The 287,750-nt window shown below is 27.7% G+C and overlaps 19 protein-coding genes and 1 long non-coding RNA gene across 35 annotated transcripts; 13 read left to right on the top strand and 7 right to left on the bottom strand.

Annotated features, from left to right (window-relative positions):
- Positions 1 to 3,619: 3,619 nt before the first annotated feature.
- On the top strand, positions 3,620 to 37,318 carry LOC114120585 (uncharacterized). Of its 2 annotated transcripts, none has more exons than XM_027982547.2 (7): positions 3,620 to 3,991; positions 16,875 to 17,078; positions 25,992 to 26,099; positions 26,947 to 27,087; positions 34,976 to 35,126; positions 36,387 to 36,602; positions 37,099 to 37,318. In XM_027982547.2, exons 2-7 carry the CDS (start codon positions 16,947 to 16,949, stop codon positions 37,188 to 37,190), a joined length of 840 nt encoding a protein of 279 aa, XP_027838348.1. In that variant the 5' UTR covers positions 3,620 to 3,991; positions 16,875 to 16,946; the 3' UTR covers positions 37,191 to 37,318. The 2 variants fall into 2 exon arrangements, with proteins under 2 accessions (XP_027838348.1, XP_027838341.1); XM_027982540.2 differs by having other exon boundaries at positions 25,989 to 26,099.
- Positions 3,998 to 34,394, bottom strand: LOC126549674 (uncharacterized). 3 transcript variants are annotated; one of them, XR_007603800.1, is made up of 4 exons: positions 34,313 to 34,394; positions 10,329 to 10,604; positions 4,411 to 4,507; positions 3,998 to 4,129 (listed from the first exon to the last, which is right to left on the bottom strand). It is a non-coding gene; the product is annotated as an uncharacterized LOC126549674 (long non-coding RNA). The 3 variants fall into 3 exon arrangements; XR_007603799.1 differs by lacking the exons at positions 10,329 to 10,604; positions 34,313 to 34,394 and adding an exon at positions 7,087 to 7,181; XR_007603798.1 differs by lacking the exons at positions 10,329 to 10,604; positions 34,313 to 34,394 and adding an exon at positions 5,032 to 5,183.
- A 301-nt stretch (positions 37,319 to 37,619) lies between the features above and the next one.
- On the bottom strand, positions 37,620 to 74,275 carry LOC114120600 (A-kinase anchor protein 17A). 5 transcript variants are annotated; one of them, XM_050199646.1, is made up of 8 exons: positions 42,821 to 42,982; positions 42,700 to 42,760; positions 41,405 to 41,628; positions 40,696 to 41,331; positions 40,375 to 40,582; positions 40,245 to 40,307; positions 40,104 to 40,188; positions 37,620 to 38,524 (listed from the first exon to the last, which is right to left on the bottom strand). In XM_050199646.1, exons 2-8 carry the CDS (start codon positions 42,712 to 42,714, stop codon positions 37,971 to 37,973), a joined length of 1,785 nt encoding a protein of 594 aa, XP_050055603.1. In that variant the 5' UTR covers positions 42,715 to 42,760; positions 42,821 to 42,982; the 3' UTR covers positions 37,620 to 37,970. The 5 variants fall into 5 exon arrangements, with proteins under 5 accessions (XP_050055603.1, XP_050055605.1, XP_050055604.1 ...); XM_050199648.1 differs by having other exon boundaries at positions 37,620 to 37,761; positions 38,135 to 38,524; positions 42,700 to 42,981; XM_050199647.1 differs by lacking the exons at positions 42,700 to 42,760; positions 42,821 to 42,982 and adding an exon at positions 74,255 to 74,275.
- On the top strand, positions 56,402 to 74,854 carry LOC114120709 (uncharacterized). 3 transcript variants are annotated; one of them, XM_027982723.2, is made up of 4 exons: positions 56,402 to 56,812; positions 57,937 to 58,093; positions 60,452 to 60,704; positions 74,740 to 74,854. In XM_027982723.2, exons 2-4 carry the CDS (start codon positions 58,032 to 58,034, stop codon positions 74,779 to 74,781), a joined length of 357 nt encoding a protein of 118 aa, XP_027838524.1. In that variant the 5' UTR covers positions 56,402 to 56,812; positions 57,937 to 58,031; the 3' UTR covers positions 74,782 to 74,854. The 3 variants fall into 3 exon arrangements, with proteins under 3 accessions (XP_027838524.1, XP_027838536.1, XP_027838517.2); XM_027982735.2 differs by lacking the exon at positions 56,402 to 56,812 and adding an exon at positions 57,381 to 57,605; XM_027982716.2 differs by lacking the exon at positions 56,402 to 56,812 and adding an exon at positions 57,824 to 57,844.
- A 2,046-nt stretch (positions 74,855 to 76,900) lies between these two features.
- On the bottom strand, positions 76,901 to 82,898 carry LOC114120614 (protein ROP-like). Of its 2 annotated transcripts, none has more exons than XM_027982578.2 (10): positions 82,707 to 82,898; positions 82,459 to 82,608; positions 82,224 to 82,379; positions 81,945 to 82,048; positions 80,964 to 81,328; positions 80,801 to 80,902; positions 80,267 to 80,729; positions 80,003 to 80,190; positions 78,909 to 79,063; positions 76,901 to 78,833 (listed from the first exon to the last, which is right to left on the bottom strand). In XM_027982578.2, exons 1-10 carry the CDS (start codon positions 82,732 to 82,734, stop codon positions 78,772 to 78,774), a joined length of 1,773 nt encoding a protein of 590 aa, XP_027838379.1. In that variant the 5' UTR covers positions 82,735 to 82,898; the 3' UTR covers positions 76,901 to 78,771. The 2 variants fall into 2 exon arrangements, with proteins under 2 accessions (XP_027838379.1, XP_027838387.1); XM_027982586.2 differs by lacking the exon at positions 81,945 to 82,048 and adding an exon at positions 81,451 to 81,554.
- A 1,164-nt stretch (positions 82,899 to 84,062) lies between these two features.
- LOC114120808 (N-glycosylase/DNA lyase) lies at positions 84,063 to 86,180 on the bottom strand. The gene is made up of 5 exons (XM_027982852.2): positions 85,865 to 86,180; positions 85,397 to 85,696; positions 85,066 to 85,339; positions 84,547 to 84,741; positions 84,063 to 84,297 (listed from the first exon to the last, which is right to left on the bottom strand). Exons 1-5 carry the CDS (start codon positions 85,933 to 85,935, stop codon positions 84,199 to 84,201), a joined length of 939 nt encoding a protein of 312 aa, XP_027838653.2. The 5' UTR covers positions 85,936 to 86,180; the 3' UTR covers positions 84,063 to 84,198.
- A 147-nt stretch (positions 86,181 to 86,327) lies between these two features.
- LOC114120815 (uncharacterized) lies at positions 86,328 to 89,692 on the top strand. Of its 2 annotated transcripts, none has more exons than XM_050202202.1 (5): positions 86,328 to 86,559; positions 87,467 to 88,425; positions 88,506 to 88,706; positions 88,778 to 88,864; positions 88,927 to 89,692. In XM_050202202.1, the coding sequence occupies exons 2-5, from the start codon at positions 88,360 to 88,362 to the stop codon at positions 89,041 to 89,043; spliced, it is 471 nt and encodes a 156-aa protein (XP_050058159.1). In that variant the 5' UTR covers positions 86,328 to 86,559; positions 87,467 to 88,359; the 3' UTR covers positions 89,044 to 89,692. The 2 variants fall into 2 exon arrangements, with proteins under 2 accessions (XP_050058159.1, XP_027838665.1); XM_027982864.2 differs by having other exon boundaries at positions 86,334 to 86,559; positions 87,467 to 88,431.
- A 1,681-nt stretch (positions 89,693 to 91,373) lies between these two features.
- On the top strand, positions 91,374 to 93,851 carry LOC114120396 (transcription termination factor 3, mitochondrial). Its single transcript, XM_027982280.2, has 3 exons — positions 91,374 to 91,530; positions 91,837 to 91,942; positions 92,708 to 93,851. The coding sequence occupies exon 3, from the start codon at positions 92,779 to 92,781 to the stop codon at positions 93,799 to 93,801; it is 1,023 nt and encodes a 340-aa protein (XP_027838081.1). The 5' UTR covers positions 91,374 to 91,530; positions 91,837 to 91,942; positions 92,708 to 92,778; the 3' UTR covers positions 93,802 to 93,851.
- An 8,067-nt stretch (positions 93,852 to 101,918) lies between these two features.
- LOC114120384 (putative extracellular sulfatase Sulf-1 homolog) lies at positions 101,919 to 124,381 on the top strand. 3 transcript variants are annotated; one of them, XM_027982270.2, is made up of 15 exons: positions 101,919 to 102,210; positions 112,378 to 112,780; positions 119,205 to 119,447; positions 119,602 to 119,753; positions 119,824 to 119,993; positions 120,672 to 120,822; positions 120,897 to 121,072; positions 121,153 to 121,391; positions 121,450 to 121,585; positions 121,672 to 121,806; positions 121,873 to 122,295; positions 122,384 to 122,521; positions 122,590 to 122,774; positions 123,724 to 124,023; positions 124,094 to 124,381. In XM_027982270.2, exons 2-15 carry the CDS (start codon positions 112,498 to 112,500, stop codon positions 124,165 to 124,167), a joined length of 2,805 nt encoding a protein of 934 aa, XP_027838071.2. In that variant the 5' UTR covers positions 101,919 to 102,210; positions 112,378 to 112,497; the 3' UTR covers positions 124,168 to 124,381. The 3 variants fall into 3 exon arrangements, with proteins under 3 accessions (XP_027838071.2, XP_027838074.2, XP_050058158.1); XM_027982273.2 differs by lacking the exon at positions 101,919 to 102,210 and adding an exon at positions 111,737 to 112,310; XM_050202201.1 differs by lacking the exon at positions 101,919 to 102,210 and adding an exon at positions 117,243 to 117,401 and having other exon boundaries at positions 112,634 to 112,780.
- Positions 124,382 to 124,451: 70 nt separating this feature from the next.
- LOC114121009 (trypsin-1-like) lies at positions 124,452 to 127,684 on the top strand. The gene is made up of 7 exons (XM_027983148.2): positions 124,452 to 124,661; positions 124,737 to 124,935; positions 125,083 to 125,183; positions 125,911 to 126,087; positions 126,158 to 126,322; positions 126,799 to 126,995; positions 127,357 to 127,684. The coding sequence occupies exons 1-7, from the start codon at positions 124,598 to 124,600 to the stop codon at positions 127,549 to 127,551; spliced, it is 1,098 nt and encodes a 365-aa protein (XP_027838949.1). The 5' UTR covers positions 124,452 to 124,597; the 3' UTR covers positions 127,552 to 127,684.
- Positions 127,685 to 131,156: 3,472 nt separating this feature from the next.
- Positions 131,157 to 132,601, top strand: LOC114121018 (mitochondrial transcription rescue factor 1). The gene is made up of 3 exons (XM_027983160.2): positions 131,157 to 131,540; positions 131,616 to 131,740; positions 131,809 to 132,601. Exons 1-3 carry the CDS (start codon positions 131,361 to 131,363, stop codon positions 132,065 to 132,067), a joined length of 564 nt encoding a protein of 187 aa, XP_027838961.1. The 5' UTR covers positions 131,157 to 131,360; the 3' UTR covers positions 132,068 to 132,601.
- A 180-nt stretch (positions 132,602 to 132,781) lies between these two features.
- Positions 132,782 to 136,679, bottom strand: LOC114121002 (WD repeat-containing protein 44). Its single transcript, XM_027983134.2, has 8 exons — positions 136,454 to 136,679; positions 136,296 to 136,389; positions 135,980 to 136,232; positions 135,634 to 135,899; positions 135,424 to 135,564; positions 134,945 to 135,199; positions 134,358 to 134,888; positions 132,782 to 134,282 (listed from the first exon to the last, which is right to left on the bottom strand). Exons 1-8 carry the CDS (start codon positions 136,519 to 136,521, stop codon positions 133,107 to 133,109), a joined length of 2,784 nt encoding a protein of 927 aa, XP_027838935.2. The 5' UTR covers positions 136,522 to 136,679; the 3' UTR covers positions 132,782 to 133,106.
- A 4,069-nt stretch (positions 136,680 to 140,748) lies between these two features.
- LOC114121025 (UPF0047 protein YjbQ) lies at positions 140,749 to 145,082 on the top strand. 2 transcript variants are annotated; one of them, XM_027983169.2, is made up of 6 exons: positions 140,749 to 140,931; positions 141,068 to 141,262; positions 141,471 to 141,525; positions 141,656 to 141,695; positions 143,955 to 143,996; positions 144,104 to 145,082. In XM_027983169.2, exons 2-6 carry the CDS (start codon positions 141,103 to 141,105, stop codon positions 144,329 to 144,331), a joined length of 525 nt encoding a protein of 174 aa, XP_027838970.1. In that variant the 5' UTR covers positions 140,749 to 140,931; positions 141,068 to 141,102; the 3' UTR covers positions 144,332 to 145,082. The 2 variants fall into 2 exon arrangements, with proteins under 2 accessions (XP_027838970.1, XP_050057984.1); XM_050202027.1 differs by having other exon boundaries at positions 140,749 to 140,986.
- A 152-nt stretch (positions 145,083 to 145,234) lies between these two features.
- LOC114120953 (transmembrane and coiled-coil domain-containing protein 4-like) lies at positions 145,235 to 151,814 on the bottom strand. The gene is given in 12 exon segments (XM_050202026.1): positions 145,235 to 146,788; positions 147,618 to 147,751; positions 147,862 to 147,937; positions 147,940 to 147,988; positions 148,083 to 148,219; positions 148,277 to 148,612; positions 149,077 to 149,243; positions 149,314 to 149,555; positions 149,642 to 149,774; positions 150,145 to 150,456; positions 151,435 to 151,568; positions 151,671 to 151,814. Coding segments are annotated over 11 exon segments (1,698 nt in total). The 5' UTR covers positions 151,472 to 151,568; positions 151,671 to 151,814; the 3' UTR covers positions 145,235 to 146,713.
- A 442-nt stretch (positions 151,815 to 152,256) lies between these two features.
- LOC114120975 (midnolin homolog) lies at positions 152,257 to 173,330 on the top strand. Its single transcript, XM_050202025.1, has 7 exons — positions 152,257 to 153,323; positions 155,337 to 155,424; positions 161,287 to 161,343; positions 162,325 to 162,990; positions 170,819 to 170,906; positions 171,157 to 171,402; positions 171,481 to 173,330. Exons 1-7 carry the CDS (start codon positions 152,734 to 152,736, stop codon positions 171,696 to 171,698), a joined length of 1,953 nt encoding a protein of 650 aa, XP_050057982.1. The 5' UTR covers positions 152,257 to 152,733; the 3' UTR covers positions 171,699 to 173,330.
- Positions 173,331 to 182,572: 9,242 nt separating this feature from the next.
- Positions 182,573 to 200,335, top strand: LOC114121037 (uncharacterized). 2 transcript variants are annotated; one of them, XM_027983188.2, is made up of 4 exons: positions 182,573 to 183,362; positions 197,480 to 197,606; positions 198,958 to 199,262; positions 199,968 to 200,335. In XM_027983188.2, the coding sequence occupies exons 1-4, from the start codon at positions 183,251 to 183,253 to the stop codon at positions 200,102 to 200,104; spliced, it is 681 nt and encodes a 226-aa protein (XP_027838989.1). In that variant the 5' UTR covers positions 182,573 to 183,250; the 3' UTR covers positions 200,105 to 200,335. The 2 variants fall into 2 exon arrangements, with proteins under 2 accessions (XP_027838989.1, XP_027838980.1); XM_027983179.2 differs by lacking the exon at positions 182,573 to 183,362 and adding an exon at positions 193,641 to 193,981.
- Positions 200,336 to 200,807: 472 nt separating this feature from the next.
- LOC114121050 (uncharacterized) lies at positions 200,808 to 254,838 on the bottom strand. The gene is given in 30 exon segments (XM_050201480.1): positions 200,808 to 201,000; positions 201,114 to 201,273; positions 201,390 to 201,504; positions 203,663 to 204,422; positions 204,918 to 205,043; positions 206,161 to 206,277; positions 206,359 to 206,511; positions 207,708 to 207,862; positions 207,928 to 208,108; positions 209,434 to 209,439; positions 209,776 to 209,919; positions 209,986 to 210,207; positions 210,706 to 210,865; positions 211,672 to 211,859; positions 212,241 to 212,567; positions 213,697 to 213,872; positions 213,953 to 214,061; positions 214,136 to 214,252; positions 214,319 to 214,610; positions 215,031 to 215,172; positions 216,429 to 216,809; positions 218,419 to 218,716; positions 219,681 to 219,896; positions 249,189 to 249,269; positions 251,981 to 252,184; positions 252,246 to 252,328; positions 252,401 to 252,558; positions 252,878 to 253,001; positions 254,333 to 254,486; positions 254,655 to 254,838. Coding segments are annotated over 29 exon segments (5,358 nt in total). The 5' UTR covers positions 254,394 to 254,486; positions 254,655 to 254,838; the 3' UTR covers positions 200,808 to 200,898.
- On the top strand, positions 220,613 to 229,625 carry LOC114121072 (uncharacterized). Its single transcript, XM_027983233.2, has 3 exons — positions 220,613 to 220,851; positions 222,517 to 222,711; positions 226,207 to 229,625. The coding sequence occupies exons 1-3, from the start codon at positions 220,779 to 220,781 to the stop codon at positions 226,539 to 226,541; spliced, it is 603 nt and encodes a 200-aa protein (XP_027839034.1). The 5' UTR covers positions 220,613 to 220,778; the 3' UTR covers positions 226,542 to 229,625.
- LOC114121064 (uncharacterized) lies at positions 234,168 to 248,441 on the top strand. The gene is made up of 4 exons (XM_027983220.2): positions 234,168 to 234,235; positions 241,604 to 241,794; positions 245,378 to 246,396; positions 247,026 to 248,441. Exons 2-4 carry the CDS (start codon positions 241,680 to 241,682, stop codon positions 247,380 to 247,382), a joined length of 1,491 nt encoding a protein of 496 aa, XP_027839021.2. The 5' UTR covers positions 234,168 to 234,235; positions 241,604 to 241,679; the 3' UTR covers positions 247,383 to 248,441.
- An 11,153-nt stretch (positions 254,839 to 265,991) lies between the features above and the next one.
- LOC114120628 (transmembrane and coiled-coil domains protein 2) lies at positions 265,992 to 273,526 on the top strand. Its single transcript, XM_027982596.2, has 10 exons — positions 265,992 to 266,272; positions 266,614 to 266,647; positions 266,709 to 266,842; positions 268,022 to 268,205; positions 268,280 to 268,427; positions 268,610 to 268,844; positions 268,917 to 268,961; positions 270,486 to 270,568; positions 270,640 to 270,793; positions 270,965 to 273,526. The coding sequence occupies exons 3-10, from the start codon at positions 266,736 to 266,738 to the stop codon at positions 271,629 to 271,631; spliced, it is 1,623 nt and encodes a 540-aa protein (XP_027838397.1). The 5' UTR covers positions 265,992 to 266,272; positions 266,614 to 266,647; positions 266,709 to 266,735; the 3' UTR covers positions 271,632 to 273,526.
- Positions 273,527 to 287,750: the final 14,224 nt, after the last annotated feature.

Genomic DNA, 287,750 nt, shown 5'->3' with positions numbered 1-287,750 from the left:
CGAGTTTCAATCACCGTTCACTCGGTTATAGGCCAGATGACAAGTAGCACGCACATATTGAAAATTGCAATAATGGACTTGCAACTCGAGTTCACACGTTTTACTCCCAATACATCATTTTTTAAATATTCAAATACGAAAACCCCATATGTTAAATATTAAAATAGAGTTAGTAATATATATTTTAATATTTATATGCATGGAGATATGGACATTACGAACTATACATAGATAGAATGCAACAACTAATATTCATCGTCTATGGGACTATGGACTATAAAATGAATAACAAAGATAGGTATTTAGAGTAAAATTACAAACAATGGAACAATTTAAATGAACAGAATGAGAAAATTGAAGCACCTTATATTTTAAGTTAATTCAAAAATGGCATAAACTTTGAGGGTTGTAATTTCAAACGCTGTAAAAAAATTGCGACCCCTAAAATATGTAGCGATAATATTTGTTCACGCGCAGAACACAATTCTTTACCTGTAAAAGACAACTTGTTTGCAAATAACAAAGAACGTGAAAACCCATTTATACAAATTTTTACATTGAAAATGATGATTCGTTTGCATACAACTATTAAATCTCATTCTCAACTTAAATTATTATTATAACATGCAGTACCTAATACAAGATAATGATAAAATTTATCTTAAAAATCTCGAAAAGATACATGTATTAAATCGAGTATAATCAAATTGAAATAGAACAACATTACAAATATATACGTATATATAATTTATATTTTATCATTATATTTGTTTTAAGATTTTTACTTTTTAATAACAATGTGCAGTTTTAATTTCATATTCTAAAGTAGATTATTTTTCGGAGTATCTATTGGTTATTACTTATTATAATACATAAAAATCGAAATTCGAACTGAGTGGAGTAGTACGGTGTTACTTCGCAGATGTTGTTATACTACTAATACTCTTAACTCATAAATTACTCGTCCGATGAATATGATCGTGTTATAGCCAAATTCAAAACTAGTGATGCTAATTTATTGCTAATCACCTCCCCTCAAATTGTGCCTACGCTTATAAGAGTAAAATAAATTATATTATATAAATAGCATTTTTTAGTACAGCGATAACAGCATTAATTGCTATATATATTATATAGGACTGGTTAAATAATATAATTGTAAATATATTTTGTTTAAGACATTTTTAAGATATTCCTGAAATATTCTACTACCACTAATCCCTCCATCGATGACTTATTATAATCGGTGAAAAATACTAGTTAAGAAGTCCTAGGTTTGAATTAAAATTAAATATGATCAAAAATGCTTTAGATTAAATGTTTTAATTTTAAATACTAACAGTCTAAAAGTAATTTATACTAATTAAAAACCTCTTTTATCAAAAAAAAAAAACAAAACAAAACAAAACAAAAATTGTGCCGTTTTAACTTAAATAAAATAGTTAAAATATAATTGGGTACTTATATTATATTTCCCTATTTTATCTAAACACTAAGACTATTTCAAAAATAAATTTCCAATAAAATGTTTATTATATAACATTATACTATGGTAGTAGTCCAGTTAAATGAGAATCTTTACAATAATTTAATTTTATCACAAACTACACTGACAATATTCATTTGATCGTAGGTGCACATAGATTATTTAAAAAACTATTCACTGCAAATGTTTAAAATAAATATTTAGTAATGATAAAATGTACCCAAGTATTTTCATATTGTCAATGTTTTATAATTTATAACGACATGAGCATATTACATTTACAAACAATACGAACTACATTAAAATATTTTAGGTAGATTTATATTTAGTTAGTATTTTTTTTTTTTGCATATGGCTGATTAGTAAATTATAGATACATATTACACATATATTATATTATACTCACGCCTATTATAAGTTATATAAAACAGAAATTGAGTGAAAACATAGTTTTATTGCTTAACATTAAATAATTAAGAAAAACCATTAATTCGTGGGAAAATAGGTATGTGAACAATTACTGATTTATTAGGTTTGATTTTTTGGTCTATTGAAAACTGACATGATAAGTAGGTATGGAGATGAAAATTGTGTAAACGATCATGAAAAAAAGGGTAGGTAAGTGAATACCTACCGCTTTGCTGCACGTTAGGTGTGAGTTGGTCACTTATCACTATTATAGTGCGTTAAATTTTAATTGAATGATATATCATTGTAAACGAAAAATAATTTTGAGCGGAAACGATCTGTCATCCTATATACTATTTAGTTTATTATATTTCATATGTTTTCCCGATGTATTTATTAAAATCATTAATCATTAATCAAAATAACTAATATTTTTCTTTGAATAATACAAATAAAATGTATATTGTTGATAATATAAAAAGCCAATTTTTAGAAATTTTGCACTCTTAAACTTTTTAAATATTAAAATAAATGATTTTCATGTAAGTATTACAAGTGTATGTATAAATATGACTTCTATAATTGTTTTTATTGTTCTTACGTTTGGACAATTTTATCTATAACGAACCACATTTAACTATAGGTAAAGATTAAATTTGAAAAGTTTTAAGGTATATAACCATAGTTACAGAACAATTATTTTAATAATAATATTGGATTTGCTTATAAATTCCCGTTTTCCCTTAATTTTTTGTTTTTATTTTTCGATAGCAAAAAAAGTAATGGGAATTTTTAATTTTGACCTATCTAAAGTACAAATTGATTCAATTTTCTATCCAAAACCATTCTCAAAGTGAAAATTGTAGAATTTTATTGACTACTTATAATGTATAGACAATACAAAAACAGATTATTGTAAAAGGTTAGGTTAGATAAGAATTTGGAAAAAATATAAAAATATTTACTCTTAAGATCTTTTTTATTTCTAAGAATAGAAAAGTATAGTCGGTTATACTTTTATTTCTAGATTTTGTGTCAGAAAAATTGATTGAAAATTACTCGTTTTTAAGAAAATATTAAATAAATTAGTATAATATTTCGACAAATAACTTTTTTTCATAAAATTTCTAAAGAAAAATATTTGTCAAGCTCAAAAGAGGATTTAATGTAGAGAAATTAAAAAACAAATATGATAGAATACACTGACTGGTATATGACTTTACCACGTTTAAGTATATAATATACATATTAACAATGATGATAATAATATAAGGAATTCCGATTTCCAATAACCATCCGACCATCGTATCGATTTGAAATCGTGCGACACGATTTTTACCGCACACTCGAAACAGTCAATTAATTCCCCCAATAAATATACACGCACACGTAAAAATTATATTATTTGACCCAAATAACATATTATATTATATTATATTCAAATTTAAAAGTATACCTATATATTATCCACAAAGCACATAGTAATATTATATTGTCATCGTCGGCGGTGTAAATGTGAAAAAAAAATCTCTCCGTCCGTCCGTGGCCACGACGGCGGTACACACCGTTAAATTAATATTTATAAAAAGTATTGTAAAAAAAAAAAAGGTTCGCGGCGCTCACCGCCGATATCATTAAACACTAGGAAAACTACAGTGTGTCGACGCTTATTGCGCGGGTGGGGAGGGTCCGGGCGACGGCGTTGTTGTAGTGCTTGCCTGGACGTTTGTACATCGGCACAGTCGTCCGGTAACGATATCACGTGGAACAATTGCGCGGGAGTTCCGATACTTGGCCGTCGTCGTTATTACTATTAGTACTTACCTATTTATATTGTAGTCGCCGTCCGTCATCCATCGTTCATACAGTGTACACTCGGTTTTTATTTTTTGTCTTTTGCTCTGCATAGTCCGTTGATACGAGCAAATAAAACAAATCATAATATAGAATTTAATTTTGTTTATAAATATTTTCTGTAACACGATATTACACGAAAAAATATTAGGGTCGGCCAAAGATAGGATCGTTTATTGATTCAATTTTACATTACTGATTACATCGAGCTCTTGGATCGCTCTGACACACCGCGCACGAACAGTAAGTACATACGAATTATTGATATTATTGCATTGTAGTATGTATTATTATACATGTTTAACTTCATCACCCACCGTTTAAGTCTATTTCACGTTTATTTCCATACTGCCCACTATAATAGGTTGTGCCAAAATTACACTACACCATAATAATATTTAAAATAATTAATAACATACAATATAAAAGTTCATAATAATATATATATATACATCAATAAATAATTTTTTTTTGTTCAATATGTAATTTAGTACGTATGAAAAAAAAATTAAAAATCTTATATTTAAGTACGATTAAACAATTAATAAATCATAAACATACAGAATTTTTTTTCAATACTTTAAGCATTAGTTTCCGTATTCAATAAACTTAATATATAATATATAGTAGGTAGTATTTTTATTCTAATATCACCTATTTACCTAATTAAAAAAGATCATCTTATTTAGTTTTATCAGTTGTTATTATTCCATATTTAACAATGTCATCCTTAGAAATTATCTTCAGTAGTCAATTAATCTGTAATCAGAACAAAATAAAAATAATATTATTTGAATATCAAAATAGAATAGAGTGGTTGTATTAAAAAAAATAATACATCTTAATACAATACAAAATAAAAACTTCAATATACGCATTTCAGTCTAAAATAAAAATGCATGCATGTACGACAGACATGATGTACATCAGATAATTAGAGAAACCCTTTCTTGAGATTCCAGTTAGTCATTACCATTCATTAACAATTAAGAAACTTATTTATAATTGGTTAAAAAAAATATACAAAGTTACACTTTGTATGACTTTTAACAGTTTGAATATCATTAACATCTAAATTATTTTAAATAGTTGCACGTATATTTTTTTTTAATCCTTAGAATGACGAGGTACATTGTTTTAACTAGTTTTAAGTAATAATTAAAAAATGTATTGTAAATCTACAATAATAATAATTAATAATACGTTCCACGTGGTAATATGTATTAATATAAATCTTTATACTGAGTAATGCTCATTTTAGTTTACGACTTAAATATACTTACAAGTAGGCCGTTTTTTATGATTATATTATTATTCGAAAACTTTCTGTTGTTAAATTGCACATAAAATTCGTGAAAGCAGATACTTGATTATTTTTCTCCCACATGGAACATAAGTCTTAAGAGAATCTTTTTCAATCTTTGTATAACAAATGTATCATTCCGAATTAGAAATTCAATTACACATTTATACAATATAACGCTGTAGTTGAGTATTGAGTTAACTATCTTAAGGGCACTACATTATATACAAATGAGCATTATATTTAACTGCAAGTAGTAAATCGCATTTAGCTTTTATTGTCAAGCATAAGTCGTAAAATTGCCCCTAAGAACATTAGCAGTTTCCAACTATACATTTGAAATATATATTTTCATAATGATACTTAATAATCAAATGTGAACAATACTTTAGTATACAATATTATTGAGTAGAAATGTAATTTAATTTACCGTTAAAAATTACAAAATCTATTTATAAATACTTTGTACGACTACTGTGTACTTATTTAATAATATGCACTAATTGAGAGTATAAATATATTCTTTTTAATTTAAATTTTAAATATCCGAAACACCCATGTAATGATTATATACTATAATAGTACTATAAACAATATTATTTATACTTATAATATACATCATACAAATGTACAACAGCTGTACACGCTGCAGGAAATTAGTAAAACGGCAAAAAAGCAAAAGCATATTAGCGTGAAAATATATATATATAAAAAATTGTAATCTAATTATTATGCTCGTCGTCCACACGTAAAAAGAACGAAATTATACAGTTTATCATTTTAAAAACTAGCGTATTTTAAATACAAGGTACCGACATTGAATTCCTGAAAATACAACGAGCCTATGTTATAACTATACATATACACAGACACATAGTACACACACTAAGTAGGTTAAATGGAAAACACAATGTTTTTACTCGCTGAATTGGAATCGTTACGAAGTAGGTTGTCCGAGGCACTGTAGTAGTAGTAAAATACACACAATAATAGTAATTTAATTAAATAGTTTGATGATCGTTGTCATTTCACACTGTAGTTTTTTTGGTAGAAACGTCGATTGTTTTGTCTAGAGAAATGGTCCCTTATTTCAACATGGTCCATGGTGGCACAGCCGTACAGTATAACGCCTATACATAGTATAACATTGTGATGGTACTAATATATTATGTACTTAGTGCATGTTATAATAAGTTAATTATGATATAATTAAACCGATAAACGATTTTTGAATGAAAAAAAACCAAATTATTATATGTATATAATATTGCAAGCCAAAATTAGGAGCTGCAGAACAGCTTAAATGACTCACTGACGCGCGATCTGTGCAGGCAATGGTTTCGGTCGTCGAACACACAATCAATTCAAGTGCTTAACATTAATCAATTTACATTAAATTTTGATACTAGACTTATATAGGTTTTTAATTTTATAATCTGAGCGAACGTTGTACGGTTACATTATATTCTGCTTGTGCGCGAACGTTTCATATAGATAGTTCTGGAGTCTTTAACTACGTAGCCGGAAGTATTCATAACTTGGTTTAGAACTTGTGACAACGACGCGCCGTTTCGCGGTAAATGAGTTAGATTATTCTTAAAACCGAAATGTTAGTATCTTTACACAATAAATAATAATCAAACGACGACAGCGACGTAAGAAACGGTCACGGAAAATCACGTGTAAACGTATCGTCGTCTGTCACCAAAGTAATTGTTACGCTGCAGTTAAATATCTACCTAACATAAATGTTTTCACTTCTAGTTTCGAAATTTACCGAGTAGAAATATGAATATTTTGCATTGCAAGTACCTAACTACGAAAAGGTTCCAAATTTGTAGATATAATATAAATACGCGCATATAAAAAACATGTTATTGTTATTACCTAGTGGTCGTCCATCGAATAAAAAAGCGTTCCATCCATGTTTGTGTGTCGCTTCGACCGACATTCAAATTCGAGAAAACCCAGAGCACGTACGACCGATTTTATAATTAATTCCTACCGGTGTATAATGTATATATATTATATATACCTTGGTTTGTATTTTGTTTTGGCGACCGCGATGACGGAGGTGGTGATGATTGTAGTCGGAAATAACAGCGAAATTTCTCGAAAAAAAAATCTGATCCTCGCACTGGGTCAATGTCGTCAATGTAGTTAGTTTGTATTGTGTTTATATATATTATATTAATACGATGTATTTTATTGGTATACCTACCTAATTATTTGTTACTTTTCGATTTTTTTTTTTTATTATTAATCAAATAATTCATGAGTTATATTATAGACACCGTAAAAAAAAGAATGTTTTTTACCTATATTATTTAGATTCGTGTAAGACAATAAATAATAAAATTATGGCCAGCTTTATATATTATAATATACATTTTTTTGTATGTTTAGACATATTACTGTTAGCTGAATATGGAATAGATATTTATCAAGACTCGCATTTGTAATACTAAGTATAATTGATGTACGTCGTGTGTATTATAGTGTTTTGTACACTCGTTCCGCTTTAAATCCTCTTACAATAATGACCGATGGGCGACATATAATATAAAAGAAAAGTACCGTTCAACGAGTTTTACACGAAAGATTTAATTCTTCGTGTTTTTCTTAATATAAAATATTTCGAACGCAGTATTAAAATTTTATTCTTGGAAACAATCGTGTATACACACAAATATCATATTATAGATAGGTAGGTCTTAGATACATAATGTGTTTTTACACGGCGTAGGTGAGTTCAATTACTGGATATTCAAATGTTAAACATATTGTTCAAGATATAACGAGATGAACGAATTTATTAAACTCAATTGTAAAAAACGATTAAAAGTTTTTTTTTAGAAATTAAAACGTACACTCAGTGTCAAGTTTACATTTGCGTTTCTAACATGTCACCGTTACAGAATACGAGTGTGAAATAAATTTGCATAGAAAAACAAACCGCACAAAATACGCGTACAATGATATTGTATATTGTAGCTACCTAAAATAATATATATTTTATATGTTAACTGCATATTTTATATGTTAACTGCATATTTTAGAGTATATTTGCCTGAAAATAAATGTTGACTAATAACGTAGGTATGCTTCTTTTTAATCTTGAGCGAAATGAAGGTTTACCCTACATATTTATAAGTGTTTATTTTCTCTGCGAAAAAACCCATGCCCGATAATTCGTTTGACAAACAAAGTAAAAAAAAAAAAACCGCATACAAAAAAGATTGACCGACAATGATATTATTATTTATTATTAACATATGTAATAGTGAATAGTATAATATCACCGTATCCTATGACACTATTACATGCGAATCGTATAATAAAAAATAATAGTGTTCAAGAACTTGTAAAATGTTTAGAAACAGATGTCCGTTCCTAAATCATCATATTGACATTATACATTGACGTAAGATAAAACGTATAATATTAATTAGTTATTTGATAACTGTAAAAAATAAGTTTACATTTACCCATGTGGCCATATTTTAATTTTAGTTATTTGGATTTTCAATTTCTTTTTCTAAAAAATCATATTTATAAATAGCTTATGAAAATACATCAGTAAATATTATAAACTTATAAATTATATTTAAAAAAAAAACATTTAAAACGTTTATATCAAAACAAAAGGCAACAATTGTTTTTAAACTCTTCAATGATACTTATGTTAATTATTATGTGTGATAGATCGATGAAAGTTTAGATAGCTAGAACTTAGAATAGGTATTAAATATTTAAATATCATAATTGAAGTTTATAATAAATGTCGACAATTTCAGAAAGAGAATTTGATAACTCAATGTACAGTATTTATTAATTTAAATAAATACCTATTTAACTTTATTTTTAGTGTTTCCTTTTAACAAGAAAAAAATTGTTTATCGATATCAGGCTGCGGTAGTTTCGCCTATATTCGCCCTCAGTTCCTCAAGCCTCAGTGATCTGCATGTGATCGTAATATCCATAAAACGTAAAAACAAAAAAATACATACCTATTATTATTTGCTAGTAATTGATGTTTGAAAAACAAAAAAAAAAATGTATAAAAAAAAGAACTTATCGGGTTTACAGTTACGCGATTCCCCGAAACGGCGTAAATACGCGCACGTGCAATCAATTAACGTCACGGGTGCGATGAGGGGGGAAATTTTATCGGACGGATCGCGCGCGCGCGGTCTAATAATTACTATATTATAGACAGCAGTGTTGGATCTAACCCGACATAACAAGGGTGTGGTGGTAATCTTAAGGTGCAAATAAAGGGGTTAGAACCATGGTACTTGCTTAGGGTTACGCACGTATACAACTTTTTACAACTTTTCGGTGGTTCCCTCTAGATCCGCCACTGAATTAAACAGTGTAATGTCATCACCATAATGACGGTATCGAGCGTGACGCACATGTCTATATAATATTATCGTGTTGTGCGAATCAACAAAAAACGATACGCACACCGAGAACGATCCTTATCATCGCCCCGGTCGCTCGTCATCGCACCGCAATACATAATAATATTATAATAATATACGTCGTTAAAATATTATCGTCGACATCGCCCCCCCCCCCCCCCCCCCGTCACCCCACAGACGTTTAAAACTAATGCGCGCAACACGACGTTATATCGTCACAGCCCGTTAGGCGACCACCGGTTGTTTTTTGCACACGTGATTTATTTATATAAATGTGCATAGATATGTATGTTTTAACACCGAGGTTTGTTTGTTTTTATACGAAGCAAACACAGTTACGGACGGACTAGAACGGAAATATCTAACCGTTACGGGCATGCGTTTTCTAGAGCCACCTTCCTCTGTTACAATAATATATGCACTGTGCAATGAATCGATCTTTCCGATCTGATCTCAAAATAAAGACAATATTTTATAGTTCATCTCCGAGTATCGATATATGGACCATGTATTAGTCAATCGACTAGCTCTTTCACTAAAGTCTAAATTGAAAAATAAAAGCAAAAAGCCAATTCAATTATTCAAAAATAGTAGAACATGTAAACCCCCAAATAGTCGATATTGGGCTGTAATAATACAAGTCATACTAAAAATCATATGAGACGTAATAAAAGCTCTTTTCAAATCGTGCAAAAGTCCTCGATTGCCTACCAGCTCTATGTTTTTTTATTTTATATTTTTATTTTATGAGATATCAATTTGAAATCCAAAAAAAAAGTTTTATACCGTTTACCTGTACATTTATACGATCATCGTTTATGCAGTTATGCTTAATATTACAATTATCTACCTATGTAATACACTATTGCAGACTGTAGTCGGAATTGTTGCACTGTAACTGATAAAAACGACGACCATCACTTCCACCGGTAAGACGTGATGTTCTTGTAGCAGTTTACGTGCGTAAAACGTTGTGCCGTTTGGAACGGATCGCACGATACACACGCGATGCTAAGTGAATATTTGCGGCGTATGAACTCTGAGTCTGATTCGATTTTCACACACTCGTTAACGTAATAATAATATTATATTATAAAGTGTATATTCCTTTAACTGTTATAGGTACCTGCAACAAAATATTAAAATTGGTTATCTAAGTACACCACATAATATTTTTAAATTAAGAACTTTGTGTTTAAATAAATATACTCAACAATTATTTAGATTCCACCTGACTAGATAAATATATTTCTCAATTATTTCTAAAAAATATTATAAACGATTTTTTTTTCAATACCGTCAGACACCGCAATCGAAAATAAGATTTAAGGCTTACATCCTTGTTATAGATAAAATAAACCTACATTTAAATTTACATATTATAATTTATAATAACTAAAAATAAATAACTGTATAGCCATTACATAATTTATTTTAAGTTACGGAACTGAGCAATAAATAAATCACTTTTATGATAATAATATTTCACCATACATATTATAGCTATATATTAATTATTATTAAATTTAATATTTTTAAATTTTACCCTTCACCTAAATGTTCGTCTTTTGATTATGAGATGGTATTCAATCATAACTCTTTTCAAGCTTTCATTAAATTCAAGTAAAACTATGTATATGGATCGTTTAAAAATAATAAAAAAATATTTCTCACAAAATTGTGTTTACGTATCTGCCTATAATATGATTTTAGAAAATATAATGATGCATTAATAACATACCTGTATTTATATTTTAAATTAATCTATTAATTATTTCAATTAACTAAAAGCTCTACAATATTGATAATATTAATAGCAAACCAGAATCTTGTGTTTAGGATAGATACTTAAAAAAAATATATCGTACAAAATAAATCATATATACGAGTATTATAGATAACAGTTTACAGTCCTATATAGTAAATAGTAAATACATATTATATTCATATTGAACGTGATCCAAACAATACTCGATAATCATATACTTATGTATGTATATTGTTTACTAAATAGTATATTATACAATAATTATAGAATACCGTAAACGCCATACTTACTGAATATACTAATAAAGTTATAAATAATAGTATTAATTAGACGCCTAGTATACCAAGAATCTTGTTTTAAAAAAATATAATTTTTAACAAAATAAAAAGTAGAATCTAAATAATTATAACAAATTTCCAGAAATAAATATTATAATATCGAAGACCTTGGAATATATTAGATTAAACCCTTGCTCAAGGTTTTTAAATTGACCAGTGATAGTTATTAGAAAACGAAAGTTAAAAAAATAAAAATATAAGAAAATGTATTTAGTATACACAAAATGCAAATTATAATCAACGAGTCGATATTACTAACTAGTAAAATCCCGTATTTTAATTTTAAAAGGAGGTATTCAAGAGGTCAAATGTATAATTTAAAATAAAAAAAAAATGTATGAAAAAACCTAGTATTAAAACTTAAAAAAAAAAACATTAATATTAAGTATATTAAATTTCTTAGTGTTTGATTGATTTTTTGTGTGCGTTAATACTTTATATTCTGCTATTCATTAAAAATGTAGTATATAGATTATAGACATTATTCTAATTATAACACAACTAATATGAATGGGTTTGACATGACTGCTAGATATTATAAAATAGTTATTACGCAATGATTTTTTTTTTTTTTTGTTTTGTTTTAATTTAATCTATTTTTTTTTAGTTCAGTGTTTGTATATTTACTATTAAATTTAATCTTAAATAATTTTACTTAAAAAGTAAAACTCAATATGTTAAGTCAATTACCCAACATTATACGTTTCATTGTATTCCTTTAATTCATTTCTTATAATATATACTTTTTTTAATTTCAAAATGATTATAATAAGTGTCAAGTCACGATTTAATTAAAATATAGGTAAATTATTTGAAAATAAATAAAAGTAACTATTGTATTTATCCTTGGTTTCGTGAACTATATTTTAATTAATAATTACCCTATCATTTAAGTATAAGATATCTATGAGTGTATATTTTTGTTTGTACCTCATTAGTCATTAATAATCTAAAATAAAATTATATTTGAGAAGTTATAAGCCAGGTTAGGTACTTACACAACATCAGAGTAAATACCTACATCATAATAGCTATATAATATAAAAATGATTTAAATGAATATATTACCGTTCGCAGAACTAACAAAAGCAATATACATGGTGTTTTACACCTTTTTTATTTGAAGGGAGCGGAGCTTTCGTTTTATCATTAATCATTTTTATAACAATAAAACACACGCTTGATAAGTAATATAAATTTATTTTTGAATATTTCCAATTATAGACGTTTGTGTAATACAATTTCACTTAAATTATTTATATCCAAACCAACAAATTTATGCAACAAGCAAGACAGTAAAGTTAAATTGTCTAAATTTAACTAAACTTTTTTGTTTTGATTAAAAGAAGAAGGTAAATCATCTAATTATGGATAGTGTTCAGTGTTTTTATCCCAATGTGTGTTTGCCGTTCAATATTCAAAACTATAATTGGCATTTAAAAACTATAAATAAATTCATACTTATTATCATATACCTAGTAAACATGTATATAATGATTCGTCATCGTTATATTTTATATTTTACATATTATAAAGTAGACTACAGGTATTTATCATTAATTTCATATTTGCATGCACTTATGTTAACTATAATATTATACCTACATTTTCTATGTCAATGGTTAAATTCATAAAAATAAGTTAATAGTTTTACATGTTTATATGTATGTTATCATTGCGATTAACAACATCAGATGCAACGTCCATAAAATATATAAAACATGTTTATTGGTAGGTAGTATAATAAATACGAATCTCGACTATTTAGAGAATGTCGAACATAAATAGATTTTACATTTTATTCACGATTTATATATGCAAGTTATAGTTGTTACTTGTTAGTATGCGTGTATTGAACGACAAGTAAATTACAAATCACATAATATGTTGGTAGGTATATTCATATTAATGAATTAATAGAGATAAGATGGAAAAAGTAGTGGACACATTATTAAATAAAGTACAATTAGTAAATAGGTTAGTGATAAATGATGAGTATTGAGTAGGTAACAGTTAACATAATGTATGATAAAACTAAATGTACCTAAGTGCATGATATAATATGAAATTCTATTAAATTGAAAATAGTTATTTATAATTCATAGATTTACTCGTATTTAAACTTTAGATAGATTTTATATAAATTAAATATTTAATCTCACAATCATTGAATTGTGTATAATATATACAGTAGTCAGTACTCACACAAACGATTTCAATAACTATAATCAGTATAATCTGACGATTATTTAGATCTCGCTACGGTCCACGACTTTTACGATTTGACCAATATAAAGCAGTGACAAAGAAATCAGCCTAAAAAATAAATGGATTTAAGCCATCAAAAACTAGTAATAAACAGATGTAAATAAGTACTAATATTTCATTATTAAGGAATGAATTGCTTGTTTCGTATTAATATCCGATTTTTAAAAAAAAAAATTCTACAGAAAATACGAGTGGGAAGTAGGACGACAAAACGAAAAATAGTTCTTAAAAATACTTTACCAACAATAAACAATATTTAATGTAACTATGCTCAAGCAAGAAACTTTTTTAATTTAAATGCCTTGCCTATTTCTTCTTGATTGTGAATGATTAGTCGTATTTTTATATTATTCCTGTGCTGTGTTATTGTGAATCGTAAATAAACAGCTGAGCTTGGTGATTAACCTATGGCAATAAAATCATAGATATAACTAGGGCTCGGATCTGTATATAAATACATATTTTCAGTGTGACTTGACTAATATGTTTAAGCAAGTGATAAATTCATTTACACGTGATTTTCAATTAAATACATACTTTTACATATTCATCATAAATTTGTGCTTTTATATGTTTCACAATAATTCTGTTTTTCTCACATATTTAAACTATTTTGGCAATATATATAGAATATAGATAGACTAATAGATATAATTGTATGGAATATAATAATAAGTATCTTATGAAAGTAATAGTCAATTTGTATCATGATTATCCGGAAAGTCGATATTTGACTAACCGTAGTGCGTGTTATTTTATTTAAGTTACATTTGTTCGTTATTTGTGCGTATTTAATTCTCATTTAATTATATAGGTAAATTAATGTGTTTTTTAAAAATTTTATCACATATATTTTGATAGTAAATATTCATACATAAACATCTGAGTTTTAGATACGAGAATGGACAGTGATAATTGTTATGTGTAATATACTATTGGTATGTCCAAAATATTTTCACTGCACTATTTCACCGCATCCCATCTTTGTCTCCAAATATTATATACTTTATTGTTGAACTAAAAGAGTACCGAAGACACGTTGACAAGGCACGACTGATTTATTGATCATAATAAATTACTAAAAAAGTATTAAATTACTAATGCACGACGGTAGAACACATAATATATATATATAGATAATAGCTATACTGATAAATATTTCAGACAAACTGAAAGCATATTATACATACAAAACAATAATCTCAAAGCAAAAGTTCAAAGGAGTAAAAGCACTAAGATGCGAGAATCACGATAAAATTACTAGCTAAATATATGTAACACGAACTCTAATACTAAACGACTATTGTAGACGTTACGGTAAGCAACTCTGATCAAGACGATCAAGTTATGTATTATTCTCTTTAACCACAGTTGTCAGATCCACGATTAAGATGAGCAATGAACCTTAAACCAAAATAAACAAAGACTCTTGACATAAATATGCACTAAGTACTGTTTATCTCAAGAAATCTAAATATATATATATATATATATATATATTGAAATATAAATCTAATATGTGTATAGGTTGTTAAATATACAAAAATTCTAAAGTATTTTTTAATTGCAACTCCTATTAAATATTTCAAGTATATACTGAAGTATATTTTAATAATAAATGCAAGCCTATTATTCGCGAATAAACTCAAAATAATATTTTAAAATATACATTTTATACTATAGATTACAACATTTAATACAGATATTTACCAAGACAATAAACTTACCAATACAATGAAATATGAACTATATACAACATGTTCGGTCATACAATATTTAATGAATTTATTTATAAATAACTGAACATAATTAAAACGCTAAAGGAAAAAATGAATAAGAACCATAATGACAAGTATACTTTATTAAAACAGTAGATTGTATTATGTTGAATGTTGATGTATTGTTTAACTGGACCTCAAAAGATGTAAAGTGGGACAAGTATAAATATACATTATATAATTATTATTAGTGACTCGTTTTTTAAATGTGGGCTTAATTATTGTTTTTAAAACTTTAAGAAGAAAGGATCCACAAATTATATGCGTAATTAAGTTTAATTATTATTTTATATTAGAGAATTCATGATAATCCTATATTTTATGAAAAGGAGACAATTAGGCATAATTATAACTTATAAGTAATTTAATCACATATTGAATTCAATAATTTTCTTTCACAATCAATGTGTTTTATATTGTAGTATATAATGGAATATCAAGTACACACATGTAATTTAAATGTGAAGACTAATTTTATTGAAATAACACATAGATCTGAAGCTATGTCATATATCTATAGACAGCAGAATCAATATATGTGGAAATATTTTTACATAGGTATCTAATTACATTGAGCTACACTTATTTATCAAAATTATGAACTATGTATACTATTATTTTATTTAAAGCATACAATCAATATTTATTTAATACTTAATTTTATTAATTATTTATTAAGTTTTTATTTTTTTTTCTACGGAATATTAATATAATTGTGAAATTTTAATGACTAGACATTTTTTTTTCTTAAATATATTTAATATTTAAGCCATAAACCATCATTAAATTTTACAAACAACGCATTGTTTTAAAAATATAAGCATTCGCTTTTTGTTATTTGATATTTTTTATGTTAAAAACAACTGAAAATGTGAAAGTTTATAAGAACACTCACCCACAACGTATCACTGAAAAAAAAATTAGTTTATAGTGACTATAAACATTTAACTGGTAAATAATATTCATGTCAAGTACGACATTAGTCATAAATTCGCTAAGTATTTGCCATGTTTACTCTGTCGATAAGCATCACAGAGAAACATTTCACTATATAGTAAACGGTAAATAATCAGTTGATTCCGAATACTGATCAAAATCAGAGAAAATATATTACGGATCCCATCACGAATAAACACTATATTTACAGAATTAATTTATACTTCATAGTACGTTTTTATTAGCTAATGTAATTAGTAATTACTTACTAAACTACATAATATTATGTTGTTGCATTTATTTTTCAGAAACAAGATAAAGGAAAAGACCGTCGGATGTCTGTGGAACGGTCGTAAAGCAACGTCGGTGGTTTTGTCGCGATGAGCGTGCGAGCGCTATTGCGCGCCATACTTTTGGCCGTCTTGGTCGCCGCGACATGTCAAGCTGACGAAACAACGAGCGATTATTCCACCATTGACTCTACAGACCGACCGGAATCAACTGAGGAAGAGGTAAGATCCAACGAAAATATATAATAATAATAAAATAGTTATTATAAATTAGATACTATTTAAACATTTAGAATTAAATTCGGAAGTAACCAAATTGGTTAACGTTTGAGTTCAGGTCAAATAGTTAAAATGTTTATTTTTAATAATTGGTACAACACATAAATTAGATAGTATTAAGTATAAATTTATAAGTATAAGTATAAATGGAACTATATTCTATAGTAAAGTTATGAATTATGCATGATTATTATATTGTAAAAGACTGTTGGAGAGTTGGCCAAATATCGCTGATACCCCGATCGATTAAGATAACGATTGAGACATACGTACTTATATAATTGTATGGATAGGTTTATCGTAGGTACGTATGACGTAAATTGCGAAAGAAAATATACGTTAATAAATGGCACCAATTCGGCTCAACTTAATAAAATACCTTTTTCAAACAGGAATCAATTCGGCATGTATAGGTTTTGGGCTCGGGAACCAATTCGGTACCAGCCTTAAATTCAATGGTATAAGTTAAAAAAATAAAATACACCTTTTAAAATCCATACTAATAAGTATAATAACTATAATTATTACTCACTATTTATAATCATCAATCATATACTTAGTCAAGTTAATAATACAGATCATTACCACAAAATAAAATGAATATAAGCCAATATAATAGTTTATACGTATTAAAATATAATATATATAAAAACCTTATATAATACCCAAAAATGTAGTATAGCTGTTTTATTACCATATTAACTAATATAAATTAATATTACCAATCACTTAGCGATTTTTCATTTAAGTTTTCATCACTTTAAAAGTTTAAAGGATACGAAAATCACCAACACAAGTATAGTGTCATAATAAGATCTACAATAGATTTACATTTAAAAAATGGACTAGTGTGTACCACATCGCTGTACAGTAAGTGTCGAATACATACAGTTTTATACAGTAGATACGTACATATTTATACAGTAGTTAACCATTTTTAAATTGCGACAAAATAAAGAAATCCGTTTTGTAAAAAACCGATTTAGTGGAAATGTCTGACTCCCAAAGAACTAACTAGATTCACTTTGCTACTACAATACCAAATTGGAAAATCGAAGAATTTTTACTCCCCAAAAAGGTGATGAGTGATGACAGATACATAAAAAAAAACACACACCATTGTGAAATTAATACCATCATCTAAAATGGATTCATACTTCATAACATATGATTTATACAATGTGCCTAATATAATGCATTATTATAATATAAATATACTATAATAAGTATAATCACACAATTAAATATGATCGAATTAGTAGTTTCTATTTAGTATAACTATTGATTAATAATCATCATTTACTATTAGTTAAGTACAATTTAGAAATTCACATATAACGTTATTATTTTAATCATAATTACAACCAACATAATTGTCTATTATTTAAGTTATATGGAATTTATTTATTTTATTTACCTAACTGTTTTTTAGCATGTAATATAATTGTATACACTGCAAACACAATATTGTGATAATAAAATTTATAAATTGAATTTCAACATAATTGTGTGATGGCAACGACTCAGCGGGTGACTGACGTGCAATTATAATGGAAAATTATTTTATTTTTCACTTAAGATATTTTTCATTTTTTTTTTTTATTTATTAGTGAGATTTATATTTGTTACAGATAAAAAAAATAAATATCAATCTAAACGGTAACATCGTAATTGAAATAAAATATTATATTGACAAATACTAGTAAAAAGGTACATTCAGGTTAAAATTTATCAGAGAGCTTTAGGCATGCTTAGAACGCTCATTTTATTTTTACCAGACAATATCACGTATTTTTATACATAAAAAAATAACAAACTAGTTGAAATCTATCCTTAAGAACGTGTCACGACTCACCAGTGTCATTGAGGGAAATTGAATGGCAAATGGGTCAAAAATATAAAAATGAACAATGCAAAAAAACCTCGATAACCTAACAACTATCATAAATAGTAACAAACAACAACCGATCGAAATCTTTTAATTTTTTAGTTACTAATGAATTATTTTTTCGTATCTGTATCTTATTCATTAAACAAGGAATTTGAACTGACTTTATATAGTTAAATAAATATACTACAGTGTGGTGAAAACATTTGTATCATGTAGACTTAAATAATTAGATATTAGATAATATTATTGTTTTAACTAAAAACGTGTTTCAACAATTTAAATAACTGTAAATAAGTGTAACAAATATAAAACATTTTTAATAATGTAAAAAAAATAATAATAATGTAATGTAACTCAACGGGATTCACGGTATTCATCTTATATATAAATTATATAATGTTCGATACGTCCAAATACTATCGTACCTACTGTAAACCCTTTTCTAATTAAAACAAATGCATATTTCTAATGATTGACTTAATGAATTATAAAGGACTTATAAACTTATTCATAGGTATATACATTCTACGTAGCACCTATAGTTTTTTCTATAGCTTTATTGCTTGATATAATTGACTTTATGAGTGACAAATAACTAATAAGTTAATCGTTTACGCAAAACACTATTGTTAGTTTTTCTAAATCAAATATTTAATGGATAATATACTGTTATAACTTATAAGACAATTTACTCTTCTTGCACGGATCACAACGCCCACTCTATAAATATGTTCACAGACAATGAATCGATAAAAATTGTCAATTTAAAGAGTACAACAAAAATGTTAATACCTACGCCCAATCTATTTAACCGATCAATACACGCACATACACGTCCGCCTGCTCGCCTTTCGTTTAATTTTCTTTTAACGCGGACGCAACTGGGTCACTTGCGGTTTGAATACATTGAACAAAACAGCGATTGTGATTTTACAATCCTTTTGCTCGCACATATGTATATTCTCTATGCCCATAAACTTAAATTATTTATCGTGCCCGGCAAAGAACTATGCGTGTACGCATTATTATAAACACAATAATATCGATCGTGGGCGTGAGTCCCTATTATTATATATTGCGAATCGTAATTTCGCTTTTTTTTCATCGACCAAGACCAGCACGTGTGTTCATGTGCAACGTTTATGATAATAATATTAAAATATAAAACTTCTCCACACCGTCCACTATAAAAAACTAACATTTCCGGCCCCTGACCTCTCTTCCGTTTCTGTTTGATCGCTGTGTATTGACTTTATTTCTATAATTCGATTTGACCGATCGCCCGAGTTAATGGTCCAGCGTGAATATATTGGTGCAGTTAATCCACTACGTATTTTCGTGTAAACACTTCATAATAAAACATTAATATCAAACAATATACAGTATACACGCTTGTTTATTACATAATGTGCACGATAATAATCCCGGAACAAATGCAATTGATCTGCTTCGAATAGCTGATAGATAATCCGCAAACAGTCGTGTGCAATGTCCCATGACACACATGGTCACCACTGCCATACCTTATATTATATACAGTGGCGGGTGCGACATTCCCCTGGAGCAACGGGTTTTGCACTGCCACCGTGACGATGCTCCTGATAAGGCTACGGTACTATTTTGTTTGTGTATGTGTGTTCGTGGATGTGTGCATGTAGTGATGACAAAATGTCATTAGGGTTGTAGAATACCATTTCCGAAACGATTTAGAATTTTTTCAAGATAAGGACTTGGTATGCTGGTGAACAATTTCAAGGTCCCAAATAGTCATTTTTTTTAGTAACACCAAAAGTAGGTAACTTCATTATCTTATTAAATGATGACTAAATCAAACTTACATCAAAATAAGTAGTTATTACTCAGTGTGACTCTGTATTCATATCATAGACTGGAAATACTTTTGTATTTGATTTTGTTAAACTATTTTTAAGTTTGATTTCGTTCTACATATTAAAGAATATATTTATATTTTGTATTATAATTTATAATACATGCATACCATGATCATTATTACAAACAAAAATATGATGAATCGTTTGTATTTTAGTTTAAAGTGAAAAGTGATTCATTAATGCAAACATACTTACATAATAAGCTGTTGGAAGTATTCCAATATCAAGTATCTATACTATTTTATATTGCTAATTTCAACCGATTTCTAGTATTGTATTTCAATCCGATAACTTAGAAATAGTTTGACATTACGAATGTCTGATATGAACATTTTAACAAAATCATGTTCTATATAATTATAATCGTGTAGAAATGAAAACAGATCAATTGGTATGTGAACTGCTAAAGAGAAATCCTATTTCTATACTATATTATATATAATATATATACATAAATTATTAAATTATTAATATTATTATATGATTCAAAATATACGACAAAAAACATTTTGAACATTATAACCCCACCTATTGGCTTTTTTTACAATGCATTTTTTAATGAATTCAACTAAAAAGAATTCTATTGATATTAAAAGTTGTATAAACTAATTTTAACTCAAAATTAAGTGTTAGAGACTAAAATATTTTATATTTTAACTAATAAATATTATAAATAGTATAAATGCAATAACATTTTATTTTAAATTTATTATAGGATTATAGCATTGTCAAAATGAACAATTGTACTATGACTTATTAGTTATTATTTTATAAAGTTATAATTCTAATTTATTTAACCAACCCTATCGAGGTCTTACTATTCACAATATAATATTTCGTTTATATATCTACTTTTACTTTGTAACATATAACGCCAACTATAACTAAGTTTTATAATAGGTAATGATGTGCACTATTGTTCACTGACGTATTCGATTTTGTAAACCATGTACATACAGTTTATCTATACCTTCATGAAAATGACTACCTATTATATTGACGCGTTTAGTCATGTTCTAGATAATTTTAGTTTAGAGAACTTTAATTTACTAAATTAAACGGTATGTGAATTTTTAAACAAACCATAAGTCCTTTTACTACTATTATCTATTTTTTATAGTTTATGTTGGTACTTATTTTATTATATTGATTCTTAAAATAAATAAACAAATTCTCACTAAAATAATTCTTATTTTAGATCATAAACAAGTGACAAAATATTTATCAAACTGTAGTTTAACACGTAAATTGATATTTTAGTTAAACGAATCAGTAGTAATGCAATATCAATTATTAATAAATAATTAGGTACCTATATATTCGAATGTATATTTTTAGAATAAAAACGATAGATAATGATAAAATATATTAAAATGGTTATCACTGATCATATAATATCCTGCATTTTAATATTCATCTCGATATCCACATTTATCATCAGCTTTAAACACCAAGTACAGCTAATTATTAAAATTAATAAGTAAATAACTACATTCAATGTATATAGTATCTATAATTAAAATTCAATGTTTTAAAAGTTTTTAAAGGAATCTAAAGAAAGTATATGGTAAATTATACATAGTATAACTACTATAGTTAAGTAGTATATGTTTTATATGCTTTCATGAAATATAATAAATTTTGAAGTTTGTAATTATGTTGAGTACGGTATTTATATAACAGTTGACAATAGTACAAGTACAATATGTAATAATAAGATACATTGATGGTTGTCTTATCGTTTCGAGAAAAATGACGTTAATTTATAGAATACCTATGAGAAATTACATAAACGTTCCGTTTCAATTCATAATAATAACCGTAAAATATAAAAACATCTTGCTCGATACTATTTACAGTTTTATTTTCATTTCATTTAATTTGGAGTTTTTTTTTTAAATTATATATTTATACTTAAAACAGTTTATATAGTAGCCGCTACATCGCCAATACTAAATTCATACACGTGCGTATATTTGTATAAATACTTAATATAAGAGAATAAGCTATAACAAACGAGACGACATGCAAGAGATCTCTGATTCCATGAAATCCATTAACCCTTGTGTAACGGTCGCGTACGCCTTCAAATAATCAACGCAATTTCTATTTGGTCGAAAACAATGCGAGGAACAGACAAATGAAGTAGTAATTTTAAAAAAACAACAAACTAAATTAGCAATCGGTTTCTTCGATTAGGTTTTCTGCGCCAAACTATGTCTATCTATATAGTTGCTGCATCGTGCGAAAGCGAAAACCATCTGATTTAATTACTTAACCGACCTAATTATACGGTCCAGCAGTTATGAGGATTCTGGAAAGTTTTCGTACGTGTGGGCTTCTATGAGTCTATTGAGTCTGTTACTGGTCAATGAGATTCCAACACAGAGAAATCAGTTTTTGAGTTTTACAGCGATGTAAAACCTATCATCCTATATCTGGGACAATATTTTGAATTCCCTAAAATTATAAGACCTCAATTATTTGAGATAATAAAATGTCAGAAAACTATAATATAACTGATATTTATATTATTCTGTCACACTGGCACAGGCCTGACACAGGCACATTTAGTATTTACCATTATGTTCCGAGGTTAATTTTTTTATTTCGAATATTTACCAATCTACTATGATAAAAGTAAAATAAATTAATTTAATAGTTATATCAAAAAAACTTATCACAAGATAAACTTAGTACCTATTGTAGGCTAATAGACCATTTCCTCTTAGAATCGTTGTTCGTAAAAAATGATATATTATTGAATACAAATTGAACGTACCCATTAAAGTGACTCCCTGAATATACCCAATGTACAACAGAACGGTACTCATTTGCCTATATTTTTTATTTCAATACCTTAACATAAAAAAATGAAATACCTATCTCTTATATTTGTATTTAAATAATTGTTTATAAATGCAAATAATACAATACTTAATTATTTGTATAGAAAAGAACAATAATTAATAAAGTCACTAAACTCTAAATCACTTCATTAATTAAAATGATTAAACTTTGTAGAAAAAAACATACTGTGAATGGATTAAAATAAAAATCTGTCGATTAGTTCGGTCAATGGAATGTGAATTGCAAAATATAGGCGCTGAGATACAGTATCAAATTACCGTTTAATAGTATTAGTTTTTATGCTGTACCTAGTCGTTTTATAACAATTCACAAATCTTACACGCCCACTGGATTTAAACATGAAATTTCACACGATGGTATGGTAATTTCACGTGAATTAGATGTGCAATAGGATCTAACGTCGCTGTAAAGGAATTGCTATATAAATTCACTTAATGTGATAAATTCCACAAGTTAGCGGAATTTAACAAATAAAAAAGTAACATTATTCAAATGCAGATACAATATTCAATGTGCCTACGAGATTCTATATACATCAGATAAAAAAAAAATATGTCTTTATTTACATCAATGAAGTATAAATTAAGAAATCAAAAAATAAAATATATTATCGAATGCTAAAATAGTAAAACATACATATAATATTATATTATATATTTTAATAGTATAGTATTAACTATTAGCATTAATGTATTTATCGTAATTGTATTGGCAATTTTGATAGTAATAGAGGAGATTAAGTGGAATTCAATAAAATAAATTCAGAACAAAAATGTCAATTTTTCACACATACTCGTATGACATATCTATTAAACTCTGATCATTAATAACATGATGCCACAATATACTACTGAATCTTAAATAAAAAATAATAATAATATATTCATAATAACAACAACCATTTAATGAACATGTGTATGATGAGAAAATTACTTTGGTTATTGAGGCATTAAATATAATGCCAAAAATCGAAATACCTGTCAATCAATCCATCATTAGAAAATTACCATTGACCGAAACTAATTTTGTGCCTAATGAAGAAGTTCAAGTGTGTCACAGTGATGTTTTAATACTAATATAATAATATTGTATACTATAATACTATTATTTGTGTAAGAAAATAAAGATAAAACATCATTAAAAAAATAGTATTAAAACACGATGTATGCCCGTTCGGGCCACATGAGTATTTGTTTATAACTCTATATATAATAATATTATTATATACAAATAAACATAAATTTGTCACATCATTACTGAATAGAAATTTATTACTGTATCATATTTCCGACATGTCTGACAAGTTTCTATGTACACTGACAATGATACTATACGTTTAGGCTTCAGGTGCCGCCCACATAACTGGGCCATAGCGGTATACTCCAGGGGCAATATTGTTCGTTAGTGTTAAAAAGTCGAATGAATAGCCGAATCGGAAAACGGATCTAATAAGGACATGTGTAATTGAGTATTGGCATTATAATTGGTAGGATTTTCAAGATATTGTCCTAGATTATCAGGAGGTGTGAGTCGAGTGTCCATTCGGTTGTCAGTATTAGATTCCAAAACCTATTAGGTAATAGCGAAAGTGGTTATATTATAAATACAAAGAACGCATGATAAATACAGAGTATAAAATATTATCACAGTTGCCTGCTCTAATTATCTACATTATAGGATAAGACTCGCAGAAAACTAAACTGATCATATACTTAAAATAATATAATAAATTATAAATATTAAATGACAATAATTTGCTGCTTCTAAAATAATAAAAATGTACCTTTAACGTAGTATAAAATTTGATAAAAAAATAAAATAGCTTAAAACTTTTAAAAACTATAAAAAAGTAATACTGATTAGAACTCAAATAAGCACCTATCATGATTGTCAGATTGTAAGATGTAAGCATACTCGTGATGTGAAATTAAAATGATTAACATTATAAATAAATATGATTTTTATTAAGTATTTTTGTTATCTAATTTAATTAATCATATTAATTTATGATTATCATATAAAAAATAAAATATCGCTTCAAACAATAATAAAAATATGTAGGTATATATATTATATATATATATATACAATATACATATTAATACAAACATTACAATCTGTTAAATTTTTTTGTACAAAACTTTTTTACCTTAATTATAATTTTAAACTATAATATATTATAATGTTATTTTGTTTTAGCAGGAAACGAATAAATCAGCAACACCTAACCAAGGATTAAAACCAACAAAATACCACTATTATCCACACAATCAACACATATATCTATTACCCGAGTGTGCAGTTCAACAGGTATATTTTTAGATATTTTTGTATTTGAAATGTATATTAAGTTTTTGATAAAATAACTACAGTTTTGAAGTTAAATTTTCAATTAAAAATCGCAATTTTATTATATTATAATATTTTTTATTTTACTTAAAAAAATTGAGTTTAATTAATTACAATTTGTTTTTATATTAATTATTTAGGTACTAGCAGTATTATACGCTATCTACTAGAATCAGGGTTCTCTCTACTGTCTTAATTATTTTGGTGTTATATGCGATCTACTGTATCAAATAATTATTTGATGTCTAACGTCTAATTTAATGTCAATTGTCAATATATTCGATAAATTTCTTAAAAGACACTAAGACAATTTTTTTATAAGATTGTTTAAATATATTAAATATATGTATATAATTAATAATAATTTTAAAATTGACGATAAATGGTGTTTAACTATTGAATAATAACATATTTTAAAACAAATATTAAAAATCGCTTAATGGTGGTAGATCGTATGCAAAATCACTAGCTAGTTATATATTTATTCTACTTCAGAACGAATTGAATTGACATAATAATCTACATCTCTATTCACATAATTATTTAAAAACTAATAATATAAATTCAAACATGTAATAACAACAACCTACCTATATTTCCAATGCTATTATTTTAACTAAAGAGTAAAAAGGCTAATAATTTAAATACTGATTTTAATAAATAATATAATATATGATGTATATTACTAATTATTATATTAGTACTGTAAAAAATCCAGATTTTTAATTATTGCTTGTTAGAAATAATTAACCATAAAATATTTTTATATGGTCAACATTTAGTGTTCAATGAATACGTTTTATTACAGGTGTGTAATGCCGTATATGTAAGACTCAACTACACGCAACCACTATGCGCCTGTCCGTCTAGGTACAAAGAACCATGTTCTGCATCTTTGAACGCTGACGACCTACACACTACAGAACTGTCTACGGACACAACCGGCAAAGTGAGTAAAAATAAATTGCATTTTATCAGGATTATACATACCAAAATATTTAGCAGTATCTATATTAGACACGGCAATTTCAATTATTTAACTTTACCTATATCTATCAATGATGAAGTATTATTTTGATTAGGTATACTGTTAAGAAATATCTTCAACAGTTCTCTTAGTTAAAAATTTAGAAAAATTATTATCGTCATTTATAAGCATTTTGCAATTAATAAAAATGTCCTTACACAATTTCATCCCAGTTTTTAACTATATAATAATATTATGCAAGACGAAGTACAATAATACAATAATAATATAATATAAATGCAGCTTGAGTAGGTATATTTAAAATAATTAATAATGAAAATAATTGTATGCATACATAGCCAGAGACACATCCACACACTGATTCTTCATATTAAATATTTAATTTTAAACCAAATTAATAAATTTTAATGGATGATATCTAATGAATTTAATTGATTATTTTCTAAATATCTTAATATACGTATTATAAAACAATTGTGTAAACGTATAGTAGTAAATAGTAATATTATAATTTATTATAATATGTTATGTATATATATATAGGTATACAAAAGAGACAAAAGCTGAGCTAAGCCCTAAATATACCTTAAATGTTGTAAACATGCGTTAAATTCTCTTACACTCGTTATTTTATTATTCAGATTTATTTTTAAATACACATTAGCCCCGTCTTGAACTTATTTTTTTAATCTACTACCTATTGGATTAATGGACTACTATTTAAATTTAAATAATTTATTATTGCAATAAGCTTATAATTATATAGGTATTTTAAATAGTAATGAATAAATTAAAACATAATATGCTCTCATAATTCTATAGCTATTTGCCTATATGTGCTTGAATATTTTTATAACTTATGTTTTTTGTGTACATCAATTTTTAAATTCTAAAATATTTATTTATAACATAAATTCTATTTATCTAAATTTATGATTTGCATTTAAAAGTAGAAAAATATTATAAACGACTTATAAAATATGCACATCAGCAAAAACGCACAAGGCACAAAAATGAATTAGGTATATGATGAGATATGATGAGAACAAAAGTAAATAAAATAAAAGAATACTTCGCATTTCTATTATGAGCCTTAAGTGTACCGTACTACCATATCGTGTATCATGTTAATAATGATGTTATATAGATTTAGGTAGTAAAAAAAAATGGTTATGACTATATTCTTTCAATTACTGATTATGATACGTTGGCAGGCATGTCATTAAATTTGCTGAGTCTTGACCAACTTATCATTTATAAATTTTGAATGTAATATAAAAAAAAAAAAAACAAATAAGCAAATATTATTAAATAATTTGTTCAATTTTCAAATAAAAAGATGTTTAGCAACAAAAAAAATCTGAATATTTAGTTTGTTTTAATATACATATATTATGCGCAATGAATAACAATAATAAGTGATGTGTCTAATGTCTAGTGCCTACTGTATACTCCAACTGTCAAGACAAAAAAAGTTAAATATGGAGATTTTTAAGTATTCGCACTATGGAATTACTGTACTCCTTGGAAGTATCATTGTTTGTTTCTACATACATGTGAAAAAATTAATAATTCAATATTTACATTTCACATAATATGTGGCACATGATATATAGTAAAAAAAATATTTTAAACTCGTACGGTGTTCATTTAAAACAATCTTAATAACTTAAAGATTGATACTTTTATATATAATATGTAACAAGCAATTTTTAATTTAAAGTTAGTTTCATTCACATTATAAGTAATTAAAATTTTACACCAAATTTATTTACAAAATACAAAATAAAAATTGAATATTTTGATTAATTTTTTTTTTCTGAAGGTCTATTAAAATAAAAATAATAAAATTCAATATTTTAGCAATGAACTTAACGCGTCATAACTATACTAGCTATTATTATGGTTATATATATTTAACTTGTTAATTTTTCATTCATGTTTTTGATATTTAACTCATTATTTAAAAATATATTTATTTACTGTACACTATTATATAATTTATATTAGATTAGGTAAGAGAATAAAAAATTTCAGAAAATACATGATTAATATTAGTATAGGTAAATTTATAATTTTGTCACAAATTTGTAATATTAAATAATATAGAGCATGTTCTTTTATTTCATTTTTGTAAGTAGGTACCTATACTTTATATCTATATCTACACATATATCCGCCGCTGCTTTACCATATACGTACACACATAGGTATGGTGCAGAAAATGTCGTGAAATCGTGCAATTTCGGTCTCGTGCATAAAGTAAAGTAAAAAAAAAAAATACGCAAAAAAAAAGCCGCGAGAGTACCGTTTTTTTCTATCGCGCCAGGCTACGACCCACTTATTCCACACACTTCCTCCACCCCCGCGACCATTTGAATTGCTAATACACGGGCGCGACCACATGTGATACAAACATTTCCCTGAATACGTATATAGACCATTTTTATCATCGTCGGCCGAACCTAAACGAGCACCGACTACAGAGTAGTGCCTCCTAACCTTAACCCGGTATAATATTATTGTATTTATACTATTATTTAGTCCACTGTATTATACATATTATAGTCTTTCAGTGGCGATCGAAGGAGTAAGACCACTCTAGATATGCACTTTATTTATATTTATACATATAAACACGTACAATAATACACGCAAACGCTCGCTGCCGCCACGCGGATCGTCACGAATAGTCGTGTACGCATTATTATTATTATTTATTTATTATTATTACCATATGTATATATATAAACAGGTACATTAAACGTTATATACTCACACGCCAGCGGTATTCAAGACCATAAATCTTGTTATATTGCCGCCAAAATGGTGAAAATGGTATAACATCCGCAACGGTGGCGTCGCCACTACCTCGACTCAGACACGTCGGTCGTTATTAACACGACCATTCGACTAGAACTTTTACTCACCCGCAACAAACGGTTACACGCTTAAGTACACGAAATTCCTTTTATTCTTAGTTTTACGGAATATATACATCTATACACACGCATAATACACTATACTATAATTTTGTATCTGATTCTAATCTAGCCATAAAAAACGATTAAATGAACGTAATAGGTATAACCTATTAAACCTACTAATACCTACTCCGTTGTTAACATTTCATTATACCTATACTACTAAAAACAAACACAATTACTTATTTAATATTTGTCTTTTTTAAGACATCTGTCTGTTTTTATAAGTAATTATTATTAATTGTATATTTTACCGCTTTAGTGCTAGTATATTATTAATCTATAAATTTAACTGTCTATAATGTCTACAACGTAAGTCATGGTAAATTATGGCGACCAATAAAATCAAATCAAAAAAAAAGCAAATACGACAAATGATTTTGGCTTTAAAAAAAATAATAATAGTATTTGTATAATGATTTTTATATTGACACTTAGGAGATAATATTTTCCTGTTTTATACGATTAAGACGCTGTAGAGATTAATAATATTTCTCTTTACAATACGCCTATAAAGGACGCTAGTACACTACCTACTCATGTTTATTGCTGGCAAATATTCATCGTTACACTACATTTATTATACAAAAACTGTTTATAAGTTTATAACTTTTCACTTTGGCATCCATAATACTCAATATAAACTGAAAAATATTTTTTTCATGTTGGTACAGATTTTTCTTTTACACACATACCCTATAAGTACAATTATATATATTACGAGACATTCTACTAAAAATGGAACTAAATGCGTCCGGTTCAAAGTTTGACAGGACAAAGGGACATAATAATCAAAAAAAGATCAATCCCATTTTAAACAGGATGTATGTATAACAGGTAAACCTATAATAAATCATAAGTCAACAATCATAAGTACTCATAACAGTCATAACCTATGACATATATAAATAAATAAAAATACACTAGATCGTACAAAAATAATTGTAATAACACTAATAAGTAATAACTATAGGTTACACTAGCTAGTCACTATGAAGTTTGGAATAAATAAAAATAAAAAGTAAACAGTAATATCATTAGTATTAATAGCATTATTAATCTACAATAAGAGCCTACAATATGAGAAGAATAGAAATAACAACTAAAATATTTTTTACATAATATATTATATAAAAATACAGTTTTATTAATTAATTTTTAATGAAATTATGTGTCTACTATCTTAAATCTCAATATTTTATAATACTTTAATGTCAATTATTATATTCTTATACAAATAACTGTCAACTAGAAGGTAATTTATCCTCCTATAATTCAAGCATAATTTGTTTTTTAATATTATATTATTGTTTTCCAATTACTTTTCAAATTAATCGTATGCTATTATTAAACCAACAATACAATGATTGAATAATATTCTATCAGAAATTACTGTATTACATTTACATGTTACCTTTTAATTTTATTAAAATAAATATAAAACGAAGAAAATAAATCCACTATAACATCATCATTCATCACAATATATTATATATACTATATTATACTATATAATTTTTAACAGCTACGTCTTATTTTTATTACTCATTTAATGTGTGATATAATTATAATTCAAAAGTATTCTCATAAACAAGTTCATCTACCTACTTAAATATAGATAATTTAAATTCCAACAATTTGATAACAATCATGGTTTAGTTGTGTCGTTGCATGTGATAGTAGGTAAATAACTTATTATTATACACAGTTAATTTAATGACGTCATCTTAAATACATTATATACATACTTAGGTACACTCGAATAAAAATTTTAAAGCAGCTTGATACAATAACAACTTAGTACAACCGTTTTAGGATTAAAATAAAATTAATAACATAAAGTTAGCAAGATATTAAAATGAATTTATAAAAAAAAACATTATGTTAATATTTTTACACTACTATACTACAAATATTTGTAGATATTGTGAATGAGCTTGAAAGATTTAAAATTTCTGAATTCCAATATTTTAATATTTTATAATCATAGATATTACAAATAGTCCTATATATTAAAACACTTTCATATGAAACAGTTTATGGGTGTATATAATTTTCCGCTATTATAATAATAATTTTTGAATTCAATATTTGAGATTTAAATTTTAAAGATATACGTTTGCTTGTATATTTATCTATTTGATCGATAATAATAATAATTAATAAAAGTATTTAAACTTCTTAAACAAATAAGAATTAACATATTATGAAGTTTAATCAGACTTTAAATTATATTTTAGTTCTGAGATTTTATAGATGACAAATTCCTTAAAACTAAATAAATAGATAGGTATAGAAACTATAAATCTATAAAAACTTGGTGTAAAATGTACCTTTAACTAAAAATAGTTTATTTAGCAATGAGAGAACCGAGACAAATTTAATTTAAAAATCGAACATGAAATAATCGTTTACCATGATTGTGGCAATTTAAATAATAATATTTCATAACTGGGCTCAATAATATAATTCACAATATTCGTAATTCAGCATTGAAAAAATATATCATTATTGTATTATACCTATAATAAACAGACTATACAAAACTTTGTTTTTCCACATTTATCGTACACTTAAAATAAAAAAAAAATCAATTCACGTTAATAATATCATATATTGGGAATTATGTATGCTGTTTAACAGAAATAATTTGGATAATCTCTATAATAACATCAAAAAAAAACATTTTTATATTAAATCTTATTTTCTGGTAGTTAAGTTCATTCATACATGTCGAATTACATTGGAGTTTTTGTTTTTTTTCTTTAAATTATCTTAGCGGATTATTTTGTACGTTAAAAACAAAAACATACAACAGTATTTTTAAAGTTTACAGTTTAAATTAGATTACTATCTCAAAAACAAACTGAGTCAGAATCAAGACCGTAGGCAGAAAAATATTTATTTTTTTTTTGGGGGGGGGGGTTAATGTATAAATATGTAATATTATATAATAAAATATGAAATTCTAACTATTCAGTCTTATTTCAAAAAAAAATTCTGGGGGGAGGGGTTGAACCCTAAACCCCCCCTAGCTACGGCCTTAGTCAGAATAAAGGAAGTTGAATAACAAGCCACAAAACCTTTAACGTTTTTAAACCAAATACGAAAATTCAGAAAAAAATACTTCCAATATTATGTGCATATATCTATGACGTATGGATACTCCAGATTGTCGGCATGTTTCTCAATCAAGTATTCATTTTTGAAAACCAAAAACATATGTCTCAAATTATGTTGACCATTTCACATAGGTACTAGCAACCGAATATTATTTAACATTAAAGCCTTTATGCATATGTGATTATTTATATCATCACGTCATGAGTTAACACGGTTTTTAATCATAATATAATAATATTATAGGTATAGTATAAATAATGCATCAGTAAGCCTAACATTATTATTAAGTTATGTTGTAAATTCTGAGCGGACTGATGTACCTATTGATTTTACAATGACGTGTGTGTGTGTGTTTGTGTGTTTTTTGTGTCTTCCATCACTCATCACTTTTTGAAACAGAAAAATACTTTAACTTTTTAGTTGATAATTTTGGGGTCAAAAATAAACAAATTTTCGTTATTTAATTGGAAAAAATTAGAAATAAACTATGATTTTAATGCAAAACTTGTTTTTGACCAAATCGTATTTCTTATTTTATACGTAAAAAATTATTTAACGACTGCGTTCTTGCATTTATTTTATTGCTAGATTTACTAGATCATAGTATATACCTGTACCTACAGACGTAGGTGCAGCAGTACAGTATCCCTATCTATAATCTATATATAATTATAATATGAATATTGAAAAGTCTATACGCGGAATATACCTAATAATACTGTGAAGTATAATCGTATAATAACGCAAAATATAATGGATTCACATAAGCCACAAGGGACAGTTGGGTACCAACATTAATCGGATACAGCATTGCAGTTTATCAATGTTATAGATTATAATATAACTGTTTGATTTAAAATGACATTTAAATGTTTTTATTACGAATGCGAATCACTCTATTTTCATATACATCAATTATCTATGTATTATGTATACACATAAATACAGATATATTATAATTATTATTATGTAATGTCCGTTAAAAGAACCGCAGTTGTACTGCTGTTGTTTAAAAAATATATAATATATAGACCATATGGTGAAATATATGTGACTAGTAGTAAATCTTATTCACTTACCTTGACGTTGACACGTTGACACATCATCCGGAAACGGTTTTGTTCAAACCGGAATTTTGAAATGATAAGACTCGTAGTTTCGCCGAAATGTTATTTCACTGTATACTTCACAGTATAGTACAGGCACTCTCACAAATTGAAAATCGTTTTGAATCGAACGGGACAACAAACGTTTTCTTAAGATTGAGTAGGTAATGACTGAGGAAAATATAACGAATACCGGCTCTCAAATGACATATTATACAGGTAACACGTCAACCGGGAGCGAGGTTACCACGGTCGCGCTTCTCTGCTGAATTTCCCACGGGTACCCTAAAAGATGGCGCAAAACTAAAATCAAAATTTATTAGGCAATAGTTGGTAACTCGTTTTGTATTTAAATATATATATTATAAATAAAAGTGTATTGAATTCATTCTTCCTTTCTAACTCCTTATTCTATATAAATCGTTTAAAGGACGCCACTAGATTATGTGTTTATGCCTGCAGGAGTGCAGGATGGTATACATACTACATTACTACACTACTATACACATTATTATTATCATTAAATATTATAACGACACATTAACAGTGTAAAATATCTATTGAATTATAATATATCATAATAAAATATAATATTAACCAAATATTGTGTGTTTTATTTACTCGTACACCGTATAGATCCTTACGCTGGTCAAAACGTGCGAACCAGTGGCCGAAATGAGGACGTGCCGTTCGCCGAGGGACTGGTCGTTATTGGCTCTACAAAACGTCCGCACCGGCAAGTCGCATTACCTGGTCATCTGCAGATGTCCGCACACCAGTCTGCTGGGTATGATAAATGATTTAAAAAGATTAATAGATATTAACGTGATTTAATCAAATTATTCACAGCCGTATTGTAAGAACAGGGTATTCTGTTCTCAAATAATAAATGTACCTATTAAAACTCCGATTTTTAGAAATGTTACCATAATTATGGATCATATTTTAAATATTATACTTAGATTTTTTATCCTATTTTTATGGGCCTTATGACGATTTGAAAATTGTCAGGTGATACTAAATTAATACTGATTTATCAACATTTTAGAATTTGTAAAAATTGTCAAATAGGTATAGTAAATACTAGATTCAATAAGAATTTTTTAAGAATCATCTAATTAACCTTAATACCTATGTAGGTATAAATTTTAAAACTATCAGAAACTATAAATTCGAATTTTAATTTAAATTAGATGTATAAGATTTTCAAAAAAATCATTTGATTTTCAATTTACAGTAAAAGATTAAAATCATTAAAAAAAAAATGTTTGTCAGCCACTACAGGGCCCTTCTTAAATTGTATAAAAATTCAAAATCATTAAAAATATTATCTTCATATATATTAAGAAATTCCAATAATTAGAATTTGAGTAAGTTAAATATTAAAGGAAAAATGGATGTAAGCATGCTTATGTAGTTTTCTTGCACAATGTACATGGCAAGCGCGTAGTTACGATGTCCATCATGAAATTCAAAAAAACTTTTTTTACCCAGTTTTATTTTCTGTACGTTATCTAATTGTTATTTTCCGAACTAGAAATATTTCCCGATCGAAAGTTTTAAATGCACATGTATATTTGGAACCCACTATTCAATATATGTATAATGAATAGTTCCAAATGTTCCAATAATAGCAGGATGTGATAATTTACTTGTTTGTGTAATACCATACTGAACAGTGGCGTATTTTTAATAATTTCTTATTGGGTGGAGTTTTCAAATTTTAAAATCCTTATCTAGGTAACACAAATTGCAATATTAAGATAACGCAGCGATACTCCACACCAAAATAACTCAACTATTCTTAGATAGTTATATAAACAGTCTATGTCTATATCGTTAAATTAGTAGAAAATCCGTTATAAAATATTTATTTAACATTAAGTAACTTTTTTTTTCTGGGGGGCGGGTTGAATCCGACCCCCCCCCCCCGTAAATACGCCATTGGTACTGAGTGTACTGTGGTATATTTTTTTCGTTTACCTACTTACTAATGTTTACAATTTTTATATTAAACTTATTTAAGTCTTATCGTATTTTTGTACAGAAGGTCCAATGAGTCATGACCAGCCGACGTACGCCAGTGTCCCCGGTATCAGAGTGTACGGCATGATGTGTGTGACAAAGAATGGTGGCGGAAGTAGTCACCAGACTACGTTGGCGCCACCGCTCCATTCTAGCCCAGCGCCGATAACCAAGCGAAGGGCTAGACCCCTGAGGACTCCCCGATCGTTAGACTCCTACTACAGAAGTTCTTCGAAAAGTAAGTTAACTATTAAATCGAAGTTCGATAGTGTTAGTGTGATATAACTGATATGTAGCAACTTACTACCTCACTACAGCTTTTATCCATAAAATATACTTGTAATTAGGGTAAAAATTATCCATCGTTTATTAATATCAAAATTTCAAGTCACACTCATTGATATGAGTATTTCCTTATTATATTTTTAATTTTCAGTTATTTATTCAAGCCCCTTATTTATATCAGGATAGGCAATATATAAACAGCTTTTGTGATCTACTTACCCGTTCGCACAATGCATCTCCATTATATTTTTTCTAACATAGGAACACAATTTTTTTAACGTACCAAAACCTAAGTGCCCTATCATGTTTTTATAGCAAGAGAATAAAAATTGAAATTTATAATGTGTAATATTAATAATTAAATTACGAAGACTATTTATTTTATTTTTTTTAAATTTAATTTTATTACAATATTATAGTGTTTTCATAAGCTTTTAATGTTTTTATAGGCCAATTGTCGCCACCATTCCCTTGGCGCAGAGCCATGCAGTTTATCAAATCAGTGCAATTAGAAGAATCGCTAAAAAGTAAACAGTCTTAGACTATTTGTCATCTATAAATACTGAAAACAGTTGAATAAAATTAAAATTTGATTAGCAAATACATTATATTATTTGTTATTGTTCAATATTGAAAATTGAAATAATAAAATGTAATGAAGCCGCTCAACTCTTTTCTTTAACCTAAAAATAATGTATTAATTACTTTTTTTTAAATACATACAAATAATATACAAGTATACAATATAGATAGAATTAATTTTTTTTTTACAATAAGGTGCTTTGTGCGTTTAAAATGTTCTATTGTACATAGCACACCGGCTAAAATTAGTTTTATTTATTTATTTATTTATTTATTTACTTTTATTTATTAGATTATTATTTATGTAAATTCATGAATACATAATATTATTAATTTAAGTATATTTATTTATTTTTTTTATATAAGTATATATAAATACAATACAAAATAAACTTTTTAATGTGATTTTGAATATATTAGTAATATTTTTACAAAAATTAAAAATAATTTACAGCAACATCTTCAAGTAATTTTGTTACTATTTTATGTTGTCACGTCATAATTCACAGGGCAAACAATTTTACATATACCTAAAAAAATAGGACATGTAATATCTGATTATACCTCTTCAAATAACTACCAAATGTCAGCACTGGTTTCAAAACACATATAATAAATAAAAAATAATAATACATTTTTGTTTACTTTAAAACCAAAAGTATGATCGAATGGTTTTAAATAAAACATCAAAAGTCATAAAAACAAGTTTTTCTATTCTGATATTATTATACCCAAAATATTACTTCTTAGATTTCTTTAACTTTTTAGTCTTCTTGTTTTTACTTTTTTTCTTATGTTTATGTTTAGAACTGTTTTCTATTGTTTTTTCTGAATTTTTATTTATACTTTTGCTTTGACACTCACTTTCTGAATGACTTTTGTGGGTTTTTTTAGGACTCTTACTTTTTGAATGACTTCTACTTCTAGAATAACTTATTTTTGTACGACTTCTACTTCTTGACCTAGTATAACTTTTACTTCGACTTCGGCTACGGCTATAACTCCTAGAGCTTCTACTGGATAAAGAACGCTTTCTTTTTCGGCTTCGACTACGACTGCGACTCCTGTCATTATCTGCTTTTTTATTAAGTTTTTGAATATACTTATGATACTTGTGTCCATAATTAATCAACTGCATTGGATCAAACATGGGTGGCATTAAGTATGCCCCACGACCTAAATACTGATGTGTGCCTTTACCACGAATACCTCGCCAATTTCCTCGGCCTCGACCACGATTATTTTGGTCATTGTTATGACTACGATTCTCAAAATCATTACTATTAACAGAATCTGAAAAAAAAAATCAAGTCAACATGTAAAACATAGTTAATAAAAGTAAAATAACAACTAAAACAGATATCACATAAATTATATCCTGATAATTTAGTGTAGGCATTGCATGATGTACAAAAATGGCATATTGTAAATTCAATAACAACACAATGTGTAAAAAATTAATATACAGGGTGATTCTTTTATCAAACAACACTCATTATTTCCAAAAGTATTCATGTTTTTGAAAATATTTTTTTACATAGTTTCTAATTGTTAAAAAAACAACATTTTTATAAAAAAAATTATATTTTTAAATATTTTTTATCCTTATTATTTTTTAAGTTTTTTACTTTTTTGAATGACAACATAAATTTTTAATTTCTTATTCCAAAGCAGAATAATTTTTTGAGTATTTCGATACATAAAAATCGAATTTAGGGTGAGTAGTTTATGAGTTATACTTATTCAAAGTTTAGACAAGCGGAATAGTGGACAAACATTTTGCAGGGTAACCCCGTACCACTCCACTCCTCGCAGCTAAACTTTAAATACGTATAACTCATAAACTACTCACCTTAAATTTGATTTTTATGTATCGAATTACTCAGAAAATTATTCTGCTTTGGAATATGAAATTAAAAATCTATGTTGTCATTCAAAAAAGTAAAAAGATTATAAGGATAAAAAATATTTAAAAATATAATTTTTTTATAAAAACGTTGTTTTTTTAACAATTAGAAACTATATAAAAAAGTATTTTCAAAAAAATGAATACTTTTGGAAATAATGAGTGTTGTTTGATAAAAAAATCACCCTGTAAATACAAAAGTATGTATTATCAGTAAAATAAATTGTTTATAGATTTTCTTTCAACTTAGTATAATTTTAATCACACTAAGAATGGATTTATTGAAAATGTGTCAAAAAAATTAAATGGTTTAACATTTTAAACATAATTAAATAATTTTTAAATACAGCAAGTATAATAAAATGAATTTGGATATGTTTTCTCGTCATCCAAATAAAAATGTAATGAATTTACTTTACTTTTCAATAAAGAAAGCTTCTATATTATTTTTACAATGAAAACAAGTACATGGATTTTTCACTTATTTCTTATTAAATATCAAACAACGAAAGTAGAGTTAAAAAATTATATTTCAAGAAGAATTAATTAAATTAAGCAAAGTACCTATAAGTAAAAATGTTATCCTAGACATTGAAAACTGAATAGTGGTGAATCAAAATTTTAAATAATATAATATACTCATTAGACATTATTAATATTTATAGTATTATTTTTCTCAATTTTTTGATACTCAAAACAGTAACAAATAATGATTTTAGGAAGTATATATTAAAAATATTTCCAATTAAATTTTTGTGTCTTTGGAAAAGTTATAACAAATTGTTGTTAAATGTTACAAACAATTAATTAATATTGTTAGTTGTTACAGTAACAATTACTACCCAACACAGTGCATTTATGGATTGTAAAGAATTATTCAGATTATTTAGTTTAAATATAAAATAAAATTATTAACTTCTTAGTAGATAAACTAATTAGTTATTAGTTATTACTAATGAAATTTACTTTTTGATATTTTATTCTGAAACGGTTTCCATTTTTCAATCATTCTTTGTCTGAAAGAAGACTCAATATCTCTGCATTGAATGTTCTAAAAATTAATAAATTCAAATTAAAAATGTACCAATGTTATATTTCATAACTTACATTTGAATTGTCATTATTTTTTTCAGATTTTTCTTCCTCATTACTTTTAGAATTAATTTTCAACTAAAATACAAAAATAAATTAAAAATCTAGATACTAATCAAAATTATTTTTAAGGTTTTAAATTTACTTTGATTCTTGTAAATAATTCTCCCAGTAAATGAATAGCTTCTAGTTTTCTTTGTGTTTTTAACAGAAGTCTTTCTTCAGATGCAATTTTTTGATTCATTACATCTGCTTCTCGATCAATCAAACGCTTTATACGTATAGCTTTACGTTTTTCTTCTCGTAATTTACGTCTTTCATTTTTTTTTTCCAGTTCAAAAAGTTTTTTTTTACTAAAAAATGAATTTGAAAATGAACACTTATAAATTATATATACATATATATGTCATTAATTTATAAACTTAAATGAATTTCAATTTAATAACATAAGGTATTACTATCTTACTTTTCTTCTTCTCGTTTTTTTAACTCCTTTACTTTTTCTAGTCTTTCTGTTTCTTCCATAACTTTTTTTCTCATCAGGAAACGATCACGGCGCTCATTTCTCTTTGTTATTGCACTTAAAGTCATATGTTTTGTTTTATCAAAGTCCACTTTGATGTTAGCTGTTAGAGCTTTTGTACCCGTGATAAGAGCCAATTTATTACCTCTTAACGAATCCATCGCTTTAGCAAAAGCTGAATAGTCTCTAAATTGTATGTATGCATCACAGATTCCAACTCCATGAATAGCTCTTGATGGGTCAGCAGCAGGCAAATCAACCCGAGCTACTTCACCAAATCCATTGAATATTTTTTTTAGAATATTTTCACTAGGGTATTTTTCTCCGGATTCAGTTAACCACTCCAAAGGTAAATTTTCAATGTGTAAAGTATCAGGACGCTCACCCGGTTTTAGTTCATTCATATCTTTACTATCACGAAAATATGAATCCCAATTATGACGAGTAGGAAAATCTGGTTTACATTCAATAGCTCGCACAGTCAATAAATGAGAAAATCCGGGAAATTTTATTCGCCTATCACATAAACGGGATAATACAATTGACAACCTTGAACGGTCAGCTAGTTCTGCATCGAATCTAAAATAAAATCAATAAGATTTATTTATAAATATAGTTTTTGAAAATATCTACTATAAAAATACCTACTAACCTTATCAATTCCGAAGATGTTTTTGCTACACAAAGATGAGAAAACTTGTCTGGATCTATCCATTCTTTTAAACGCTCCATGATTTGCCAATTGGAAATTGTTGTTTTGCTTTTGCCATCCAGTTGAACAGTGATCAAAATCCGTGCAAAAGGTTTTAAAAATAAATTTAAACGAGGACATAATGGAATTGCGTCTGATTGATCAGTTATTGTTTCAAATATAGCCTGTAATAAAATATATCCTTGGGCTATATGAAATAATTGATAAATAAATAATTAAGCCAATTAAGGCGGCTGCTAAATTAAAATACAAATTTTTACCAGAAGGTAAATTATAAACTGTCTAACTATAAAATGTTAATTTAAGAGCACTGTTCACCAATATTTATTGTAACAGAATAACATTAAAGTAATAACAAGTTAAAATTCTAGTTAATAATTAGTAATTTAGTATGGTACTTAAATTGATTTTTTTTTAACATTTTTATGGTAAAACTAAACAGAAAATTAATAAGTGATAAGTGATAACTATAATAAATTTCCATAACTTAATTTAAAATTAATGTATTAAGAAAAAAGGTAAGTATTCAACTACAAATATCAGTCACAAATATAAACCCTAACTCGAAAAGAAGAAAAAAGAATAAGATTCTGATGTATTATTTATTCGGTGAACTTATCTTAGAAAAGAATTTCATGGTAAAATTCTTTTATATTTAAGGTCAACCACCAAAAAAAAATGATACCAATTTATAACATTACTTTAGAAAACGTACAACATACAAAATTATGTAGATATAATGATTTATTAATACAGTTTACAGTTTATAAATGTATTTTAGAAATCAATATTATTATTAGTAGAATCTTTATAAATATGAATAATGGTAAATTTATAACCAACAGACAGTAACTAGTATTTATTATAATTGTTCAAAAAATAATAATATTTTAATAATTTTAAGAGAATTGCACTGAATATTAATATGTGATTGCATATAAACTATAAATTTTATTTTATTTTATTTCTTAAACGTGTCGTAACTGGTTTAAATTTATAAATTTAACTTTGTCTAATTAAACAATATCTGAACAAGATATGATATTCTTTGAATTTTCATAAATATCTTGCTAACAAATAATCACAGCAAAATCTTTATTTACAGATATTTATCAACATCAAAAATTTCTTAATATAATCGACTATGTTAACAAATCAAAGATTGACCTATATATTTTTTATTAATTTTTATAAATATATTGTATTAATATTGTTGTTTAAAAAATGTAATTAACCTGTTTTGAGTTCATTTTAACGACTATTACATAGTCAAATTAGGTAGTCGAAATTCTGGTCCTAGTTAATGTAAGACTTATAAATTATATTACACACATTTCATTATAATATAATTCTTACTCTTTAATGACCCTTGATTATAAAAATACACAGATGCACTGATACGTAAAAAAACGTAAATAATTATGAATATACAGGAAATTAAGCAAACAGTTAAAATAAAAGTTTAAAGTAGTTCTGTAAATGAGAAGTGCGATGTGTAAAATGTAAACAGTTAAACAAACTTACGATTTCATGTAAAGAACCAAAAAAGGTATATTTAAAAAATAAAAATGTTATAGGTATTAATATTTAATAATATATTATTAGTATTTAATCAAAATATGCCGAAGTATTTTTGTGATAAGTTATCATTTATCAATGTTACCAACATACGATTTGCGGTACTCCATAATATTATCTTGGGCTAGAACCAGGTTTTGTATGCGGTATGCCGTGTTTTCCAAACAGGAGGTGAATCCACCGGTTTATTTCGCCTCGTAAATTAAATAGATACAATTATTATTACTTAAAATTATGGTATATACTCTGCGTTTTCCGTCACCAGTCGGATATTCCATCCGAATTTGAAGACACGTAATCATGACTTAATAACCTATTTTATTATTTCAGAGTTCGCTAATCACCCGAATACCCGATCACAATGATTACGTAAATTGTATTGGAACAATTGCAGTTTAGCTACAAAACGATTTTTTTTATTTTTTTTTTTTATTGACATATATGTATTTCAACGAGTTATGAACGATGGTGCTAAAAAAAAATATACACAGATAATTATTTTGGAAGTTATATCCTTTCAACGTTTGCGATTTTACGTTTTTACATATGAGCACAACGATGTACTTTTCTACTGCGCACCGCGTCTGTAACGAGTTTTTCAATGTAGTGAGTAATAAACTAATAACATAAAGATTATTGTATTGAATAGGTTATACATTTTTTTGGCACCATCTTCTTAACTCGTTGAAATAGGTACACATGTACAATGTTTCAAAAAAAAAAAAATCGCGTGGTAGCTAAACTGCAATTACACCATTGTATTTGATGGAAAACTCTACGAAATACGATGTAAATAATAAAAGACAACTTTGTCGATATTTTGATAAATTATGGAAATAAAAACTAATAATTTTAATTGATTCAAAATTCACATCAAACACAATAAGATAAGCTATAAATTATAATAAAGTATAAATAATCGTAGTTGTCATTGACCATTTTGACCAAATAAACACTACTTTGCTATGAATAAACCAAAATAAAATGATAATGGTATTCAGTTTTGACGAAATTGTTAAAATTCAATAGCTCGATTGATCATAATTCATAATATAACAAAATATTGTATTATAGTGTATATTAAATATTCTAATCAAAAACAAAAAATAATAAAGCCAATAAGGGGGGATTTGACCCCCACGTCCCCCCATTGAATACGCTAATCGACGTAATGTTTAACATTATACGCATGATCACAGTAGTGCGGCAACATTCGTTATGGCAAGTAAAAGAAAAGCATTATGTGTTGATCAAAAAGTCGCTTTAATACGTGCGATAGAAAAAGGTGAAAAAAAAAGTGATGTCGGGAAACGTTTTGGATTCAACCCATCTACTGTCGCTACTATCTGGAAGAATAAGGATAAAATATTGCAGGCTGAAACAAAAGGAAGTTCTTGTAAAAAAATAAGAAAACCGAAATTTGAAGACTTAGACCAGGCCATGTTGACGTGGTTTCATAAACAACGTTGTAACAATTTACCTATATCTGGGTCTATTTTGAAAACTGAAGCTCAACATTTTGCTCAACAACTTGGTATTATAGATTTCAAGGGCTCGGAAGGATGGCTAGGAAAATTTAAACAACGTCACAATATTGTCTGTGGGAAAACAAGTGGAGAAGCACTCAATGTCGACTTGAATGTTATTAACAGCTGGCTAATTAATATGTGGCCAAAATTGAATGAAAAGTACACTCCGGATGATATTTTGAATGCTGTTGAGACAGGAATTTTTTTCAAAATGGCCTCAGATAAAACATTAAAATTCAAAGGGGAAAAATGCGTGGGAGGTAAACTTTCTAAAGAACGTATCACTATAGCAGCCAATATGAGTGGCACTGAAAAAAGAAAGATTATTATGGTAATAGGCAAATCAAAAAATCCCCGATTTTTTAAAAATATTAAACGGTTGCCAGTCACTTATAAGGCAAATAATTCAGCGTATAATATAACAGCAGAAACTATACGGCATTCTTTTCGCCATTCTGGACTCCGAAGTAGTTTTTTCAAGGCTGAAGGAGAAATAGAACAATTTGAGAAAGAAAATGATACATCATTGAGTGAGTGCATTGTTCAGTTCAATACTCCGCATACTATTACTCCTGAGAATCTACAATACTATGCAGAAATAGACGAGAACCTAGTTATAACAATATCGTTAACTGATGAAGAAATCCTAAACGCAGTGACAAAAAGTGAGGAGGAGCAAAAGGAAGATGAAGAGGAAGTACAGCCTGACGAAGTCATAATATCAAGTACTCAACAAGCACTTGATGCGACTAAATTATTAGAAAAGTGCTTATTGTTTCATGAAAATGATTCAAAGTTATCCCAAAACATGGGAAAAATTCATAGAAAAATACAAAAACAATATTGGCAAAATAAAAAAGTCCAAACTTGAAACTAAGATGACAGACTATTTTAAGTAAGTAATACTATAAAAATTACATTGTATTTAATATAATAATAATAATTTAATTTAATTCATAAATATAATATAATGTAAAAACAATGATGTTTATGATATATAATATTACATATAGTTATTATATACCTTTATACATAAATAATTAAAATTTTGTTTTTTATTTAAACCCTCTCTATAATGAAAGAAATCTCTTGGTCTCTTCAGATTCGTTATAAAGAGTTTTCACTGTATAATATATTTAACAGAGGTGAACTATGGGACTGTGCAATCGACCCCTAACGTACAAAATAACTAACACCTAACTTATAAAAATATCTTATAACACCTAATTTTTTTTTAATTTTTTAAATGTATCATTCAAGTAAAAGATTTTTGTATTTTTTTTATTGCGTGATTTAAGTTTTAATCCCCTTAAATTCCATCATCATATATTCATTATAAGATAACAATTTTTATTTTTATTTATACTTCTGAAAATAATTTATGACAAGAATTTCCAAATAATTATTTAAAAAATTATAAATAATATAAAGATAAAAATATAATTTATGAAAAAAAAAAAAGTTGGTCAAGTGAGTAATGCTCTACAGTACAGTAGATATCGCATTCGACTTCCAACATAGAGTAAGTCATTATAATTTGTGTGTTAACTTTGAATACAATGATAGGTAACATTATACAATACATACGCAGGGCCGGATTAAGGTTTTTGCCACTCATAGGCTAAAATAAATTTACCACCTAATTAACAAAGGTAAAATTTGCTATTTCGTTTCGACCATTAAAATTTGCCGCTCTATAGGCTTTAGTCTGTACAACTTAAGCGGTAATACGGCCCTGTATATACGAAAAACGATTCTGAACGGAGATAACTTGTCAGCTCAGGATATATAAATTTTTCACTGGTGAAAAGGGTGGCTTATTTTTTAATTAATGATCTAAATACCTCAAAATTAAATCATGTACAGAAAATGCCAATTTAAACAACAACTGGTGTATGTTTAAAGTTTTATGACTATAATAAAAATCTAAAATGTATAATGTATAATGAGTAATGACTAACAAGAATGACCTGAACAGACTTACATGTTACGTAATACGCGGGGAATCAAATTTGTTTAAAATTGATTCCAACTTAAAATTAGCACCAAATCTGTCAATGGAAATTTTATTTCAATAATACAATTATACAATACACGTTGAGTTATGTTATATCGGCCCGGCTGATATAATATAAAACTGGCCCACTGTTCAGAGACACATTTAGCACAGCGGCCCAATCCACCCTTCATATTTACGAGTATACATACCTAGAGGAAGAGAGAGAGGTAGCAAACGTTATTTTCATTTGATAAAAAACAATAAGCTAATTTATAAGATGTCATTAAGAGATATTATCAACATACGCTATGGTGGTCATCATCGATCAGAATTGTCAACTATATATACGTTAATAACACATTACGCGTATAATTTTCAGCCAGTATTTCAGTGTAAAAATAATTGTACGGGTAATTATTTTAATTTCGTATAGTAACTTCTGACGTCAGAACTATTATCGGCTGTACCTCGGGTGAACTGTTTGACCACGGAGTCCGGTGTGACTGTAATATATTGTAATATAGCTAGTTGACATGACATTATGAAATAAACGTAGCTATGACCGAAAGTAATTTTATAAATACGCGTCTGTATGTCGCGCGTGTAGAACAAATTGTTGAGGGAATTTAAAATACAATTAATTTTTTTCATTAAATTAGGTTTCATATTTTTTATTTTAATCATAAATCCTAATGTATAATATTGTATGCTTAACATAACAAGTACAACTTATCGCGATCATAATTCATAATAATATCATTGGACATCTATTGATCACTTGCTATCGATGTATCATATTTTACTCATGAAAAAAGTAAAAGATGTGCACAAAAAGATAGTACGTATTACGTATATACCTACTTAAATCAGTTGGACAAACAATATGATGATGAAATAATTATTTCAAAAAACAATATTTTAACAAGTAGTATTATTCATTTTATAAATTTAATATTATACAGAATTTTAATTCAACAATAATATTAGTTCTTACCTATTCAGTGTATGTTCTTACACACTAATATACATTAGCATCCAGACACCCGTTAATCGAATAAATAGTTCTATAAACTTATAAGTTGTACCAACGATTTTATTCTTATTTGTAATAGCAAACTTAAAATTTAAAAAGCTATCACCAAAACCGGCTATAGTATTTTTTTGAAAATAGGTGTCAACGTGTTACACGATTACTTTGTCTCCGAATAAATTGCTGTATCGACTCAAAAGTTGTAACAAAATTGATTGTGATTAGAAATTTTTACAAATAACATAACAATCAATAGTACATTTTATCTTATGGATTTAAATTTGTTGCGGACTAAAGGTTCGATTTTCTGTAACGTCTGGACACGGCGTCTATGCCGTCAACTACCAGACCAGATTAAGGTTAGGTTAGGTCTAAGTTAAATGGAAACGGAAGTTAATAAGACTAGTTAAAGAATATAGATAATAGATAATATAGTATTATGAATATTTATTTTGAAATCGGCTGTTACATTTTTTTGGATCAAAAGTACAATTTTTTTCTCAACATTTATTTTGAATATATATTTTAAAGCATATGTATAAGTTTCAGAGTTTTTATTCTTCAATAAACAAAAAACAAGAGGTACGTAAAAGTTGTTATTTAAGACTAGGGATTCCGAACTCCATCTCAATAATATAAGTAGAAATAGATTTGGTGAAAATGAAAATCACATTTTTGGCGGAAACGATGACCTTTCATTTTTTCGATTTTAAAATCATGATCACAAAACGTAAACTATGGTCTGACAATTATTACTAAATTATAAATATACTTATTTACATTATGTGTCCAACAAATGTTCTTTGGTAGACGCTCGGTAGGATGGTATCAATATAAGGAGTATACAGGAGGACGAAGTGCGTAGCTCACAGCTCACACGCGGAATCAGAAAATACGAAATTCCCAAATTTTTGTGTAAATGTCGTATCATAAAGAAATATATTACAGAAATACGTTACGTAATTTAAATTTAATATATTTCCCTCCCCCTCCCCAATTGAAAAATCCTGGGTATGTCAGTTGCTTAGTCGCTTCGCTTGAAAATAATTAAAATAAAAAATTGTCAGTACATTAATATTATAACTTTTAAGATAACAGAAAAGTGGCACTAATTTTACGATTGGAATGTTTTTTTTTTTTAGATGTAATATATAATAATAATTATCACAGTTGTTAAACAAAAAGGGAATATTTCATCGAAAGCGTGCACTGAGAACAACTAACTATACTGGTCGCCATGGATATGCGTAAGGTTTATTATTTTAGAACATATATAATAATAATATATAAGTACACGTTTTCGTGGCATAGTGACTGTATTGTTGTTGACTACACGACGTGCTCATAGGGCGTTTCCTTCCTCTGGAATCGGTAATTCGACGTTTATCCTAATGTCTGGTGATTTATGTATAATATACCTATAATAATATCATCCTATTCACTATTTTGTGAACACCACAATTTGAAATTCTTATCAATTGCTAATGATTTTCGTGTACCTAGTAAGACTATACATCGAGACGAGGGTGACTTTTAAAATTTCACTGGATTTTATTCGGTTAATAATAATAAAACAAAACTTCCCCATACGTAATATTATACAACAGATATAACGATTGAATACAATACTTACACATATAAAATTAATAATAATATTTATAATATTTTTTTTTATGTCTAAGTATTATAAACATAAAATGTTAGCTGCTTGTCGTACCGTTTATAAAACACTTGTACCTATATTATATAATATACACGCCACCTTTATTTCGATCGTCGAGCGAGTGCCTATTATATATTACATACTCGTATCATGATATGATAATACCGAAAGCTCGATAAATTCTGTACAAACATTTAATGCTTAAACGAATCGAGCGTGTACGAAACGAACGTGTACTTACACGAATCGTAAATATACACACGCACAACCGCATGTACATACATTTGGAAATAATTACGCCTAGATTATACACAGTTACACCGAAACACACATCGGATCTGCAGTACACGACCGACAATAAACGTATTATTTTAGTTTGACACGTGGATTTTGTGAATCGTACAGCACACACTTAACAGGTTTAGCCGTTCCCGTATTGTGTAATATGTTTATGCCATCTTAAGCAGTGAATACCTATAAAAATGTTCCTCTGTTAACATCATTACTATACACCATTTTTGTAATTTTGTTAAACTAAAAAATATATTTAAGACATTCGACGCTTTCGTGTATTTTATTGTTATTGAAATAATTGTCAGGAAAAAATTGTATTTTTCTTTTTCGTTCAAATCAGAAGCTCGTATTAAATACTAGACGGGAAGTGTATTAGATCACTGCAGGTGTTTTGTAGTACATATCCTGGGAATTTTACATATTTTAATGCGTAAATACGCGTTTAAAAAACCGCGCAATCGGCAGTTTTTAGGGCGTATAAATCCGATCCCTGTATACCACTATATTATAGTAGTGTTGTAGGCACCTAAGCCACTACGATTTTCGCTTTTTCACCCGAACTGCTAAGTCACACGCACTCGCTCGTGAAACGTCCCGGGCGACACCCTGTGAACAGCTCTCAAATATTAACCATGACCCATCGGCTTTATTAGCGGGCAAAAGCCCCCCCTGGTCGCGTGACTTTTATTTTAATAGGAATCCGCAATTTAAATAGGTACAAAAAAAAAACTCAGCGTTGTACACCACGACCAGACGACCACGACATAATAATATATAGGTATACCAGCGCCATATTGTCCGTAGTATATCATATAGGTATTACATATAGGTACCTACTTGGACACGTGGTTATTAATTTATTATTACACAAAAAAAAAAACAGCACCGCACACGACGCCACCAAAAGTAGTTTAGGTATATATTCATTGTTATCATGTATGCAATACGCGTCATCGGGTTAGTTTAAATATTTGAATCCATCGATTTATAATCAATCAAAAGTTAAATTTATGTTATTGCGATACTGTTATAAGTTTTATTTGTAATAAGAACAAAACAATGTTATATTTATCAATTTTATGCTATCACAACAATGTGTAATATTTTATCAACTATCTATTATACAATTACATTATAAATTATTATTTTATAAGAGTATATATAGGTACCTTTATTAGTTTATTTATACTCAGACACTGTAATAATATAATTGAGCATTGTGATTATTATAAGTGTCAAAAGTTTGTAAAGTTTATCGAAACATTTTTTAAAAGCATTAAAAGTTTAAATGTTTCCGTTATACAAAATCACGATAGTTAACAAATTATTTTTTAGTTAAAAAATATATTTAATATTATTAATTTATATAGTTTATAGGCGTTAAAATTTAGTTCAAGGTTCTTCATCATGAACTGTTCTAACAGAAATATAAAAATCTTAAATACAACGGCCGCACAATTTATTTGTTCAAACATTCCAAGTTCAAATTTCAACGAAATATTATTTGAAAAAAAAAAATTCCAAAAAACCTTTTTAATAGAGACTCCGGACTTTCCACCACTATAATATATGTTATTATTTATTCCAGTATTTTACACAAAAGCTGTAATCAAAATATTTAGATTAATTTTTAACTTTTAACACAACCACAAATAATCAAAACATTCATACTGGTCTACTATTGATCTACAACGCACATCAGTAATGCGGTCTCCACTCAAAACCGTTTTTTGTACAGTATAATTTAACATTGAATTTAAATTTAACACATTTATTTTAGTGGCTTAATTAATGACTAGGTTTACATCTACAAATATATACAGGAGAGAAATTTCCCGATTTTTTTATTGCACATTTTATTTATAATTATTGTAAACATACGCTCTGTTTAACTTAACTAGTAAAGAACAATAGCAAAAAACAACAAATTTTACGATATAAATTGATAAAGTTCATTTATTACCTTTATCGCGTGTCGTAAACGTCTGATTTTATACTTGCTAAAATATAACAAATATATTATATACCTACTGGAAAGTCAATAATCCAGTGACCAAAAGTATGTCATTATTTATTGACTAGAAACGATTTACTACACTATTATATATATATAATTCGTGATATACCTATATATTATACCGCACCTATATGACCCACAGACATGTTATCACGGACGAGATATATTTTCATGATGTAAAAATATACTAAAAATAAATACGTCAAATTCATTTTGTATTAGATTAATGTATAATTTTTTTTTTTTTTTGTAACATTAAACATTATTGAATAAAAAAAATAAATATTTTACATGTCCTTAGTATATGAATATGTCATCCTTTGATTGAAACATCTCCATGACTCCGTGCTCTATACTTCATTAGTGTAACTCTTTATGTGATAAAATAGCAGCACTAGTCTAAATTTTAGAATAAAATTATCAAACCAACATATAACTCCTTTCTATAAATTCATAGTTGACCTTAAATAATTATTGTTTCATTGTAAAACGGAAAACTTTTGTCCACTTAAATAGTTAGTAAATGCCAATGATAAAAAAATCTGCGTAATACAAAAAATTATGAAATCATTACTTCTTTGTCGTCTTAGCGTGAGTTCCAAAAATATATTGAATTATTATGTCAGTATATAACTTTTAAATATTCGATGAGCCATTGTACGTAGCTGGACCACCTCACTTGGCAAACTTATATTTAAGTCATTTGAATAAACTTCACAATCATTTAGCACATTAAATTTTTTTATTAGTTAAATATTATTCATCCATAATATAGCTATGAGCTGTGATGAATCAAGTCTAGCTAGGTCAAATAATTTTATCTCAGGCGATCAGAGCGAAAAAATATTAAAGACATTTTGATAGTTTTTTTCTTTTTTTAAAATAAAACTATCGAACAGTGTTTTTAGAATAAAATATTTTATGAACAGCAAGTTATAGACTATTTGTAACAAACCTATATCTCAAGTATTTTGTACATCAATATCATACAAGGTTCACGAGTCACGACAAGAAGTTATTGTAAGGTATCTATAATACTATGATATCTATTAATTAAACGTGTTCTAAATATTATACTTGTACATTTACAGTAAAATATCATTACAAATTTACAAATGTATACATTGTGTTGTTTTATAGTTTTAATATATATTTTTTTTTTATTTATTATACAAAACTAAATATTAACATTTTTACATAAATCCACTTCACTCTAAAAGGTAGGGTTCACGTTTTGTTTTTAATGAAACATCATAGAGACTTTGTATGTATTCACGTTTGTAATTTTGTTCTTATGTTTTTTTTATTATATGTAGGTATTAATATTTCATACATGTTTTAAGTAGGTAGAACATTTCTTTAAAATTTGACTGTTCGTATAAAAAGAATGCAGTGGTGATTTTATATAATGTTCTTAGCCAATTATCAATGTTATTATTCACTATTAAAAATTATTAATCTATATTTAAAGTACATAAAATACTGATGACTAAAACTATAAAATTAATTTAAAATTACTAAATTTATCACCAAAATTAGTCACAATTCACAAACACAACTATTACTATTATGATTACCTACAACTATGATCTATGGCTTGAAAAATTATGTTTCATAAAATACATATAACTCATTTAATACCTGGTATTTAACATGAGTTTAAATTAAGAATACGCGATAAATAAATAAAATTAATTTAAATTATTCCAAATAATATAAACAATATTTATTGAATGATAATTAATGATTATATTACTAAATTGTTTACAGTTTACTATATATTATCTTTACTAATGTTTAATATTGCTTGTATTAGTATTTGAGACTACCATAACCATATTATATTTTCCGATAATACTATCATGATATTTTGTTTATGTTATATAAACATTATATTATATAACATTATACACAAAATGTATTCTAGTATTAAGTTGTTGGTAGATTTATATTTCAATATTTATAAAGGAGAAGGTACTTCAAATTCCATAAATGTATTTAAAATTATTATTCATCCAACTCTAGTGCGACAAAACTGATTGAATATAAAAGTTGACAAATAATATATTATATTATATCCTATATAAGTAATACTTTATAACAGCGTAAACAGAATAATTAATTTAAAGTCTTTTATCAAGTAATATACGAATACTATAGGATATAATAATAATAATAATATACTTAAACATAATAACATGTCTGCCATAATAAAAGCTCACTCTAGTGTTAAAAATAAGAAAAAAACGATGTGATTGAAAATTATCGAATAGAAAACCAAACCCATTAAGTTTCATGTCTTCTCAGTTAATATAGAAACGCTTTGCACTGGATAAAGCAAAAATACATTATTCAAATCTATGATATACTTCTAAGTTATTATATCTCATGTATTGCAGATCTTCCTTTAATAGCAGTAAAAACATAACAAAGGCAAAAAAAGATCATAGTCAGCAGTTTACTTTGCTAATAAGTAATATTACACTTTTCAATTCAAAGCTATTGTTAAAAGCTACTAAAATTAAGTTGTTCAAGGATCTTATTATTAGACCCATAGTTTATATAAAGCAGAAATAATAACATTATCAAAATAATATTTTAAAATACTAAATACAATTGAAAGAAAAGCACCTGGAAAATTTATGCAGCAGTAAACAAATAAAGAATATGGAGAATTCAGAACAGCAACGAAATAGAACAGATCTTAGAAAATTAAAATACTGTACTAATATATAAATAAGTACTAGTTTTACAGAATCATATGGATGAGTCATGTTGAGTGAATGGAGAATAAAGATTACCCATATGTATAATGTATGCAAGAATAAAAGAAACTAGAAGATCGGGACATCCAAGAAGTCGATGGCAAAAGCGAAGTAAAAAAGATATTCAGCAGATATTTAAGTTAAGTACGTATATACGTACAACTAACTGGAAAAATTTAGCTATAGATCAAAATGATAAGAGAAGAATTATATTCGTTTTTTGGAAACCAAGGGTCAGTATGACTTGTAACACTTAGAAGTAATTGTATATTAAAATATCATGTTTCATGTATAAGTGTATGTACAAAAGTGTTATATAAGAATTTTGGTATTTAGGTAATTATGAACTGTATAAGACATTAAAGTAAAACATCATAGCATGTTATAATAATTACTTTATAAAAGATTTCCTAGTAAAAATCAACATAAATTATTTAATAAATATTTTATAATTAATAATAAATAAGATTATATCTCTAGTAGTCTCGTGTACACAAACATAATATGTACATATTATACAGCATTATACTATTAAGTAATAATATTGTTCAATTTCCATTGTGTACTTATATATATTATATAGTTATATTAATTTTAAGTTTTGACCAATTTTATTTATTTAGCCAATTGATATTTTTTACATTAATCTTATTTTAATTATAAATTCAAAATAGAAGTTTTTACTAAAACACTGTTTAGTTTACTGAATTTCTTCCCTAGACATTTTATTTAAAAACATAAAACATACACATAAAATATTAACATAAAAATATTTAAATACCGTTATTTATCTACTATTTTCGTATTTTGTTTCATCATTAATATTAATTTGTTTATAAAACTAAAAATAATTGAAAAATTAAATTTTATTATTTTATCAGTCTTTTTAACAACATGTATATAAAATATACACAGACATATACGTAAGTACATACATATATATTATATAGGTACTTAATATTTATTATACAAAACATAGAGAAACACTAGAAATTTTACAAAGTACCTATTTTAAAAAGCTAAAATTTTATGTTTCTCATAATAAACGTTTAAATACTTATGGGCTATGACACACACACATATGAGTACATTTTTCACAATATTCTGACATGTTATTATATTTTTTCAAACCATTTTACACACTTCACTAATAAATGATAACTGGTACCAACATGAATATGGTTTCTCTATATGATTAAAATCATAATATTTATATATGCGAGTATTATGGTATTATCGTATACAATATCGTATTTATTTCATCATTAAATTTGTCATCAGTTTTACAGTTAACATTTTTACAATAATTATCTCCGATCGAATTATTCATCATCGAATAATATAACGTATATGTTTATATTACGTAACTTATTCAAGTTTATTTATGATATTTCAATCTCTCTTATTGGCCTAGGTATAATTGAAACTGAGAACTTATTTTGTAGATTGATATAATAATATTTAAATTTAATTTGTAATTGTATTTTAATCAGTACCATATTATATATTTATATTTATGTATATTAGATAAATATTATATGTATCATCAAGTATGATTGGTATTATTTTTTGTTAAACAAAAAATAATTTAACATTTATGTAATACATAATATAATAGCTCAATATGGTCACAAAATAGATAGATTGTTAAAAATGTATTTCAAGGTACAAACGTTTTGATTTCGGATACATGCATTTTTATTTCAGAAGAGAGGGGATATTATATCTAATTGAAACAAACTTTTAGTCACATTCAAATACTATTTTTCGACATTTGATATTCCGTTACCTACACTATATACATGTGACGAATGTCAATGTTTTGATTTAAACTTTATAGATACCATAGTCTGATTGGTAAAATAGAATTAAATTAATTTAAAAATATATATTATTTATTATGACGGCTTGAGACGAAACGAAAGGAGGACACGTCACGTAAAGGTAAAAAGTAATCATTTTTTGTTTTCTCTCTCACTCCTCTCTGTTGCGCCAGTACTTTTTACGATTATTTATTGTTGTTAAAGGTAGCGCTCTATCGTTTTAAGGTCTCGCTGTTCGCGGTTCGCCCTTTGTTGGGTCAGTCAAAAGTTCGACACGACATCGTCGACAACGCCGTCACCCGTGCATGTATAATAATAGTTACATGCATCTGTAAGACAGTTTTCCTTTTTTTGTTAGATATTATTTTTGATTTTCATTAAATTTTATTATTTCGTCATGTACGATTTTTAACTGAAATATTCATGCATTGTTAAAACGTGAACGTTTATTATTTACCTATTTTAATTTAATTACAATTTTTGTTTTGGCCAATTCTTCCAACGTCTCAATGTCTGGCTGTCATTTTAGAAATTGCGTCCGAATCGCCAGCAATGGAAGATGATAAAGGAGCAGGCCATAGACGGTTGTTCTTCCATCGGGACCATCGATAGCGAAGTGTTTACGATTGGGAGGACATTTTAAGAGACAAGTAATTATAAACGCACTTTAAACCACGTCTAAAAATATTATTTCTTTTTCTTGGCAAAGATAATATCATTCACGCTGCCGACTCTAGATTCACGTGGCAACCATTCAAATCAAATTTCTCATAACGTAATCCAAAAACCTATTTAAAATTATCATTTGTGTAACAAAAAAAAAAATTAATTCAATATTCAAATACGTTTAAGTGAAACAATATTTTAATACCCATAATTATGTGTAATATTACTTTCTAAGTTTATATATATCTTTATAAAGCTATACTGTATAAATTTAAAAAAATTAAAATGTCATCAAATAATGAATATCGAGTTATTTGGATTGTGGAACACAACCTAAAAATAACCAATCGCCAAAAATAGTAGGTACGCCTCCCTACCCCTGAAAATCATACACCCTAGATAACGTGAGCATTATAGAATGTATTACTCAAAATATTTCTATCAATCATTCCTAAGTCACGGCAACGGAATTATTAACAATTCCATAAAAAGATAATAACTTATATTTTAAAATTATTCAAAGTTCAGACTCAATCTAGAATCAATCCCCATATGCATCGATAATCGTGATATTATAGTTTTAATTTTTCAGTTTTATAAATGCATTTATAACTTTCAAGTTCAAACGTGGTTAAATGTTTTGCAAAAAAGTTTCAAAACTTTTTCCAAAGCTTACCATGCTAAACATATATATAAGTGTATATAATGCAGTTAAATAACAACCAAGGTCACCGGATATGAAACTACAAGGCTCTTAGGAAAGTTTCTATATGCTGTGTAGGTTTTCTAATTATTACATCGAGAAATTTTAATGAATATATATTAAAATTTCATTAAAATTTCTATATTATATAATTATAATATATAAATGTATGAATAAATGTACGATAAACATTTTTAAAAGTCAGTGATAGCTTGAGACGCACTAAATGAACAATATTGCATGCAGACGCAAATATGTGTACTAGGAATTGGGTCTTTAGGTTACTGAAATCTTTCCTTCAATTATGTCATGAGTACGCATTTTGAACAAAATTTACTTTTGTTCATTTACTATAATTATTATATTAATATACTGATTATTGATGATATTATTATGATGTTGCAGTCGAGATGATGGACTATGACGGAAGCGAATATTCTATACTGTTCGGTATCCGTCAGGTACCGTGTGATGAATAACTCGAGCAAAAGTTTCTTCAGATGGATTATTTCAGAAATATTCTGCTGCTGGAAACAACAGAACGAACTTTCCGAAAACTTGGGTAAGACCTGTCGCGGCAACACATTCTAAGGAAATTAGGCAAAAACTCTTAATGACCGTGAAATAATATACGCTTTTAAACATAATTTCAAACATAGCTTTGACCCACATTCCTAAATGCCGTGCGATCATAGTGGTTATTTAATATTTCGCATGTGTTTGGCGAGTTGAACGATCGATTGGTGGTGTGTCCATTCCCAACTCTCAAGGTCACCTGCTGTCTCCCCTTATTGAAGGTCACTATATATTTCATTTTACGATTTATTCAACTTAACCCCACGAACATGTGATTGACCACCTTTTTGAATAATTGAATAAGAATCAAACATTAACTCTCAATAACCATAAAAAAAAAAAAACATAAATTTTAATCACTTTTCTAATTGTAATCGAATAATCAATTTTTTTCATCCTACTCACAATTATCGGATACATTATAATATACATACAGAAAATTATAGACATATTTTGTATATATGTTACATTGATATGTTTAGAGTAAAACCTGGCTATTGGTCTGTTACATTGAAAGGAAAGGAAAACAGGGAGAAACCATAAAACTGCCACGAACCAAATTATGAAGGCGACAAAACCGTGTGTGTGTGTGAGTGAATGTACATCGTCTTAATCAATATACGAGTATTTTTTAGGGTTATGCACACATTACCATTTTTCTTCTTGTCCAACAAGGGTATAAATGTCATTGACCTTGTTTACCTCCAGTACCGTAACGTATAAAATGGTTGTAAACTTATAAATAATGATAAACAAATAATTGAGGACATACCATACAACAACAATACGCACATCCAATAATCGTAACGATTAAACATTGAATGACCGTTATTCGTAAAAATAAAAATCAATGCACACGCATAAGTTATTCAATAAAGAATCAAGATATATACATAGATCATTTCATCTTTAACTTATATACAATCGAATTTATCAATTATTGTAAAACACAATTCATAATGGTTCATAACAACTCACCAGTCAAAATTAAAGTTATAGCTTTTTCATTTCGATATCCTACCAGTAAAATAATTAATTATTACAAAAAATATATCAAAATGACACATTTTTTTTTTTTTGTTTTGCTATGACAATAATAAATTACTTAGGATTAATTATTATTATATACCTAATATCTATTATATAACTATAAACTATTATACATTTTTTCATTGATTATAAATACTAGTATCTATAATCAATACTTTTTTTATAGTTAATTTTAAGACAATTATTGTTTATAATTATTTAAAATGATATTATTTTATAAAATAGTTTACAAACATTGATTGTCAGTAGAATATGTTGCACCTACTGCAACATATTTCAATGTAACTCCTCGTTATTTTTGAGAAGTATTCATAAAACTAAATAGTTTAAATTAAGCAAAACATAAACGAAGAAAGAATTAGTTAAACAATATTGCAGGTACCTGTTTTTTTTCGTATGACACTTTTTAAACTTTAGAACTCTATACAAAATATCAAACCCTCCGTGACAATAGTCATTTTATTATAATTAGAGATAATTTTTAATTACTCAGTAATTTTCCATAACCTTAAATAAGAACTATCGAATTCAAATCAATAAAATAAAACTTCCAATAATAAATCACTTTCCAGGTGATGCGATCGAAATGAAAAGTATGTCAATATACTAAGGTATAAAGTTTAAATATAGGTACATGTATAAATATAAAAATCACAGTCCATTTTCTTAAATTAACAAATATTTGTGATTATACGTAATAAATAACTATATTAATAACTAATAAGTTTCATCATGTTATTTGAAATAATAATTGACTATACAAACATACACATTTTCCATTTATATATAATATTTAATGATTAATATAAAAAATTAAAAACGTTATCTCACTCGTTTCAATTCATGTTAAAAATATTTTATAGTGCAGACAGAATAAAAACTAAATCATGGAATTTTTTGTTGTCTACAGATTCTAGAAAAACGATTTGTTTCATTATTTATTTCTATCAAAAGGGTTGGTCATCCCCAAGCATTCAGCCCACAATTATCTGATACTGACAGTAGATTACAACTTCCCCTCCCATTATAAACTGTTATTATATTGTTTTACCTGATAGTAACTCTATTATTCCGATGTCGACATTGTTTTCTTCCACACCGTATCTGACATGTTGTCGATCAGTGATTACCATTATATTATTATTGTTATCATAACTTTAATACCTATTATACGCAATAAATATTATAAACATGAAATTTATTGGGTATCGTGTATATACGTACTGCAGTTGATATTATATTGGACACATCAACATTTGTATTCTTCTGTCTGTTTCCGGTATCAACCATATAGCCGTGAGTTACACGGAGATAACGCACTCAAATACGGCAGAAGTATTGGAACTGCAACCACTTACGCTGCGGAACTACGTGAACTCGCTGGAGCCGTACAATCCGGAAGTGCACGGCTGGAGGGATACCACGCCACCCGTTATGCGATCTGTCAAGCACAGCGAACGAGCTACACAGCTAGTAAAAGCCATACGTATGTCAGGGCTACAGGACATAGAAATACTAGGCGTGCCCGATGGACACAGCTAACGACGGTCAGTATAATAATGTTTTATTTATATCTATAATTTTTTTTTTTTATTACTGTTACTACAAAACTTGTCTTTAACCATGTAACTTATTAATGTGAATTTGTGATTGAATTCAACATACACATAGGTCTATGAAAAATTGACATTGGAACAAACTATGGTGGAACGAATGCTACCATAGATGTTTCAGTGCCTTGTATAAACATAAAGCTGGAGAAAAAATTGTATTACCCTCCAGTAATCACTTTGCATAATTACAACATTCAGATGAATATAGAAGAGAAACGCTTTATCATTATTATTTATTAATATTATGTAATACATAAGTAGGAAAATAAAATAAAATAATAACATAAGAGTACTGTACAACAACATTATTTTGGTATTTAAATATCTGTAGACAAAATAGAAGAATGATATATGGATTGAATATAAATGCTTAAAACCCACAAAACAATTAAAAATAATACATTTGCATTGTGCATAGGTATAGGCATACCTAACCTAACATAGTGAGACCAATATTTGGAAATGGACAGTGAAAAAGTTTAAAGAAAAAGAAGACTTAAAAATAGGTAATCAAAAAGGATATGAAAATGCTAGTGAACTATTCTAAAAATAGCAACATTCGAAGGTCAAGTAAAAAAATTAAATTTGTTTTGTTAAATATCTTTTATTTTGTTAGACTTTTATTAAAAAGTGTGTAATTGAAATGATTATTATTAATCAATTCTATAATAACATTTCTTTATATGAAGTCATATAATATATGTTATAATAATTAAATGACATTACTTTCTGTCCATCCTCCACTCCTAATAATTTAAAATACTCTAGTCTCCAACAGTAAAATTTGAATTATTTATGATAACTCCAAAACATATTCTCAATAAATTCTGTCGTTTTATTGAAAACGATTTTAACACTTCTAAGATTATATCACATTAATTGAATTTTGAAAGAAAAATTAAATTGGATTTATTCTTTATACGACCACGGTCAATTAAAGTATTTCTACTGAACAAATCAAATCAATTTAACATTCGTACACAGAGCGCTAACTATGTAAATATTAAATGAAAAGTGAAAACCTTAGACTGAAATTCAATAGTATTATTTATAAATAAAATACATTATTTTGATTTGCTTATCAACAATATTCTTCATTTATAAAGTTATACCTGAAATCAAAAACATATTATTAACTACAATATAAAAAAAAAGCACAATAAAGTTTCCAGTTGTCGATCCTAAAGTGAACATATGTTTCACTTTGTTTAGATTGTTTAGAAGTTATATTATATCAAAACAAGATAGTAATACTGTTGTTATTATTTTCAACATGACAATTATTGTCGCATTTAAAAAATAATTTTGAATAGTGAAGCTAATTTATCATTTTATTAAAATTGATTCAGATTTTTTTTTAATAATAGCAAAATTTCTTTATACTTTACACTTATAATTTGTAAAAAAATTTAGTATGATTAAGCATTTTTTGTTAAAAGAAAAATAATATCAGTGAGTTAAATTTACTAACAACATTTTTGTCTTCTTTAACTTTTACACATTTGTGTACAATTATATTTATTATTTAAATCGTTTAAATAAAAATATAAAAATAATAACCTATTTCTTGAAAACAATAATGTAATGACTAATGAAGGATATCTTATTATTTTTTATAGTCATCAATATGCGTAAAAATCATTATTAAAACTATAACATTTATTTCTAATTCAAAAATTGAAAACAATTATATATTTAACAACATTTTTAAAATATAATTATTTAAGTATATTTAATATCTATAAAGTATTTATTTTAAAATCTTGTTTTCACATTAATGAATATATTAATAATTATATAGGTACCTAATATTAAATAATATAAGATAGGTAACTAAATGTTTATTATACATATTTACTAGTCATAGCCCATAGGTACCTACATGATATAAATACATTATCTACATCGATTTACTGTTATGCTAGGTACAAAAAACATAAATTCAATAAATATTACATTATACTTATGTGTATGAACCATGTCAGTTCTGATTTCTCTAAACGCAAAAATACAGTAAAATATTAGAACATAGTATAAAAGTTTGCTATTATATATAAAAAAAATATAAGTCATTCACCCTTTCCCTTTCACCTATTCATCCCTTCTATATCGCTTACCAGTTTCCCCAGAGAGTTATAATAATTTTGCGAGTAGCACGCTGAAAGGTAGGCATTTTATGCACATTTAACATGCAATAAAAACACATTGAAAAGTATTGAACACACACTATCAAGAGTGGCAAATCCGTTTTAGGTTAAATCATGTACACACGAATGTATACAAAAACTGAACTTCAATAATAAAAACAAAAATATTCAGATTAAACCCAGAAATATACAATTCTTTGTCATTATTAGTGTATTAAAATCACAAAATATTCAGAAAACATAGATTAAAATAATTGTATGTTAAGAAGTGTGGGGGAGATTTAGTATTAAACTTAAGTTGGCACTTATGTTACCTATTAGTCCGTTTGGTCGTTTCATGTTTCTATGGAAAATAAAAAAATTAATCAATAGATATTACGATTTATTCCTAACCTTACAAGATATTTTCTTTCAAACTAATTTCTTTGTGAGCCATTAAAGGGTTATAGTCGATGTATCCTATGTATCCTTGATGCTATACAAATTCAAGGTAAAATATATACATTTTAGAGCATGCATCATAGAGCCTAATTTGGTTTAAATAGAAAAAAACTTTTATTATAAATATGTAAAAACTAGTAAAGTATTGTTTATTCTTATATAGGCATGATGTAAAAAACAAAAGTGATAATATTATATTATCTGTAATTTGTATAATAACTACTCATATTAATAATACGAGTAATAGTCGTATTAATGGTTTTTAAAGGAAAAATTATATGTTTATTATAATAGTCTATTGATGCCTATAATGACAATATTATATTATAATAATTTGAAATGCATGACATTTTAGCATTTAGGTTACAACCAATTTCAAACTATCAAAATATGCTTTACAAACGTTTTTGTTAACCAAATCAGTATTATTGGACAAGCCTTATTTTTAACAATGTTTTCCTAGTCGTCCATTGTTAATTTATAATAATTTCATAGTTAGTTTAGAATTTAAAATATGAATATGTATCTAATAAAATAGTTCCTGATCATATATTTCAATTATTGATTTTGATATACTATTTTATTCTTAATTATAATACATTTAAATTATTATTAAAAATTGATGTTTATAATTTAGAGAAATGTTATGCTGTAAAGATTAAATTAATTTTATAATAAGAAATAAAAAACAAAAAATTATTATTTCAATAATAATTACCTTATAAAGTAAATGAGTTCTTAATTAGAATATTATGGGCATTGTGGTTATTGTAGATAGGTAGTTGATAAATAAAATACCTGACCTAAATTAAAATGACATAAAAATGTCAAACATCCGGTAATTTATCGTTTTGAAAATGGTAGATATAATTAAAATGACTTTTTTTTCGAGCGATCAGCACGTTATTTTTTGGCGTACATAATTAATTATAAAAATATTGACAATTAAAACTATTTTGTAGTTTTAATCATCTAATAACCTTAATTCCTATTGAAATTAGTTTAAACAATATTTAATTTCAGGAATTAACGTATTACCATCTCATTAAAAACAAATTTAATCGATATGTTTTGTACAGATCATAAACGTACAATATTTTATTTCCTATCACTTAACAGTAAAATATATTAAATACTCTATACTCTTTAATTTATGTACTCAGTTTTCTATAAACTTAAATATAAATTATTTTATGTAAATTTGTAATACCTAAATACTTTTAACTAATAACTAATAAATGAAAAATAGACAAATACTTATAAACAGTTTAATAAATGCATATTATTTATATTGATTGTAAGACATAATTAAAATAAAATAATCTAAAACACTGTTTTTTTCTTTTTAAGAAAATGTTTTAAGTAGGTATATAATGTAAAATTGATGTATAAATGAAAGCCGCTAAAATTTAATCTTTTATAGTAAATATTTGCATAAATAATCGAAAATAATTTCAAAATTCCTAGAAAAAATCTGAAAATTTAAGTTTACCTAACTAATATTTTGACGAGTATGAATAATTGTGATTCCATGTTTAACTGTTTACTCACAACTAATATTAATAGCAAATTAAATTGAACGATTTTTAATTCTACATAATCTATAATTTATATTATATCTAATATCTATAATCTATTTAGGTAATAAAATAATACACATTAAATTTCGATTTAAAAATTTGGTTATCCTTAACACAAAAATATTCTTAATACTTCAAATGCACATTTTAAATATAATCTTTCGAATCTAACGATTTTTATTTATAAATTCAATAAATATGTGGTATAAGATATGAAGTTATCATGTTGATTGGATTCTCGGGTGAACACCAGTCCAAGATCGAGCAACAATAGAAGCATAGATTAATACCAGTAACGAATAAAATATTATGCATCCATTAAGCCTCGTAATGCTCACAAATTTTCTCATTAAAAAAATATATAATTTTAAGTTAGTGATTTTTTTGGTTGTTCACAAATTAAAATATTTTTGTTTAAAATTTAAAATAAACACGAATTTTGTTTTTTTCTCCGCCAGCTTATCTTTTTATAATTTATAAATATAATTTGATAATTAGTACATAAAATTGCATAAAAAAAAATGTTATGCTTAACCTTGATAAAAAGTTAGAACATAGATAAGTACCTATTATACCTACAAAATGAATTGCCAAAAAATGGTGTGATTCTGTTTTAAAATATAAAATTTTGGCAATCAGAAATTTTAGCCACGTGTAAAATATAGGTGACATACCGCCAGAGTACCAAAGAGTGAAAGGAGATAACTAGATAAATAAAAAAAATAAGAATGAGAGGTGAAAAAAGAGGGGATAGACTAGTGTGGCGAAAACATTCATAAAAACCTCGTAAACTACTTAGTAAATCGAAACAATCCTTTAAGCGTGGGAGGACTTGTGGCAAAAAGCGGCTGTCGGTCATTGGCCGTTATGACGACGGCGGCAAGTACTGAAGTACGGCAACACTCAAAATTACTATCAATATAATCCCTAGGGATGGGCAATGCGTATTATATAGTTTAATGGTTGTCGACGTCATCATCGACATTATAGGTATCAGGGAACAGGGTGTTTGTTGGCAACGTATGGTAACGTATTATAGGTGTTACATAAGTCACAAAAGACGCTCAAATATACGCTACAGTGATGTATATTTACAAATTACAATGTAAGGACACGGGGGCAAAATATTAACCGAATATATGTATATAAATAAAACAATCAATAAGCGTAATTTCATGTAATGGACACGAAAACGACCACACCCTTTAGGTATATTGGCCGTGTTACTTACAGTTCGAAGCAATCAAAAGGCGGTAGTACGCATACAGAAAATAAAACTCACGGACTGTACTCACCCCGACGGTCGTTGTGTGATAAGCAACTGATGTTGCCTTTTTAGGTTACGTCTTCCGGATATCATATTATAATAATTTAAAAGTTGTCTTAGAATTTACATGTCAGTAAAATAAAAATGTAATAGCTGAAACGCCTGAAACACATAGTAATTTTCTTATACTACTTCCACACTCAATGGCTGTTTTACCTACTACAGCTGATGCATTCGGATATACAATAAGATTTCTACCTAATAAGTAATAACACCTATTCATAATATTCTAAAACGAACGTAATATTATAAATTCAGAGAGTTAGACATGTGTCCAAATATTTTTGGACTGAATGGTTTTCAACATGTTTTGGCTCTTCAAATTTTTATGATACGAAATCAATAGATTTATATCTAAATTGTAAGGATATATAGCTATATAAATGTATTACTCTGGAAAAATTGTGAAAAAAAACTAAATTGTAAGCTTTTGAGCTATTCCTATATAAATTGGGTCCACCTATTTTAATAGTAATTAGTAAGCACTTATTAATTCGAAAAGAATTATCCCTGGGTCTATTAAATTTTTACTCAACAACATTTTCATTAAAAATGTTAATAAAATAGATTATTTAAATTGTTAACCGACATTATTTTAAATTAAATGACAGCTAATTTATTATAGTGATTCTATTTAAACAATTATCAATATATTGCATATAAAGACAAACGCCATTATATAATATTTATCCTTTCATTATCGTCGAAAATCTAAATGTGTTTTACACGATGCAAATATTTTGGCATGGCTTTGAAAGTTTGAACCTTAATGCCTTATGGTCTATACAAAATATATAGTTAGCTTACGAACTCTGCCCCAAAAAATATCCTGGCCACTCCTTATATAATCATTCCTACGTACATCATTATTATTATCATGTCATGTATTTCATGTTTCGTAGACCATAATATAAAACGTATAGCTTTAGTAGCGTTTATCTTTGTTGTCTTTTCATGTTAAACTATTATGAATATAACATATATAAACTATAGACGTATTAAACGATTTGGCCAGATTTTGAGGTAATTGTTTACCGGACTCTCAAAAGACACAGACTTTTTATAGTCACGTTTGCCAAAAAAAAAACAAAGAACCTTGTGATTTACATAGTACTTCAGTACAGTTAAGTTAACGTGGCAGTACATTTTTTATTGTATATCTTATTATGATAGCCAAACCGTCATTAATGCGAATAAATTTCACTATTCAAGATGCTCGCCAAATACCGTAATATATACGAATATAACCGCCAAACGCCATGTAGCTACATTCGAATTATTAACTTTCTGTAAAAAGGAGACGAGTGATTCCAATAAATTTACGAAACGCAGTAATTATAAACTTATAAGTTATAAAATATGGGTTTTAATTATTTTTAATGAAAAAAAACCATAAACGTCAATGGCATCATTCAGATGTTAACGTTTTTTGTTTATTTGATGAATAAATTTACAATGTAATTTATTTAATTAATTTTAATTTTAATATAATTTTTATAATTTATATATTATAATTAATAATAACAACATTCGAGTGATGTATTGCTTTTTGACAAAATGTTCACATCATTATTAATTTTATAATTTTATTACTTAACAGTTATACTTATTAATCCTATACAAAAACTAAATTTACTATAAGCAATCTGCCACCGATGTATTTGATGAAATATAATTTTCCACAACCAGCAAAAGACTAGGATAGTGGCTGACTCCGATATATATATTATAAATAATAAAACTTTAGGCATTAATATAATTCTGTCCCGCCGCCAAATAAAGTTGTATAGTAGTTGCATCATTAAAATATAATGAATATGATATTATATTATATAGGCTCGTCTGCATTCTATGACGGCATTATTACTTCCCACCTCCACACATACAGGATTTCGTTTATAGAACAGAACAGTTAGGTTACGCGTACGATAAAATTAAGGTACACTGTATGCAATACAAATTATAAAAGTATACAACTAAATAAATTCGTTCAATTTTTTTCAAAAAAAAATAATTTTAACTTTGCCCCGCGATTCCAGATAATTTTAATTAATGCACATAGAAAATTGGCAATTTTTTTTTTTTTTTGAAACAAGATACTGTTAAACCTGACTTGAATTTATCTGCAACGCCAAAACGATCCTTCTTAAATAAAACATAATAATAACAATTGCCGGATTACAAATAGATTCTAGTCGAAACTTTTTATTGGGCCTTAGCTACGAAATTACATGATTGTATAGATACCAATAGGAGTATACCAAATTATATACAAATTGATAAAAATCATTTCGTGCGTATTAAAAAAATACATGTATTTTAAAAATATACATTTTTTCATATTCGATATTTCTGGTGAAAATCAGGTTATACACCAATTTTATACTATACGCACCTAGATCTATTTATTATGCTTATTTTTTTTCGTGTTTTTCATCTACCGCTCATGCGTCATGCAGCGTTTTAACTCCAATATTATACCATCATAATAATTATTATTATTTTTAATAGAACAACGCGGCGAGCGTGTATGCCACGACGATCATCTAATTTTAAAATACTTATGATCGCTTAATTCGGCGGCGCGACCTTCTCTCACACTTTCGCGTTGCACACGATTAAAAGTTAAAACGCTACACCACGTGATAGTTTATAACACAGCAATATATGAGAATAGGAAATATATCTCAAAGAGTTGATTACATAGTATGATTATTATCATACAATCATAATATACCTATTACCTATACAGATAATATATCTATAAATCTGTGCCCTATACGTGTTTCGTTATTTGTATGGTGTACAGCCATTAAGTACGAAAATCCCCTAGAATTTTTTTATAATTAAGATCCCTTTCCTGCACATGAAAATATACGAATATATATCTATCTAAGTATCTTACCAGAATTTGAAGTTTCAACAATTCAAATATTGACTTTACAGCGCTATAAAAATGCGTGTAATATTTTATTAATCATTTTCTGTCCGAAAACACTTCCCGCCGTATCCAGTCACATATCATACATGATCATTTATAGTGAAAATTTTAAAATAATAGATTGCATAAATACATAATAAAATAATTTTATTTAGACTATGGTATATATATAATTATACATTATATAATACCTTAATTAGAGCAAATATTGATACTTTCATAGGTCATAACCATTATACCATACAGTCTACATTCCCTACTATCTTCTGCATTTTTGTCTAATTTTATAAACTACAAATTAATTACGAGGTGAGAGCCGAAAATACTTCAACGACGGATATGGTTTTCATAAATTATATTCAATTATTTATAAAATAAAATTTTATATATTGTGCATTATATTGGAAAAGACTTGTTATTAATAATTATACAAATATACACACGGTCGTCGAATATTCAAACTTATTTATTTATTTATTATTAAGTATTGACGCTTTTTAAGCTCAATTCTATAATTTCGTGGAAATAATAAACATTTATTAGACATCCGAGACTCAAGTGTATTATATACTAGTATACAGCATTCTAACGCCCTTCGTTTATAACCATTAATTATAAAGTATTTATTTATAATTCAAGTTATATTTTCAAATATTAAAATTTCTCATTTTTTAAATGAATTTCCTCCATTATTCAGTGTTGATTATTAAACTAGTATATAAATTATATGAAAAAGCTGAAAAACTTTAACATAGTATCTTAAAAAATGAAAAAAATATAGAAAACATGGTGGCCTACTATTTACTCAGCTTACAGTTATACACCTATAACCTACAATATATATAAGCTATTATTTTAAATTTCACTGTTGTGACATAATTATGAAACTATGACAATCTGACACTAATAGCAAAATGTCTAAAAAACAGCCAATAAAAATGACAAATGTTTGTTACATCAGCAACACAATTTAATAATTATTACAATATAATTCTTAGAACAACTAAATACTTTTTACTATTAGTTCTAAGTCATAAGAAAACAATATAAACTTATTTAACCAAAAATCAAAAACTATTTTGTATACCAATTCAATAATTCCTTATAAATGTCAAATATCTACTACAAATCTATATCATAAATAATGACCAGCCATGCTTGGTGTCTTAATTCATTACGTTTAAACTTTAAATAATCCGTTTTACTTATAAAATGTTGTTATAAATTATACATAGTTATTATCAACATGCACGGTGAAACAACTACCTAACTCTGCAAACAAAGGCCCAAATGAGAGACAAACAACAAAAAGATATCTACTTTCGATTTGAATGTGAAATCATAATACGGTAAAAAACTTCATATTTTACGGCATGTATAATATATACGTGCGAGTGTAATATACAAACACGGCGATTATGACGTCATGATCTATACGACTATATTTTACATAGGAAAATAAAGGGTAGTCGTATTTATAATATTTCACTTCCCAAACGACCGTTGACCGTCTCCGAGCATAGAATTTACGACTACTTGACGATTAGAGTATTTTTATTATTATTATTATTGCACAACCTCTGATTGCATGGCTGACGAACCACCTTATAGACGAGATAGATAAAAAGTCCGACAACACAATATATATTTATGCGTTTATAATATCATACATAAGCCGTTCAAAAAGGTTTCATATAGAAATCACGAGCAAAGAAAATTTAAAAGGTGTTCTGCGAGAGGAGTGGTGCTGTGGTATAGTGGCGTAGTCGTCGCCAGTGACGTGGACAAAAAAACGTCGCAATAGCCACTCGTAAATCGTCTGCGTCCAATGTATTTTATTATAATATAATATGCATCACAACACTACTGTATATACACCTAATACTTTTATGTATATGACGTATAATATGTGTCTAGTACATGTGTCGTAATTGATCGCGTGATGTGTATACCTATATATTTTTATATATAACCGCATGTGTATTATAAATATATCTACTACCGTATTAATACCCAAACGTGGCGCAGTTGATGAGCTTTATGAATATTTTATCAGAGATGTATAATACACCTGCGCATAAGGTCATCGTATATAGCAGTATAGGTGGATCGCCCGAGCGGGAATCTCAGAACCCCTGTCCACCGCGATATACCGCCACATATATATTATACTGTTGCACTACAATATAATATGTTATATACTCGACCCACTTTTTCGGCCTCTGTGTAATAGGTTTTATGCACTCGTATATAATAGGTATACTTTTCTTTTAATTCATTAATCATTAATTTTCCTCCATTTTTCATCTTGACTGAAAATGTAGGTAGCTATCACCGACGGGCTCGTGAACACAAATCGTGACAGCGAAATTTATACGGGCCACAAATAAATAAATTATAGTATGCACATACGAATAGGACTGCCTTACTAAGGAAGTATGGATCACCGGTATTCTTAAGGGTGCTAAATTAAAATATAGACTCAAAAAATGTTTTGTTACTTATTCATGTATTTAACTATAATATCCATCTTCAATATTTCATGACAAAATAGTTAGATAAAATATCCAGTACTTAACTGTCTTCTAACTCTTTGGCCATCGTGCCATCGTCACGATAAATAGGTATCGCATTCAGTACCTAATACACCTACCTATATATTATATGCAAATTAATAAATAATGAGTGTGTAAATATATTATTGGAGTTCTTGCAGTTTTAGATTCTGAGAGGAACTATGGCTGATTTATTTTACAATGACATGTGTTTTTTGTATCTGAATACACGGTAGACGATAGGTAGTCGATAAAATACTTTAATTTTCACTTTAAATGTAGTTTTAGATGGAAAATTAGATCTAATTTGTACTTAAAAGAGATAAAAACTAAAAATTCCCAGTATGTACTTTCTTATAATCGGGAAAAATAAATAAAATAAATATAAAACAACAAATTTAATATTATTATTAGGTAAAATAATTATTTTGTAATCATGGTTTTTAAAATTTGGACAGTCTTCACTCTTCACTCAATTTTTTTTTTAATTTTACTCTTATGTAATGGTATAACATTCGTTATAGAAAACCTTCCTTGGATAACTAATATCATATAATAAGGTCCTCCGACCACGTTACAATAGATTTTCATTGAAAATTACTATTAAACATGAATTAAAATTAATAACCAATTAAATAGAACCATTTGAATTTTTATTTCGTTTACTTATTTGAACCCCTATCATACAAGACAAAACTTCTAAAAACCTTCAACTTATTATTGAATTCCTATTGGTTTTTGGTTTTTCACGTGTTGTGTCCTTATATATAATATGATATGATTATTATATTTTAATCAAAATTTAAAATTGATAAAAACAATTTAGAAAATTTTTTTACGAAGTTCAAATAACGTAAATATATTTCCTCGAAAAGAAATAGATTTAAATGTAAAAATATTTTTTTATAAAAAAATTTGGTGATGATATATTTTCTAATAAGAAAATAATTAAATTGATAAATTTATTTTTATAATGGGGTCTTAATATTAGACAAAACAAAAGTTTCATAATATACAAATTAGGATTATTTTAACACGAAAATATTAAATTGATTATCCTACATAAAAAGCTTTGAAGATAATGTATATTTATACGGTAAATTTATAGAAAAAAATCATTGAATTCAAAATTATTTTTTTTTGCAAAATAAAAAATATGAAAATTTCAATTACAATGCATTCTTAACACGACTTTCCTAAAGTTGCTTTAAAAATATTAATCTGTATACCTAATTCTTATGGAAATGGGGGTATTTTTCTGAATTAAAAAGAGCCAACACTTAACAATTAATTTTGGTCATCAATAGTTAATGAAAAATGTTCGTTTATTATTTATTCAAAATAAAGTTGCAAAGAATATAGTAAAAGATTAACCAACTTCCAGGATTTTCAAATCATACGTCTAAAAACATGTACGACATACGTGTGTAGTGTGTACAATGTATAACTTTTATAGGTTAGGTCGGTTAGGTATACATTTATCATAATAATTATAAATATTTTTATTAATCATAACTATTATTATTTATTAAAAAACAAGTCCAAGCTCCAGATTTCCAAAAATATATTAATTTTATAACATATAACAACAAGACAACATTTTCATATAGTTAGAGAGGTGTTATCGTTTTTTGTAAAAACATATCTACGAGTTAAACACGTTTCTCGTGTTTCTATAGTCAACACATTAATATTGATGCATAAAAAAAAATTATAAATTATTTGTTCAATTAAAAAATACATGACATGACGAGAGGTCTGAGGTTTCGATATAATATAAAAGTTTAAAATACATTTAAAATCTCAGCTTCTCCAGAAATGATACAAAATGTCATGTTGAACAGGTGATTCAATTATTATTATATTATGATTGTCCCGGGGTGCTAACGATATTATCAGTATACTACACATCGGATATAACGCACGCATAACAGACACAATATAAAAAGAAGAAGAAAAAAAGAACCGTTTTCCATTTCCTCTCGACGCCTAAGAATAATGTATAATAATTATGAATTATGATATTATTTGGCGTATAGTAAATCGTAATAAGTATAATAATATGTCTACACAACCTACACAGTCCTACAACGTACTTATACATACCCATCTCCGCAAGTGCGTATCGCGCGGCAACGGATTACGTCACGGCTGACGGACGACGGATCAAGTGGCCTGAATGACAATACCGCCGTTGTCTTCCTTTTTCCGTCCGCCAAATACGGAGAGAGTACCTACTTAGTATATATTATTATAATATCCCGCGAGCGAGTGTGCAACCACCGCGCCATCGGCCGCGGTCCTACGCCCCGCACCGGACGTAATATTGCGAGGAAAAAAATGCCATCTACATAACTACCTACCTATATCATTATAACGTCTCCGTCACTGTCTATTTGTCCACCATATGTTCATATGGCACCTATATATAGACATTATATATAGGTACCTACTTACTCGTATAATATGTATTTATATTGTATCGACACTTACCCGCATAGTACCTGGTACATTATTACGTTTTCCGTTTTTCTCTCGTCAACATTCGCGATTGTGATCGACCAGGGTCCCCGGAATCTATGCGCGTTTTCCCATCGAACTCGCCGCGTAACAGTAGGTAGATATAGTTCAACGACCGCGCGAAACCGATTCCGTTTGAGATAATTTAACGCGTACGCGAATAAGTGAAAAATACGTTATCGAACAACAACAATAATAACTATTTAACTATTATAGGTATTCGATATTATAAATACCTTTTAAATAATATGCAATAATTGACGGGTCGCACTATATACACTACGGCAAGTCGGCAATATAGGTACTGACGACCGACCGACATAACGCGCCAAACAACGGTGAAGACTAATAATTGTCTTATTGTCTTAATACGTTTCCAGACGCTTTACGCAAATGGGCAAAAACGCCGACCGATGATTGCGAAAAATGAATTTCATTGCTGCATTTTTTTTTTCCAGGCGTTTGCCGACACCGTCCCGTACGTCCAGACGCCGTCGTGAATCTTGTACATACGACACCGTACCACGAAATGTAATATTGTTTATTGATAATAAAAAAATCGTTTTATCTGTTTTTCTGTGTGTAATTTATTCGTAGGACAAAATAAAATATACCTAATAAATTAATACTTTCCTACAACCAAACCAAACCTACCACTACCTATTACCAATTACCAATATGTCACAATATTGAATATGATAGTATAGGTACCTAGCACCCAACCTAACCTATACCTAGACTTAACCTGTATTAATTGACGCGAATATAGGGGACAAAGGACAAGTAATAATAGACCCTTCCTAAAATCCTAACGTCTTTTTATATCTATTTATTTTGTCAGGACTCAAGACACATCAGAGGACCTCACTACCTCAGTCAAATCAAAAACTTTCGGGTTATTTTCGGCTCTTTGCACTAACGTAATATAGTAAGTAATTATTAATTTCTAAAAATACTATTGATTCTCTAGTATTTAATTACTAGTACCTGGTGAATGGTAACATATATACATACGACATATCTATTGATTAAAGACTACCATAATATTAAATGTAAAAATAATTACTTTTAGTAGGTACTCCTTAAGAGTATAATATATAGGTATGTTATAATCATAGTCGTGATACTAATAATATAAAAATATCATTAGTTAAATTTAACATAGATTTTGATTTAATTTGAATTATAATATAAAATACTAAATCGCTAACGTACAAGTTTAAAAAACTCAGTATGTGTATAAATTGCACTATTCCAGTATAAACTACAACTTTGAATTTAAAATATCATGATACATTTTCAATACCTACCTATATGTTATAATAGTTGGTGTAAAATAGATGTGAGGTATAAAATGCAGCTTAGTTCCCACGCAATTTTTTCGATTTTTTCCCCCAAAATGTGTGTTTTAAAGCACTGAATACAAAAATCTAATTCAAAAATTCTCGCAAATCATTATTTTGAAAGTAATATCTCTTATCAAAGTTTACAATTTTACACATTTACCCATGAATATACGTGAAACGCTGTATACTTTACTTTCCTTCGTTTGTTGGAAGGTAGGGTTATAAATACCTAATACATTTATTTTTTACCCTGTAACCTACATGAGGTGGTTTTGCATCAGGGGCGGCTTCAGGTAAACTCCATAAGGAGAGAGGGAGTGCGAAAACATTTTAATCTTATATATCACTTTGGTAAACCAAAACTTAAACCTATATGTTGGATGTAATTTCAACTTATATCTATTAGGTATACCTATAACAAACATAACATCACACCACTTATAGAGTGGGCAATCGCTTCCTTCACAACCCTCAGGGACACTCCTGTTTTGCATAGCAAGTTGAGGGATATTTTCGATTTGCGTAACGGAGCGACGAGTGTCCATACACTCGTTGTTACATTTTTTGTTTCAATTTTTAGACTTTTTAAACAGCAAGTACAATAATTAAAATCTTTTTGCATAGGTACTTCCATCTATCATAAAAACCATAAAATTTAAAAAAAAAAATCAAAAGTAGTTTTTTGATGTGTTTATCATGGATATCATGTATTTTTGATGTATTTATTTATACTGTTTTAGATTTTTTTTTTTGTATACATTTTTGAGTAAAAAAATGCGAGCATTTTCGTATTAGACTTTTGTACTCAGTGGATTAAAATACACATTTGGGAGGGGGGGAGGTCGAAAAAATCACATGGGAACTAGACTGCATTTGTTCCCAGGGTGATTATCTACTTTATGTAAACTTAAGAATACTATACTAAATACATGTATATGATTATAATAATATTATGGGTAGTATTTAATATTAATGATGTAATAATATACCTATAACTTAAACTTCCCCATATATTTTTTATAATTTTACATTTAATTTAACAAAACTAAATATTAAATTTTTCAAAAGAACAAAAATTAAAAGTTTAAGATGGAATAATAGTTTTTAAAACTACCTAGTTGTTTAACTTGATTTTAGCACTTTTTTTAATGAGAACTAAGTATTCAATACCTTGACAATTTTACTTTGTTTATAGGTATTCAATTATTCTACTATAAATTTATCTGAATCAGTATGACAATAAATTATGGCTGTTTTGAAATATTACACACAATTGAACACAGTTTACATTTTTTTAATTATTCTATTTTTATTTTAAAACAAAATTTAGGGATCATAAAGAGTAAACAAATTAAATAGCTAGTTAGGAATTGTTGAAACATTGTACGTCTAAATATATACCAGGAATCATCAATATGTTTTTGGAAGGCCACTTTAGGTTAAGTTTTGAATTCAACAATCATTTAGGGCCATCAAAATGTAATATGTTTAATGTTTATATTTATCCAAGTCATTTGGTGACCCCTGGTATATAAAATGGAAAATGACAGTTATTGATTCTAAAATATTAAATATATATTTTATAATTAAAATAGATAGTATGAATTTAATAACAAGACATTTATAGTCAATATATTAATAACTATCGTAATTTTAATTAGGTAATTCATATTAAATTTCAATAAAAACAAACTATTTAATATCACATAAAATATCATTAATTGCCTACATTGAACTACTTATAAATCATCTGAAACTATTTTAAATAGAAATAAATTAAAATTAAAATACAGATTTAAATTGGGCCTGATTATTAAATTATAAATTGTACATATGTTATCATAGATTTTGCTATTCAAATAGGTACTTTTAAATTTTAACAAATTTTGTTATGGCAATAAGTAGTTAGATCCAGTTAAATACATATATTTAAAGTTGAATAAAGTAATAAAGTAATTATTTTATATTTTAAAAAAATATTAAGATATTAACTACGACTTGAGAAATATACATATTGTGTACGTCATACATTCTAAATAGTATTACATTCTTACTTGGTACAAGATCTGAAATCGTTTAAAATTTAAAATTAAAGTAATTTTCCAAAGAATTTAAACATTTATAATTAAAATTTAATAATTATTTAATATATAAAAAAAAAATGTTTAACCTAAACAATAAACAAATACTATAGATTAAATATGTAGAATGTAGATTGATAAATATAATTAACGAAATAACATAATAAAATAAATATAGTTTACATTATTAAGAACAAAATATTTTGAATCCAAATGATAATATTTCTAAAACATTTATGCAAATTCCATTAATTAGTGGCATAAATAAGAGAACCCATTGTAATAATATATTAATATATTGTAATAATAAAAGGTTACATTATAAACATCTATAATTCTTTAAAATATTGAGGCTATGTATGTATATGTGGTATACACATTTAAAAGCTCGATAAGTAGGTACTAAAAAAAATAAGTTTTGATAATAATAAAAATATTTTTAGTAAAAGCTGGAAGTAAAATTAGTAAAAACAAAATTAAATCAAATTAATATGGAATAAATCTATTAATATTTTGAATAATCCAAGTTACATAAATTATTCTATTATCTATATTAATAATATAATGGTTAAGAATGTGATAAAATTCAATAATAATAAGTTAATATTTATATAAATGCGGAATGTCCGTTAAAAGAAATAATTATGTCTAGAACATACACAATGTATATTTTAAACTGTTTTAAAACTATAATAAGTAAAATATAATTATAACAATAATGATGAAAGTTATTCAAATGACTAACTTATTAACAAATAAAATTTTAAATTAATAATTTAAATAAATAACAAATAATAACTTATACTACGAAATAGATATAATACGTTATGGTGATAATAAAACTGAATTAATTGCATTAAAAAGCTAGTTTAAAAATGTTTAGGAAAAAAAGATTTTTAAACAATGAAAATACTGACAAGTTCTTACACACTCATAAGAATTAGATTTTTCTTTTATTAGTATTTAACTCTAGGCTAAATTTAAAAATCACGATTTATAAGGCTACATTAAGTAATACTTTGGAAAAACATAACAGAGTGATGTTCGGAAGAATTGGACAAATTTATTGACTTAAGGCAGACAAGTTGTTAAGGAAGTCTTCTGGAGTTAGAACATGTGATGAGCCTTCAAAAAAACAAAAATGAAGATATAAACAAATTTATGATTATAAGACCACATAATGATCACACCAAATCTTACCTATTATAACTTCCCAGTTTTTGAAGTTATTGGTGACTTCATAAGCACACCTGATTTCAGAAAAACTTACTCCTCCAATCACAAACACAATTACTCTGGGCACGTTCTTTATTAACTGTTGACCCTTATCTTTATGCCAATGTCCATATCGTGCACTAAAAATAAAAAATATTTTTTTACTGTGAGAAGTATAAACCCTACGATATAAAATAAGTTCTTCAATATACAACAAAACATTACAATGACACTTATTCCATAATATGACACTCAAGGCCGTAGCCAGAAAAATATTTTTCGGGGGTTAATGTATAAATATGTTATATTATGTAATAAAATATGAAATTCTAACTATTCAGTCTTATTTCAAAAAAAATTTCGGGAGGGTTTGACCTTAAACCCCCCCTGGCTACGGCCTTGATGACACTATTGTTTGAAAAATCTAAATTTAATTAATCAATATAAAGATTAAACCACTGAATATTAAAATGAATATCTAATTACAATTTAGTTAATGAAATAATTTATATTTTAACTTAAAAGAGGGCCAACAAAAGACATATATTGTAAAATGTATACAATAAATCAAGGATGGGCAACTCAAAGTTACTAGAGAGCCAATTTTCAGAAAATTTAAATTTTTCAGGCTAGAGCATAGAAAAAAAAAAAAAGGCCATTCAAAATATACATTTTAATTCTCCCGTGAAATGTTAAAAGTTCTATTTTCATCATCAATTTTATGCTTTTTTGAAGACATTATTAAGCATTACACAAACACGAAAATAATAAATTCAATAACATCAAGACATGATTGTACAAACAACTATGATTAAATGATTAAAAGCTAAACGCATACATATATGTGTATATACTATATTATGACATTTAGACATTTAACAATGTTCAATACCAGATAAAAATTATTATATTAATAAGATAGACTATACATATAGATTATAGACGATTAACTTTAAAATTATATGAAGTAATTTGAAAATGTAGGACAGGCCAGAAAAAAAAGCACGCAGGCTGCCAGTTCCCCCCCCCCCTGCTACAAAGTATACTCTTAATAAATATACCATATATAAAACCCATACCTAGTTGGTGCATGATATCCAGATGAAGCAGCTCTACCAGCTAGAAAAGGGAAATGTTTAGCATCTAGCTTGTCTTCAATACAGTCTTCCATCAAATCTTTAATCACGGGGGTCCAGCGAGACATTTGGTATGTCTGTTCAGTAATACGCTCCTTACGTGGTATTTGATACTGCTTCTTTCTGTTTCCCTAAAGTAATAGTTTTAATTACATATTTGAAATAATTATAACATAAAATGAATAAGTATCAAGTAATATTACTTACATCCACAATAGTATTTATACCCAGCAAGTTCAAATTTACAATAGCTTGTTTATCAGCTGGTGATAATTGAGCATGTTGTACCAGTTTGTTAAGATTCTCTTCAGATATTCCATTTTTAGACAAAACATACAGTATAATTATCCTCATCTTATCATTACTAGATGTATTTTGATCCAATAGTATAGGTACAATGCATCTCATATGGTCTTTTATCTTCTCGCCTTCAGCATCTGTACCCATAGCCAGGTCTTGTTCTACTTTACAAAGTCTGTCCACATTTCCTTGATAGCATTTCATGCAATCTTCTGCCAAATGCAAATGAGTAGAATACTTGCTCAACTCTTTTTGGTATTGAGGCATTTTCTTAATCATTGTCGACAAATCACGCATAGAAGATTTACTCTCGCCAACAGCTGACATACGCTTAGAGTCAATGAATTTCTTTAAATTCTTTGTCACATTCCTAAAACAAACAAAAATAAAACCCCGAATTAAGATCAATAGTTATCAAGTGAATTAAGTTTATAAACTTACGTAGACACAACAGCAATATGTTGATGTCTTAACTCCACCCAAAGTTCATCATTTTCATCCAACAATACTTCTTTAAGAGCAGCTCCTGCAGTGGCTTCATACCTTATAAAATGAAATGGATTAAAAATAATCAATTATGATAATAATTTAAGGATTATCTTACTTATAAACATCATTTTCTATAGGCAGGAGATCGTAAGCCATAGCTTGGAAGGTGAGCTCATGTAAGACAGGGGATACACAATCAAATCCTCTGTCAAGTATAATTAATTGTGAACGAGCTTTCTCGGGACCTTCTCCCATTGTTGGTTCATCAGCTTTGTAAGCATCTAATTTTTGCTGAACAATCTGTGCCAATTCAGCATTACGTTCAAAGTCACTTCTATATCGTACAGATGGATATTCTCCTAATGTGGCACAAACAGTAGCAATCTGTTCTGCTATACGTTCCATATTAGGGACACGACTACTCACTAGTAATGGATTATAATAACATTGAAATGTTTCACGAGAATCTAAAGAGAACACCTAAGAATTTATACAGAAAAATAACATTAATTATTATTCCAAAATCAAAACCAAAACCAAGTTTAATAACACCAGAAGAGAAGAACTAAGCAAAAGTACTTAAATGTTAAGCAAACACACACCTGACGCTCATAAGGTAGAAAAGCGATGTTTATCTCCCTGAGTGTTTTAATTTTTTTGGCAGCAATCGATTTGCACAGTTCATTAAACAGCTCTTCTTGACACACTTTTATTAATTTAAGCAATAAAACAATACCAGATTAGTATGTTAAAGCAAAACAAAAATAGTTTATTAATGGTAAATAAAGATTAGATTTTAGTGTACCCGTGTTTAGTCATTCAACATATTTTAGTTCATAGCCAACAATATATTCATATATACATATATCACCATAAATATACCTTATTTGAATTTAACAAAACACCAAAAATAAAAAAAAAAGTTTAAGATAAGCCATACCACCAAAAAATGAAAATTAAATTGATAAATGAAAATATTCATAAAGTTATGACACATACTTTTGTTAATATAATTTATAGCTTATAAGTTATAAGTAATAACCAAGAATAAAGATTAACTTCCACCATAAGAATAGTAGTCTTCATAAAATGTTACCTGTTGTTCATAGGCTATGAAGGCTATGTTAACTTCCACTAAAGTTTTAATAAATTTTGCGGCTGGGGACAAACTTAACTTGTTGAATAACTCATCGGGACACGCTATAATTACAATAGTGAAGAAAAAATGTAATATATTAGGATAAAAGTTAATTATAAAATCTTAAAACATTGTCTTTAAATGACTATTTTATACAAAAAAATGACAATTTAATTAACAAATTCATTTTATAAAAAATTCAAATGGTCAAATCAAAATGTGTTAAAAATATATTACCCTCAGTGAAGTAAACATGAGCAGCTTTATACATAGATTTTCCTGGACTGGAGAAATCTCTAATAAGAGCAGCAACTGACTTTTCACTAGGAGTAATCAAGTAAACAGCTTCCAATGTAGCCAAAGGCTCTCGTTTTTTTTGCAAATCTTCAACAACTTTGAAATCATAACAAATAGATGTATACGTGTTTGTGATTTGAGTATATATTAATAAAAATAAAAAATTAACACTTACTAGTGATTCCTTCAGCTGATATTTCATGCATCTTACAACAAGCGGATATCATTCTCATTGCCAATTGGTCTACCACCATCACACGCCACTCAATACCTTTGTCAGCTCCTTTTTTAACACCCTTCTGTTTAATGACCTCATTCATAATCTCTGTAAAATAAATGTATTATTCAATTAGTATATGTATCAGATATACAAAGCCATATAAAAAAATTTAATATAATGTATAATTAAAACAAAAATCTTACTTTGTCCAACAACAGCTTTCAATGCCATATTTGTTCGGTGCGAATATAACAAATTGTAAGTACTAAACAAACAGCCTTTAAACAAGGCAAGCTAAATAATAATCTACAAGAGTCACTGCGAATTTAATAACATTACGTCATTAAGAGGGCTGAGAGGATTCAAATAACTTAGTCGGAGATAAGAATAGAAAAATGGTGGAAAATCAATTGGAAAATTGGTCAGACATCAGTGTAGCCAACACAACAATAAGAAAATTACCTAACAAATCGTTTTTCTATATTGACAAAATAATTATAACTTGAATAGTTGAATATAAATAGGTAATTCATAAAAAAATATTATAACGCAATAATATTAATTTACGAATAATTAGATTTTCATTTAAATAAACATATTTAAGACGAATTTAATGTGAAGATGAAACTTCTAGATGGTACTTATGAATTTATTAATAAAATTATATATTTTTTAAAAAAAATTTGTTAAAAAAGATATTGATTAACAAACTTTTATTATTGGCTTAAAATGTGTGAAAAAAATATTAACAACTTTTAAATTATGTAAGTAAATTCCTTAAAATGTATTCTACAATACCCTTTTCATATTAGTGTCACTTATTACTTATTAGGTGTGATAATGGATGTTTCCATTTATCATTTACCTATTCAATAGGTACTTCATGACTAATTACTAAAATATTTATTCAGATTATAATAATTACATATTAACAAAATTAATTACTAACTTCAACTGTATTACTAATAATTATATTATAACGGTGCAGTAAAACCTCTCTATAACGGAAGCTTGGGACCAATAATTTTTTTTCCATCATAAAAAGTTTTCTGTTATAGGGATTTCAAATTATACTATATTATTTAAATGGGAACTATTTACATTTTCCATTAAAAGATGGATTCCATCTAATAGAGGGTCCGTCATAAAGAGGTTTTATTGTAAGTATTATTTAATTATAGATATTCCTTTCTCATGTAAAATACATAATACTATATGTAATTAATTTTACTATTAAAATTATTACCCATTTAAATATATTTTAAGAAATATACCAATATACATAAACATAATATAGGCTTAGATTGTTATGTGTATTATTGAACTACTACTATCATTGTGTATTATTAAATATATTATAATCTTACATATTTTGTGTTAATTTATGATTTTTTTTTACCTATTGGCTGTTTGGTAGACAAGTGTGCTATAGATAACTATTATATTATATTATGTAGAAACGAGTGATAGACCGCATAGGACAAGTACACCAATATTACTATTTTCAACGTTGTAAATTAAAACTTAAAAAGTTAAGAAGAAACACATTCAATTTAAAATTTTAAAAATAATACTAATTGTAATATGTATTTAAGAAATTAAAAAAAAATATATATATTTCAACAGAAAGTACAAATATTCAAGGTTATAAGTACTACAAATATAATAACAATAGTACAGACAATAATGAATAAATCAATACTTTTTTTTCCTTTTTGCAGTAGGTTTACCATCAGATTTATCATCATTTTTTTCAACTTCTTTAAAGTTTTTCAAATCATCCAAGAATAATACCTAAAAATTAAAGTTTTTAACTTTATATAACAAAATAGAAAATATTATATGATTTTATAATGTCACCGACATAATGTCATAAAAATATTGTTTATGATAGCTAAAATCAAATTTTAAAAATTTATAAGGGAAACACAATTATATCCTGTCTATAACTATAAATTAATGATTAGGAAATAACATGTTACAAGTGCTATTTGCCAACATGTAATGTTACTAGTAGCCTTAGACAAAACAAAAAATTCTTACTGTGTGTGCCCATCCAGCATTCTTTTTAAATATCTTCCTAAAACAATCTCCTATTTCGTTATAAACTGGTTGAGTAACTGTTTTGTATTTTTTCAAATGAGGTAAATAATTTTCACAAGCAATTTGAAACACATGTGTATCTACTGGAACAGCTTCTAAGTGATCAAGTGACATTAAACAAATACAGTCTGCTACCTATAAATTTAATAAATTGTTTAAATTAACATATAATATATAAATTATATAAAGTGAAAAACATTAAATATTTAATTATTGAAAAGGACTAAAAGTTTGATAATTTTTTTATGGCTAACAGTAAGGAAGATATTCTCATGTGTTAATCGATAGAATTCTATCGGTTAGTCTTAACCAGGTATTGTAAAAATGGCCCTTAAATACAAAATTTGTATTTATTATTTTTTTATTGTGAGCAATTTAAATCTCATTTTTTTTAGTGATGTAGGTTACATTACTTAGCCTTTTCAACATAAATCATAAAACATTTAACAACATTTTTACCTTTGGACCAACTCCAGGCAATAGCATCAATTCTTTTTTAGCACTATCATAATTCATATTTCTTAGCTTATCAATCCATTTATTACAACCTAATTCAAACATTTTTTCAGCAGTTTGTCGTATGAATTTTGCTCTATATCCAAATTTAGCAACCTTCAAATCTTCTTCAACTTGTTGCCCAACTAATGTTTCAATATTAGGAAAAGCATAATATGTTGTTCCATCTATTTTTTCACCATATAAAGTACACATTTTTTCAACCATAGATGAGATTCTGTAATGATATTTATTTAATTGATAAAGACAAAAAAATGTATAGAATTTAATTTACCTTGAGATATTATTATTTGATGAACAGATAAATGATAATATGTTTTCAATTGGTTCTTGTTTCAACATTCTTATTCCTTTGAACCGTTCTGCCGATTTTTTAAAAATTGGATCGCATAAACTCCATTCTTTATAGTATAATTCTAAAGGTTCATCCAGCCTTAGATAATTACTCAACATTTTTTCATCCAAATTTGTGGTGGGAATTCGTTTATAAGCAATATGATCATCATTTTGTTTTAATGTCCAAAAACCACCACCAAATACTCCGGAGTATTCATCCGGGTTAGTTTCTTTCCATCTTATAATTAATCAAAATAATAAAATAAAATATAAACAACTTGTATTTATTAAACATCAATCATTTTAAGATGACAATAATATTTTTAAAAATTAAATATTATAAATTAGTGGTAGGTATATTTAATACGTATACTAAAATATTTATCTAAAATACCAACATAAATACCTGAAACTCTGTCCACCAAGTAGAACACATTTTAAATTCACTTGTTCTCTTGAACATAAAATTTTTTTCATTTTCTTTTAATAATGAGCAATATGGGTAAAAATATATACAATTAATGAGATCACAATAAAATTTTCAATATTAATTTCCAAACTTATAATTTTAATAAAGTAATTAAAACTTTTTTAATTAATCTGCTTGTCAATTGGCAGGCACTAATGTACTCACCACCAAGTCCTCAAGTATTACTATTTTCTAAATAGTTAATAATAAATATAAAATCAAACATTTCTTAAATTATAATTATCTGAAATGCATGACAATATGACAAAATAAATAGTCAATAGATACCAATAATAAAATATTAAAAAAAAAAAAACATGATATAAGATTTTACGCGGGTATTAATTTATCAGTATTTAGAACAATTCCTTTGGGAGGGATGGATAGGGATGGGTACAGTTCGGCACCGTGATAAGAGATCGGCCCCGTGATAAAAATACAAAAATTCAAATTATTACCACCATTCAACATAGTAAACAGTTCCACTATAATTTTTAAGTAATATTCCTAGAACCAGATACATTAGTTATCCGTCTTCTAAAATTTTAAATAGTAAATAACTTTAACGATCATTTTACGTTTGTCGCTCCTACCTGGAGGCTGAAAGTTGGTACTTGGTTCCACATGTTAATGTAAGTAAAACTTATATTTTTTAGTTTTTAGTTTTTACCTTAATAATAAGTTCTTAAATGAATTGTTTGTAATATAAATATATCTTAATGTTTATTAGACATTAAATATTTTATTCATAGCAAGTGGACTCCTAATAATTTTTTTGACTAGGAAGTAGGTACTACATTTGAGTTTTTACTCATTGACGTAACTATAGACCCAAATACCACGTTTTTGTAAAACAATTTCAACATATTTATTTATTTTTTTTTTTTGTACATTAACAACTTATATATCATTATAGTTATAAAGTAAATAATTTCCTAATTCTTACAATATAAATAATACAATACTTTACATGTTATAAATAACACACGTCCAATATCCATTAGGTAGGTGTTAAATTTTAAAATTAATCCTCATAGCTTTTATAATCTTCATCATCTTAAAAAAAATTATCATTCTTAATATAATGTAGCTTAGCACACGTTTTTCCAACTATATTAAACATTAAATATATTATTCTATTATTTTAAATCAAAAATTATTTTTCATGCTCTGTTGCTCATTATCTTTTTACTTATATTCTTTTAAATGGATTAACCAACATCATCATATTATATATTAATTCATATTGTTGTTATTATATTGTTTAGGCTTTTCACACATGTATATTGTATAACTTATCATTGTAAATATTTTTATGAACGCACACTTCCACACAGCCAATGGCTTAAGAGTGTTTATATCTGTGATACTAATAAATTTTTTTAAATTTATTATATAGCTTGACCTATCTGCCATTTACCTGCCACTTACCTGCAATTTACCTACGAGAAAAAAAATAGTTTTTCTTAAGACCAACCATCTTTATATTTTTATATATATATATTGTTTGTTTGTTTAATATTTTTAAATTTTGTTTAGTATATTAGTTAAAATGGCATTGAGAGATCACGACTACGTCATTCTAGCCAACCATGAAGAAGTTGGTGTTCCAAATCTCAACCTCTTCCTACAAGACCATACCTATGTCCAACATCCTGCCATTCAGATTCTCCTCCAACATAAAAAACAAGAACAAAAACAACAAGCAAGAACATATAAGACAATCCCTGGCGTTCGGCTCAACTCAAAATTTTATGTGGATAATTTTGGATATAAATATTATCAAAAAAAGTTACGCGTCAATAGAATAACTTTAATTTGTGAGCGACAAAAGAATCCCAGTCGTCCTGCATGTTATGGTTCAGCATCCATCAGTAGAAATGAGATGGACAACCAAATCTTGATTGTAACTCCACACAATCATTAGCTGGATGAAATTTATTTAAATGTGCCATTCCTGAGGAATGCTCTAGATGAAAAAGCTTTTGATCGGACAATCACAACTCCATAAATTTGAGGTCTCTATAATAGTGAAATAATTAGGTAAAATAATTAACCTAATTATTGTGTTGAACTACAAATATATAAATTATGCTAATTATGTAGTAATTTTTATACTTTTGGTAAGCATCCCGAGGCTGGATACATTCCTCCAAACATAATTGAGAGCAAAAAGGATGAGAATATCAAGACCCCCACAATTACCTTAGAACATGCACGATCTTGCAGAAATGTTGAGAGATCCCCAGAATGCAAATTACGTCTCAACATTTCAAATTCCTTCTACTGTATTTTTCAATTAAGAATTGTTTGTAAATGGAGGAACTGTTGGAATTATTTTTGCGAATACTTCTGCAATTGAAAAGTATCGTGAACAGTTGGCTACAGTAGAGATTGTCGGAATAGATGGTACATATAAGATGCTACCTTAAATGCTAATAGACTTGCAATCTTTCCTGACATCTCAAATTCTGTACAAAAGCTTAGTTATTAATTTCGTATGGGTATATTATTCGTTATTACTTACTACTGTTGTCAACAATGTAATGCTTTAAATATTTTTTTTTTTACAATTTAGGCATTTCTAATGGTCTTTGTCCTTTTGGGGAGTGAGACAGAGGAAACATATTGTGCATTATTCGCTGTGATACACAATACTCTACCTTTGAACTATGATGGAATCTGTTTTGTTACTGATTATGAGCGTGCTCTTATGAATGCTGTCCAACAAATCTTCCCTAACAGTAACTTGCTATGCTATTGGTTCCATTATACTCAGGTAATATAAACACATTTTATTATGATCATACCTGTGAGATAAATTTAATGATATTTATTTTAATGTTATAGTCAGTTGTTAGATATTGTCACCGAAAAGTGAATGGTGTCTTGAACTTGGTGAAGAGGCATGACTTGGTGGCTCGTATTTTCAAAATGGTACATTTGAGTTTCTTTTAGAAGTAAATATTATTGTATTTCAATTATATTTTATATTTCAGATGCTAGCATTGCTTTATTTACCGGCTGAAAGGGGTCATCCGGGGTGCCCTAATTTTTGTATGGAAAATGGATTACATACGATTGTCATTACAAATTTACACCTTACAATTTCCTGAAATTAATGAGTTAATGCATCGTTTCCTGGTGGATTGTATTTACCATTATTGGTTTTTGCAAATTGGTCCTCGATTCTTAAGTGTTTTTGGTTAAGTTTACCGAATCAACAATTACTTAAAATACTTCCATGCAATGTTGCGCACTCAAATTGGACGTCACCCTAATATTTGGGACTTTCTTCGTGAGTTGTCTTAATTGTACTGACCATACTGTGGTCTCTATGTTGCATTATTCTATAAATATTTGTGTTAAATGTATGTGTTATGTGTCTTATGTTTATGTTATTGTTAGGTACATTTTAATATAGACAGTGTAACATCAATTTTTAAGAACAAAATTAGTTAGTTTCATCAATATTTGTATTTAATTTAATAAATATTTTTTTCTATTTCTCTATCTATTTATTATTGCTTTCACAAGCTAAACCTGGTGTAAAATGTAATTAACACCATTATAGAAATTAGGTTAGTGTGTAAATAGTAGTTGTATTGTGAATATTTGTGCTTTGTAAATGGTGTGCATGTTACCATACTTATTGTTAAATAGATGTTGCTTTTAAGAGTATCTTTAGCATGGCAAATTCTTTTAAATTATCATTATTGTCAATAATATTATATTTTTAATAATAAATATTAATATTTATGTTTATTTATATTTTAAACTACTGTGGAATGTCAGTTCTTTGTAGTGTAACATGGTCGAGGATGACCAGTTAAATATAAAATATTGAGGGGAGAAGTTAGTTTCTTATGATTTATGAATATAATTTAACCGTAACTCGATAGCACGAATGGTACTTAGGATACAAATAAATTTGGATAAATCCAAATAACTATTAATATATAAAAGTTTATTCTTACTTACTAACAACGTGTACAAAACTGTGGGGCGGTCTCGGAATTCGTATGCGCGTGATGGTAATCATGGGGAACTGCCCATCTCTTACATATTCGTATTTAGCCATAGCTTTACAATAATAAAACATGAGACATCACAGGACGGGCTTAATATCTATTCAGCATTATATTTGGTTTATGAGATATATATAATACTATATAATATGTAGTATTTATAAGTATATAACAGAGGTGGCCACAACGAGTCTCGTGAGCCGCATTCGGCTCTTAAATCAATATCATGCGGCTCTTGAACCAAACTTAGACTAACATTAAATGTAAATAAATGTTCCTTCATTTAATTAAAAATGAAAAATGTATCTTCATTTTATAAACATTGCTTTACAATGTGGCTCACCTTGAATTAATTTTATAAATTTGCGGCTCCCAAATTTAAGGTTAGTGGCCACCCCTGGTATATAATATGTACCTATTGTGCATATTATTATGTTTATAAAATATAAATAATTATGTAACAATTGGTACCCTTCCTCCCTTTCCTTCCCTTTTTTTAAAATTTAATTAATTAATAAATTATTGGTTTTTTAATTGACCCTTTCCCTCTTATATTAGTAAGCATACAACTTTTAGCCAATCATACATTTTATACTGACTATTGATTATCGATATTTTTAATGAAAAATTAACCACTTATGAGAATCTTTGTATTCAATTTTAAAGCATTTCAAGCCAGCAAATAATTTTTAATCCACATTTTGCTTAACAAATTTCTCAAAAGTAGTTGAAATATTTTGAAAATTTTTATAGTAAATACAAAACAATAATATAAAAATTTGGTGAAAATCTCAATATTCTACGATTATTTGTTTTTTAGTTCCATAAAAAAAAAGCTGAAGTTAAAGTTTTCCTTCACTTTTAGTTATTTTTGTTTATGTTTTCCGAATATATAAAGAAGAAGTTCTCGGAATACATAATTTTTAATTTACAAACTAAATTTAATTTACTATCTAAAAATACCCTTGAAATTAAAAATCGAAACGTATTATCGACTATTTATCGTGTTTACCATGGACTAAGATACTATAGTATGTATGTTAATCCGTGATGTTTACACACAAAAATAAAACATATCGCAAAATTAATACATTTATCGCTCCATTTAGAATCAAAAGAGTAATAATGACAAGAAGTGATAATTAAGTATGTAGCAAAAAGTGTTTTTCATACTATTTATAATATAGATAATAGATTATAGTAATATAACATTAACCGAAATAAATTTTTAATGTTGTGAATCTATGATTAATAAAAGTATAATAATTAAATTGGGCGGCTAAATTTGTTGTTTTTTATTCCAAGTCGTTATCCGTTAGACTGTAATATTTTTCTTCCAGGATACTGATATAAACCTTTTTTCAAGTGATAATGTGATATTTTATCGTACTCATATCTTCGATAATTTAATAATATTATCATTTCAAAAATACAGATTTTTAAGATTTTGAACATTAAAGTTAAAATACTTTTCAGTATTTTTATTTTATTTCACTAGTTTTTCATTGAATTATACTTCAAATTAAAACTTAAATATTTAGTAATTGTAATTTCTGAAATCTTCATTGGAAACAGGTATATTAATAAGTGTATTTACTATTTTTAATAAATTCTTGCCAAAATAAATATATTATTTATTAGTAAATTATATAAATAAAATTTTCCAATTTCATCTTATGATATATAATGTTTATTTATATATACATAAATTATTATTAAGAGCTTAATTGAGGATGAAATAAGTTATAAATAATGATTATATATAACTGATATTATATTAGTGACTGAATATAAATGATTTGTTCATTTGGATATCTTACTGCCATATTTAAAACATATGTTGCATAATTATACACATAATAGATAATTTCTGTTTTCCAGCTCCTAATCAAGTTATCGTTTTCATATAGTTTCATTTGGTTACCTTGAAGTATGGATAATCTTCATTTAATATTTTTATAAGTATTGGAATAAAGTGTTAATAAAAGTAAGTCAAATTTGTTTTACTTATAATTGTAATAATTATCTTTAAACTTCTTAGGATTCTAATTCATTCTTTTTCTTATATTAAAAACAACTATTGAAAAACACCATTCATTTTTTGTAATATGGTGTATTTGGCTAAATTTTTTTAACTTTCAGTTTTAATTTTTAGTATTACTTTAACCAGGTATAACTTAATTTATGTTTTTAATAAAACAATTAAACATACTTAAAATATATTCCATCCATCAAGATAATATTGCTTCAACTAGCGTTCAACATATAAATTACCCTAATTCTTGGTATACCCTTTTTGCTCTTTTTTCAATAGACACTTTAATAGATACCTACTAGGTATTGTTGTAGTAAAAAGACGACTAATTTTAATATTGCACACTTATATACTCTACATTTTTACAATTTATCAATAATATCAACATAGGTGTAGTTTGGACTCTTTTCACGTGGGGACAAAAAGAATTTTTGTAACAAATAAACATAATATTAGGTACTAGTGTGCTGTGCGCCTCAGAACAGCCTGAAATTAACTATAATATGATATTTAAGTTAGTGGGGTTAGTTGCCCTTATTCACCCCCGCCAAGTTACGCCAATGAATATCAACACTTTCATGTGCTTAAACTTAAATAAAAGATTTATTCATTAAGATTATTTCAATAATATAGGGTTACTAAAAAAAATTATTAAATATTTTGTTTATTCTTAAAATAAATCCTATTAAATGTGCAATATTTTTTTTTATTTTACAGATTGATAGTAGAAATATCAACTAATCTTACTTCGAGACTTGAACAAGCTTTTAATTGTTACTGGAATCATCATGATATTATTTAAACGAGTATTATCTTCTAAAATCATTAAACAAAAACAATTTTTCAGATGCTTTTGTTCCTCTGATAATACTTTAGAAACAATTAAATCTAATTCGATTCAATTGCCTAAGGAGTATAATGCTATTCCATTGGAACCCAACGTTACTAATTTTTCAACTATTAGTCCAGCATTACTTCCTACATTTAATTTGGCTGCATATGTTAATGAGTCCCATTCACTACAACAGTTAGTCAAACTAGGTGTTGAAATTTATAAATTTGACAATAATCCTAATTTAATGGAAATGATATTGAAATTAGATTTTGAACGTGATATGAAACCATATATAAGATTTATTCATGATTGTGGAGTACCAGTTGAAGAATTAGGAAAATTTTTCACAAAAAATCCCATGATATTTTCTGAACATATGGATGATTTAATAACCCGAATTAATTATTTAGAACATAAAAAATTCAATAAAGAAATGATAACTACTATAATTCGAAAACACCCAATTTGGTTATCTCAAAGTACAGTTGATATTGATACCAGTCTTGGATTTTTTCAAACAAACTTCTATCTTACTGGTGATAACATCCGTAATATAGTTACTAAATTACCAAAATTAATTACTTGGCCAAAAAAATCGGTAAATTTAATAATGTTTTCAATGATTGAAGAAATGGGTTTTAATAGAAGTGAAAGGAAAAGGCTATTACAAATTCATCCTAGATTATTTACAATGTCTAAAAACCATTTATTACAACGATTCAACTACATTCATCATACTATGGATATAAATCACGACCGCATTGTCCTTGAACCTCAAGTGATGAGCAGTCGTTTATTTAGAATCAAACAGAGACATGAGTATTTAAAATATTTAAATCGAGCACAATATGATCCAACAAAGCCCAATTATGTATCACTTTTAAAATTAGTTTCAGGAGATGATTCAGAGTTTTGTATAAATATTGCTAAAACTAGTGTTGAAATGTTTAATAGCTATTTAAAGACTGTCCAATAATGTTATAATTTAGTTAATAATTAATAAAAAGTGTTTATTTCATAAAAAAATATGTTTTTAATTTATATACTTATTAATACCTATATAATAATAATTATGAATTTAAATTTATGTTTATTAGCTATTGATAAATTATATAAAAAATGAGTACAAATGGTATATAATATATGTATTAAATACCTATATAATAGAATTTACTAACTATTTTAAAAATGTTATTGAATATAAACATATTTAATTTCAAGGGCAAAAAATATAAGTTAATCTTCACACAATAAAAGCTGAATAATAGAAAAGGTGCCATATTTTTTTATTGGAATGCATAAACCAAGGTTAAAAAAATTTAAATACCTTAGTTGTTATTATTTACAATTTTTTTTACCATCAGTTTTACATTTGGCTTTGCTGTATAGTTAATTATTTAGATTTTAAAATAGGTAATTGATTTTACTTTTATACTTTATGTTGATAAATAATACAAAGAAATAAAACTAAGTTTGTCAAGACTCAAAGCATAAATATTAGCCACCAGCTAATTAATATACCTATTCATTACCTATTCGTGTAAAATCAAACAAATTTTATTAGATACCTCACCTTATGCCTATAATAAAATTGTTTATATGATTGTTAATAGATATAACGATATGTAAAGTGTTCAAGTGTACCTAATATTACAATATAATTTTCAATGTGTATATTACAAATACAATTTAAATTATATTTAAGAATTATTAACAAATATAAAAATCATAACTCAACATCTGAAAACTGAATTTTTAAATTTTTTTCTAGATTTATTTTGTAATTTTAATTTTTTTTTATCTCGGTATTTTGAGCTAAGAGCTGTGCCTGGTAAGCCTGTAAGCCATGATTGTGTATGGTCTTAACTCATAATCAACGTACACGATTGTGACTTGTGAATATTTTATGTAGGTACACAATTACGTATGATTTTTACTTGCAATTTTAAAGCACTGTTGCCATTTAATTTGTTATTTCATTTTGTGTTCTCAAAAACAGTGGTGTAACTAACACTAAATTTTAGGGGGGCTACAGCCTCGCCTCAATATTATACCAAAGGAAACAAGTGGGGGGCTTTGGTGGCTTCTAGAGAAGAAATTTGTTTTGATGTATTATTCATCAAAATAAGAGGGCAGTATTATGATAGGTATCTACCTACTTGATGTATCAAATACCAATACTGCGTTTTATTTAGATTAAATATTTAGATATTATGTACTTATGTTTAATGCATTTTGATATTTTAAATCATAATATATGATGTATTGATGGGTATATCACATACCATCATATCGATTATAAATTATAATACGTTTACGTATATTTATAGTTATCGGCTACACCTACCTATACATAATATATTGGTATTTGTAGTCAAGTAGAAAGGTAGCTACCGTGTTCAGTGTTGGCTTATTAACATTTTACATTAAATGTTAAAATTCTATTTTACATAATGGCGTGCTAAACTATTAAACTTTATTGTAATCTATACTGTCATATAAGAGTAAATTTACATCCCATAGGTAGGTATCTGTTTGGAGGTATTCTGCGTATTATTGTATTGAGAAATACACATTAACAATTTAAATTGCACTGCCGTCTACCACATTTATATTATTACCTATACAGATAACCAAATACGTAATAGGTATTATAGTAAATCCCTATTTAATTGAATATTAATATTATATTTAATTGAAAACATAAGATTTCCTTGAATTAAATCTGTACATTGATTTATTTTTAAGATGAAATTCCATGAGCTCGAAATCATCACCTTTTTTTCTTTAAATTTACAGTCGTTTTTCATTAATCCTGCTACACTTTTCTCTGAGTGTATATTAATATTTTATATATTGACGGAAATCGGAATGCTACAATGAATTATCTACTATGTAGGTATACCACGGTAGATAGATTTCTTGGACTTTCTATTACTGCGGTATCCAACAATTGATATTATATTGTTATATAGGTACATATTCTATCTTTACGAACTCTTTTAACAGGTGTAAAATGTTGAATGACATCGGCACGTTACCTATACTGTATAATATTATACCCTTATTCGAATATTCGGTGATCCAAAATGATGGAGGTTTTGCAACAAAAAAAAAAATTGTACGAGTTATATAGGTATTATATATTATAACCTATAAGTGTAATATGCCAATATATGTGTACAATATGTATAAATATATGTGTTATAGATATACTTGTTTCGTATTATGGATAAAATATTATATTATATCCCTTACACTTCAGTCTACCGTTGCCGCCGCCGTGATTGTCGCGTCGTGTACGAGTCTTTCGGACGCCGATGGCGACAAAAGGGAAAAAAGGTATTTTCGTTCCGATTCTATTCAAATGGAATGCATGCACGCAGATCGGATTCATCACAATGGTCATGTGAACGCTAAGGTTATATATATATATATATATACATATTTATATTCGTATTCCCCTAAGCACAATGACGAAGAATGCCTTAACATATCCTGTCGGGATCGATATGTATATAAGTATAATATATAAAAATAAAAATATACATACACACACACACACACATATATATATACCTATATGTATTATATATTACACACACACGCGGCATAGTATATATTATTATTATTATTATGTGTAGCAAAGCCGCGTCTGCAGGCGGCCATTTCGTGCCAGCTTCAATACAATACCCCAAATTGGAATTTTGAAGACATAAAAGACATTCTCCGATGAATGAATAACGCATATTTGATGACAGTTTTCAAATACTCCGGAACAGCATTGCTTGCATGTAACTACATAATATAGTATACATATTTCTTACATATTATTATACCTACTTGCTCTCCTTGGACACACACAGTGGCAAAATTCTAATGAACTTCGACATTCAAATTGACCCAAATATGAAACTGAAAAAAGAATCACGATTTTTCATATTTTAATATAATATTCGTAAAGGATAAGTATCCAATAACTACATTGCTATTCTGTTTACATGCCCGTGTGTACAAGTTACTGTTTTGATGTTTTTATTATTATTATTTAGAATAAAAATGTATCCAGGCCACTAGTTGAAAATTATTTAACTTACGTAGGTAGGTATTATTATTTTTATTTTTTTTTTAATACCTATGACATTGGTTTTATATATATACATTATCTATACAAAAACATTACGATAAATTATGTATAAAAATTTGGTTTACAATTTGAATACTTGTACATATACTTATTAGTTTATTACATATAGTATATTTGACATTTAGTCTTTAGACATATGATTTGGTCCTGGTAGATGTTTGTCATTCGTGTATCTATAATATGCCATCATTGTATTTAATACTTGAATAATACTAAATTATGTTTTATATATACCCAGCACTGCAAGTTCTGATAAATTATAATTCATTAATAATTTACCAATATTGAATAACACTTGTTGTCCAAATCGTAATATTTAGTAGTACTTAATATTTATACTAAATAGTAATTCAAATTTACTCATATGGCATATGCACAGAATTGTAATAGCACATATAAAAATATATATTATATTGTACCAGTACGCGTTAGCCTTCAATCGCTGCATACCTAGACCAATTTTTTGTGGAGTGGTTGATGGAAGGATTAACTCTATGTATGATAATTAGTATTCAAAATCAAAAAATAACTATTAGTTTTTTATATTTTACTGAATATATACTGTACAAAACCTTTTTCACACAACCAGTGGCGTAGCCTGGACACCCCCCCCCCCTTGGCCTATAAAACTAAAAAAGGAGGACGTTATTTTCCTATCCATGTCTTTATGATCTATAATTAATATTTAATACTGACAATATATTTTAATCATGTGTAAAAAGATAAACACCTCCTGGAGTAATTTCTGGCTATACTAATTTTGATACAGCAACCAATACAAACTCTTGGGTACAGCTGTTCATGAATGAATCTTAATAATAAAGTTATACATATAAGGACAGACAAGAAAGCATAAACCCGTTCGATTCACAGTTTGCAGTGTGCTACTACCAATTACCGTGGTAATCTCTCCTAAAGCGATTGATGACCATTCATATAACTCGTGACGACTGACCGATAACTACGATTCTCAATTTCCTTTGGTCGTTGTTAGTTTGTCACAAATAATTTTTTCTCCTCATCCATCGTCGCGTCCTACAACTTATCGATTAAACTGTTTTCACATTACAAGCGCATTTAAATAACGCTATATTTTATTTGTTATTGTTATTATAGATCATTTAAGTCCTTTGTTCTCTACACTACTCATTTTTTTCACTCTTTACTAATATTAATAAATATATGGTGTAGGACGTAGGTCCTCATGCCAACTGATCTTAATTCCTCAATGTCTTTTGAATATTACGTCTATCCAACGTTGTTTTGGTCTCCTATCTACATGATCTTTTCCTATTAAGTTGTTCATCAATAGGTACCTAATGTTTTATTTATACTATTTTCGACTCTTTAGACATGACTTTATATACCTACTCCAATTTTATAACTTTTATAAATCAAACTATATACTTAATATTTTCATTATGCAATAATCGTTATTGACGATATACTCTTAAGTACTGGTACAATAATACTTGATAATACCGTCGGCGGATTAGGGGGTCATTCGAATGCAATTTTATTTAGATGATTATTTCACGATTATTTGAATAAAAAATTATTCAACTAATTTTCAAACATAATTCAAAAACATTAATATTTTTTAAAATAATGAGTGGTTCATGATAGAAAAATCGCCTAGTATACGTATAGGTACTAGTGTTAAAATGTATATAAATCATTCTATGTATAATAGATTTTTTATTTTGTATTAGAATTAGTTTGAAAACTATTCGAATACGTTTTGGTTCGAATAATAATATTTTCAAATTATTCAAAAAATCATGTTTATAAATTATTCGAATAATTTAAAAAAAAACATTCGAATAAATATTTATTGGAATAATTATCTTGATAAAATTTTGTCCTACTTTGGCCGTCGACAAACTATCGGCATTGAATTATATCATAATTGTATCAAAGCTGTAGAATTAGCATAAAATACAAAAATTTATCGTACAAATAATATTATTACAAAATAATGAATCTGAAAATGTTATGAAAATTATAAACATTAAACCTTTAGACAAATATGCATGTCCTCTTAAAACACAACTATTTAACACATTTTTAAAACCAAAAACTATAAATCTAATTATTATACAATATACTATTAATACATGTTTTTAAATTATAGGTACTTTTGCGGTATTATATATGAGTAGTATACAGTAATGATGATTAATTCGGAATTTCGTTATTGTGGTGTATATAATTCAAGTATTGATCATCACCAACAACCGCGGGTACACCGATATTTAGATATTTAATACTAAAAAGTATACTGACAAAACTTTCAATCCTAGGATTATTAAATCTAATAAAGAAAAAATATTAGCTCCTATTCAATAGATACGGTTAATGGATTTAGTATTAGGTTTGTTTATATTATAGATATTAATTTGATTATTACCTACCATAAATGATAATTTTTGTTTGGATTTTATTAGTTTTTTGTATTTTGTTTATTGTTATTTATTAAGACAATTTTTTGAAAATTATTTATATAAATATTGTTCATCGGGAAACTATTATACTCGCTCTTACCGTAAATGAGTCATATAGTGTAGTCGTGTTTAGTTATTATTGATTTTGAATTATAGAATGTAGTTTTGTCACCATGCTGCATTAGGTATTATAAAAATTACGTTTATAATACTATTATTTTAAATTTGAACTATCATAGTCAATTATCGGATTTGTATCATTTAGCCAATTAGTTTATTTTAATAAGGTATACAGTTACAGGTCAAAAACACAATCAAGATAATCTTTATAATTTGTCATTAAAATTGTCAACGCATTTGGACAATGAAAAAGGTAAAAATTAAAACGAGACTTACTCAGGATACCATCAGTATTTCCCTTGTTTTTTTATATGTATATTATAATTATATTATTATATAATATATCACTATACCAGTAATCAGTATACTTACTTAATTATGATACATACAACATACATTTTAATAATTATTATATATTTATCATTACCACTTCAAATTGTTCATGTAGATTCTATATATTGAAATTCGTATCAATCTCATTGTGTTAGTTTTACTATGTACCTATACTTTATCTGATAATTACTGGTATGGTATCCTATAAATAAATTGAAAATATTTTTTGACGTTACTATATTGGTACAAGAAACAAATCAATGTTGTGCTTGATATCAACATTTTGTTTATTTCAATATTTTATAGATTATACTATTACCTATAGTTTCGTTTTATTTTATAAGATACAATGTGTCAATATATAATTTAGACGTGTTCATTATAATTCTTTGCTTCAAAACTAAAATATACAAGAATATTACTAACGCATACCTATTTACTGCCAGTACTATACGTGGTACGTCCCATCTGTAGGTGTCCAACATCATTTATAACGTTAAGTGAATACTATATATTATATATTGTATAATACTATACACGTATATATATTATATATTTATATGCTTTATAATAGTCTATAAATGAATCTACTCAGGCGGAGGAGTTATCGTTTTTCTTTGATGCTGGATTAGCTATAAGTTGTTCTTGTTTCAATAAAATTTAGTCTTAAGTCTTTTTAAGAAACGAAACATTTTCAATCCAATTTCGATCTAATCATAATTATTAGATTTCGATCTTTAATTATTATTATTACATCACTTTAATAATTAGTAGCTATAAAGCTAACTATAAACTATACATTAAATTACTATCCCTATTGCCTATTACTATAGTAGGAGTATTATTATACAGGCATTCTAAAATCAGAAATAGTATATTTATACATTATACTAAGATACGTATACATTATATTATATGGTTATAAGTTATAAGTATAAATATTTATATAATATCCTATTCCTAAAATCGGGAATATAATATTAATATTAATACAGTGATATACTAGACACTATAGCTATTAAATGGTATAATATTATAGGTATATTTCTAAGTAAATTTATTTTTATAAAACTCAATTTAAAAACAGTTATGGTTGTTTAAATAATTGTTTTTAAAACATGTCATCCAACGCGTACATTATGTTACTTGTTAGGTAGTTACGTATATAAAGACGCCCAAATGTCTACCGTTTAGGTCTTAAAAAGGATCATTTTCTACACAACAATATAAATTGCATTCTAAAAAGGTAAGGTGTCCTAAAAAAATTCTACCATTTCTATTTTTTATTCTCATTTGTTCTCTGAATTTTGTTTTGCTGTACCTATTTTTCACGGCACGTATTACACATCGTGATCATAATATATTACATACAAATGTCCGTTATTTGCCTTCATGTATTATTATAATAATGAGTAGGTACTGGCGTACTGCACTTAATTCCGCAACTATTGTACTTGATTTTACAATGAAATCTTTCAGAACCTTCGCCTCGTGTATATACGATGGACATGTTTGTTAAACAGCTTATTATAAATAGGTACCTACGTAAAAATAATGTATGATAAATAAAACAGAATATTGTATATAGATCAGAACTTGTAACTGCAGTAGACCACTGTAGAAACCTAAAAATTACGTATACATCAAACCTATATAAATATAGTAGGTACATATTATAATATATATATATTATGTATTATCTTAACGCAAAACACACTCATAGATAATATTATTAAACCGTATATAGGTATGTAAACTCATAAGCTATATAAGGATATAATATTTTTTGTGGTTAGGCGTTATGTACTATGTAAAGAATCGTTTAGAATAATATTCACCGTGTGCGTACATTCCTACAACGGTGTTCACAATGATGATAGTAATAATAATAATAATAATAATAAATATTTTATGAAAAAAAAAAAATCATCCACCTCTCGTGTGTAACGTAATATAGCGGACAACGACGGCGTGCGGTAAGCCGGTAAAACGTATTATATATATTTTTTTTTACCAGTCTGGTGCAGCTGCTGTGATGCCGTCACTGCCGCCGCGCCGCTGCCGACGTCGTCGGCCGCCGTTTCTCTTTAATTGTTATCATCGGCTTGCCGCGCCCAGTCCGTTCAATCAACAAATGATAACGCGAAATTTAAACACAATTTGTTATTTTAAATTTTACGCGCAACGTTGAATGTTGAGACAGCGCTTTAATCGCCTTTCAGCGTTCCGAGAAATCCTATAGATCAAATCGGAATGATAAAATGACGGCAGTTTTTGCACGGTGCATCTCGCAGTGTGTGGTGTTACGATATTATAATTTTATTCGCAACGGATTTAATAGGTGAGTATCTGCACACAGGTTACATGTAACTATAACAATATTTAAATATGAAATTACCTTTTGTACATTTAAGACTCGAGTAGGTAGCTTTATGAGGAATACGTTTTTCGTTGCTATCAGATTTTTTTTTATCTAGCATATAGATACTATTAGATACACGCCATTGTTAAATCTTCTATCTATACTCATTCGTATTTAGGTACGAATGTTCGATAAATACACTAAACGGTATACTTATTAGGATAAAATGTATAATTTGTTTTATACAATAAATCAAGGTATTATTTAGTATTATAATTTTCAATACGTCCATTATCCAAATTATTAAAAAATATACTAACATATATATATAATATAATACCTATAAAAAACTCAAAACACATACCTATCTATAACTGATTGTTTTTGGATACCTATTAATATACATGTATATAAATATTTATGAATTGCATGATAATGATATAATATTTTTAATGGGTTTTATATTATAACTTACAGAATACAGACCCTTAAGTAACATCAATTTACTTTTTTTAAATTTAATAAATGCGTTTTTATATTTGTTAAATATTTATAAGTATTTTATAATTTATTTATACTAAACATTTTGATTTTGATCGATTATTTTAAATTATAATAACCTGATAATATAACCTAATTATGAAGTATTTAGAACACATTCTTAACTATAGTGTACCTACCTATATACATAAAAGTTAACTTTAGCCAGTTAACTAAAAACTAAATCAAAGGATTTAATTTAATTTAAATATATCCAGTAGTTCCTCTATTCTGTATATTAGTACAGAAATATTTTTCTGTTTATGTTAATTAACAAAACAAATAATTGTAATTATTTGAAATTCATAAGAATTTTATTTTAATTAAAGAAATCAAAACACTAAAATTATACTTACTAATTAACATATTGTATTCACTTGAATGTGTCAATATAAGACTAAACATGGCTTATCATTTAGTTTAATATATTTTGTTACTACCTATGTTTACCGGTAATCAGAAAAAATCGATGGAAATGTTTTGGTTTGCATTTTCATCTCATTATAACACTTGGTAACCTTAAACTCATTTGGTTTGGCCTATTTGTTAAATATGAGGGTTCCCAACTTTTATTATTTTCGATTTTTCATCATCGGGTGATTGTTTTTTAAATAAACATGTTATAATACAAGCTACTTATATTATAAACTTTGTTTAACATTTTTTTTTGTTTTTCGTAACGCTTGTAAAAATGTACCTACAAGAAATATTGCTGAAAGTTAAAATAAGATGAATGAATTTTTATTTTTTTAAATACCCATTGTAAAATCAATACATTCATTACTGTAAAATATTATTTTTATTATTACAGAATTATTAATATAATTGACAAAATTTAGTATCATTATAATTTTTATAAAAAATAAGTTAGCTTTTATACATATATCTATACCATTCATTTTAAAATAATCATTATGTATAATTTGATCTTTCAAGTATTTAGTAAGATTAATATTTCATTGAAAAAAACTAAAATTGTGATATTTTTTCTATTTTCTTATTAAACAATATTGTGAGTTATAAGTGTGAAAGAATGAAATATTGTACCTTTTATATTATATAAAATACATTGTACTTTTAGAGGTATCTGTGTTAGTATTCTATATTTTATGGGAATGTAAAGTAAAAAAAAAAATACACTCAATTCGTAATAAATACGTATTTTTTTTATACATCTTAAATTCATTTGTCTGCCCTTGACAAAGTGTCAACCGTAGGTCATAGATATCCCGGTCCACAGTTATTTTGATTCCCGTGTCTGTTTACTGGTCACGAAGTCTGCAAAATTGATGTTCTCTCTTTTTCTCATCCGACTCTTCCGGTGGATAGTCGGGAGCATTAAGTAACCATCTGTTCACGGTTTTGGGACCATTTTTCTTTTATTATATGTCAAACACAGCATGATACTACGAGTACCGAAAAGAAAAAAAACAAGGATTATATTAGACCCCAAAGTGTGAGAGAGAAAAAGTAGACTAGATTACATGTGGCTATTGTTATGGAACAACACAACGAGCAGGTATGAGGATTGCAGGACGTTGGGCTGCAGACATTTCGGTGCCTACTGACCGTTTTATAATATTGTACCTTATTCTGTAAATCTTATACAAATGTCTATGTGTATTGTGTACACTACGTGGTTTATTTTCTTCAATGAATGTTTCGAAAGGTTTTCGAAATCGTGATTGTTATTCACCCACACTTAACATACAATAAATATAAAACCTTCAAAAATCAATTATTACAACTATTTTTTAATCTCAAGATGTTATGTAGAGATGAACTAAGCATATCCCTTTAATAAATGACACATTTGTGCTCTAAAATTAAATGTGATTCGTTATTATTCTAAACAAGGTCAATAATATCGTTTATAATTTCTTGTTTATTTTTATAGCAATATAAAACATAAATATTGTGTCGATAATAAATGTCTTATAGTGATTAAAAATGAGATATGAATACAGACAGGTGCCTAATATTATAATATATCTATATTATATATTATTATGCTGCCAAAATCTTAACTAGATTCTGATTATTTGTTTTTTAGTTCCAAATCTTAATCTAAGATTAATATGACAATTTAAGCACTAATAAGAAATCTGTTGGATCAATTTTATTTTTATTGTTTTTTATATTTAAATATTTTACATCAGGGGGTACAATAATATAGTAAAATCATTTCACTGAAATGCATATTTTATATATCTGATAATGTGATAAGGTATTCCTATTTCCTATATACATGGCTATACTTCGCATTGATTATTTCTGTCAATGTCGGAAAAAAATATTTCATTTTAACATTCAATATTATTATACTAGTAATTTAAAATTCACCACGTAATAATAAGAAGAATATACCTACGTTGTCGGTTTTACCTACTATAGTTTAAATTTCAATTCCTGGTAATTCAGCATTGTCCTACTGACCTATAGCGAACCAAGTTCATATTTTACTTTATATCTAATTAGTAATTACATATTAATGTAATCAACCGTCTTTGTATGATATTTACAGGGCGATTCACCATGAATGCATCGTGATCAACCCCATTATTCCTTTCAAAATCTATTCAAATTCTGATTTTTGGAACTTTTAAAAATAAGTAATATTAATAGATAAGTGATAAATTACTTAAATATACTGGCCATATTTCAAATACTTAGTTCTTTTATAGCATTTAAGGAGTGTCACAAACTTCTTTTTATTCAAAAATGAGAAACACCCTTTTTTCTCATAATTGGAAGATCATTTGAAAATTTTGGTTTATTTAAATTGAAATTGGTACGAGTAGTTTTAAGTTATTATATTGTGTAGTGTGTACTGAGGATAATAATATGTTCATTATTATGGGTTTGCAATATGGTGATACTAAATTTTTGATCCATTAATAATTTATAATTTGCAAAAATTGTTTGAGTACAATATATTTAGATCCAATGTACATTGCAACAATGTTATATTTACAATCTATGTTTTGATTGTATGTTGGTATTAATTCAGATCGGGCTTGAACTTAAATTAAACTGTTGGTACCTATTTGAACTGGAAAGTTTTGAAAATAGTATATGAATTTTACAAGAACTATTTTTCAATTTTCTTAGAAATCTAATCCGGATTCGGTACCAATATTTGTCGAAATAGAATTATTCGTTTTCAATATTATTTAGCTAGTTTATTTATTTAGGTAATAAATAATAATAATTTTTTCATTGAATTTGGTTTTAAATGCATACATAGATTTATAATTTTCTACTCAAATTATCTATTAAAGTTCCAGAAAACCATAAAACATGCGCAATCATCAAAATATTGTAATATATTATAAATAATTATTTGCTCGTTCTTTAATCATTCATATCATATTTTTATTATCGTTAATACTAAATCATGATCCATCGTCATAAGTTTTCTTATAATTATAGTTTATTTGTAGTTTTAGACAATAGGTAACTAATAAAATAATAATTACAACTATAGTCGTAATACACTGTCATAAAAATGGACTACTTAATAAATATATACTCCTATTATTTATATATAATATATATGCACACATGGTGTATGATTTATGCTATAATACTGTATGTTTATAAAAATAATATAGTATTATAGCACGTATGATATAATACTAAAATGTCCAAAATATTTGATAATTTAAAATTTATTTAGAATAATAAAATATTAGATAAGTATTAAATTAAGTCTTACTTATTTACAACAATTATGATTTGTATATTGAAACTTTTATTTAAATCTCAATGCACAGGTACGGCACAATTTTTTTGTCATACATTGATATATACATTTCAATAATTTTAACTTTTAACTTTTTCGATTGAAACTTACAATTTTCTAAGAATGACTGTCTCGCAGCTATAGAGGAAGTTAATAATGAAACTATGAACTGTATAAAATCGATTCTAATTAGGATTGATTAATGTCTAGAGATTATTTATAGCAATATCCTTTTCAAGCATAGAAAATTGTGTCTTGTGTTTAATATAAACAAGCATGTGGTATTAGTACATAAATAATTACAAACTTGATTACTTGGTCACGTGGACAGGTATCTTTCGAAAATTAAGACTGTTAATTAAATAAAATTACTTTTGTTAGAGACAATTGAGTATGAAACTATAATACATTGTTATCACAAATTCTTACAACCCGTGTCGATCTAGGTTTTTAAAAAATTGTTTTGGATGATTTTATAAAAATAATTAGCTTATTTAAGTTTTTTCAACCTCAATAAAAAATCTATGATTCATTCTTATAATTTTAGGTATTAAGATTATACTTATTTAATTAGGTATTTTTTTTTTTTTTTACTATTGGAAAAACTTCTGGGAAATTCCGGGAATACTTCTGAATACTGGTATTTACCGAAAATCTTTATTCTGTAATTTTAAGAACTGGAATCGAAACCGGTAACGATTTATTTTTTTTTTAAGAACCTAATTTGACCAAAAAAATCATTAAGGTTAAATAAAGTTATTTATGGAAATATTTATTTTGTATTTTTACTGATTACTCTTTCTTGAATTAATAGTATTCCAAAAGTTATATTTGAGTTATACATTTTAAGTTCATGACTTATTTATAAAATTAAAAGTTTATTTAATGATTAGTCTTGGTTATATCTATATATTAGACATTTTAATCCTATCTCAGGACCGTTTATCTACATAAATAACGAATAAGTACATTTTAAGGAAAATAATGATGAAAAATTCTGATCTGATGATTGATATATTTAAGAACAATACCTAGATTATGTAAAATAAAAAAATATTTACATAAATAATGATTTTTATTTACAGTTTCCTGTCAAAATCGTACAAAATAGAATTAAAAAAATGTTATACTTAAATTTTAAATATTGGAAAATAAATCTAAACTAAACTTTACTGCAGTAAATTCATATCGGTTTCCAAAATGTCTATCAAATCTCTAGATTATTCGGTACTTGAAAATGTATTATAAATTAAACTGTCATATTTATGAATATGTGATAGACAGATAATCACCACTTCCAATCCTCTTATACAATGAGTTATTTGTGAAAAGGTACACTGTTTAAAATCTTAGTCTTCGCTTCGGTACACAATAAGCGATTAAGCCGTTAATGTATGATCAATCTTCTGCCTTTTGGTACAGCCGTATAGGTATTTATTCAAGTCTATATGAGATTATATACTATCTTTAGTTTTATATTATCTACAAAAAATACAAAATAATTTGTAAAAAGTTAGAATCGTAGACCCTATGTTTAACTAAATATATACATATTATACTGATTACTGATATAAAAATATTACAAATATACATAGGTATATTTAATCAGGATTATTACGAACTACGAGGATAGTTTTTTTAACCAAAACCGGTATAGTTACCTGCAATAAATACAAAAATACTCTGGACAATGTATATTACATAATTTTTTGTTTAAATTATAGTAGTTCATTTTAAAAATTTAACATGTATTTATTTTACTTCAATACAGTTTTTAAGCAGGTCAGAATATATTTTGTTTGTCATATTTTTTTTTTTATTATTCTGCATATTTTAATGTATCATAGAAATTAGTTCATTTCTGTTTTCATTATCTCTCTTTAAACTTTTAGAAATAAATAATTGCCATATATTTGGGCTACCATTTATACTTGAAATTGTTTAAATTATTATACATTCAAAAATTAATTTTCCAGTTTACATGTATACAACGAGATTGGGGTTATATTAAGATATATCTAATAATTAGATATTTAAAATATTTATTTTATCCGTCCTATTTTTAATAATTGGCAATATATTATAATAAAGTGAGTATATATATATTTTTTTTGTAGTTAGCCGATAAAATATTATACTAGTCATGGTTCTTTATTCTTAACTGGTCTGGTTTGAAATGTGTAAGGCAAAGGTGCAGTTTGGACCTGTTTTATAAATTTTGGCTCGAATGTCTTGCAACTCGATTTTGTACTACTCATTTAAAATTTTATTCACATTATATATGTACTATTTATTTAACGTAATCATTAGTTCTTTATGTTAGCAATTGTTTGTTTAATTTTTTATTTTTCAAAAACAAGTTTGCTGACTTTTATCACAATACATTTGATTGTTATGAACGATGAATCATCAGAATAATACCTACCAACCAAATAAAACTATAAATAATCGAAGAATAAATGCATGTGTGTGCATCATATTTGTAATTATATATTAGCCTTCTAATTGGCATAAAATGTTTATACCTACTCAACAAACTGTTATAATATGTGTATAACTATATATATATAGTATGTACCACATTTTTAAAATTTGGTTTCGCTCACAATCGCTATTGTGCTGTATTAATATTTACATCTTCATTTTATCCACTAAATAATAACTATAAAGTTTTACAAGTTGAAATAATTGTATTCATGTAATGTATTTCATTCTTAATTTAATGGACTATATATCATAACTATTATTTTCTAATATTATAAAATATAAAATGTAAATGGTTAAAGGGTCATAAAAATAGTTTTTCTTCTCACTATGAATATGTGTACAGTATGTACAATTTTTAAATACATTATGTCGTTTGTATATTTTGATTTTTACGTTTTTAACTTGTAGAATTAGAATACTATTGACTTCTGTATAAAATAATTTATAGCTCATAATAATTTTACTGGATTATATTAGAGTATTTATTGCAGTGCTTCATGTGTGGCTTGCTGGTGTTACATTACATGGTCAATGTATAATATATTACCTACATTATTATATAGTAGATACCTATTCAATTTTCACAGTTTTCTTAGTCTTGACAAAAACCAGTTTTTTCTTTGTTTTGTATTTGTGATTTTAATAGTTAATATTATTATTTATTATATTATATTACATTTATATTATTTCATATATTTTTATGTATTATGTATGTATAGTTTTTAAAATGATATTAAAATACATTTAAATCTAATTTTTGTTATTTAAAATTAAATAATATAAAAATATACATACTTATAATATTATTTATAATCGCGTGAATCCACATATTATTCTATATTGTAATTTTTAATGTAAATTATTAAAAATTTCATAATAGGTATACATATGATAAATAACATTGGTGAAATTATATATTTATTTTCATATTAGTACGCATTATTTATATTTTAGAAATAAATTTATCCAATTAATGTAATTTAAAAGATATAATCTCTTTCTATAATCATTGAAATAATTAAATCATTTAATAGCAAAAAATTTCATGAGTGATATTTAAACATAACTTTATACAATAATGCACTTATAATGTGTTGAGTACATATTGCATATTAATAAGTAAGGATAATAATATGTTGGCATGTTAATTCAAAATATTTTACCAACTCATAATATTTAATTCAATGATTTAAGTAAATAATCTGAGATGTGATAACGGTATACATTTTTATACCATTTTTACTATCATGGCAATCATGATAAGTTTATTATATTATGTGGAGAGTGGAGATAAATAAAAATAAAAATAAAATTAATTACGTGATTTGTGTACAGGTCCTAATTTACCCAACAGATGTTTTCGTGTACTTTTATTATAATTTATAATTAAATAATATTTTATTTTATTTTTTATTAAAAATATTTAATCAATACAACAACCACAATAAGTATTTGTGAGACTAGGAATAAAAGCATTATTGGGGTTGCATGATTACCATAAGTGACTCTGAACTTGGTATATTGTACGTTAGATTAAATTAAAAGATTAAGAGACCATTTTCTTTAAAGTTTATGACGAGGATTTATATATAATAGGATTTTATATATTAGCCAATAATTATTAATCAATGAATTTTGATGGTTTTCTAATTTAATAAAGAAAAATGAGTAAAAGATTGCTACTTCTTACTTAATTGCTTTAATGCTAATATTTTTGTGTATAGGGTCAGATTAGATATAAAGGGAGAGTATTTGTAATCTTGTAATTCGTAGTATTTTTTAATGTTTGAATTTTTTTTAAATTTGATTTATTTACAAAAATTGAATCCCATACATCCATATTAATATCAGGTCCATTAGGAGCGTTTTACATATATTAGTAGCAAAGGTAGTAATATATTTATAGTATTCGTTCTTTGAATTAATTTTTAGTGAGTGAGAACAAGCGTTGAAGATTAATCATCTTGTCTTAACATGATTTTACTAAGTTAATCTTTTATCGAGGTAAAAAGCTATATATTTAATAGTGTGATAAGAGATACCTATAGTAAATATTTTACGGTAATATTAAGACAAAGTTTATATCTTAATTCGAAGGTTATACAAACAGATTTATTGTAGTTTAATTCAATTTGCCAGTATGCATTTACTTTTCAAAAATGTATACTTAAATGGCATTGTAAATTGACTAAGACAATTAATATTTTATGAACGTAAAAATAATTTATAAAAAATAAATTTAAATTTAAAAGTCATCAGTTTAATTTTAATACTTTGAAATTAAAAACATATAGGTAATGACTCATTTTGATCTATAAAGAAAATATTATCATTTTATTTTAACCTAATTAAAACAATACAGTTTTTATTATTAAAGCATTATTAATTCAGATTTTAATTTAAATGTTATGTAATACCTATAGTGACGACTTTTAAAATAGCAAAAAAGAGGTATAGGTAGTTACTGAATCCTTATTGAATTTGAAAGCTATACTTGTTGCGTTCAAAAAATGATTTTCACTTTTTATCGTATCTCAGATTACTCAAAACTGCACTGAACTTAGTTAACTCAAATATTAATCGACAATAATTTTTCAATCTTTATAGAGATCCTGATTTATTGGTTTCAAAAGAGTTGTTTAAAAAATATACATGTATACGTAGGTTTATATATTTTATAATTATATTATAAGACGTGTTTTATTTATAGCTACCTCGCTCCGCTTAGAATCTAAATGTAACCACTGCAATAGACATGCTTTCGTATGTTTACGTACAAACTCGTGAAATTTTCATCACACCAAGGAAGTCAGTGATCAGCGTGATTTATATCAAACGTGACCGTCTTGGAATTACGAATTCTGATTTTTCACAATTAGTGCGTAATTATTAGACAACTAGGTATTCGTCTACTTCCCACACACCAGTTGAATTAATTATGTAGGTAACGATTGCAATTTCCGCTCGGTGTCCGATCGGAAGTACGTGTAGAAAAACGTATAGAAGTATATTGGGTACAGATGAGGAGAAATAAAAGAGAAGACGAGCCGTCGCGACCGGAAGGCCGTTGACCTGAATGTGTAAACAGTGGACGGTGCGTTAATTTGCGCCGCGACGAGCGGTAACACTGTGCCGCTGGCAGTACCCGCGACTTGGTTCTTCGCGCTAACACGAGACGAAGTTCATTCTCGCTTCGTGCGCCAAACGCTAATTGAGTTGACCCAGTGAGAGTGCGTCTCAGTCGGTATATTCCTATCACATCGCATCCCTCGCCGGAGGGACACGACAAACCCGTCGGGCCGCGATTGTATAATAATAAATATTTTAAGGATTATATTATAATAATTCGCGATTTATTTTATTCCTGTGCTCAGATGATGTATCCGGTCCGCAGCCAAGGCGAACTGTCCGTCACCGGCTGTTATTAAATAACCGTCTACATCCATCCAGAAGAAGGGTGGTAATTGGTAGTGTCGTGATAATACCATCGTTAAATGGATACCACCAGGAGCAGCGGCGGCATCGTCCGCGGACTGTCGCTATGGTACCGATGTCTGTGGTGGCTGACGGTTATCTCGTGGTGCACGGTGCAAGCTTTGGATCAGGACGCGTTCATGCAGCGAGATAATGCGGTGCTTCCGCGCCGGCGAGTGCACAAGTTTCGCAAGACCCAGCAGCATCAGCACCACCAGCATGCTGAGGACACCGGGAACAGTGATCGAATGAGGAGGCCCAACATCGTACTGGTCCTGACCGACGATCAAGATGCGGAACTAGGTAAGAGGGATTCTCCTATTTATTTTGTCATTCAGTGTAGTTATATAGGTAGTTATATATATTGGTTATTATAAATAAGGTATACAGTTACTTACCTACGTCAAGCACTCTAGTCCGCGCGGCAACCGATTTTCTTATAAATCATTAGAATTATCTATAATTTATGTATACCTAATACATGATTATATAAAAAATATTAGGTAATACCATTTAAAGTTTTACCACTTAAACGTACAAATTTTCACTATCAGTCTTTCGAAAATGTTCACAATTCTATTGAAATTCTAGTATACGTTTATGATTTATATTAATACATAAAATGGCATATATCTATGAGTTTATTAATTATGATTGCTGCTGTGATTACGATTAAAATTATTTAAAATTATTCAAACAATGAATTATTTTAACCTTATAATTATATAAATAGTTATAGTCATATGTATATTCATAAAATATACATAATATTATATTATTTAATTAATATTAAAACTTCATGTGAAAACGCGTAGTTAATAGCTGTCGTTTAAAAATATAAAATAGGTATGTAAATACTAGCATAGCTAGTATACTTTACTGGTTGATGTAACTAATTTTAGTCTCAGAAAATTATATAATTAATTTACATAAGCACAAAGCACAATACCTACATATATTTCGTGCATATTTTTTTTTATAGGTACCTATCTATAGATATGTGACGGAATTTTTAAAACTAACTGTCCATATAAATATTAATTAGTTATAATTGTTTTTTTTTGTCATACTTTTTAAAAATATACAACAAATTGATAATATTATCTTTGTATACGTATACTTATGTTGAATTGACATTTAAGAATAGGTAAGATACCGAATAAACCTAATTTATTATAGCTTTTTTAATTGAGAAATTATGAAGAAAACCTATTAAAAGCGAAAACAATACATTCAAACAGAATTACATATTGATAAATAAAATAAATAATTAAAAATTGAAAACACTTCACTAAATCAAAAATAAATACTGCCAAATATTATAACATAATTATTGTTCGTCACAGTAGTTAGACAAATATTTGGTTATCAATAAATTTTAAATTTCTAAGTGAAACTTGGTTAAATTCAGTGGTGGATCATAACGAGTATAAATATTAATAATTCTTTTGTGTAGATTTATGGTATGTAATCATTTTCATAATTTTCTTGATAAACGATTAAACGTCTTCGCATTTTTAAGAATGCTTGTACTATTTTTATACATTAAAGAAATTCAAGATTTTTAATTATTTTTTTTAATCAAAATATTTTGTTATCTAATTTTATAATATTAATATCAAAAATTGTAGTTTTTTTTTTTATTTTCTGGGTTAGAATTATTCAAAATACAAATACACTTTGTACTATATAAATATTGATTTAATTTTTTACTTAGGAAAAACACAATACCTTATAACTTGAAGGGGGGAGGGGTAATTATAAAATTAATCTAAATAATATACGAATAACATAATATAATTAAATTAGTGATATTTATCCAAAAGATTCGTTTTTCTTTAGTAACATCATAATTGTTATTATATTAATCTACGATTTTCGTATGAATTTTTGGGATTCTATGCTTCATATAAGTTAAAGAGAATATAAAATAGTTTAGTATCTATGATTAATTAAAATATCCATTTTTATAAAATGTTTCACTTGAAAAATTTAATGCAATTTATTACTTTAGTTTAAAGTACCGGAACCTAATTATAAACACGCAATATGAAATTGACCATAACAATAATTTTTTTACAAAGAAATAAAACATGTTTTCCCTAGCCACTAAGTATTTATGATTTAAATTATATTACTCACACAATCACTAATCTATAAGCTTAGGTATTTATTTATTTTGGTAATATACTTACATTTTTGTACTAAAACAATGTTAAAATATATATAATTAAATGTATTGAATCAATAGCAATGTTGACAAAAATGTTTGGTAATGTGCCAATCCTTAGATGCTTCATATGATTCTATCAGAAAATCATTAAGTACCTAAGTGTAATTATAGATTGTTTATTTATACAAAGTCCAAGTATTTAGTAAACACTTGAAACATTTTTATTTTTGAAAATAAGTAAATTTCTAATAAAGTATTCCAAAACGTTTGCATTTTTTACATATTTTATTATATTAGCGTATATTTTAAATTATTATCCTCTACAACACATTTTTTAAATATTTTCTGTACGTTTTAAAAAAATTAAAAATAAATACTATAGTATTTTTTTATATATGTACACGATGAAATATTATTTTAATTTAAATATATTTAGAAATTATATTTCAAAATATGACAATTGATTACAAATAACTTTGATAATTCAAACTGTATTCTAGATTTACCTATACATCATAATTATGTACAAATATGAAATATTATTATACATTTTGCAACGACGATATTATTAATAATTTATTTATCAATAATATATTATATATTTTATAATATGGAATAGCTATGTTTTCTACCCGTTTGATTGAGGTCAACCAATCAATCAACCTTTCAGTTATAAATTAAAATAATTTATAAAGGATGACTTTGTATTCCTTTTTAAATATTTAAAAAATAACTATAGGTATTAAAATTAAAGATAATTTTTACAATAATATATCTTATAACTACATATATTTTTAATGGGTATAATTATAACTGCGTTAAAGATTAATATTTTTTGCTTGTAAAATGTCAATATAAAAAGCCACCGATTATTTTATACTAATTTTGTTATTTTTTTTTAAAAACGGCCTTTGATTATATTATTTATACATGAATGACAACAATGTTATTATTAAAAAAAAAAAAAAAAAATGATTATGAAAAATAACAACAGTGGGTTAAAAAGAATTGGATACTAAAAAGATGAAAGATGAGCTAAGAAAAAAAATATACTGCATGTTTGAAAAGAAGGACATTAATTAATTAATTAAAATTAAAACACTAAAACCATGGACAGGATATAAAGATACAGGAGTAGAATAGGATTAGTTATGATATTTAATTTGAACATAATAATACTAATAATTAAAAAAATAAATAAAATAAGTCATAACTTATAACAAAATATTTTATACGAAAAAATTATTATACACTATACTCAATAAATCCACGGTATTGATAATAATTAAAACATTTTTTAGGGTAAACGGGAAATTTTATAAACTTCTTTACAATTAGAACTTATAAAATATGAGTTATGAAAAAATTCGATGTAGATATAACTAGGTCGAAAATTGAGTATATAGATGGCGGTATACCTTGAAAGCGTGATAGTTTAATATATTGATTATCAAAATAAAATGAACGTATAAGGAATAAATTACTGTTAACCATATACAAGATATTTAAATTAAGTGACATAATAGCTAAAATTGATAATATTAAAACAGCAACTATAAAATAGCTAAGCATATAAGTAAATCGACAATTATTTCACCCAAACATTTATGTACAGGGAGCTGTTTTGGGTGGAGTAGGATATTTTTTAAGTTAGGTAAGGATTAGGATTTTTTCTCATATCTTAAAAATATTATCTGAGAATAAAATTATTATTTTTTTTTTAATCTTAATAAGCAATGAATTAAAAAATAATGCGATACCAAATACTCCCATGAATATATATATTTATGCATTTTTTAATGTCGATTAATTTTTATTTGTCTTTGATCTAAAAAAAGTAAGTACTATTATAATAATAATAAGTTTAAATATATTATAATATTAAAAAAAAAAAACTAAGTAAAAATATAACACTACAGAAGTATAATTAACTAAAAGATTTTGTAAATTAAATTTTATTAATGATGAATGAAAAAAATATATTTTATAAATAAATATAGGTACTACATTTTTGTGGCCTTTAGTACTTTTATTATCCTTAAATCCATATTTTTAAATTATACTTTATACTAAGTAATTATACTTGTTTTAAACATTACTTATTATTATGATATTATTTTTTATTATACTAATTGGGGAAAAATTTTCGACTTAAAAAATATGCTGCAAAAGGAAATAACCTACTTACTGAAAATTACGTCTTTTTATATGGGAAAAAAGGAGAATTGTCCTATATACTATATTAAACATAAAATTATTATAGCTAAAACACGTCATAGTGAATGTTCAAAATGACTAAGTTCTTTATAAAATTATAATAGTTAAAAATTCCAACGATAATTTATTTATTAATTAATGAAGAATAATTATTAATAATTTATTAATAAATAATATGTAGGTATATATAGCGATCCAATTCTCTAGCAAATTATTAAATCAAATTTTTAGTTGAGTTTTTAATTTTAAAATTATCAATCAATTAAATCTTAGTTGTTAGTATAGAAAAAATACCATATGATGACGGTGTTAGGAATAGGTATATACTTCTTGTTATATCACTAATAATTTTATTTGAATTATGTCGTGTTTTAGATTCTGAACGGAGTGATGAATGTATTGATTTTTTTTTTAATGATACGGGTTTTTTTTTCTGTGTACGCCATAACTTGTCAAAATAATGCTTCGATTTAAAACTTCGGGATTGTTTCCGGAGGAAAATTGAATATCCTTGGTGCATTGCAAAGGTCAAAAGTAAGAAGTTTCAAGCAGTTTTCAAAAAAATCGATTTTTTTATATAATTGTAACTCAAAAACGAATTACTGTAAATACTTGAAATTTTCAACACACCAACACACCAATTACAGTAACCTACTCTATGTTCGAGGTCTACTCAATACCTACTCTACAGCAGAACGTTACCCACTTGACCACCTTTTTTTTGCATTTCTTCAAATAACATTTTAGCTTCAATATTTATGAAAATAGGAACATGCGAATGTGTTGACAAGGAATCTTTAAAAATTAAATCATCAAATATTTTTGGACTGAAACGTTTTTTTTTATTTCCGTACGTCTTCACCAGTGGCATTTAACTACTGATTTGACGATTGTATGACTAACACCGTCAGATTTATAAATATTTTTTTTTTATTTTTGAGATATTTAAATATTTTTTATGACAAATAAAACTAATAATTAACTATAAGTTAATGTAGGTAATCAAACAACATTTAAACATCCCATATCCTGTTATAAATAATATTTATACTTACCTATTTTCTTACATTTTGCAGCGATTGAACGAACTTACTGCAGTTAAAACTCATGCCATTATAGATTACGACTATCAAGTCTAGTATTACTCATACTTATACAATTGATATTAAAATTATGACTTTTTTACTACGTGATTTATTGCTGTTTTCATATTAAATAATATAAGTTTTTGTTATTTTTGATATTTTTGACTTTTTTTTTTATGGAGTTGGTAGGTAAATCAGGATTTAAAAAAGGATAATACACTACTGGAAAAAAGTTAATCATAATCTGTTATAAAATTATTATAGTATTGAATATTGATGCAACTAGTATTCAAATAAAAATGTTTTTAGTAATAAATACATTTTTTAAATGTTATTATGAAATTTATTTATTTATGAAAATCAGAAATTTTAACTTCCCTAAATAATTTAATGATATTTAATGTTTATCTACTTACCTTTATTATTCAAATATAACTATAACCGATTCATATAATACATAGAAAACTATTTTCAAACCTTATAAACTCCTGTAAATACCTATTTATTTAAATTTTTCTTTTACGATATCTATTCGTTTACGTGTTTTAATTTGTAAAATTAATTTAAAAGATATCAAAATTTAGACGCAGGCATGCAGTTAATTTCTTATATTTATAGCTATAATTCCTGTAGCTAAATATTTATGAACTTCTAACTTCTAAAAACCATTAATTAATTATATTCAATGAGAATAACTTCATTTTAAAGTCCAGTACTTTAAGTCAACGACATCGTTATAGAAAGCTTATATTTTTACCACTTAAGTTAGTTTACTGTTTTAGATTATACCCACTTTTTAATTGTTTTGCATAAATGTAAAAGTTAAAAATTTGATAGTAGTAAAAAGTAAAACTGTCATATAGGCGTAGATAATAAGTCATTTTTATTTTAAAATAAAACAAATAATAATTAAATTAACAGATCTAATTATCCTAACTATAATCAAAATTGAAATTGCTTGAGTAATTATTATAATAATATTAGACAATTTAACAATATATTTTACATATAAATTAGATTTATTATTCAAAAAATATTTTTTACACTTACAACTTCAATAGTTTTGCTCGTTAGCTAAGTTATTTCTATATAATATTCAATGGATCACTTAATGAATCTATAAATACATTTTCTTTTTAATGTTCAAACACAAAACACAGTATACTGTAAATCAATAATGTGCAAAAGTGCATATTTTATTATCCATTAACGTTTCAAGTGATTTATTTTTAAAAAAGATTTTTTTTTATAGGATCTTTAGACTATATGGAGAAAACAAAAAAATTGCTCAGAGATGAAGGTGCCGAATTCCAGCATGCCTACAGTACTACCCCTATGTGTTGCCCGTCTAGAAGCTCATTGCTTACCGGTTTATACACGCACAACCACGAAGTGTTCACGAACAATGACAATTGCAGTGGACCAATATGGCAGAATGTACATGAGTCAAGGACATTTGCTACTTATTTAACCAATGAAGCAGGATATCATACAGGTATATTTAAGTACTTCATGCATATATATTTAAAAAAACCAACTATAGAAAATTAGCACAAATAGAAAATTATAATTGATAATAAACTGTAATTTTTCTAAATATTTCAAGTGTTTGAGGACAAATCAATAAATTAATATTGCATTATGTTTAGGATATTTTGGAAAATATTTGAACAAATATAATGGAAGCTACATACCTCCTGGCTGGCGTCAATGGGGAGGTCTTATTATGAATTCTAAATATTACAATTATTCGATTAATTTAAATGGCAAAAAAATTAAACATGGCGACGACTACCATAAGGTAAGTACATACCTATATTGTTTAAAATTGCTCAGTATAGTTAATCGTTTAATTTTTAATTCATTTACAGGATTACTATCCAAATTTGGTCACCAACGACTCAATAAACTTTCTTCGACACACGAAACAACACCACCCCCATCGTCCATTTATGCTTGTAATGAGTTTCCCGTCACCTCACGGCCCCGAAGACTCTGCGCCTGAATACTCTGATATGTTTTTTAACGTGACTTCACATCAGTAAGTTTTACCTAATTCTGAGAGTTATCAGTTATGCATACGCAAAGTTGAGGGTGTTAACTACTAACTAGTCGTCTGCACAACTTGTAAATGAAACCGGTTCGTGTGTGCAGTGTGCTAAATACTAAATTAAACCTGTTATTTTAACTGACTTATCATATTTTTTGCTATATAGTTATATTTTAAACTATATAATATTTTGCAATAAACAAATAATAATGATAACAATATTAATGATATTAATGATATATTATAAAACCATTTGTAACTTGGTAAGTTATTATATTCCAGTCGTCAGCAGTAGTACTAAATATGTTAAAAATAAAATTGACATTATAAAAAAAATAATATAAGCAGATAGGTAATATTACAATAATATTGTTTAATATTTTTTTGTTTAAATCATAAATATTTTCAACTTGTAAATATTATTGTTTAACCCATTAAGACGGTTATAGGAATACATTTTGTATAATTATTTATTTTAGTTTCAATTTTATTTTAAACAAAATACTATTCAGTCATAAAATAAATTCTTTTTTGAAAAACTTAAAATTACTTTTAAAATATTTATTTTTTAAATATATACTTTTTTAATTTTGTTTACTCTAATTCATAAAATCCTTAATTTTTATCTTCTTTAATATTTATATATAATATATATTTTATTATTTGTAGCACTCCTACATATGACTATGCTCCTAATCCTGATAAACAATGGATTTTACAAAGGACTGGACCAATGTTACCAATTCATAAAAAATTCACAAATCTATTAATGACAAAAAGATTGCAAACATTACAAAGTGTAGACGATGCTGTATCTAGAGTAAGTGAAAATATAAAGTAATTAATACAATTTCTTTATTGTTACATTTTTTTATTATTATTATTATCTATTAGGTTTATGGAGAACTGAAGCAATTAGGAGAATTGGAGAATACTTATATTATATATACTTCTGACCATGGTTATCACTTAGGTCAATTTGGTTTAGTTAAAGGTAAATCTTTTCCATTTGAGTTTGATGTGCGTGTCCCAATGTTAGTAAGAGGACCTGGTATTGAACCTGGAATAAAGTAAGTGTATAAGTAGATAGTGTTTATCTATTCACTTATTCTATACTTATTTTATTAATAATTGAATTTAATTATTTTAGAGTAAATGAAATATTTCTTAACATAGACTTGGCACCTACATTTTTGGACATTGCCGGTGTTAATCCTCCAGCTCATATGGATGGCCGTTCTGCATTCAAACTATTCCATAAACACAAAAAGGGTAATAAGAAATTTGTCTCACACTGGCCTGATACATTTTTAATTGAAAGCAGTGGTCGAAGAGAATATAATAAACATAAAAAAATGTCTACTGTCTTATCACCATCAATCAACAATGGTAATTTCCTTTAAATTAAAAAAAAAAAAAAAAAAAATTAATGTAAAAAAAAAAAAAGATTTTAGTATTGAAGATGATTTGGGAGTTGTTGTTGGTAACAAAGCTAGTGAACTTTTTATATTGTGCCAGAGATCAGATTACCAGTCTCCTTGTAAACCTGGACAAAAATGGCATTGTATTCGTGATGGATTCAGGTAAGTTATAAATTATAATGTTTAATAATAAAGCTAATTAGAATAATTAAATATTAATTTATAATATTTATTACTGTGTTTTGAAGATGGCGAAAACATAAGTGTAATTTAAAAAACCGTAATCGACTTCTAAACGGACTTAAAAAATGTACTTGCTTTTCTGCTGATGGAAATCTATACACAAAACTTGAAATGGATAAGAACAAAAAACATAATTCTAAGTAAACATTTATTGTTTATATTGGAAAATTTTTATTTTAGTAATCATTAAATTAATAAATTTTCAGAAATCTAAAAGTAGCCAATTTTAAAGATCGTTTTCGCAGAGACATTATAGCTTCTTTCAATAATAACATGTCTTCGATTAAGAATGTATTGAACAAACAAATTGATGACTTACAGTCAATGACAGTGGTTAATGACTCTGCTCTAGCTAGTTGTACAGTTACACCCAATGGTGACGTTAAGTGTACAAATATTGTATATAACAATCCAAAAGTTTGGAAATTCAGTCAGAATCGTGTACAAAAACAAATTTCAAACTTGCAAAAAAAAATAGAGAAACTAAGAGAAATACAAAAACATCTTGAAACAAAGCGGCCAAATATTGATGACAAAGATGAAGAAGATGATGACACAGAAGATGACCTAAATGAAGATGATTCTGATAATTTGCCAACAGATTACTCTCAGACTCAATGGAATCTTAGGTTTGTTGAACATGAATTATTTTAATAATGAAAGTTTAATTAAATTTTTTAATTGATTTTTTAACTTTTCTTACAATATCTTACATAGGATGGTACCTGTAAACAATTATAGCATGAGTCCTGGTAGTTTACTTGTAGATGGAGTTGAACCTCATATTCTTAGACATCATGGACATAAATCACAAACAAAAACTTCTGCAGACACGTGTTATTGTACACCTTTCATGTAAGCACATTATATAAGATTTATATTAGTATTACCTACCTAACTTTATTTTGATTTTAATATAAAAGGTTTAGTGATAATGACCCTGCATTAAACAAGGAGGTAAAAAAGCTATTAAAAGCTGATAGACAAAAGAAAAAAGGACGAAAATTTCGGAAGAAAAATTCTAAGCTAAATAAGGAATGTATGTTAGAAAAAATGAATTGTTTCAATCATGATAATGATCATTGGCGAACCGCACCACTTTGGACAGGTAATGTTCCTAATTAGCATATGATACTTGATAGAAACAGGTTTTGTACCTACTATTTATTTAAAATACTGTTGGTATAGCATTACAATCTACAAAATCATCTAAGCTATAACTTTTCATTATTATTAATATTTTAATTAGGTAAATTACTAGTTGCTATCATAAAAACGCCATAATATATATTAAGTATAGGTGCCTAACTTAACACATAAATGTGTTTTATAACTTAATAATATTATGTTATAAATTAAGGTGTAGCTGGTAATAGATAGGTGATTCTTATTAAGACTAATATTATAATATTAAGGAGTTGTTTACAGACATTTATTTGTTATTAACGATAATATACTATGGTTAGTATAAATAAATACAAATATATTATGCAGTTATGCCAATATAATAATAGAAATAAAAAATAAAACTTATCTACTACAGCTGCTGAAAATTACAAATTTTATTTTATTTTTCGAGTTTTAGATTTAAAAAAATAGTTTCTTTAAAGCGTAGGTATAGCTTGAATGCTTTTGAAAACCAAAGTTATTATACTTAACAACAACAATAGCATACTAACTAAATATTATAATGTTACCTACCTACAACACAATACACTTATGTGTTGTGCAGTATGTATGCTGCAATGTATGCTATGTATGTACCTATGTATACAATAAATTATAGTTCACTAATTATTTTCAAAAACAAATAATATAGTTAAAGACTTTTTTTAAAAATATTTAAATACATTTTTGAAATTGCTAAGTAGGTATTTATTCGTCAGCCTACACTCTGAGCTTAAATAATAATCACCTCATCAAATTGTTTAACGCCTTTATTTGAAAAATTATTCTATTAGAGTAGATGATAACTTGCTATATTTGCCGTATACAAATCATAACATTTTAAACGATTCAACAAAATTTATCGATTTTTGTCTGTTTTCTTTTTACAGAGGGACCATTTTGTTTCTGTATGAATGCGAATAACAATACATATTCGTGTCTTCGCACGATTAACGCCACACACAATTTCCTTTACTGTGAATTCGTCACAGGACTAGTTACGTTTTACAATATGAAAATCGATCCATTTCAACAACGAAATCGAGCTCACACTTTAGAGCCCAAAGAAAAAGAATGGCTTAGAGATTCGCTTTCAGAAATGGTGCGCTGTAAGGGTTCTGCTCAATGTGCGACCAGCCCAGTAAAACGTAGAAAAAAACTGGACAGTTTTAATACGTTGTCATCTAATGGTAATTATTATTTATATTACGCCATACAGCTTAATGTATATAAAATTATATGTTATATCTATGTTGACAGACGAAGCAATTACGACCAAAAAATTGCTGACGGAACAACCAAAAGATATGGATATTACAGTGCGATATCGATAGCACATAATATTATACATATTATATTATGTTATAAATTTATACCGAAAATTAGTGTAAAAATGCAGTATTATTAATTTATATGTATCTATATTTATTTATTTTAATTATGTATTGATTTTAAAAATGACTTGATGTGATTGATGTACCTATTTATATATATATATACATGTATACCTTTGTAATTTGTTGAATGCCCAATAAATTGTTTAGAACATTTTTATTTTATTTATATTACGTCCCAGTTATTTTGCACCATTAGTGTTATGTAACTTATTACTTGTCTCACATATAGAAGACACAATGATACGTCGATATAGCCAAAATAATATTTAGAAAATGTTGTCTTTCGAGCTGGTGAAGCCTAAGGCAAAACATTTGACAGTGTTATTTAAATGAAAAAAATAATGCGTCAGTAGGCCAGTAGTCGATCATGATCGTTGTAACTCTGTTTGGTTTAGCAATACTGCACGCGACTGCAACAAAATGCATTGCCGGTATGATATATACCTACCAACATTTATTAATACATTAATTTAGAGTTAATTTAATAAATATTTGATGTTTTTTAGGAGATTGTTTTTTAGAAACAAATTCAAAAATAAAATCTGAAGAAAGTTTCTATTTTTTTGATGATTTATATGATTGGAACGATTATTTTCGTGATTATTTCACTGATTTTTTTATTAATTTCGAAGAAGTTGTCAACTCAAATGAAAACTATATTGATCAAACTATAGATGTAACGAACATCGTCGATGAATTACATGAGTACCTCAATTTATAAATATTACTAATATACTGTTATGTATATAATATTAAACTGATATACTAAAATTATAAAACATATAAGTAAATAGGTAGGTAGGTAATGTATTGACAATTTTTAATATATTATGTTGGATTTTTTATTTCTAGTTTTCTGAATTACTCTGTGCCTTGTGGTGTGCAAGGAAGGAGTGAATGGTCGAGGTCCGATGGCAATAGTAGAGTGGTCGGCGGTACGGATTCGATGCCAGGTAATAAAGATCGTACGACGATATATAATATACATTTTATTGTATCATATTATATTACGGTTTTATAATTTATTATAATTATTATATATTATGCGTACAAAATTTAAATTTAATTGCTGCTTACTCAAACCAGTGTACTTAGTACTTACTATAAATACCTATATATTTTATTTGCATTTGTCGTAATACATTGATACATTTGGTACCCTAAATATTCGTTCAAATTTCGATTTAAATATATCAACATTTTTAAAAATAAATCACCAATACGGTGTTTCCTATTGTATTCCTAATTGCGGATAAAGTGATGACAAAAACCATGTGAGTTGCAGAGGCAACCTAAAAAAAGGTAACATACAAATTGTACACATTTCCAATTATTATTTTTGATAAAGTAAAAAAAAAAAACATTAAATATTAATATTACTATTATTAACAATATTTATATTATATAAAAATCACAATAATTTTAAAAATAACGATTGCTCTTTTAGAAGATACAAATATTTATACCTACCAATTTGAATTAATAAAAGATTGTACCACCACAGGACGATCATTATATAAGTTCTATAAAAAAGTATTTAAGAATATGGTTTCCATTTGTAGTGTGTACTGTGTACCTATATAGGTTGATATCTCAGAAATTAAAATGAATGCAAACAATTTTAAAATTAAAAACAGGGTTTGCACGAATAAATAATCACGTTGTTAATATTATGTATAGGTGAGTTCCCGTGGCAGATATCTTTGCAACTTGTCACTGGTAAAACAGCCAGACACGTGTGTGGAGGATCTGTAATCAACGAAAACTGGATATTGACGGCGGCACATTGTGTATACGGACTGTCGAAAGATGTACTTTCTGTGGTGGCTGGAAAAAACGACCTTTACAAAATCGAGAGTAAGCGTTTTTTGTTTTTTTGATTATTTCCTTTGTGTACAAATATTTTAAAAGCGTATTTTCCTAAAAGATGGTGACCAGAGGGTGAAAGTCGTAGACATACATTTAAACGGATTCGACAAGAAACGGTTTTCCAGAGACATAGCGTTGCTCAGGGTGTTTCCGGCGATAGTGTTCGACGGATTTCACGTATCTCCGATTTGTATTCCAAGACCAGAGACGCAATTCGACAATGGTAATAAACTAATAAATATTCATTATGTGTGATATAGGTAGGTACTGACGTACTGATATACATTATTCCGAAATATAGTTATTTTTTTAGGAAATATAGGCACTATGACTATATTATAATAGGTATACATTAACATGTTCATCTGCAGGCAGAACCAGATCTAGCATATTTTTTAATCGTGTAAAGTATACAAAGTATAAATTTAGCGCCATCTCATAATTCAGCCTCCCTTATCATGCCACTGAATATTTGGTGATTTGGCGCATACTACCGATTAAGACTTCCGGAGCAAGTGTCCTGGTTAGCCCCAACCCCTAAATCCGGCCCTGTCCATCGCAAATTTTGAATGATCCTTTAACTGTGTAATCTGTAACCTCTATTACAATAGGGTCATATATTTGTACCTATAACCTTGCCGATATATTATTATATACACGTTCGGTAATTACTCGGTCTTGTATGTATATAAATTCTAGCTTTGGCGCTGGTCACAGGATGGGGACGTGTGTCTGAGAACGGCGAATTCGCGCACGTCTTGCAAAAAGTGCGATTGCCTCTGATCGAGGTGGACAGTTGTCTGAACTTGTACAACAATGCCGGTTACGGCGATTACGTCAGTCGGTGTGTGGTCTGCGGCGGAGGAACGCCAGAATACGAGGCGGACTCTTGTCAAGTACGCATCACGCACAATATTATTATTATATTATATATTTATATAAGATATAACATTGTAAAATATAATTTGTTATAGCGTGCTTCCATTAGCTTTTGAGCCAATCTATGTTATAAATCTCGCGGATAAATTATTAAGATTCATATTATATTGTTTATCAACGCTTTTTAACCTAACGCGCGGCCTCTTTATCTCACATCGCTCACCATAAAAAATATTCTGTAATATATTCATACCCATATAGACATTATAAAGTTTTTTTGTTGTTTTTTTAATAAATGGTTAATCGGGCTTGCACGCGACCTAGCTATTGTTTTTGATGACGAAAAATTGATGATTTTTTCTTTTCAATTATATACAGGGTGATTCTGGTGGCCCATTGGTGTGTCTGGCCGACGACAACCGTTTCTACCTATGCGGTATCGTCAGCTGGGGACTCGGCTGTGCACATCCGACTTATCCTGGGGTCTATACTGCTGTATCTTGTTACTCGGACTGGATAAGAGACACGGTCGTCTATTATGAACAACTCAGCAACCCATGGCGCACACGATGACTTAATATTTTTACATTTTTTTTTTCTTCGTAATATTTAACTATGATTATTATTATTGTTTATAAGTATTCGTGCGTTTATTGTCGCATAGTATGTCTACAAAAATAAAAACAGTTCATACGTGTATAATATATATCGAGTACCTACTCTTATTTAATTTATTTTAAGTATTTTGCCTTGATTTTAGTCTTGTAAAGTGTCAAGCTATCGATTTCTAGTCGTATACTGAACTATTCAAAAATAACAATACTGCCCAATAATAAAAAAGCTATTATAGTATTATTGTTATTTGTTACAAAATACGTCGGATTTTACATATTGTTAAAGGTGTGACTTATTATTGATTTGAATACTTTTAAATAATTTTTAAAACCAAGGCTATTATTTTATTTCGTGGAAAATTTTGATCAATAATATTTATATAAAATCTAAAATAGGATTTTGGGAAATGCAAAAACTTAAAAAAGTAATATTATTTTATAATATGTAAATACAATTTTTCGTTTATAGTGATTAGCAAAGTGTGAAAAATTGTGTATTATTGAAATATTATGTCGATGTAATGTTAATAACGGGCAAACCATAAATTATTATGTATAGACGGGTATCGTATTATATTATTTAGATCTGTTTTAATGTTTTCAGTTCTCCAAACTATTTTTTAACGACCTTATGCCTTGGGGTCTGAAACAAAACTTTTCATTTTATAGACTTGTTCTTGAAAATATGCTATTAGGTATATCTATGCATACATTATAATATGCTCTTTTAGCGTTAATCCAACGCAATAGTTAATGACCTCATATAGTTAACTATAGAATATTTTAAGGATATGATTTTAAATTCTATAACACAATAATTTGGCAGGTATGATAAGTAGGTATACTTGCATTGCTAAATTCAATATTACACCTTTTATATTCGACAAGACGTTGGTTTAATTATTTATATTTGTTATTTTTTCTGTATCCAAACATCAGTCGAAAAATATGCCAAACAAATTATTGCAAATTTAAAAATTGTTCCCATTCGTCATTAATTAAATTATATATCTTATTTAGCTACTATACTTTTCGTTGTAAATATAAGCATATACGTTTCTTGAATACCAACTACCAAGTACAGTTGTAAACGTCGAGATAAGTATATATTAAAGTAGGTATACGTAATATGATACGTTACATACTTACGTGGTTGTATGAAATGTCACAGTGTTGGAGAGAAAAAATATTATATATTTGCAGCAATTATTTTATCAGCTATAGCCTTCACTTCATATAATATTGGATTAAATATATGTATCTATCTCAGATATAATATGTATAAACAATATATATATGTATTAGTAATAATATGTTGTTTTGTCATTATAGAAATAATTAAAAAAAACTATTTGCTCGAAATTGTCGAAATTAATTTTATACAGAATAAATGATTTCGTATAAATTAAATGAATAAATTAAAATATTTCATGTGTAGTTTTAGTCATAAAAAATTGATTGTTGAAATCATTTTTAGATTAATAATAAATACTCTTAACTTAAAGTACCTATGTTTTAAATGTTTCAAATCATAATTTATGTAAGTTAATTAAATTTGTATTGGTTGATATAATAATATGCATCTATAATTTTAACCTTATTGTAGGTATATTACATTTTTATTATTTTTATTCAAATTACCGAATAACATTTAATTATAAAAGCATACAAAAAATTATTGCATAGATTTTTTTAAATTTTAAAAATGTAAAATATATTATACAATTTAATTAAGGATTTGATATAGAATTATATTTGTAATTTAATTATAAAACGTTTGAATTTTAAACATAAGCATACTATTAGTATATATGATTATTGGATCAATAATAAAATTAATCGTTAAACTAACGTATACAAAAATATTGAAAGATCGAAATTCTTTTAAATATACAAATTGCACATTAGTAGACATTATGGTTTTTATTGTGCGTTTACACAAATATTAATTTAATTTAAATTATTAAACTTTTTTAAGCAAATCAGTGTGGTGGATCATCAAATTATCAGTAAATATTTGTTCAAAAACAGTTTCATTTTGTGAAGTGAAAATATCGTAAAAAAAAGTGTTCAAGATAAATAAAAATCAAAAAAAAAAAAAAAAAACCGCGGAAAAAAATGCAAAAAATTTAGATTGCGGTCTGATTGTGTTGGCGGGGCTGCAAACGAGTGTTCTACTCGCAGACGCTATCCCGCTACTGCTCACCGCGGAGACTTTTGGCTGCTGGGTTTCCCCCCTGGCCCGGTGCGCCTCTCCTTAGCTAACCTGGGTTCGATGGGCTACCCCGCCGAACCCATATTGACGACAAGCTTAGCGCGGACGTCCGTTCAACGCGGACCGACCCGCCACAGTTGCCCCCACCTCAAACCATCCACGCAATCCGACCTCCGAGTAGCCGGATTACAGGAGCGCGCCGCCGCTCCCGGTCGAATGTTAGTGGGAAAATACTTCTATTTAAGTACCACCAAATGTCGACAATTAAGCATTTTCGTTCATAGATGGCGTACACGATTGCTCGTCGCACGAATAGCGCGAATTCTTTTTTCATATTATTTCACAGTACCTACGCCGTTTACGTGTTTCGTTGTAAAATATCAGTGTTATTGCGTATTTTTGATGCGATTATGATTTATTATTATTATTATCAGATGTGTTTTTGGGCACTATTGATAAAACTAAACGTTGTCGATACATGCCGAGAGAAACATCCTCGACTATTAATATTCAAATAATAATACTTACCGCTCACGCGTCCTATTCGTATTATTAAAATACACAAATTAATTTAACTGAATCAAAATATGTTAGGTCCTAACCTATATTATTATAATCAATTTCATTACTATTGTAGACATTCAATGGCTATAGCCTATATACCTCTATACCTACGAATTCATTTACATACCTACCTATATTACCTATAATATTATGATTTATTATTTAATATGGCGTTCAAATAAAATGTATTCCACATGACAATTTTAGTAAAAAATAAGAATTATATAATATAATATATAATGTACAACTAATTATTCGTTTTTTCAATATTTTATTTTTAAATCAGTTTAATTACCTATGGATGGTAGCACGAATAATATCTTAATTCGTGGGTGGTTGATATATTGGCGTACTTACGTGTATGTAATATTGGTGAATCTACTAAAACATTTAATATTTTAAACTAAAAAGATAAAATATCATTATTTATTATTAAACACAACGAAAATCTAGATTCAAAATTTAAAATGACTTTTATTCAATTTAATTTCAAAATTGTTTGTAAAACATAAATTAATACTAAACTAAATAAAATAAAAAAGTATATTACGGTTTCCTGATATAGACATTAACCTTAACCAATAACCATTGAAAATAGATTCAGTCTTAGATCATGTTATATCTTTATCTATATATATATAGGCATGAAGATTAGAGAGATCTTCATGTATATAGGTATATACTATATATATCTTATATATCTTAAACCGTGGTTGTTTAGGTCTTATCACTGATAGCTTTTCTTATCTCACCGGCGAGCATTGATAATGAGCACGATTTAAGATATCTTAAATCGTGATAATAAGTCAATATTTCAGAAAATTTCAATTTTCAACATAATAAAATTATAATTCACTATTCAGCCTTCGTATTAATCGTATTTCGTTTTATCATTATTCTATACCATTAGGATTTAAGGTTTTTGCGTCGGGCTAACGTCTGTACAATCGTATTACGGACTTCGTAGTCTTAGATGATATTTTAATAAAATGTTCAAAACCTTAAGATTTTTGTCCCGGCTTTCATCAACCGTTCCAACTAGATTTGAGTCTTCAATTTTGAATAAACATTCGGTTCGAAGTATCTACTATCAATGTCGACAGCCAATTCTGGCAAACAAATTTCCATGTGTTATCATGGACAGACGTTTCAAACGTACAAATAAAGAAGTAATGTCTGGCTAAACATATTAATCAATCTTTAACTAAGAATTTTTAGTTTATCGATTTCTACTCCTGTTATAGAAAGATCAAGATTCTGACGATGAATTTGAATTAGAAATGGATGAATCCAGTCAACTGGTTAAATTTAGGACCAGTACGATGAGAATGGATACTGTCCTAAAACATGCTCTAGGAAAATCTAGAAAGTAATGTCTGGAGTTATGAATATGATTGTTGTTTTATTAAAATATCAATGTATGTATTTTCTTTGTAGTAAAATTGAAGTAGCTTTTTATGAAAGTCGTATCCGCGTGAATGGAGAAAAAGTACAGAAGAAAAGCCACACTATAGAAGTAGGCGATGAGGTGGATCTGGTCAAAGGTCCAAGTCCAAATAATCCAGATTTTCTTTTAGTATCAAGAGTAGAAGTATTGTCTGCTAAATTAGATGGAGACGAATTAGAAGTGAAATTAAAAAAGTATAAGAGCCTTTTGATAAATAATTATGAAAATAAATGGAAACCACAATCATAAAAATATATTGTACGTTTAGATTAGATAATTTCATTTTAATACTTTATTTTTGAATAGTTATAATATTAAATTATATTTCAAGTGCTCAAAAATGCGTAAAGAAACTTTGTATATTGTATTGAAGGTGTAAAAAGATAAAACTAATTTTATTATAGTCCACAAGGCCACAAATGGCAAACACTAAAGTGGATACTCTAAATATGCATGAATCAGCCATTAGTAAACAGTGCAGTAATGCAATTACTGTGGTATTTTTCACTAAGTTTATGAAGAAGTTGACTATCGCTTAGATGTCTGTCATGCAAGTTATGTGGCCAATGGGGGTCATATTGAACATTTGTAAATATTACAACAAAAATTAATATAATTGTTAACCTTTAAAATTAAATCTAACTTGTAATTATTATAATAATCAGTAAATATGACTTTTTTGAAATTTCATAAATTATTTTAAGATACCATGTTTCTAGTAGTACTATATACATCGATATGCATATTTCTAAGATTTAGAAATAAAAATATTATATGGTTTTATTTTATGAACTAATTTTTTTGAACAGAATAAGTTTCATAACAATAAATACAATGCATTTCTTAATATAGTATAAAATTAAAACCATTTACCAAACCATAGGTTTCATTATTAGTAATGAATAAATGAATCTTTGTAAATTGAGGATTAAAGGAAGAATATTATGTAAATAAATAAAAAAATTGAAGAATAGATATTATTTTGTTGACAATGTATTAAAAAATATTTAACATTCATAAAAACTATAATACCAGAAGCCAAATTGTTTAAAATACATTTTGTTATAAAATAATGGTAACAAATTAAAATTAATTTTACCTCATCATCTGCTAACAATATTTCTATAATAGTATAATTATTATTTTCTAATAGTTAAAATTTTCACTAATTAATAACATATAAAATTTCTTTCAATAATCGAAGTTTTTTTTTTTTATTTACATCATGAAGTCAAGCATACAATTTTAAAATTATTAAAATAAAAAATATCAATTTTGGTGAATAAAATTATACCATAGCACTTGCTGGTAATGAACTATGTTTAGGTTTCATTCTATTAATAAATACACGTATACAACCATTAAAATCTGCACTTACTAAAACATATCCATCTTGGCTACTGTTTTCATCTGATTTCATTTGTCTAAACACCACTTCTGGGTTGGGAGCAAAAATTGCACATGTCACAACAGCATTATGAGCTTTTATTCCTTCCCAGTAATCATTTCGATCTCGTCTTACAGATGTGAATTTCGAATAGTCGTGATGTGTTTTCCATACATATATGCATTGATTTTCTGACCCGCATACAATGTATTTACCATCATGACTGAAACTAGCTTTAATTTGACTACTTACATTAACATAGCCCTTATACTTGCAAGACAGATTTAAGTCTCTGAGATCATATAATCTTATGCGACTATCATTTGAAGTTACTAATACTTTATCTTCACCAGGCATTGGTTCAATACCACTAATTTTGCGTCCTGTTGAATTTCGGCCTCTAGTAGAACGTACATGTATTTGGGTATGATAACGTAACTGATCTGTTGTGTAAAATATACACCGTCCATCATATGAACCCACGACAGCAAATTTACCATTCTGACAAAAATTAGCAGCGGTTATGAGTTTAGTCTGCCCTTCAACTTCATTCCAAACTGCTACTTTTTTGTCAGGAATATTCCAAAGACGAAGTTTTCCATCCAATGATCCACTCAAAAAATATCGATCATCACGTGGATGAAAACATATAGCTGTTACAAAATCAATATGTTGAAAACAACATAAACATTCTCTTCTGCTTATATGCCATAATCTAACAGTTTTATCCATTGATGACGACAGGACAAAGTAATTTTTTGACCAAGCTATATCCAGCAAATCAGAACGATGTCCTGTGTAAGTACAAAATGGTCGTGACATAAATGGCCCACGATCATCTGGATCAGCTGCAAATGATTGATCATCTACTGAGAGTTGAGAAACTAAAGATTCTGTAGATGGGGTTGGTGAAACTTTATCAGCATCGTATTTTTTCCTCATTTCATGAAAATCTTTATAAGCATCTCGCAAAACCCAAACTCGAAGTACTCGATCTTGTCCAGCAGTAGCTAATAGTCTACCACACATAGAAAATTTCATACACCATACAGGACCAGTGTGTTCGTGGCAAAATTCCTAAAAAAACAATATAAAAGCATTATATATAATATATTAAATAGTATTTAAAATTCTTTGTTTTAATTAACTAACTTGAACATGCTGAACAGAATCAAATTCATATGGTCCTTTATGGCTATTAGATGCCCTCAATTTGAATGTCTCATTCATTTGAGGAGCATTAGGAACATCAGTTGCAAGTTGTGGTCTTTCTACTAAATCTATAATTTCCATAACATCTTCTTTGTGCCTTACGTGTGATACTTCGTGTGCAATAGTTTTAGCTTTATTTACAGTTTTTTTGACAGTGGTTCCTAAAAACCGTTTAATTCTTGCTGTGCGACGGCGTATAGCAGATTCATCAACAGGATCATCTCGCCCTGTAGCCACTGTATCATTAGATTTACTACCAATGCTTTCTTCATCGGATTCTTTAAGTTTCTTAATAGAATTTGATCTAAACGAATGCGAATCTAAATTTGGAGTGCTTACATATTCTGACGTTAAACGCATTATATGTAGAGATAATGGATTAATGCATTGTGGTAATTTATCTTCAGCTATACTTAATGGAACTCTTTCCCCGGTATCCAAATTTAACACAGTTATTTGTTCCAATATTTCCTATTTTTAAATCAATTTATTAGAATGAGTCAAATTAATTAATTGAAAACACTTACTATATCAGTTAATTTTTTTCCGGAATCTGTATGTGTTTTTAAAAACATATTTAACTGCTGATCTCTTAACTCTTGTTCATCACCAGCTGATCTTCGACGTTCCCGTGAAGCAACACGACTACAAGACCGATTAGAAGCTATACCACTTGAACCAGCCATTGGGTATGTATTACTATGCGAAGCAATTGTTTTAGATTTTTCTTTCACTTCTTCAATCGCTTCTTTAATTACATTAAGAACTGGTTTTTCTCGATCCTAAAAATATAAAATATTTACAGTATAGTATAAATCAATATTAAAATATATATTTTTTTCTAGTTGAATGAAATCAATATATTAAAATAAACAAGTTTCATGAATGGATGAATTTTTGACTGTCCTAACTCCTAATACAGATATTCTAGAATCACTCTGAGCATAAAAAACTATTTACAGAACATTATAAATAAAATAAAAAATCATAATAAAATTTTACTTACATGATGATTAACAATATATTGCCCTTTGGTAGCAGAATGAAGATCTAATGAATGCTCTAATTCTCTTGTAAGTGATTCTATGGTACTCACTGGACTTGTTAAACAATTGACACTGACTTCATCTTTTTCAATATTTAATTTCTATTCAGAACATATTAAATAAATAAATACAGCACTTAAATTGACCCAGTAACTAAATATTGTATATACATTTGAATCGTCTTCAGTTTTAGCACCATTGTTTTCAATTGAAATATTTATTTGTTTGCGTCTTCGTCGTCTTGGGGGGGCAATAGGTCTATCAGTATCTATACTAACAGTTCCATTATTTGAAAATTTTGTGCTTGCAATTACATCAGGTTCGTGGAAAGGTGTAAAAGGTTCAGGAGGTACAATAGGTTTGTCTTCAACAGAAACGGGTGTTTCTGGTTCAGATAATTTGTTGTTCTCTGATGGCCGCAGGGCAGATTCTTTTCCTAAAAGTTACTTTATTTTAAAATCACTTTAAAAAAATTTAATTTGAAAAAAAAAATTTACAAAAATTTAATTTACTAACCAATGAAATGATCTGTAGGAACACTTCCCAATAGTCGACCAACTTTACCTAAGGATAATATACTTTGAACAGATGCTCCATCAGGCTCAATAACTCTAAAAGGATGACTAGGTCTATGTGAAGGTGCTAAGAATACTCCGTCAGCTGATGAAGCTTGACTTTCAGTTGGAGAAACAGCTTGCATTTCGTCTTCATCGATTTGCATGTGCTGCCTGATTTCATTGAATTTACGGCGACCATTGTGCTCTGAAACCTAGTAAAATTATTTATATAAATGCCTAATTGTTAAAAAAAAAACCTTAACTATTAGTTATACCGATTTGGGAGCACTTGATATTTTGAAAGCCATATTTTTCTTTTTTTCTTCCAAAAGTTCTTTTTCACTTTTGACAATTTGTTTGGATTGTTCACTAAAAAATGGATAATTATTTTATAAAAGTTTACTAAACACTGGTACTAAAGAAACAATTTTACTTTTGATCACGAACTGCAAAATCCTCAGCATCAAAAAACTCATCAGTATCACTACTAGAATTTGACATTTTTTAAAAAATAAACATTATGATTTAAAATTTATTATTTAAACATAAATAATTTTTCAATATATGAAATAAATAAGAAAATTTTTAAATTATAAATTAAAAATGAATCACTATGACATTATTGCTTAATTCTTATTTAAATTTGAGATAAGAATGTTTTTAAAATGATTACCTACTTTGCGTTTGCTAATGATTAAAATAAATACATTGCTATCGCTTTATCTAAATACCACTATACATATTATCTTATCAATTTATTAAAAAATAAATTATTTTATGAGATAATTCAGTGTGTTAGACAATACAATAAATTTTCAACATCAGTTTTGAATAAATAAACTGAAATTAAAATATAAAAAATAAGAAATAAAGTTTTAATTTTAATCCGCGAATGTAAAAAAGAGTAAGGAAATATCAAAGACGGAAGTTATAAATCAATTAACCTGTATTCCTTTGTATTATTACACATTTGTGTAAAAAAAAATTATAATACTTAAAAATATTTAGGTACCTATAAAAGATACCATCTTCCAAAATGAATTAATTTATATTTTGTTTATGTTATTGAAAATGAAGTTAATTATATACTATAACTATATAGAATTAAGTTAAATGTATTTCACCAAATTTAATAAAAAAAAAAAAAAAAAAGGAAGTCAAGTGGAAGTGGATATCGCTCTGTTTTACAATGTGTATTAATAGTGGATTGCTATATTCGATATGTTAAATTTGAATACAAATATACAATGATAAATCATTAACAAAGACTAACATCTTTATCAGTCTACCTGCTACATTTTATCTATTACTTGGTTTATACCTATAGTAATACAGTAGATTGAATTAAATTTTGTCACAAAAAATGCATTTGAAAATATTTTAGTGTATAAAATATAATAATATTTAAAAGTTTTATGTCCCCACAAATAATATTTTTTAACTATAACAATATAATGAATATCACATAAATATGTTATTTCTCAAATAAGCTTACACTTTTTTTTTTTTTTTTAATTTATTAGTTTTAGTTAAAGCTACTTAAATGAAACTTTTTATTAAATTTTGAAGACTTCATATTCGAAATCTTAGCCTACAACAATAGTCCTAGCTAGTTAGCTATAAAATTTATACATTTACAATATTGAGAAAAAATTTATAAATGTTCGTGATTTTGAAATTTTTTATCAAAACTTGAATTTTAAATGCTTACAAAAATAAATTGTACAAATGTATTTTTAATATTTTTACACATTTATGAGAACAACTTATGTGGTAATCGTCTATTAATTTGTCAAGCTTTTTGATCAAGTGAAAAATATTAAACGATATTTTTAGAATCAAAACTAAAAATAATAGAACATTTCAAATATTTATAAATAACTTTAAAAAAATTTAAATATTTTGAAAATTGTATTGCGATATACAAAAAAATATCATTTAAATATTTTGTAAAAATCTCATCCATATAAAATAGTTATTATTTTTTTAATTACAGTAAAATAATTATCTGTTTGAAGAGAAATAGTTTTAATTTTAGTGGTGAATGTATAATATCAAATTTAAACTTCAGGGGCTCATAAAATATTAAATAAAATTATAATATTATTTTATTATATTTATACTTTCTGGTAGAAAATTTATTTTAATTAAGGTTAAAAAATTTATAAAGAACTTTGTATTAAATTTTTAAATCTTAGTTGTAAAAAGAAAATGAATAATTATACGTTTTTCTAAATAAACTAATTTTAAAATTTTATAAATTACTTATATGTATTTTGTTGAAATTGTATTTTCAAACACTTATAAAAAAATATCGTGACAATAAGTTTAAGATATTTTTTTTTATTTTGTAAATAAACAGCTTATTGTATTAAATCTTCTATTATTTTTACCAAACAAATAATTTTTTATCGACAGTTTAAAAAAACTAAATGAAATCTAAAATTTCAAATACATAAAAACTTTTATTAAACAGAGAATATTATGATACAAACATTTTCAATGTTTCCGAAAGGTAAAAAATATTTAAATACCTACCCATTTACCCATATACGGCTATTCGCTTTTAGTTACAAAAAAAAAAAAAAAAATGTAAATATATATTTTGATTGAAACATTTTATTTTTATTTTTTAGAGACAATAATATTGTACATCAATAGACAATAAGCATTATAAATGGCTTAAATATAATAGCACATTAGTACATCAATAAGAATACGAAATGAGTGATCACTAATATTGTATTAAAATTTAAAACTATTAAAAAAATAAAATATGATAACATATTGGTACATAATAAGTTATATTGGGATAGATTAGCTCTTCAAAAATTATTAACACTCTCTACTCTTTACCCCGTTCGTCTTCCCACCAAAAATTTTAAATATAAAAAGTTTTTGATAATCTTAAGCCAATATTGTAAATTATTATACTATTATAGTACAAATAGGTATAATTAATGTTAAATAACATATTGTAATTTAATTAAGTTATTAGATACATACTACCTATATATTACTATATTATGTAGGACATCGGTTTATGATATTTTATGTTTTTAATTAGATGTAATTTATACATTGTTTTAATAACAAACTGCGGTAGTTAAACTACCTATCTAGTTTTTATAGGTATTTCTACTATTTGCAGAAAGTTATTGTTTTAAAAATGTATATAATATGCTTATTTCCGTTTTTTCTTTTTGTCGGAAGGCTGACCGGGCTGGGTTATAATTGTTACAAACTTACATAAGGACATTTAAGTTTTAACCACGATTTAAGATGGTATTTTAAATCGTGGTTTTAACTAGGTAATAATTATTTAGTTATCACCACGTGACATTTGATAATGTAAACTGTTTGCACTAATAATAATTAATGATCAATTTAGACTAATAACATTTTGGTAGGTAGTCTTTTTCTAAAGGCCAAAATCATTATTAAAGATATATCTTTTATCGTGGCCAAGAGACAAAATACGGCATTACTTAAAAAAAGAACTTCTAGAGATATATTATAAATAAATCTATAAATTGTATTTTTGTGTATTATAAGTTATAACATTACATAACATTATATTGTAAAACTATTAACTATAGGTACCTACATAATATCATATATAGAGTTAATGTAGCAAAAACCTCCTAATATTTTGGGTCTATAGTAAGTTGTCCCATTGCGTGACAAACTAATAAAAATAGCTATATTATAATATTAGTAATATTACACTATGTCGTTCATGCGTTGCTGACACTGCATTTAAATACAATTATCTTTATTATCATAAAATAGGTATCATATATTATATTAAAAATTAAAAGCAACAGTGCCGTACTGAATTAAATTTTTATTTTCATTATTGTTTATTAGTGATGACCCTGCACATCTAAACCATTTTACTAGTTAATTATAATATGCCTGTATACATTTGTTATTAAAATATTTTTTTAGCAATAGAAAGTTTGTGGTCCACTGGTCCAGTAGGCTATTCCCACTGTTTCACCTGGCCAAGTCATCTTCTGATAGGTATTTACTATTTTTATGCTATATATAGGTAGAGAATGGACTATGAGGCTTATCTAATTTTTACTAGTTATTTATTATTTTTTAATTTATTTTGCTAATCCAATTTTTATTTTATCAACCTGTTAATATTAACCACGAAGAATACGACAAAAAAATCTAATAAAAAAATTTAGTTTTTTATATTCGATTGTTTTGATTTATATTTTTATAATCTGTATACTTAATTTATTTACCTAGGTATTATTTATTAGGCACATAAGTACATTTATAATATAAGTCGAAGTTTACGCTATACCTGATTAAGACAACTGATCAGTTGGATTTTGGATTATTGATCTCAATTTATTATTAGAAAATTAAAATGTATATCTATTAAAATATTATAAGTGATATTATCACAGAATAGATTAAATTATTATTATAACAAAATAATGTAAAAGTTTGACTATATTATCAGTTTTTTTTTTGAGACTCGTACATTGTATTGCGTGTGTTATAAATGTTTTAATTTGTATTACAATTAAAAATTTATAAAATATAAATTAAAAATCAAGTTTCGTTAAATTCAAAAGTCTAATGGCGCTGTCCCGGTGTCTCGTCCCGTGGCCATAACAATAACGGTTGGTAAAACCACGGTTGGAAAATGGGAATTTAATGTTTCTCAAAGTAACACTGTCTGAAAATTTGTTTTGATACATTTTCTTTTTTTTTCTGTAATCTCGTTTTTTTTGGAAATTTTTTACTTTTTAGATTAGTATTATTTACGAAATCACAAATTATTCGTGTTTTTGTGTTTCAAACACATTCGTTTATGTTATCTACATCAATTGGACTTTGAATTACGATAAACGCACACTACGAAATGTGTATTAAGCGATGACCACTGTAAATCATAATTTTGTTTTTTTAAACAACTAATTTGTTATTCACTTATTATATTGTAACTGAAAAATTATTAAATTATGTAAATTTTTACGTTTCCTATATTTTGTATATTATATTGTCTATATTTTACCAACAGAATATAATTTTTATCGTGAACGTAAATATTTTGGAATGGCATCGTCGAGTCGAGGAATTCAAATAGGTTCTGCGTGGTTTCAACGTAAAATTAATCTAAGACCGCAACACAGGGGCGTACATTTAGTAACTGAAGAAATTCTAAAACAAATACCAGAAATATCTCAATTTTCTGTTGGTTTATGTCACATACAAAGTAAGCATTTAAAATGTTCTATTCACTCATCTGCCATTTTCCATGTTTGCCATATTTTCTGTAGAAACCGGGTTGATTTTTTGGAATTTAGAAATCTTTTTGTTAAAAAATATGAATTAATAGAGAGAAAATCATTGGTAGCATAGTATATATTTTTATATTAGGTATCTACTTATAAAAACTGATTAATTTTTTAAAAATTTTTTAGTTTTGCATACATCAGCTAGCCTTGCCATTAATGAAAGTTGGGATCCAAATGTTCGGTAAGAATATAATATAAATATCTAATAAAATAACAAGGAATAAATTTAAAAAAAATCTTTTTTTATTCAAATTATTTTTAAAATTATTGTTTTATATAAAAATTATATTAAATAAGCATTATTTTTTTAGAGATGATATGGAGATGATGTTGAATAAAATTGTTCCAGAAGTAAGTAATGATAAAAACTAGACGTCACTATAGTTTAGATGAGCATTAATGGAGCACACACCAAATTGTTATTAAATTTTAAATATTTTAGATTTAGCTATTAAACGAGATTTAGTTAAAATCCAATGTAAAAAAATATATTATAGAAGTATTAAGAAAATTAGAAGAGCCATGGGATGTCATTAAGCCATACTCAAAATCATGGACTATTATACAAATGTAAAAGTTGCTCAATTTATACAATAATTTACCAATTATTATCATTTAGCTTAAAAAAAAGGGTCTAAGTTATTTGGTATAAAAACTCTATTGGCTGATTAATTAGTATACTTGCTGAATAATTTGGAATCAGGAAATACGAGTAGTTGAAGTTTTAAAAAATAAAGTAGATATTTATCTTTGTTACATCGAAAATGCCACAACCAAAACTTTTGCCGATTTCAGAAAAACGTGCCTCGTGAGATTTCTCCACTAACAATAATAAACTATTTTATAAAAACAGGATTTTTATCCAGTGAATCTACAGAAACTTAAATTAAGTAAATGGTAATGAGTGACCAAACTGATGAAACTTCTTTCATTCCCTCAAAATGATGTTTTTACTCAAATAGACAATAATTGATCTACTGATGCAATTCAGACAATGTAGATATGATTTTACATAATTATCGCTCTAAAATAAATCCAATATACTTAGCAGATAGTAAATAACTAAATGATGACCAAAATGAACACTCTAGAATTTATAAACTATTAAGAAGCTCTTGGACAACTTATACGTCTAAAGGAGTTTTATTTGAAGAAAGGTGATGATAGAGGGTTTTCACGCTTGTGTAAATTTAATTATGCATTACGAGCTGGAAATGACAAAATTACAAAAACAAACATCAGTTCTGTCATTTTTTTATAACACAATCATGTGTATATGTATATTCTGGGTATTAAAAATTAAATAATGAATCTAAAAAATTGTTATTAAATATTTACATGCTTACATTTGTAAGTTGTACCAATTACAGAATTTATATACAGTGAAATTTGTCCATGACAGACACCTGTATACAACGGTAACATTTTATGGTCCTATAAGTGTCTATTATAGACAGGGTTCACTTTATATTAAAAAATACAAAGAGATATTATTATTTGCTCTAAATTATATTGTGATAAGTAATTTCTATGGTTGTAGAGGGGTGTATACAACAATTAATATTACTTTTATATAATTGTGAAGATTAATAGTAAAACGAATGATTAATACACTTATAAATTGGTTAATTATGACAATTCTGGCTCAATTATGTTGCACATCTTTTTTCAATTCCTTATAAAAACAATTCATTGAATAATGTTAGTAGTTTCTGTATAATTTTTCTCATAATTTAACACTATCAAAATCATGACTTATTTTTTACTTTTGATACACCTTAATAATATATTATTGTTAAAAATGTAAAATACATTTCTTAAAGATTCAGAATTTACTAGGCTACAGAAACTATAAATAATATATATATAAAAAAAAAAAAAATACATGAAAAACATTGTGGTTTCCAATTAAATTTAAAATATACATTTTAATTAGTATTTATTTTATTAATATTAAATAAATATAGGTAGTCATTCTACCATGAGATGTTAAAATTTCTATTTTCATCATAGATTTTCCTTTTTTGCTGACATTCTTAAGTACTTACCTCAAAAACACAAAAATAATAAATTTTTAATGACAGCACGATACGAATGTACTATATTGTGAAATTTGGACATTAACGATGTTCAATGCCAGATAATAATTATTATATATTGACAAGATAGACCATACATAATATAGTTATGTAGATTATAAAATAATAGACGATAAACTTTAAAATTGTATGATGTTATTTGGAAATGTAGGAAGGGCCTGATTAAAAATGCTCGCAGGCCACCAGTTGCCCATCCCAGTATTAATGTATAATTATTTATCATGATGGAGTTTTTTGAAATGTATAGATAATAGTCATTTATATAGAATAAGATAAATAAGATTAGAATAGATTAATTGTTATATTAAGAAATGGTTTTTTTAAGAAATTATATATAACATTTAAATAAAAACATGGGCACCTAACCAGTATTTAAATAAGAATTTGAGATGAATATAGACTTATAGGAATAGTTCTACAGTTATAATTAAGGAAATTTAAAAATTATAATATAGTTTTCATGTATTTGTTTTTGTTTACTTCTATAAATTTATGATATGTTTGTTTTTAGGGTTTACCTTATCGACATTCGTGTGAAGGACCAGATGACATGGTAAATTAATTACTTTAAAAAATTATATTTAAAATTCAAAATTTTTTTTATAATAAACAGTTATTTTATTAAAATACTTAATAAATTATTATTATTATTATTTTTAGCCAGCCCATGTAAAGGCATGTTTTCTTGGTTCATCAATAACAGTGCCCATTACTGAAGGAAAATTGAATCTTGGCACATGGCAAGGCATTTGGCTATGTGAGCATCGAAATCAAGCTGGTAGTCGAAAGCTTGTGATTACATTAAATGGATCACCAAATTCATCTGCAAGTGATTGTAACCGGTCACCAATGTCTCCGTCCTCGCCTATGGCTTCATTAAGCAGTTAGGCATATTAAATATACTCACAAAAAGATGTTATTTATAGACATCACAGCCAACATTTAATTAGATACAACTGTTTGTCGCTGCCTCTAGTCAAATGTAATATAAGCACTTTTATAACAAATGTTATTGTACCCCATTATGATTAGTTTATTTAATATTTCAATCAAGTTAAGTGCATTATAAAAAGTTACAACACATTCCAGAAAAAAAATATACATATAATATAAATTTGATAATTTATAATATATTAAAAGATACAAATGTAATAAATAGTGAAAATACATAATGACATTTTGTTACCTCTTAAAATATTTAATAATTATTAATTAAAATAAGTCACGCTTACAATAATGCAAAAATTAATATAGGACGTTTTGAAAAGTTAACAAAAAATATTAATTCAATAATTACTTAAATGTTAATTTAAATAATTTAATTTTTATTTTTTGTTACTTAGTTGTGATTTAATTTAATTTTGTATTCATTTTCTGAATTTGATTTTTCAATTGTAGACGTAATTATGTTACAAACTTGACTAATATAAAGCAGGTTTAATAGCTTACAGTGTCAGTGTGATGCATTGTATAATAATTTTTGTACAAAATTAAATTATGGTATTCTATAAATGTTGTAACATACATTTGATAACTAAATTATTTTAAACGTCCGTTTTTAGATAAATATTAATATCTTGATTACAATTTAAAAAATTGCTTATTTAAAAAATATATTTGAAAAAAAAATTAAATCAAATTGTAAATGTTGTTTTTTGTATAATATTTATCACAGAATAGTAAATGGTAACCTAGTGAAAGCCAAATAATTAATTGTTAATTATATAGTATATAATATATTATATAATAATGTAAAATAGTGAACAAACAACAAAAAATTAAAAAATAAATAAAAATATATACACAAAGAAAACAAGTAAAATAATTAATTTAAAAATACATTATGTTCCCAAAATTTTTAATTATACTTCTTGTTTAAAAAAAAATTGATAAGTACATTCAAGCTAAATAAATTATAACTTTGTTAATAATTACTTTTTTATATCACAAATATTAATACACAACATTATTATAATTAATTAATATAAACATTTAATTTATTAATGTTAAATCAAAAATTAACATTTCAAATAATATAAAATATTATAAAAACAATAATTGATAAAATAATGTGACATATTTCAAATTGGGTGAGAATGCAAAAAATTGCTTATTTCCTCTACGTATTTAAAAAAATAGGTTTTTAGCTATAATTTTGAACAAAAATACATTATAGTAAACTAATGAAATAACAAACAAATATTCTCTATTATGGTTTTCAGTGGTGTATTAACAATTTCTTTGAGGGGTGGGGGAAACATGATTTAAATTGTCAATGCCAATCATAGACTAACTCCATTATGCCAATCGTCCAAGAATTTTATTATCAACTGATAAAATGATAAATGGAAAACCACAACTATACCTATTTTAAAAAAAGAAGTATAAGGGGGAAAGATATATTTTCTTAATCTTCCGAAGTAATTTATTAAAAATTAATCAATACAGTACCTAACTAAATTAAACAGGACAGATTAATTTATCTGTGTGAATCATAAAAAATTTGAATTTAATCTAATTATTGGTAATAATTAGTGCTCGAACTAGGATGTAAGGGCCCAAAAACAATAAAGATAACAACTATTATTAAATAATATTATAAATAATCTGTTACTCCCTCCCTTATCCCAATCAAATAAGGCACTGATTTTAATTAAACATAAGTTTGTGTATGTGTGTGTTATTGTATTTAACAATATTTTATCATAATACCACAATTAAGATAATATATTTAAAGAATAAATTTAAAAAAGAGAGATGTTCAATCTTTGGAATGCGTTTTTTTAATACTAATAGGAACACTGAAAGTTAATTAATTTTAATTTTAATTTTAATCGCCTTATCTTTTCTATCTATTTCCACGTTTATGGATAAAATTGTTATAAATAATATTATGTTCTGATACTTATTTCATGGAACATATTTATAAGAAAATATTTTATAAAAAATTATTTTATCAAACAAATTTATAAAAAAAATAATGTGTTTGTGAAAAAAATTAAAATTTTAAGAATAAGCTCCTTTAAAATAATAAGTTTCAATAGTTTTTGGTTTATGCCAAAATAAATTTCAACTCATTAATTAATTTGAATAATTTTTTAAGCACTGTTACTATAAATTATTTTCATAGCTTTAAATTTCCAGTATAATAATTAAATATATATAATAATAGTATATAATATGTATATATAAATAGTTAATACAGTACTTAATATGATATATTGAATTGCAGAAATAAGCTCAATGTGTTAATAGCAGACAAAACAATCATTATGTCTCATTTTTTTTGGTGTCAATAGTTGTGAGGTCGATTACAGATTTTGATTTTTTGACAGTATAATCATCCTAAATCATAAAAATTAAATATTAATTTCATAAAATAATTAATTGTTAATATTTTAATATATAAATTTTAATTTATTATTAATTATTGATAAAATGTGATGAATTATAATATTTGTTTTTGAATTATATAACCACTATAAACTAAAAATTTTCTTCACTGCATAGTGCATAATAGATTTTATAAATTAAAACTACTTCAAAGTTCAGCACAGTATTGTAGGGTGATAATTATTAATACTCTTTCTGGGACAAATCTTAAAATATTTAAATGCCATAACTTCAATAAAAAATAAATACTATTAACTTGGATAGAGCTGGATCAATATGGTAAAAAATGTTTATCATACCTAGAGTATGGAATAAAAAAATCATAGTACATAACCGAATGAGATGAAGTGATTAAGATTTAGACAGAAAAAATTCTTAGATAAGCTGTAAAAAGCAGAAATAATAATGTGCGAAAATAGATAATTCTAAATATTAAAAATTTTCATTAGTCATTCACAATGTAATAAATATAATATATGAGTCAGAAATAAAAATCAAGAAGTTTTTAGGCTAATGAAATGAAATCATAAGTATATTATCACTTAGTCTATTGCCTATTTATGTCATAGCTTAAGATGGCAATTTATTGCTCAACTATTTTTTTTATTTATAATTTAAAATATCACATTTTGATTATTTTATTATTTTAAACAGGCTAACATTATATTTTTAAAATTGACAAGGGACAAAGAACAAAAGATTCAGCCTTTGTTTGAATGAAAATGCAATGCAGTGGAATAGGTAATAAAAATATAAACTTTTTAATCATTGGTATACTCACATTTATTTTCAAACTTTCACACATTTTTTCTGGCACAGATTGTGTAGTAATTAATTTTATTCTTGCCGATTCATCTACATTAACTCCAATGTACATTAAAATTTCTGTTAGTTTTTGTGGATATTCAAAATGTCCTACAAATTCATAAAACATTTAAAACAATGTGGAAAGAATTTGTTTCATTTTTATTTAAAAAAAATTCTATACTGTTGTTGATTTATATTATATAGTTATTAATTATTACCTGAAACAATATCAGTCAAATCAATATTTTCTATTCTATCATTAACTGATTGAATAGCTTGAAGACCAGCAACTCCATTGCATGCATAGAAAGTGTTCTATACAAGAATTTCAGAAACCAATCACTTCTACAATTTATTTCAAAATAAATTAATAAATATTCTTTTATTATTTAATATTTATAATAAAATTACATCTTAATAATTAGTTAAATGAGTTTACCTGCAATATGCATTCACAACTCTTCCAGCCACAATTTCGCTAATTTTATTCCAGTCTGAAGAATTTCTAGTACACGGAGTGCCTATTAAGATAGCATCTTGGACAATACCTTGACATTTTTCTCTTTGAGACATTTCCTAAAATATAATGAATCTATAAATTTCATATTACATAATTTTATAATTAATACATACTCGTAGACAATAATAGATAACTCGAGCTCCAAGGCTATAACCAATCAATGTAACTGGACGATTACCATGACTATGTGTAAGTAGAGTTTCAGCTAATTGTTTTCCAACTTGTGCTGAGCGTCGACAGCACACACCCCATGGATTATCAATGACAGAGGCCAATCCTAGAATTCCAGCAGGCCATGCAATAGCTGCCATCAGGCCTGAGAGTACAGTATACTTCAGGGATTCTTGAACTGCTACAGATACAGCAAAACTAAAGAAGTATTCCATAGCTTTTCCAAACTCCAACAGATAAGAAGATTCGTATCGTAGATAATACTGTTCTGGGCTGTCCTAAAAAAGTAAGTTGAATTTATGTGTAAATTTAAATGTGATGAATGACAGATAATTGTAAAAATAAAAAATATTTTGGATTATATGTAAATAGGTACTTAAAATAAAATTATTACAGAAATACTTTTTATAGAATGCTATATATGCTTATATATATAGTTAACATTTTCAAATACTGAATAGTAAAACAGCCAACATGCATTATTTATTAAGAAATTTCAATTTACTAAGTTACTATGTTTAAAAAGATTTATAACTTATTTTTTAAAGAATCAAAGTATTTCCTTTTTGTATCTGCTGTTATATAAAGCAGTTGTAAAAATAAATTTTCATGATAGAAAACAATTTATATGATTACTCTCCCTCCTTAACCTTATAGTCTACAAATTGTTTTTATAGTTTATGATATGATATTTAATAATATTATTAATATAATAAATGCTTAGAATATAATAGATTTATACTCGAAGATATTCCCAGGGTTTACTATAGCTGGTTTCTTTATCATCATTTAACCATCCAGATATAACAATAGTAATATGTAAGTGAATATCTCCAGTTTCTATGTCTGTAGACAATTTACGAAATTGAAACTCTTCTATGTCGCCAACTCTTTTATGCATTTTATATCCTAAAAAATAAATAGTTTCCGTATACTAATTTAACTTATTAGTTATTGTGTGTTATTTGTTTATAATTACCAGTTAAACTTGCTCCTGCCACACCAAAAAGTGATCCAACAATAGCTGTACCACCCACTGATCCTATAGCTCCAACAATAGATGTTCCTAAGACACTAGATAGTCCTGTGCCAATAAGAGGAGCAGCTAACCCACCAGTTAAACCAAGGAGAATTCCACCACCAACTGATGCTAATCCAATCAATGCAAAACGTTTAGTCTTTGATACACGAATACGACGAGCAGCATCAGCTTGTTCTTGTCTTGATTTGAAAATAGGCATTAAGAGAGTAAATTTTATAAGAATTAATAAAGAAAAAATCAATAAATAAACTAGGAAAATTCTTACTCAGTTTGTACTGGCAAAAGATTTGATAAACAGTTTACAACATTTAACTCAAAATTATCTACTGTATTTATATCAAGATCAAATACACGAGTAACATATAGTATAAGGACTCTCCAACGAGCATCATAGGTACCTAAAAAGAATTATGATTTTAAAATTAATTTTTAATATTTTTTAACCAATTTAATATAATGTAGAGAAAAATTGATAATTTTTATAAAAGGGAAACAATATTAATTAAATTTTTATTTTATTTATTTCATATTTTTTACACTATTTAAATTATAAAAAATTGTTTAGTAATCACTATTTTTTTGATGAGAATTAAAACATCTTATTTTCAAACAACAATTTTTAATATCAATAACAATATACTATTAATTAGATACTTACTTACTCTTAATCCTTTTGTTTGCATTTCAAAATATTTTATTTAATAGTTATAATTGTTTTATAAAATATAATAATAATTTAAAAAATGTATAAAATAAAATAAATTTTACCATTTGAAATAGCCAGCAAAAGAAGGTCTTGTACAATTATCATCATGCCTTCTTTCAGTACTTCTTCTTTTTTAAGAGCTCTAACATATACTTTGGCATCTAAGGGAAGTTCACAATTTGCCATCTCTCGCATAGTGGGTAGTTGTAACATTAGTTTCAAATGATTGCATAGTACACGTAAACAGTCCAATTTAAAATCTACATTTAGAGGATATTTATACAGGCAGCTTAATGAAGTTGCACATAAGGCACAATATGAAAAACGACCGGTTTGTGATAGACATTCGGCAAGGTTTTTAGTGTTTAAGGACTCTGTAATTCAAAAAATATTAGTAATTAATTAACATTTTATAAAAATCTTTATAATTAAAAGTTTTCACAACTAATAATATCTGTTATAGAAAATGCACTATTTTGCACAGTTGCAATAAACTTATAACATTAAGTTAAATTCGGTGTATATTTATGATCAGTTAATAACAAACATAAGGAACAAATTAAAAATTTCTTGGGTTAACTTAACTATAACTTTTTTTGTAACATTTAAACTCAAAATTATATAATTACTGAAATAAAATAAGATAACAAACATGGCACTTAAAATTCTTTAGGTTAGAAATATTTCTTTAATTAGAATAAGTGAAAATACTTATGTGCTAGGATTTTGTTTGGTCCACTTGTTACAAAAAGGACGCTAAGTACAAATTCTTAGTCAAAACATAATATGATCTACTAACCAGACTCAAATTGGAGTGCCATAGCATATAATGGTATATAACTTGTACTAATTAAACACTATCAATAATAATAATTCCAATAATTGATTATATTAGACAAAAATTATGATATAAAGATTATAAGAGTATTTCAGAATAAGTCATCTTTAGTAACAAGTAGGTAAGTTAAAAAAAACAATATTTAATACCAAAATAATATAAGGTAGTGTCAGCAAAAAATTATTATGTTACATTATTTTATTTTTTATTTTAATAAAAATATAGGTATAATATGAGAAAATTATAATTTTAAACATTTATACTTTTACACAAAAATTTGTTTTAATAAAACATACAAATATTAATTTTGTAGTACCTTATACAAAATTTAACAACCATATGGTAAAAGAACAATAAATAATTGCATTTTTTAAAATACACCTGGCATTTAAATGACTAATATTTAAATAATATTTGCATAATCTGAATGTTTAAATCATTAGAAATTCTATGAAATATAGTACCTATTAGGCAGCCTTTTCCTTAATCAGAAATACATCTCTTTTTTTTTTACCTTTAATATGCTGAGCGGCTCTGTCATACTTGTCCATTGTATTGGTATTAATTAGTTAACATAATAGTAATAATATAAAACGTAGAAGTAACCTTGTCAGATGTTTGTTAAATCAAAACCAACAATTCATAAATCTAGAAAATTGACATACGAGTACGGAAAATTAGTGTCAGTGATTACTTCGTAAAGACGTAGATTAGTAACAAAGCAGTAAGTAGTAAGTACAGGCTACTCACGGTACTCAGTAAATTTCAGAATACTGACTACCGCAGATAAACAAAAACATCAACAATAAGTCTATCGCAATAAGGTTAGCTTATGACTAATAAGTAATAGATAAGTTGAACTTATTGTAGTTTAGTATTTATTTCCGCAGTTTCAAATACCTACGCTGACAACCGCAGAAATTTAAACCTTGAATTTTCACGAAGACTCTGATAAGAGTGATAGTAATTATATGAAAACATCATAAAATGCGTGGGTGTTAAGGTGGTAATATATAAATATATTTATATATATCCACCTTGGCGGATGTGTATTTTCAGATACCATCTCAGATATGTATATATATGTAAAATATCAGCTGTGAATACAGTTTTATTATGTATACAATCATTTCTCAGGTTCATATCATTTTATGGACAACTGCCAGCACGATTACAATATCTAAATTCACGACTGAAGAGTAATCTATTGGTGAATCAGGTACGTACAGTGTAGCCAGAATCGCGCGACGGTTGACGCTCCTGACGGGAAATTCGGCGCTCGACTGTGCGACAGACGTGCCTACGTTTTGCGGCCATCGCGTCTTCCTTTCTTTTCCACTATTTCCCTTTTCGCGATCCGACGGCGTTGTACGGTCGTGTAGTCGCCTAGTCTCGTCGCCGCCGTCGTTTAGCGTACACTCGCGGACGTATATTTTATTATTATTTTGTTTTGTTGTTTTTTTTTTTATATTATTATTATTTTCTCCGTTTCTCACGTCGAGTGTTGTACGCGTTCTTTGTGTTCGCCGCCGCCGCCGCCGCCGTCGTCCATGCTGTGTCACTCCTCCGCCATGGCGTCCGATTCGCGTCTGTGATATTCGACGTCACCGGATTTCGCGTGCTCCGCATCGTGACCTACCACCGCCTTGCATTTCTCGTCCGTAAAACAAAAATCGTTTATTATAATATTTATTTATAATAAATATACTCTCACACATACACCCAAACCCCTCTACCCTATCTATATAGTTTTGCTATATAAACAAGTATTTGTATTTGATATTATTGTAATATCAAAACCTGACGAGACACGATGGAAGGTAGCAGTAGCAGTAGCAACAATGACGCGAGCGAGTCAAAATCCGGGTGCGGTTGCAGCAGCGCCGCGGTGGACAATAACAACGACGCGACGGCAGCAGCCGCGGCCGCAGCGGCCAAGACGGCCAGAAGGACTGCAGCCCTTGTCGCGGCCAAACGAGCGGCTAAAACGGCCGCCTTCTTAGCGTCGGCCGCTCAGGAACAGCGGCACCGGGAATATCTGGCGATACAGGCCGAGCGGGAACAGCAGAAGAACAGGACGGGGACGACGGCGCAAGCCGACGACAATCACCAGGCGGCTGCCAGCAGCAGCGATAACCCCGCCGACGCCGCGGTCGGCGCCCGCGACTTCGATCCGTCCGATCCGGATCCCGAAGGAAAGATCTTCGCCGCCGCCGTGCGCGCCGTCATGTCCGAACATGCGGCCGCTGAGGAGTCCGAGATCACGATCACCGTATCGCCGACCACCGGCGGCCAGTTCGATCTGTCCGTGCTCAAAACCGATTCGGTGGAAAGCCTAAAGAAAGTGATCTCCAAACGTCTGAGAGTGCCCAAAGAGCGGATATGTCTGTTGTACCGCGAGAGGTGAGACAAATGTTTTATTCTTTATGTTTTTCTTCGTTTTCGACGTCGCTTCCCCTTTGCTACCCGCTGTGTAGCTGCCCGTCAAAGCCGTGGGTGTAGGCGAGGTTGAGCTCATCCTTGGAGCTCCAAAGTACGAAGTATCCCACCTCCAGGTAGACCGGACCAGCGTTTCCGTCCGATAACGAAGCTATCGCGAGACCTATTGTCGTGTTGGTGGGGGGAAGGGGTCACGACCCTGTTTTGTTGTGTGTGTCGACCCGTTTTGACGCGTACCCTCGGAACAGCTGCTTGTTCGAGATAAAAATTGTTGTTGGTTTCCCGAATCTGTTTCGGATGTTTGGTGAAGGGGGGGAGCCGACGTTCGTGTATAATAATAATATAATAGTGTCGACGTTGCCATTCCGTCGTTTTTCTGTCACCGCTATTATAGTCGTTTATCGTGTCGTTTCTAAACAGTTTGGAAACGCGCTCAGATGACATATATGTTGTTTTCCACCGTCCCATAGCTTGACGGCTTCACGATTATGTTTCGTAAGCACTACCTTTTTTTTTTGCCGTCTCCCCCGCCCAACTTCGGGACAAAACTTTCAAAAACCGCAATACGGCGAATCCATGCCAACAGGATTTGCACTCCCGTGTCGTCTATTGTCGACGGATTTCAATAACTCGGTTGCCGATCGCGTTCACCGTAGGTGTCCGACCGGGAGAGCTCGTTCCGGTGCTCGCGCGTCCTCCTTCGCCGATGCTATCGACCGACGATAGCGCGGGTACACTCGTTTCCCGGAAGTCGCATTTGTTATGATTGTGTATATAATTTAGGGCGATTCGCAATCACAACATTCGTTATCAAACGACCGCCCCCGAATTACACTATTTTAAAGTAGCAGCTGCCCGTGTTACTCATTGAGGTAAACATTTTTCACGAGAACAAACTTTACAAATATAATATAATATTATTAATTTTTCGTAGGTATGTAAAATAATATTTGTCCTGGTTCGATTGGTCGTTCTTTGTTACGGACGAGTCCCAAAACGATTACGTCGTTTATTCTTTTCCTTTTTCAAACCCCCCGCAGGTAACCCACAGACGATAAAAGGTTATGGGTGTAATATTCTTTTTTCGAGCGATTGTTGTTACGCAATCATTGGCGGCGGCGGAGTCTATCTTCGCCTGAGCGTGGGATCGAAATCCCAACAGCTGACAACGTCGCCGCTCCCCTATCCGAGGCCACCGCCATTACGGATTCGGGGGTGAATAACCCGACGCTGCGAGACGGGTCCCTTGTAGTTGGACAAGTGTAGAACAGCTGCTTGGTCTCCCTCTTCTCTCCATTGTCCGCCCCAAAGAAACACGTCATCGCCGCTCGTTAAACGTATAAACGCTATACCCTGTGTCTCGGACATTATGATGTGTTCGTGAGGTATTTTTAAAAGAATTCTCCAGAAAGCAACTCGTCAAAAGTAGCTTTCCCCGGAAAACCAGGGGTTCGCAATACGCTTGCATCCGTTCATCGTTTCTATTGTTTTCCCCTCCACAATTTATCTTCGGGTATTTTTTCCTTACGTTTGTGATCGTGCGCACACATGAAACAAATAAAATAATAATAAAAAAAATAACACCTCATATTACAGCTACGTTGTTTATCCACATGTTACGACAATCGCACGGTGGATGCAAACTATAATTATTAATAATAATATAATACCTATACGTAATTCGACGCATTTATGTAACGCGTCTGTATTTATTGTTATTATTATTGCGTTTAAACCTTGAAAATCTCATTGTTGCTCGCTATCGGTATTTATTACCGTTGTTATTATTTTCACGGTATGAAAATTGTTAGGGATTTTTTTTCGAGTTTTCAGGAGATATAAAAATAATAATATTTATAAAATATGTTTGATAACTATGGATGATAGTAATACTTGTAAACCAAGATAATTCTATTTGTACTATACAGTTATTGACCAGACGTTTATTGATTTATGGTTTTTTTTTTTGTATTGTAGGCAACTTAGAGATGGCTCGTTGGACGACAACCAGTTGATGCAAGGAAGCCGCCTCACCCTATTGCCCAGCGTAGAAACCGGTCTTCTGGTGAGTAAATCTTCTTTTTCGTCTCTTTTATCCCGGTCCTCCCACCCTTTACCCCTCGACGATAAACCAGTTTAAAACATAAAATAATACCCATGTATTGTGTGTCCTTATTGCCACACATCTTGATAATCACGATATATTACATATTATTATTATATATTATATTATACTACTACTATTATATAGTATATAGTATATACACACAACGGCCAATGTGCACGTGCAAGGACATCTCATCGCAGCTCGAGATTTTAGAATGTCTGAGGAGAGGGAAATCAAGTAGGCCTTGTTCTCCATTGCTCCTTCCACATTACTTTGGTTTCCCTAAATTTCAATACGGCCGACGAGACTAGAGGTTAGACCTGCCTACAAATAGTGCAATGATATCAACGGTCAATCAATATAATAATATACTGATCATCTCGTAAAAAGAAATGGCCAGTGTAATTATTTCTAAAAAACTTAATATTGGATTTTTTTTTAAGTTGTAACCAATTGATTTATGACTGGAAAAATGTTTCACGTCGAGCATTCGTAAAATAACGTTATGATTGTATTATTTAAGTTTTGACTTATTTCGTTGTTATGGGCACCGTGATACGTTTGTATTATATACACTACGGTCGCCACGGTATTATTGTTACTTTAAATTTATAATTTATATACATTCATGAACTACTGTTAACGTTAAAATGCTAAATACTCAAAAGTCATATTATTAAGTGTTATATTATTGACATACTATTACTTTAAGAAATTCTGAAATCATTCTTTTTTAATCAATTTATTTACATGAGGTTCCTATAATATTGTAGTTTATGGCGTTAGGTTTGAAAATCAATTCGAATGTAACTTCCTATATTTTTGGAATAGTATACATTTTACATTATCTTTTAATGTATAAGTTATTAAGAACATTTATGGATTGAATCTTAAAACTTTTTGGAACTATCTCGGTATTTTTACTGTTTATGTTTGTAAGTTTTTTTACACACCTTTGTTATATTATCTAGACAGAATTATTAATTTTATACTGCTTTTGTTATTTGTTCGGTTTTTTTTTTATTATTGAACTGTAATTAAATTTTGCAGTATACAATATAAATATACAGTATAATAGTAAATATTTGAGTTAAAAGGAAAGTTATAAAATTAATCTTAATTCATGAAAACCCTTATCATACACTAATTTAAGCTAACTGCTCGCATGAACTGTACGAGATAGTAATATTTCAGAGACAATCTAAATTGTGTTCTTTGTAAATTTTAGTTTAATGTTGCGCAGTGTAATACGCAATTATTAAGCTGGTGAATGTTTTTTTAGTATGTCTTGTACAAACCGCAAACAACATGTATAGAATGTAAATTATTATACTGTTAATGATAATAACAAAACTAAAATAAAAATATCATCATGCTATTCATAATTAGTATGGTAACTATAAGTAATAAGTTTTTTGTTAACTTAATTTTTCCGAGTATTTACTTAAACTATAGGTATTATTTTAATTTTCATAATATGTAAGTAACTAAATATTATTACTATGACTGAGTTTAATTCATTATTTACAAGTAAAAACAATAATATTAATCAGTAATTACTTATACTTAACTTGCTCTACTATCTAAATTATGTTAAATTGTGTGGGTTCAAGAATAATAATTTTAAATCGATAATAATTGCCATATTTACTATTGTAGAATGTATGTAATATATTTATAATGTTTGTATGTTTTGACTGTCAACATTTCATGTACTATAACTGAATACAATATTCATAGTATTCGTGTTTAAATATAAATTGTTTTCTCAAAATTCCTACTTTATACCTATATAGTAATGTTAAATATATATTTTGTTTCAAAAATTGTAGATAGTTTATTTTATGATTTTGTATTGGAGGTTTTTATTTTTCTGAAGTCGTTATTATAAAAGTATATTAAACTACTTTAGTATGTCATTTAATTGCGAAATTGTCATAAAATATAATCACCTCGATAAATATTAAATTACTAATTCGACAACCGCACTACACAGTCGTTTCAAATAATTCGTTTTTAATAACTAAAATCTGAAAATAATCATTTTAATGCTATGTTGTATTTAGATTTACTTGAAAAATGTATGAACGCAACATGGTTATGGTTATAATGTTCACTGATCATAATATTACCATATGCGATTTATAGTATTATTATTTAAAACTGTGATGACGTATTGTTCGTGATTGTTTGAAAGTACATAGTTCAAAGTATTGAACAAAATTTCCCTAATGGTCAACGCATAGTTGGTGAATGTGCGTTAAACACGATTTTCGATAGCCATGGAAGGGGGTGCTGTTAATGGTAAAACTGTGAACTATTAAGTTTTTTTCAACATTGTCATTATTATTATTTTGTACAAACAATTTTTTTCGGGATACCCTGTAACGGGGCTGTAACTGTGTCCCGTTATGACTACACATTGCCGGCTGTCCCGTTGTCTGGGTAACGGGATCCGGGCAACGGTATACACCTCGTGTCGGCGGCTCGTCGCCGTAGACCGTAGTGATTCGAATAATAATATTCTCTATTTCTCTCTCCTCGCTCGGACCAAAACGCCACCGAACGCCAACGGTCAACACCCGTTATGACCCGATCGTCATCTAGGCCGGAGGTGGTTCTACCATCGTTTTATTCCGTTCTTTTAAAACATTTAATGAATTCTTGTCCGCCCAAATTAAAAACGCAATTTTGAATTAGCTATTACTACAACATGTTTGAATGTTTCTAGTAGGCACCTACATCTGAATTATTAAAAACGTACTATAATATATGATGTGATGTGTGCTAGTCGTTGGTGGTTTATTTAAAACACTAAAAATAATATTTAAAATAGTTTCAATGTGGATTAGGGACAACCCCTTCGATTAAGCCATCCTATCAATGTATCTTTTTTATAGGTACGTATTAAGATTTTTTATTTTTTTGTTTTTATTTAACTTTCAATATGATAATGATAATTAATATTCTATTTCTTAATATAAATAAAATTGGTTTATTAAAACTTTTTTGTAATACATTTTTCATAAAAACAAATACATGCCTTTGGTAATGATTTATATTTGTTTATAAGTTATATTAAATACCATTTACTAATAATGTTTGATTTTTATGTTGTTTAAATTAAATTATTAATACAATCTATTTGATGTACATTTATACATAATACGAGTATATATTCAAGTGCTTTATGTAATGATTTCATACCTATCTATTATTTTATTCGCTGTTAGTTTAATTTTACATAATATGATGTATATTGTATACATTGAATGTATATATAACTATGATACAATTTACTTTAAACGTCTTTAGGCTCCACCTTAGAATTTTTATCTACACTACTAAAATAAACACTTGGGCTGGTAACATATAGGTACTGCTCTGATCTACATTAGTACTTTGTAATGTGTATTGTTATTTGTTACATTCTATGCGATTTTTTTTATATAACTTAACGTAGGTATAGCTTAAATTTGTTGGTTTTAAATTTACATATAAGTTATGAATATATAAAATATTGCAATTCATAATTGTTCATAACGTGTTTAGAATATAAAATATCATAAATGATAGATGTACGAAACATGGACATTAAACTAAAAGTTTGATAATATTTATATTTAGGTACTCTAATAATATGAAAGTTAACAATTGGTTTTATTAAACACAAATTTATAATGTTGTTTATTTATAAGAAAAAGACAATACATGCGGGTATGAGTGTATGACGTACGGGTCTACCTACAAAAAAAAAAAAGGCTATATGTTTTTTATTCTATATTATCTACTGACTGTGATGTACTTAATGTAAATAATTTGACATTATAGCATAAATTTAATATTATTTTAAAATAAAAAATAATTTTTATGTTTAATATGAATAATAAAAATAATTTGCAAGAAACATTTTTTTTTTTAATAAAATAATAAATAACCTATTATTCATATAATACTTATATCATTATAAACCATAATGTTTATACATAATAGTACCAAAAAAAAAAAAATTGTAAATAACTTATCCTATAATTAATTTGTCATTTATACAATTTAACCAGCTAGTATAAGATTTTGTCTGTACTTTTCTTCTTGTATAGGGATCATTTTGTTATCTATAATTTAATAAGACGTATTTATTTTTCGAATAAACCCCTTCAAGGTCAAAAGTAGATACAGATATAATGTAATACTTATAGGTTCAATTATAAATGACAAATTAATTATAAGATAAGTTATTTACAATGTTTTTGATACTATGAAGTATGAATAATTATTAAAAAATTATATGAGTAATAGGTTATTTATTATTTTATTAATAATTTCGACAATACAGTACGCTAAACATAATAATTATGTGTGATGTGGTAAAATTAATATTTTGGAAATAAAATAATTTTGTAAATTTACGACTAATTTCTATTATAATAGATATTTTCTTGTAATATTTTACAAGAAAACTTGGTTTATTCAAGATAAGTCGTTGTATATTTCTGTTTTAGCTTAATTTAAAACGAAAAATATTAAAATATTCACACTGTAGGTATTATTATTTAAACAAAAATAAAAAATATCCTGTTAAATCTCGTAACCTACAAATTAGTGAAAACGTCTTAAACTCTACATTGTAGTGAATAAGATCTGTAATATATGTTTATAATTTACATTTTTTATACTTTTAAAAGTACCTATGCAAATAAAAATATTATTATTTTTTTAGGTGTGTTTTTTACACAATAATAATTTATTATTAGGTTGTTATTTATAAAAATTTCATTATTTTTCTGTTTGGCCTTTGCAACTATTCAAACGAACTTATAATAATACAATTCTTACACTCTATTTAATACTTTATTAACGTTTTAATGGTTTATTTTCTTACTATATTTTAAATTTTAAGAACAATATTAATAATTTTCTCAAGTTGTCAATTGCTTCCTTGTTTATTTTCAACGTATAAAGTTTTAAAATCATATTTATCATATTAAATATTTATTTATATAATTAATCGTAATATATTTGTTTTTTGTTCTTTTTTTATAAACTATCCTAAATGTTTTAGTTATTACTTATATTATACTTAATAAATAACGAAAAAGTTTACAATAATAATGTAATATTGATTTTTAATATTATAATTTATAAATATTTATAAATAAATATAAAAATATTAACTTAAAATATTATTTATTTAAAACTTAACTGTTTAACTGTTTTATATAATATGTATAGAACATATGTGTTTTCACAGTTACAATAATACAAAATAAAAATGAGTCTATGCTAAAAACTTGTTGTAGGTATAATATGTTTTGTGTAAAAGTGGATCAGCGTTATTGCGTTATTCTGTTCTAGATATACAGTCGGCAAAGCGAATCGCGTGGTTTACGAGTATGGGAAAAAAACCACTGATATAATATATTTTTACCATGTTAACACAGTGTGTCCCAAATAAGTGTTATCGGGCTTATGTTTAATAGACATTTTTTCAGGCAAAAAAAATCATAAATTGCATTTAGACTTTACACGAAATCCTATATTATAAGATAACATAAACAGTATAATATTTACAAAATTGGGCGGGCCGTCTTCCAAACCGGGCGTTGACCTTATCAGAGGGACCTTGTGAATCCAGGACCACACCCTGCCGATAACATTTTATTAATATTTATCACTACGTGTAATAGAATCTATATAGACAAATTCTATGTACACAAACCATACATTCTTATTAAATATTGAAAAATGTCTCTATATTTATAAAGTGTTATATTATATTGTATTTATTGTAGCCTATATTTTGTTTTTTTTTTTTTTTAGGTTCAGAGACCAGAACAAAGTGTGATGCAGGCGTTGGAAAGTTTGAACGACTCTCAGGTAATTTCTCTATTTAATAGATTTCTTTTGACGAAAGATGATTAAAGATTCATAATATTTTGCTGTTAACTGTATAACGACGGTGTTATATTCACCGTTATATTTAGAATGTATAAAAAATATTTTAAAAGAAGCACTGACTGTTAAATCATATATTTTTATTGTAAGTGATTACTTCAATGTCGTTAAACATAATAAAAATCTATTAATTGCTTGATGACTGTGACAAGTGAAATATTAACTTATAAGTAATAACTAATAAATAAATTATTATTGTTTAACGATGAAAAATAAGTATTATTTTAGATTCAGAATTTCATTACCTTTCTTTGCATTTATAAGACTTAACGTTTAAAAAGAAAACTACAAAATTGTTTTATATTTTAAAAATGTTGAAAAATTGGTATTTTTGTTCAACGTATGTATGGCAATATGATTTTCAAAAATGCCATGTAACAATTTTTATGATAGACCCAATCCACTAACATTAAACGTATAGGCTTTATTTAATGGTTAAAATACAAAATTCTGCTTCTATTACATTATTACGCAATGTGTAGAATATTAAAATATGTCAATCGTTTCACCTGCGTGAGTTGTTTATTGTATAATAAAGTAAATATATTTTATATATAACCATGATACATTATGTATTTGCATTTTATAATATTTCCTAATCTAACGTTGAAAGTTTATAGTACGAATATTGATATTGATAAAAGAGCATGTATCTATTTTTTTTAAATGTTCAACTTAATAGTTTTACTTTTTTGATTGTGTATTTGTGTACATTGGTAATTTTTAGGTAGTAAATTTATAAAAAAAAAAAAGTATAAATTCTTTATAAATCATTTTATAAAGTCCCCAAGCACAATACTGTTGTTTTATTATATATTTAAATTTAAACGAACTTATGTCACCACCGTCAACACGTCATTATTTGCCTATATTATATGGCTGCGTTTATTTTATTGTTATTAGGTCAACGATTTCCTATCGGGCAAAGCACCATTAAACCTCACGATGAGACTTGGCGATCACATGATGCTCATCCAGCTACAATTATCAACCGTTTCTTCTTCTGGTTCGTCGAAACGATTACAGACCGCCGCCTCGACTGTGGCCAGCACCGGTGCAGCGGCCACACTAAACGCGTCGACTGTGGCTCCCGAACCACCCCAGGCCACCGCGACGGCGGCCACCGCGTGTTCTGCCGGCAATATCATCGGCACCCCTAGACTGATCCCCGGCGTGGACGCTTACCCGATTACCCGCGTCCGTAACGTATCCGACGACAGCGACGACAACTCAATGGATACGACTGAGGACTCGTCGCCTCCGGCCCCGTCACCGATTGTCGCCGCGGCCGCAGCCGCCGCAGCAGCAGCAGCCGCCACAGCTGCAGCCGCCGCAGCCGCAGCCGCAGCAGCCGCTGCTGCTGTACCACCCACACCTCCACCGGTGACGGTGCCTTGTTCGTGCGACGCGAGCACGTCGACCGCGTCCACCAACACGGCCACGACCACGGCTACAGGAGACAAACCGCAACTCGACACCCGAGCGCTCGCCGAGGCTTCGCGGAACCTTACTCAGACCCTGAAACAACTGTCTTCGGAAGTCCTCACCACGAAAAGCGGTTCAAAAGAGGTGAGTGGCAAATTATTGTTTAAGGTTTTTTTTTTTTTTTTTTATATAAGAACGGCATCACGAAAAAACTAAAATATCCGAACGAGACGAATGGGATTTTTTTCGTCGGTTTGTCGAGGTAGAAAACGTATACAACGTCGTGTAACGCGTCTAAAATTAGCGCCGAGTGACTACCTATGTGTGTTATAGCGATACAGTTGATATTTTCTGGGTGATTGATTTAATTTTTTTGTACCCGGACGTGTGTCTCGTATCGTAGTCGCGTATAGTATCGATTGTTGCGTGGGCGGCAACGTCGCAATCCGGCAACGCGCGGGGCCCGGGGGTATACTAATTTCGTCTCTCGTGTCCCGAGGGTTATTATGATCAATGTGTGGCCGCGGGCCCGCAGCATCCGCACACACTGTACGGCCGAGTATAGAAGAGGTGAGTCGTGTCGCCGACTTGTCGACGTTGCCGTTTATACACGCGCGCTGTCACTCGTTCACACACTAACCCACACCGTCGCCGCGACCGTTCCATAGCCGTAGTCGTCATCTTTGTGAGTGGCGTTGGTTGTGCGTACACGGCGTATAATATTATAATGTACACATCCGATGACCTCAATTCCAGGTGAAATACGACCGAGTTTCTTTGCACGACCGAATTAATAAACATTAGACACAAAAAAGATAGAGAGAGAGAGAGAAATTAAATGAAATGGGATTTTATACATGCGTGCTGCAGCAGTGTGTGATGTGTGTCTGAATTTTTCTTGTTATGAACACGTACTGTCGTTTTCCCTGCCCATCACGTTTTCGGTCGATTTATTTGTGCGTGTATTTATTCATTTATTTTGTATTGTGTACGAGTACTGTACATCGATGCATGTACAAAAATGCTGTGGCGGCGGCCCAGCAGAATCCGGGTATCCCTGTAGGGCGTGGTTAGGCCGCCACAGTGAAATCGACGTCATATTGATCACGCGGGAGGTCGCTTATCACAAAGGCCCCGGGCCGGTGCGACCTTTTGTGTTGTGTACTCGGCGTTGCTATACACACACACACGTACCTTGTTTCCCATTGATCGACTCTCTTTCTCTTTCACTCCTTCTGTTTCCAAATGTATTAGCCCTCTAGAAATGCCGAAAACAATGAGACGCTTTATAGTGTGTTCGTGTATCAGTGTATTATTATTTATTTTGTATATTAATAATATTATACTACTGGATCTGCTAATGGCTAACTTAACGTTATCTTATATTTATAATTCATGCATGTAGTTGTTTTGATTTTGAATATAGTTTCTAAAACTTTTCAACTCTACCGAGACTCGGTGTAAAACGTTTTACTTGTCTTTTATATTCGTGAAATTTTCTCGTATCAATGTGACCTTATTTAAATTATTTATGCACTAGAATCTATAGAAAAACTGAAATAAAACTATAAGAATACTTTGGAAGTTTGTTATATATTTATAACTTCTTACAAATTAATTTTTTATTGGCCGTTGAATAAAACGGAAATACGTGAACGTATTTTAAATTCCTCTTTAAATATATCATTTTTTGTTTATATATTAATAACTAGTGTATTATATTGTTGTTTTTTTGGCTGTGTGTTCATTCGTTAGTCGTTACAATCTATGTAAAACAATTTATAAATATGGAATATATTTTTCTGCTCAAAATCTGCTTTCCCCGCTACAACGGTTAAACCCGTGTGCCTCCAGCGGACGATTCGTTAAATGTAACCGTAAACGAGATCCGTGTTTTACGGTACTCTGTGTTCCAGTTCGCCGGACAACGGTGTCTGGTAACTGTGTCGATTCCGCCTGGGCCGCCTCGGAGACTCGTAAAAAATAAACTCTACGGCAAATAGAGCGGACCGAACCGCCGGTGGCAATCAATAGGTATACTGGGCCGAGTACTACTTTCCCCTTACTCCCTCTACTATTTTATATTTACTGAATCTCCTATTTATGTACACATTACGAAAACGTCGGCATTCTGTCTTTTCTATTTATTATTATATATATTCGTGCCTTTACCATTTAAGAAGAAAATTGAAAACATTTCACTATTTTAATGTCGGAACAATAAATATCGATTTAATTTAATTGACGGTTTTCTATTTAATAATTATCTAAAAACACCTGAAATTAAGAAATAATAATTATTAAGTTAATCGTAAATACAAACAATCGTACCTATATATAATATAAAATGTATTGTTTTATTTATTTTACTTAGCTAAGTAGCTGATTTTATTCTACTTCAGAATAGTCAACTGTTTTTTTGAGTTTAGATTATTCGTAATCTACTAATATAAAAAAACAAAACATAATATATTAAGTATTCATTGTTGTAGCACAGTTTAAAATAACAAACAAAAAATAGATCTAAGCATTAAATGTTTTATTCATCGTGAGTACGTGTTGTAAAGGGGTTGTTAATGGACAATGGTCCTGTGGGCGTCGCCCACCCAATATTTCTTTTGTCATCCCCCACGTGCGACCAACTCCTACGCATACTCCACATCTAACTATTAAATGTTCTTTGCTCTATGTGAAGCATACATATACTATAATCGTATGTGAGACAAGTAAATAATATCATGTCATGAATAACTGTTTTGTATTTAATTCTATACCTAATATACACAAATCATAATGTATTTGTTTATGTTAAATCTATTTTATTATAATATTTCGGTCATCATCGAAAACGTACTTTTTGTTTAATTTAACGTATATAAAATTGTATAAGTAACTAAACGTTTTAACTGTTAGAAATGTTAGAATACTAATATTATTTAGTATAAAATGATATACCACGTTGCCAGTTAATGATAGCCATACCATCACAATCCACAGTTATTATAAAATTATAATAAATACTAATAGAATAAAAATAATTCAAATCTATTTTTCCCAGTAAATACCTAGGTAGTTATTTTATTATTTTATTAATTATAACTATGAAGGTCCAAAATACAAATATAATACGTTTTGTATTAAGAAAAATACTTATTTATATTTAAAGTATAATGAACTACTTTAGATTTTGAACTCTTATTATGATTTCTTTATGTTTTATTCGCCATAGTTTCAAGTTAAATGATTTTAGAACCACATCAATACTAAAATTGCTCTATTAAAAATACTAAAATGCAATCAATTATTAGTGTGTATGCATGTGTTTGTTTGCATATTGCATTAATGAATATATTTGTTTTCATGTAATTCATTAAGTATGATTAAAAAAAACGCAATATGTTTTCTTTGTCTCGTGAAATTAATTATGCACCAGATATTATATTTTAACACTATAAAAATGTATTAAATTTAAATTGTTGGTCATTAAAAACTTAATAACTACGTCGTTTTTGTGATTTATTTTTGTATAAAAATTAATTCATTTGTGAGTCGACCTTATCTAATCTATATATAGCAAGGCATGAATAAACAACAGACACTTTATATTTTATTTTAAATTAACCAATATTTATAAGTTCTAAGTAATATAACTAATAAAGTGTGAGTTAATGATGGATCGTTCTCTGTTGCCTTATTATAATTTGATTTTTCTAATACGTAAATAATAATATTCATAGATCATAGTATATCCCCATTCCCCGTGTATGTATAATAGGTTAGGTAAAAAATATTAATAAATAGTACATAATATTATAATTTTTTATATGTTAACAAATATTTTGTTATATTTTTATTGTTCAAATATTAACTAACGCTATTACAAACATAAATAATATTACAAGACAATATATTATTATTACAGCTGTTTTTTGTAATACATTTATGTAACACAACATTGTAATGAATTTATCTAAGCTACTTGTTGATTTTTTAAAATTTAATGTAAAAAAGTTCCAAAGATTTTTAACAATATATTCTACCTTATTATGTCCTAAGTATTTTAAACATATACTATACTTTACTATACTTATCTTATTAATTAAAATAAAGTTGTACTTTTATTGTTCCTTTTCAAAAACTAATTATGTGAATACTATATAATTATTTTCCCGATATTTTATTTTTCTTACATATGTAATTAGACGTTTCAAAGTTAGTGTTGAAACCAATGTATTCATTTACAATATATTGTTTGTAGGTACGACAATATATTATTTGAAACTATCTTTTAGATCTTTGAACGTGTATAGTTTCCTAAATTAATGTTTAAATTTAATAAATTTAATTCCTTGATTGTTGATTTTGAAACATTATTTTTAATTTAATAATTAATTAATATTTGGCATTGATTTCCTTTAAATATTTTTCTTATCTTTTGACTGTGTTATTTTTCAAAACTACAAATAAAAATTGATTAAATTCTTATATTATTTTATCAATTGAATAGTATAAATTATATGTCGATTACCCGTGTTTCGATATTCATTATTAAATTTAATATATATTAATTTACTATTAGAATTCATATAGTAAATGTTTTAAAGAAAAGGAACTTTTATTGTTGAATTTCATAATTTAAAATATTTTTATAGTTCTTACATCACGACAATACGTATAAAAGTATATACTATACATAAACAAATACACCAGTTAAATGAAATACATTTTTATAAGTGATATAATATCTACTAACCAAAAATAATTCAACTCAGCAATTATCTGTGTTTTTATGATAGGCGGAAATTATAAATCGGTTCAAAAATGGAATGCTACAAGAAGGGTTTCATTTCAAACTAATTCTATTTAATGGCTACTCCCGCTTCATCTTATGGATTATTAATCCTATTACCTATGTATTTAATAGAAATTAATAATCTGAACCTTTTTTTTATGGCCTTAATAAACAAAATGTATTTAACATTCAGACATTTCATAATATTTATTAAAATGGAGTTGGTATTTTTAAATTATAAATTAAATAGATTTTGGAATTGTATTTAAAAATCAATGTAGTTTTCAGCAATAAAATTGATAGTGTATTGTATATTATACATTTATACATATTGCATATTATACACATTGTAGGCATTCATTTACAGTTTGGTAATACTTTCACTTTGACAATAATTATTATACATATCGTAATCAGTTAATAAATCCTTGTTTTATTTTACAATTTAATACTGCTGCTGTATTTGCTAAAATGTATTTTTAAAACACCCATATTGCTGAATATATAGCTAAAACGAGTTTTGGAAATAATAGTTAAATAAGGTTAACCTCTCTGGGAAACCATCTGGTCTTAGAATGTAACCTACAACTCGTTGAACATCTTTCAGTAGGCACAGTGAATCCGTATTTTGTGTAATAATTTTTTAACAGTCCGTCACATCTCGTCAGTATTTTCAGGCCATAACTTCTCTTACTCCTTCTCCGTATACCATAATATAATAACTATTCACTCTCCAAGAGAAAAGGAATTATAATAATAATATTATAATGTAACGTGCTACGTGCATACATTTTTAACATTTATGTATTCATCTTAAGATCGTTGGTCTGCACGCGTGTTATATTTTATTTTCTTGTTACTGTAAATACACGGTGACATTTTAATTTCGTGTGTTCCGATGGTGCATTCTGGAGTGTGTGTGCTAGGAGTCCCCTCCTCCTTGCAGCGTGATTTATATTCACCAGTGACCCGTTGGCGGGGGCACGATAAAATATAAATACGATTTATTATTATTATTATTATTTTTTTTAAACTTCTTTGCCGCCACTATGCCGCATTGATATCGAATCCCGTCGTTGCACTCGAATATTATTAATTATTATTGTATATTATTGTTACATGCGTACTACTCAACTATATATACGAATAGGTACAAACTATTCTCGACCGAATCTCTTCTCTACCTACCTACCTACCTATCTGCCTACCTCCGTGAGTACTCTCTCACATTATTATTACCATTATTACGTACTCCTACGCGTCCCTCGTAATATAATACTCGTCGCACACACCATTTACACGAAATGTGGGAGCCCGCCGTTGCGTCAGTTGGAGGCCCGCTGGTCGACACCCACACGTCTACGGCGTATTAATCGTTGCGGGCGCGCATACATCTGTGCGTTGTAGTAATAATGTGTATTTCGCCGCCCTCGTGCATTTTCGGTGGGACGCGGTTGTTTACCCGGAGACGAAAAACTCGTTGCCAAGGGTGGTCGCACCGCGTGCCGTGTGGTAACCGGCAAAGGAGAGGTTTCTCTTTTCCTTTTTTTTTTTTCGGCCGTGCGCCGGGCGTCGCCGCCACCGCACCAATCGATTCGGTCGTCCTGCCCGGCGGGGCCACCGCTTTCGACGCAGCCCCCCTCGACTGTATATATTGATCACGCTCTCTCACTCTCTCGCGTTTGTCCCCCTATCTGTCCGTGGGGCGCGTACCGTCAGCACCCCCTCCCACCGTCGGTTAAGGGGCCCGGACGCCGCCGCAGCAGCCGACGACGACGTCCTCCGGGCTCCGAGCGCCGCCGCCGCCGCCGCCGCCACCCCGCGCGTTGTGCATCAACGGACGCAGCCGCCAGTGCGTCGTTGGGCGGCTGCCAATTTTGAGGCAGGTCGTTGCTTTTTACACACACACACACACATACATACAACACACCACTAATGGCCCACCGCCATCGCGCCGATTAGAATATAAAATGTTAGCATAACATCACAACTGGTATCGCGCAGCGTGTGTGTTATTATAGTATAATAATAATATCATAATTTATACGTGGGGGGGAGGGTAATCGATTGCGGCAACCTCGTGAGTTTTTCAAAGGGTCGGTGGGTTGATAGGCTGGTAGGTAGGTAGTGACCGATTTAGTATTAACTAGTATTTTAATGTTTACTTCGACGGGCAGTTAAAAATATGACAGTAAATGCCTTTATCGGGTTTTACCGGTTTTGCGGGTGAGTGGGTGGAATATTATACTAGCCTCTGAAAAATGTCAAGTTCGGCACGCCAATTATTGTAATATTACACAAAGTATGTAAATGTGTTGCTACATTCTTGATTCTTTTACGTGTCATTGGTGATCGCGTTCCGATGACGTTTCTTAGGCGATACAAAATGATGTTTCTTGGACGTTTTAATCTATTCTGTGGTTACTCTTCCCTGCAAAATGTCCTTTACTTAACTGTGTGGAGGGGTATACTATAAAACATATTTTATGACTTTATGTTCATAGGCGCCCGGAAGGGGGGGGCAAGTTGGGGAATTCCCCCCTGGCTTTTCAAAAAAAATATTTTAAATTGAATGTTTAAAAATAAATTACTATTTATTATATAACAAATCCTAACATTGCCCCTCCCAGAAAAATTTCTGCAAGCGCCTATGTTTATGTAATATTATTTATTTATTTTTTTGTTAACTTTTGTTGAACTGAAGCTGACGTATACAACGTCTATCCGGAACTTCTTATTCGTGTTTCATAATTTTATTTGTTTTTCATTTGCTTATTCATATTGATTAATATTTGTCCAAGTTAAAACTGTCCATACCTATTACCTATACTCTAAAGCCAAAAACCGAGTAAAACCTCACGGTAGATAATTAAAAAATCACAAGTCGTTTTTTTGTATTTACTCTTTATAAATTAAAGGTATCAAGGTATCATTTTTTTTGATCATATAATAATTTACATATCATATTATGTAATTCTATGAATTTATTATTTATCTTAAATTATAATTTATAATTTAGGTATAATGTATACTTCAGAATTGCCGATTCTATATTTGTATTAAAATTTTATTCAGTTTATTTTAAATTGTTTAAAAAATATTTAGTAAATTATGGATTTTTCTTAAACTGTTTTACAAAAATTGTTTGCTTATTTAATGTATTTTTTGTTATTTTTTCAGATGCACATTGGGTTCAAACGAAGACCAGGTGCGATAATCGAAAGCATGCAACATCACGGCAAAGGCGTTTACTCTGGAACGTTTTCTGGTAAATTTCATGTTCATTTTCAAATACTTACTAAGGCTTTATGCATATCTTCCATGGTTTCCTACAGTTAAGTTAGCCTAAGGCTTCTTGGCTGAAAACATAGAACTACTTATATGTCTGCCATTAACTTCATGGGTTGCACCAACAATTTTGAACTACCTTCAATATTAAAAAAAAAATTGTATTTTTTCATACAATAAATGTATGAAACAGAATATGTATTACTAACTAGCTTTATTTATTGTTATAGGCACCTTAAATCCAGCCTTGCAAGATCGCTTCGGCCGTCCAAAACGTGACATTAGTACCATCATACACATACTCAATGATTTACTGTGTGCTACACCACAGTACAGAGCTGCTGCTAGATCAGGCACACCTGCTGTCTGTACCGCCACTACACTTTCTCCTGCTGCTGCTGCTGCCCAAGCAGCTACTCCATTTTCTACCGCAAACAGTATGTCCGCTCAAACATCTACTAATTCTGATAATACCGGTAAGAAATTGATAAAATGTCCCATTTATAGCATAAAAACTTGAATATATAATTTATTAAGTAATATTTTTTTTATAGAGAGTGAGACTAAAGAAAATGCAGCTACCCGTGGAAAAATGGAACGGTTACGTTTGATTATGGAAGAGAAACGTGAAAGACGTAGGGCTGGTCGCAACGTGCCTTATGATAAAACTAAAGCAGGGACACAGTGGTCCGCAAAGTCAGAAACACAGAGTGTTGCTCCATCAGATCCTCCTGCAGATCCAACATTACCTCCTGAACAAGTTGTTGTTTGAAAAACAGCTCCTGAGGATATGAATAATTTGTGATATAAATAATAATCCCCACCATTGTTTGAATTTTTTTTTTAAATATGTATATTATATATTTATATAACGCATAATATATATATATACATATATATATTAATACATATAAATTTATAAAAATAGATTTATCAACAAATATGGTCAGTTATATTTTAGGGTGCAATATTAATATTGATTAATTATAAAGATAGAATCTTCTTTAAATAATGTAGAATCATATAATTTAATCTGTACTAAATAATTTTTTTTCTAAATGATACAACAAGTAAAAATTATGAACAATTAATAGACAAATTCAAAACCAATCGTCCATAACTTTAAAAAAATATATTTGTAAAGAAACTGTATAGAATAATGTTTATATTTATAAATACCTAATTTGTTTTAAGTGATTTTTTTTTTTTTTAGGGAGTTTAAATATCAGTTGATAAGAAAACAAATTGCGATTTATTACCTCAAATTTCATGAATGTAAAAATTTGTAGATGTTTTTAGAATTTTAAATAGATACTGAATTTTGTCTCGTCAAATTTTAATGACATATTATGTATGTGTATATATTATTATAAATCACGCGTGTCTGGTTATTAGTATTCATATGGTTAATGAAATTGATAAAAAATAAAAAAATAATAAAAAAAATAATGCTTAAAGATTGAATATTTATTAGGGTAATTATGTACGAGGAAAGTAATATTTAAGTTTTGTTTGACCGATAGGGGTTTTTTTTTATTCACTTCTACAAAATAAAATCATGAAACATAATATTATTCAAAACAAAATGTTTTTTTTTTCTGTTAATTTGTATATTTAAAAAAAAGAAAAGAAAAAAGTTAAACTGACTGTTTTTTATATGATATTTAAATATTTTACCTGCTTTTCCTAAAGTTTTAATTTTACTGTGTAATGTGTATCATATTTTGATACGATTAAATAAATGTTCATAGAGTATGTAATTGTGTTATTTATTGGGCATTTCTTTGTTATTGATTTTAGATTACTATATTACTCAATTTTTTATTTTTTTCATACTCATTAAAATTGATAGTTTATACAGCCACTTAAAAATGTTTTCATAATATTATAAACCTTATGAATATCAATTTATATATATATATATATATTTTTTTTTTTTTTACTTATTTATGAATAATCCTCAATATTTACATAAAAAGCACTTAATATAAAAACAACTTAATAGCAGTTATGTGTTTATTTAATAACATTTTTTTGAAATAAAATTTCAAATTGCGAAGGAAAATTAGTTGTACAAATAAATCCATAATAAATATATTTATTTAAATTGATTAAATAATATATAATATGTATTATATTTAGCTTAATACCATTGATTGAATAATATTAATTATTGATAATTCTACTAAGTGTAAGAGTATTGATGATGTAATATATTAGTGTATTAAAGCTTAAGTTAAAAGTAGCAAATAGCTACAACTGTACCTTAACGTTAAGAGATTATTTTTTTCTAATTTAATAATTAGGCTTGAGTTAATGTTTGCAAAAACTAAAGAAATGTTATCTAATACAAAGATATTATTTTGTCTTATCAATTAGTAAAGCATTTTATTTTATTTTTTTCTATGTGTGTATTTATAGAAATAATTCCAACAGTCAGGCGCAGATTCAGAGGGAGATTCTGGTGCTCAGACACTGCTGATAAAATAATTTTTTTCTTAAAATACTTATGTATTTGTTAAATTATTACACTATGACAAAGATATTGAAAAAAATGTTGAATTGGCTAAATTAACAAATTTAATATGTTGTAGTGATCTTATTATTATTGACTTATTGTAGAAGTTCAAGGTGAGGTACAAAGTAATCATTTTGTAGAAATAATTTTAATTTTATTTAGCTAAAACTACTCTAAATATTTGTCAATGTGTCTAAACATTTAACAATTAAAGAATTGCTTGATATTATTTATATCATATCAATGACAAATATAATATAAAATATATCACAAAAGTGTTTTTTTCTTTATGAGATAAAATCATACTTGAAATCACTAATAGGAAAATACAGATTTATTAGACTTCTGAATATCCATAAAGATATTGAAATTTCTTTTTAGAAAACTATTGATAAATTTACCATTATTTTAGTTAAAAGTACACAATTCAATTATAGTTGTAATATTTAAAGAATACAAAATTATTAGATAAAAGTTCTGTAGTTCTAACCTGCATAGTAGAATACATTTTTATTGATGATTTTTTTCTCATAGTAGACATTTAATTTTTTATTCTAATTCTGAATTTATTTGTATCTAAATAGCAGTTCGTTTTGAATTCATTATAACTTATAATATAATCGACTAATATCATTTTTATATAAATAATATTTTATTTGAACATAACTTAATAATTAAAAAATGTATTTTACATTAATAAACTAAAATAGAAGAGGTTATTACTTATAACCAATTCACCAATTTTTTTTATCTGAGCCCGCCTATGCATCCGTGCCTGCCAACAGTTATGTCGTCTTAAAATGTATTATTCATTTTTAAGTTTTAACTTAAACTTAGTAACTATAAACAATACTGTCAACAATTAAATAATAAATAGTTTTTTGGAACATTAAATTAATTAATTTGAAATTGTTTTTATTTAAGTTAAATGTTGCTATGAAAATGTTATTGATACACGGTATTCATTATTTATTATTAATATAATATAATTTGTAAGAATAATATCCTGGCCCCTGGGTCAATGGCTTTTTTAGTATAACTGTACAAATTTCCAATTTTATTAATGCATTTAATTTGAACAATCTACACATATGTATAATTATATTAATCAAATGTATTAATTGTATACATAAATGCAACATACTAAACCGAATATAAAATTTACTTAGAATAAACGATAATATAATATAAATTCACCTCTAACGTCTCACCAATTCTCAATATATACACATATGAAAACATAAAATAACATACGAATAAAATTCTTAACCACCAATGACACAAACAATGGGCAAAGCAGAATGCAAAGTTAAACCAAATAAAATACAACATTCAGTTAGCTATGATGGCATAACTCAAGACTTAAGAGGAAAGAAGAAACTATGAGTAGGTATACTAAATAGACTACGAATAGGGCCTACGTTCATCACACATAACCCTTCCCAGTCAAACATATAATCACTGAACACCAAAAATACGAAGACTTGGAAAAAACACCATATTTACAACACATTGGAGAAACACTCAGACCAGGCTTACATCAATTACCAACATTATACAATTTTTAAAAAAAACACTGCTATACAACTTAATTTAAGCCACAAAATATCAAAATGTAACCATTCTTTGTACACCAATTTTAAGTCAAGTCAAACTAATGGCCTGAGCAGCTGATGTTCATAATTTATGAAAGATCATTAAAAAATATTTATATATCAGGGGTGGCCAACCGCGGCTCACGAGCCACATGTGGCTCGCGTCATGGACTTGCGGCTCGCATCTTATCGTAACATTTTTACAAAAAAATTTTTTAATATGAATTTATTGTATTATATAATAATATGACCCTTTTTTTTACATTTTGGCTCTTTCATATTTATTAATATATTTGGTTGCTCGCGAATCTCCTTTCGTTGACCACCTCTGTGGCTCTGTTATATATATTATGATAATAATATTATAAATATTGCTTTTCAACGTAATAAATTACTAAGAATCGTAAGATAGGCAACATCAACGCAGTAGTATATGTTAAGTGGTAGACAGCTGTATATTAGCTATTAGCTGGACTAAAAACACTATAAACAATATAGGTACATTCTTCGTTTTGTGTTTATTGGGCTTTTAAAACCTTGCTATCTCTTTAAACTTTGGTTACGAGGAACTTACATTTATATAACTTCCAACGTACTGAAATTAAAACAAAATAATTAGTAGGCACTAATAACAGCGGCGCACTTGTAACAAATTCTTAACTCGTATTATTACAATGAAATACAAAATTAATCCGAAGAAATGTTCTGTGGCATACGCCTTATATGCACACATCTATGGTAGATCGTAGATATATACAGTGCACTAACTATTAAACCATGACCAATATCATTTTTAAAACTACAATGTACAAACATAATAATATAATATACAAGGCCGTAATTTGAGGGTGCAGGGGTCCAGCCCCCCTATTTTTTTTAAAGTAGAAATATTCAACGTAAATTATACATAAAAATGACAAGTGTACAGTAGGTATCAGATATTTAAAAAAATGTTGGATCCCCCACCCCCGAAAGTTTTTTCGGTTACGACCTTGATAATATATGATGAATATGTATTACACAACTTTCATTTACAGTGGCTAGAGTGAATTTAATGCCATTTTTCTGGTATCACTCCGACTATAAAAAGTTAAAAAAACACGATTTTTTGTGTTTATCTATATAGAATACACGAATTAGGAATATACCTAATTCACTCAGCGGTTATTTTTTTTAAGTGCTCATCAGTTATTTTAAAACTAAAATATCAAAAAATCCTATGTAGAACGCTAAATAATATTTTTACATACAAATTTGATAGCTAATCAATTTATTTTAACATTAAATACAAAAAATCAATAATGACTTATTCTTAAAATGTACAGTATTGTGCATTTGTGCGTTTGTTATTTTGATGTTCTAAAATATAATATACCTACATTTATTAAAATTTAATCATCTAACTTATTATTAGTAATTAATATGTACGCATGTATGCATTAATAATTTATCTATAAATGTATTATTAATCTAATTAAAAACAGTTTGGTTTAGAAAAATAAACTTTAAAAACTTAAATATTTTTTAAAAGCTTCAAACTTTCTTAATTTTTCCCCATCCTCTTCCCCCTTCTATTACTCATCACTTAAAATTTTCCAATGCAATTAGAGTTCCATATCATTTTATGAACATTTGAACGTACAACAGATTTGAATAATTACGTTTTTGAAGATAACTATTTGAACTATTTACACTAGATGGTATATCAGTAATTTTAGGTTAATTCATATAACATTTATTATTCACACTTCGTGACTTAAGTCTGTTTACGATTACATTTAAATTTATAGAGGAACACGCTTTGGCAACCAAATATTAATTTTTTAAATAACAATATAACTGATATTACTTCTAGAACAATATAGGAAATAAAACATACATTTTACAACAATTCCCGTTGTATATTGGTGAAACGTTTCTCCTGCACACGTATACTAAAATAAACTTTCTCGTGTTCGAAGAGATAAACAAATATATATATTTTTTTTCGTACAAAATCGTACAAAAAAGTACATAACACTTTTAAGGTTTGGTATTGAAATTAAAAAATGGCAGTGCTGAAAAAACGGAGCTATTTGTGAAGCATATATATATTACACCTACTGTATAATATAACAGTACCAACTTTACATGAGTAAAATCGAGCTAAATTTTTAACCCTCCTCGCATAATCAGCCACATTGCCACCGTGTGTAAGTAATGTTCCATACAAAGGGTCGTTCCCCTCGGATACAACACTGAGTCATGATGCCATTCGTTCGTCGCCCCTTTCATAGTAGTTATTATATCTTTTGAAAGACGCGCTCGTGTAGTCACTCGCGTTACATCTCACTATCTCGGGATCTTTAGTTTTCAGTATCCATGTATGTACTTTACTACTGAATTTTACGCATATAGATGCATTAAAATACGAATTATGGACTTAACATTTATGTTGCAAAAACTAAAACCTTGGATACGATTTGAGAAAAAGAAATCGTAATGGAATGCTGAAAACATTCTCTACTCATAACAAGTGTTTTCTATGTAACAACCTTGATTGTATTTTACAAATTGCTGTGGTTAAATTATTCTAGGAACACTATTTTTAACGTGTTTTTACCTTTTTGTTTCAGTTCATTGACATTTTATTATTCATATTTATATATAAGTTTATAATAAATTGGTCTAAATTTCAAAGGTATTCTGCATCAAATTTTCATTTGTGTAATGATTCAATTAAAATTATGTTCAGAATCAGTTGAAAATTACATTGTATTGTACGACTAAATTAATATATATATATATATAGATTTGTATAATACACTGTTAAACTGTTTACGTTTTTCTTAAGATGTTGAATATTTATAATGTATTGTACTCAAATTATTTTTATAATTAAAAACTTTTATACTTGTGTTGAAGTCAATATTTATTTTATAAAGGTCGGTATGGGGTTATTTTCCACTGGTTCTCTTTAACTGAGAACATTTAATTTGTATTTATTACTTTATAAGTCAATTTATTAATATGATACAAAAATGTTGTTACAATGCATATAACACAATGTGTTATTATGTCTTTCAATTTCAAGTAATCGCATTATTTTTTATTTGTGAACAAAATGTTATAAATTAACTCATTAAAATGGTTCTAGTAATGCTAAAATTATTATTATTTTCAGATTATCAGCACGTCTTCTAGAATCAAATTTAAAAAATGAAAACTCTAATTCAATCTTGTATATTATATTATTATATATATAGGTACACAAATAATGTTTGTATTTATTGTTTATGTACTTAAGTACAAAAATGTATATACATTTGTAGGATTTAAAACTGGAGGAATGGTTATGCTATTTAGTATACATTTTGAATGTAGCTATCTAGTATCTGACTATCTACAATAATAAATAATTGTAAATTGTAATTGTAATAAGTGTAAAATGTTAATTCATTGGTAAGTCATTATATTCGAAAAAAAGATTGTAATCGGAGACTTCTATGTATCAATAATCTATAAATATCTATAATGTATTAAAGGATAATATTTTTTAGTTAATTTTTATTATTATAACTATTTTATTTTATATCATTTATAAATCAATACCGCGTTAATAGCTATAACGTAGAACGATGTAAAAGGTTCGTCGTTCATGGCGTATACTTACGAATGTCAAATATAAGTTATTTTATAAAGTATAAACATACAACAATTGAAATAATTATTAAAGTATAAAAAATAATAATGTAAGTAATTGCTGAATGTTTCAAGTTTCTAAATGGTTAATGTTTTTTGAACAAAAACAAAGATCGTTTAGGGATAAATCGTTATTAAATATTAAAATATTAATATATACGACTTTTCTTTATGTATGTTGTTCTTACTGCTATTAAAAAGAGAGTTAAAGAGATATTATTACGATCGACAGAAAAAAAATGTAAGTATAAGGATATGATTGATATTCCAGGAAGAGGGTTATATGGACATGGACTTAAAATCCGTGGTACGATGGTAAGTGAACGAAGTGAAACAACGGTTTTCCATGGAAGGGTTGATTGATGAGCCAAAGAGACTTCAAGAATTATAAAACTCTAAATAGTTATTTTATTTTATAATAAAAACACAAAGTACAAGAGTAATTTTGAAAATAATGAACATTGATGAAATATTAAAGTAATATTGTATTAGAATATTTTAACTATTAAATTTATCAAATTTAAACAATTTTATTATCTAAAAGATCAAAATAAATACAGTTTTATTACCTATGTACATTTTTATAAAAATATTATAAGTACGAATTATATGTTAAATTAAACAAGTACCTATCTATATGGGTTTTGTGTGTACATACTACACTGAAGTAATTTAGTTCATAATTCGTTACTATTATATTTGTTGCTGGCAACAAGCGAGCCTCGAGCTTTGACCTAGTTATATTTAATAATAATAATAACAACAATGGTCAATGAGTATAAACATATTTGTGGTTCCGTAGCATACATATATATGCAACTCGAAATAATTAACACAGCCGGATATATAAAAAAAGATTTAAGGAATTTTTAATTTTAAAATAAGGATACATAAAATTATAAAAGATAACGATCCTGAACGGCTGAACATTTATTATTAATGAAAAAAAATATAATTGGCTTAATCATACCAAAAAAAAAAAAAAAAAAACAATTAAAAAAACCATTTTTATACTCATTATGATAATACCTATGTATTGTATTATTTTTGTATGTACCTAGTTGTATTTGGAAACTTTTTGTAAAAACCAGAATACTAGAAAAAAAGATTTAATACAGACATACAGTACCTAATTATGTGAAGTTGAAAAATAAAATTTTCATCTTTCACCTCTCAAGGTCAAATTCCTAAATATTTATTATAATGAGCTATTGGCCTATTGATATATACATTACACGCAGTTCAACTATAAAAATAGTATGGTACAAAACGTGCAATACATACATAATTATTATACATATATATATGTATTATATAACTTCATTAAAAAATGTATAACTACACTGGTTTTTTGGTCTCAGATATTTCGAATTTTCAATTACTACGGTCTATGACATAGTAAATAAATTGAGATGTGTGTATATTATACTATATTACTAGTTTTACTGTATATTATATATAGTATTATACACGCACTAAACATATTATACGATATATGGTTCCTTAATGTTATTCTAAAGGTCACATAATATAATAGCGTACCTATATATATTAATAGAATTATTCATACAATTTAATCTATGATTTGAAAAATGTCATAAACATACATGATAATTGATAATAATATTGTACAATAAATTAAAATTTTTGAAAATTATTTAATAGTTAAAAGTAATATAATATTATAGGGTCTGTCAATGAAAATTTAAAATATTCGCGTCTATATTTTATTGCAAAAGCTTGTACACCAAAATAAATTTATTGATATACCATAATGAGTAATTACTAATTATACCTAATTTAAAAAGTAAGCAGTAAGCTATCACATTGATTCGCGTTATTATTCATGTTCAATGGAATTCGTTAAATCATACTATGATGAGTACAATGCAACAACAATATGCAGTAGGTCCTATATAATATATTTTTTTGGCTATATTATTTGGCAGTTGATCACAAATTTGTTGGATAGGTATTTGTCATCATAATAGTATGATCGTATATTAAGTTTTTTGTTATTTAAATAACTGAAACATCGTATTTATTACAAATGTAATTCAATAAATATAAATTTACTTTTGAGTTTTGTATTATTTATCACGCTAAGGTTAAAATGGTTAAATGCTTTAAGTTGTTGTTTTTTTAATTATTTTTGTTGGGACAATCAAGAATATAATGATACATAAATTAATATAATATAAATTATACCTATATACGTTATGTATGCGTGTGTAAAGAGTTAAATTAGGTTGGCTTCTTTTAAATTGCTTTGTTGTTCTTAAATTAACCGTATGAATAATATGCAATCTATAGAGCATCTCGTTTCTTCTGAAATTGCACACGAGAAAAATTGTTGAACATCAGAAGTGACGATGATTTACGTATTATAATCAGGATTTATTATTAATATAATATTTTTATGTGTATATTATATGTATATATTCTATACATTAAAATATATAATATAATATATATATTGTTTATAAGGTTTTAACGACTGCAATATTTAAAAAAAAATGTTTCACTAATGTAACAGAACGTCTGCAATATAGTCGCATTTGTATAACAAGCGGATATACGGTCTTATAAAAATTCATCATTGTGAAATGTTAAAAATTTCGCGCTCGCAAACACGAGCGCGCCAACAAATCGTCGTGCGTACTGGCGGCGTTCTCTCTAAAATCCGGGTGGCATACGCATACGTATGCGCTATACATATTACATACCTACATAAAATATATATATACACATGAGTTTGTGAAGAATTTCTAGAACGCGCGACCCGATGTCGTCGTCGTCATCATCGTCATCTTCGCACAAATTTCATTGACCCATTCCGTTTTATAACTTCGTACATCGTATGCGATCAGCTGTTCATTCGATATATTGGAAATATAGTCTATGTCATTATAGCCATGAAATCGCATAAATAATATTGCTCATTACCATTATTCTACCATTATATAAATGGTGTGTACAGAAGGTGGAGAATAATTCTATAATATGTACCTATATTAATCCCACGAATGCACGCCTGCAACAAGAATATATTTCGACTATATTATAATACTGTATATATGTATTATACTTGCACTTTAAGCGCGGAAATCATTTTTCACAGAAAGAAGTACCTCCGGGATCACATATATATACATAACAATATTAAATTTTATTAGGTCGTATAATACACCGGACTGTATAGTGTCGAAGTCGCTGGCACTCGACGGTGTGCACATATTATGTTATTATAAGTTATTGTAACACGTGCGCCTGTATAGAGAAAGCACTACACAGGGACTTTGCTTATATATTGGTACTTGACTGCTTATAGTTATCGAACGTCGTGATAGCTCGCGGGATCTCATCGTACACTGTACGCGCAGCCATATATTTCTCTGCAGGAACTTCTGGAAGTTTATACTACTGCGGACTGCAGCGAGTGGCACTCGATCGAAAATAAATCGATCGACTCGCGAAAGCCGCGACTGCGGCGCGAGCTGATTTCGAGTCCGCCCGATATTTCGTATTCGAAACGATCTCACTTCCTTTACCTACTATATATTATATTGTCGGTCGTTATACGATTTCCAATGCGATTTACGTGCGAATCACCCGCAAAAAACCCGTAGCGTCAAAATAATCGATATACGAGCGAACTAATAATATTATTATTATTATAAGTATTTTACGGTATACATATATATGTGTGGCGCGAGCTTTTTGTTTATGTTTTTCGCGACGACGACGATGACCGACGACCATAATAATATAGTAGTAAGTAGTAGTATATTATTGTAGTATTATAGTACGGTCGAGCGGTGGACCGATTCTCTGGGGGGCGGCGAGGCGCGCGGGAGAACGGCTGTGACCTCGCCACGGTCGGCGGCGGCGGTTGTGCGCGTGTTTGCCACCAGGCGGCGCGCCGGTCGCCGTACCCCGGCCCGACACCGCCGCCGTCGCACCGTGCCGGGCGAAAACGCGTTTTTAAAAAACTCAATTCCGATCATTCCTGACATTCCGATCCGCGCTGTCGAAACCGCAGCACGCACACTCTCTCAGCCGCTCGCACACACGCGCACACCGACGCACGCACACACCGACTTGAGCGGATATTATACACGCAGCGTAGAGCGCGAGCGCGCGCGCGCGCGCACGTATATGCCGCAGTGACGTTCCCCGGCCCCGCGGGACACCACAACCGAATCCGTTTGAGAACAGGTAAGTCCTCTGGTCGGGATCTCTCGTGTTCGTCTCGCGTATAATAAAAAACCGCAATAATTCTATCGTCACTGCTACGACTACCTGTACACGACAGTAGTCGTTTGTCACCGACTGCAGTTTTATTTTCCCGCGATTGTCGTATACATCGTTCTTCCTCGTATTATACTCTGTGGATCGCGGTGTACGCAAAACGTAACCGTACGATCGACTTGGCTTCGTATCACGACCAGTGCCGTCTCCGCGTTCATCCCGGTCGTGTCCGTCTGCAGCCGTAACCAACCACTATCGCGGAGACTACGACTCGCGGAAATGGAAAGCGAATCGCCGTTAGAAGTGCTGTCCAGAGCGGCCACGATGTTGCACAGAGAAGAGACTGCGGCAGCGGCCGCTGCGGCCGTGGTAGAATCGTCTTACGCCACCAGTGAGTACCCATACAACTTTACCTATCTGCATATTATTATTGTGCACACTACGATCGTTCTTGTCGCAGATCTCTGCCGGCGTCGTATCATTTTTGTTATTAATAATTACACATGTCGATAATCATACGGTATCGTAACGTATCTGCAGCGATGAAATATTATGTTATTTCGATGTTGTCCAGAAGGACCAGACGACGTGCACGCGTGCTGTGGGTTTCCCCAGTTTTCAACGCCCGAGAAATGTGCGCGCATATTGACGGAATCGAGTGCGGTTTAGAGGGTCGCGACGTATCGAGCGGAGGTTTTTATTATTTTTATTCGCGGCATCCGACGACGAGTCGAGCGCTCGCGCCGGTTATCCCCGATCGTTATCGTTCGGGTCGATTTCTACGGCGGGCCGTCGGTTGAGTTGCCTATGCCGTGCGCCCCGGCCGAACAGATTCCCTTATATACGAGGCCGGAAAACTCCAACCGCCCTCACGCACACTATCGGTTTTTGCGACTAGGGTGTAGGATCGACTTGCTCCTGACTCGTTTTAGCTAATCTGATTCAAACCATCACCACAGTGGAGAGCTCGTTGTAGTATTTGTTTATAACTCGTATAGTTTTCAACATTTACGATGTACCTACACGTTACGTATTGTTATTATATCACTATATAGGTAGGTACTAGTCTCTATAAGTTAATAATATGAGTAGAAACTTCATGGGATGATAAGCAAAAACAAGTAAATTAAGTTTTTATTGATATGGGGTTTTTTATTTTTGCTTATGAAGATCATTTTTCTTGTAGAAAAAATTTTCTAATCAACAATTTTGAGGGAAGTTTCTGGTAGCGAATTGGATCTAGTTAATATTTTTAGAGATTAAAATTGATAATAATCACTTTTTTAAAATTATTTGAAAACTCAAATAATTGTATAACATTTGACATTTGGTACCTATCACATTTTTAAAATTGTATTCTCGATTTACAAACACGTAACAACTCCCATCTATTTAAATTCAATTGTTTATGTCATACCTAATACAGTTGTCAATATTCTATAAAAACAAATAATCTACATTAGGTCATCAGTTATCGGTCAAGTATGAAGTATTAATCAATACTTTTTATACCTACAGGTATCTATGATTCTATTCAGTATTCAGTAATATAATGATATGTTATATTATGTTTTTTTGTGTTTACCTTATACCTAATACATGAAAATTCTAAATTCATTTGTTTTTCAATGCTCTACAGTTTACATAAATATATAAATATTCTAATTTTATTTTACTATATTTTATCATTTTTAAATTATTGAAATTTTAAAATTGTTGTAACACAATCAAAAATAAAAACGATATATTTTTACAATAACACAATATTTGTTGATATATAATATAAGGTGTGTTAAATTAATAATTGCTAAAAATATTGGATTCATTATATATTATGAATTATCAAGTGACAAGTATGTATTTATATCATACATATATAACTTCTGAATCTGTAGACTGTAATACCAAAAATGTCATTGTGTATATTGAAATACGTAAAAGTATCAAGCCCCCCTCCCTTCATTAATAATGTTCTTGAATTACAATAAAATAATTGAAATTGTTTTTTTCACAATGGCTATGAGGTACCTTGTACTACATTTTCAAGGTACAACTATCAAAATTGAAAATTGTATTTATATTTAACTATATGATTTCAAATGTTCATGATTTTGACAATTTTTTTATTCAAAAGTTTGTATTTTTAATATTTTTAAATCAAGTTTTATACTTGCATTTTAACCGAATTTAAAAAGTGATCGATAAAAATTCAATAATTTCAATTGTCTATATCTGTAGCTTAAAATTAGTCTAAATTATTTTGAAGTTCATCGTGTGTAAAATAATAATAATAATTTAAATAATAGTGGAATGATTCAACATTCAAGTTTATAATTTATTAACATAAAATAATAAAAAGGATAAATCATTTTTACCTATATTACACTTTGAATATCAAATGTAGCCTGTAGGTAGTTAAAATGTGTACTTAAATTCATCTCAAAAATTATTTGTGGCTTAAAATCAATATATATACATTTATTAACATTAAACTCTTAAGTAATATTGAACTATATTTTTATACCTTTGGTGTTAAAATTAAAAAGTTTTAAATTTTTCACTTCAAAATAATTCTTATATACATTTTAGTTTTATTTTATTAATTCTCTAATAAGTTTCATTATTTTAATGAATTTCTTAAAATTTTCAATTTTAAATGCTTATAAAAATAGTTGTAAGTTGTAACTATGTATTTTTGATAATTTTTTAAACTGGTTTATAAACATCTTACAATAAATATGTGTTGCAATTTCAAGCTTTTTTAAGCACAAACAAAAATTTTTTTATGTAAAAATTTAAAATTTAAATTAAAAAAAAAAAGAAAATAATATCCATAATACATATTATTTTATGTTATAAGTAAATATGGTATATACACTAGCTACACATCATTGATTATTACCTAATGTATAAATGTACATGCAGGTATAATTTAGTATTCTTTTATTAGTAATATCACACGTAATTTGACTTCTTGTATTTTATTAAACATGGTTAAGTATAGGTTATAACTATAACTGTTATTGACCGTTGTCTATAGCAAATTTTTTTATTTATTTTTTTATTTATTAGATTATAAAACATAAATCGTTATACGTACGCATTTTCATGTAAAATTAAAGCTCAATTAAGTAATCTTTAAATAACTAACAAACTAATAACTGTATAGATATAGTCGTTTAGTAAACTCTTAATAACACTTAACTGATTAGTGACTATTGTATAGTGTTGCCGTTACCATTTTACTAAAATGTATAGTTAATACTAAATAAATAATAATTAACGTTTGTATGTAAATGTAGGCATTATGTTATTAGAATTTTTTGAAGTACATAAAAACACCGTTTTCGAGCAATTAAGTTTTAAAATAAAAATCACACATTATACGCAAAACCTAAATTGGCTAATATTGTAATCTACGTTTATCTGTTCAATATTATTAATTAGACTTGTTAATTAAAAAAAAAAAATACTATTATTGAAAACACAACCTGCATATGTAATGGTGCATAAAAGTTTGGTTTGTCCCTAATTAATTAAATTTTTTTTAAATATTTAGATACATTCTTGCTATGATTACTTTATAGTTTATTGATACAAATTATACTAAATTAAGCAATCGCGTATAGGATAACTTTCCTATAGTACATATGATTCTATCAACTCTATATTCTTAAATCTTGATTTCCTTTATAAGTATACATACGACATATCTCTATACCAAAATCCTACAAATTTATTATATTATTCAATATATTTTTGTTTATAAACATAAATATTTTGTATAATGTTTACTTTGGTGACATAGATTGCGTTGTATTATTAAAAATTAAACCATTTGTAGAGGAGATAGTGGGGATACTGAACTTGAATCAGAGGGGACGGGTCAGACTGTCGGAGCATTTAGGATTTATTACAGTCGTCGAAGGACGCGTGTTAATTTCGTTATTCTGTATTCAGTATTGTCTTATGTGTTGTGCAAAGACATGTACATCACATTGAATTACTTAACCACTAAGCTTAAATGTATTTAATAATTATTAATTAAAAAAGATAAAAATTCTATTTTTTTTAAAAAAAAAATTATCTTAGATATTGGTAATACTTATTGCACGTATTAAAGTACATTAAACAAATAGGATTTAGCCACGTCGGATACAAACATATTAATCCCATATTTATTTATTGCCTACCTACTTTATTATAAGTAAAATTAGACAATTACCTAACTTAAGATTCTAAAAATTATAGTTAAAAATGAGTAATGCTAATTGCTAGTAGACATAAAAAATATATTGTGAATATAACTTTTTCTACTAATAAAATTATCATTTTATTCTAAAGTTTCCTGTTTTTGTGTTTGTAATTACATTATAATTCAATATGTATTTGATATGTGGTATCAAGGCCGTAACTTGGGGGGAGTGTCCAGGGGTCTGGACTCTGGACCACCCCCCCTTGAAATTTTTAAAAGCAGAAATATTTAACATATATTATAGATAAAAATGACGAGTGTTCAGTATTTATATATTCAAAAAAATGTTGGATCCCCTTCCTCCGAATTTTTTTTTCAGTTACGGCCTTGTGTGGTGTACATAAAATCTTACACAATTTGATGTATTGATAATTGTAAATTTCATTCATGACGCTGTTACACCAATAATTTTATTTTAATGTATGGGATCTTATAATATTATATATACCTATTATTTAGGCTATAACTGTATAATTAAGAAAATGAATTTAGTTGTTCTTAAAAAATATTAATATTATAGTAAACACTGAACATAAGAAGTTTTAAAATTACGTTTAATGATTCTAAAATCTTGATAATTCAATCCCCTTTTAATTTATTTAATTTAGTAAAAAGTAAGTATATAGGTATTTAATAAAGAATAAATCTTCATAAAATTAAATAATATTATATTGACCACAAATCTAAAATAATTAGATAAATATCCTGGAATATCCAATATCCAAATTATGCGTTAAAGATTTAATTTGTCATAATGTCAATAAAAATACATGATATAAACAGTAACAGAATAAGCAATATGAGAAGTGTGAGAACGCTTGTTTGACATCTTAAGTAGTTTTAGTAATTGTTTCTGTACAGTTGAAGAAATTGACTTTTTTGTTATAATTTTTATTTTGATACGGTGTAATACTCTGTAGGTAAATCGTAATAAATATTGGTGAATGTTGATGATTTTCAATTAGTTTATTTTTTATGTTCAATTTGGACGCTGGTAAATGGTAAATGGTAATACGATAATACCTTGTGGTTTAAATCTATTTAATTGGCCTGATTTCTATGAAAATACAAATGATTGATACTTATTGTCACATCATTAAAACATCAATTGGTCATACTTGGTTTTAAAAACCAAATTTGTCTACGATTTAATAAAAATATTTAGCGTTTTAAATGTAACAATTTTTTTCATTAAATATTCCTTATTTTTGATTTTAATATGGTTATAAATTTATTATAGGTAAATGCAATTTTACTTCTACAGTAAATGCATGGATATAAATGCTCTAATATTCGGATATATTTTAAATTTCGATTTTGATGAAAATAAAAATGGTTAAAATAATATATATGAGTGTTTAATATGTAATAATAATGTATTATTTTGTGTTAATACAGCAGTTTTAGGATACAAGCTATACATATTATAATGGCTAATTAATAATTGTATAAACAATACTTTTACATAGTTACGTATATACAATATATTACATTTACATAAAAGTGAATTAATATGTATAACTTATTCTTAATCTTCAATTCATACTATAAATTATTAATAATATAACATGATATATGTGTAGAACGTAGATATACTCTATGTATAGTGTATTACTATGTTTGTACACAGTATTCATTATTGGTTACGCCTTACGCACAACATAGGAATATTACGATATAAAAATTTAATAATTTATTTTATTTAAAATTAATTAATGATATATGCTTGTTCAATTTAATCTCTAAAACATATAAAAATACATTTTTATTAAAACGAAATTACTTAAACAATTTTGATTTTTTAAAACCGTAAATAAAAATATTGCATTTGAAAAACAATTACTATAGAGGTAATCTAAAAAAAAAAATTTAGAATAGTTACTTTTTATCTTTATAGAAAAACACGTATATTATTAAAACCGCATGGATAAATAAAAGTACAATTTCTGTAAAAACGGAAAATCGTGAAACTGTACAGTTTTCATATTATATAATATTTAGATATATATTATATAAAAACATTTTGAAAAATTTAACAAAGTTGTAATGTTAATTCCTCTTTATAATTTACTGATATCTTTATCTTTTTTTCACTTAACTTTTCAATAACTGATTAGGTAACATAAAACTTACGATGTATAATAAAACATTATTTTTAAAAATAAAATATATCGTAATAAGTATTTCTATTATTCTAAAAAATATATCATATCAATTGTTAGTTACACTTGGATGTGGTGGATGTTTTCTGGTTTTTTTTTTTGTTGTTATTTTATATACTTTAATGATTACGAGACGGATAATAGTATTTCATCCTATAGTTTCCGATCGACCGGCTTTTCTCGGGTGAAAGCGTTAGAATATTCCGATGTAGCTGTTACGTTTTTTTTTTGTTTGCACTCCCGGTAGTTATAACTGTTTTCTCGCTGATTTCCTCGGGGAGTAGCAATTTAAGTGCGCCCACCGAGTACAGATTTTTCGCTGATTAACGATGACTATAATCTGTAAGCAAGAAAAAAATGTAAAAAAAGCAACTCAATCGAACGAAAATTACTGATTTCTAGGTTCTTAATATATTTATAAATTAATTCAACCGGCTTATTTCTAACGTGATTTTCACTCGTATATTATATATTGTGAGTTTGTAGTTGGTACAAATTTATAGCTTTCTAAAATTTATGTTATTTTATTTTTACAAAGGGCCATTGCATAAGTATTCGAAATATTTTGAGGTCAAAGCCTCGCGTAGAGATAATACATAAAACACAAAATAGAATGCCAAATATTTTGGTCTTTTCATTGTGGAAAATTTATGTGTTTAAAGTCTATGCCAAACAATTAAGACAATTATGTGTCTAAACGCCTACCCACTAACACAGTCGCCCTGTCAGTTTTCAAGTTTAAAAGTGCACACTGCGTCGCCATCGCCACCACCTCCTGTGTAATAGGTAGGTACATATCCGAGCGCGGCGACAAAATTATTTTGGACAAGTTCCAAATCATCGATGAGATATTATAAACAAAATGTTTATATGCTGTATTACAATGCAGACAGTGTTTTGCTGAGTCACACGCGAGACCGTCAAGGAATATAATATTTTTTATAGTATTATCATTATTAAGTCAATATTAACAACGTATATGTAATTTAACTATTATATAAATGCACGACTTTATAGTGTGCTCCTGTTTTGAAATTTTCAAATTATAAACAATAAATTGTGGTTGTGCCCATTCAAAAACATTTTCAAACATCTTTTGTCGATTCCTCAAATTATATAGTTACTGTGTATTGTGTTAAATTCAGATTTGTTAAACATATACAGTATACGTTTGTCTCACATGTGATTGCTTTAATATTTAATTTTAATACACTTAATCGTTCAGTAATAATACCTATGTTTTTAATTATGTACTTATAGTTTTTAGTTAAACTTAAGTCTTTTAATTAAGCTATAATATAGAATATAGCCTTTAAGTAATATTTCGCTGTATATAATGGTACATTTTTTATTAAAAAAAAAAAATTATTAAAAACTTCCGTTGAAGGATTGAATACATTGAATAATGTACATAATTGAAATTTGTGACAACAGAATAAATTAATATAATGTAAAAATAGCACACATTTTTTTCGCGGACAAGAGATAAGCATTGTGTGTTTGACATCTCTAATTTTAAGTTCAGTAGAATTGCTTTGTATTATATATTATTGCCTTTATATTCCTTTAAAATGATTCACTCATTAGTCATGTCTATTAGCGTTTTCTTCGTATTTATCTATTAAAGAATAACGATACTACAGCTTAAAATTTAAATTATACTTATTTTCATTACAAGAAATAATTAAGCCCATTATTGTTGTTTTTTTAAATTACAAAAATAATTATATTTAATAATATATAATTGTAGGTATGTATAATGTATGGATTGTATGGTCATATTTTAATCCTCTAACATTTTAAGTTCGTAACCGATTACGAATAAAAATAGTAATCGATTAAAAATATTGAGCTCTAATGATTCGAAGTTAAAATAAACATGACTTAAATTCTTAATCAATAATTGAGTAGGTAAACACGAATATATCCCTGCTGAAATTCTTCCATTGATTCGATTATTTGAATATTGATACATTATTTATTTGAATATGAAAAGTACCCTATTAATCTTTCTATTAATAAGGGTTTATTTATTTCTTTTATATTCATACAATACTGTCAATACTCTTTCACACATAAACACAAACATTACATGTAAAATAATATTTTAATATTATAATAACGGTTATTTATTGTAGATATATTAGTGCATTAAATTGTAGTTTATATTATATTATACACGCCGACCGTTAATTATTAAAATATATTAGAAGTTTTACATCGACATAGTACTGCATTGTGATCGTATTATCGTAATACAGGCAAGTGCCAAATAGTATTTTTTCTTGTGGGCACATTTTGCATTATTGATTCATGGTATTTAATATTTATTGGTCGAGGTTTTAGATATGTATAAGAATAATTATACTTACCTATTTATAGGTAATAGATATAATATGATGAGTGGTGACCAGTAGTTATAAACTTCAACTAACGAGTTTGTTGTTGTTTTCTTGTAACTTAAAATTCATGAATGGATCTTACATATACGTGATTTATTAAAAACATTGGTCAATTAAACAATCGTTAATTTTATATTAGGTTAATCGACATCTTTGCGTTAACGAAAAAATAACTCTAATTATAGGTTTTTAAGACAATAGACAGGTACGATATTGTCTTTATAAATGTATAATTAGTAATTAGTATTATACTGTGCACAAATAATAAATATAATATTCTCCTTGTAAGATTCACGTATCGAATGAAACGCTTGAAAACTGATATATCATCTTTAGTATTTATATAATCTTGAACATAATATTACGTTACCTCAAATCGTTTCTCGTCAGTTTGCTTATGATAACTTATGTGTATAATGTATATCTATAATGTGACCTGACATTGTGTCTGACGTCTATGCGACTATGCCGGTGATCACTGATCAGCATTCAAATATTTCTATACATTGTAATATATATATACCGTATACCTACGCAATAGCGTGTAAGCACATTACAACTCTCATTACTTATGACAAAATTATATTAATATCGAATGTCGTTACAGGTCTAACAATTTTTGTTATAGACAACCGCAGAAGAATTTGTCGATATGTATTGTAAAATATGTTCGTCAAGCTCTGTTGGAAATATATGGAAATGTATTCCATTTACATAATACTATTATTATAAATTTTTCGCCGGGAGCGTTCATAAACTACGTTTTCCGAACATCCGTCCTTTGCGTCGAATACGTACGTATATTACGTGTACCTTATTTTATAATGTTATATATTATTATTATATCGGACGTTTCGATCGTAAAAATCTCTGGGCATTGTGTAGCACTATATAGCTTCAGTTATACACACGCACACATAGAGAGCAAGCAAGTACGCGTTTCCGAATTCGGTTCCCACACTGATTTACGATGACGACGAGGACCACCTTATCTTAATCGTCTTTAGCTACCGTCGCTGCCGCGTATACCCGTAGGACTAATAATCGTATATTATAATAACATGGTACATCGCGTGTACACGATGGTCGCCCGGGGCTCTGTGGCGCAGGTACCATCGGACTCGACGTGGTAGTCGCGGGTCCATTGCGCTTCGTGCTGTCCGGAGCTCTTTGGTGTGTACTGGTTATCAACACACGATTTAATTGTCGTCTTATTCTGTGATATAACATTACCTACAACAACAACAACAACAGCAACAACAACAATAATAATAATAACAAGCCACAGCGTGCGTGTCTTTTATTATATATTATAATCTCGAGCATTATTATTGTCGTCGTCGTCGTCGTCGTCGTTCCCGCCCGAGAGGGGAAGAAGACGATTTATAATAATATATAATAACACGGTAGAATATTATAATAATATAACGTTTCTATACGGTCGCGAGCGTGTGTGTCTTATAAACGCGTTTACGTGTACGAGAATGATGTATGTACATAATAAATGGGTACGTTTAAGCCGGAGGCGTTGTAGTTTCCGGTGAACCCTTTTTTACATTATTTATCGTGCGTGTGTGTGCGCGCACCTGTGGAGCACACGGGTCGGGGTGCCCATTAATGAATACGGCGGAGGACGCGTTCGCGGTGTACTAGCGCGCGCCCGCGCGGGCCCTCTGCGCCCGGCCGGACGCCGCACGAACGCTTCCTGGCCGCGGCGGCGCGCAACCGGTTTCCCGCAGCCGCGCCATGAATGAACCGCGGCGGCGGTGGCGGCGCGGACAATCTTTAAAAGCGGCGGCGGCGGCGGCAGCGCGACGACGACCACGACGACGACGACGACGACGCCATTCATCGTTCGCGACGCGTACGGCTCTGACACGCACTGTCTACGGACTTGTCATTTTGTCGCTCACATTATTGTTTCTTGATATATATTATATAATATATATTATTATTCGGTTCGCCGTTTAGATTTTCTCGCGTTTTTCGGTTACGATTCGTCGATCGTCCGTTCGATAATAATATTAAGTTAACAGTATAGTACACGCGCTAGATCGGGTTATGAGCCTGTGCGTCATGTTCTCGAGATACGAACAACACAATCGGCACCGGGACGGTCGGAACAACAAGGCGGACCGGACCAGACACCTTTGGCAGCCGTGGGTGGAGAGGGCTGTCGACTACTTTGACGGTGAGAAAAGGATCACGCGATTTTCTGATGCTTTTAATTTCAACATAGTATATTAATTATTGTATTATTACTGTTTACGCGTTCTGTACCACACGAAACCGTGAAAGCGAGTAGAACGCCACAACTCAAAATACCGAGGAAGCTAAAAAAACTATATAAGTTTCGGACGTTTTTAACTGAGTCGAAGTTCTTACTTAATTGCTGTACGTATACATCATATTCGATGTCGCGTGGTGCGTGCTCTTTATTGTTGTAACAGGTGATATATCCATTTCGTTGAGCAACACAATTATGTCACATAATATCACATTATAGTGCGTGTTATTGTGCCTATTATTATATTTTTGAAATTAATCGATCGCCGTAAGTAATGGTTTCGTTAATAGGGTTTTTTCTGTACGTACTGGCTTTTTAATTTATTCGTCGAGACCGTCATAATGTATGATCTTTTTCGTACGTCTGTTTTTGTTTTCGATGTTGAAATCGCAATTTATTTTTAATACAGTATCATATTATTATAGCATGGACAATGAGTGTTAGGTATATAGATAGTTGGAGTCTAATAACTAACCTGGTTACGATAGAAATTTTCCATTGACGGAAAATTAATTTTTGACTGTTGAAATTTACTCATTGACGAATATCATGTATGCCACTGTGCCATACAGGATAATTAATTAATGCAATGTAACAATTTGATGTATTACAATGAGTATACAATTTTTGTCCTCGATTTTATTGGTTAATTTTAATTTACAAGACGTGAAAATTGAAAATATGAATATCAAATTATTGACATTATGTATAGACGTATGGTCACATCGCTACAATTATGGAATGGTTTTTTTCTCGGGTATCTAATATTATTTTAACTGTTGGAAAACAATACATTTCTAAATTGTAAACACGGCTAGTATGTTGTACATGCATGTGAAAATATTTTCAATAATCGTACACAAAGTTGACTTTGCAATACTCAATTTATGCAAATTAAATTCATTGTAATTACACACTTTAACGTTTAAGTCTTTACTAATCCAATTAGGCGTTGGGCCGTACGGGTATTGTGGCGCAAACTCATACTCAATGTTATACGTACTTACCCACAATTACTAAACTATAATATTTCTAAACTGTGTGTGACATGATGAAGTGTTAAAATATGAACCTGATTTCGATTAAAATATTGTAAATGTTGTTATTCACTGGTATCAGACAATGTTTGTTTAATATGATAAAATATCAAAGGGGATGATTCTATTGTAGGTATATAAAAACTAATTCATTCCCCACCTTATGGGTGTGTACTTATCTAACTAGTTGTTATGAGGGTTTCTATATACTATAAAGACAACTATACTATACCTAATGTTGCGTGATATTCAGATTATAAATTATATTGTTACAGTAACGTTTGAATATTTAATTGAATATTATACATTCATCGACATTATATGATTCAATTCTTTCATTATTGGACCGGGTAGTTAACAAATTTCAATTACTATACCACAAATATAGATACATTTACGATTTACCTAGGTATATCATACTCGATTGAAATTAATGATACCTACATTTCACTTAAATACATAATATATAGAAATATAAATATATCTGCACTTGATTGAAGTATTAACCGTTCTTATACCGATCGAAAAACGTCCATTCGCACAATGATCGATAACTCTTAATTTAGTCCTATAAAGAAACGTTAAAACTACAATTGGACAAATAACGATATATCTGCAATTACGGCTATTAATAATTATTTGAAACAGTGAAAAGTGAAATAAAATTAATTAGGTCTAATGTAGAAACTAAAAGGCGTGTTTGAAGTGTAGGGCTATAAAATAATTTATTTGTACGATTTATATTTCTTTTCTTCATTCATACTGTAATGTAGCAACTGGAAAGTGCTAAGCCGTTAAGTTTTTTTTTAAGTTTACGTTTAATATTGTTAATTGGTATAATGTCAAATGTGTATATTTTAATTATCAATTCCGATGAATTGATGCAATGGATAATCTCCTTATGTAAATAAGTATATATGTATATTGTAGTATAGTACTATGTGTGCATAATCCTTGTGTTTTAAATAAACGTTATCAATTATAATTTATTGCGATAGTTGTTTGAATTAATAATTGTGCTGAACAGTCGACGAATTGGTCATTCGATTTCAAAGAAATCTATTGTTTATAGCAAATTATACACTGACGTATAAAAAAAAAAATCGATAAATTTGTTTTTATTTTCGATAATTGGTTCAATGACGGGTTGTATACATAAATTATCATAATACGCGAGACTCTATCGGTGCCGCGGACCTATATTATAACTTTGAATAAAATAACACTAGTTCTGCTTAGATTAACACGAGTCATCATCTTGTGTAGCGCGTCCAACATGCCACGTCCGAAAGACGATGGCGTTATAGACTTATAGTATAATAACAATAATAATATCTAATATTATTGTAATATATATTTAATGTTAATCACGAACAGGAAACGTGCACTTTGTTCGTATGCCAAGAGTGCGTGTATATGGTCGTCGTCTTCCTTCCGTTCTCCTACGTCGGCCCGGACGGGAAAACGGATATAATATAACGACAACCATAATAATGTACTAAGATTACGTGTGTATATCATATAATAGTGATGTACCTTTAATATATATACACACACCGGACACACAACACTCATCGGCATATAATATATCGTAAATGGGCAGTGTTCACGTATATATATATACGACATACGTATATGTATATAGTTCATAATATTCATGTAGAGGTATAGAGAACAAATATGAGGCGTATAGCTGACCATAAGAATATTATTGAGGATTTTACGATAGGTCGTTATTAAACCGCACAATAAAATAAAAATATTATATTATGTATGATATTTCATCAAATTGTCGAAACCTCCACATACTACACATAGTACACGTATAATATGCGGGAGTGTGGAACATATCTACGTAATGCGCCGCACGTGACGTGTAACGATATAAGTAATAATATATTATACCGTGAATGTTGAAAAAATCGTATTGGCGCTGTAACATCTGTCGTCGACAATTCCTCTTGTGTTAATTTTTTTACATCATAAATGACAATATCATGTCGAGTTGCAATAATACGTAGGTATGTATGATGTTGTACGGGGCGCGGCGTAACGGCGCGGGAAATTTCAAGAACGATAGGAATTCAGCAAGAATCCCGCATAAATAATAATAATACTATATATATGCATTCGAGATATCGTGTGACGCGTATATGTAGGGTTTGGTACATTGCCACGCGTCGTATTGACGTAAATCGTAGTAAATTTCGTATTATTATTATTTACCATTATTTAGAACCGGTTGGATTAAAAATGCATATAAACTGAATGATACGATTGGCAGTAAACCAACGCGCACGTTACACACGACTGGATTTTGTCCTATAGTATTTTTCTTTAAATAAGATTTTTTCGTTTTTTACAGATCATTCGAGGGCGCTGTCGCTGAGATGTTCGGCAATGGAAGGAACCGTCGGCACTGTCGGAAAATGGAAGCGAGAGAGAAGACACAGGGCCGTCTGCACGTCACCCGTATCGTCAACACCACCGCCGTAAGTATACACTTCATCAGTTATATCTATCGATAATACTCGTACTAGCATACTTACCCGGGTGACCTGCAGGTTCTAACCACGGCGTGATGACTGCAGAGATTTGAATATCCTCGATTTGTGGTGAAGCGGGAGGGTAAAAAGAACGACAGTTTCTAATTTTTTTTCAGTCGGTTTATTTGTCTCTTATTGCTAAGGATGAGAGTTACCATAATAAGTTCTTAGAGTTTTAAAATACATCTTATTGATATACACTATCACACTGCAGATATAAACCTTGAAAAAATTCTCTTTGTATTCTATTAAGACAAATGAAAAGCTTACAATCGCGAAAATATTTATCCCTCAAAATACGTCAAATATTTAATTAGTAATTATAAATATGCAGGTTTTGGATATTTTAAATATATGGTTTTTATCATATAAAATTATTTTTTGTCAATAAAAAGAATTCTCGAATAACTCAAAAAATGATCAAATATAGGTTAAATATTCACTAAGTAATCTTAAAAATATGTTCAAATATGCAGAATACATTTTTTGCTAAACAAATTCTATGTATAGCACTACGAATTTTTTACATTTTTTACACTTGCAAAGAAGCAAAAATCCAATAAATGTATCTATTGTGCTAAAAACTAAAAACCCATTCTCTATACATATTAGTATTACATATTTGCACTACTTAAATGTATTCTTTGAAAGACTGAAAGCGCATATTATGCTGCAGCGTGGCTCGATCGTGTATGAAAATAAAACAATAACATAATATGTCACAAATGATAAAATATGTATATATGTATAGCCCAAGAATGAAAAAATAAAATAAAATTCTTGATATGGTGTAACAAAGGCACAACACATAATTATATATAATTAGAGTTGAGGTGGTGAGGATGATCAAACGTAGCTTTTAACTTTAAACTTTTTGACTTACCAAAAATTACTCGACAGCAGTCGTATGGCCACCCAACTCTTATTTTTCTTCGAATTAAAATCCTCCAAATCGATTTTTTTGCCTTGGCTACTTTAGAACCCCTCCCCACAAAATTTAACATATTATCTAAAATTTCTGAAATCGCTACACTATTGAACCGGTATATGCGGTATTTGTGCTCGAGATCGTGATATGACATGTCACTACGTTTCTTGTAGAATATTATGGTCAGTAAAGAACACATGATTTTTCTTCGGAGAGACATTTTTCAAAAACACATTTTCATGAAAGCAGACATTTCTGCAGCCCTATTCCTTGGGTGCGCCACACGACATTGATTATTACAATATTTTGACCTGTGGTGTCGCATGTACCCAATACCAACGAAAATTAATATTAACATTTTATATATAGTTTCAGAAACTCTCAAGAACCGTTGGACATGACGACGACGGCCGGTTCTAGGGCGACGCCCAAAGAACGGGCTTCGGTGATCATGGCGTCGCCGGCCACCGGACACAGGACACTGTCGGCGGCGACGGCGACAGGCGGAATTAGCGACCCAGTCATCGACGAACATTTCAGGCGATCTCTGGGCAAAGATTACATGAACGTGTTCGCGCCGGCCGTCGCGCAACGACAACAGCAACAGGCTCCGGCCACAGCCGCCGCCGCACCGTCAATAGACGGTGACGATGACGACGACGCGGGCCTATCAGGTATATACCTTAAATTTATTATACCTATTGTGCACGGTACCAGTTTTACCGATTGAGTTTACCTTCAGATATATAACAAATAAGATTTTGGTCAATCTAAATCCATCACCGTTGTTGAAAATCTAAAACTTACAACATATATTTGATAAATTCGTTGGTACTTAATAGTAACTGGTTACATACTTTTTGTTTTCGAAAAAAAATAATAACACATATTTACTTAAATTTAAAAATACAACTGCAGCTAATATTCTATGTATAAAAGTATCCGGGCTTATATTATAGAACGTATACTTATTATAAAACTACATTATGGGTATGAATTTTAGTGACACCGCTGGTTCTCATAGAGTATGGAGTCTATACTATTAAAGACAGTATAGAATTTTCATTATCGTTAGATATTTAACGGCCTAATTGGTTCATTACACAATATGTAACGGCTTAATGGTGAACGACATTATTATACCAACTGGTCTATCGACTCTAAAATTCAGTTGGTACGTGAAAAGTAATTGTAAAACTCTCCCCCCCCCCCATACCACTAATCGAGGTTCAGATATGGTACCGTCGAGAAAACGCATTAAGGACGGGAGCACGGTCTGACTATATAACATCATCACAATGCACAATAATACTATAATATTAAATACATTAAAAATTGTTATAAAAAATTAATAATAAGAAAAATAATATGATTTTCAGCGGTTGACGATCATTTCGCCAAAGCTCTGGGCGACACGTGGGTAAAGCTGCAAAAAGAAGAATACCAAAAGAAGAGAAAAGAAACGGCGACCGCCGCCGCTGATGGCAGGCAAAAAGTGAACGTATACGCGGCGTGAGGGAGGAAAAAAATCGACCGGAAAAACAAAACAAGAAATGAGATAATTTTAGGGGATTTGTGTTATATTTATATTGTAAGTGCAGCAGGAACGGCCGGAGTGCGCCCGGCTTCGGGGCGGTGGGCTTAACTGCGTAGACTATTATTTTATGTATATGATTATTCTTTGTACACTTTAAACTTTGTAAATAATAAAAAAAAAGATGAAAACTTCTTTATTAAAAGTATCAAATGTTTTTATTGTTCTGCATAAAAATGGTCCATACACTTTTGACAAAAATCGAATCTTCGATTAGTTAACATAATAATAAAATTACAATTAGAGAGAACAGAAAATAAAAATTATTATTTATTTTAACAATATATTATAAAAAAATGTCTTCTTTATAATTAATAATAAAAACTTCTCGTCGATTCGTGTTTGTTTGATGTCCTTCAAACGAGTAACAGTAAATTTAATAAAAACTATGACATTATAGTCAACAGCGAAAGAAAAAAAAAATGTAAAAAAAACAAATACACCTACTTATAAGTTATAGATAATAATAAGCTCGCTTTTGTTTGCAGATCACAATATATAAAATTACCAGTGTTTATCTTAAAATTATATATATAAGTCGACAATCATCAGAAAACCGACTGTGAATACAATGTATACAGCCACTATATTACTTTGTAGAGTATATAAATATAATTCCAATAAATCAATAAAAACGTCTTTTAATAAGCTAAAATATTATGTACAAACGTGCGTTTATGTCGACGTTACCGGACGAGTTACAAATTAAAAACGCATCACTCGGGAATTAGTAATTTGGCATCAATCAGCGGCTGGTATGCAATTTCTTCTTTGCTGTTATACAACTCCACGCCGACAATGTCGTTGTCCGATTCGCTCTGTAAATCAAATGTTTTCGACTTTCGTTAATAATTACAATTTATAATGGATTATACAAACGGGCACGATTACGAATTTAAAAACAATATCATTAATAACAATAAAGACGTACGACGATTCCAACGATTTTTAAATTGATGCCCCTCAACGTCTTCGACAATTTATTAACGACTTCTTTGGCATCGGCGTCGTCGCCCAGTCTGACGTTTTCCAGCCGACAGTCGATCGAGAACATCGGTAATTGCAAAAACTCTGTGGGACACGGCCGCAGACTGTCGGAAGCGAAGAGACCAATGTCAGATCATCACACAATAATAATATATTATTCGCGTCAGACTATCGTAACATAGTCGACTTCGACAATAACACATATTTAAGTGGGGCTTACTTTTTTTTTATCAACTTGATAGATGTGCCAAAGTCGACCAAAAGTACCGAGTTCCCGTCGTCTTCAATGACACCTCGTTTCCACAATCCGTTGTGAATAACAGTGACAGCGAGGCCTGGAAAATACGATAATAATATTATATTGTCGAGACGTGTTGGTAGCTATTTTTTTTTAGTGTTGTACATATTATTTACAATTTTATTTGAATTTTTAAACCCAAACATTTAACGCGTCCGAGGTAAACCGCAACGATACGATGAAAACACGATAGACAATCCGAACTACGGTTCAATAAATGAAATGTAATGTAATCAAAAAATAAGTTTTAATCGTTATCGAAGAGGATTGAAAACGAATATAATTTCTGTCGGAACTTGGTCACAAACGAGTTTTTGAGATTATTCGTTTAAAGAAAGAGGATTAGTGCCGGGAGTCGTAGTTCGTTCACTAACTGCAACGGACAATGGTGGAAGCGCAGTCGGCATGGATTTGTGGCATGACGAATTGTCAATGGTCGGTGGAGCAGGGTCATTGCTTATCTAATATTTTGAAGGTTTTTTAAATTGTAAAATATTGGTAGATTTATATGGTATATTATAAAAAAGAACTACAATAAACCACAAAAAATAAATACATCTATTATGACATAATGTTGATAATGAATACCAGTTTATTTTGTCTTGATACCTATTATAGTTTTTTTCTAACGCCAATAGACTAACTACTAGTTATAAGTAAAAATTGTATAATCGGAATCAACAAAAATTAAGAAAAAACGAAATTTTTTTGATGTGCTAACTCAAAAACGAATATTTGTAGATATGAGTACTTGAAATTTCCACCAAATTTTTATACTATCATTTTATATTTAAAATTTTAAAATATTATTTTTTTAATGTTTCGACTATTTCTTATAGTTATGTATAAGCATGAGAAATTTTATTTTTTTTTTAGTTCTTTTCTATAAAAAATTATTTGCTAGATTAAAATTCAAGAAAATTTAATAAATGATCTCACAAGTTTTCCCTGGATCTGTATAAAAATATTAAAAATACATAGACAAAGAATTTTTATATGCATTTTAAGTTAGAATTTTGAAGAAATTAACTACCTATAAAAATTGCAAGAAATTGAGTATTTTGTAGTAAGAAATTCACTTTTCTTTTTTTAAGTTTTGAAAAATTGATACAAAATTCTTTTTTTTTTTTGATATTATAGGTTTAAATTTTAACGGAATTAATTATTTAAATTATAAACAACAATGTTAATTATTTATTTATAATTTTAAAACATTATTCGTGGGAATTTTAAATTTTTACGTATATTATAATATTATTATGAATATTACTATACGCATTGATATTTTTAAGATATTGCCTATTTATATAATAGATTTATTTTTACTGTCTTACGGTATCTATAAAAATATGTACTTAATACAATTTTGAGTTATATAAGCTGATATAAACATAATATGTTAATTGTTATATTATACAATTAAAATACTACAATACAATTACAATACTTAATGAAAAATAATATCAACCTACTATAGCATAAATTACGAAGATTATTCGTACTTTAATAGCTAATTAAAAAAAAACATATCACGATATTACTTATTGATTAGGTTGATAGACCATCCTCACTCAGAATTGTTTTTTGAATACAATACACTCATAATAATTCATATCTAATGTACAGCAACAGGGGTACTTACTTACCTTTTTCATCGAGACATTATTTAAAAAAAAAAGGAAAAATAAGTATAATATACTAATTTGATTATATATTGAGTAATTTTTTTTTTTTTAAGTTAAATTGTTGAATGAAGATGTATAATATTGAAGTCAATGCATTTATCTTAAGCGAAAGAGCAAAAGATTTTAATCGTTCATGATATTGCCACGTTTTTATAGTAAATTTTAAAAGTTAATGGAAAAACCTTTTTTCCATTTTAAATCTATAGTCTAGAGACAAAGTATAAAAATCTAACCAACCCATAACAGACAGTACGGACTTACCTCCTATACACAATAATTTTTAGGTAATCGGGTTAACCGTTGATTATCTAAAAAAATATCGTAACCCTTGCTTAATATTTATCATAAAACAAGTGCATCAACATTTCAATAATTAAAAATTCATTTCAACGTGCTCCCGTACTCCAAGGCTTAACTGTTCGCCTTGTAAAGGCCGTCTTTTCTAAATTATTCTACCAAAAAGAAGAAATGCACATTTCGTCCTACCTAGTCGTAATAAGTGTTTCATACCTGGTACTATGCGGTCGAGTGGTGGTAGGGTTCCGCATTTATTATACATTTCGTTATACATCCGGTTCTTGGTGACGCTAAGGTCGGCACCGCCGATCTTCGTGATTACCAACATGAGGCTAGTTGGTCCAGTAATGCGGCACATGGTGCCCTCGAACACTTCGTTGGCTTCCAGACAAAACTTCGAGTAACCGAATTCCTCTTCTTCTTCTTCCAGAATCATCGCCGATGCGCTGCTCAGAGCATCAACACTGTTCCACCGCTTGTCGTCTACCGAATGCCCTGCCATCGACCTGTTGTCATAGGTCGATTCGTATACGCTGTTGGTCTCTTCAATATTATTGTTGTAGATCTGTTCATCGTCGTTGTTGGTCTCTCCAATATTGTTGTAGGTCTGTTCATCGTCGTTGTTGGTCCCTCCAATATTGTTGTAGGCCTGTTCATCGTCGTTGTTGGTCCCTCCAATATTGTTGTAGGCCTGTTCATCGTCGCTGTTGGTCCCTCCAATATTGTTGTAGGTATGTTCATCGTCGTTGTTGGTCCCTCCAACATCATCGTAGGTCTGTTCACCCTCGTCGTAGATCTCTCCACTGTCATCGTCATTGTAGTAATTGTTGTCGGTTGCGTCATCATTTTCTTCTTCGTCCGTGTCCATCAATTCAATGACCGACGTCGTTATGTACTCGAAGTGTGCCAATTTGTTTGTCACCAGATATTGACACACGTCCAACTGTTGTTGAATTTCATTCAAGCTCTTGATCTAAAAGTTAAAAGATAACATTATTACTTTAACTGTACGTGTTTGTGAATAGAGATTTCTTTAAGGGATGGGGCATCTTGGTACTTTGTATAGTTCCGAGGTTTCTTCCTTATTCGATTGACGTTTTATCGAAGTCAGGAAATTCTACTATGTTATAATATGTATTGCAGATTTTACAATTGGGGATTAAAATAGTAAGTGAATTGAGGAATAAATTATTTTTATGAAATTATAGAAAATGTTGACTATAGTTAGGTATGTCAATGTTTAATTACCAATGTATTACCATCGAAATGTCAGAACATAAGATTCACTGCAATATACAGTTTTTAAAGATAAACAGATTTTAATTAAACCCGGTTAACATTTTTTTTCTTTTTTTCTTGTAAATTATATTTATCGTCATAAAATAGAAGTATAACTGATTACTGGATATAAATAATAAGCTCTCAGAAGAAAAAATCAAAATATTTTTCGGAATATTTCGATACATACAAATTGAAATTTCAAAATCATTCGAGTAGTTTTTGATTTTGAGTATTTAAAATTGTGCGCCATTTTGTTTGTCACCAAATATTGACACACGTCCAACTCTTCTTGAATTTCTTCTAAGTACTTGATCTAAGCGTTAAAAGTTAACATTATTACTTTAACTGTACGTGTTGGTGAATAGAGATTTCTTTAAGGGATGGGACATCTTGGTATTTTGTGTAGTTCCGAGGTTTCTGCCATGTTCGATCGACGTTTTATCGAAGTCAGGAAATTTTACTATATTATATTGATTTTTCAATAGGGGATTAAAATTACAATAAGTGAATTGAGGATTAAATTATTTTTATGAAATTATAGGCAATTTTAACTAGGATTAATTACCAATGTATTACCATCGAAATGAAGAAATGAATGATCAAAACTTAAGGTTTGTTATACGAGTACACTTGATATACAGTTTTTAAAGATAACCAGATTTTAATCAAAACCAGTTAACATTTTTTTTTTTTATTGGAAATTATATTTATCGTCATGAAATAGAATTAAACTGATTACTGGATATACATAATAAGTTTTCAGAAGAAAAAGTCAAAATATTTTTCGGAATATTTCGATACGTCATGCAAATTGAAATTTTAAATTCAGTCGAGTAGTTTTTGAGTATTTAAAATTGTGATGAGCGGAGAGGAGTGGAACAAGGACACTCTACAGTCTATAAAATGTTGGCATACTATTGCATGAAAGTTATTCCAAAAAATTAAAAATTATAACAATAACTTTTTTTTTGCTTATTTCAACTTAATTATATACGAGAAATATACTAAAAAATGTTAATAATTTTTTCAATGAGTGGTTAATAATAAAAAAACAGGCTTGTACAGCTTGTATTCTTTATCTTAACCAACATTTTCCATTTCAATCTCTAAATTAATTTGGTTGAAATGTCAGAATTAATATTTAAGTTCAATATTCTTTACAGTTGGTAAAACATTATCCTAGTATTATGTAAAATGTACTCATTATTTACATAATTCTGGGTATCATAATATTGTTTCTATCTCACATACTCACCGTTTACCAGTTCTTTGACTAGATAAATTCCCATTCAAAACTTATCGTTTGTTATTTTGTTAATAAAAAAAAAAATGGAAAGTTTGTTTTATTATAGTTCTAATTGAATTTACTTATACCTAATTATCCGAATGAATACAAAAACGTATCAAAAAATATGGTAAAAACGACTCACCGCATAGATGTCTTTAGTTGACAGACTCTCGTCAATAATCACCAAACACCGTCTTTCGACAATCATGCTATGTATGAAATCTAGTGCCGGTATCGGCCATTTTCTGTCTTTCGTCATCTAAATCAATTGGATAATTTAGTTAGATAATTGTATTGGACAAAGGCTTCAACTATAAAAATCGAAAGATCATTCTCGTACCGGTAAAATAGTGCTGAAGTATCCCTTGACGCACAGTTGAGGGACGTCTGTCATGTACAAGGTCGACCTGAGGTTTTCGTGTGTACATGTCTCGATGTTTCCGTAATCACAAAACTGTACGGTGAACTCTACTTTCTCTTCTATTTCATTTATCTGCAAGGGACATCAATTTTAGCAATAATTTACAACACCCTGGTTTATTCACATATTATAGTTAATAACACATAATATTATAATAATGTTAGTCGCTGAGCTCGCTGCCGGCATGGCAGTTGACGAGGCAAATTGTTACTGTCAATAATATGATTCAAATAATAACGTTAAAGACAAGACATTAAAATATTAAACAGCCAATACAGGAAATGTTGTAATAATCTAATATTTAGTGTGTAATATACATTTACAAGTAGGTATGGTTAAAGAATTAACTTAATATTTTTATATTCTACACTATTGGTAGACAATGTTTAATAATTTTATTTAAAAAAATTATTTAATTGGGTGAAAAATTAAAATAGGATGCTACACAGTGCATAAAAGAATCAGTCGACTATAATAAACTATGTTATGCACAATGTGTGCGTACGTGAAAAATATTGAAACGTATTTGTTTAGCTGCGTTCGAATTGCGCCCCGTAAGGTATAATATTAATTACGTCTCAAGTTTTTCTCGAGGACGTCTGTGTGTGTCCCAATTGTGATCCAAAGTCGTGATTATTGATTATTATTTACTATCAATTATTTTAGCATTATCGATTTAATATAAACGATAACGTTTAAGCTTTGATAATTTTCTCTTGTGTGTTATGTTATGTAAACAAACGACAAACTATAATCATTATCGCAATTAAGTGTTAACGGTTTACTACTCTATACGCTGTAATTTGTTTTGAACTGAATTTTTAATATTTTAATGGCGAGTGAAGTTAATGGGTACTATTTGATAATGATATAATCAAAAAAATTATTGGACATATTAACGACGAAGAAAAAAATATTAAATCATCAAATCGTGGGTACCAAAAAAACTCTAAAAGATATTTGTGAGAAATCAAGTACCTAATTAATTAATAGTGAATTATTTACACAAGAAATAGATAATTTAACTAAATATCAGGTGCGGATCCAGAACATATTTACGCGGGGGGGGGGGGGGGGGGGGGGCATCTCGAATAAAATTTCTCTAAAAACGCTATCGGCAAAATAATACAAACAAATTTAAGGTAAATATAGCTGATTTAAAAATTACTTTCAGATTTCATAATTTTTTTTATAAAAAACCGACCTAAAATAAGGTATAAAAATAAAAATAATAATAAAATTTAACTAATTTAAAAAATAATACAAACTTTTATGATCGTTCCTCGGTACCACATATTGTCTAGATGGTATTGAACTATAACTGATTGTCCTTCACTCCATTCGATATTTATTGGTTCTGGTTGGCTATTAGAAAACACTTCATTTAACTCGTTTGAAACAAGTTGTAATAATTGAAAAGTTTCTAGAACAGTAATTAAAATTAAAATTAATATATTAGTATACCTATTTATATATTTTTTTGCATACCATCGTCCAAATTTTGTAAGTAGATGTGGCACTCCATATCAACATATGATACAACAGCATTAAAATGAGATTTAACCAAACGGGCTGGAGGCAGCCAACAGTTAACAAATTTATCATTTTCTATAGACACAATAGAGTAATCGAATTCTGATTCTGATTGAGAGTTTGAATATTCATCATCCTGTTGGAAAACATTTTGATGGCAAGCTCTCCACAAAAGTATAATATAAATAAGAGGTATATAAATACCTTTAAAAAAACTAATACACATCTAAGTTGAATTGAAGTAGGTGTAGAAAAGTAAAATGTATAGAGAAAATTATTTGTAACGAATAACAATTTATAATATTGTTTCTTAAGTTGTACACTAAAACCATAATATTGTAATAAAATGATTGTTTTGAATGTTGATCTCTAATTGAATTATGTAAGTGATATTAGAGTAAATTTATTTGTAATACTTCAAAAAATAACATTGTCTTGGATTTCAGGTTAGTTTTAATTTAATATTTTAAATAAAATGTTATTAATTGAGTATTTTAAATTAGGATATTGTATCTTCTATTATTAATAATTGTTAAACTTACATCAAACTAACAACCAACAATAATGTTTTTATATTCAAATTTACTCAAAAATATATTGGAAACATAAAATAAAAATATTGGAAGTTAAGAATTTGTAAGATAAAGACAACAATAAGTGTATTGTGCACATCGGTTTAATTTAAAAAAAACACCTTAATTTATAATACATTGCCACTTTTGTTTTTTAATTCAGATAAGGGATCTCAAGTTGAATAAAATACGCAATTTTATAAATTAAATTATAAAATATTTTTTTTTAATGATATAATATTAAATATAAGATTCTTTTGGATACAAATATAAGCACTTAATGTGTAACAAATAAAAAACTTAATGGTATTATTATTGAAAATAATGTTTGACTTTAATATTTAGTTAATGTGAATTGTATTTTTTTTATCAATAAGAATCTCTATAACTGGGTTGACCCATTGTTTTTTTAGTTATGGTATATTAAAATGATACTTTTTTGTTTAACAAAGATGTTAGAATCATTTTTTTGTTTTCTTTTGAGTTTACTTACCTTTATATTTCTGAAAAATAAAGAAAATATAAAATTAAAGTGATATATTATACTTAAATGAATATTTTGAAATAATTATTTTTACATAACAAAACATGTCTGACCATTGTAATGCTAATTGTTTTATAAAACATTAATTAATTATTAAATTATTAACACTATTTTTAAAATTAACTATAATATGATTATAACTTTTTATCAAGCCTGTATTTTAATGCTAGTTAAAGTATTAAAGCAGCGCTTCTCAATCTGTGGTACGCAATGAAAATCTCCCTTTATAAAATTACATACATATAACATAAATGTATATATTATTAATAAACACGAAAAAAAACAGGTGGTACGTAAAATGTTAACGTTACCCGTATCATTATATCTCTATATACATGATACTACCCTCTTCTACAAGAAGAGACATGTGGTCTTTACTCCAGTAGAATGGGACCTAATTGGAAACTGAGTGCCGCAATCGGGCAACAGCACGGGAAATTGGTGGTTGTGGAACTACAATTTTTTTTTGCACATTGCTATGAATCAAATCAATGACTGTGTGAGTCGTAGTTAACTGTGTGACCACTGCTCCACTCCAACTCCAAATAAAAAATTTATTAAAAAATGTGGTAAGTTGGAAAAATCTTTAAGTTAAAATTTGTAAAATAATGATCTTAATAAATTTTTGACAATAATTATTGCTTAATATTATTTAATTTGTTGTTTAATTATTAATATGTGAATAACTTACTGTTTTTTACTTAAAGCAAAACCTTGTTCTATCATAAATCTGTTCATATTTATCCAACGTTCACGTAATGGTTCCAAAGCTCGTGGCATTTCTATTTCTTTGACCCATAAATTACCTAATGCAATATTTTGTTGTTTCGACTATAAGTGAAACATAATAACAACATTAATATATAATTGATTGTCAATATTAATTAGAGGATTTACATTGGTTCTTGAAAAATAAACAATAGGATATTTTTTTAATTCTTCAATTAGACGATCACAACTAAATTTAGGCCATACTCTATCAGAAGAACCTAATGGAACTAAACCAGACAAGCTACAATGTAGAATTCCACATTTCTCATTAGCACAATTTTCTTCAAGTATATGTAAGGTTTTGATAGGTACTTGGTTAATCGTTTCATTCAAGTCATATAAATAAATCTGTGAAAAAAATAAGTTAATCAAATAATTACGAATCTAAACTTTAGCTCCTATAAAAAATCATTTTAAAACATTTTAGTTTTATAATTAGTAATAAATAATAAATGATAATTTTTGAGAATAAATAACGGGCAATAAAAAATATTCCTAAGCATTTTTTTTTTTACACACATTAAGTTATTAAAAATAGGTTTATGGTCTTCGACATAGTACAAAACAACTTGTCAACATTTAATCTGTTTAAACGTAATATTATTGGTTCGTCACATAAATTAACATAATATTTTTATCTTGAAATTTAAATTTCATTATCTAGCATATAGATTGAAAAAGTAAATGTAATTTATAAAATTAAGAATTTGCATTAATCATTAGCACATGTTAATTACATTAATTTTTTATTTTGTTAGTTTTTTAACTTTTTAACAACATTTAACAATATTCCTGCAGTTAACTTTTAAAATATACTGATGTAGGTATAAATACATTTAAACTTACTGTAACCATTTTTCGTATAATATCTAAATTTCTAATTTTTCCTCTATACCAGTTTCCATACTTATTAATAAATATTGCACATAAATCATTTTTTTCCCAACTTAATTTTTGTGTCGTTTTTTTTTTATTGGCATATACTTTGTTCATATATTCAGTCAATCTGAAACCAGATAAAAAATATATTTAAAAAGCAATTTTTAGAATTTAGTACAAATTCAATGTGAATGATTACACAACATATTATGTTAGATCACTACTAGCAATTATATGTGTGCAATAAAGTTTGGTTGGATTAGGTCAAACAATTATTTTTTAAGAGAGGATTCTTGGATGTATTGTTTCTGTTTTACAAATGTAAAAAATAACAAGTACGAGTTCAGCAAAACGAAATTTGAGGCGTTAGCTTAAAAATTTAGACAAATTGATCTATCATCAAGCATAAAAATAAGAATGTTAGGGTTATTATTAACATTTTTATTTTTTACTTTATATACTCATAAGTCATTTAAAAATTAAAATATTGTAATAACAAATAAGAGAACATAGGAAAAATTCTTACATTTAAGTTTTATTAGAACTCAATTTACTTTAAGATTTAACCTAACAGAAACTAAATTAATTCTTATTTGCTATGTTATGTATATTTTGTAAGATGAAGACAAAATATACGGGTGTGTTGTTCTCGTATTTATCATGTTCAATGCTGGAGAGAAATACATGTCTTCATCATTACTAATTGATGACAACTGATATTAGTCAAATGTTTTGAGTTTTTAATAATATCGGCATGGTGGCAAAGGCAAAATACCAAAACACTGTTGGCTTTAAACATATTAAATTTAAAATAAAATAGAGGACAAAATGTATAACAAAGTCTTTAAACCATTGTACATAAAAATTTTAACAACATAAATTATTTTCAATTTAAATATTAACTAATTTGTCAATATACTGTTATATACTTACTTCTCAGTATTATAGTTAATTTTTTTTAGTATTATTTCATCAGGACTGACAACTTTAATGATTGACATAGGAACACCAGGTAATTTATTAATCTTGTTCTTATTTTTCCAATCATGATTTTCATTTTCAGTAACTGATCGCTGCTTAATGAATGATAAAGTGTCATCAAGTGGTAATATTACTTCTTTCTGTAGGCAATAACATTTTATTTTAAGATAGATATATATAAATTAACAATCTTTCACAAGAGAACAGGACAGTTTTGTGCACATTAAATGAGTAGATTATTGATATAGACTTAAATCCCCTTCATACAGACAACCATTTCAAAACATAACAATTTGTAAGCCTCTATTGAACTATATGCCGAATGCTTAATGTAAACCAGTATCATATATACAGGTTGACTTTGACGTTAACACTCAAGCAAATTAATTTTGGTATGTGTGATTAATTTACTTAAGTCAGAAAAAAAATGTTTTTTAGAGATAAAAAGTATAGTCAGAACACTCAGAACTATGAAAATAATTTATTAATAAACATATTTTTCAAAGAAAAGTTCTACTTACATTTCTAGAGTTTAGAGGTAACACTGGTTGCTTCATTTGTTTTCTTGTATTTGTTTTCTTGAATACACATGATCCAGGATCCATTGTTGTAGCATATCCTTGAGATACAAGTTTACTGTTCAAGCAAATCTCAGTTCTAGAAGTATGATTATATAAAACAATTTTGTGTGTATCGCCATCAACTTCATGTATAAAAGCTATCAAATTATCCTCAGTATAATCAACTTTTGAAAATTTTAAAAATGCAGCATGAGCATTGTCACTCCATTTGGTGCATTCTATACCATCTACAGCGGGATAAACATCTACCAATGATGCTTTTATTGCCTACAAATAATAAGATATTAAAACAAATTTTAAGCACATACATTTGAAACAAAAAAAAAAAAAAAACTATAAAAAATTATGAGTTAAGGGTTAGTCATTTTTTACATTAAAATATGAAAAAATAAAACAAATAGAAGAAAACCACGAGAAAAAATATTTTTAATTGACAAAGTTAATAATCTTTTTATACATATATAATATATATAAAGTTATTATGATTATATTAATTTATTTTGGTATTGGGAAAACGCACTATATTACTATAAAAGCATTATAAATATTTTAGTATTTAAATAATACGACTATAAGAGTTAGTTAAAAACTAATAATCAATTATCAATTAGATACATAAATAAGCAATAATTAATGCTATAACAATCATCACTTGAGTCTTAGTATGTTTTTGTTCATAGATATTTATTTATGTTACTATAATAATAATAATTAATAGCAAATGGAATTAATTTATAAAATATTTAATACTCTATTTATTGAGTTTTATAATACTATAGGTATCATAGAATTAAAATTAATTAAAAAGAGTTGACTTAAGTGGCTTGATGAAAATGTCAAAATTTTACTTCTTCATTTCAAAAATAATCATGCAAATGGACTTAAAATCTAATATAAAGCATTGAGATGATGATTTCAATGAAGAAAGGTATTAGAGTTAGTAATTTATCTGAAGAGTTTGAGATAACTATACATAATATTATAAGTAATTTTACTAATATACTCTTGAGATCATAAACTTCAATGTTATATTTCAAACGCGAATTAGGTATTGGAAAAAAATGTGGTAACCTATTAGAATAACTACATACAAGAAAGGTTTGTTTTACTGATGGAAATCAATAGCAATATAAAGATCAAAATTTATAAATTATATACGTATTCTTATTGTTGAAGTATTAATTAAAAAATTAAAATTACTAACTAAGCAATAATAAACAAGAATCCACAAATGTAATAAGTTACTACAGTAGTACAGTCTACAAATAAAAAACAATATTAATGATAATGCTTATCAGTTATTGTTTATAAATTTACTTTCTAAATTTAGTAAGAAAAATATTTAAAATATTATCTAAAACAATTTTCTATTATATCATTATAAAATTAAACGTACAAGTGGTGGTGTTTTAATGAGTTCTTTATTAAGTACTCTTAACTCATCCCATGGCAATGTTTCTGAATTGCCAAAATCTATATAAAAAACAGTAACTAAACGTGCTTCAGGCAAACTTGTTATTCTTGCACGATACCAATGACCGTCAATAGAATATCTAGCTGCAACTGCCATACCTAAAAGAGAAAAAAAATATTAAATTTATATTAACAGTAATATAAATTTAGTTTTAAACATGATAAAAATATTTAAGCACCAATTTGTGGCGTATATAATAAATAGCTTTTATGTGTATTTTTTGCAGTAGGTGTATATAATGTTTTCAGTGTATTCATAACTTCATCTAATTGCGCAGTATCGTCACTCTATAATTTATACAAAAAATTTAAATGCATAAAATCTTTATTTAATATATATGAATGTATGTATGTATAATTACTGTTCGCAGATAAAACTCTGTTGGTGAAGTGAAGTGACATAGGACTACAGAATATTTTTTTTTTTCATCTAGTTTTAAATTATCAGGCAATGTTATCATTTTTACAAGTTTTTCATGCTAAAAATAGTATAAATTTAAAATGGATACAAAAAATTAAACAATTTAAAAATGTTAAATACTTACTAATTCTCTGTTGACATAGTACTCATAAGAACCATGTCCCAAAAAAAACAAGGCATCACGTATGGACAGTGGATAAACGTCTTCATTCCAAACTACATCAACTTCGATACGTTTACTATTTAATTTCAAAGGGTATACAAAATATGAACCCGTCTTTGCTAACATTAAATCATTAAATAATATGAATGCTTCATTTGACCATCCGGTTGTTGATTTTGGCTTCAAATCATACAGAGCACAATTATAGGCTAATGGTGGTATTGAGACAATACTTGGTGGTACATTTCTAATTCTGCACAGAAAAAATATGAGTAATTAGTATTACTTTATCTTAATTATATATATATTTAAAAAAAAGGATAGACAGATTATCATGTTATTATTATTTGCTACTACCTTGTATTCTTAATTTTCATACAATTTTGATGATTTAAAAATTGGACACATCATGTGAAAGTGCTACTAGTGTTGTATAGATGAAATAAAAAACAAAATGTATTTTTTTTAAAAGAGGGTTGGTAATTTTTTAAGTTAAAAACTGTTACTTGTCAAGTTAGTCATATTCATTTTCAAATAACATAAATTATGTTATCACCAAACATATTATATAAAGGAACATAAATTTCGCATATTTTGTTTTAATTATTTTTTATATATTAATACAACCATGATAATTGAACCAACCAATAAGTCATAATAAATAAGTGACTACCTGTCAGCTGTTAAAGTTTCCATGAAACCATAGTCGATAAAGTCAACTCTGAACAAATCTTTACCATTTTCATTGTACGAATGGAGAACAATACCTCGATGCCATTCATCAGCTGATGTTTGTATAGCATATATAGTGTTGTCTGTAAATAATAAACAGTGCATTATTAATGGAACAGAGTTGTTTATAATATTATATATTATTAAAGACCCTTAAGGTGATGCAAATTTTTTTGATCGAAGTGAGAATGACATTCGATTATAAGATAAACAATTTCTATACAGTTTTATATTTATCTGGTATGTTAGTGTTTAAATTAAATTGGAAAATTTAAGAAATTATTTGGAAAAAAACAATAGATGTTTTATACACCTTAACTATTTAACATTCAAATATTTTCTCTACAAAATCAAAAATAGTTTAATTCTTCATTTTAAGTTTTATTCTATAAAAACAATAGTATAATAAAAACCATTAATATTTTTTTGTTTTAAAAAATATTGTAACAATGAAAGTACGAACCGTAGCCAAAGTAATAAAAACAGAATAAAAAGTATTAAGGACTGATGGTTTATAATTAATTTTGTCTAACAGATTTAATAATTTTTCAGTTGTTACTAGACTCAATAAAATAACAAAATTATATTTATTTTTGTAGAATTTCTAATTATATTTTATTATAACTATTACTACAATAGTTTGTTTGAATATTAGAAAAAAAGAATATTGGTGAACTGTAAAAGTAGTGCATATCCTATAATTTTTTTCTGAAATTTTTACTGTTTACTTCTCGTTTGTTGTCTATAACAGGAAAGGTCTTCTATATTATGTTAACAACAACCAAAATACCACCTCTAAGTATTCACTCCACATATTCCTCCTCGTTTGTATCTCGTCTTATAAGACGTCGCACCGCTGTGTTGTCTCCGTCTTACACACGTACGACGGTAAATTTTCGTTCATCAGTTTCAACAGTGTGCTTTTAGTTTTGATATTAGAGTGAATTGACCTATTATCAAACTTATAGGCAAGAACATTATCTATGTTCTCTTGTTGGATTTTACGATATTTTAATTTTTTTTTCTTTAAGTTATGAGTATGAAAAATATTAATATTTGAAAATGCTCATAGTTCACTTAAAAATTAAAATACCGTAAAAAACCAACGAGAGAACACAGATTGTTCACACATAATTCACGCTACTTAATATCAAAACTATAAAAGCACACTATTGAAACTGGTGAACGAAAATGTACTATGTCATACGTGTGTAAGACGAAGACAACACATGCGAGTGCAACGTCCTCTTAAAAAAAAAAAAACTATTTGATAGTAAGAATTGTTAATATGTTTTCTCTATTTATTGTCCGACGACAAAACGTTCGCAAGCAAACTTACCCATTTCCACGCGATCCACCGGTACAGAGCCGTGTTCTGATTTCACGTGTTTATCTAGTTCGTCTTCAACCATATCTAACACTCCCTTGTTGGCGACAAGTTGCAAAAAGAAGTCAGATGGGCTGTTAACGTGCGTCACGATCACTGGTTCGACCTCGGTTCTCATGATCTCCTTGATGGCCAGCGATTGCGGTGGACTGTTAACGCTGGAAGCTAAGACGGAACCACTGGAAATAATGGCATTATCGGATTTGGCGATGGCTTCAATAGAAGAGACGGTGACATCACCGGAAGCAGATATAGTTTCAGCAGAAATAGTCGAATAATTGCTGCTGCAATACATGCTTGAAGCAGACGACGGCGATCTTTCTGCTAGCAGCGCTATAACACATCAAAAAACGGAAAGAATCGGTAAAATGTATACACTTATCTATCTACATAATTTAACGATTACTCCACATAATATTATAATTGATATTTACATATTATACATGCACCTGGCGCGTATTTTCAAGAAGTTTGACCCTTCAAAGGAATTAATGTCAGAAATGTTAATAAAAAATTAAATACATTTAATATCTCAATTAAAAATATTTGTAGTTAGTTTCATATCGTTGCTATGGATGTCAAATGATTATACAAGCAGTTTATGTCAGCCGGATACCTTCCACGATTACGTGTTCTACGCAACACTGTCATACATTATCAAATATCTATAGTCTATACCAGCGGTTCTCAAACTTTTTTCATTCACGTACCTTTTGACCTCTCTCACCACTATTTCACGTACCCCAAACATTAATTTAGAATATAAATAAACGAAAAACAAATTTTTCGCATACCCTTTGAGATCATGTCACATACCCCAGCAAGTCGAGAACCGCTGGTCTATACCATAGACATATCAATTTATATGTCTATGGTCTATACATAATATACTCGGTTCGCTGAGAGACCATATAATTTCGCACATCAGACTGACGGACGCTCCTCTCTCCACAATAAGTGATAAATGGGCAAGCGCAGTAGTCGAAAGTGTTGTAGTAGGGAGAAACGATGATTTTTCGTCCGTCGCACGGGTCCGGTCTCTCGGCAACCAAGGTATAGTTAACATCCACACTGGCTGTGGCGACCCTACGATATTGTAGTAGGTTATAAATTACTTTTTATTGACGAAACAAAAAAAAATTTCTTATTATTACTAAAATATTATAATTATATTTTTATATTAGATCAGAGTTATCATTATTGTAAATTCCCATATAGATATACGAATATACGACAATAGTACTTAAACTTCACCTACTGGCAGTCGTGTCTAATTGTTTAGGTTTTAAATCTATTTCTAAAATGAAAGATAATATTTACATTATACGTTCGGAAAAGGGGAGAGATTTGTAAGAAGTGTGTAAATACAAATATCGGATAGTGGGCTGATGGATACGTCAGATAGAGGGTGTTTTATATAGTATAAGACTGTGTAGAGATACACAATTAATAACGACTTATCTAATCTAAGCAGATCATAAGCGCTAAGTTTTGAAAATATCATTAGGGGGCTCACTACATTTGTACTGAAGTTTTACATAGATAATTTCGTTTTAGAGCTCTACTATAGCAAACTCATGGGGGGCTATGGCTCCCCGAGCCTCCCTGTACTCAGCGCCCCTGAAGCAGATAATCAGCAATTAAATCAAAATAACTGATGGCAAAATGTTATATATAGTCTTGAGATTTACCGTTGAAAATATAATATTTATAATAATTATAGTAAAGAACTTGACTTGACATTTGGTTCAGATTTCACACGTAGTCGTGCTCTTATGAAGAGAAAAAAATTAGGATACAAATTGAGATATTTTCAAAAAAGGTACAACTATTTTTAAAGCCTTTGGAAGAGAAGAGCCAGGAGAGGTGTTCCTAAGATTAGACTTAATCTCTATAAACTATGATTATATATTATATTAAACTATAACGTTGAAAATCTTACTATTGTCATCAGAGTTCAATCCGATCATCGCGTTTAGAGTATATTCGGGCAAAAGGTCGGGCGAACATTCCAATACGTAACGATCAGATAGATCGATATTGAAAATCACGGACTGCTGGATGGTTTGGAAAATTTCGAAATTGAACTTGATCGACGGATTGGATATGTTCTTCTTCGCCAAATAATAAGTCGTGTCTAACATGCTTTCAATGTCGGCAATTTGATCCATCATTGCGGTGGACGAATACTGATGGTTCTTCAACACCACATCTACAATATTCAGTTTGGTTTGCAATTTCTAGAAACAACATTCCAATTGACCAACCACGAATAAATAATTATAATAATAAACTATAAAATAAACTATAAATACACTTTAACATAATAAGAGTGAGTGGGATCCAGTTAAAATAAATAAACTTGTGCACATATTAAAGTTTAAAAAAAAACAGAGGAAGTCGTTTTGTTATATAGTAGTTATAGTCTCAAATAAATTTAATTAAGTATTAAATTTGAACACAATGATATAACTCATATACTATACTACTATAGTATGCAAAAAACGGCTCTGAGAAGAGACTTGAGCAGTAAACTTATACTTTTAAAGATATTTTATTATTTATGTATAATGTATATTGATAAGAGCAACTTATAAGAACCTTGTATTAAATTTTCAACTTTTTAAAATCTTTTTAACATTTAAAAAAAAAAATACTTAGAAAAATCGAACATTTCAGTTGTCTATAAATAGTTCAAAAAAAGTCAAAATATTTTGAAAATTTAACCGTGTATAGATAACGCTAATATAAACATTTGGTGAAAATTTAGTATTTACAGGGATTAGTTTTTGAGTTAGGTTAACATATAAGTTGAACATATAAGTTTTATGTAAATATGGTTTTAGGACTTAGATCAATATTCGGGGAAATAAAATACGTAAACTGAGATAAGAAAATATCGGTTACGACCATGATTGAATATTGACATTATTTCACTATTGTTTAAAAAATAACTTTTTTTTATTTTAACATTTTAGAGCGTATGTTTATGCATATTTTTTTTGGTTGGTTTTTTAATGTATATTTAAATCCACGCTCTAATTATTATACTATCATTTCATTCTAGGCCTATATGATGATATATTTTGATGTAATTGATAGTCATTAAATAATTATAATCTAAATATTCTAATTGTTGGAGTATTGCGCTTTACACAAATCAAAACTACTGTAAGTCAATATATAATAAAATATTATTCTTACTTCTATGAAATTGGTTAGTTGGCCGACTACTTGGATCATAGAATTGGTGGAAGACTGTTCGGCTTGATCCATCATATAAAATAACTGTTGTTCTAAACACTGTAAAGCACCAATTACAGATGCTACGTACGTTGAAATAAGTCGTTTCTTTTGATCAAAGCTTTTATTTTTCTTCAAATTATAACATTGATGTTTTTGCACTTTTTCATTAAATTTCTAAAACAAAATTGTAATAATTACGGTTAACTAAAAGTTAATATGTATATATTTTTATACTTAATATTATTGTAATTACTATAAAAACATGGGCATTTAAGTGACATAAACTTAACATAGTTGATAAAATTAAGAATCATTGTAGAACATTTAAATTGATTGGTTTAATACTAAAATTTGTATTTCATTATTTATTAAAATTGGTTTTTTTTAAATTCATTAATTCATTGGCATTACATTTAACATTACGCATTAAACCCGCAATGCTATAGTAATTGATTAACTACATCTCAGCAGTAAAATTGAAGTTTATTTTGTACATCGGGCCAGATATGTATATACCGATTCTTATGTATATTATTTTAATACATGGTTTTATTTAGTCGACCATATAATTTCCATTATTAAGTTAACCTGTAACTAGTTAATAGTTTCGATTCATAGCTAATCTCATCTACGATATACATTTAAAGAGTAAGCGTATTATATAATCATACATATAATTTTGATTTTTTTTTTTTAATATATGCGTAGGTAACAAAAATATTTTGTTACAAGCCATTACTACCTAAATGTATATGTTATTATAATGATATTGATACAATATAATGTATTATATTATGTTCATAGGGTATCAATACCCTTCCACTCTACTTCCCCTTCCGGATCTTTTCTTATTGCTTTTTCGAGTTGCCGAGGCCACGTTAAAGCAGTCTCATGACCGGTCATGGGCCTAGCACGAGTGAGCCGTCAACCGGCTTCCTTGTATGTTCTCGATAGACATGCGTACGATTCTCTTCTCGATGAAACTTATTCGCTACATGTTCTTTTAGAATAATTTAGAAAAAAATTTAATTTATAAAATTTAATAATAATTAAATCATGTATTCTTCACATTTGTTTAATATAGTTTTATTATGTTCAATGCTCTCGGTCATCTTCATACCAAACATTGGTAAGTGATACATTTTTAAAACACGATTTTATTATATTATGCTTATGGTAATTAAACAAATGATAATTAATTGAGAATCCGTTGTTTTAATCTAATCCAAAAATTAAATTAAAACCCGGTGCCTACAGTAAAGTGTAATGAAATAATGTAATGCGTATTTCATATTATTCTCATTTATATTTGATTTTAATTTTATTTAATTTAAGGCAATCTAATATTATCTCATTGATGGTTTAAAATGTGTAATAAAATGCACTATTAATATTTTAACTTACACTTAAAATTTTTTTTAAGTATTTTAATGTTTAATTAATATGAAACATTTTTAATCTACTTATGGTACAGTAACTATAAAAACCAATTGTCACTAATAAAAAGTATTGTATGGTTTTAGTCAAAAAACAATATCTATAATTGAAAAAATTATTTGAACATTTGGTGTATTCACTAAGTTTCAGTTAAACCAATCTGTATAAGTATAAAGAGGTAGGCATGCGCAGTGTATTTAGAAAGGGAGAATTTAAATCAGAGTGTCATATAATAAGAACTATAATATTATGTACTTAGTATAACTTTTAAGTCCACCATTAGACATGTTTGTTTCTGAATGAACAACGCACAAAGAAACAGGTTTCTAATATAATCAGTATATTATAGTTATTATTTGGAATATCGCCAGCCAAAGTGGGGTGGGATATAACGAAACCTGTTCTTCAGAGATCGAGCACCCTGTATCGAATGCAGAAATAAAAAGGACGAAAATAAATAGGCCTTTTTGTCAATTCAAACATAATTCGCCAATTTTGAGTACAAGGTCTCGCAGGTGTAGGTGGAGGTAGCTTTTTTCGAAAGGTTTACGCCACGCCCCCGAGTCACGTATCTAGAACACTCCGCGGTACACAGCTTCGGGGCAAGCACGACTTCATTATTAATAACGATTGTGATAAAATAAAAAAAAAATAACAAAATAAGAACACCCACCGGGCGCACGGACGAAAAACAGGAGTTTTTTTAAATTTGAGTCCCCTAATAACGTGAAGGTTGAAATTATAAACATTGCGAATACAGTAGACAATAGACTAATGTTCCAAAAAACAATTTCATCGCATGCAATCGGTTACTATATCGTCGATCGTTTCCTCAAAAGTTATTAACCTCGATAACTGCACACATTTTTATTACATTAATTAACACGTATCATCATTGACACCTCCTCGTCACATACGATACACAACTTATTCGAATTGACTGTATGCACAAATGCACAAACCCACACGTGCGCTCGCATTTTAGGGGTAATAAAATATATAATTATATATTATATAGTTTCATTAATACACGGTCCACATTATTATACTCGAGCGCTAAGTAGGTATCATTCGGGTTATAACAATAAATATGACCCGTGAGGTCACGTCTCTCTGTGTTCTGGCGCACGCCAACGCGTGCCTAAGAATATTATGAAACGTAGAAAATAAAAACGTTACGGAGCCACTTTCAAATGGGTCTATTATTCAACATTTGACCCGAGTAGCAGTGTCGATTTGAATTGACAATGTAAATATAATATAATATAAATGGCATGGCACATAATATAAAACGTTGTACAATATTTTGATATGATAAAAATATAATGCGATGTCGTTTATTGTTGTATACCTACAGGTGGTTCGGAAGATGGCAAAAAATCGAAGAGCGCCAGAGCGCTGGAGACACAAGACGCAGGAGGAGACGACGATACGGACGGTTTGAACCAAAGAGATAGGCTCGAGGACGATGACGAGGAAACTACCAAAGTACCACCGGGATTTCTGAGTCCGTCAGTGAGGGAATACTTGGAACTAGGAAGGTCAATTCCAGGTATGGTTGTCATACTATTTGCACGGTTGGGTTAACTAATCGAGTCACTGTGGTTATACCCAAACAGGATTAGTTACGATATGTCATGCTTATTATTAACATTTAATAATTATTATAATATATAGTAATGGTGATTACCGATTAATCTCTACGAGAGACGAATCGGTACTCGGTACGACTTACGCATACGGAATAATACACTGTAATATGTCACCGTTGCCTCGCTGCCAAATAATTGATATGGCAGCCAGCGCACACGCAAATATTACCTAATGGAGTTTAGTTAACACGTTATTCAATGGGATATACATTCTAGAGAAAGCTAATTGAAGATCCTTGATTAGTGGTTCAAAAACTGTGGTTAACCGAAATTCTAAGCCTTTGCATTAGTTGCATATTAATGAATGATGAAAAACAAAAAACAAAAAAACACGGAGTGAGATTAAATCGAAGTTTTAACGTCGCGTGATTTCATGATATACTTGGTTTGTGCGATTGTCAAAAAACGATAATTATCTTATTTTTGAATCTATTAGTTGTATAGAATTGATAAAAAAAATATTTTGAAAAACAATACGTGGCTTCACTTGTATATCGTTGTTTCATTTTGTCATGGTATTTATACATTTTATAATATTCTATATAGTAGTTCGCGTATTTAAAATACGTTCTAAAATTAAGTAGACAACATCTCATTATAAAACAATTTAAATTCAAAATCGAGCAATGTTTTTATTGTATTGATGTACAGTTGATTTAAAACAAAAATAAAATATTAAGTCCTCAAATTATACGAACGATGATGGTAACAATAACAATTGAACACTATACATTAAGTAGGTTTTTGATGAGTTATGTAACTAATCGAATGCGATGCCCATATAGATTAAGCTTCATACGTAATAATATTTAACACGTGCTGAATATTAAAATGCACAAACACTTTCTATAAGAGTTCTTCTGACGATACGCATTCAATAAATTTCGTCAAAACGTGAATATACGTACTCTGTTTGGGAGACTAAAAAAAATGTTGACAAAATATTATTAACGACACGGCCATTAAAAAAAGATTTGTGCCCGTCGCTTGTATTGAGCTTGAGGACATCGGATAATATATACTTTTTTTTTTTAACAAACGCACGCGAAGGTGCACACAATAATATACATTATAATATTATGCGATACGAAACGATGACAAATATTTTACACGGTATAATAATAAGAACAATAGACGTGAGGCGATATCGTAACCCCATATTATTGTTATAGCACTCGATAGAACGATGACCGATTTTTATTTAATTTTCATTTTAGAAAGGACACAAACACGCGGGCTTATAAGAATGATAAACCAATTTGATATTTCGTGTACATTAACGAATTGCAATGTACAGCCGATGTACAGAATATAAACACTGCAGCGGCAGAAGGACACAATTGATGATTTTCGGTACAAATATTTCAAGGTCCGCGTCGGCGTTGGCGTTGCAAACGTATACATCATAATATTATTATATTCTGCGGCGATATAACATTTAATATATATAGTGAAATGTTTATATACGTATATAATACGCGCGAAAATTTGTATCTAATAATTCATCTCGGACGTTTTAATATGGATCATTATTATCGTTAATAACCTTAGAATGCTATCGACGAGTGAATGTAGTAGATCGTATGGCAGCGGCACCGTAATTAACTATAATATCAAAACACCATAACCACTATATTGGGTTTTTGTCGTGTCCTCATCCCTCGACTTCCTAGAGTTGACACGTCAAACCAACAACCTCTGATTAATGATTACAGTCAATTATTATTCTATGATTTTAAACAGATCGATTAGCATATTATCTATAGGTACACGACTCGACTGTTGAGCTCGTTTTGTAACTAGGAAATATATTTTAACGATAGTAACCTATAATAGTAGTCGTATCGGTCTTTCGCCACTACTACTACAGCCATATTATTAGAACAATAACACAATTATATAATCCACTAATAAATGTGCAGTGTGCACATACCTATTATAAACACTATTAAATTGTATATTATATTATATTATTATAATGTTTCAAGTAGTACGAATCGAGAAGCCCCGCGGTGGTTTCTTATTCTAATTAAAAATAAGCGAAATTATAACAGACAAAAATAAAAAATAAATTGTCTATATATGATTAAACGTCGGACAAAATACGAAACGTGAACGCCACTATCACACGTAGTTGAAATCGGAGCAATATTGATCATTATAATTTATAATATATAGCTTTCGTTTGGCGTTCGAAATATTTGCAAACGCCTTACAGGTATTTAACACGTGCGTAATTTTGCAATACGTGACAAGCGTGATAATTAGCATTGCTGGTTGTATACATTCTGAAGGATTTAAATGTTATCATATTTTTAAGTTTAAATTAAATAAATTAATACCGTGGACAAAGGGCAAGACGTAAGGTACATGGAAACCGTTCTTTTAAAAATATCTAACATTTCAGTAATTCAGTTCTAGTAACAATCCTATTGATCACTTGAAAATCACTATGAAGATGAAGATAACATTCATGTATCAAAGTATATGTTTTTGCAAAGAATGTTAAATGTATACAACTGATATAGCAGTTTTCTCATTTATTTTTCTTTTAAAAAGCACATTTTTACTTATATTGTCATAGAAGTTAAATAGTCACCACCTGCAGCTTCAATGTCGCTTTTAAGTTGTTTATTATTACTTTAATAATGAACCAACGAATGACAATTAACGTAATTTTTGAAACTAATGTTAAGACTAAATAATGTATTTTTACAATAAATTTTTAGTCGTTATAATAACTTAGGCCATACTTGCTATTGTCTATAGTAATTACTAACTATTTAGTATCATACATTACTATCAACGAATTTTTGTCATTCCATCAATCTAACTATAATAATTACTAATAATACTAATAATATCTATTGTGTTTAATTATTATTATTGAATTGGGCTAGAAAAATATAAAATGGGGAGTGTGTACACTAGATCGACTTACGTCTAGCACTAATGGAGCCCTGTACTTAAATCACATACGTGACCAATTCTAAGGTAAAATAAGAGACTTTTTCAAATTTTCGGGAAATAATAATTAAAATTTTAAACTATAACTCTAAGCAAACCATAAATTTCGAAAATAAATTTAGTTATTTAGGTTATATAAACACACACCAACACACCAAAATGTACGAAAAATAACACAAAAACGACTACTGTACTACGCAAAATTGTTATATAATATTGCTACTACATATTAATATGTCGGTCGATATTTTGTAACGTTGAACTATCACCTCTGTACAGCAATCGACTTGGAGGTGACCAACTTTTGTTTCTATACGGTATATTATTATAACATTGTCAGTTTAATGAAGTAAACGGTCGGAAATCGGTTACAGTTCAAAACCAAAAAATCCAAACAAACTAACTAATACCTCGTGTCTCCGTTGCAGGCAAACCGGGCACGGACTACCCGGTGCTGGCCGTGGTGCCGTACACGGACTTCTATTGCGACGACCAACCGTACCCGGGCTTCTTCGCGGACGTGGACACCAGGTGCCAAGCGTGGCACTATTGCGACATCGACGGCCGGCAAGCGTCGTTCCTGTGCCCGAACGGCACACAGTTCAGCCAGGCCGTGTTCGTGTGCGACTGGTGGTTCAACGTGAGGTGCGACCTCAGCAAGGAGCTGTACCACATCAACGAGAGGCTGTACCGGACCACGCCGCGACCGGACAGGCCGCACAGGGTGCTCACCAAGGAGCTGCTCGACCAGATATTCCTCTGATCGACCACTATATACGATTTATATACATGTCATAATTGTGTTTAACGTCTATACATACATATAAGTACAAGATCTACGATTTAAACTTTTTAAATACGATTGAACAAGACGACCGAGGCCGTTCGATTGCTAAGTATACCAGGAAGCTTCCAAAATCAAACTTAAATGTAACATCGGTGTATAAGACTGTTAAATTCGTAATTCCTCCCCCACTACCATAATAGTGGCGTCTTCTCTTTCTCACTCACACTCTCTCGCCGCGGTCTCTATATTATATATTACTTTTTTTTTTTTATGTATATTGTTGTTATTTGATCATTGAACCGGCACAACAATATACTATGGTCGACATATCAAGCTGCTTACAAAAAAAGCGCGTAATTGTAAAATTTGGTTTTAGCTAAATTTTTGAAATCTATACATAATAAGTAGATACTGAAAATCAAGTCAACTTTAGAAAGTGACCATGACGCCTGCGGCTCATACTGAAACCTGTCAACAAAACGTCCACCGCCACCGCTAACATATATTATATTAATATAACATCGACTACTAGTCGACAAGACCTTTGCACCTACATTTGCTCGTATATGCTCACGGCGATATGATTTTTACAACCTGCGAACGTCACACGACTAAAACCGAATACAATTTAATTTGCACATTTAACGCCTGTAATACGCTATAATATAATATTACACACCGCGGCAAGTGACCTTATATATCGTGACGACAACCGCCCACCAAGCGTACCTCGGTTGACATCTCGACCGGGGGGTCCGCGGCATTCATATCGCCTGAAAACATCCTGATACGATATTATATTCCATAGGTTCACGAAATATTACACCGCGACCGAGTTAAAACTGTTTGGCCGTCGAAAGTTATATATTACCAAATTATACAATAAATCGGTCTGGAGCAGTTATACATAGTGGTTATTAGTTATTATATATATTATTCGATTTCGACACTGCATTACATATACATAGCATATAAATACTCCTATATTCGCGATAATCTTTTCAACAAAATAATATTATGATCACAAAAAAATTACGATACGTGCGGTACATAATAGAATATTATTATACGCTCGTCAAAGAGAATAATCGTTTCATCTCAGGACGGTGTATATGGACACACCACACATTAGTGCTGTATGTAAATCGGACGCTCGCTCACACCGCGTTTGCATCATTCGTTGTGTACAAAACGCGTACTTCCATCTATTATACTATTGTCTAAAGGTCACTGCTTGTAAATATATTTTTTTTGTTCGCTACAGAAACTACATGTGTAAATAATATAATATATTATCGTCATACTTTAAAGCTAATAATGATTTCCGAGATGATTGCATTTGATTCGTTACCATATAAATCTATATTCTTATATACCCACTTAACATATTAGGTATGTATGGACGTTATACACACGTTATGTTCGCGATTGTTATGCGAATAAAGGTCGATGACTATATTATAATTTATAACCTGTCATATACATATACATTTTAAAATTTCTATTATCTAATAGGCAAATCGCCTTTCTAAATAGGTGACATATTTTTTCTTTATATAACTTATTTTTTACGCCATTTTATACATATACCATATTATATTTATTATTATTTAAGATAATTTAAGTACTAAATTAATAATTTAAACGAGGAATCCACCGAATACCTACTGTACTTTAATACTAAATGTCAATATATTTTTTTTTGTTTATAAATAGGTATGTTATAATATTATAACTAACATAATAATATAATCATACATATTTCATAAAAGGTAAAACGATAAAATTTATGAAATTATTTTATTTTGTTATTTAAAATTATAGATATTAAAAAAAAAATTATAGTTGAACAATTTATTGATAAATAATATATGAATCAAAACCGAACAGCTAAAATAGATTATTAACATGTTTTAAGTCTATACGTTGATTCAAATTATACCAAAATGTATCATAACAACTATATAGCTCCTAGAACATCACTTCTAAATTCATACGATTTTAGTGCAATTAACCAAGTACCTAGTTGTATTATTATATTATAATATCACATATTGAAGATAGTACATTATTGATTATTCAATGCAACTAGGTACTTATAGTATATGTGTTAAACAAACAAACAACATACTAATTATTCAATTATTTATTTAACACTTATATAATTACTTTATTTGAAATTGCACAATTCAACAAACTCGCCACGAATTGTACACCTAGTATATACGCTCAAATAACTAAAACATATGGTTATTAATTTGTAATCGTATATTTTCTGTTAAATGATTTATACAATTTAGAAATATAACTATTGATAATAGTAAAATATTTAAGAATTTTGATTGTTAAGCACACTATACATATTTTTAGACTATTAAAAAGACATTGTCGGGATAATTAAAATACTCTTAAGATAGGTTAGGTTAGATAGAAAGATAATTTTTTATTTTTACTAAGAAATAACAGATAAATTTATTTATATGTTTTTGTAAAGTATATGAAGTTATTGATTATTATTTTTTTTTAATATTATTAAGTTAAACCAAACAAATAGTATTAAGTGTTATATATTTAAATATTAAAAATTTTCAACGATGAATTCCATTAATATAGATACATAATATAATTCTAAAGTTTAATAAGTTAATTGTATTTAAATCGGAAATAGGTATATTTTTCAAAAAAAAAAAGTAACTATTAGATAATTTTTTATTAATATAGGTACTTATACACTAAACAAACAGTTGCAAACAATTATCCAGCTTATTAAACGATAATACTTTCCATATTTAAAATATCTTATTTTACATTTACACATTTTCGATTAGGTCAACCTCAACATAATATGTACATTGTACAATGGCGGTTTAAGAGTTTAAGATAAATAATAATGTATTTAATGATAGAACTAATAAATTTTATCCTATAGAAACAGAATGGAGTTTTCTATGTTCACATATTGTCAAAAGCAAGTAAAAATGTAAAATATAACGAGAAGTTTGTTATTTTTGGTGAATTTATGTTATTAATTTTGCTTAATTAAATGTAATCGATTATTCATTTTCAAAATATTTATTGTGTAATACCTACCACTGATAATGTTACCAAATTATAATACATATTATTACAATTATTTGTATTATTTTAAAATAATAATAGTTTACAATATTTTACAAAATTATTCTGTATGAATTATATAGTCAGTGAGGCAATACATTTACATTGATACTATAAGAATAGTAAAACTATTTTATACGACTTATACATACATGGATAATTAATAAGCATGACTTAGTCAAAATTTAAATAAAAAATAAGGCCAGAAACTGTCTAAATAATTTTTAATCAAAATTTGGTTCAAATTGCTCGTAAAATATATTCATACTATTAGATAATTAATCTTTAGCAGAATGTTAAAAAATTGCATAATTGCGTACAAAATTGACGTATTAATACTTGTACAGCTGTATACTAACTATAGTGTATAGTAACTAGCACCGATTCATTAATTAATACACATACAATATACTGCGGGAGAAGCGTTTTACGTTTCACACGATTGCGTTCCTGCCGACCATCTGCAGCAGACCACAAACCCATGGCCGGTAATCTTTTTTGCTGAGGTCACTGATACAAAACACAACATTAATTTTTATTTGAAATTGTTTTTCAATCTTAATAGAACGATACTCGAGAAATCGATATACTATCGTGGTGCATTCATTATATTATGTTAATCGCCGGTGTGTCTTCGTTTGGTCGTGATTACTGTCGGTATCAACTATCAAGTTATCTTATATTGAAAACACGTATATATTGATTACTGTGCAAGGCTACTACGAATGCGTACAAAAGTAAGTGTAGGCAAAGGTGGCGGATCTAGCCCGAGAAACAGTTTAGTGCGGGGAAGATGATTTTGAAATTCATTATTTCTTCTTGCGCAAACAACAGACGGTCATAGAAAAATTATCATAGCCCAAGCATGTATTTATCAGTTTCGACAATCAATATAGTCTTTGCCAATTTTATATCCGCAAACGGTTCATTCTACAGGTTTTTGGATCGTATATTGAGCGAAGAAATATATATATATTAAAATTGGCGTGCTAAACGAATAATTAAATACATTCTCCGCAATTTGAGAACTATCGAAGACATCACCGGGGATATTAAACAATATACTCAAAAATGCTGTACCCAACTATCTAAGACTACTACATGATTAAAAATTTGTTATTAAAAATGAATAAAACATATTGGCAGTAATGACTTTAAAATTACGAGTTTAACCTATGTGATGTAGAATACAGAATGCACTTAGTGACTGATGTTACTGCGTGTCTTATGGAATTTTTATTTAATAAGAATAAGATGGAAAATAATTCCACTCTCTCCAATAAATAAGCAAACCTATTTGATTTAATAATATATTGTATAATATAAAGTTAGTGGGTTATAGTCAATTTTAAAGTCCCACAGATCATCCTACGCTCAAAATGTTGGAGCTCCAGGCAAACGCACCTACTATGACTGCATGTGTGTGTTCAGTCCTCGTTATATCTATACTTGTGTTTTTGTGCTATATGGATCTAAGTATACCACAAAAATGTTAATGTTTTTTTTTTTTAAAAAAAAGAAGAAGAATTTCAAAATATCTAATAACTAACCCAATAGATACCCGTAGCATAAACTGCATTATTTAGTATCCCCTGAATATAGCGATTATTGAGCAATTAAAGATGAAATATGGATTAATTAGGGACGAATATACTAGTGAAGGATTGTTCCGATAATATATGTATCGATAAAACAAGTGAACAAGACATTTTAATTATACGGCTAAATAAACTTAAAATACAAAAACATCTTGAGACGTATAATTAATATATTTACTCATCTAAATGTATATTTATTAAATTGACCAATATTCTATTAGCATTTTATACATGTACAGCACATACACTTATGTGAGTCACGGTCAGATCCAACCAGCCAACAACAACAGTAGGTAATAATAAAAAAAATTCAAACGTTAATAATTTTACCTTCGCATTTATATAATATACGTATTACACATACGCATTATGGTTAAGTTTCAATATTATTTTACTGACAATACGAATCACATTAGGATTTATAAAATTCGTAAAATCAGTATAATACTAAGTATATATTATATTATAATAAAATACTAATTTTTAATAATACTTAATGTACTGTATGTTTTTGTGTACATATTTTAAATGCCAAGGTAAAGTTTAAGTAGTTATTTTTAGTGAAATTATTATTACAAAGAATATGGAAAAGTTTCAATGAGTCTCGCTCAAATGCAATTATAATGGTCATCAATCATATCTAAAACATTAAATATATTCGATTTTGATTGTTCAACAATAAAACCACAACCCAACCAGTATAATAATATAATAATAAACAAAATATAATAGGTATTAATGCAGTATGTGGAATCGATCTAAAAAAAATATTCATTAGCTTTGTCTTTTCGTTTTTTTTCTTTAAAATTGTTATCGTATTTTAGAATTTAAAAAGTAATATATATATAATACATAATTTTACAAAATATCTAAATTACATAACACGAGCAAAAAAAATATAAATAAAATAAACGGATAAATATAAAATTACAATAATTAAAATCGTATATTTAGAATAGGTGTGTCATGCCTCAAAGGACTACGAAAAGATTATATCTATTCCATCTTATATAGTAATAGTATGCCTACCTCTCAACGAATGATCGACCTTATACGTTTAAAAGTATTTAATTTCTTATTCACATGCAATATGCTATTTATTCGATTACAGTTCTAAGTCAACTTAATGGCTACATGATATCAAAGACTTTACAACACTAATATAACACCTTATATACGGATATACAGTATAACATTGAAGTTTTAAGATCTAGCCGTATTTCACAAGTGATACACAGAACACGGACATAATTTCATAAGTGTACATTAGGTGGTAGGTGTGGTTTTATTTATTAAGTACACGTTACGACCTACAATATTATTTAACGACTTTAAATGACCATAATATGTTTAAAAGTTCAAACGTGTAATTATTTTCAATATAGTGTTAAAAATTCAGGTTTACAGGAAATAATCAAAATCGGTTCAAATAATTTATTCCATATATGTTTATATGACAAGACATGTTTGGAAGGAGAAGAAATATCTACAGCTATATAATCACAGTATTTTAAAAATGAATATCTTTCTTAAAATAAGAAATGATTTGTTTTGCCTAATCTGAACAAATCCACTTACCTATCTGAAGGGTGATGGTAACTTCTCTCCTGGACTGTATATACGATACTTCTTTAATATAAATTATAATATTATGTGAGCTATTGGATAAAATTTGTTTTTATAATTTTTTTGGCACAATATTATAAATAATTATTTATTATAATGCTAACTAAATAAGTTTTAAGACCATAATGGTAAGTCTTGAAAACAACTAAATATAATTACATTTGGCATTTTGATGTATTACTTTTAATATGTAATTTGTTCATTTTCATTTATCTAGTTAAAATAAAAATAATTTGCACTGTGTTTTTTTCACAAAACACCTAACACTGGGATTCAATTTATTTATTTATGCTTAAATGTTTATAGATTTAAAAAATGGTTGTGCTTAAAAATAGGCAAAGAACAACAAACAGTTAACATAATTGCATATTATTAGTATATAAATAAGAAAATATCATTAAATGATAATATAACAGATTCACAAAAATCAACAATCACTATTTAAATTTTGTTTAATCATTCATATTTTAATCAGATATAAATGTGAAGTTAGTCTCCCCTCAAATCGATTTAATTTATGCTGGGAAAAATTGTAAGTTGAAAAACTTTTTTTGTAAATACATGCAGGGCCGGATCTAGGGGGGGCGAACCGGGGCACTTGCATGTATTATACATGTACCTAAGTTGATTTATAAAATTTGGAAGTTCACAGGAACAAGATTGTGATTAAATAATTAGCTTTAGGTATTATTTTAGTAATTATAATAAAACAATTGTATACTAATTTACGTATTACTGTATTATTATGAATATAAATGTTCGTGGTGTATTTATATTACAATTTTTTAATGCTAAAAAACTTTATACTTAACATAAAATAACATTTTAGTCATTGATACATTGAGTATATTGTTTTATAGTAGAAGTTGAATAATAAAAATGACTCAGATAAAAAAAAATGTCCCATAAAATTAGTCAATGAATACAACACTGGACAAATTACGGAATATATATTTTTTAAGAATTTACTCACATATTTTTAATTTGTAATAACATGCGCGACGACGATAATGAAAGGTAAGAATAAAATTAATTCATACATAATATATAGTAGGTACCTGCTTTAATAACAATAGTATAATAATAACTAAGACAGACGGTGGGTTTGTGGCCTCCTAAACACACAGGCCTGGCCAATCAGAATGTTTCCTGATTTCCATATTAAATTAATTAGTATTGACTAACTACACTAATAATAAAGATTATCTCGGGCCCCGCCGGTTATTTACATATTGAAAATGAGAATAATGTCAATAATTTAATAAAAGTTCAGTCGATCCAGAAGCTACGAACTGAGCAGAAGTACGAACAAAGAGGCTACACAATAAGGTAAACCGCCTTTTTAGTTATACGTACCTTGCATTTTATTTTAGAATTTGATACCCGGGTTTTAAATTAAAGAAATATAAGATAAATATTTGAACGATTTAAGCAAACTACGGTATATTTAATAAAATGTATAAAATTATTTTTAAAACTTTTATTTAGAGCATTATTTACTATTATTTGTTAATATTTTAATTAAAGATAACACGCAGTAACATGCAATTTTTTTTATATACCTACTCGTAGGATTACTTTATAGTTTTTTTTAAGTATATTTTATGTAATAATATATGTTACGGTCGAGTTTTACGATTCTAAGATTATTTTTAATGTATGACTTAATTTAGCATAAAATCTAGAATAAATATCGTCATACACATTATGTATAAGTTTTAATTAGTACTTTTAAAGATAGATATTTGTTTAATATCATTATTAATTAATAATTATTATGTATTTAATTAGGTAACGTAAATTATTCCCAGCTGAACAGTTGTTTTATTCAATTTCTACTTTCTATAGGTACATCGATAACCAACACATTTTCCCATACATACGAAAAGAAAGGTCAGGCGATAAAAATTGGTTAAAAACCGACCATATAACGTAATATCCAAGAACACGTCATAAGCATTTTACTACTCGAACACTGCGATTGTACATTAATTGTAACCAGAATTATTACCAATAAGTGACACCGCTGAATATAATAATAAACGAAAAAAATCAAATAAATTAACAACAATTATAATTTAACTATATAGTCAATTACTTTCACTGTTTGGGCATCTCAAGGGCGCAATTCTAATAAGTGACTAGTGATCAATGTCAAGACCAGTTTTGAGAATAATGGAAAATAAATAAATAATGAACAAATATAATCATTACTATATAAATATATTACTTTCGCTCTAATTTATTGTCAATTTTTCTTCCTGTATGATACAACACGAGGAAGTATTTTTATCTAGCTAAAAAACGATAACCCGCAGATAGTATAATACCCATGTAGATTATACGAGCAGCCCGTAGCAGTCGCATCATTCTTCATTCGTTTGTAATAATATTATATATCATACACTATAGGTATGTTGTTTATGTATTTTTTATTTAAAAAACGCGTGATTAGATTGAAATTTTTTTGCTCTGATACGATGGACTAGACGCGGTTATGTAAAATAATAACATCAACATATATCATACATGTGTATATTAAATTAATTGTGAAAAACGAAAGTAGACGGGTCATTAACTGAGTCTTGGAATTCGGTTCACACACACATATCACAGATCATTCTATCTGGCCATTTTTACGTGAAAGTTAACTCACGGCTACATAGACATAATAATTTCGTTTAATTATCACAATTCATGATATTCGTCAATTTCTGGAAAACACTTAAATGAAAACACACACATAAAAAAAAACGAACGCGAATCTCCTGCGAACACTTATTACGTGTTTTTATACATGTAAAATGCACCCACGCATCGCAGTTTTATTTTACATGCAATAATGTTAAACTATCTTATTACCCGTGTTTAGTGAGATGACACTCTAAGAGCAATTTTAACACGGTTTCTTCTTCTTTCCCGGTCACGAGTAGTGTCGGATCAAAAACCACCTAGAGAGATATTACGTAATAAAACACTCAATATACAGCGAGAACTTATTAAACGTTATATTTTGCTGTTGTATAAAAAAAAAAATAGTCGTCTGAATACTAATTTTTGTGTCGGATTTATTCAGTTAGGTAGGTGTACACATCTCTCTAATAGTATACGCACTCATCTCTCACAAATATATTATTCATATAACCGCGTAACATACATATACATTTAACATGACTGTAACTTACTCAATAAATATAGGAACATACACGTTATGACATAATATAATATACACAGCATTAAACGTTCACTTATCGGCTATTTCTGTTCATCACAATAATTAATATTCGTTCCTGGAACGAGTACGGTGATGCGCACGGAGACAACGTCCGGTTTTAAGGTTAGGTCATTTTTAGCGTAATACGACCGGGATGTTCAAATAAACACGCGGTACAACACATAGCATAGCGAGAGCAATGCGATTAATGGATTATTATTATTATTATTTTTTTTAAAAAAAATAAAACGTCCATCAATCTTACGAAACGAAACAGACGGATTAGCGGAGCTATCGATGTAATAATCGTATTATATTGACAACACGCGCGAACGCACGGGAGTGCTGATTTATTTCTAACACGAATGGGATTCAGAGCCTAAAGCTCACGACGCAACGTGGCAGCGGTAGGAAAAAAAAACGGCACACGAAGGTGAAATAATAAAACATATAATACGTAAACTCCGACTTTCTATGCACTGCACAGATCGGCGCCGCGGACGAGATCAATATTTTTAAGAAAAACATTTTTGTACGTTATCCCGCAGTCACGACTCACGGTGTATTCGTCGTCTGCACGTGCCGAATCTCATCGAATGGGTCTCATGACGTATAAGTTTTCAATGCGTGACGAAAATGTCGTATACTATTACTATTATTATATTGTCGTTTAATGATCAGTTGTCGATCATTAATCATTATACACGGTCTCAATTCAATAATACGATATCGCCATAAGAAAATTGTCAAAAAATACAGAGGTACGTTGAACTTTGTAACCGTACATCGTCATATAAATATATAATAATAATACATAGGTATACACTTGAATTACGGACCACCCGTGTTATGACAATATGTTTATTATATACGATTCATACGTATATATGATTTGATCGAACTGATTTTCGCTCTAATGTTTTGTACTTCGGTCCGTTCGATGCGAGTACGCACAATTGTTGAATTGTTAGGGACTATAGATTTTACCTCGAATGCATATTGTCACAATGCAATATAAAATCTAGTCGTCCTTGTTCTTATTTTTATACAACTCGATCACACGATACATTACAGTAATAATCATAATAATAATATTATACTCTTGTATTTTTACAAGGCATTAAGGCACATCGCGCAGTGATCCGTGCATGACGTATAACATCTATTGTTTTCTCCGTGGGTTAACCTTTGCTCTGATGGAGGACAAACGAATGATCATAATATTATATTTCTATCTGACTAGATATATTAATATATATATATATATATATATATATATACTTGGTTGAATGATCCCTTCAATGTGGTAATATGTTCGACAGACGTTTTATTGTGATTTAAATTCACATAATCATCCATATACATGTACTCTAAACTCCATATCCATATACTTATACATGAATATGGGTTTTGATAGATTTTTTTTAGATGTAGAAAAAAATATTGATTATTTCAAATAATTAATGCATATAGAGACGTTTCACTTTTAAACATACTTTCCCTGTAAACATATAGGAGGCACGACTTTGAATACTGTGACAACCAGCTATTTACTCGTATTTGACATTAACGACTTGATGTATTTTATATTTTCATACCTACTCAATATTATGATTCAACTCTTAGACCTTTATAATTGACAGTTAAAATAATCTGAGACGAGTATAGAAATATTTATTAACCACAAGTGTATACAAAAAAAAAGTAGTACACATAAAGGGTTTTTAAAGTTCGAATAATATGGAAATATTCTCGTTAAGATCCGTTGATAGGCCAACAGGTTTTCATAAAATAGGTTTATTATTTTCACTATGAATTTTAACAATAAATTATACAGTTAAGTAGGTATTGATATAATGATATATATGTATAGAATATATATATTTACATAACAGAATTAAAATTTAAAAGCAGATATATGATTTAATAAGAAGTTAGTTTTTTTTTTAAGAAAGAAGATTTAGAGAGGAAGAGCATAAGCGTAAATCACCCAAAAATATTAGGTGAGCTTAAGCATCGAACAAATTTTAGAGTAAGCAGACCCACGATAAGGTTTGCCTTGCGCACTCCTTTTTATTTTTCCATACCATTTCGGTTACAATTTATGTCTCTATTAATAAAATAAAATTAATCGTAGATGTAAATCTATTAAAACATTTTTATGTAAAATAGATAATTTTTATTTATTAACAAGTAATAACTATACTAGAAATTGAACTACAATGTATAATTGTTTTCAGCATATTTATTTAAAGTAGCTTTATTATTGAGGATTATATTATTTCTATTTCGATGTGGATAATTGATAATTCTAGATAGTATAGTAAGCTTAAAATATTAAACTATAAAATATTTTAGTCTATACCAAACGCTCCATAGTGATGTCTCAGATTGGTAATTATTATTTAAAATGATCGGTTACGGATTGCAATCATTTAAATGTAGGGATCTAAGCATTCTAAGCACCCAAGTGATTTAATGAGTTTAGAAAACCAGTAGAAGGGTGATGAAAACGGAAGTAGAAAAAAAAATACTTTAAAAGTCTGAAGTAGAAGAATAGAATATAACTTAAAAGAATACTTTTAATTTCTACGTATTAACAATTAAAACTGAATATTTATTTGACGTCGTTATATCATATTATATTTTAACAATTTAATAATTGTAAACAAATATTATCAATAATAACCATAATTTTTATTTTCTTATACAACAAGTGTTAACTAATTCGTATCCAAAAGACTGTGATGCAAATTCATTAGTCATTAAGTTTAAAACAGAATTACATAAAAAGGAAGAAAGAGTTCGTGCGCTTATAAAATAATTAAGACTTTATTTTATCGAAAATACAAATGTGTTAACGTACATTTATAATATATATATATAAAAATTTATGGTAATTTTAATACATTATTATGTTTGAAATGTTTGTATACTTGTTATATAGCTACTGTGTTATTTACTGTCAACAACTACTTTCGTTTTAATATCGTAAAAATGATTGTATTTTGTAAGGAAATGGACGCTTAGGTATCATAGTGAAATCCACCATGCATACAACTATTAATTTGTAAAACCGGAACTAATGACAAAAGTATGTATTTTTCATCAAATACATATGTATAAATGATAATATTCACTTATTTAACGAAGTATATTAAAATAATGCATTACAGATTCAAAGAATACATAATAGCAACAGCTTTTAAATGTATTATTAAATCATTGATTTTACCAATGATAAAATGCATTATTACTGAATTACTTATATGTTGAATTATGATTTAACTATTGAAATGAAAACTATGAAAGTTATTTTTATATTTTAAAAATAAAATAAATTAGGATTTTTATATTAACGGTTTTAAAAGAAAAATTATAACTAATGTAATGTATTAAGTAGATCATACTACAGCACTAAAGCAGATACATTGGCCATTTAACATAAGTAACATAATAAAATATAAATGACATAGATCATATTATCTAAAATTTCTCCAAATGGGACATTAGCCCTTCTTGCATCAAGCCAAGTCATTATATACTTATATTCATTAAGTACAATAACCACTTACCATGTTATTTGTTTATTAGTTATTACTTATTGGTTATTACTACTTATCGTTTATACCATCAATTAATATATACATATATAATATGTTAAAGGTTGCAAAAATATTACCGAAACAGGTGGCAACTAATTGCGTCACATGGTAAAATTCTTCCAAATCGCAGCCCACGGTTTTTTTTTTTTTTTCGGGGGGGGGGGGGGGGGGGGGGGGGGGGGTATATACATACGAATTGTGGCTCAATTTTTTTAACTGCATGTTTTTGAAATATAAAATTATATATTTTAAACTTTTTTCAATACAGATAGTTTTGATTTCAATAAAAAAATAAAAATAAAACACAAAAAAAATTAGAATTGAAATCATTAAACAGTGAAACGTTCTAAGCGGTAAAAATTCTACGCCTAGAGTGTATTTGGTATTTAGGTATCAGCATTGTACTATCATTATTAGGCAGCCAACAAGTTATAATCAGTTTAGATAGAAAATTATCTTGATAAAATATTTTAAACCTATATTAAGACTGCTGACGCCTGAGTATCGTTATTATGAAACGAGGAATGATAATAATATTAAGATGTGAGGAAAATTAATCGGGCTGCAACTCGGATTAGACCTTTTTCCTAGATATCTTTGGGATGCAACTAGTATGCAGCCACTGAAACGCTCATTTATTAAATTAAAAATATGAAATGAAAAAAGCATATTAGAAATTACTTTTACAAAAGTAATATTAAATCTATTACATTATATTTTAAAAATATAATTACATTGATCCATTATTCATTAAAATGTTGAATTTCTCATACTTTTAAAATCTCTAAATTTCTTCGAAAATATACGGGTCTTGTGATTATATAACACAAATGACACGGCTTTTAATTGCTTGTTAAAAATTCATGAAATACTGTTTTAAAAATTAAACTATATTACCATATATAGTAGTCATTCAACGTTCGTAACAAAATAATAATAAATAATAATTTTTTTATGTGTATATATAATATATATCAATTATTGGTGTTTTTCTCTGTCAGATTATCTTTAAAACATTAATCTTTTTAATTAATATATTTTTCTGATTCAGTACATCATTTTGAAAATATGTATTTAAGTTTATATAACCAATTAAAACTATCAAATCGTTATTATAATGTATAACGTGATTGCTCTTAAAATATTTTTAGAAACGTAAGATATAATGACGAAAAATGGTCTTTAAACAAATAAATTTTCAAATAATAGTATTGAAAATAAAAAAATAAGACTAACAAACAACTTCAACAACAGCACGGAAAACATATTTTTAAGCATCTTAATAAATAATTCGATCAAACTGTTGAACACATACTTCTAGTTAATTGACGGGAAAGAAGAATATTATCCACAATGAAAAATGTATATATACGATTACATTGTATAATCTCAAATGTAAATATGTGTTCATGAGATGTAACAGTATAACACCACCAAGGAATCGGCGTATATTTTAAAGAAATAAGATAATTCCGTAATAATCATACGCCGGTGGTCACGATGTCAAGGTGCAGGCATGTACTTCAATATAAAATATATATACTTTAACGAAATATTTTTGCGTAATAACCATAATAATATAATATGTAGGTATACGCGTAAAAATAAAAAAAAACATAAACAAATATTAAATTTATAAAATTGATAAATCAATATTACATCGCTCATAAATATGTATATAATATATTATATATATATGATTTTAAAACCCGGTGATTTATCAAACGTTGAGCTATTTTATTAAATTCTTTGCCCACGATATACATTATATAGAATTCTAAGTTAATACTTTATAACAAGAGTAATTATATAACTGTGTGTATACATTTCTATTGGCTATTTATTATTTTTGAATTTACCATTTCCCGTCCATTCTAGCCGCAGCCTATACTGTAACGAAGCTTCGAGGAGGAGGACCTCTGCGCAGCTCTTGGACAGTAGTTATTCCGTTCGAATGCAGCGGCATGTACAGTATAGCAGTGTAGTGTGCACGATGGACTCGCTTAGTAGTATCGCGTTTTACAGTATTCTGTTGTTAAGTTACAATGCAGTGTACGGTATCGACACAGGTATGTGGAATTTTAATATTTATTATAATAATAATTTTTAATGAATAATAATTATACGTAAATCATAATTTAGGTAAAATATACCATGTAACATGTACATGTTTAAATAAATATATATAATTATAAGCTATTTAATACATGTTTTTAACAAATATTAATCATACGATTTTAAAATTCATTATAACAATCACGTGCTAAATAATAATTTTAATAAAATAAAAGTTTCTTATTGTTTTTTATGCCCAACATTATAACTTAGTAGAATACGATAATTAATATCTATGAAAACTATACATTTTTAAAAATAATTTTAATTATTAATCATTAAGTTTGTATAATTAGTATAGTACCTATAGTTTTAGTAGAAAACACGATAGTGTAATTAATGGATTCTGCATAGAAAAAAACAATACAATGTATACACACACGAAAAGACATTAGGTATGTAAGCGTATAAAATGAAAATCTAGGACAAGCTTAAGTAAATTAAAAATGATATAAATACTTAAAAATAAATGTGATTGAGGAATGATTTGTTGCAAAACAAAATTTGTATAATAGTTGGGTTATCTATAATTAAAGTCATGATCGTGACACAATATCAAAGGACTTAATCTCACGCCGATACCCATTATTTATTATAAACAATATAAAAAGGGATATAAAATAACGATTAAATTGTATAATGTACTTAAAAACCGGTTAATAGTTAAATGATTTTCAGAGCGTAAAAGTATAAGTAAAAGTAGTGACAGATAAAATACAATAGAAACAAAGTTTAATACGAGTACAGGGGTACACTTACATCTTTCGCTGGAATCGGAAACGTAATATGCAACAATTAAAACTAGAAAGTAAATGAGTATCAGGGTAATATGTAATAAAAAAGTGATATATTTCTCACGCACTTATTTTTGAGGTATAACAATTATTCGCTATACATATTTATTATTTATGTTACGCGTGAAATAAACCACACTCGCTTTTATTATTTTATGCATATTTATCATAAACTAGTATCTTCATAAGTTTATCATTAATCATCTATAGAATGCAATATTGATTTCAAAATTATACTGAAAATTGAATATTTTACTCCAAAAGTTTGACAAGTGCATTCATTTTAAATACTTATATTTAGACAGTATAGTAATATAAAATTATCAAATTTTATAATGTCTATCACCTATTTAAATGTTTACTATATTAACTATATACACTATATTGTATTTACAAATGTTATTTTAAATAAAACATTTTTTAAATCAGCTAAAAATATTAAACAATAAATATCAAATCCTAAATCAAAGCTTATTGGTTTCGCAGACTCGCAATACACGTAGCTAATAATTTTATTGATCTATTTAACGCACAAATAAGGGTACCATTTAGAAAATGAGAATTATTTAGACATTTTATACAGTAACCCTGCAATAGAAGATTCTACTCGGACCATTATTATATGTAAAGCACAAGTTAAACGTCGTTGAACTTGTTGCTTATCAGATAATATGTATTTATAGTATATAAGTACACATTATAAACTGAAATAACTAAATGAAACTAAAATCATAAAAATAAATATTCATTACAAAAATATTTCTAGACCTAAATATTATACATATTACATACTAATCATTCAGTAAAGATTAATTTCACTTTTAAAGCAAATATTAAACAAAAGCTATTATATCAGTAAAAATACATTTTAATTTGTTAAAAATCTTAAAACTACATTGTTACAAATAATAATTATTTATTTTTATTATTTAATAGGTTTTTAAAATCGTTATAGGCATACAACTAGCTTTAAATGAAAAACAACTATTATATAAGAAAGACATTTGAATACTGAATAGCGTTAACAACTAAATGTTTGGAGGCCCTAAAAGTAATTTTTTGTTTTCCGTAATACGTTACACTTTAATAGAGAACATGATACATGTTCCTTTTTCCGTTGTTTTTACACATGACGCCAATCAAATACATTTATAAATTGATTAAAATAAATAATATTGGGTGTACAAAAGCGTAGATACGATTAAAAAAAAGAAATGTCATTATCAACACACAATGGCGTTATTAATTATTCAAAACAATATAAAACAAATTAAAAATAATAATTCGTGGGAAAAAATGATCATATTATATTTATCAATAGTTAAAATAAAAAACTTATTTCTATAATATATTCATAGAATGAATTTACAATAAAACACGATCAGAATTTATAATATAATAGATTATACACAACAACACTTACAATGTTCGAACATTCTCATAATAATTTTAATTCCATCAATAAGTATAAAAACAACATAGGTATACGTGAATCTCCTAATAATACGATGAATTATAAATTACTCAATATGCTTTTGTTCGGAGTTACACAAGATGAATACCACGGTGCGAAAATAAGAAAAATACACCGAAAATCATATTATTACATATAAAGTGTGTAAGTATGTTAGATCTATTCAGGAATGTAATTTGCAGTTATGCAAGATCCAATATAGGAAGACACCTATATATTATTATATATTACTAGTTATATTTCCAGTTCGACGTGTATTTTTTTCCATTACTTATGAAATTATATATTAATATCATTCCATAACAAAAAATTGAATTTACGTAAAAAAAAATGACCAGAAACCATCACTCTAGTATATACACAGTGGTCATGATTAATTACAAATTCAAGACACATATAGACAAATCGACTGTACTTTCTCTAGAAACCATATTTTGTGATATAATAAAAATATTTGCTTACGATTTAAAATAGTTTACATATAGTTTGAATCAAAATAATATATGAATCAATGCTACATAAATAATGTAACAATTTAATAGTATAATTTCTAGTAATGATGACCATATATTTTCATAATTAAAATAATTCCATAAGATCGATACGGTTCGTTGAAGTTACATCCATTCGTAATCATAATACCATAAAGTACACAAACAATGTGATTTCCCTTTTACATCTTGTTAAAAACGTCTCACAAGGTTAATTTTAAGAGCATAATAATACACTTAAATATTAAATATGTCAGCTGTCGGACTTACAAATACTTGTATTTAAATAATATATATATTATATTATACACGCCTTAAATAGGCATTTACGTTTGCCATATGTGGCAATGGATAGATAAATACAAGAGATTTTCTAATCACGATTTGCGTTTCGTGGACAATAGCGAATAGCTAGTGACTCGAAATTCCTTTCGTGAACCAATTGTGAAATGGTCACCTATAATAACAGTATTAAATGTAGATGCTGAGTGCTGGTACCTTATTTAGATAGATTTGACCACTATAGATGTATTATGTATTTGTGTAGAGTATTTGGAATTAAATAAATTATTGAAGAATGACAAATACGCAACTACCAATTTAAATTATTAAATACCATTGCCAAAATAAAATATTAATTCTCGAAACTAACATTTAGTAATAGCTAGTTTATAAATAAATTATTGTCAACTACAGGTTACGATATTAAAATACCTTTTTCTTACATCTCTTTCACAGAATAAGTTATAACTTTTAAATTGAATTTATTGTATTACAGACTCGATAAATCAAAATTTGTTGAACAAGAGCCAAAATGTAAACGAAACATCATTGTCAACAGCCGAACGTTTCCGACGCCTAATACCTTATGTAACGTACTATGTAGTCGGTAATAACGACCAAAACGACGTGCCATATCAATATCAATATCAAAACCCTAATCCAAATTCACACACGCCCAGACCTTTGCAGAAAAATAACTTTTATTTTCAAAATGAAAGAAAACCGCAACAAACACAACAGCCCGATAACCAGTACCAACATAATTATCAGATATCAAATCAACAGATCCATCAGACATCACATCAACAGATCCATCAGATATCAAATCAACAAATCCATCAACAACAACATGCTACGTCTGCAGGATATCTGAGATTTCCAAGTTCTCCAAAAACCAAAAGGCCTATTGTAATAACAACGACTGAAATGCCATACAGAATCCACCAAACAGAATCCTCTTATAATTATTATTACGATTACAGTCAAACGAGCCCTAAACCAATTGTTATTAAACACAGCAATCATCCTGGATTTTTACCGACAATACCATCAGCTTCAAATTCGTTTCCAGTACAAGAACACCAGCGGTTTTCAGCCAAAGTAAAAAAACAGAGAAGGCCCAAGCCAAAAAGACCAACAACACCCATCACTACAACCACAACAACAGACAAATACGGTGCACTCAACGAATTGTTGAACGGTTATGATTTAGGAAATCGTCTTTCAAACAAAATTACGGCTGAGAATATCGGTTCCAGTATACAGACTCTGTCGGCTGTGTTACAATTATTACAGAATGAGGCGGACGAACAACAGGCACGACCACTGCGACCGAAGAAACCTAAGCCAGAACCACGTCCAGATCCAATTGACGAATATGATACTGGTGACGTGGGGAATCCAGGAAGACCGGGCGTGGATTATCCGACGCTCTCAGTTATACCTAAGACTAGCTTCGATTGCAAAACGCAAAGATACAAGGGGTTCTTCGGAGATCCTGAAACGCTGTGCCAAGTATTTAACTTTATTTTATATCATACATTTTTTATTCTACATGAGATTACTACATTATACATACTTTTACACAGAAGGTTGTCTCTATTAAATAAACGTATTACGCATAAAATACAACGCTTGTATGTTATGAATATTTCAAACTTACCCAAAAATTAAAATATTTAAAAATGTATTATTCATTTATATCACAAAGCTTTGAAAGAAATTAATAGGTAGGTGAATGGATGGTTAGTGAAATATATATTATTATTTTTATATATTATATAATAATGATTCGTTACCAAATACCAATAAGAAATTATACTAGCGTAAACAAAATTTTCTATAATTTTTTACAATTTCCAATTTAGAAAAATTTTCAAAACGGACTATTTTTAAGCTTAAACTTGTAGATACTTAATTTGTATAATGACGCATTAGATAAAGTGTTTATTTTGAGGGTAAATAAAGTATATACCTACTAATTGTTTAGTAATACATCTCTATATGCGTAACAATGTTTTATCTATGAAAAAATATGATAAAAGAATAAAATAAAATATAATAATTTAAAACATGTGTAACCTCATAATATTTATTATATTTTTAAAAATAGCAAATTATAATTTCATTGTGTTTTATTTTAGGTGTGGCATTACTGTGACTTAAATGGTGGCCAAGCATCATTTTTATGCCCTAATGGAACTATATTCAATCAAGTTTCACTGACATGTGATTGGTGGTTTAACGTAAAATGTGATACCACTGCTCAACTATACGTACTCAATGAACGCTTATACAAATATATAATACCATCTAAACCTAGTTTTCCAGAAGATTATGAAGGACCATTGGTAGATAGATATTTAGAAGACAAATTTAAAGAAACCGAAAAAAAAAGAGGCCAACAAAAAGCACCAATGCCACCAATAATAAATGTCACAACAGTTGAACCAGAATCAGTTGGAACACCATACCAACAATTACTTGATGTAGATGTATAAATTTTAATAGGAGCTACTTTGGTCTATATTAATAATTTGTGAGGAAAATTGATAACAAATAATAGAATTAAAATTAATAATATATAAGTGTAAATAGAATAATATTTTTTTTATAAAAAAAAAAATAAAACTGACTTAGTTTTCAAAACTACTGGTGGGCCTAAAAATGTGCCATTTTTAATATAATGCCACCATTATATTTTATTTAGTAATATATTATGTTTTAAAGAGCTCAAATTAAAATACTGTTGATAATTAAAAACAATTAGGTTATTTAATTTTTCTTTAGTAAAAAATTAAAACCCAATTTAAACATATTAAACGTGGATAGGCTTTGTTTCATAATTTATAACTATTATGTTAACGAAAAATGTCAATTTTTTTTTTAATTAGTCGGAAATGAAATCACATTTCTAATTAAAATGTAATTAAATAATAAGTTTTATTAGCCTTTAATATATTAGACATATATTAATATTAAAAAAGCTTTATATTTTGTGCCAAAATGAATTTGATGGTATACTTGTATACTTGTATATTTATTTGTTAGTATAATTTATATTAAAATCTATAATTTATAGAACATAAAATAAAATTTTACTTGAAAATATGTGCAATAATAGATTAAAATTATAATTAAGATGTAAATATATGATCATTGAATATTTATTAAGTAAACAATCCTATTATTTATTGTCAACATGTATGGTTTATTTTTTAATACTAATTTTTAAGATATCTTATTTAAATAACCAAAATGTAATATTGTCAATACATGCTCTACTTGAAACATTAAATTTGATATACATTTTTTATTGAATAAATACTATTATTGTTAAAAATATATTATTTACATTATTTTTGTTATCATGAATATATATTGAAATAAACTTAAGTCTTATACTAATACACGGAACATAGCAGTAGTTCTGGTGACCAACAGTGATTATATTTAATATGTTATTCCATACTCCTGTACAGATACAAAGGACAAACTAGGTTGCGTATAGAGTACAGATATATTGTATTATTTATTAATATACCTTTTACACAAATCAATGTTACTGCATACCAGTACCATCAAACCACATTCCACTCCTATCCATTTATTAGTCTAAGCCATAATATTTATGAAAATAAATGAAATGAAATGATTATCTGACAAGATTATTGAAAAAAAAAATTATGTATCAGGTACAATTAATTACCTTAATAATTTCTAATTAAATAAAACAATTTTTTTTTATTATTATTATTATTAAATTGACTTTCAATGTATAATTGTAATAGTTCTACAATTATAAACTTAAGATAAATTATTTAAAATTGAAAAATCATATGATAATATAGATATTTTTGAAGAGCAAATTTAAAAAAAAAATCTTGATAATTTTTATACTAAAAATATTATAATGCACTTCGTTAACATCTTAATATTTAATATTATTCAAGTAGGTATAAAAGTGTTTTATTTTAAGTATTGTACAGATACACTAATTAATTTTAAAGTTTATTCTGGGTAACTTCATTCTGAATATTAGGTATTGCTATACTTATACTATTTGTAAACAGCTATAACTATAACTGTTAATTACTTTCAGACCCATGTCCCACATACATTCAATTTTGAGTCCCTGTACTAAATATATTTTTCGATCAACTTGTTGGCCCTTACTCTAGAGTATGAGAAATACTCTTCATAGAGAAATTATATTTTATTGATGATTTATATTATTACCACTATATTCTATAGTTAACTCTAAAACTCTTTAACTTAATTAACGATAATGAAAGACAAGTACTTACATTTCGATAATGTTTCAACCTTTTAAGTAAAATGTCTCCTTTTAATAAATATTCATTTAAACGGTGTACTTCTTTTTCATACTATAAACAAAAAAATAGAAATTTTTAGAAATATTTATTAACTGAATTCAAATGGTATGTGTTAATTCTACATAATTTTAATATGAATAGTTTATTTAATACTAAATAGTTGGATTCACAATATATACCCTACCCTATTTCATCTAAAAATGAACTGATTTCGTGCACATAGATGGAACCACCGATTATTGCTGACCCCCAGGCTATAGTTATGCGTTTTGTAATTAGCAGACAGTTATTGCTAGCCGTCGTATTGTGGTGGGAATGCACAAACCAAACACATTTTGGTTGGCCAAGTGGTTCAGTTTTAGATGGAATAAGGTATTATAGTTAATTATATTTATATGGTACTTTTCGAGTATCCCGAATTTTCCTGACTACCGGCTGATGCCACGACTACCACTGGTCTAGTTCCGTTATCTAGACTACATACATATGTAGACGTCTGCTGTCTTCAGTCAATCGAGAATATTTAACCAACCAAATAACTATGATTTAATAATTATTACCAACCCTGCTATTAACAAAATTATGAGAATCGTTTTTTAACCCTGTGTTCACAAATAAATCCATGCCTATGGCCTAATTTAGGTGGTGTTGCATAGCAAATTGAGGGATATTTTCATTTAAATATCCAAGCGAGTGAGTGGCAGAGCTGGCCTCTAATCTTTGGACAATTATTTGGTTAAATTCATGTGGTGTCATGAGCACGATAATCCATTTATAAGTGTTTTAAATTGCATGGCTGAACATTTTCCTCCTCAAGTTAGTAATTAATTAAAAATTTTATTTTTAGTTTTTGTAATAGTTTTAATATTTTTTTATTGGTTTTTTTTTAATTATATACTATAAAGAAAGGTAATCGCGATCATGTGATGATAAAATTATACTATAATATACATTTAACATTATATTAATTATATAAATGACAAATAAATGTTGGTCGAGACTTTGAGGAGGTAATCAAGATAATCGAAAAGTACCTATTATATAATATTATACACCAATCATTAATGTTGTAAAATATAAAATAAAAATTGATTTAACACACATTATAAGTTTATTATTTATAATATGTCAGCTGTAATTTAATGCTTATTTAGGTATCTAATAAAAATTAATATATAAGTTGAAATATAAAATAAAAAGTATCAATTATTTAACTATATAACTGCTACAGTTCATTTTATTTGAAATTTGAAATTTTATACTATGAAATTAGGAATGGGACGGTTCTGGTTCTCGGTTCTTACATAAATTTTTAACAGCATCGATTCTTTTTTTCTTGGTTCACACCGTTTGATGATACTGTGATCAGTTGATAACTGATAATACAATTGATTACTTATATAATATTTATTAATTATTTCTATGTTTGTAATGAACTGAATACTGTAATAAAATATTGTTATAAATTTAAATTATTTTAATGAATAACAATTTAAATTATTTATAAATTATAGTATTAAACAATGTATTATTTACTATTCTTAATTTTAAGTTTTTTTTTTAAAGAAAAACTACTGGTATTGAGAACAGAGGGGGAATATTTTGGAACTGGACAAGAACTGGAACCAATAATTTTTTTAAGAACCGGCCCATCCATAAATGAAATGTTTACATAATTTATCTAATTACACAAAAACATAAAATAAGTATAAATACAATAATCAAATTAAATATTATTGAAAACTATATATATATATACAGGATGCGGGCATAAGTCGGTTCCCCAATTAACACAACAAATTAAATATGTATATTGTATATAGATTTATTAGATATTATAATAATAAATTAATTATTAATAACAATAATAAGCAGTTTTGCGATAACTAAACAGCGGGAACCGACTTATGCCGCACCCTGTATATAAAAAAAAAAAAAAATAGGTAGGTAAATGAGTACTGCTTTGCTGTACATTAAGTGTCAAGTGAGTCATTGTTAAATGAATTTTAATTAATTTTTCAACATTGATTAAATTTAAATTTAATGATATATCAATGTATTAGAAAACCCATTCTGAGTAGAAATGGTCTATTAGCCTATATCACCAAGTGGTTATATTTTGATATAGCTATTTAAGTCTTTTTGTTCATTTTTAGAGTTAATAAGTAGATACAGGGCCGGATTAAGGTTTTTGCCATCACTTAGGCTTAAATAAATTTACCACCTAATTTACAGAGGTAAAATTTGCTATTTCATTTTGACCGATAAAATTTGCCACCCTAAAATAGCCTAAGCAGTAATACGACCCTGGGTAGATATAATTCTTTCTGAAATTTATTGTATTTATTACATTACTAATATTAAATTTTTATAACAATACAGTCAAGTCTCAATAACTCAATATTTTTTATTGTTCCTATGGAATTCCTATACACTAAATGCAATATTAGTAACTTACAGAATACTTAAGTCGAATTAATTTTTACCTCTCTTGAAATTCAAGTTTTTGAGACTCGACTGTATATTTATACAAATAAAACTAATTTAATTTTACACATGATTAAGAAGCACATATTTTATAAATATTTTGAGAAAATATTGATATATATATATATTGGTTCATTCAACTTTCTGTGTTTTACTATCACGCATAACTGATTTTTCCCTTTACAATGAATTTGTGACATTAATTAGTATTAATAAACTATTATACAAGAATTATGATATAAAATTTTAAATAAATAAATGCTCTTGATCCTTACATATTTTTCCAAATGTTTAATATCATGATTTCGATCATGTTCAACAGCACAAATTGAACACATTTGCCGTTCACATGTAATACAAATAAAATCAATTGATTTCAAATGAAGATCACATTTGAATGCTTTGAGAAATTCAAGGTGTGTGGTATCTAGTTTTTTTAAATCATGCTGTGACATTATTTGATTCTCTATATTATGAAACTACAAAATTGATAAACATTATAATATATTTAAAATTTATGTTTAAGTTGTAAATAATTACCTCTTCAGAACAATCTTCACAATATATTTCATTGCATTGTTGACAAAAGACAGATGCATATTTTTGACAAGTTTGACAATTTTCTAAAATGATTATTGTAAAATAAATGTAATATATAAATATATTTAGAAAAAATCAAATTAATAATAACTAACCTTTAGTTTTAATTAAAGACTCTGGTGATAAATTTTTCATCCTTAAATTAGAAATATCTTGATATATTTTGAGCTTTTTGTTATATGATAAGTACCATACTTTGCCAACTATAAAATAGTGTATTGGTATGTTCGATAATTCTTCATCACATTTAATCCTATAAATTATAATACAGTAAGCTCTCAATTATCTATGGTACTCCATGGAACCAAGTCATAACATATACAAATTATGTATATATATGATAACAATATTATAGATGCATAAAAATATATAAATAAACAAAAATAATAAATACATATTAATCATAATAATCTAATAATTTAATGTTAATAAATCATGTTGAAAGAATTATGTTAATTTTAGACTTATTTTGAATTGTCCACAATTACTTAAATCACCCAATTCCATGAAATTTAAGTTGAAACTAACTATAAAATAATTTGGCATTGAATAATATTAAAAATATTTCATACATGCTATCAGTTCGACAAAATTCACAAATAACTTGTTTATTCTTCCTGTACATGTACTTAATACAACTTCTGCACATATCATGTCCACATGCTAACAACATTGGAACTTTGGATCCATTTACATCTATAATAAAGAACAAATATAGCTATTATATTTTATAGTTTTTGTACAACTTCAACTATAACGTGATTGTTTAAATAAGAAACTATTAAAATAAAACCCAAAATTAATTGAACAGAAATAACTTCTAAATTATTATTATTAAAAATTTTTGGACAATATATGAATCAGAATACTTAATGCCAAGTAATTTTCTGGCTTTGAGAACCTCTTTATGATATAACAGTGGCGTATTTACGGGAGGGGGGATATGGGGGATAGATCCCCCCTTGGTATTTTTTTTACTAGTAAGTTTAATAACGTTGGTAAATGTACCCCCCTCAAATTATGTTTTCCAACTTATATCCCCCCCCCTGGACAAAATCCTAAATACGCCACTGTGATATAATAGTACCTTTATTTTTATAATATTCATTAAAGCTATAATAAAATCATCAAATTATAAAAATGATTATAAGTACCTAGACCTAAGAGCTCAAGACCATACTACTGCTACAAAATTATCTGAATATGCTTTATCAATACTATTATTATAGATGTTAATAAGTCCTATCTCTAATCATCACCCAACTGGAAAAACTAGAAAAGAATTTATTTTATTTTTACAACCATAATGGTACGATTATTCAATTAAAGAAATTAGCTTAAGTAGTGGCGTCACAAACATTTTCTTTACAGGGGCAAACATTGAAATTACCCACCAACCTGCCCACACGGCACACATAAAAAAACCTGCCGATATACCTATATATTAACATTAAAAATAATACATTATAATATTTATAGATTATAATAATAGTGAAATACAAAAATATTGTTACGATCTAACAAAATTACCCATCCACCTAAAATTGTTTGGGGCAATTGCCACAAAAAAATAAGCTCGTAACGCCACTAAGCTTTAGTAATAATGTTGAAAAATGATAACGAGATGAGATATTAAAATAAAAAGATTTACCTAAAACAAATATTTTATTAGATCCACTTATTTCTAATTTTACTAACCTACACAAATATTTATTTATATAGTTTAAATTAAAAAAACTCTACATTTTACATATACAAAATATATGATAATAATTCTAATTGTTTGAAAAAAAAAGTTAATAAAACATATGTGTACATCATACAACCTATGTTAAAAACTATCTCTTAAGTATATAGATAGGTATTTTAAGTATGTACATACAACTATAATACAACTACCTACTGTAATAGGTAACAGTAATAAGTAACAAGTAAACTAGACAATAACTATGTTATAATTTATTTTATAAACATACTTAGGTATCTAACTTTAAATTATAACAAATAAATTGTTAAATAATAATTACCTCCAATATGATAATTTGTAGAGCATCGAGAACAACAAGGAATCTTATTAGAACGATTCATGGTGTTAGATAAATATTACAGCTTTGGACGGTGACTGAAAAAACACATGAAATTGAAACCAAAATTTGAATCTTCAAGTTTTAACATAGGTACCTTTAACAATAATCACGATTCACGTAAATAGAAATTACTAATTACATTATTTAACTTTGAGAGTTTAAAAGTTATCAGTTAAAATGTCACTATTATATTATAATAGACAATAACCGTACAAAACTAAAACTGTTAAAAGTAAACAAGACATAACTGGAGTCAACTTACTCAACCATTAGCCATTGAACACAAAATAAGCAATAATACACCAATCATGGGAAAATGAATAAAAATAGAATAATTTTTACCCAAAGATTGTTGTTACCGGTTAATTGATGTTTGATATTTGATACTATAACCATTCTGAACGATAAAACCACAATAAAACTGAAAGGATATTATAAATCAAAATTATATTTGAAAGCATGTTTACCGTTTATCGTTTGGTGATAATATTAATATACTGTTATCTCGGACTTATCGTTCTGTGAATAACATAAACAAGTGATAAAAATATTAACAATTTTAATGTTCTAATGTTTCTATGTTTTCTTTAAGTTCTACGATTATTTCTTTTTGAATTATAACAAACTAAAGAAATCAATTTTGTCAACATTCGTCTAATTTTAGAATTCAAGCAGAGCAGTGGCGTATTTACTGGGAAACCGTGGGTTATCAACAGAGGCCCCCCATTGGGCGCATTGGCTCCATAAATACCTATCTATATAAACGTCTAATATTATGTATATTAATTTAATAATATAGGTACTGTTCTATTGTTACCATATAAAATGTTATTTTTTTACGTAGGTATTCGTGAAAAAATATTATCATAATTTGTTATGCATGATTACCACTTGCCAGTTAAAAAAACAATAAAGCTCCTTAATCCTTTTCCTTTTATTAATTTATATCTCATACCATAAGGTTTACATTGTAGGTAAGTTGTATGATAAATTTATGTTTTGTAAACATTGCAATATTGATGCTGAGCAAAATGCAATATGCATTTAATTTTATATTTTAAAATGTATTCTACATTTCTAAATTACCTATTCGAAGTTTATTATTTTAAGTCAATGGCGTTAGGAAAAAATTAACTTGATATACTGCATATTGCTTTTTTCTACACCTTCCTAAATGCCTTTTTATTTTCTCATGCTTTTATTTTATTTTATTTTTTTAAAACATATAAAACCAACAAAATGTCTCAATTATACTAAAAAATTCTTTAAAAATGAAAAAATTTCGAAATAATGTTTTAGTTTTGAAGCAACTGTTACATTAAACGAATTTTGTACACGAAAAGCTTTGCCAAAGATCAACTAAAAAGATTCACTTTGTACTGAAATCAAAACTTAGCCCTAGTTATTACTCTCCTAATATTCTGCTCTCCTTGAAATAAAGAAAATACCTACTAAATTCTAGACAGAGGTAAGTACCTTTGTAAATTTTAGTACCACTTTTATAACAGAACATTTCCAATATTTTGACATTTTCAAATTTTTTACAGAAATATGTTATTTGTATCTAAATACACACTATGTGGTGTGAAAACAAAAAATATCTACGTGTTTCTATATTCTATAGTAACAGTAGGTACCTACCTATGTGTATCTTTATTTCATTTATTTCGAAAAGGGAACATAATAAGTTACACAAAATAATGTAATAAGTAATAACGCAAAAATAAAACAAAAATAACAATAATAAAATAAATAAAAATGGGTAAAAAAATATAAAGTACGTGTATGGTACGTTTAATAAATTTATTGTGCGGCCAAACACAAGGGACACAACTACACAAGCCTTGAATGAATGCCGGAATCTATGGGACTCTTCCCTACACTTATAAGTGCTGTAGAAGTGTAGAATATAGTGTCACCTATCAGATATAATTATTAAATTATTTAAATTTGCGTTGTTAGGTACTTTCCTCCTGATCGCCGGAGGGTTCTCGAGGTCGTAATTCGAGAATGACATCGTAGTAATAAAATATTAATAATTAAACTGTAAAAATTAATATATGTAGATAATATAATACGCATGCACCTTACTTTATTCAAAGCTGTGTTTGATTGCGCAGATGACTCAATAAGATTTTAAAGGTTTTAGAATTTAGACACTCAAATCTAAATAAATACAAAATTGTAATATTTTCGTTAAAAATAAAAGGCCCAGTTGTCGCTTGCAGAATCCTGTGTGTAAGTGTGTTAGAATGGGTTGATGATCACTGGTCGTGCTCTTGTTAGTGTGGATGATGCTTACGCACTTCTTCGTTTGATGGGTGCTCACTGCTCATGAGCTCATGCACTGATGAGTGATGAGAGGTGACCGACTTGGTCTAGCCGTCCAGAGTCACGGGTGGCTCCATAAAAAGTCTCTGTGTTTCTAAAGAAATTGGTCTTTTCCTTAGCGACGAAGATCCTCATTAGGACTTTCTTGTCTCTGGTGTCACACGAAATAGGTCACACTTACCTATTGAGCCACATAATCACAACTATACGTATAAGTTTCCACGTGACCAAATAATGTAAATAGTTCCTTTCATCAGTGATTTAAGATGTTTATTGGGTTTTATTGGTTATCTGCATGCGACAAATTGACCGTTATTTATTTTATTGAATAAATTAGCAATTTACAACCATAATATGAAAGCATATCATTAACCAAAAAGTTTTTTGTCCTTTCTGTAAAATTTGAATTTCGACGTATATGTATTAGGTATACGTAATTATTACGTAGGTGTATATTATAATATATATACGTAATTATTACGTATATATTATAATATATTGAAATAATTGTTTAAAGCGTAATTCGTATAAGTGTAGTTAAGCACGACCCACCTCATAATGTGTATATAGAATCGACGATGAATCAATTATTATTGTCGATAGGTATAGCTATATATGAAATGTGACAACATCTTGGTGCTTTGAACGGTCTTGTGGGGTTTGAAGTATAGATCACTACGTTCTAACTACGACTAACATACTTAATTTTGAGACTCGAAAGTTATCATAGGTTAAAACTTAAAATGCATCCAATAAGAATAATAACCTGCAATAGAAAAGTAGTGTAGTAAAGTCAGTAGCGTGCGGATTGGCTGTATGATGCGAAAACCCACAGAATACCATGCCCATTTTTGTTTATTTAATCATTATTATTGTTATTGTTATTCATTTAGCGACTTTGTTATATTATTATATAATTTATTTCCCGAGTGTAAGAATAATGATATAAATGTTTAGAAAAAAAAATGTTTTTATTATCTATAAGTAGATTTTTGAGAATTTATAAACACCTTAAATTATTATTATTTTGCGTAGCCATAGGTATAAGCCATAAGGTATATGTACACTTTATAAAATGTTATGATAAAAATAACTATAAGACGACTAGACACGATTTAAAACAGCTCCGCAATTTGCAAACCACTATCCTCGGGGGCAGAGCACGCGGGTCGCAGGTGACAGCTAGTATAATATTTAACATATCTCCATAGTAGAATTTATGTTTATATACTAAACATTAAAGAGGTATAGAATAGGGGAGGCCAAACGGTCGATAGCTGACAATTTCATAGTCGACCATATTAAAATTTATTTTAAATGTATATTATACACTTTATGCAAGTACGTTTCTTAATAATAATTATAGTTATTCAACAATAAAAAAAATGTTCTACGGAAGTCGATCCCCAAAGGTAAAATATACTTGTGACCAAAAACAGTTTGGTCTTCCCTGGTATAGATTATAAATAAATTTGTAAATCAAAACACATTAAATTATTGAAAATTAAACTACTATGCCCACGGGAAAATTAATATATGATTATAATGTGTACACAGAATACCTACAATTTATAATTGTATAATTATTATTGTATTATATTATATAGTACTTTCCAACTTTTTTATCTTTGCAAGTATATAGGTGGCCATCAATGTAGATATAAATTTTAACATGTAAATATTATGTGTGTAATATACTAATAGATGTATGTGTCTGCTTTTGTTTTTTTACTGTACTTATGTTTAACTTTATTATATACCTACTCAGTACTCTATATTTAGAGGGGCCAGTAAACAGCAATGACTCATGCAGTAATCACTTATTATACATCATAACAATATTATCGAGGGGCCGAAATGTGTTATAGGAGAGACCCGCAAGCTAAAATATCAGAGCATCACATTACGAGAAGTCATGAGATAAACGTAGCATTGTTAAAACTGATGGCAATTGAAATTAATTATTACTTTAGCATAACGAAAATTAATTTTTTTGTTATCCCAATGGAATGTGCTCATTATACGATCAATTCGTTAATATTAAAATCGAATAAAATCAATTTAATTTCATGTAGATTTTAAATATACCTATTACATATATTATTATATACAGCCAATAATTTATATATAATTATACCATGTACTACATCTGACTACATAAACGAATAGATTAATGACAAGAATTGCTTTTTAATATTTAATATTTTTATGGACTATGATAGTAATATACAGATAATTGACACATTATTTCATTAGACAATAAATTTAGCCAATTCATACATGTAACAAAATTGCAATTCTTTGAAGCCTGAAATTTAATAATATTATAGGTCACTTTTAAATTTTAATGCATTCATTTAATTATTTACGATTATGACTAATGACCTACTGTACGTGTATAGTGTATGCTGTATAGGTATTATTATTTTATTAACTAAAGTTTATAATTTATATATTATGTGAATAAATAAAAATAAAAATAATAATGATTATATTACTTGAGTATTACATTCTTATCTAGATACAATAGATACATAATATATAAGAATGATTGTACGTTTGTATAGCCGTATGGGACCTACAAACTGGAAACCAATAAACCAATTATAGCACAACATTTTGCACACGGTTTTCGACTAATAAAAAAAAGAAATGTTTATCATAAGTAAATCGAAAAAAAAAAACTAAAAGACTAAAAAATTTCATATTATATATAATATATATATAGACATAATATACACAAAAAGGAACCAAAATATTTTGAAAACTATATATTAGGTAGTGCGGTACCTTATGTAGTTATGTAGTTATGTCTATTAAATACTATTATAAATAAACTATAAACAGTATACTTGGTAAACAAATTCAAATGAGTATCTTATTAAATTGATTTTTCGTAATGTTGTACTATTATAAAATAAAATTTCATTGAAAAATAAAAAAATACATCTTGTGAAAGCAATATATTTATCGTTTCACTATCCACTCGACAGATCCACTCGGCACTCAGATTCATTTTTCGATTAATCTCGTCAACAATATTAAATATTTATCACTACAGGTTCCAGCAGCGTGCCTAAGTGGGAGGTTAAGAGTTATATCAGTTATATCCTCCCCATTGACTTTTGTATATTTTAATAAATGTTATAAATAATTTTAGTTAAATGTTGTCATTTTAATTACAACTCGTATTAGTGAGTTGCAATTTAAATTCATTCTTATTATACTTTCATAATCAATACGTTATTAGTAATTAATTACATTGTTTATGTTATTATATATTTATATATATATATACGTAATTTATTAATAATAAGTAATAACTAATAAAAATAGTATATTAACTGATAAAAAGTTACTCAAAACAAAAAATATTTAATATTAAAAGATATTTACAAAATAGATTTTAAAGTATACATAAAGACATAAAGTAATAATAGTATATAATCAATGTCATTAGGTACCTATAGCCTATAGGTACTATTCTAATTAAAAAATTTAAATAGCTCATTGTTTTCTTTTATAGTAAATATAGTACATTATCTATATTAGCATATTGTAATCATTATGTTTATTCGATTATTTATTATATTGGAAATAATTGTATTTTAATTTATTTTAGTCTATTGATAATTGATTTGAATGATAGGTCAGGTACTCGGGTCTCAGGTGTAATGTAGGTATATCGACATTTCGTACATAGCTCTAAGGTCACATATAAATAAAAATAACGACGTGAAATGTAGGTTTATTGATATTGCATTGAAGAATAATGAAAACATATTCATTTTTAAGGACAAAATATTTTGTTTTAATTTTTAGTATTGTACTATAGAGTTTATTCTATATAGTAACATAATTTCATAAATGTTACGGCTGAAGTTCGAAAATAGCCAATATTTATAAGTTATACTAATTGGATAAAGTGAAAACATAGTTTTTATAACTATATTATTTAGTACTTTAAATGGTTATTGACTATTAACCTATTGTGCATCTACATTCTACAATAATACATTATTAAATCACTACAGAATGATTAAAGTAAAAATTTGTTAAAAACTATAGAAACTTCATATTATAAGGATGAAAAAGTATAAATGTACCTAATACAGTTTTACCTAAGTACAAAATGTTTATAAATGATACCAGATAAATTTAAATAATTTAATAATTACTATGAATCATGTTCATGAATATCATGTTTTCATAATTATCTGTTTAATATTTTTAAAAGGTATACCTTTAGTACGTATACTATGTAACATAAGAGTATATATACTCTCAAATAGTATTAACATTACCTACACCCGGTTTCAATTAAGTGTCTACTCTGAACCGCATATAAATATGAAGAATTTTTATAAAGAAAAAAACACTCGGGGAAATAGCCAATAACTTGACATTTTTTGGTGGTCAAGGCCCACGACTCAAAAGTACAAACAATGTGTTTGTAAAACAAAATGTACAATTTTTATATAATTATAATTATAAATATAAAAAATTATATAATTTTATTACAATTATTTAATAATTATAAATAAAATTATAGTCCTGTATAATTAGTTACCTAAATTGTCGGTAATGCAACTAAGATTTTTTCAGTTGGTGCCATCCATCACCTATAGTGGCATATTATACAATTCCCCAATTTTTTTTCATAGCCATTAAATTGAATTTTCATATATTCAAGGAGCATATCCAGACACAATAAATCGCAACCATTTTATCATATTTTATTTTGCTAATCGAGTTTACAGTTAATTCTATAATTTTAAAATTAAAATTAAACATAATTTTAATTTTTTGGCAAAAAAATAAGATTTGTACAATTATACTTATACATTCTCAACTCTCAAGAACAAAAAAAAGTTTTTCAAAAAACAAAAACTATTTAGATAATATCAATAATATTATAGAGTTAACATCTACGGATAAAATTTATTATTCTTTCTTGAAATATAATTTTTTATAAATAATATGATCATAGAGACTTTGGGAGCATTAAAATACATTTTAAGATATTATAAGGGTTTATAAGAACAATTAAATTAACGGAGTACAGAATTTCCTATGTGGTTAAATGAATAAATTATATACCAATTTTGGATAAAAAAAAATAAAACCACACACAAATTATACATGTCTTTGATTAATACTATCGATTTTTCAAACTTCAGTTTTTTTTTCGAGGTTTCAATGTAACAAATATATGACAAATAGGTAATTCTATAGTTACACGGCGATACTGTATACTTATTTCATATATATATTATGTAAATATCATATCATGAAGACTAAGAAGTGAGGTTAATAAGTCAGTTTCGATTTTTATTATTATCCAACAAATATTTTTAATGTTTGTAACTTTTTTACAATAATTATTTAGGTCAACAATATAGGTATTATCTATAAATTAATAAATACGTTATGATTTATAAATAACATAATATAGGTAATATCATATATTAATGTAAAAGATTGCCTATATTATATATTTGTATCTATATTAATATTATAATATTTAATATTTATTCTGTGAATAAATATAGGTTATAGCTTGTGTTATCAAGTCCTTAAGTAGGTATGATATTTGTAAACTAGAATATTGATATAATCTCAAAAGTAAAGAAGAATAAATAAAAAAAAATTCAAGTATCAAGATAAAGAGGTTTAGATCATTTTTCTTAGAAAATAATCATTAACTGTAACGAAAAATTCGAATAATTTGACGTTCAACTATCTATAATTTTAAAATTGTAGAATCTACAATAACTATATCTGTATATCAACTATCAATACAATTCACAAATTTGTAATACTTTTCAAATTAAAATATAATTTGAAATATTTGGACATTGGTTTTTTTTAACCAATAAATTAACTATACATTTCAATGTATAATAATAATGATATATATATAATAATTGTAATAAGTGATAGGTAGGTAGTTAATTATCAATATCAAATATTACCATTGACTTTTGGTACTTGCAGAGCAGTGAGTACCTACCTATATCTAGTCCTTATGATCAAGTTTTTAAGAAAATATATAACAGGCACTTATAAGTTAAAATATTAACAAATATGCAATTCAAATACCTAATATTTGTAAATAATGTATTGGTTAATCTCATTAAATTAGTTCAATCTCAGACCAATTTTTTAAAATTATTTCATTGACATAGTTATACACATATTTCAAACAAAAACAGAAATAAAAAAAAATTATATTAAATTTCCTTTCTTCAAAAACGTGATATATGTAGCCAATTCTACAATATATACTCGGACTTTTAAATAAATATTAACAGTATAGTATTCACAAACTTGTAACCTGAAAACATACAATTATTATTACAACTCTTATTTTGTTATACAGTTGGTCGTTAGTGTATGGTTTGTAATATTTTACTAGCCGTTGGTGATATTGTATTATTGTATTTAATATTATATGGAACAGTAAATAGTTTTAAGAAGAAAATAATGAAGACATGTGATAAATGGTCAAGTAATTTTTTATAATAATAACTGCTTATCAGTTATCTTTATGAATTTTGAATTCATAACCCATAAAGATTTCCACGAAAAATATTGAAGGGTTTAGGAAAGTATAATATAGTAGGTACTATAATTAATAGTAGGTAGCGCTGTACATTAGAGTATCAGACCTCTAGGGCACATCCTCAACTTCTCTAGTTTTGTTTTCTGTTTCATAAACTTGGACTCGAAGTGATATTGGCCTTTATTGAGATACTACGATGTACTTTATTCTATACAGTTTTTAGTTACTTACACAGTTACACATTCTGAATTGAGATAAGTGAAATAGTAGTATAATTAGCAATTCATAGCTCTACTATTTTAGGGGAGGAGGGAGGAATTTAACGAACCTCTGCTCAATCTATACTAATTGTCTTATTAATTATTACAATTTTCCATAAAACTACCTGCTAGAAAATATATGATGTTGCAGACACAATATCATTGGTTCATTGTTTTAAACATTTTACGATAATGAAAAATATTAAAACTGCTGGAATTTCAGCAACCTAAATTTTAATGATTTGAAATTGTAGCAGTACAATAATATTATATTATAATTATTAATACTTAAAACATAAAAACGTTAAATAATAATCCGTAAATAAGTTGTATAAACAATAAAAATTAAAGACGAAAGAATAAGACTAAATAAGGCTTATACTAAAACTAACCTTAATACGACTTCTCCTATACGATATAGCTGCAATATTGCTTTAACCCAATTATTTAGTCACTCTAAATTAATATAAAATGTCACCTTTTATGACACTGCTGCAGTGTATATAGTTTATTCGTACAGTCGTACTGCCGTATAGATAAATAATATTAATTTAAAGAGTGCATGCGTGCAGCAGTCGTATATAGTTGCATCAGGTATACGATGGTTATTCGAATATAAAATTGTAGATAGAACCTATATAGTCTGGCGTTAACAACCCGAGAAATCGCATCCTTATTTTCCTTTGGACTTAGGCGGTTGTTCATTTCTCGGTTCGCCGCACTATTTACTACAATGACTTCATGACATCGCGACATTACAATAATAATTCCGTATTATTGCTATAAGCTATATACGAATTATCTACAATACGCATTAGCAAAATTGTTTTCTCTTCTTTTACTTGCCCATAAATATACGTAGATCCGTTGAATAACAAAATAATAATAAACATAATTAAATGTCATTCTCCAATCTCCGTTGACCGAATTTTCATTATCTTAATACAATATATATATAGGTATCTACTGCCGTTATTTTCTAGTTTTATATTCGCCTGCTATAAATCTTTAATGTTTCGTGCATAGTCAGTTGTATATATCATGACACGATATAGGTACATAAGACCAAATAGTTTTTTTTGTCACGCCATTCGCGAAATAAAAAATATAATAAATATAATATTATTTTGTAGGTACTTATAGTTTATACTTATTAAGGTCTGGCTTTTTTATCAATTGTTGTTCTATGTTTTTATTAAATGACCGCGTTAGTGTGTTACACCAGTCAAATTACAGTACTTATTAAGACATACGTTCATGTTTAGAAATGTATAGCCCTTGAGTAGTTGAGTGACAGATTTGAGTCTCCCAAGATCAAAAATAAACAAACACATTATTTATTTATTTTATTTAAAAGAATACGCTTTGACTACTCGGTCGTTATTCATCATTACTCGTTAGTCGTTACCTACTTATTGGCGTCAATATTGTTTATATTAGGTATTTACTACTTAGACATTATATATTAGATACCTATATTATATTACGTGCAGTGTGCTATGCCTACATGTCTGTGTGCACGTATTAAACAAAATAATGATTTATTTACAATAAAGACAATATATTTTTATTTAGTATAAATCTAGTTGAGCACTCCCCACCCCAGACTGACTTTGCTAATTTTTTTTTTAGAAATCTTTAACACGATAAGAACTAGTGCAAACAAAATTGTGGAAATCATTGGGTTTTGAGTCAGGTATAGGTAAATATTATTTTCACAGAAAAACAAGAAGAAAAATCAAACCACTTTATATTTTCATTCTAGAAACCTATATTTATTAAGTATCTATTAATTATTAATTAATTGTTATTGTTAGGTCTGTGATATCATTACTTTTTAATTCTAAAAATGGAGTAAACATTTTATTTTTGGGCTTTGACTATTTAATTAAATACTTTCGGATAACACTAAAAAATAAAATTTAGTTTTTACTGATTTGAGTGATTTGACAACATATGTTTCAAGTCACTATAAAGATTGATCGACTATCGTCTCTTAAAACCCGCACTATAAATAACTCATTATTGCTCATATTTAAAATCGACCCTGATGAGTGAATTGATGGCTTGAGTGCTTAACTTGAGTAATCAAAACAGTGTATCATAAAGATTGCCATAAAGATATCGATTTGAAAATTTTACATTTTTACATTAAAAATACATACTTTAAATGTGTTCGATTACTGTATCACTATAGTTTCATCGGTTCTCACGACACAGTTTCATGCTAATATATTATTATTGTTATTAGTTATTTGTTCATTAATTCATTTAATTCATTATTATTCAAACATTTCAAACTTTTTTACAGCGAGAATACAGTATAGGTATTATTCTATTTCTAAGGTACAATGATACGCCACACATGCCGACAGATGGCGCTAGGTCATCGTACGTCTCATCGCCGCCCACTGTCTGAGAGACGATCATCTGTTCGTGATTACTTATCTGACGCAAAATTCAGCCTTTTGTGTGTTGTCGTTTCGCGATAGGTATTGAGTATTGCTGCGCGCTGTCCGACGATTTTTCTTCTCTACAAAACACACGAACAACGAATAAACAATAAAACCATACAAGATCCTCTCCAATTGGGGTTGTTTTTATTGTTTCCCAGCCATGGATGCTTCACCGTCTATCTCAAATCTATCGTGGCGAGGACCTACGTCGAAATTCTGGCGTTAGTCTGGCAATTATAATACATAATCATGCAATCATGAAGTCCGAGTGAGTAGCAAAATATTCTCGTCCATGTTCTGTCGAGCATTGCAATCCAAATGGCAATTTGTTTCGACCCAATAACAGCAGCATTAGACGTTGTGGTTTTCTTTTTAAGGTCAACTAGTTGTTGAAACAATTGATTAGTTTCGGTCCAACACTCTCTATTGATCTGAAAAGAAATCCGCGCGATCTGATAAATTTACTGTAACTCTGGGTATCATACCTTGTTTTGCATAAACCTTTGCACCTGTTGGTACCTTACATTGATTTAGTTCTGTAGGGATTCTTTGTTTTTATTGAATTCTTGAGGCAATAAAGCTCAAGGTTATTTCCTGCTTTTGTTACAGGATCCAGTTTGTTCGTGGAAAAATTAAATTGCATGTAAGTTTTTAAATCATATTATTTAGGTACTTAAATAATTAATTTTTGTTATCATTTTTAGAGATGAGTATAGTGAAATACAATTTTTATGGATGCATTGACGCCTGATATTAGGATATCAAAGTCTAGTCGGAGTTTTTCTCCTTCACAAAATCCAATGCCTAAAATGGCTAATAAACCATGGAATGCTGCTACGTATGTATACAATTTTAAGTAATATATATTAATTACATTTATCATAAAACACACAATTTAGTAATTTTATTGCTTATTGTCATTATCAAATTGATACTACACATTTTTTTAAACATAAACAAACACAATGTGTATGGTAAAAATCCTAAATCATATACTACTCTTATTGAAAATAAAATGAAAGCGATAAAATAATAATAAAGGATTAGCCAGTCTTAAAATAGTTACATTTAAATTATAGATAACTAATTTATCTAATACTAAATATTGCATGAAACATTTCAGCAACCTTTTTTATTAATGAACACCTTCTTATCTGTTTGTTGTTCAATAAAAATTCCATTGATATGATAACCATTATCCAGTAACTTTGATCCCTTGTTATCTTGTGCAATAGTTTTTTTAGATAACTATTCTCGTTATTTACCTATTGTTAGTCAGTTGTAAGCGTCTAGTGTTATTTTAGTTGTTGAGCTGAACGTGTTAAGTGATTCTTTCCTGATCAATAGTTTTGCACAAAATAAATATTACTAATAAATTCGAGTAGAATATGATAATTAAAATTTTAAATGGAGCCTTAATATTCATTAAATTACCTTGGTTAAAATTAATATGTTAATTTAATTATAGTTTTTAAAAGTCTGCAGAGTAAATGAAATAAAATATTGAAGTTAATTTATTTATGGTTTTAAAATTATTCTATGTCAAGTTTACATGATTAATCTGCATGAACTATGCACCTAATTATAAACAAAGTCTAGTTATTTATTTTATTAAACAATAATAAATTAGTATTTACCTTTTTTTTTATACATAATACATAATATAATAAATTTTATTCATTATTCTTTTAATATTTTAATAATTTAATTTTAAAGACAAAATAAAAGCAGTCATTTTAAGATTATTTTTTAATTAAAATAATTTCCTGAAAAATTCAAAATTATTTTTGTTAAACTTAATAAATTGTTACAATATTAATTGTAGCTAACGATAAAAACATTGTAGGTTTATAGGTTTCTAAAAAATTATTATTTTAATTTTTGATGAGGTATCTTAATTATAATGTACCTATAATTTGAAATTTAACAATATATTTCTACCATCTTTTATATACTTTTATAATCCCCCAAAAATGTTAGTATATGTTTATAAATGCAACCACAACTTTTCAATTAGTTTTTCGGCTGATGAAATTGCTATGAGCCGATGTAAATCACCTGTGGGGTCATCGGGAAGTATTCGAGTGGTCCGCCATGAACGGGGAGGATCTGCGGATACTGGACTTATTAGACCTGATAATTTATCAAGTTATGCATCTAGTGAAGAACCCAACCCATCTGGCAACAATGAAGATGATGGTGTATGTAAAATAGACGAATACTACTACCAACTATTGATTATAAAATTAGAAGAATAACATTTTTATATTTATAGGATTTATTTTATTCATATGGTGGATACAATGGTGCTGAACTTGCTGATGATTCCGATGGTACAAAGACTAGAGCAGCCATGGATCATGTCCGATCTAAAATTGTGCGTACCAAAGATTTGATACGAAGTGAACAAACTGCAAGAGATGGTATAAAATTATAAATATGATTACTAATTGTTAATGAATTTATATTTGAATAACTCTTATTAATCGGAAATTAAAGTTCAAAAGTCAATGAAAAAATGTTGTTTTACATGAGCATTTTGAAAATAAGAGTATATTCATGTTATAAGAATAATTAATAATATTTTAAATACGTGTGCTTGCAGATAATGTCAATGAGTATTTAAAATTAGCATCAAATGCAGATAAACAACAACTGGCTCGTATTAAATCAATATTTGAAAAAAAAAATCAAAAATCAGCCGTTGGTATATCACAATTACAAAAAAAACTTGAAGGTTATAATAAACGATTAAAAGACTTAGAAACACATGGGCTTACAACATCACATCATTTAAAACAACCAAAAGAGATGTTAAGAGATGTTGGACATGGTCTAAGGTAAATACTTTGAATAGCACTGTGTACAATTTCTAATATATACATGTATATATATTTTTTTTTTATTTCTAGACATGTTGGTGGTAATATAAGAGATGGAATTTCTGGTTTATCTGGGTAAATATAAATGTTTTTATTTAATTAATTATATCATAATTATTAAAAATATAACTTATAGCTTACCCATTTTAAATTATTATTTATAAATTAATATTTAATTTTTTAATTTTTTAGTTTCTTATTCAATGATTTTATATTAAATAAATAAGCAGGACTCCACTTGTTTTTAGCTTAAGGAGACTTTTCACAATCCTAATATATGATTAAAATTTAAACTGAATTACAAAACTATGATAATAATGAAACACTTATTTTAAACACATTTATTATTATTTAATATTAACTATTACATGACTCAATTGTTAGTTGATATTATTGATAATATAATTGACTTAAAAATTCTTAGATAAATAATTAGTATAGGTAATATTAAAATATTATATTTTAATTCATAATCTAATATTACTATTATTTGTTCATAGTTTTTTGCTTCAATAGAAATTCTTAATAGACTAAGTAATTTAGGATCTTGGCAATAAATAAATTCTTCATATGATTTAGAAAAAGTATTTTCAATCAATTATTAGAACACTAATAGTTATTATATTAATGATCTATAATTAATTTAAAATATGCATTTTATTATTGATGTATATATTAATCACCATAACTTACTATGACTATTTATATGGATTATAAATCAATTAAAGTATTTTTTTTTTATTATTATTAAGGTCTTTAGATTAGTAAAACATAATAAACTACATTGAAATACCAAGATAATAAACATATTTTATCTATCATTTATTTGTTGAATAAAAAATTATCTTTATTGATGGTGCTATAGAATTAAAATTGTTCTATAATATTATAATTTTAGTCAGATTAAAGATTTAGACATGTAAGCATTTCAATTCTTTTATTTTTAAATTACTTATTTCTTATTATAATTATTTTTTCTAACTTAGACAGTTATTTAAGTATTGTTTTATTTAAAATAAATAATACATTGCATATATTGTAAAACAATGATTATGATAGGTATTCTGTATGATAATATGTTTTAAACATTTAAATCCCCAATTTTTAGTTGTTATTTTAGTGTTATGGATTGTTCGTATTTTATTAGTTTTAAGTTTAAATTGAACATACATCAAAGTAATTGTTATTATAAAAATGTAATATTAGTTGAACATAACTAAAACCATTCAGTAATTTTTTTTTTAATATCATGTTTCTGTTGTAAAATAGTTTCCCATAAATTTAAATTTTTCTTCTAGAGTTTAAAAGATTTTATTCAATTATAATATATCTATTTTAAAATTAAAATTTAGTAAAAAAAATAACAAAGCTATAGTGCTTACAAAATATTTTGCTTAATTATTTGTAAGTTTTCACAAATATTAATAGAGTATTGTATAGTTTTAGACAAAAGGACAGTTAAAATAACATTTAGTTTTGATATAATAATATGATAATGGTCACCTATTTTGGTCTTAAAGTAGTCTATTAATTTGAAATTATTTAATATTATCAAAATATTAATCTTTGGTTTTAATTTTTTTGATTTTTATGATTTAGATCAGTGATGTCAAAACCACGAGAATTTGCTCATCTAATACGTAATAAGTTTGGTAGTGCTGACAATATCAATTCAATATCAAGTTAATATTATATTTTTATTTTATAAAACTTTTGGTTATAAGAATGTTAAATTATAAATTATTCAATTTAGGATCAAGTGAAGCTGATCTAACTGAAGATAATAGTGATAAACAGAGTGGTCGTAACCATCATGGTAGTGCTACTTTGCCAGGTGGTGTTGGACTTCATGCATCAACTGCCGGCCCTGCTGCATCACGTAGTGAAGATGGTGCTTCAGAATGCAGGTAATTATTATTTTTTTTAATATTCGCTCATTTGAGTCATGAGTAAAATAAATATATTTTTTAATATTTGTCTTATTTTATAAATGTTGGAATAATATTGATTGCATAACAAATTATTGCTTATAAGATTACCAATATAATATTTAATTACCATGATGTTCTGTTTTCTAGTTCTGTGACCAGTGAATCAATTCCTCCACGAACAGGTCCTGGGGCACCTCCACCTCCTGCATCTGCAACTACTTCTTTGGAACCAGTTTGGGCTGAATTAGATCATTTACGCTCAAAAATGGATCACATAAAACAGTTAGTATCCAAAGATATTGCATCTTTAAACCATTCCCTTCAAGAAGAACGCTTTCGTACTGAGCGGCTCGAAGAACAAATAAATGATCTTACCGAGTTACATCAGAATGAAGTGGAAAATCTTAAACAAACCATCACAGATATGGAAGAAAAAGTGCAGTACCAGAGTGAAGAAAGACTTCGTGATATTCATGAAATGCTTGAAGCATGTCAAACAAAAATGTCAAAAATGGAACATCAACAAGCACAGCACCAACAATATGTCACGTTAGAGGGATTGGACAATTCTAATGCTCGTGCGTTAGTGGTCAAATTAATAAACGTGTTACTCACTGTGCTCCAAGTAGTGTTACTCCTAGTTGCCACATTTGCTGGCATTCTGATGCCATTTTTAAGAACACGTTTAAGAATTATTACCACAACTGCTGTTGTTGCTGGGTTATTCATTGCAGTAAAACAATGGCCAGATAGTGTCAGCCTGAGTGATTACCTCATTAAACATGGCAAACAAGCCTTGTTATCCGTTAAATAGTTTCCTTTTTATTTTTTTCACAATAATATATACATCTATGTAAACTGATGTGATAATTTTTTTTCAATCTAAGGCCAATTACCATGACAATTTATAAAATAATATTGTGACAGTATTAGAGAGAAAAACAATAATGAGCATATCATCTTTACATTGTAATATTATTCTTTATAAACTAATAGACAATACAAATAGTATTTAACTTACTCTATCCTTCTCAACTTGCCATGACTATTGTTGTTATTAAAACCATATTTTAAATTAATTTAATTGTTTTTTTTTTTATGTATAAAATATATTATTTTACTTGTTTTATAATTGATTGGATATGAGGGTTCAATGACACCCATGGTGATAGTGAAGACAACGAAATGGTAGCACTGAAATTTATTATAAGTCATAATGATAATTTTTTATTATAGCATATTTTTTTATTTACTTTTATATCTATTATGTGTAATATTATTTTGCTTGATCCTCCTCCCTTTCCCCACGAATTGATGTAGTTTAGGAAGTCTTGTGATTTGTATTATTATTGATATTTGTGTACATAAAATAAATCATGTATAATAATTATATATTTCATATTATATAGAATATCTTTGCCTTTTGCAATCTAAATTTTAGTCATTTTTATTGTGTAACATATAGTATTACAGCTAATTAGTAAGTTATAATCTATACATTTTTTTCAATATTCTTCATACTTAATATTGAAATATTTATGTATATGCTATAAATATTTAAGTACTCACTACTTCGCTGTGTTTAATTTAAAGTCATGATTTAACTTTATAATATGTTATAATTTAATAGGCCATTTTTAAAAATTTGTTTATATGTTTTTATTTAAAAATTTAATTTATTTTTTGTGTATTTAAAATACAACCATATTCTTTTATGTCTATAGCCCAGCTTACATCATAAGTTTAAAAATTATAGTTTTATATAAGTATACAATCTTCTAGACTTATGTACAGTAGAGTCTTGACGATCCAATACATATGGGGACCATTAATACTGCCAGATCATCGTACAAATATAAAATTTAATTAATTAATTTTCATTAGAATTGAAAATTTAACTGGTAAAAATACCAATAATACTATCAGCAGATTAAATTCCATCAACTAATTTACAAACGATTCGTTAAATATAATATTGAAGCTGGCAGTCTTCACAAATGCCGGATTACTGGCTTTTGATGAAGGCATGATCATGATTCTACTGTATTTTACCTTTCATTAGAATTAGTAAAAATGTCTATTATTGCTTCAATATTTTTTTTTATACAAATTGTAGTATGGATAGTATAGGTATACTTAATATGATTCAATTTATTTTTGAATTTCAAATGATTGAAAAATATTGGTTTTATTATTCCATGCAATGTGTTTTGTGAGTATTTCTAAAAATTCAACTGCATTTGTACAAATCATATCGCACATTTAAAGTTACCCTATAATATTGTATTATTTACTTGTTCTGTATTTTTTGCTCATTTATCATGTTATCCCCGTCCAATGCTTCTGTAAGTCTGAGATAGTATGTTTAGATTTGAGATGGCAACATTAATTTCTATACTTCTGAATATAACATCTAGTGTTCTGTATTGACTTGAAATTTATTCATTGTTGGCAAGTTCCTGTATTTTTTTTTTTTTAAGTTAAATTATTGACTTTCTGAGTTAACATTAATATTATGTAATATAAATGTGATATTACCTAATGAAAATTCATTGTTAAATCCATTTAATATTTTTGGTTCAATTTTCAATGTTAATTTTATATGTTCATTATAAGTATGTAAATCAATGTTACTTGAAATTATTACTAAACGATCTGATTACTAAATTGTCTAACTGATGTATATATTAAACATTTTCAGTTTGAGAAGTTGATTGATCATTTGTTTTTGTTTTTACCTTTTATTGTATATCTTTCTAGATATGTACCTAATGACTCATAAGCTTATGAGTACCTATATATTTTCCATGTTAATTTTAGTGCAATATAAGCTTTATTTTTTACTTATTTTCTTATTTTTAAAATTTATGAAAAATTAAAACAATGTAAAATCGTAAATTGTTATTATTTATGGGCTTCCATGTATAAATTTAATATGTATGTATTAAAAGAAACATGGAGAAGAGTGATGGTTTTGGTGAAGGGTTTAAATCATAGATAATAAAGATATGGATAGGACATATCGGTATTATCAGCGGTATTTAAGGGGTCCAGTTGAGGCCAAACAAGTATACCTATATAGAGTATCAATTATCATTATAAAAATGCCTCAATTGCCTTCCCCTCCAGGCACGGGGCCTCAAATATATTTAACATAGGCGTGGCCTATCCATATCTTTATTATCTATGGTTTAAATGGCCTTTGTAAAACCATAAAAAAACACCTACTAAAATAAATTATATAGTATTCAAATTTAAATAGATTTGGGAACTTCTGAATAATCGTATAATACTTTTATATTTTTAATTTATTAAGTAGGTACCTACCTACTAGAGTCTTCAATTGGAAACGTGAATACGTACTTAAACACGACGTTAACCTAGTAGGTACCTTCTTATTAGTTATGACAAATGTTGTTTCTTGAATTTCAAAGTGAAGTATTGTAATGCCAGATAAGACATTTAATTTATATAATATTTTAATAGCTAATATTAAAATGTTGCTACAAACGTAGGCTGTAGCGTATAGCTACCATGTATCGAACTTATGTTGTCATTCACTTTACAACGATGGAGGTTATAAAAACAATATGTTTTATTTATCGTATCTATAAAAATGTACCTATCGATTTTATTAGGTAGGTAGGTACTTCGAAAAATATATCAAGCGAACGGAAATTGACTCTTCAACTGCGCCATTTATTATTTAATTATTATATTATAGTATTGTAAATGCGTAATTATTATATTGTGTGTTACCTATAGCATATTATAGATTACCTACCTTTATTATAATATTTATTGTGGTTATTAATAGCGATGGGCTGATGGGTGTTGCGTGGTAGGCACACTAATAATCGATGTGATGATAAAAACATTGATATGGCGTGTTAATTATAGTAGTATAGTAGGTACTTATACCCACAGCTAACAACAATTTATTTTTTCGATACAGTGTTTTGTATCTTGAATTCTTGAATAAATTAGATATAAGCTATTATTTGCTCGTTTCGTTTCAAATCAATAAATCCATATACACACGACGATAATTGACTTTTTCGAAGTGTTGGAACTCGCCGACTGGGAGTATAAATTATTTATATCGTATTATACAAGAATATTATAAGTTTCTACATCTTTGCAGGTAGATCTTTATATTTTTTTCAAATGCACTATGTGTCTGTGCACATAAATACATAATATTATAATATAGAATTATATCTATATAATATGACCTCCACCCAGTTAGTTTAATCAATTCGTGCTTCCGATGTAGGTACAGACACCGGCATTGCCAGCTAAGATTATTTATAGTACGTAGTTATGATAATATGGTGCATCTACACGATATACTACAATATTATATTATGCACGTTTTTTAAATATTTATAATTATTAAACTATACATACGTATCTTATCAAATGTGCGTGCGTCTTAAAATTCCTGCAGTTCATGGGTTATTGGGTTAATACATGTTATAAACTTGTAAGTAACTAATAGGTAGCTGGTAGACATGTACAGTGTGTATAATTTCTATTTAACGAAATATTTTTAAGAAACATAATCGATTAATATTAGAATCAACACCAATCGGTCCAAATCACGGACTAAGATATACTCATCTTAGTTTATCTTAGTCCGGGGTCCAAATGCAATATTATATAATACTGTTTTAACAAATTTTTCGTAGCCCACGACACTTCGTAATATGCAGGGTATAGAAGTTTAGTCGTACCACTCGTACTTCATTTTGTCATGACTGCATTCTGCACGTGTCAGGTAGTATAAATAAAGAGCTAAATAGGTAAGTATTTTATTTGACGTAATTAATAATTGTATTTGTGTTTGCCAATAGTTTGAGCCATTTCAGGAATGCTGCGCGCACCTCGTTCACAGGTGTTCCTGGGTTATGTCACGACCTCAGGCAAGGCTGATGTAAATGACGTCATAATTACATGTAGATCAGGTGGGCGAGCCATCGTCCAGTCGGGCGCCAACCGCGTGGTGTGCGATTAAACAATTATTGTTGTTAAATTTGTTGTGTGTGTGTTTTTTTTTATTGAAAAAAAGAAACAACAACGTAATTTATACGATAAATAAAATATAAATAACTAAACCGGTTTTAATTTAAAAAATAATATTTTAACGTCGACCCGATCGGAACATCGAGTGTGCAGAAAAACGACCGCGTGAGAATGAGAAACAGAGAAATCTTCTCGCTAATACCCTAACCTTCTACATAATGATATGTAGGTAGGTACCTAAAAGGATTAGAGATTTATACAAATTCAAACTCTGAGAACGACAAATTATTATTACACCCGACATAAAAACAAAGAGATATAACGAGTAGTAATAATTTTGCATCTCAGAATTAATAATTAAAATAATTCGCTCGTGTATTTATTTTATAGCATATATTATATTTAGACTGATGCTTTTATAATAATAATGTTCATATTATATATAAATATAGGTATAGGTATTTTTTATATTATATAATATACAGTATAGGTATATGTATAATAAATATGTTATTATGAGCAATGAGCACATTCCTCCGCGTGTTATTAATATATCATATACCTACTGTAAGACGGCCACGAAAGTGTTATTATAAGGTACTCAAGGGCGCCCGACAAACGAGGAGGGTAGAGAGGGAAGACCTCTCCCTTCTTTAAAGTTTTTGTGCACACTTTTAATGCAAAATCATAAACTGCACTCTGTAGCAAGGCACGGCTGACTTGAAATGAAACAAATACCGCCAACATCGTAGTCGAGGATTTGATATGATTTTTAGAAGAATGAAATGCGAAAGTAGTTTCTCGACCCTCTTACAGTGGGATGGCACCCTTCTGTCAGTAGTCAAACATTGTTAACGTATTTGTTTTCAAGAAAAATTTGAAATGTTTCATTTTTTTTTTTTTTAAATAATTATGTATTTATGTTTATTCGTTTACGAATAAAAATTTAAATATTTTAAGTTAGAATAACTACTTAATAATTATATTAAAATTCAGGGTTAAATATTGATCATAAGTGAAACTGTAAGAATAAACTACGAAAAAGTTGATAGACAGATAATTAACAGTAACGGGATGGTAAACGATTTTGAATTTTTGAATATTGTAAATTATAAATGATTAAATGTAATCTAATTTATTTACGAAATTATGTACATAATAAATAAAATCATATTACATAGGTGTGTTCATACGTTTTATGATGTACTTAACAATTTACTACCTACATAATATAGTATATGTGGTACATCATATTATAATCAATGATATATTATTCAATTATATAAAATCAAAAATACTTAAAATAGTATAACATTAATGTTACAAAATTGTAAGCTAGATTAATTTTATTTATTTACGAGTAATTTATTAATATTTAAATATTTTTTTTATTACGACAATGTAGCAATTAATTTGATCAAAAACATAATTACTCGAGTGTGTTAAATTATAATTTTTAGAGCGGAGAAACTAGGAAAATAAAATTTTGTTTCCCCAGATTACCAATACGAATTTCATAAATGAAGCAAACACTTTTTGTACTATTAAAATTTACAAAAAGATAAAAACTCGGTAATATAGTTATTGTAATAGTATAAATTTTTAATTTAATGATAAACTTTATTGCATTGTATACGAATACGATTAAAAAAAATTCTGATCAGTGACAGACAGTCAGCTATAATTAAAATACCTATCATAATTTACGATTTCGACGAATTTTGTCAACATTTGAAATCCTAAATTCAAAAGAACGATTCTGAACGAAGATGATTTGCCTATAGGATATTTATTTTGAATTGGGTGGTTATGTTTTAATAACCTAAATAGCCAAAATTACCTAAATGTTCAGCAATTAATGCCGATTCAAAGAACTTGTGTATGTTAGGTACATGTTTCTATGAATAATAATGTTTAATTATGACAAAAATCTAAAATTATTTGGTAGTAAATCGTTTATTTTTAGTTACGCGTGAATTTTGGATTTCTTAAAACTTTAAACATAAGATATTAGATAACATTTTTTTTTAATTGGCCAACACTCAACTCTTTTATAATAATTGTAAGCCAAATTTATAGAAAATCGTGTATTCAATTTTCAACTCTTAGCTAATTTACACAATTTTTTTATAACATTTTAACTACAAAATAATTTGCAAATATTCATGATTTTGACGAATTTCGTCAATAGTTTAACTTCAAACGCTGATAAAAAAAAAATGTGCTTATATGTATTCTTATAAGGTTTGAATCACTATAAGACTAACGGGTAAATAATGAGGAACTTTCTATTCAATTTTCAAGTATTTTGACTTGGCCCAAAAATTTTTTATCGACATTTATAAAAAAAAAACTAAACAAAAAGAAATACTTCAAATGCTTATAGACTTTTTGAATTTTGAAAATTAAACTATGTAAAGAAAATGTCAATCTAAATAACTGGTAAAATTTTCAAGTATCTACTTGATAAGTATCGACTTATACTTTTTAAATAATAACATAAATTGAAAATCGTTGAGGATAAACTGTTTTCATTACGCGATTATGAAAAAATTTAAAATTCTGACACTTTTAAAATTCGAATTCCTATAATGACACTTCAAATTTACTGTACAGTTTTTTAAAGAAAAAATTATGGAAAACTTTGTATTGAATCTTTTTAATCTTGGATATAAATAATAGGTACTTTTTTAATATTAAAAAAAAATACTAATAAAAATCGAAAATTTCAGTTGTCTATAATAGCTCAAATATTAAGATAATATTTTGAAAATCTAACTGTGAATAGATAACACTAATATAAACATTTGGTGACAATTTCAAGTAATTACAGTGATCGTTTTTTAGTTACAATTATATAAAAAAAATTAATTTTGTCGAAAACTTGTTGTGCGTAAAAATTCTCGTTTTCCGTCACTTTTTTTTAGTTTTTCCCAATATTTTTTAAAACTGTTGGGAAATTCTTACTTTTGATCTTTATAATGCACCAAAAATATTCACTTTGCAATCGGAAAACACCCCTGAAGTTTTAAATTGAAGCATTATTTCGACAAGTTATAATTTACACACAAAACAAAAAATAGTCGTTTAAAATTAAATCATTATTTTACGTTTAAATGTTTAGTTTGTATGTACCTACTATGTCTATAAATAGCTCAGACAGAATGAAAATAAATATTTGATGAGAATTTTTAGTTAGTTACTTAGGAATTAGGTTATTTGTTTTTCAACAAAAAAAATTGGTTTTGCCAAAAACTGGTACTCCGTTAATATTCTTGCTTTTATCGATAATTTTGAAAAATATAAAGAAATTTCTATACTTCACCATTTCGGGCTACCCACATCCAAAATTCAAATTAGATACGATTTCTTACTGTAGGAATTTCCTTCAGCTACCTGGTATTACACGTCAGAGCATTTTTATCTATCATAAAATCTTCAGGTATAAAAAAAAACTCATTATTTTGAAACCGCTCTGCTCGGATTTTTAAAAATTGTACATTTTTAATATTTTGAAATTAAGTATCTACCTTATATTTAACATATATTATTATACTCATAAGTGATAAGTATAAATTACAAATAATTAATAATTAATATTCATAGCCGAGTTAAAAACAAATCTGTGTAGGCATAACATTACTAAAATTAGTCAAGCGCACTGGTATAAAATAAATGTATTATACTTTCGGTGAAATACAAAATTTTATAATAATATTATAAACACGTAAGTACATAATATACATATATTTTGTAGTAGGTTATACTACAATAACGGTAATCCTCGTAGTATTTATGAATTTATGATATGTACTTACATGTACTACATATTACATGTAATTAATATTCTATATTCTTATTCTATAGTTTATTCTAGTATATTAGCTATTATGTTTAGCCTGTTTAGGTTGCAGAACGTTGAGGCTTATTTCAGATTTTAACGATTTTTGAATGTACAATAATGTCCACTGCATAATCCACCCAAGACCCACCACTAACGAAAAATAAATTAATTTCAAAAAATTTACTAGAGCATAACTAATATCGTTATGGGCTCTGAATTTTTATCATACTCATTTAATAAATATTACTAAATTACACTTACTCACCCATTTTCTTCAATATTCAAAAATATTTTTTAAACAGTTCAATATTATAAATATATTATATTTAAACATAATTTAGTATTTTGTTTACCTGTAGTTGCCACTGCAATCAATCACTTATCAAGACGTCCCATGTCCCGGTCTCCTGGTGGTCGGACGCCGGTGCACAGGGATAATTGACAATAAACACATATCCGTTAGGTATTGTTATTGTGTATTAACAATACAAATGTAATACATGACATTTTTTCTACGTACCTATTATATTAAATTGGACTAATGGAGACTACTGGGCAGTATTAAATAAGCTCACATTAGCTGTAGCAATTTAACTGTAAGTATTTTCTTTCACCTAATTATTCATTGTTATTTTATATTTAAAAAAAAAAAAAAAACTATTAATATAATATAATATAAATGGGTTTGTGATAGACATTCGGACCGGTGTTTATCAAGTTGGCACGGAAATTGATATAATAAAAAATTGGTGTTCCATAGAAGAACTTAAACTAGTTGCAAATAATGGTTAAAAAGATAGCACAGTATATAATACGAAAAGATATATTTGTGTTCATGACACAAAAAAGCTGTAGCAAAATTATTGAATTTAAACGGTTGAGGTTTTTTTAAATATCACTGTGAAGTAGAAAAGCGCAAACCAGTCGGTGTTTTTGTTTAAAAAAAAATGTTAAATGTTCTAGAGCAAACAGTAATATAATGTAACAACAAGTAATAACTAAAAACTAACAAAAATTTGTAATTATACTATAACCTTTTTATTTATTTTTTTCATGTATACTATCACTCCTTATTAGTAATTACTAATTACCTATATTATAATTAAAATTTTAAAACAATAGTAGGTAACAAAAGACACGAAATTAAAAATATTTCATATGCCTACGTCCTACGTATTTTACATATCAATAATTTTTTGTTTTATATAAAATAGTAATAATAATAATGATAGAAAATATAATACAATTTTTAAAATAATATAAAATGTTCCATTTTTGTTATTTACCTGACTTTAAATATGCCTGTGACATTGTATACAAATTACTACGTTTTTCAGTACCTACCTACCTATCTTGTATGTATACCAAAAATATAGTATATCAAATCGATCGCGATAAACTCGAAACATGATTTTACAAAACCAATATTATAATCTATAATTTCGCACATGCGAAAGAAACGAACGAAAATTCGAATGTACGCTGTCCATTTACTTTTACCTATATAATATAATATTATATGTCAATATATTATTATTATCGTACATAAATGAGACAATAGACGTGTCACGGAAGTCGACGTTTTTTGAACAGGCGAGATTCGACGCGGTTAGTCGGTTTCCATATATACACACACATACCGTACCGGTACATCGTATAGGTACGCGCATATTTACGCATATATTTACATACATAACAAATTATTATCGTGAATAATATTGTAATAATACGCCTTACATATAAGCGCACTTGAACGGTATACCTATATTATATCGAAATACGCGTCGGTCACGTTCCCTACGTCGCGCGAGATTCGTATTATACGGTACATCGCCATATTATTATTATACATTATAAATAATGACGTGTAGGTAAATTGGGTAGTCGAGTAGTCATCCTGCGATGTCCGCCAAACATAATTCCATGATCTATTACTTGCATTTCGTCGCAGAAATTATTTTTCAGCCTACATTGACGTGTATTATATCACGACGATAATACGATATAAGCACAACACACCGATGGCGGTGAGTCGCGATTTTTGTCGTTGCCGAGTGCGTAAATACGAGTATAATATTATACATACGATAATAATAAATGACATAGGAACATTTTTTCAACGATTTTGAGAGGCCATATTATAATATTTGTATGTTGTATATTATATTTAAACTTTAAAATGTGCAAATAAATAAATATTGTTTGTCTTTTGGTTATATAGGTATATTGCACTATGATAATATTAATGATCTTCTGCAGGGGAAAAACCGATCGATTTGTAAATGTTTCCACGGTGACACGCATAAGACAAGCGTTTCCCCAGTACGAGAGGGGGACTACTTAATCATTAGAATTTTTTCAATTTTTTTTCACCCAAATATATTTAGTATGGAATTTTTATAAATTTTTATAATTTTATTTTTAAAGGAATTTGAAAATTAACTTAGGGATAGAGTAGAAACATTTTTCTAGCACTCCTAAAAATAAAAATGTCTGCACAATTTTTTTATTCAAATATTATTAGTATGTTATTTATATGAATTTGTACGAGCACTCTCGAAATTCTTTTAAACCGAAAAAAGGTTTTTAAAAGTTAAAATTTTGTCGGGGCTGGGGCAACGTACGTATAAATAGAAGTGTACGTATTATAATTTATAGATTTATGGTTTATGCATGAGCGGGAACGTACAGGATTATAATCGTCTCGATTTACCCCCGCGCCGCCGTGTGCTCAGCACTGCTATAGGAGAATATTATTATTTTCCTCGTTTAAAAGAATTCGGATTTATCACGCGATTTTTCTCCTTCGGCTGCTGCACGTTCCGCGCGCGTCCTCACTGCAGCTGACCGGCGTCTATTTTTAGCAATCGTTATTAACGGGTGATTTGCACAAGTGCTGCTGCAACGAAAACTATATGCATATTATATATATATATACACACACATTATGTATCATATATACAGTATAAATAAAAACGCGATACCGTCTTTGCGCGGTCGTGCGATGGTCCGCGGGGGTGGTGGTGGTGGTGGCATGGGCGAGGAAAGGGTGTATATAATACGAGATCGCGAGGAGGAGATCGAGATAGACGATAATATGGACGGTATGGACACGAGGCGAGAAGGAGAGAAAAATGATCGCAATAACTTACCGTATACGCGCGCGTGTGCTGCGGCCGCAGCGAGGAGAAGAAATATTTGAAATTCCCGCGTGTACTCGGGTCCGTTACCCCGGACATCGTATTGTATATACATATATATATACGCATATTTACCTGCGGTGTACGTAGACGGAGTCGTTTACGCGTCGGTCGTCGTCGGTGGAAAAGAGGAAAAAAATTGCAATTATATAAGTACCGGGGGCCGTATACATGTATATATGAGACGTCCTGCAGACGCGGACGCGATTGTTATCATCGACGTTTGTCGCCTCCAGAGGTATTTGTTTTTTTTTATTTTTCTGTACACATGGGTATCTGTTTGTCCGGTCGTACATCGACGCAGCAGCATCACGCGCGCCACCGTGAGTGCAGCAGATCTTCCGTAGCCGTGCAGTGAAACGACAATCGGGACTCGTAAAGTCATAAGTCCTCGGTGCACTGTATCGCACTACACCAAAACATCAGCTGAACAGTGTAGTGCATGCACGTTTAAATGTCGCAAAGGAATTACTGAAGAAAACATGTACTTTGTCCACTGAATTTTATTCATACAATCGCGAAGTCCTTTTCGTTCTTAAATCCACGTCCCATCAATATAACAACGTCTGTTTTGATTTTGGTTTTTTATATACCTGCGATTATAGATAGAACTTAATAAACGATTAATACGTATGCATCATCCCTGTTTGAATTTTTAAATAAATGATTAAGCATATACTTATTAATTTTCATTAGACATGTCACTATGTCAGACAGATTTTTTACCACATTGTTATTTCAAATTCTTTATTCCGAATACCAGCTTAACGAGTATAAACAATTTCGATGATTTTTTGATTACAGAAGTCGTAAAAAATTTTGTTTTATAAATTTTAAAGTTTAGAGAATACCTAGTTTCTTTTTCATGTCGTCGTTCTACCAAATTTTGCTTATTAATATAGACGTAATGTATAAATCAAATTCAAGCTGTTTAACCCAAGAATCATACGCATTATACAGAAAGTAGGTTAGAGACTAATGTATTAAAGAATAAGAAATACATTGTATATTTGTATAATATACTTGACTTACATCCCTAAATAATATAACTCAATCAAAAAAAAAAAACCTTATGTTTATTAATTTACTACTTACCAATTTTTAATGGAATTTTAAAGGAATATATTTTATAGATTTTGAAGAGCATATTAATATCATATATTAAACTTTTATGAACCTTAAAATCCACTATCAAGATACAGCTATTGGAATTGCGAGTCTATTCATTATAATTTATATTATTAATATAATTAAATATAACATGTATGATATATATTTATTTATTTTATTAATATTATTTATGTAGATAAATATTAATATTCAATCTTACGGACTTATACGAATACCGAGTACTGGAATACAACAATAATAATATAATACAAGTAAAGGATTAAAACAAATTTTTGTCAAAACGATTTTCACATAGTGATGTGTGACGGTGCGCAGTTAGTGACCTCTGGCCAGTGCTGCAGGGGTGGTATTCAATGCAGGCACGTTTCCTGGAAGAGCACTCTCGCACAGTCGCACCGACTATTATTATAATATAATAGAATATTATTATCGCCTCATTTAATATCACTAGACATCAATTTTTATATTTTAGTTTTCGATTGTATCTGGTTTGTAGCTACACATATATACCTTAATAGCGCCGCCACACATCGCACAGGAAGATAAAATTATATTAACTGTTATTGTATTCAGGTTTTCGATTGTACATAAAAAAAGGGGTGCGTTTTCTATTAGAATAATCTGGAATCGTTCATCACACGTCTCAAACCGTATTTCTGCGAAAGACCATCAAATTAGAATTGGCGCCGCAGTTTAGCAATACACATAGATGGAAAAAAAACCCGATATAATAGGTAGCTGGTAGGTAGTAGGTACCTTGTATTATATTATAGTGATTGTTAGCATATTATATTATTATATTAGCTTCTTTTGTATGCTATATATTTTCATCCGGTGAATTCACGTTTGTCGCAAAAAAATATAATATAATAAAATATAATAGCAAAGAATATAATATAAAAGAAGGGTTAATGGGATAAGGAAGTGTATTAATTGAAGCGAATGTTTGTCCGATGATAAATGATTTACAACTTTTTTCTTCTTCAAAAATAAAATACCTAATTGGAATAATACGTAGTTTTATCAATGCGTCGTTCGTTTTTGTAATTTGTAGCAAATGTTGAAATATCGTACATTTTTAAACGTGTAAAAACGGTTTTAAAATGAAGTATCTACGTACGACGGTTACGACTTACGATTAATTTAATAATTGTTTTTTTTTTTTTTGGTTCGTGATGTAAGGTACCTTATGTGTTTACTGATGATGCGAGTACCCGTATATGTAAATTCTGCCAATAGTTATCATATTGCCGTATGAAATATGACTTCGAGATGTCTATGCTTACATATTAATATTATGTTATTATGTGTTATTACTTATTATTTGTATTTTTTTCATATAGTTCGTGCATAAATTTACCACGCGTCGAGGCGGTTTCGGGATAATATAATTGAAACGTTCGTACCGTCATGCAGGCAGAGGAATTTATCATTTTTGTTTGTTTGTTTTGAGTTGTTGATTACGCTACATAATAAATAATATTATAATACGAGTATACACAGCAGAACATAGGCGAATAAACTAACGACAATTATATTATCTAATAACTATGTTTATGTTAAACATTATACCGGTTAAATAAATCATTTTTTTTTTTCAATATAATCTAATATTTTGAAATCAGGTTTTTTCTGGCATTAAGACCAAACAGACCTAACGTTTTAGAGAGCAGACTTAACATTTTAAAAAGAACAATATAAAAAATGTGCACATACACATAATTATAATTTACAAAATTATACATGGCATACGTTGTGTAAAAGACGCGCGTATGATACAATATAATGATTAATATTATTTGAAAATTATTTTATTAATTTATAAGGAAACAAAAAATTGAAAAAATAGGTATCTAAAATAATATATAATACTATTAGTCGTATTTTACTGCGTTGATTTTGTTCCCTGTGGCTCTGGGCCTGTTTTTATGTACCTATAATCAATTATAATTTGAAAACATTGTTTATTTTAATTCAGTTTCAAATAATGATTTATATCTTATAACAGGATATAATGGTCATACAACCAAGTAACCATAGGGAAAACTTACATTTTACTATAATAAGTGGTATAATATACCTAATACCTATTTATAGTTTGATGATATGGGCAAATAAATTGAAATGGCAAAAGATCAAGAAAAATTCCGTTTTAGACTTATGTTTATTTTATTTCACAATAATATAATATAATATATTGGGTGTGAGTGAGTTGCGGCTTGACGTGTCGTTTACGATATTGGAGAGACCAGTAAATTCCTGCCTGATAAGGTTTTAACTGTGGGTTAGTTTTGGCCCGACAATATTTTAGCTGTAGGTAAGTCGCGGTTCGAATAATTATCATTACCTATGAACCTATGTGGCTATGTACCTAGCAGATGCGATGTTGGCTATACATGTATAGCGATACACGATAAATCAACTGTTTGATACATATGGACAGTTATATCTTTTTATAATATGATAAAAATAAGATAGATTTTTTTAAGAAAATGTGTGAAAAAGAAACTCTTATTATAAAGAATAGATGACAAATATCGAGTTAAAAGAAATAGAGAATTTTGATTCAGTTAAACCATTGATTCTTAAGTTTTTGCAAAAACATTAGTAAGTTAAAAAAAAAATGACAGAAGAATATTCTTTATATTCGAATATATATATTATATTTGTTAACATTATATTATAGAAACGACCGAACAATATAAGAAAATACATAATATTAATAATTAATTTACTAAATTTATATTGTGATGTGATTGTATATACATTATTGAAAGACCGTAATTTATACGTTATTCAAGGATTGGGTCGCAATTCGCCAATACCGAATATATTATAATACCGGGGATGGCCACATTGCGGCTAGCGAGCAATCTTGTCATAGTCAGATGTTGCTCGGTCTTATTTATCAAATCAAAATTTACTTACTATTGTTATAAATTTCAATTTTTTGGTAAGCGTTTATTAGAATTTATCAAAGTATATAAAATGTATTTATTAACATTTTGGCTCTTGGCATAATTGTATTTGTTCAAGTGACTCGCGAATACGTTCAAGTTGACCACCCCTATTATATACCAATATTTTTTTTAAAAATATTTTTTTAATTGACATATTTTACTACACCTATTATTAAATAATAAATATTTAGTATTTTATGCAACTTACATAGCTATAATAAGGTTTTAAGATATTATTTTATAATATTATATAAATATACTACTAATAATACTTATAAACTATTATTTATTAGTTAACATTTAATACATGGTACTACATTTTTTATTAAATTTTTTTGTTACAATTATTTAATATAGGTATATAAGTTTAAAGTAACTACTTAATAAGTCATTAGACTATATTTTTTGGAAAAAAAATAGTATTATAATGTAAAATGATATAATATGAATAGTATGAACATTTAACTAAATTATTTATTTAATATTCTGAAACACCATAAAAATTGACCTAAAACATGTGTATGGCATTTATATAATTTGCGCCACCACTATAGGTACATTTTAGTACATATACGTAATTTGTGCCAAAGGATGTGACGTGTATTTTACGCCACACCTAAAAATTAATTTTGGTAATTTACGCCATGACAAAATGAAACAAAATGGAATATTATGTAATATCTGTGCCACATTATTTACTTCAATTGTTGGAATTTACCAGTTGATAAATTTACTATTATCGCTGTACGATAATATGCTTAATCAAGATTAAT

The sequence above is a fragment of the Aphis gossypii genome, chromosome 2 (assembly GCF_020184175.1).
Source record: "Aphis gossypii isolate Hap1 chromosome 2, ASM2018417v2, whole genome shotgun sequence".
In the NCBI taxonomy this organism is placed as follows: domain Eukaryota; kingdom Metazoa; phylum Arthropoda; class Insecta; order Hemiptera; family Aphididae; genus Aphis; species Aphis gossypii.
This window is presented reverse-complemented; position numbering and strand designations above follow the sequence as displayed.

Excerpts from the sequence above, each read along its gene's own strand:
- LOC114120396 (XM_027982280.2), top strand. The coding sequence starts at position 92,779 with ATGATATTATTTAAACGAGTATTATCTTCTAAAATCATTAAACAAAAA.
- LOC114120585 (XM_027982540.2), top strand. The coding sequence starts at position 16,947 with ATGAGCGTGCGAGCGCTATTGCGCGCCATACTTTTGGCCGTCTTGGTC. Across the intron at positions 26,100-26,946 it reads CCGAGTGTGCAGTTCAACAG|GTGTGTAATGCCGTATATGT; the intron begins GTATATTTTTAG and ends GTTTTATTACAG. Across the intron at positions 35,127-36,386 it reads TCCGCACACCAGTCTGCTGG|AAGGTCCAATGAGTCATGAC; the intron begins GTATGATAAATG and ends ATTTTTGTACAG.
- LOC114121072 (XM_027983233.2), top strand. The coding sequence starts at position 220,779 with ATGTATTCTTCACATTTGTTTAATATAGTTTTATTATGTTCAATGCTC. Across the intron at positions 220,852-222,516 it reads CATCTTCATACCAAACATTG|GTGGTTCGGAAGATGGCAAA; the intron begins GTAAGTGATACA and ends GTATACCTACAG. Across the intron at positions 222,712-226,206 it reads ACTAGGAAGGTCAATTCCAG|GCAAACCGGGCACGGACTAC; the intron begins GTATGGTTGTCA and ends TCTCCGTTGCAG.
- LOC114120709 (XM_027982723.2), top strand. The coding sequence starts at position 58,032 with ATGGATTATTTCAGAAATATTCTGCTGCTGGAAACAACAGAACGAACT. Across the intron at positions 58,094-60,451 it reads CGAACTTTCCGAAAACTTGG|CCGTGAGTTACACGGAGATA; the intron begins GTAAGACCTGTC and ends TCAACCATATAG. Across the intron at positions 60,705-74,739 it reads GATGGACACAGCTAACGACG|GCGTTTGCCGACACCGTCCC; the intron begins GTCAGTATAATA and ends TTTTTTTTCCAG.
- LOC114120614 (XM_027982578.2), bottom strand. The coding sequence starts at position 82,734 with ATGGCATTGAAAGCTGTTGTTGGACAAA. Across the intron at positions 80,903-80,963 it reads ATAGAAAATGATGTTTATAA|GTATGAAGCCACTGCAGGAG; the intron begins GTAAGATAATCC and ends TCATTTTATAAG. Across the intron at positions 79,064-80,002 it reads GGATATCATGCACCAACTAG|TGCACGATATGGACATTGGC; the intron begins GTATGGGTTTTA and ends TTTTATTTTTAG.
- LOC114120975 (XM_050202025.1), top strand. The coding sequence starts at position 152,734 with ATGGAAGGTAGCAGTAGCAGTAGCAACAATGACGCGAGCGAGTCAAAA. Across the intron at positions 155,425-161,286 it reads GCGTAGAAACCGGTCTTCTG|GTTCAGAGACCAGAACAAAG; the intron begins GTGAGTAAATCT and ends TTTTTTTTTTAG. Across the intron at positions 162,991-170,818 it reads CGAAAAGCGGTTCAAAAGAG|ATGCACATTGGGTTCAAACG; the intron begins GTGAGTGGCAAA and ends TTATTTTTTCAG.
- LOC114121037 (XM_027983179.2), top strand. The coding sequence starts at position 193,852 with ATGAGCCTGTGCGTCATGTTCTCGAGATACGAACAACACAATCGGCAC. Across the intron at positions 193,982-197,479 it reads GGCTGTCGACTACTTTGACG|ATCATTCGAGGGCGCTGTCG; the intron begins GTGAGAAAAGGA and ends CGTTTTTTACAG. Across the intron at positions 197,607-198,957 it reads GTATCGTCAACACCACCGCC|TTTCAGAAACTCTCAAGAAC; the intron begins GTAAGTATACAC and ends TTTTATATATAG.
- LOC114121025 (XM_027983169.2), top strand. The coding sequence starts at position 141,103 with ATGGCATCGTCGAGTCGAGGAATTCAAATAGGTTCTGCGTGGTTTCAA. Across the intron at positions 141,263-141,470 it reads TGGTTTATGTCACATACAAA|TTTTGCATACATCAGCTAGC; the intron begins GTAAGCATTTAA and ends AAAATTTTTTAG. Across the intron at positions 141,526-141,655 it reads AGTTGGGATCCAAATGTTCG|AGATGATATGGAGATGATGT; the intron begins GTAAGAATATAA and ends TTATTTTTTTAG.
- LOC114121064 (XM_027983220.2), top strand. The coding sequence starts at position 241,680 with ATGCAGCGGCATGTACAGTATAGCAGTGTAGTGTGCACGATGGACTCG. Across the intron at positions 241,795-245,377 it reads AGTGTACGGTATCGACACAG|ACTCGATAAATCAAAATTTG; the intron begins GTATGTGGAATT and ends ATTGTATTACAG. Across the intron at positions 246,397-247,025 it reads ATCCTGAAACGCTGTGCCAA|GTGTGGCATTACTGTGACTT; the intron begins GTATTTAACTTT and ends GTTTTATTTTAG.
- LOC114121018 (XM_027983160.2), top strand. The coding sequence starts at position 131,361 with ATGTTCAAAACCTTAAGATTTTTGTCCCGGCTTTCATCAACCGTTCCA. Across the intron at positions 131,541-131,615 it reads TCAAACGTACAAATAAAGAA|AAAGATCAAGATTCTGACGA; the intron begins GTAATGTCTGGC and ends CTCCTGTTATAG. Across the intron at positions 131,741-131,808 it reads GCTCTAGGAAAATCTAGAAA|TAAAATTGAAGTAGCTTTTT; the intron begins GTAATGTCTGGA and ends TTTTCTTTGTAG.
- LOC114121002 (XM_027983134.2), bottom strand. The coding sequence starts at position 136,521 with ATGTCAAATTCTAGTAGTGATACTGATGAGTTTTTTGATGCTGAGGAT. Across the intron at positions 136,390-136,453 it reads TTTGCAGTTCGTGATCAAAA|TGAACAATCCAAACAAATTG; the intron begins GTAAAATTGTTT and ends TCCATTTTTTAG. Across the intron at positions 135,565-135,633 it reads AAACTGAAGACGATTCAAAT|AAATTAAATATTGAAAAAGA; the intron begins GTATATACAATA and ends TGTTCTGAATAG.
- LOC114120384 (XM_027982270.2), top strand. The coding sequence starts at position 112,498 with ATGGATACCACCAGGAGCAGCGGCGGCATCGTCCGCGGACTGTCGCTA. Across the intron at positions 121,073-121,152 it reads GGTATTGAACCTGGAATAAA|AGTAAATGAAATATTTCTTA; the intron begins GTAAGTGTATAA and ends TAATTATTTTAG. Across the intron at positions 122,296-122,383 it reads CAGACTCAATGGAATCTTAG|GATGGTACCTGTAAACAATT; the intron begins GTTTGTTGAACA and ends TATCTTACATAG.
- LOC114120600 (XM_050199646.1), bottom strand. Across the intron at positions 40,583-40,695 it reads AAAAAACGAGAAGAAGAAAA|TAAAAAAAAACTTTTTGAAC; the intron begins GTAAGATAGTAA and ends TTCATTTTTTAG. Across the intron at positions 38,525-40,103 it reads TCAGAATAAAATATCAAAAA|ATTCTGTTAATAGTAATGAT; the intron begins GTAAATTTCATT and ends TTTTTTTTTCAG.
- LOC114120815 (XM_027982864.2), top strand. The coding sequence starts at position 88,360 with ATGCTAATAGACTTGCAATCTTTCCTGACATCTCAAATTCTGTACAAA. Across the intron at positions 88,707-88,777 it reads ATTGGTTCCATTATACTCAG|TCAGTTGTTAGATATTGTCA; the intron begins GTAATATAAACA and ends TTAATGTTATAG. Across the intron at positions 88,865-88,926 it reads TGGCTCGTATTTTCAAAATG|ATGCTAGCATTGCTTTATTT; the intron begins GTACATTTGAGT and ends TTTATATTTCAG.
- LOC114120808 (XM_027982852.2), bottom strand. The coding sequence starts at position 85,935 with ATGAAAAAAATTTTATGTTCAAGAGAACAAGTGAATTTAAAATGTGTT. Across the intron at positions 85,340-85,396 it reads TCAAATAATAATATCTCAAG|AATCTCATCTATGGTTGAAA; the intron begins GTAAATTAAATT and ends ATATCATTACAG. Across the intron at positions 84,298-84,546 it reads ATGCTGGATGGGCACACACA|GTATTATTCTTGGATGATTT; the intron begins GTAAGAATTTTT and ends TTTAATTTTTAG.
- LOC114120628 (XM_027982596.2), top strand. The coding sequence starts at position 266,736 with ATGGATGCATTGACGCCTGATATTAGGATATCAAAGTCTAGTCGGAGT. Across the intron at positions 268,428-268,609 it reads TGAACAAACTGCAAGAGATG|ATAATGTCAATGAGTATTTA; the intron begins GTATAAAATTAT and ends GTGTGCTTGCAG. Across the intron at positions 268,962-270,485 it reads GGAATTTCTGGTTTATCTGG|ATCAGTGATGTCAAAACCAC; the intron begins GTAAATATAAAT and ends TTTATGATTTAG.
- LOC114121009 (XM_027983148.2), top strand. The coding sequence starts at position 124,598 with ATGATCGTTGTAACTCTGTTTGGTTTAGCAATACTGCACGCGACTGCA. Across the intron at positions 125,184-125,910 it reads CGGTACGGATTCGATGCCAG|GTGAGTTCCCGTGGCAGATA; the intron begins GTAATAAAGATC and ends TATTATGTATAG. Across the intron at positions 126,323-126,798 it reads AGAGACGCAATTCGACAATG|CTTTGGCGCTGGTCACAGGA; the intron begins GTAATAAACTAA and ends TATAAATTCTAG.